The 288,358-nt window shown below is 33.9% G+C and overlaps 10 protein-coding genes across 23 annotated transcripts in view; 5 read left to right on the top strand and 5 right to left on the bottom strand.

The window, feature by feature from the left end:
• Positions 1–23,865, bottom strand: part of LOC111048868 (very low-density lipoprotein receptor) — a 351,720-nt gene extending 327,855 nt beyond the window's left edge. For all 5 annotated transcript variants that reach the window (XM_039421293.1, XM_039421295.1, XM_039421294.1 and 2 more), the window contains exons 1-2: positions 23,709–23,865; positions 14,090–14,140 (exon numbers count right to left, since the gene is read on the bottom strand). In XM_039421293.1, the coding sequence (XP_039277227.1) occupies positions 14,090–14,140; positions 23,709–23,799 (142 nt within the window). In that variant the 5' untranslated portion in view covers positions 23,800–23,865. The remainder of the gene's footprint in view (positions 1–14,089; positions 14,141–23,708) is intronic.
• Positions 23,866–88,217: 64,352 nt separating this feature from the next.
• On the top strand, positions 88,218–106,871 carry LOC120349628. The gene is made up of 7 exons (XM_039420092.1): positions 88,218–88,241; positions 92,153–92,244; positions 101,880–102,054; positions 103,401–103,557; positions 103,942–103,997; positions 104,806–104,946; positions 106,848–106,871. Exons 1-7 carry the CDS (start codon positions 88,218–88,220, stop codon positions 106,869–106,871), a joined length of 669 nt encoding a protein of 222 aa, XP_039276026.1.
• Positions 106,872–115,976: 9,105 nt separating this feature from the next.
• LOC111058486 (A disintegrin and metalloproteinase with thrombospondin motifs adt-2) lies at positions 115,977–128,375 on the top strand. Of its 2 annotated transcripts, XM_039421277.1 has the most exons (12): positions 115,977–116,182; positions 117,680–117,891; positions 118,570–118,619; positions 119,387–119,528; positions 120,207–120,335; positions 121,694–121,841; positions 122,041–122,136; positions 123,516–123,633; positions 124,087–124,190; positions 125,429–125,552; positions 126,936–127,114; positions 127,862–128,375. In XM_039421277.1, exons 1-12 carry the CDS (start codon positions 116,018–116,020, stop codon positions 128,120–128,122), a joined length of 1,728 nt encoding a protein of 575 aa, XP_039277211.1. In that variant the 5' UTR covers positions 115,977–116,017; the 3' UTR covers positions 128,123–128,375. The 2 variants fall into 2 exon arrangements, with proteins under 2 accessions (XP_039277211.1, XP_039277212.1); XM_039421278.1 differs by lacking the exons at positions 115,977–116,182; positions 118,570–118,619 and having other exon boundaries at positions 117,700–117,891.
• Positions 128,376–129,191: 816 nt separating this feature from the next.
• On the bottom strand, positions 129,192–185,704 carry LOC111058417 (allergen Tha p 1). Of its 9 annotated transcripts, XM_022345950.2 has the most exons (5): positions 185,093–185,591; positions 184,099–184,287; positions 137,719–138,286; positions 130,732–130,870; positions 129,192–129,778 (listed from the first exon to the last, which is right to left on the bottom strand). In XM_022345950.2, the coding sequence occupies exons 3-5, from the start codon at positions 137,851–137,853 to the stop codon at positions 129,591–129,593; spliced, it is 462 nt and encodes a 153-aa protein (XP_022201642.1). In that variant the 5' UTR covers positions 137,854–138,286; positions 184,099–184,287; positions 185,093–185,591; the 3' UTR covers positions 129,192–129,590. The 9 variants fall into 9 exon arrangements, with proteins under 9 accessions (XP_022201642.1, XP_039277220.1, XP_039277218.1 ...); XM_039421286.1 differs by lacking the exons at positions 129,192–129,778; positions 130,732–130,870; positions 137,719–138,286; positions 185,093–185,591 and adding exons at positions 177,626–179,231; positions 185,649–185,704; XM_039421284.1 differs by lacking the exons at positions 129,192–129,778; positions 130,732–130,870; positions 137,719–138,286; positions 185,093–185,591 and adding exons at positions 177,626–179,231; positions 185,601–185,660.
• Positions 184,841–202,189, top strand: LOC111058447 (signal recognition particle receptor subunit beta). Its single transcript, XM_039421287.1, is given in 6 exon segments — positions 184,841–184,862; positions 194,619–194,785; positions 197,999–198,138; positions 200,739–200,870; positions 201,810–201,981; positions 201,983–202,189. Coding segments are annotated over 6 exon segments (657 nt in total). The 5' UTR covers positions 184,841–184,855; the 3' UTR covers positions 202,022–202,189.
• A 5,656-nt stretch (positions 202,190–207,845) lies between these two features.
• LOC111050613 (peptidyl-prolyl cis-trans isomerase B) lies at positions 207,846–218,289 on the bottom strand. Its single transcript, XM_022336959.2, has 4 exons — positions 217,982–218,289; positions 214,557–214,764; positions 211,524–211,708; positions 207,846–208,399 (listed from the first exon to the last, which is right to left on the bottom strand). The coding sequence occupies exons 1-4, from the start codon at positions 218,087–218,089 to the stop codon at positions 208,253–208,255; spliced, it is 648 nt and encodes a 215-aa protein (XP_022192651.1). The 5' UTR covers positions 218,090–218,289; the 3' UTR covers positions 207,846–208,252.
• Positions 218,290–233,792: 15,503 nt separating this feature from the next.
• Positions 233,793–235,244, bottom strand: LOC120349896 (HEAT repeat-containing protein 3-like). Its single transcript, XM_039421276.1, has 2 exons — positions 235,038–235,244; positions 233,793–234,499 (listed from the first exon to the last, which is right to left on the bottom strand). Exons 1-2 carry the CDS (start codon positions 235,233–235,235, stop codon positions 234,392–234,394), a joined length of 306 nt encoding a protein of 101 aa, XP_039277210.1. The 5' UTR covers positions 235,236–235,244; the 3' UTR covers positions 233,793–234,391.
• Positions 235,245–237,802: 2,558 nt separating this feature from the next.
• On the bottom strand, positions 237,803–261,896 carry LOC111050611 (HEAT repeat-containing protein 3). The gene is made up of 11 exons (XM_022336958.2): positions 261,622–261,896; positions 252,178–252,371; positions 250,735–250,822; positions 249,777–249,889; positions 245,290–245,399; positions 244,847–244,990; positions 242,952–243,194; positions 242,357–242,466; positions 241,997–242,118; positions 240,378–240,511; positions 237,803–238,024 (listed from the first exon to the last, which is right to left on the bottom strand). The coding sequence occupies exons 1-11, from the start codon at positions 261,742–261,744 to the stop codon at positions 237,882–237,884; spliced, it is 1,524 nt and encodes a 507-aa protein (XP_022192650.2). The 5' UTR covers positions 261,745–261,896; the 3' UTR covers positions 237,803–237,881.
• Positions 261,897–277,865: 15,969 nt separating this feature from the next.
• LOC120349627 lies at positions 277,866–279,812 on the top strand. The gene has a single exon (XM_039420091.1). The coding sequence runs from the start codon at positions 277,866–277,868 to the stop codon at positions 279,810–279,812; it is 1,947 nt and encodes a 648-aa protein (XP_039276025.1).
• Positions 279,813–281,925: 2,113 nt separating this feature from the next.
• LOC111055942 (glutathione S-transferase-like) overlaps positions 281,926–288,358 on the top strand; it is a 17,909-nt gene continuing 11,476 nt past the window's right edge. The window contains exons 1-3 of the mRNA XM_039421275.1: positions 281,926–282,231; positions 284,827–284,971; positions 287,192–287,359. Of these exons, the coding sequence (XP_039277209.1) occupies positions 284,839–284,971; positions 287,192–287,359 (301 nt within the window). The 5' untranslated portion in view covers positions 281,926–282,231; positions 284,827–284,838. The remainder of the gene's footprint in view (positions 282,232–284,826; positions 284,972–287,191; positions 287,360–288,358) is intronic.

Below are 288,358 nucleotides of genomic sequence, written 5' to 3'. Positions count from 1 at the left end.
GGAAGCACACATTAAACAAGTTTACTATGGAACCAGTTTGTAAAATGGCGAGAGGGGAGAGGTAATTACGCCATTATCCCCTTTACATGACGTCACAAAGTCTTTGAAAACTTGTATCAGTTTGCATTCCAACATTCAAAACATTGGCTTACATTGCTTGAATTATCACTTAGTCCTTATGTGGAGGAGAATGTTCCTATTCTCGAACCATGTGACAATAACTCCAACTCAAACTAAAGTAGAAAACTGTTATTTTATTATTATAATACTACATATACGTCAACAGTTCCAGCTTAAAAAAAGTGGAGATGATGCATAGAATCAACTCTGAAAACCAAACTGTCTATTCTCTTTGCAAAAATATTTCAAAATTTTATAAAAATTGAAAACAATTTTTAGTTTTCCAAAATTAATTTAATTATCTTTTGAATTTCATGACGTATCTACTTACTAGAAAGAAATCTTAATCACATATATAATAACATACTAACCAACCAGATTACAGGGAGGATATTATGGAATCGCAGAAACTGTCGAGTAATGTTCCAATATCCAGAATAAATTACAGGCTTCGGCCTAGATTACCCAGTGATGAGTCACTAATAATGGGATTATAATTGGATTTTTACATAGTGATTAGCATTGCTTACAATGATTCATTCATTGTAGTACAATAAATTGCAGTACATATTATGTCAATCCAGTTTTATTTCAAATTTGAGTAGACAATCATAAACTATAGCGGATTCGCATAATTTATGCACTGTAAGCACTTGAATAATTCTAAACTTAAAGACAAATGTAAACTATGTTTGGTTTAGCAATTTCAAATTTCAATATTTACGTAGGAAAATGAACATAATCAAATTCAAAATCCAATTTCAAATTCTGCATGATACCTCAATTTCCAATTCAATTAAAATCTAATGTAGGAGCAGGTTTACTGAAGAGATCCGTACTCATGTACGAATATGAAACGAGTACTAGGTTTGAATTCTGGTTTTGAGGAAAAATCTTTAGTAAGTGTTGGATTTTCAGGGTTATAGAATCAGTATCGAACATGGGAGGAGGCCTTTTGCAATAAAGGCTGGTTCGGACGATGAATTTCCAGTATGTACGACGGCTGTTCTCCCTATTTCTTTGCAGTTATATGGTGAGTGGGTGGGTTTGATGTATGGTTTGCGCTCGCGGCGGCATACAGGGGTCGAAAAGCTTGCAGGGGTTTTTCGGAAAAACGACTAGAAGCGCTAAATAGCCTACCGAGACCGGGATCAAGTCGAGGGTGGCTTACAACTTGGCACAACACTACATTGTTATCAGGCTCTGCTCTGCTCTGCGCCCGCCGTCTACAGTGCTTGGCTGGAATGTGAAAGTACTGCACCAACTTCCTACAAACAGCAAAATAAATTCAAGTCTAGACGGCAGCTGTGTATGTGTTGCAGTTGGAGGTCGCTTGAAACATTACTATTATTATCATTGATATTAAGATTTCTTGTAATTTTGTAGAGTGAATTACTGCTACAATTATTGGTTTATAGAATAAACATTACAAACGTAAACATCATAAAGTATAATGTTTAATACTGGTTGTATAGCTGTGCTATTAACAAATAAAATAATTATTATTACAGTAGTATGGTTAATTAAATATGAAGAAGAACACTGTAGTTATATTACTCTTGGCTAAAACTAGAAATGTGAATTTTATTTTTTAATTTTTATAAAAGTTTTCAAGCTGAAAATGGTTTTAACAAAAGATCAAATCTTTTATTTCATTTTCCATTCAACTACAGTATCTGGCTGGCTGTGTAGCCCACGTTCTGGTATGTAAACTATTGAGATTCAAGTTGAAATTACACTTGGGATATTGAAAAAGTACTTTTTCCTTTCCATTGTTGATGAATTCCATTATTTTCTTCATTTCAATATTTTTACTCCCACTTCATCAAATCTGCGCTAATAACGTAAGTAATTATCAATAGCTCAAAACCACAAGAGAGCCATTTCGTCTACTCCCTCTGAGTCCCTCAAGAGACTTCACAGACACTCTTCAAACTGAATAGAAAACGTCCCATCTCTCCATTATCACAATAACGTTATTAATGTTGTTTATCAAATATCATTTCTATCATTTGTACTGCTATTGTAAGTTCGTTTATAGCTATGAATCTGGTATATGGGCAACAAATCAAAAACTAGAGTCATAACCGAATAATAAATTCAATCTATATTTCCAATATTGCACCCATTTTTCTGCATACAGCAATCTGTGAGCAGTGAGTATAGAATGTAATTACATTCTGTGAGCTGTTCAGAAATTATTCGTAAACAAATTGAAGATGTTTCATAAATTGGAAACAAAACTAGGAAACAACGTGGAAAACACATTTAATCTATTAGAGTAGAGCATAAAATAGTTGTTTTGTATGTCATTCACACCCCCTTTTTATTTGTGGCGACTCTCAGTTTTGCAGTGAGTTGTCAGTGCAGTAGTTGGCTTTGGTTGCTTCAACTAGCACTAGCGTAGTTGGGCCAAGTGCCAAATTGTTAATGTCGCCCGGCCCCTGTCCAATATGATATGCAAATAGAACAATCAAGCCATTCATTATCTCTATGATCACTGTTTGCATTTCAAATTGCGCTCTCGCTCACTCTTGGTCTCGTTTGTTATGACATTGTTGGTTTGATCACCAATGTATTTATTGGTGTTACTGGGCAGTGGACAACTATTGTACTGTCTAACAAGCTAACAAGGAAAGTCGAATGCATTCAATAATATCATCATTTCAATAAAACATAATAACCAAAACTCTTACTAACTATAATATGTAGATTGTTTCTATACTGATTTTCCTTGTGAAATTATTTGTTTTGATTGAAAGTGACTTTAAACGATTGTACTGATCACTATGACGTGATTTAGTACAGTTATTCATGAAACATTGAATTACTATATTTGCTAAATTCAAGAAGGCTGAAAAGTCTGGCTTTCAATGTGATTTCCTGTGGAGAAAATAGACTTTGTCGAATAAATTTAATTTCCAGGATAGGAATAATGAAGATTATTAAATCAATTATGTTCTTCCTTGTTTATTATTCCATTTATTTCTGATAACAACTTCTCTTTATTCACAAACATTTTTTTTATATAATATTATAGTAAACTCACTTGAGAATTATTATCGATAGTTATTAACATAGAGAAAAGATAGCATATAGTGAGATGCACGTTATAGTGGCATTTCGATTGACAATGGTGTTTAACAGTTGATATAAAAACATATTATTAAGGGTATCAATTATCCTCTATAGAAGGCAGTAGCAAGGAACCCTGTTCTCCTTTCTTTCTACACTGTAATTATAACAAGGAACTCATTACTTATAGTTATAGTTACTCATTACTCATACTTATAGTTATGATATGCAATCTTTGCTATATGCTAATTACAAGGTAGATAAGTACCATAGAGAAACGAAAACTATATTTCGTTCATCTCTGATAAGTACCAATCTGAACAATATTCTTCTTATCAACTGTTATATAAAAATTCCTATGCTACCCAACGCCAAGCGGAAAAAGCTCAACAAGGTGTTTACTACCGACAGGTATTTACGGAAATTTGACATTGCTTGCATATTTCCACCTCTTGCGATCGAACCACGCAAACAATCTCGAATGAAAACAAACACAAATAAGCAACGTTTGTTTTATTTAGTCGGTGATCATCTACGAGTTGAGAATAGGCGACCGTAAACAGGCCAGACAGACATTAGTTGGGTGACGCTGCGAAAAAGTGTTCTAAGCAAATAGTGGTGTGACGTAGGCTCTCTCTTCCAAATAAAAAGTGCATCATCTGATCGGATAACGACCTTGAAGGCTGCGGCCGCCACTCATAAACATTTACGACTGAACTCACGCCACACTAACTTCGCTCATGAATGCATACACACACAGGAACACATTCCAATTTGGGAATAGATCCTCCAATTGTATCATTGCATCTATTTTTGTAAGTGATGTATGGAATTCAATTGCGATGTGCGAGCACATAACTTCACTGATGGATCTTACATTGACTGATGAAAGGAGGGGAATTCATAACACTTACAAATTGAAGAATTTGTAACCACTACATTACATCACAAAAATACATCAATGAAATCATGATGGGCCCATGTAATCAAAGCTCCTGAACTTACTAAAATAATAGTTATAGTATTAAGAAGATGAATTTATATTGGGTTAAATGGAGTAACCCCCTTAGGTGGTCATTTTAACCCCCTAATCAATTTTATACATTAATTTCATTTAATGGGGTAACACCCTTTGGGGGTCATTTTAACCCCCTAATCAATTTTATACATTAATAAATTTCATTTATTAATGGAATAAATTATCCACTCATGAAGTTTTTTATTATTGTATCAAACATGATAATAATAATGAGAATCATCATCCGACTTCCACGGTAAGGCACGATAAGGTATCAGAAAAACATAATATTATTCAGAAGATGAAAGAGGCTCAACTACTGATCTGCTGATGTTCCAAAATCCATTGCATCATTCCCAGAGCCATAATTAAATAGAAGATTGATCCAGAATATGAATATGAAGCAGATGAATAATGATAATATAGCATAAGTATTAATGAACTTCATTGAAACATAATATTAACATTACCAATTTTTCAAATTAATAAAGATAATGAAAGTCGTATAATAATATTACACTGTTTCAGGTAAAAAAGCGAAACGTTTCAAATTAGAATAAAACATGGGGGAGCGAATCAGAGAGCACGTGATGAAACAGAATTTCGTTCAAGAGAATAATAATGAAAATTGAAATTGGACAAATAATATGTATTATGCAGAGTATGACGTTTCTGTCAGTAGAGATGATGAGGAGTTGCCCGCCAACTGAAAACCAACTCTAATCTCATTAAGTGATTGCGTCGTGTCGTTTGTCATTCAACAAACCGGAGGAGATTCTCATTGTTCACCATCAATCAATATTATGAGACTCGTGGCGCTTGTTTGTTTCCACCACGAAATTATTAGATTGAAAAGATCGCTAATGAATTTGTTCAGGTATACTGTTGGAGAGCACTCTAATATTTTATCCAAAATGAGAAGATTCATCCAGATAATACAGGAGAATCAATTCATAAAATTATTGTTATTACTCAATATTATTCGATTATTTATTCTTTCTAGAAGAGTTTTATGTTTTTCTTATCAGAATAACTCGGTGTAAATGGAATGTGCGAATAAGGTGAATATGGTTTTGTTATTACCTACAATCAACTATCAAGGACATTCCGATTCTTCTGTAACAAATTGAACTGATTTAAAAGTTCCTCATTATTCGGTAAAAATCAATGTATTGAATAAACATGGTCGAAATACCTGCATTCCAACATTAACTAGAAAACCATCAAAGAATTCATTCATAATTTATTCCTATCCTTGATTACTGACTGATAAACAAGCTTCAACATTTAGCATTTATGTCAATGACATGATAGACACTTGATAAGAGTTTATATTGCGCGTCAGTCTTCTCTGAAAATTTCCATTTTCTCCAAGAAGTGTCTGAATTAAAATAATGACTAAAATAAATAGTTGATGGCTATTTTGGTTATTAGTGAAGTCACCACCAATAACTAATTAGCTAACTGTGGTAGATATCTATGTGAGAAAATAATGTGAAATTTATTGAGTTGTGTGTACAGTATAATGAACAGTTAGGTAATAACTACCGCCCAAAGTTTGGTTTTCCTGTTTGGTTTGATTTTGGTTCTTGTTTGCCCAGTCTTAGGAAAACCTTAGTAAATGAATGTATGATATACCTAGAAATTGACTCACTGCTTCGTCGTTTTGTAGGAAATAATAGACTAACAATGAAAGTGCAATGAAAGTGTACGGTAATTACAAATCGCAAATGAGCTGTCAGCTTGATTATCAATCGCATGCAAGTAATAAAATCAATACAACTTTTCTTGACTTCTAACTGCTACCAATAGAACAGCTGACAGAATATCAGAAGAATTTTTAGCGAGTTCTCCAGCCAGGGATTAATTATTACTAGTATGATTCAAATTTAATAAAATTGAAGAGAACTGAGCTGCTTTGGCGAAGTTCTTCACTTAGCACCAATTCTTTAGTGAGGGTATCTTTTGAATTTAGAGCGATTAACCTAACAGAAGGTAAACTGGATTTTGCTGTACCAATCGTGTTTGCTTCTGAGAGCAGTTATTACACAATAGGGGATGGACACTCGACAGAATAACATTCTGATATCATCACAGTAAAATAGACGTTTGCAAAACGTATCCCTGTTATTGTGGCCGTTATGTAAGGTCAGTTTATGCGCGGTTTGCACCAGAACATTTCATTTTGCGCGGTTTCATTTCTATTTTTGAAAAACCTTATGCAAATTGGGTCATGGATCAAGAATAAGCTTCAATTACATGTGACACTATCACTACTTGAAGTGCATTTTGACAGCACTACTTGAAGTGCTGTATCTGAATGCAGTGCATAACAAATAAGGCGATTTGGATAAAAAAGCGTCGCTTTGCTCTAAAGATGACTGAAAGATGACAGTCTAGTTTGTATCAAAACATTTCAGTAACAGAAGAGAGATTGTGAGGTAAAAGGGATTCCTAGAGGGAAAAGGGGTAGCCTATTCAAGAATATAGTTGGTAATCGTGCAGGTAACATTAGTTTGAAAGTATCAGCAATTTCTAGTGCAGGATTACATCAAACAAAGTCAAAATGAAGCAACAAAGTCTCAAAAAACAACACAATTTTTCAAAACCAATTTATTTGAAAAATGATTTTTATCTATTTCAATGTTATGAAGAAGAGAGTTAGGAAGAAGTTTATTGGGTAATTTTGATTATTGCATTGTGAACTAGAATTTTCGTTGAAAATGCATCTACGTTCAATACCAGCGACCACACATACATAATACAAATTTGTATTATGTGGTCGCTGTTCAATATTGTTAAGTATTCGTTTATTCACTTAAATAAGACAAAATACAACATTAACTTGATGCCATTAGGCCAGATCAAGTACTGACTATTTATTCTAAATCCCATGGTAACGTTCCAATTATTAAACATATGATTTCTCAATACATTACAAAATACAGTGATGAGTGATTAGTGTACTAACTAACCTCAGCCTTGTACACATTTGTTCATGCAATCTCAGCAACTCTAATAATCAACCGCTTCAAATCTGGAGAGTGTTTTGATAGTCATTCCACAAGGCATTTCAGCCATTTAAATGATGAACTTAAAAACATCTAAAAATCTTATCAGACTGGAAGTGGCACTGGAACGAACCTCATGTTGTTAGGGACCCGACCCCGACATACCCGAGTACCTCGTCTAGCCTGAGTCAGGAGGCCCAAATGCCCACACACTAACAAAAGGAGTTTTCAATAATTAGTTTTCTTTGACGTAAGTCAGAGTGGGGATCGCTATTTGCGTCCATTCAAATCCAGTTTGCCATGATAAATTGCAGTTCCTTAATTCATATCAAGAGCGCTATGATCGTTGGAATAATATTCTAGCAACAATTTTCAACCAGTTAAAGCTAGATTTGCGCAAACCGGATTAGCTGCCTCAAATGAGCAGCTCGATAAACAACAACATTCTGTATAGTCGGCTTGTATTTGATAGTTTTGGGATCTCCACAACATTAGAAGTCTTCTGATGAGAATCTAATTAATCTCAAAAAGCTAATAAGAGTTTGAGAAAAATTAAGGAAGATTGCGAATGATAGATAGACAGGAGATCCAAACAAATGGATATAATACAATAATGATTCAAATTTATACTAATTGGGGTACATAAATGATAATTTAGGAAGATATTGATAAAGCATTGTGTTGAAAGAAAAATTGATCGACTCCAATATGACTCCAGATTTTAGACTTTTATAGACATATACGATATTATGAAATAGATAAGAAGAACTCATAATAAAGTGTGTGTATGAGTGGGAGAGAGAGAAGTGAATAACAAATTTATAATTTTTTGGAGAACTTTCTGTGTGAATAGGGCATATAAAATGAAAGAGAAGACAAGCGAAGAGTAGAGATTAGGAGATGAATAGAGAAGGCATCAAATCGATAAAAAATTATGGTTTGAATGAAATTATAATCATAAGGAGATTAAGTTACAATTTGGTTACAGTGTGAGGGAATGAGGGATAAAGGAAGTGAATGTTCATGTATAACTACAAGAGGTAGTGAAAATGAGTTTGGGAGAATGAGAGTTTCTGTTTTTGAGAGAGAGAGAACTAGGAACTAGCAGACAGAAGACTGGTATAAGTGTTACAATACTGAATAAGATAGACTAAGCTATAGGCCACAAGTAACATCGCAGAGAAGAAATATATACATGTATAAGCTATTTGGAGAGTTGCAAAAAATGAGAGTGAGGGAGAAGTAACTCTAAAAATAAAGATAGAAAACAAGATAGATATTTCTGATATAGTTATAGAAGTGAGAAGGGGAAATAAGGCGAAAACCAAAGCGTGTTTATTTTGCTTGTGTTGTTGTTGTTCTTGCATTTTATCATTGATTGATAAGCTACAAGAACGAATGCCATCTTGAAAGACTCCACGATCTTTTATTGCCATTTATCAACCATTGTGCTAGCTAAAGTTGATTACCAATCAAAATGTTTGACTATCAACAGACTTGAAATTTTCACTGTAGGCCTGAATGATCAATCACTAGTTTATTGATGTATTGAACAGGCGTTAGTTATTGCAGAGACCTCCAAAATGAGCGACTTATCATTGATTGCGATAGGATTTGAGTTGATTAAAAACTAGAAATAGACAGCCGATTTTGTAAATAAAGAGCAATGAGTCACAACAGCACCATCATAAATTGAGTCCGAACATCATAAATTCATATCGAAGTGTAATTATTTATGTATAATTGACCATAAAATTCATTCTTGATACACTTGAAAAACTACATAAATTTGATAGTTTGTGTCTTGGACTAGCTGTGCTTTGCTAATTCAAATTTCAATGTTCACAAATACCGTATAGATTATCTGATTGTAATTTGGACAACACAGAATACCCCACACATAGTAAGAAAATGTCTGGGTTGGTGTACGATATCATAAGGCATTGAAATTATGAAGTAGTGGTCGCAGCTCTCATACGAGGAAGCAATCAAGTGTAAATGATGATGATGATGATGATGTCAACTTCCCACACTTGAATAGCCGGCAGTTTGCTCAAAATTATCAGCATTCAAATACAGTGGCTTTTTCAATTGATGATTTCTCCCATTAAGTTTGAGTCGAAAAGGATTAATGAGACTAGAGGCAATAAGAGGCCCGGATTGTACTTTTCTCATGACCTACACTCCATTAACACAGACAAAACGACCAAATTCGATAACCTAATTCAGTGTAGCTTATCCTAACCTCATAGCACAGATCAACCCTTCTCTCCTGTTCATACATTGCTCGAATACACTGTCAATTGCAAATTCAGGGGATAATGGCCACAATGAGACTGGAGCATTGAGTCGATTTTTTGTCGTAAGTGAAGCCGACCACAGCAACAAGGAGGGCAGTAATTAGAATGGCCCGCGGACGGCGGATTCAATCGAATGTAAATGGAAACGATTAATATGTAAACAGTGGCTGTTACGTTAGCACTGTTGACCGTTCGGCCGTCCGACACACACGGGAAACAATGACAGACGGAAACGTCAACAAAGGACCTGTATACATGTATATACATCACTTTATGCACGGTACTTATATATATAGTACGTAGAATGGGGCATGGGCATAACCGTGGTTGCCCCTTTGCCAGCGGTTGGCTCGGAAGTCCGCTAAACAAGTCATACACGGCTCTGTGGTTCGTTTCCAGCGAAAATGAGGTTGAGCTTCGGCCCACCAATCAATATGTGAGCATTACCGCTCATTAAATCAGGCACTGATTAGAGAATGGCCTGGTATTCTTCTTTTCCCAATTAGATTGATTGTGCTAGGCCTATAGAGAAGGCCTAACATAATATGTGCCGCCAAATATAGGTTGTACCCAAAATCCAGGCCTATAAAGAAGCCTGAATTTTCCGAAAAATAAATTTCTAAAATCTAAAGAATTACCAACTGAGAAAAGATGAGGAGAACAAGAAATAGATGGGTAGGCCTACCAGAACAGGATATTCATTGAATCTGCAGTTAATAATCCCTGTAGTTGATATGAAACACTTGGAGGTGCGTGAAACCTATCGAAAAGTCATGAAGAATATCCCTTAAAAATATATTATTTTCAGTCATAACATCTCAGTGAAGCATATAAATGGTTTGCTCTAATAAGCATCGAACAATTCAAAATAATTAATGAATGTGAACTCAATGTTGCTACCAATAACGTAAGATCAACGGAATTTCTATGAGGAGTGGAATTTCATCAGAACATTTGTATGAGTTCTATGATGGGAATTAAAGTAGACATAGAATTTCTCAGTCCATGAATTTGACAAAACAGGAAAATTCCATTGCAAGGAATCATCTCAATACAGGGAAAACCTGAAGCTATAGTCTACAAATTAATCGTTGTATAATATGAACATTTCCATTGACGAGGAATGTGAATACTTTATAATCTTGGACTGTTTATTCACATTCGGAAGAAAAGAAACAGAGCGACACAGAAAACAGAAACAGTGATGAAATGTGGTATGCTGTTGTTTCTATACTTAATATCCAAATATTTGTGAATGATTCAATAAATAAAAATTAATTTTCCCGTCAATACTAGTGACAAATTAAATTTCTGAATACATCCAATTTTTCTGGTGTCTGTGTGAAGGAAGCACATCTTATGATCACCCCATCACATATTATTCTAGTGGGGTGTCATAATTAGGATTAAAATTATTATTAACCTACGGTATTGAGTTTGATAGGTGTTTTATAATTATGTATCTTTATTTGTGAATAAACTCCATTGGATGCAGATCATTAGCAATCAAAAGAATTATTATTAAAGTCATATTGATTTCTTTAGTCATATAAATCACAGTTGAAGATTCATAAATTAGTGATATTATACCTGAGATGAATCGTTATCCAGAGGACATTAAAAGAATTACTTTAAAACTGAAGAAATATTTGAGATTGAAGAGGATGACAACGAAAACTCGAAACAAGAATCTTGAGAGTTTCTATTAGATTAAAATGATCCTTCATTAATTTCATTGAATAAGCTTTAATGAAATAATTTTAAATTTGGCTATTTTTTGGTAGAACTAATCATCTGAACTGGCAGAACTGATTTATCTCAAAGTCTTCCACATCTGTTGAAGTTGATTCTGATACAGAATATTGTTTGAATATTGACTGACTATTACCGTTTAAAGAACTGGATTCTTATTCTCAAACTTGAATTTCAAGGATAGTATAAAAGGAAAAAGGAGCCTCCTTCATAAGTCAATATTAGTGTGAAAATCAGACTATAGAATTATTCATCATAAATCAGCCGTCAAGTTGACTATAAATTATTGCATGCCATGACGCATGCAATTCAATATACTTGGTAAAAAATTAGCAGCTGTGTAGACTATAAATTGCATGCCTCATTGAATACAATTTTATGCACTATTAAAAATAGGATGCAAAGAACTTATAACAGATCGTCTGGGCGCCTAGATGTCTTCTGGTTTTCTCGCGCTAAATTCCGGAAAGCGTTATATGATAATTAAATCTTGTGTAAGCATGATCTGATCAAATAAATAGTTAGTGTATCAGTATGGATGTGCTTATGGTTTTGGGACGTCGTTATAACTGCGCGAGGTCTACTGTTCACAGAACTACTAGTTATATAAAGTATAAAATATGATAATTGAATCTATATATATAAAAGCGAAATGACACTCACTGACTGACTGACTGACTCACTCACTCACTCGCATAACTAAAAATCTACCGGACCAAAAACGTTCAAATTCGTTCAAAAAATGTTCAGTTGGCCCTTTAGAGGCGCACTAAGAAATCTCTTGGCAATATTTTAACTCTAAGGGTTGTTTTTATGGTTTAAAGTTCGTCTTTTAGCATGTATATTCTTCTTCTCCCAATCTCTTAATTATAATTGAAATTTCCATATCATATGTTACTATAGAGCTATAATCTAGATAGAGTACTTCTTCGAAACAGTTGTTAACTGGCAACTAAATTAATAATTTTGTCAGGTTGGCATTAAGTTGAGTTGACTTTGTTAGGTTGGCACCAAGTTGAAGATTTAAATGCATTTATCGCGGAAAAATTGATTGGACACTACTACTTCAATCCTGGGAATATTATATTACAAGCAGTCAGGCTCGCTTCGCTCGCCATATCCGTTTAGCCAGCCGTTTAGTCTGGACCCCCGACTGGATCGTCCTAATGGCCAGGTCAGACCGAGCTCACTACCGCTAGCGGTACTCCCACTAGGAGACGTTTCAAAACTTCGCCTAGCTCGCGAAGTGAAACTACCGCCGAGGTACTACCTCCGCGGTAGCGAGCTCGGTGTGACCTGCACAACTTAATAACATGGAAGGCGAGTTTTTTGACTTTGCTACCGCCGCGGACGCGAGCTCGGTGTGACCTGCCCTTAACATAATGATGAAAATGCTCAATGCAGGCGAGCGAACCGAGCCTGCTGATCTCATTCTTGGACGATCCAGTCAGGGGTTCAGGGGGCGGAGCCCCATGGCTTGACGGATATGGCGAGCGAAGCGAGCCTGACGGCTAGTTATTCATAAACGATAAAAGCTGTTTATTCGTAGGCTATACAATTCCACGTAATACATATGATTGCCAAATACACGCATCACCAGCCCGAATTGAAGACAAGGTGAAAGCTCAGTGCAAAATAAACAAGCCGAATTTGGATAGGAGCCAAGTAGAATAATTATAAAAGTGCGATTTATTTTTGTTTACTTGTTTCACGAAGGAACCCTGCTATCATTTACACAAAACAGGATCCATCAATTTTTAAACCTTATAAATATGAATCCAGCTACTATACTCATTGAGTAATGGGTAGCGGCACAGACAAGCAATTATTTGTATGTGATGGTGCCAGTGTTAAATGGTTAGTAACAAAGACCTTAAAGAGATATAGACCCACAATGCCTATGCCTTCCCAATGATAGCTCTTACTTGAAATTGAAGGCCGCCATTGGGGTATTTTAGCACGAGATATTATATACATATATTTGTAATACTATAGATTACAAAGGCATTGGTATGTAATAATCTTATGAGTTGCCCCCTCAATGGCCGATTTCAATTCCAAGTAAGACACTAGCGCTACGTGTGAGTCTATGCATCTTTAAGGTCTTTGGTTAGTAAGTAGTGGTACAAGTAAAAAACATATTTGTTTTGTCTATGCAAGTACAGTAGTAAGGCTTCTTTTAACATTTCACCTACAGGAAGAAAATTAACAAATATGTTTTTACAATGTACACCGATGGTCGATCGCATACAAGATACAACAGATATGTTTCCGTTCTATAGTGAAATAGTGGTAGTAGTAGACAACTGTGAATGAAGCCAACGAATATTACTGTTAATTCACACTTCCCAAGGTTTCAATAACAGGAAGTCACAACGGAGCAACACAGCGCGTGTACGAAACAATAATAATTTAAAATTGATTCGTCAAATGAAAATTAATTCCCAATATCACTGAATAGCCAAATATTCTGAGATCTCAGACTCAGTGAATTAAGTCCACATTTTGATCTGAATTTTCATTTATATTTGGTGTTAATAATCTAGCATCATAATATGAATAGTAGCCTGCCTACATAACTATATTTTGCATGAATAGTTTTTGGATGCGGTACTGTAATAAGAATGCTATTTCCAGTTTTAACTAAATGTACACAGATTGGTCAACGTTAAAAAAGCATAAGTATTCTCAAGAAGATGAGAGAAGAACACCAACAATTTTCATCTATTACTGACCTTTTTATCATTGATTCTTGAAAACATTAGATATAAATTAGCATAAAATAAAAGTACCTAACAAAAACATTCACTCACCTAATTTTGGAATATGTTGCAGTTTCTGCTGTAGCTCTGCCAGCAGCTTTCCTGTAGAAAAACGAAACAAATGTTTTAGAATTAAAAGTCATCTACAGGGAAAATGCATTCCCCTAACATTCAATAACCTTTGACTAGTTGCAGAATATTAAAATATGAAAATATTTTAGCGATCACATAAAGCATAGATCACTCGAGGAGAGCTGAAGATTCCGCAATAAACCTAGATATAGAGAAAGCTTATTTCTCTAACTGATGAGATAAAGTATACAATATTTTACTCGTGAGAATAGGTACATACTTAGATAGAGGTTTCCAATAGCATTGTTTGTGTCCTGAATGGAATGAAACTTTTATTATTATAATATATAATTTGACGTTTCCGATAGCATTGTTTGTATACACTAAAGGAATAAAAATCATCCTTACTCTTATTCTTCTTCTTATTCATACTCTTACTATCTTGTAATTTTTACAATAACAACTTCATTGCTATCATCATTTTTATTGTTGTAAGCTTCTTCATCATTGCCCAAAAACTAATTCTAGAGAATCATAATCCAACTATTTATTAACTAAGTATTGTCCAATTATTTATTTCACCAAATCAAGATGGTGGGTTGGTGAGGATGATGTAAATGTCAGGCGGAAGGAGAATCGAACCACTCAAAGTTACAAGCTTTAACCAACGAAAGACGATTAGTTATTGAATTGACTGATCTTCAAAAGTGATCCTACTTGTGGTTTCCCTTGACGAAAGTATGGAATTTGGTTTTCCTTTGTTGAATAGAAAATAATGATGAAACAGAAATTAAGGTTTAATGAAGCTATTCCTCAATATTAATCTATATATGATTTAGCAGGTGTATATGAGTTATGAATAAAAATAAAATTGTTGTTTTGTTTAACCTTACTTTGAACATTGTTGGGATGGAGAATATTTGCATGCATCACATCATAAATTATTAGTTGACGACGAATATTGAAGAGACACAGTTTCCGAATATTTGCCTCATTAATGAGTTTAAAAGCGTTTAAAGATGCCAATTGCAATACTCATTGAACTGCTTACACTTACAATATACAAAGAATTAATAAGTATGCATCACTAGTCTATGCCCATTTCCTGGTAATCGAATGCTTCATGCCCAAAGAATTTCAGTGCCTTATCGATGATCACAAACTCGAACGAATTTCAACTTTAGAGGAAGGCCATTCAACATTCAACTACATATTAGAAATACCAATCTAATTGTGTAGTTGAATTCTGTTATCAGAGAAATTGCTAAAACCCGAATTCGAAACATGAATTGTTTTAGAAAATATAAACAGTGATCTTTCCTACAAAAAATGGATTCAAAGGTAGGGAAGCCTATAGAATACAATATGAAAGCTGGCATTTATTTATTAATATTCCAAGAAAGGCAAAGTTAGGGCGCAGGCAGCCCTCTCTCACACTCAACCTTCCAAGATGAAATGATGCTGAAAGGAAACTTTTACTTCAACCCTCAAAGCTGAAGGGGGATTTGCAAATCCAAAAAAATCTGGTGTGGCGCACTCACACAACTTTCCTTGCCGTTATGAAAATTGATCACCTGACGCTGGTGTTCCCGCGCATCTCAAGTCTACTATTCAAAGATTTGAGCCAGCTGGTGACAGGGCAATAACGCTGGAGACACACGAGATCTACTATCTCTTCATAGTGAATCATTTAATAGAATCAACAGTTGCCAATAGTTTGCAATAATTGAATAATCACATTTTCTCGAATTTCGAGCTTATTTTTAATTTTAGGTGAAAATGCTACTGAACATTAATTGTAGAGATTCTCATGCTCAATCTTTACCACTCTATTTTTTTTGTTTAAATTGTATCTGACGCCTGATAATTGAGAATCTAAAATCAAACTTTGCATAGATGGGGCGGAGCTCCTGAAATTTTTACAGATATGGGATTTGTGGCAGTTGAATAGAGCTTATCGATGACTTCAATCAAAATGGTTGGAGCCGTTTTCGAGTAAATCGCGAAAACCCCTGTTTTTGACAACATTTTCGCCATTTTAGCCGCCATCTTGAATCGCATCTGATCGAAATTGTTCGTGTCGGATCCTTATAGTGTAAGGACCTTAAGTTCCAAATTTTAAGTCATTCCGTTAATTGGGAGATGAGATATCGTGTACACAGACACTCATATACACAGGCACACATACAGACCAATACCCAAAAACCACTTTTTTGGACTCAGGGAACCTTGAAACGTATAGAAATTTTGAAATTGGGGTACCTTAATTTTTTTCGGAAAGCAATACTTTCCTTATAATAAATAGGGCAAGGAAAGTAATACGGAGAAGACAATTATGATGCTATAATTGCAATATTGGAAATGGCTGACAGTATCATCCAATATGGAGCAGAGATCATTAATAACAGAATTTATATGTTTGCTGAACCAAACCAAATAACATTACTTGTTGAGGGTAAACGTTTATAAGTTGCTTTTGGATCACTGTTGTGAATCAATAAAATTATAATTAATTTTGGCATACAGTTTTGGCTCACTAACAAAATATTCTCAAACACTGCAGAGATAGAAGGGAATCATTTTCAATAAGTACTTGATGGAAATAATTACTTATTTATGAAGGTTATATTAATAGATATTATTGTTTATGATTATAGAATAGAAGAGAGTAAAAATGAGTTGAGTAGGTGGAGATGACATTGCATCATTCAAATAACTGCTACAAAAGTGACTCTCAATGTCTCAATTGATTTGTAGGTGTTGTGACTTTTTTATAATATTGAGGATATAGAGCTTTCTCATCTTGACAATTCCTGCATATTCTTCTTTCAAAATCAGACTAAATTCAATGGATTTGAATAAACTATTGTGAAAAAACAGAATAGATAAACATTTTCTCTGCTTTACGTAGTGGGCAGTGCATTCAAAATTTTCAAAGCTTTTGGAGGGTCACTTTGTTCATTTATTGTTAACAAGTTACCTGAATAGAATTCACTATCCATACACAAATGGTTTAGAACGTAGTTGAGTGTTTTGGGGGGTACTAGTTGCAGTGTTTGTAGTTTTTAGTATCTTTATCAAATGAATAAGGTTGGTATAATTAAAATAGGCCTATTTCTTCTAATAATACAGTGTAATATTTAAAGATATATAATCAAGTAGTTTATGTGTATCTACATCCCAGCATCTACAGTGCAGTAGGCCTATTTACTTCACGACTGAAATGGTATTCCTTGTTACGTCTTTAAAGATAAACAAATACGAACAAGAGATGTTAAGTTGAGATACATAATAATGATTGCTTTTATGCTAAAATATAGATAATCATAGAAAATAGAATAATCTTGATATAAAATTGAAGCAGCGTCTTTTAAACAACATAGTGTAGGCTAATCGTCTTTTGTGAGAAATTTTCATCGCTGGACAGCCCTACTTAGAAAACGGTCATTGAAACCTTCGTATATTGCTGAGCTTCACAAATGCCATTCAAATATATGAGTAATAGAAAACGAATAGTTAATTGAGATTAATTCAAAATTTCAACAGAGTGAAGTCGAACTCTACTGGGGCAGTTCTCTAGAAGTGATTGGCCAACATTTAGAGAGGGATAACAGGTGATTGTGAAGAGCCTTGGAAAAAGTGGCTACTTTTTTACGCAAATGAATGCAGACCCATTTCGACAAAAGCTGGTAATTCGTTGAACTATTCTTGAGATATTATAACTACATTTTATGAGCCAAGAATAGGCTACTACTAACTTATACGACTAAATTTGTACTCTTCAAGAAGTTATTTGGATTTTTAGATTATGAAATAAATTCTTTCTGAAAAGTGTAAAGAGGTTATTGTCAAGAGCACGGGATAGAACGAACTATAAGGAAGTACATTAGCCTGGTAGCAGGTGGTTGGTAGGAGATCCACTTGAAAATAGTTTCTGAATGCCATTGGAGATTCTATAGTTCCATAGTGGAAGGGTCAGTTATAGGCTTGTTATGCTATCGAAAGCACTCGATCAAGTCTCCATAGTGGAGAACACGTCCGTTAATGGCCTTGTCACAAGGCTGGAGACTCGGTTCAACAACTTCGTTCTTCAGACACAGACCTGTAGCCACAAACGCATTCCTATATTCATAGACACACACCTTGAAAAGTTCTGAATGAAAATAAAAACTTACTCAAAGAAATCTTTTTCATCTACAATAAATTTAGAAACCTTCCTTATTCAGATTAAGGATACTTTTGGATTTTTTCCAACATCATCGCAGACATGAGAGTAAACGAAATACAAAACTTATATGGGAATATACTGTTACATAATAGTAATAGGCAAGAACGAACTCAGAGAAACTCAATTGAAATGTAACGCAGTACCATACTGCGCCTAACCTAACTCCGCCATATATTGTTTTCTTTTCATTTCTTACTGTATCACTACTTTGTAGAAAGTAGATTTATAGTTTGATAATGATAATCAATCTTAGTATTTTTATAAGAATCAATCCGAATCAAATACAATAAACGTATGAATTTAAGATTATTCAATCACTTGGAACTAATCAGTCGACTACTACCAAATGGTTAGGGTTGATTTTAATAAAACTCATTCGATTATCATTATCACGTACCGTAGCTGTAATATTCATCAATCATTTTATTCTACGTGTCACGTTTCTGGTCTGTTATACCTAAAACCTGACTTGCAATTAGGTCTGGTCTAGTCTATTCGCTAAAGTTCTTCATCAAGGAAAATTAAAATGTGGAGAAAATTATGGAGAGCGCAATAATCAATAAAAAATTCACCAATCCTGTACAGTGAATTAAATCTGTCCAAGTGATTTATCACAACTAAAATAAGAATTCACTTGATTGAATTGAGATTAGAAATCCATCTCTCACAGATTTGTAGAATCATAAAGATTGCTACGTATAGAAATACACAGCTTCAATTTTTTGTAAAAGAGGAACTTCTCATCTCTGTTACTCAATTTGAACAATGATTTAGGATACGACTTTTACGTTTCGAATCTATATCATGGAACTAGAACGTCTTTATGATTAAAACCTACGAAATTTTTTACGTTATTATTTTTATGGCGATAGTTACTATCGATAATTCCAGTCCAAACCTTTCAATCGTACCCGGCTCGACAATGTTCATATGTATTGACCAAGCTTGGTGAAACCGGACATAGGTCTGTTGCCTGTCATATTCATGTTGTTGAAAAATGCAATGAGATAGTTTGGGAAATACAACAGTTTTGATAATTCGTAACAGCTAATCATAATCAATCAGACAAAACAATAATTGGCAGACAGCGTGCTCTCAAAACCTCTTTCAGTAACCGAATCGATTAGTAGGAAAGAATAGTAAAAAATTACAGTGCACTATTAACTCATAATTCATTATTTACATGGTATGCACATATTTTAAAATTTGCTGTTTTAGCGAATGAATATCGGGGACGAGCTTCGCTCTGGAGTACAAAAGCATAAACAATTTATTACGAGAGAAGAAATTATAATAACATTCATAGTTCATACAGAAATGTTCAATCTAATCACAGTAAATTGAGATTGATTCAAGAGGAATGCAAAAAATTCCCTCACAATGGCCCGGTTGCACAAAAGCCGGTTAAATTTTAATCCTGATTAATTTCACGTGAACTAAGTCAGAGAAGACCATTTCAAGAAGATGGATCTACTGGAATTAATCAGGATTGAAAATAACCCGGCTTTTTTGCAACCGGCACTAAGTACCTGATAGAAAAGTTCAACAGCTGAGTCATAATTTTGATTCAGTCCCACACACATGAACTCGCTCACTCACTTCCATCATCAACATACAACGAAATAATTATTATCAGCTGTTTTGCCAAGGATGAATTATAGTTATCCTTTTAATGTCCTTCAGCGAGTTTTCCCAGGGATGAGACCTAGTGCAATCGAATTTTTATATTATAAACCTACTATGTTCTGAATTTCTTGAGAATCGTTAGAGCCGTTTTCGAGATCCGGTGAAATACAAGCATATAAACATCTAAACATATAAACAGAAATTGCTCGTTTAATAGTATAGGATACAAAACTAGAGCATAATTGAATGCAGTAGAATTCCAATGATTGAATTCCCGTATGATTTTATATGAATAATTCAACATAGTTTTCATCGTGACAGAATTAAATGATGCAATGATTCTATAATATACATTTAAGACGAATGCAACAGAATGACACAAACTCAATCTGCTTTTGAATTCAGCGAATGTGTTTTGTCAATAAAAATTTATGTATTACCAAAAGCTAAAAAAGAACGATTAATGGAACAAAATAATCCTCTGTTCATGAGTTTGAATCGGGCAAAATGAAGTAGTCATTGCATCGTAATCCCGAAAAGACGAGATTTACAATTTTCATATAATAATTATGAAAGTTTGAACAAATAGTGTAGAATATTTTTAAAAAATTACAGAGTAGTTTCAATGATTTGGCCTTCAGGGAATAGATGAAAAATGAATGGTTAACCGATGAAGATGGGCATGTAGGCATTTCAAAGAACATACGAGGAGACAAATAATAGGGTTAAAGGTTAACAAGATGTCGCAGTATGACACTCTTGAGTAACAACACTTCCAAATAACGTGAAGGAGAAATTAGAGAATGCGTATGAGCGTAGAGCGTATAATACAAATCAAATTATTGACAAAAATAAGCCTCTTCAAGTTAAAACCCTTGAAAATGACAATAATAGTTACCATAGTATTTCAAGTAACGTATTAAATATATTACAATAATTTAAAGTAAATGAATGAATGGATATTTCACAATCAAAAGAATCGTGTACCTAGCTGAAACAATAAGAAATTTAGTTTCGTAGGAAATGGAACCCAGGAATATTTTGTGAAATAATAACTAGGGATCAATATATGGTAAAATCATAATTGAAAGAGATTTCTCAAACTTTGATAAGTAAATCAATGTTTATTCATTTTCAAGTGCTTATGAATTTGACACAAAAGAGGAAGTCTAGATTAATTTGGAAAGTTTATAAATTTCAAACCCCTATGACAAGATTTCAAACGTATTTATTTGGACTAATAATTTATTATTCATATCAACACCATAAGATGAAGGTAGGCAAAGCTTGATGGGGAATTCTAAATAAGAAGTCCGGAAAATGATAATCGTTTTGAATAAACAGCTTGCACTCTTTCATAATTTCAATGGACATCTTCTCAAATTGGAATAGGCTGGATATTAAAACTGGCGGCTATCATAGGCAGCACGCGAATGTGATTGATGAGAATTGGTAGTTTGAATAAAAATTATTATAGGCCTACTATTTTCATTTTTCCTAGTTTTTCTCAAACAGAAAAAATCCACTCAATCTGCCATTCCTTAGCGACGACTCGTGCCGCGCGGCTAATGCCTCGTGGTTAGAGTCGTCGCGGCTGTAGCAAATAATCTATAAATTTATTGGATTTGATGATTCATTAGATATGAGTCCTAAAAGCAATACAATTAATTTAGTAGTCAACACTTCTAATTCATATGCGGCCATAACGTTCATACAACATGAAAAACTAATAAAATTAGTCTTCAAATCTAATGAATTTATAGCTTATGCGCCCTAGCCGCGACGACTGTGGTCGCTGGAGTCGTCGCTGAGGAAATTGCTTCTTGAGATATATAGGCTTATTTTGAAAAACTTCGTAAAGGCGCCGTAATGAATAATCGGCTAAGTGGAAACAAATGAATACCGCACTGTTTCTTATCAACCGAAATACATCCATTCGAAGAAGGATCTCAAGTATGAGACCCATTTGGGAAAAATAAATGAATAACAGATTGGAAAAAGGAGGATGAGCAGTAATAGTCAAATTTCTGTTAATTGGCATTTTTGTTAGTATCAATTTTCCATTCCAACATGTCAAATATTTCACATCAAAGCCAGATCTTTTCCTTGAGGCGTATGTGGAAGCTTCGCTATTTGTAACAAATATTATGTGAACCCTCGGCACTCTGGAATTTGTACATGAGCAGAAATTAGAGCAACATTAAGGATAGTCGGCGCCTATATCTTATAGTAAATAAGTACCATAGAAATAATATAGTCGGCGAGGACAACTGACGTATGAAGTTCTACAAACCAAAGGGCAATAATATAGTAATAATAATTATGTAATGAAACAGATAACGGAAATGGATTGTCGGCCGGTCAGCAACCTGAGTCTTGAAGGTGCCGCAGGTAGTTTTTGCTCAATGAGTTCATGTGTCAGTGTTATACTAATAGCAGAGCTCTCGAGTATCACTGTATATTCATTATTTGTAAGTGGGTGGTCTTGGTAGATGATAATACTAACATCGATTCAATTCTCAAATCCTTTTTGTCTTTAAATCAAGGGAAAAATGGGTAACTGGTTCAGATATTCGTGCATACAACACAAGGGTCAGGAGTCTGATGAGGGTAGAGTAGCATAGAACATGTTAAAGTGAAATGAGCCCCAATTATGCCGGTAAAAGGGTTTCCAACTTCCTTCTTCATACTGCAAAAGATGTAATTCAGAACAGATTGAAACCATGGCTCACTGAGAATATTGTTTTTATAGTTTGCAGAGCCTTATATTAATTATTGTTCGTTTATTAGACATAACTATTATGTATTACTGTTTTACTGTGCTACTCTGTATTACTCTTTTATAAAGATTATCTGTGATTACTAAGTGATATTATATTCTGATAATTTGTATTGTTTATAATTAGTTAATTTCTCATTTATCTGATATCATTATTTAAATGCAATTCATTACTTTGCTTGTACGATACCCACGTAACTTATTGATTCAATTTTTGTCAGTGCATTTTCTTTTAGAAACTTTTCATCATTGTATTACGATTATTGATGTGATGGATTATATATTAATGCAAATATAGACTAAACTGGAGAATAAATAATCAATGCTACAGCTATCATGAAATAATGTTTCAAATTGCTTATTGTCAACAAACATGCTATTCCAAGAATTAAAAAAATATCAGTTAAGTTTACAAGAAATTAAATAGTGTGCTAACATATATAGAACTGTTACAACTAATTACAACGGACTACAAGGTTTTAAAGATTTGTGAACAATATCAACTGCAACTCTGATTACAATTTGCTTGTCTCTCCAACGCCCGAAACAATCACACAGTAATTTGCCAAAACACCTATTTCAACAGCTATTTTTAGATTTGTGGATCTTATTCAGCAGTGACATGTTGACAGCCCGCTTTTTTCAAACGGTGGAGGGAGTTCAATGAGTCAATTGTGTAGCACACAACAGAAATTTGGCACTATACAGTGTTGTACGGTTGTATCTAAGGTTATCTATTGAAATGGCGATACAAACAAATAAGCATAATGTTTCAGTTAATGTGAAGTTTGTCTTCCGTAGCGCTGAGAGGTTAGGAGGCAGCTACGGTTGGCAGTGAGTGAGCATAACCTCGATAACCTGTCTGGAACAGGCGTCTAGCGACTAGGCCGCCATGTGCCAGCACATCACAGACCCTGGCCTTAACCTAGAATGCAATAATTTTGATTTGAAAACAGAGTACATACCATCTTCGGCAGACACAGTCAGTAGCAGGGTTTCATAGAATCCAGTTAGAAAAACAACACAGTACACCAAGACACCATAGTGTCGTAACATCGCGAACTGTCAAGCGCCTGCTTGACTAGCACCTTTCCAACTCAACACTGGCGTTGGCTTTGCTTTGCTGTGGGTTGGGTGGCGCGGTGAGGCGGCGGCGCGGTCCCATGCTCCTTGGATCGGTGCAGGTCTCCCCACCAGAGGTGCGCGCGCAACTCACCTAGCCAAGCACAAGTTCCCGACGCAACGACCTGCCAGGTGCACTTTCTGCAGGCAACGGCAACAATTGATACACAACGATGATGCGTTGCAAAAAACGGAAGTGGAAAATAATTACAACTGGCGGGAATAATTTGGAGATAAGAGCCTGAACAAAGTGGAGTCTGTCACACATATGATCTGATGATAATGATCTTACCATTCTTATCTTTGCAGTTCTCTCAATCACTTTATTTTTTAAATTTTATTTTCACGCACACATACAAGTTTGATACAGATTAACAAAAAGAATACATGCAAACAACAACAACAATACACAATAAAAGAGAATAAAAAAATGGTGGTGCAAAAAATAGGGTGAAGGATTGAAGGGTTTTTCTAACTATGGTTATCCATGTACTATAGTGAGGTCCACCTTATAATGGCAGTATATAAAGATAGAAGAATAGCGATGCCGATTCTCTGCATTAATTAATTATATTTCTACACTGTCAAAAACATAATTGGCATCGTTTTGGACCTAGAAAAGGATAGTACCACCGGCTTTGTCGAATGATAGACAAGGATAGCAAAACCAAAGTTGATCAAATACTGTCATTATAACGTGGACCTCACTATAGGAAAACCTTCAATCCTTAAGAAAGTGAAAAAAAGGTATCAGAAGAATTAAATAGACGGTAGGTATGAAAGGATGGGATGGAGGATGAAAAAAAATAAGGAAAAGGATGGAAAAAACAGGATTGGACCAGGTGGTAAAAAAAAATTTGAATGACTAGATCTAGATGATTTTCAAAGGATTGCAGAATAAGCAAGCACACAAGTTAGAAGAGTGCACCTTGTTTGTAGAAGGGAAAGTTTTATGCTTAATTATATATTCTACTACACTCAAAATATATAATTGTCTAATTATGAGAACATCGAATTCTTGAAAAGTTAAACTGGTTGAACCAGAGCAAAGTATACAATTTGCAGCTGACTTTGACTAAGAATCATTTTCGCTATATAAAATTTGAAGGAAAGGAACCTTATTCTTTTGCAGATAAATTTTATGTGGATGTCCCATTTCAAATGTTCATCGATGAGACCACCTAGTCCTACAAGTAGCCTATACAGTGCCTAGAATATTACAATAACTATATAAAGTATACTAAAACAATAATATTATAGTATTGGGTAAAAGTTTTTCGTGGATGAGGGCCTGGGTTACTTACTGAATGTTTTGTCTGCATTCTCAAAAGAAAAGCAGCTGACCTAGATAAATGTATTCCTTCACATAGTCTATCTCTCCACATAGTCTCTCTCTCCACATAGTCTATCTCTATCTCTCCACAAGCTACTTCAATTTTATCCACACTTGAATTTGTCATCAGCTTTGTCTTGCTTCTATTTAGACTGAGACCTATGTTTTTACTAACTTCTATAAGCTCTTCGAGTATGATTTTCATATCCTCAGAAGAATGTGATACAAACATCACATCATCAGCAAACCGTAGATTCGACAGTTGATTCATGCATGCTCTATTCATGCTCTATGATCCCATTTTAGTAGTCAAAATTCATACTCCAAACAACAAATTGAAGATAATCGGGGATAGTGGGCATCCGTGCTTTAGACCTCTGCCAACTCTTATACTCCGACCTTTTCTTTCCAATTCAATGTAGACTTCATTATTCTCATAATTATAATCTTCTCAGTACTCCTATGAAGTTACTCTCAACACCTAACTCTTCCAAGGCTTTCCACATTCCGCAGTGATTAACATTGTCAAAAGCTTTATGGAAATCAACAAATCTCAGGTATACAGTAATCCCATCTTACTTCTTTTCCAGTCGGTAGGCACCTTTCTCTCTTTGAGAACTTTATTAAGAAGCATTTTTAATGGATTGATCAACACTTCTATTGTCGTGATAATTACCGTACCTCATTGGTGATTCTATCGTCATCTGGTGCTTTACTTCTCTTTAGGCGCTTGATAGGAGTTTGTTGGACTATCACCTGCTTCCCGAATTCAGTAGACTCCGTCCGCCCTTCACCGTTCCGCTCTTTATACAATTCCTCATAGAATGCTGTGACATGCTCTATTATTTTCTCTCTATTCATTGCTGTAGTTCCTTCTTCTGTTTCTAGTTTTGGATCCATCTTTTTTCAAGCTGCTTATGAGTTTAAAAATGATTCTTGTTGGTTCATTACACTGTTAATAACACGCTCATTGTACTCCTTAATTTATTTTCCTCACCTCCTTCCTGAGATTTTCATGTTTTCTCTTTTCCTCTCTAGTTTTGTTCTATATTCTGTTTGATCTCTCTCTATCTCACTCTCTCTCGTTTGTTTCTTCCTACAACTTGTAGCTTATCCTTCTTTGTCGCTGTTTATTTGAACTGTTCACTTTCTTCTCTGCTTCTCCAATTTTTTGAAACGAACGAATCTAACTTCACTGATATATTCCCACAAAAAACATTGTCATAACACGAAATAGAAGATTCTGTTCCACCATTCAAGATCAAGTACCATTTTTTATTATATCGGGTTACCGAGATACACAACTTTCAATATAGAAACTTACTATTTTTTGTGTTTGGAAATATGGATTGAAGTATATTCCTTACCTTATGCCTCATACCTTATACGCGGGTTTTTACAGCCTTCCCGGTCGTTTCCCGCACTTAACACGCCATCTGCCTCTAACTCTCCATACGTCTTCTTTGATGCCCCTGCTCACCATGGCCTCTTCTGTTTTGCTGCCAAACCGTTCGTGGTCGTCCTCGTTTCCTCCTCTCAGCCGGAATCCACTCTTATACCTTCTTTGGTATGCGACTGAGGCTCATTCTGAGATGTCCGTACCACTGGAGTTGTTTCTCCTCCACCTCATCCACCACTGACCTGTCCAATTTCATTTTCTCCCTTACAACCTCATTTCTCACCCTATCTCTCAAGGTCAGCTGGCAACATCTTCTCCAGTAATTCATCTCCATAGCCAATAATCTTTGTTTTAGTCTTTTGGTTAATGTCCATACTTCCGCCCCATAAGTTACACAGCTCATAACAATTGTTTTGAAAACCTGTTTCTTTACTCTTTCAGATATATTATCCGTCCAAAGTATTGAATGTAGTACTTCCTGTTACTTCCTGTAGTACTTCCAGTACTTCCTGGTTAAAACTCTCCCCTTTGCAATCCTGTATCCAATCTCTCTCTCTCTCTCTCTCTCTCTCTCTCTCTCATCCCGTCCATCATCAAATATTGTCATATTGAAGTATACTCAAGAAAAATTTCTCATTTTTCCATCAAATTCCACTTATGATACATACTTTTGAACTGCCTAGAAGAGCTGAGAAGAATGAGCTGTGGTATGTGATGACCGGTCATTGTGTCAAAAGTTAAAAGTGTTTGAAACTTTGATCCTTGAGGTGTCCTTATAAGCGTCCTCTCACAAGGAAATCCTAAAATTAAGTATATTCAACGAGTGATTCTGATAGAACATAATCCTTGTATAACAATAAGGTCAAATTATTGATTTGATCGGTTTTAGAGGCCTTGAAACTTTGAAAGTCATTACATTGGAAAATTTGTATTTTGGCTGTAGGACATGGTTTTCTATTTTCGCTAGTATTCCCACGCCAACCAATACAAAATTTTAAAATTTCTGAGGAATCTTGTATCCTTAATTTCAAGGCCTAACTTTGAGAGAGATTTGTATGCATTTCTGGTTGACAAGACATATCTGTCTTGATAGTCTTGTCTGATAGTCTGATAGACTGATAAGATATGTCTTGATAGTCATATAGTCACTTTTGAACAACTAAATTACGACATAGCAGTCAGGTATTTATAAATAAAGCTATTAGCCTCTACTTACATTTGTGGAGCGCTTTCGGACACTATAGGGTCTTTTTATAGGCCCTTCATCAACACTGATGGCCTAGAGTCCGAACGCGCTCCACAAATGTAAGTAGAAGCTAATAGCTTTATTTATAAAATACCTGACTTAATTTAGTTGTTCAAAAGTGATTATTAACAAGCAGTTCGTAATGGAAACAAACATTAAAGAGCATATTATAGTGTTGAAGAGTTTTTAAATGTAGAAGAATGTTATAATTCATGTGACGTGCTATATTTTTGTAAGCTTATTTTCTGTATTTTTCAATAGCTGTTGACATGGCCAGTTGTAAAGTGTTTTGGCTTAATACAATTTAATTTTCGCTAGTATTCCCCATCTCACCAATAATCAATTTTAAAATTTCTGAGGAATCTTGTTCAGAATTAATTTTACTTCCACATGATATGTGATTTTCCATCATTACTCTATAATAATAATAATCTACGTTGTGTAAGTTGTATAAAGTGGAAGTAGTGCGTTTACAGAATTTTCAAAAAACGTTGAAAAATATCCCTGTTTTGAAAAGCAGTAACTCCAAAACCAGAAATCGTAGAATCTCGCGGGATCACTAAATTTACTGGAAAATTTATTGTCTTCAATTCTGTACAGAGTACTGTTTTTGAAAAATCCGAGGTTTTCAAAAGAAAATTGAAAAATTTCCCAAAAAAGTCCCAAAATTTCGGGGTTTTTGAGGTTTTTAGGGGTGAAGCCGCCCTCTGGCTTGATAGGAATTTCCAAATTCGAATTTAGTGCCCCGAAATACATTTAAAATCGATGAGAAAAATTCTTTCGGGGCTGTTTCCTGAAAAATGACCATTTGACTGGACTACTAGTCCTAAATCTGTCCTACTAGTCCCATGAATTCCACTCATTCGAGCAGGAAAGCATGGGGTCTCCTGAAGAAACTTGGTTCACATGTATCTGAGAAAGTGGGGAACTTTTCTGATGTTGCATTTATATATATATACCAGTATTGTTGCTATCATCCCTAGCTTGCAAATAAATTTGCAAAAAGTTAAGGCCGTCCGGCTCGCATATATACTGGGGTTCTGACCACAGCTCTAGCTCAGTGATAGATGCATGAATATTTTCAACATAATGAACCACCATGGGTCTCAGCAACTGATAATCAATAATTCTTACCGCCGCTCTCTTGAAGATATTGAAGAATAACAGTAAGGAAATCAGAAAGATAGTCAGTGACTGATTATTAGTAACCATATATTCAATCAAGAATAATGAAAATCAACTATTATTCTTCTAATTGAGTTTCAAAACGCTCATCATGAATACAGGTGTGCACTAATTTATCCTTCTGAAATTCCTCGAGACTTACTCGACCTACTCATATGAATTGCCATGACAGATATCACAAAGTTCCAAATTTGACAAATTAACTCGCTTTACAACTTGGGAAACACCACTTTGAATGTAATTGAAAAAATAAAAAAACAAGGGGAAGGGACTTCATACCAGTCAAATCCTGGCACATGAAAAGCTGGAAATAATGGAAATTCTCTGCAATCTGTAACAAGAGCAACGCCCAATTGGAATTTCCTAAATTTACTCTCCTATCTTCATTCTAATGAAGCCCTCTTTGACCTCAGGTATAACGCTCATAAAATTGTCTCTGTCAATCTGACAGCTGATAAAAGCAGAAAGCTCTGAGTTAAAATAAGCAACGCTCATGTAGTGAACACTGGTCAAATTAATCGTGGATAGAAGTTTTATTTCTGTTATCATCACATCAGAGATTCTGAAGTTGGAATCGTACGAAAAAACGAAAAGGTATTTTGGGTTGTATCTGCAGAAGTATCCTTCCTAGTCACTGAAAATAAGTAGCATGTTCGAAAAATTTGTATTTGATAGTTTAATTTACTTTCGGAACTTTAGGAGGAGTAGGAAACAAGATATTGAACTTTAACAGTCAATAATATTCCATTCTTGAAATTATTAGATCGTTTTCCTTGTAATAATGAGTCTTGTGACCTTACTTTCGCCTTAAGGTCAGCGGAAATGTTCATGTTCACTCTGCCTTCTGTCTGTATGAAAGGCAATCATTTCACTTTCCAAGTTCCTTGGCAGTATCACGACTGCAGCTTGTAGCCATTTATTCTTTTTGATGCTCTTTTGGGTTGTAGTTAGAAACATATTTAAAATTACTTGCCTGCCAGAAATAAGCCAACCGGGTTATTTAAGGAAAGACACAATGAGAAACTAAATTATTTGTATATGAGTGTAACATGTAATATTCATGAAAAACGTTTATAAGATCGTTCAATATTGTAGTATTTAGTTAAAAGGCTGGATGGAATGTGTTTATTACAGCAAAAACGTTCAGAAAAATCCTTCAATCCCAATCATAATAATCACTGGGCAGTGTGCAGTGGATATTTGATGTGAGTTTATTTGACATTTTATTGTTTATTTCTGTTTTACTCCTCCTGCAGTTATTTCTGTTTCATCACAGATTGCCTACTGAATGAAAAACATCTAATTACAATCAGAATCTCTCAAATGACCAAAGCTTCCCAATTTGTAGCTTTATTGATCGTTCTGTTTGATAATCCAGTACAAAATTACAAATGTTTCATTATACCTATTGATATCTTTTTACTTTGTTGTTATTTACTGAGCTACCGTTATCGAACTCCAAAAATTGTGATTGAATGTGGAAAATAAAAAAAAGAAATGTATTGAATCCTATTATATTAAGCGAGCAATTTCTGTATATCTGTATAAATATTTTTATATTGCTGGTTATTTATATTTATTTATGGTTATTTATGTCCAACGGATCTCGAAAACGGTTCTAACGATTTTCACGAAATTCGGAACATATTAGGTTTATGATATAAAAATTCGATTGCACTAGGTCTCATCCCTGGGAAAACTCGCTGAAGGATATGAAAAGGATAATTCATCCTTGGAAAAACAGCTGAGACTTTCGTCGTCTGTCGATAACAGAAGATGCAGTGTGCCTGTGTGGGAGATCAGCTGTGTAATCAATCAGCTTACCGTATCTCGCGAGAGATCTAGAAATTTTAATAGACTCGATCAAAATAATCTGATCTGTTGAAATGACTTGGTATATCATAATATTCATGTTATTTTGTTATTCAATTAGGTTTGTAAACAATCTAAATGAGAACTTTTCTGTTTTCAAATATTTTGACAGAAAATTGGACCTGCATTCAAGTGTATGGAACATAACCTACTTTTTGGACCATTTATAGTGTATAAATCAAAATTCGGGGAAGAAACAGTTTTGGGCTGTGCCTGTTAGTCCTTCCCGAATCATTTTGAAGAATTGTGTTCTGTTTATCAAATAAATAACGAGCGAAGCTCGGTGCCTCGATATTGTAGAAAAAAAGTAGTTAATGTGTATCAAACATTGTAGTAGAAAAAATGTAAAACAGTTGAGGCCTTCAGACACTCCTGTTATTTCCAATTCTGTCATCCATTCTCGATAATTTCTGAATCTAATCATTAACTTTTTTCCAAATCGAACGCTAGTACTGCATTTTTGATGAGTCATAATGAAAAACTTTATTTAGTAGGAGGAAAAGTCCTAATTGGGTCTGTAAAATATTTCCTCTGACAACATTTCTAGAATGAAATTATAACTTCACGTACAAATACCCAACTATATCAAGTCGTTACGCCTTCCAAGAAGAAGGTAGGCAACTTTTTGAGTTCTCCTGTTCTACGACACAAAAAGGCTATTTTCGAAAGGCTAAAAAGAGACTATCAGCTTATCACCCAGAAGGGACTACAATATTGAGGATTCCTCTTTTTATCAAATTGACAATACTATTCTGCAATGTCAGCATGGGAGATCTTTTTATATGTTCGATTATTCACCAAAAGTGTAATGAATAAATCAATATCTTGAAAATGTGATGAATATCATTTCCAGAATAACATCGGGACTCCATGTCCAAAACGAATTAGCCATCTAGTGGTGAGACATTCAATTTTGCTTTGAATTATATGTAGCCGCCTACACACCTCCAGACCAGACCTCAGACCAAGACCGTTTGGCAAACGGCAAACCGTTTGGGACGGCTCTACACACTCCAAGACCAGACCTCAGACCAGACAAGCATAAAGTAGAATACCTTATGAATATTACTATTTGAGTTCACTATTTAAATTGGCTAGAACATTTATTTGAAATCTATACTTATAACATTCTTATCTGACTCACTGACTCACTCACTCACTCACTGATCACGATTTCTGAAAAACTACATGATGGATGTAGAAAGGATGGATTGCAAGAAAGCTTGAGGTATAGCTTTCTTATAGGTCCTAGGTGCCCACTAAGAAATCTTTTGGCGATATTTCAACTCTAAGGATGGTTTTTAAGGGTTTGAAGTTCGTCTTTTGGCATGTATATTCTTATTTTTCCAATCTCTTAAATATGATAATTCAAATGTCCATACTATATCTTAGTAGAACTATAATTTAGAGAGAGTACCTTTTCGTAGCAGTTGTTACGGTTGAATTTGACAACTAAATTGATTAACAGTCTAATTCTGTCAGGTTGGCCTAAGTTGAAGATGGTTTCTAATCAAGATATGAGTTCTGTCACTTCATAAGGTAGAAGCTAAAGAACTTGAAATACATTTATTGAGCAAAAACTTGATTATGCACTGCTGCTTCAATCGGAGCCATTCTTGAGGGTATAGATGATTTTTATTAATTCTCAATGTTTCATGAAACAAAATTTTATGACGGGAGTTGCTTTTATCAATTGATCCGATTCTATCAATACTACTTGTGTTTGTATATTCGACAGAACCCTGAAAATGCTTCAACAATTTCGATGAAATTTGGATTATTCAGTATGATATAAGGAGGATCTTTTTAAAACTTTAGAAGTGTCCGTTGCAGGATCTGTGTGTGAAGAATGAGGAAATTCGGTCAAAATTTACTTGGGAAAACAAAAGGGTTGTTTATTAAAACGACCAAATAGCTTTTGTTGCTTTCCCAAATAATGTCTTTATACTATCTATACTATAAATAATATCTTTTCTACTATCTTCTATCTTTATCTTTAACTTTTCCTCTATCTTTTATAGAAGTAAGGCGCTTTTCCCATGAATCAACTATCCCAAAAAATTGATTGTTTCACCAAAGAAAATAGAAGGTAGCTTTCGATAAAAATAATGGAGAATATGCATGACTTGTTGATTTTCACTTCAAACTGTCAGTATCACCTATCAATAGCATCAATGATCCACATTCACACAATGCTGATTCATCGATATGAAATGTACTATAGTTTATTCACATTAGATTAGATGAAGAACAATAATATTACTACAATAATTTCCTCACAAATATTTCAGTTTGAGGTCATTATATTAATGATCACACCTGTTTCAATTTCAATATTATTTATGACATTTTTGCTTCTTATCCCAGCTGTTATATTATGTGAATACTCTCATTATAGAAATGCGACTATTTCTCCAGCTTCTGCTGAATTGGTTCCCCTGTTGCTCTTTGTTTGTACGCAGCCATGGCCTTTAGAGACTTACACCCAGTTGCACATGAGTCTGTCAACTCCTAATCCAGACTAATCACCACGAGAATCAATAACAGAATGCTTCTTTTATCTAAAATAAAATTCCTGGGTAACTAAGTATTATAGAAATGTATTTGAAAGTAACTTGGAATTTGGTGTAGTTCGGCTCCTATAGTATGTACATTCTTCTTTCCATCTCCCATGTATATACTGTATGTTAAAATTTTCATGTAGGGAAAGCACCTTTCCGGATACAAAGTTCTATAACAGTGACGAAACTGTATAATTGATTTATTAATCAAGTTCTATTCAGCAAGCAGCTTTTGATTGCATGGTGAATCTGAGACACAATTAAAACGATTTGATTGAATTTGGATTATAAATATCTCTCAAAAATAATCTACCTTTCAATTCCCGTAGCGAAGCACGGGTGCCCTGCCGGTAATGATAAAAAATTAATGAAGAAAGTGATAAATTGTAAAGGCATAGGCTAATATTGATTACTTCTATAACTTGTAGTGAAACAAGAAATCTGCTAACCTTATAGTGATTTAATGATTATTATATGCAATCGAAAAAAATTCTCAATTTTGAATTTTTTTTAGTATTCGCAGAGCATTTTATTAATTCGAGGGCGCTGAATCCGAATCTGAATCACAATTTCTCTATCTTCATTTATACGCAAATTAAGTTTCCGATGAGCTAATGGAGACCGTCTGCCGTCTGAAGACAGCGCTACACACTTCCAGACCAGACCAAAGACTCAGACTGTTTGTGGTCTGGTCTGCAAGTGTGTAGGCGGCTTAAGAATCATCTCAGCTTATCACGACTGATAAAACAAAATTGGAAAAGTGCAATAATTTACCCACCAAGCTGAATGCTGCATTATTCAAACTTTTAAAATGTACGAGGTTCTTAGCAAGTATTTTCCAACTTCAGTACTGGCATTCAACAAAATGGAGAACATGAATGAAATTGAACTAAGCCTAATAATAATAATATTCAATTTATTATACAGTATTAAAGCCATCAATGCTATATGCCAGTGAGACCCTAAATCTCAACAGGGAAGCTGATCTAAAAAATTTGAAGAAAGAAGAAAGGAAAATAATTAGAAAAATTCTAGGTCCGAGATTAACTGAGAATGGTTATAGATTACAGGAAAATAGCACAGTTGAGCAACATTCAAATATTGTAACAGACATGAGAAAAAGACGTCTAAAATTCTATGGTCATATCATGAGGCTCCCTGACCATAGAATCACAAAAAAATAGTAAAATATGTAGCTTCGCTTGCCTATGGAGGAGAATGGATTAGGAATGTTAAGAAAGATCTAGTTTTGGCAGGAATTACTGATGATGAAATTAAAAATAGAAATAATTTCAAAACAAAAGTGAACAAATGGGAAATTATTCCAGAGATAAAAGCACCAAGAGTTGGCACAAGATGGAGTGAAGAAAGAAAAGCTGCATTTTCTCAGAGAATGAAAAGCTGGTGGGCGAACAAGAAAACCGCCAAGTCTAATAAAAATCGATGATCATGATTTTACTCAGCGTCTTCCACTTCGGGAGCTCTACGACTAATAATAATAATATTCAATTTTCTATAAATAAATAATGGGCATTGACGATCGAAACCATTGTTCGGGAGCATCATGTTGCTGCTTGAGCAAATATGAATTCAATTTGAAAAGATTCCCAGTAAAAATCTTGAGAAATAATTATCACAACTGGTGATAATTAATCACATACTGGTATTATTTCATCATTAAACTTTTTTTCTTAATTTATAATTACTACGTATTACAAAAATATTATGTGTCAAATTATCATTAACCATCATATCAGACACGAAAATGTATACAATCACAGCCTCCTTATTCGAAGAGGCTAAAATACAATTCAAGAGTATAGTTAATTTGCATTAACCAGATTAGTTGAGATGAAACTGTAACCTACTATACTTTGAAGACACTTGTTACATGCAATAATCCAATTTCATGTAATACATGAATGAATGGGATTCTCTTTTTTGATAGTTTCCAGTATTATTTTCCATTCATTATTCCAGCTCCAGATGTAATGAGTTTAAGTGTACTGGGTCAGTCAATGTTCAGCTTGCAGCGTGAATCGCGATCGTGATCGACCTCCATGTAGCACCATAATGGCTATTAATTGGTCTATAATGGTTATTCTATGGTAACACAAGCACATTGTAGAGCATGTGTGTGAACAGTACCAATTTAATCAGAGTACATTCAAGTACATTGAAAAGTACGGTTACGTCTCGATCTCTGTTCACCACGATGACATTCAAATGTTTTTATCATCTGATTGATCAAAAAAGGAATCCACACCGCGATTACTCGTTATGGGTTTCACATCTTTAGAAAAGCGTTAACCTATTCATAGATCACTTCTATTTGCACCATCTCTTGAAAGTTGAAGACGCTTCATTGCATTTCCATCAATAATATTGATGGACATGGAATTTCAATATAATTTTGTCGTCTCACAATTCCCACTGGAATGGAAAAAGAGGATGTGGTGCATTGTTGTAGGCCGATCAACTGGAATAGTTGCCGCTGCGCGACATCCATGGAATTGACTTTTGCAATTAGATGGGAGTGTCACTGACAAAGAGGATGGATGGAGACGTTATCAACCAATTTGACAGGAGCTCGAGTCGACGCGAGTGCTCGAGTTTGCGAGTGCGGATGAGGTTTTCTTTTGGTTGTACGACGCGGGACAAAGGAGCCAAACTCTTCGATCTGTCCGCAGCATGGATGTCCGCTTGCACCCACACCATAGGCGGATAGGCCTACATACAGCCGACAACTCGGCTCCATGCTCTACTCGAGGCGAGGCCCATTCAAGCAGATGCCACAACAAACCTTCCTTCCACTCCACACTATTCCCAAAGTCCTCCTTTGAACAGACTTCTTCTTTCATCGGGACTGCACCTCACTTACACTCTCTATTATTTGTTTGTTTGAGTTCTCCACTATTTCGAAATGTCAACCGCAACCAACACTGCTTGTATTGTGCTCACTATACTGTCACACAAAATGAGCTGAAGCTCTTTGAAATGTAGGAGGCAATAAGCCGATGCATTATGCTGAAGAACATTATTTGTATAAATAAAATATCTACAAATAGAGAGCTTGATTTAGTCTCATGAATTTCTTGTCGAGCTTCAGAATCAAGAACCTTTGTTAGGTACTTCTCCATTATCTTCAGGGAAAATAAAAAACTCTTTTCTACTAAACTACTATCAATAATTTTCCGAATAATCATTTTTAAAATTATCTGGAAATTATTCTATATATTCTATAGCTTTCCATATAATTGATGAATATTTATTTATTTTTGGCCATTGACAAAACTATAGGAGAAATCCTTCTAAGGGTGAGTTTCACCAAATTCACGTTAACGCTTCGCTTAGTAATCTCCAGTTAACACTAACTGATGACTTAAATTTTTCTATAGTGTTTTAATAATTTTTCTATAGATTGTTTTTTAAATAATAAGTAAATTTTCAAAAGCCAAAGGATGTCTTCTAGCCATTTTGTCAATGTTGGGTTGCCTGAAGCTAACTAAAGTAAAGGGATTCACAAACAGTGAAAGAACGCATTTAGTCAATCTCATTGAAATATACTTCAAAATAGTCTTTTTAAAATTTATTAATCGTGAAAGCCGCGAAATAATTTCTAATAATAAATAATTTCAACATACCTCAAACTTTCAATATGACAGTAAACGGAACGCCGTTTTTTTCTTAACGACAGATTACAGATGTTAACTGACCAAATTTGGCCGGTTAACCCTATAACGGCTCATTAGCTCTACGGTGTGTGGTGAAATCGAATTTTGTCAGTCAAGGGCTATAGTTTACGCTTCCTTTAACGAAGTTAAAGCACATTTCATGTGCTTACGTTCTTCCGACTCAGAAGATTGGAATATTAAGAAATAAATTTAAGCTAGATTATTTGTCTCTCAGATTAGATACTAATAAACTGAAGCTACAGATAAGAATTTTGTTATTAGAATTGAAAAGTAATTATTTGCTGAGAGCAATCTACTTTTATATGTCCAACTCTAGTTTCTCCTTTGCATGTGAAGAACAAAAGCATTAGAGTTTTGAGCCGGGGTTATTAGTGAGGTGCAGCACGAGCTAGCTTACTCATCCGAGGTCCAGTTGAGGCAGCCAACATGCAATTTATTGTCCCACGTTGAACTCAAACGCCAAAGGCTTTGCCATAAAATACTTTGCTCCTGAACAACATCCACTCTAAACATATTACTCGAGCTGAGGGAGTAGGGGGGGGGACAAGACTCAGAGAGAGACCTTTGTTGTAGGCGCGGCGAAGGGTAGTGGCTGAAATAAAAAACAAGTCTGTTCCACAACGTTACGCAATTCGTTTAACGTTCCGGATCGCAAGGGGATTGCCAATTACAACACTGTCTACCCTCTTGATCCACATCACAACAGGAGCCTACCTAGTTTAATTTAAAATACATGCACCAAGTACTACTACAAGGGCATACTCATCTCCAATCACCAGCTTGTTCCTAACCATACAAACTGGATTAAATTAAAATTGTATGTTGTAAATAATTCGTGTTATGAAAGGGCATTTCATGAAAAAAATGTATTCCCCTTGAACACTGATTGAAAGGGAAAATGAAAAACCGATCTTTTTTCTCAAACAAACAGAAAATTATGAAATGGAATGGTTCAATTAAGAGCATTTTGATGATTTATATGAAAATACTAAATGTTAATATACATATTATTGAATCGAATTATTTTTCAACAACTTAGTATCGGACTGTCGGACTGGCTAGACTGTGTCAACGGAGGGAACTAAAAAAGGGATGAAAAATCTTGATGAAGAGCATCGTTCATTGAAAAGACTGTAAAATTAACTTCTACATAGAAACATATTCTCTGGTGACTAATGTATTGAATTTATGTGATGAAAAAGCTCAATCGAGAATATTCTGACACGGAAATAAAACTTTATGAAAACACTTATTCGCATAATCTTCATCAATAGACAAATTCAATAATTATACCTTGAATACATGCAAATTAATACCTAGAATGCATGCGAATACTTGATCAAAAATTTTTCATTGAAGCGTAACATCAGAGATGTTTTGGAGCCATATATTTGGGGTGTGATCCATTGTATTACAAAAAAAATTGCTGGTAACGATTCTTAATTACTTATAAAACTTATAAAAATGCTCAAAAAGCAAATGAGATCTGCATTGCTATTATCTTAATGTTTGAAGGAGAGGAATGAATCTCAGCAGCAGAAACTCATGGAGAAGTATAAGTTGCACTAGCAAACTTGAAAGAAGATAACTTTCTTGGATTCGGAAAATCGGAACTTGACTGACTGAATGAGGGGGCGTTCTATTTGACAAAGTTCATCTGGAAAGGTGAATGAGCCGAATAATTCACGAAACGTATCGGTCGAGAAACCTGTGAAGTAATGGAGTTGACGTTTTCAAAAGAAAGCCCTTCAACCTTTCTGAATAGCTCGATGGAAAACGTGTACCGAATACCATATTGAATGCTAAGTGGAATGTCTATTGATTGAGTTATCAATTGAATAATGGCAGTTGATAATAATATTCTTTTTGTCTGCTATCATCTATTGTTCAGATGTTCGTTGAAAACACAATCGCTATAAAGTAGACTAGTTTTGGATTCTGAAGAATTTTCGAAGGAATTTAAAATTATTGTAATTTTAGTACTGTCCTACAGTGGCTAGGACTTTGCGGGGTACTCTCTGCCCCCCCACGACATAAAAAAAATCACAATGAGGGTCAATGGATGCATTCAACCCCTCCCCCAATGTACCAAAGACAAAAGTTAAAGCGACTGGGTTATAAATTCTACAAATTACATTAATCCAAGAGCTTGACATTCAAAATCAACAAGCGCTGAGCAATTGCTGACTTTGGGTTTTGTGAAAAAATCTTTGTTCATTACCAGAATTATTAGCCAATTTTGGTTTTCCTTTTATTAATTACAGTGCGATTTTCTTAGAAAACCTAGAACTTCTCTATTATATTCATTTTTTCTAGAAAAAGGTTCTGCTGTTAATGAAACTAGAAACTGTTCATATATTTTTTTGAGCTGTGCGAGTTGGTCGACACATTGATATTCCGTGTTGAAGTAGACCATCGATTGCAAACTCCTCATCTTCGACTTTCAGAAGTTTTTTCTTGAAAAGTTTGTATGTTCGCGCGCTTCCAAGACCCATAAGACGCACCATACATTAACCCACTTCAGCTAGGTTCTCATTGAGATTTATGTCCTTTCCGACTGATCTCTCCAACGATCGTGGTGGGTCAACTTTTCTCATAACCAAAACGAAAAACCGTCTCGACTACATACTTCAACTCTTACTACTAGAACATTTTCTCATAACTCCTCATCTGAGTGACAAACAACTGTTTCCAGTCAAGAAAAAATCTGATTTTCTCACGGATTTTGCAGTTTTGTCGAATGTTTGCTTGCTTCTGTTTTGCTTGTCAGATTTGAATTCTATCTGATAATTCGTCTTTTCTGTCTACGATTCTCATCCCGATTTTCTAACTTGTCATTCCTCTTTCATTATGTTCGGAACTTGAGAACGTACTCAAATAATTATCGATCCTGTTCGAGGAGAAATCACAACACACATTTTTCTTTCATCGCATCTGTTTTTTTTTCATTTCATTCACTCAAATCGAATACATTATAGAGGGAGACATCACACATCAATAGTTTATAGAATTATGATGGATAGTAAATAGAATTTAGGAAATGTGTGTAGGAGAATGTTAATTGAAAGATATTTTTTGCATGCATCATTTACAAAAATTTGAATTCTATGTCTTGATTCATACTATATGAATATGGTAAAGAACATCCCCCATCTACACTATTCAGTAACTTGAACAAATATTCATTCCATGCTTCTGTGAAGTCACCTCTTTAGCATCCATTAACATTTTTTACTTGGATATTTCCAAGTAAATTCATTAGTTCAAATTGAAGTGAACATTTAGTTGTATAATGAATTGTATCCTATATGATTATATATTCAATTTGAATCATTATTCTTCATTCATGAAATGAATGTCTATCCATCTATGTCCATCCATTCATAGAATATCATTTACAAAATAAATATTCTACATTTATTGAGAATTTATCGAGCGAACATGATCTCGATACAGAGTTCCAAGAGAGAATGAATGACGAAAACCGCACATTGGTTTCTCAACCCCCGTATGAGTGTGTTGATGTAAAAGTTGTAAATTATGTTGTTTATTAAGCAGTTGAAATCAGGTCTCAGCGCAAGAAGGTCTGTCTGTGTGATAGCTTTCAAATAGACTTAGCTGATGTTATGAATGAATGGAAAAACTGTTGTAATTGTATGCAATGAATTCTTCAGCTCACTGAATGATAAATCAAAACAAATTTTCCTCTTATGCACTGTGACATCTTAAATTTATTGAGACCATGAAATGGAATAAATAGAAGATATTATTATTGTCAAAGGCTAGAAAGAATATCGAATGTACTGTTACCTGATAGCAATAAAGATTACTTATCAACAGCTGAGACTGAGATAAGAGCACTATTATATACGGCCTATTTTTGGAAGAATTATTTATTGAAAATTATAATTTATTGTAAATAATTTGTGAATTGTTTGTAGTCAACCATGAAATTTAGAGGTTACAACTTTGTTTACATTAGTTAACAGCTGTTTTGGATGCAGTCAAGAAATGAGTTAAGCTGCGTTTACACCGGAGTTAATAACACAAGTTTTTAACATTTTTGTTATCAACTGATGTTAAAACATCATGTTGAGTTGCGTTTACACCGGAGTTGATAACATGAGTTATTAATAAAAAGTTGTCAACTTGACTGAATCGACAAAAAATTCTCTTGAAAAAAGTTGATAACTCGTGTTTTCAACAGAAAATTCCTTGTTATCAACAAGATTTATGTTATTCATCTTCCCCGCAACCCCCTCGCCCAGCATCCCTACCCTATAACTACAGCTGTTCCCTAATAACTACAGCTGCAGACAAAACACGTGACAAAGTTATTAACTTTTGTTGATAACAAAACTAGCAGCGAAAAGAAAATGTTTTTAGCTTATGTTGAAAACTTTTTTTTTTAACTCTGGTGTAAACGCATTATAATTTATTTACATTAGATCAGATGAAGATCATTATTTTAATGATCACACACATGTTTCAATTCAAATTTGAAGAAATTTTTTGCTTTTTAATCCGGCTGTTATATCATATGAATAGTCTCGTTAAATGAAATCATATGGAAGTCAATTATATTGATAACAAGATCTTGTTAATAACAAGGAATTTTCTGTTAGAAACATGAGTTATTAACTTTTGTCAAGAGAAATTTTTGACGATTCAGTCAAGTTAATAACTTTTTGTTAATAACTCGTGTTATTAACTCCTGTGTAAACACAGCTTTAAAATGAATTCTCTTTACTACTGACCTTACGTTTGAAACGATGATATAATTACTTCTAAAGCCAATAATTGTTGTAAAAGGGATAAGAGTTTCGAAATAAAAAATATATTTATTATTGTTAAAATATTTATCAATGGAAATGTACAACAAGTTAAATATAATTATGATAGTGAGCAAGATCGTGATACAAGCATTATCACTGATGAGAATAGTAATATTCATTTAATGTTATTTGTGATTGTAATAAGAATCTTTTGTATGAAATATTAATATTATAGAATCAACCGCATGGACTGATGTAAGAATCTCTGTGATCCGTTCAGGCCAATCATAGGTCAGAAAAATAACACCAAAAAGGGATGATGATATTCAAACATGATATTCTATTTTTGTTATCAGCGATTAGAAAGGTCTTATCATATGCGGTAACACATTGTACGTTGTATAAGGAGAAATATGAAGAAAATTTATTTACCAATAAAGGCAGATAATTTGAGTTTTTTTATTGTAAAAAATAACTATTCTCTTACTCATCTCTGACGAATAATGTATACGTCATACTAGTTCTACCAATAGCAGAATTTCTATGCAAATTAAGTAAGACAGAACTGCTCAGCCAAAAGTTTTGAGAAGAGAGACACTACTTCCCTTTTAATGCCTTCACCAAAAGAGCTCTATTTTAAAAAGTTACCATTTTTCTAGTGAGATTCTTGTTCGTTCAATTTATGTATTTTAATCGTTAGCCTTTACTCGAGGCGATATTATTTGTTATATTTGTAAATTATTCTATCAATTGATCACTTCTATAAATCTAAATTTCAATTGTTCATTATTTATTTGGTGAAGGAAATAATCAATTTCAAAAATCCCCACGTGCTGAAGACTGAAGTTTGAATGAGCCATCGATTAAAAATTAATTTAAAGAATTCAAATTCAAATTCAATTCGTTTATTTCCACTTGGCATACAATACATGTACATATTTATATTTGATATTCAACAAAATAAGAATCACAATTTTACATAAACAGTAGAAAGAACATATTGATTGAGTGGAATTCCCCCAGTAAGACTATGCGTCTGAGATTGGGGGACAGTTCCTGCAAGCAGTATTATTCACTAAGTAGTTATAATTATGGTATTATATTTACTATAAATTACAATATGTGTAATCAAAATTACACAACTAAGATTCAGATAACAGTAGGTGAATTATAATTGACAACATAATATAGTGTTGGGTGTAGCTTGATATCTAGAGTGGGAGAGCAAGAGGACCCAAAAACCGGAGGTAATTTATTGTTTTATAAGCCTCTATTATGTTTGAAACTCTAAATACTTGAACGTAAGGTATGAGTGTATAAATGAATTTAGCATTTCGAAATATTAATGTATAAAGTTATTCCCCAATGCATTTACTCTTGCTAGGTGTAAGGTGAGAGAATTAGCCTCTCAGCTCCAATCCAGCCTATGCTGAAGAGCCATTTCATCAACGAGCTTTTAAAAATCACATCGCTGCTGCTCTCGGCCTCCCTCACAATATCTGGAACATTCCTGTATAAAATCTGAGCTAAATAGTATGGTGATTTGAGTTCAGTTCCGTGTATCAATCTAGGTATATAATATCCATGGTTGTTCCTATGTCGTGTTTGATAATTATGTTCGATATTGATGAATAGATCTGCTTTATGTTTCCTAATATAACTGAGTAATGTTTTGATGTATAGTTGTCTGATGTTGAGCACAGGGAAGTCCGAGAACAGCAGCGCTGTGGGGTATCTTGATTCCTTTTTCAAAATTGTTTTTAAAATTGTTCTCTGGGTGACAGCAAGAGGTTCAAGACCTGCAGATGACACTCCCCCCCAAACAATAACGCCATACTCCAATACTGACTGTGCATAGGCATGATAGATCCTCCTGCACAGTCTGATATTCAGCACATGGCTCAATTGGGAAAACCCATACAACAATCTTCTCAGTCTCTGTTTTAAACACTGAATATGAGGAACCCAACTCAGACGATAATCAAACATGACCCCAAGATACTTATACTGGTCCACTCTATTAATAGATCCACAAGTGCAGGTTGATGATCCTATATTTCTACAGGAGTGCATCTTGATTTGCCTTGAGCCTGGGTCTGGTTGATTCCTGGTCACAATGGGCATATATTTGGTTTTGCTCAAGTTAACTGATAGACTATTGTGGTCAAACCAATTTTTCATTCTTGATAGGTCAGAACAGGCATTCTCATAGGCTTATTCCCACACTCTACCTGCTGAAATAACAATTGTATCATCAGCAAATAGGAGTACTTTGCTTCTTGTGTTCAGTTGGGAAATGTTGTTAATATAAATCAGGAACAATATTGGTCCCAGGGTGCTGCCCTGAATGACACCGTATTCAACACTATCCCTCTCACTAAATTCTCCTTCAATCTGCACAAATTGTAAACGCTTGTCAAAGTAACTAATGAACCAGTGGAGTGCACAGTTTTTAATTCCCACAGCTTCAAGTTTTTTCAATAGCTTTCCCCTATCGACGAATCAAATGCTTTAGCCAAGTCAAGGAAAGAAATAATTACTTTATTTTTTGATTTTATTGATTCTATTACGTATCTAGTTACCTCAAAAAGGGCATCATTAGTATTTTTGGATTTTTGAAAGCCATATTGGTTCTTTGCTAGAATATCATTACTTGTCAAGTATTCCATCAATTGTACTTTGACACACTTCTCAATAATTTTTGAAATAGAAGCTAAAAGGGAAATCGGTCTGTAATTTGTGAGTTCGTTTTTGGGGCCGGATTTGTAGATTGGTATAATTTTTGCAATTTTCAGGTTCTCTGGAAACTGCCCCAAATGAAGGCTCAAATTAACAATGTGATGGATGGGATATATTAATGAATGTATGTTATCTTTAATGATTTTAGTTGGGATAAGGTCGTACCCAGGTGCACTCCTGCCTTTAAGACTATTTATTACATTTGCAACTTCTTCAAGTGTTACAATCTTAAACTCAAATACTGAATCAACTCCACAATCATTATCATTAATTTCCGGTTCTCCAATTGGGTTCAATGATGTGGCTAGTGAGGTTCCAACTGAGGTAAAATATTTATTGAAATTTTTACAAATAACGTTGATATTTTGTTGTAGGGTCGTTTCACTATCTCTAGGAAATGCATTGATTGGAAATGATTTCGCGCCTTTGGCTTTCCCAGCAATTTCCTTAACTACAGCCCAGAACTTTTGAGGGTTATTAGATACTTCATCAACCTTACTCCTATAATAATTATATTTGGCTTTTTTAATAGCGGAATGTAATATATTTCTGAAACGGATAAATTCTTCTTTCAGTGCGATATTGTAAGGTTGTCTGATAAGTCTCCTTTTAATTTTGTCGCGATGTCTGATAGAGTTAATGAGGGCGCTAGTGATCCATGGTTTTATTTTTGTGTTTTTCGCTGAAATTTTAATTTTTGATGACTTTTCACAGATTATCTCCTGAACTGTTTCTATAAATGAATTAGTAGCCTGATTGATATTGTTTTCATTGATAACATGGTTCCAGTTTTGGCAAGACAGAGAATCTTTCACACCTTCCCAATCAGTTTTCACGTAATATTTAGCTTCGTTATGAGATGGGATAGGTTCCGGTGTAGAAAATTTCATGCAAACAGTATAGTGATCGGTGATTGAGGTTTGAATTACTACAGATGTCACCTCGAATAAGGGTGGCAGCTTGATAAAATAGTGATCAATGCAGGTGTTGCTAGCTGACCTGGTTACTTTGTCAACACAGCAAACGAGACCTGCATCGTTCAGCACATCTACAAACCTCTCTTCTATTGATTGGGAATTGAAATTGAAATTGCTTTATTGTCTCTTCAAAATAGATACATAATTTACATACACTATATTATTATCGACAATAAAGTTTAATAACAACCTGCAAAGGAGATCCTGAGTGCAGATGTGAATCGTAATTACATGATACAAATAAAATCACAATAGTAATAAAGAAAAGAAAGAATACAAAACAAAAACAAAAATATTAAATCATATCCTCAATATCCTAAAATTTAGACATACACGAATGTATCTCAAACTCTTATTCATTAGATTAATTTAAAGTAGACGTTCCTGTCAATCCATTCCTGTATAATTCTATTTAAATTCCCAGTTATATTCCTGTTAACAAAATCTAGTGGTATTTTATTGATTAAATAATTGCAATAGTATTGAAGTTGATGTCTGCATATAGTAAGCTTTATGAGATGTATGTTAAATGTATTTGTACTGTTTGCCCGTATGTTATAGGGAGTTGTATGAATTTTAAACTGATTTCTATGTTTGTTTATGTAACGAATTACTCTTTTAATGTAGGTCTGTCTCAGAGTCGGGACATTTAGTTCGATGAAAATTTCTCTACTTGAATAAAGTCGTGGTCTTCCAAGAGCTGCTCTTATAATGTGTTTTTGCAAAATAAAAACTTTTTTTAAATGTGTGTCAAAGGCAGCGCCCCAGACCTCTATTACATATTGAAATAATGAGTGGGCGTATGCATAATATACTTTCCTAATTATATCCAAATTTTTTATTTTTTGTATTTTGTAGAAGATGTGTATCACGTACTTTAGTTTTGAACATAAATATTCTATGTGTTTGTTCCACTTGAGGTGTTGGTCAACTAATATTCCTAGGTATTTCATAGTTTGCACTCTTTCCAGTGATTTTATCTCTTGCTCTTCATTCATAGTATTGGTTTTATTGGTATTCATTCTTAAATCCAGAGATATTGGTGGTTGCCCGGTTATGTTGGGTGAGAAAGTGATATATTTGGTTTTATCGGTATTTAAGGTGAGAATGTGGTCCTGAAGCCATTTTTGCACTATTTTTAAACTGTTGTTTGCATTATTAAAGAGCTCCTCCCAGCTATTTCCACTAAAAACGAGCGTTGTATCATCTGCAAATGACAATGTAGTACAATCTCTGAGATTTAGCTTCAACAGATCGTTAACATAGATTAGGAACAATATTGGGGATAAAACCGAACCTTGAGGCAAACCAAAATGTGAAGTAGATTGGATATCTGTTCGACCATTTAAAGTTAAATATTGTTTCCTATCCGACAAGTAGCTTGAAAAAAGTTTGTTTACTGAGCCTCTAATTCCAGATTCATCCAGCTTATTTAAAAGTATATTATGTGGGATTGTATCGAAAGCCTTTGATAAATCCATGAAGACGGCTAGAGATTTTTTGTTTTCATTAAAATTGTCATATACAATTTTATTCAAATGAATGACCGCTTCATTGGTTGACTTTTTAGCTTGAAACCCATATTGGTTATCACTGATTATATTCTCTTTTTCTAAAAAGCTCATCAATCTCAATTTTAAAATCTTTTCTAGTATTTTGGATAAATTGCTTAAAAGGCTTATTGGTCTGTAATTTTCAGGTTTGCTTAGATCTCCGGATTTAGGTATAGGTATGATTTTTGCTTCTTTAAATTTCTTTGGAAAATATCCACTGCTCAGACATTTATTAAATATAAATTCCAAAGGTGATGTAATAAAGTGTGATATTTGTTTTATAAATGCTCCAGTAAAATTATCGGCTCCAGGTGTTGCTTTATTTTTTAATTGATCAATAATTTTTTGTATTTCGGTGGCGTTAGTAGGACTGAGGAAGATACTTTTATCACATGGGTTAGTTTGAGATTGAGGAATGGGTATATTATTTATGTCATCAGAAATTTTCCTGGCAAAAGTCTCTCCTACCTCGGCAAAGTATTTGTTAAGTACTTTGGCCTCTATATTGATTGATTTGGTATTTTTTTTAGTATCTAAGAGCTCGTTGATATATTGCCAAGTTTTTTTGGAATTATTTTTGTGTTCGTCAAATTTTTTATTGAAGTAATCGGTTTTGGATTGCTTTATTAATTATTCAGAATGTTCCTATATGTTTTGTACTGGTTGTTCAATTGAATATTATTTGGCTGCTTTATCAGCTTCTTATGCAGCTTATCTCTTACACGAATAGAATTTACTAAGCTGGGCGAAATCCATTTTTTAAGAGGCCTTTTATTCTTACTTAATTGAATTTTTTTTGTTCTTTTATGTGTCAAGTAATTTAATTTTTCAACTAAAACATCCACCATAATGTCTATATCATCGGCACTATATATATCGTACCAGTTTTCTCCTTGTAAATCGCACATAAGTCCACCAAAGTCGATTTTGGTTTTAGTCCATACTTCATCTTCCCTATGGTTCGTTTCCCTATCACTAGCCGCATTTAAATGTAAAGAAATACTATAATGGTCTGTTATATTGGTTTTTGAAATTACGCCTCTCACAACATTATTTTTGTTTTTATTTTCCTTGAAGAATATGTGGTCTAAACAGGATGCTACACCATTGAAGATTCTGGTTGGTTTATTTATATAAGATTTAAGCCATTAATATGTAAAGTACTCAAGTATTCGTTTGATAAATGGTTATTTGCGAGAATATTAAGATTTATATCACCTAATACAATTATATTAGACATGTCTTTCATTTGATATAGACAGGCATCTAAGCTCGTAATAAATTCGTTAAGATTCAGAGCTGGAGATCGATAAATAGATATTATTATGTATTTAACGTTGTTTATTAAGCATGAAATGCAGATATAGTTTGCTTTTTCGATAACGATGTTTATTGATTCAGTTTTAACATTTTCATCAATAAATAAACATAGCCCATCGCATTTTGAGTATTTACTTTTTCTTTGTATTGCTTTATAGCCCTGCAAATTGTAGTTAAACTGTGTGTCTTCTGTAATCCATGTCTCAGACAGTGCAATAACATGGAATTTGATATTCACATTACCAATATAATGCACCAATTCGTCAAAATTCTTGTTTATGCTTCTTATATTCGTGTGGAAAATGTTCAACTCCCCATCATATTGACTCCGCTCTTGAGGCTCAGAGGTAAAAAAATCATCAACTTCAATAGTATTATAATAACCCACAAGTTCATCATCATGTAAATCTGGAATATGAATTGACATTAAGCTGAGAAAACAGTTGCGATGAGAAAAAAAACCGTGAAAACCTATTTACGAAAAGACGTTGAAGAAAATAATAAAAACTTATTAAGAAAAGAGGAGTAGAAGGATAAGAAAATTTGATCAGAAAAAATTTGAAGTAGAAGGTGAGAACTAAACGCCCCCACCAGCCCGCCAGATAATAAAATAAAAGATAGAAATTACTCGAAACGTTCATGCATTGATAAGATCCGATAGGAAATAGCTAGTTATCTAATCTCTCAAAATTTATAGTCTGCTGCACTTTCCAAGAAGAGAAGTGAAAGAGTATGCCAAACTTCAACCTACTAGGGTGAAATAAATAATTTATAAACAGAAATACAAAAAAAAAAACTACTACAATTAACTCATCAAGAAAACTGAAAAGCTGACGAATAAACATCACTCTCCTCTTAAAACTGAAAGGTTGTCAAATGATATCTCGGATTACATTCACCCTGTAATTGCAACACACTTCAAGACTCTAGAGAAGAAAAAATTATATGAAAAAAAAACTCTCTGCATCAATGTAGACAAAACACTCATAGTTGGAGGATATCCTCATTATACACTAATTGAATTAATAAAACTAATTCTAAGTGTTCACTCACTTAACCACTCCTCCACTTATCCTCTCAGTGATTACTAATTCATCAGTATAAATCAATTTTGAAACTAATTCGACCGAATTTAATTAGGTACTGAAGTAAAACTTGAATTAATAAAATAGACTTGAAAACAAAAATTTTGGTAAACTTTAAACACACCTTTCGCACTTCACACTGTAATCGAAAGAAAATATAGATAATATTGAAATTAAAATAATTTGAATCAAAAATTAAATAATGAATCAAAAACAAGTTCTAAAGTTTCTAGATCGAATAATTTTAGATATTTAAAATAACGCTTGCTTCAAAATGGTCAAGAAAACTACAAATAATAATCAAATTAGTACTTTGTAAAAACCAATGTGAAATGCGAAATGCGAGTAAGACTATGTAACAGCAAACAATTCATACAAAGCAAAAGTTTCTAATAACTTTTCATCACACTTTCCCTTCATATTTTTAACTCCATATTATCTCTTCGTCCGTGTAGTTATTGTGTGAAACAAAGGAAAATCCTACTGAAGTGAGGGATTGTTCTGAGGTACCGGGTCAGTCTCTTTTATTCGATTATCATCGGTAGTCGCACATTTAACAAGTTTTTTGAGATCATCCTCACAAGCTATGATGTGAACCGCCGATTTATCCCGCATTCGCAACTTAATATTGCCAGCTCGATCAATCCATAGATATTTATAGCCAAAGTCCCTTTGAAATTTCTTCGACATGTTGAAAAGCGTTCTCCTTCCTGGCGCCAGGGATTGATTAACGTAAATTGGCGAATTCGATTGAAGACCTAAATTAGCACATGTTAGATTTCTTTTGATTTTACGCATTTTTAGTAGTTCTTCCTTATCATATCTCCTAACAAAACGTACTATTATGCCGGGAACACGCTCATTAATATTAGTATATCTAGGAATTGGCAAACGATGGCAAATGTCTATCATGTCTTCTTTTATATCCATATTCAGAGCCCTACCCACTTCTATTGTTTTTTGTAAAGTGTCTTCATTTTCGGATACAGGGACGCCATGAATTTCAACAGTGTTGGCCCTAGAATATTGTTGCAAGTCCTCTAATTTGATTGTTAGATTGTTTACTTTGGCTTTCAAAAACTTGTTTTCAGTTTGTAGAGATTCTATGCTATCATTTTGTTTCTTTGATAACTCCATCTGCCTATTCAAAATGTCTGTATACTCATCTAATTTTTCATGACAAGTTTCGAGGGACTTACCAAGATCGTCCTCCAGTTTGCGTTGACCATTCAATATTTTGTTTTCCAACTGTTTTAACATTTCCTTGAACGTTTTAACGCTGCACGCATCTGAAGCAATTAATATTGAATCCTCACTCTGTTTATCTGTTTTGACTGGAGTTGAGTCCGAAGCACTCCTCTGTAACCTTATTTCATTTACACATTCATCACACTTGTAAGGTTTTTTATTGAAAATATCCATATCCGACTCTCTGATGTTAGCACAGTTTCCATGGAAGAACACGTGGCAAATTGAACACTGCAATTTAAATTTTGTCGATGATGAGACTACTTTATTACATTTACCACATGCACTCATTTTAATCAATATTAGAATTAATAGTATAAACAGCTTGAATTTTGTACACAAAAGAAAAGGCTAAATCTGATAGAATTAAAATAATACAGTAGCCTATTATAGAAAGGAAGAAGGATAATCTTAGTCTCCATTCAGTAGGTTGGTACGGTATTTGTAGATATGATAAGTTAATTCGAATATGAAATGACATAATTATCTTTGGAGATTAATACTTTTTTGAATAAATGTGAAGAATGGACTAGAATGTGCTATGGAACAATGTAACTTTGTTTGATCTAGTTTATAATGATCATTATTTAAATTAATCAATTGTTGGTGTAAATTCACTGAGTGAATTTCATATATATTTATTGTATAAATATGTCCTTGAATAATTAGACAGGAATGGAGTAGCGCAGTAGTGATAATAGATGTGGCAATTTGCATGAACAGTATAGTATGAGTTACTTTCTTGTAAGACATAGAGTATTATCTAAGTGCCTCATCCTCTAGGGCTAGAACGTTGGAACAGTGCTTCATTATAAGCATAGAATATTTTAAGTTACAAAATATGCTAATTTTAATGCAGAGTGATCTTTCGACATACTTTATTCTTATAATTTCTATCTGAATACTACTTTTTTCTGTTGGTGATTAATTGGGAGTAATCGCGCATTACTAGCCTTCAACTTGAATTCTCAAACAGATTACCACATCCATCTTATTATGTGAGGATCTAATGCCTAAGTAGAAGATATATATAAATAGAAGATAGTATATATACTAATAGAGGATATAATAAACAAAATACTACATTAATCGAATACACTTCTACGAGTACCAAAAGAAAAGATTAACACCGAGAAAAATAAATGAAATCATGAGCACAAGTCCGTACCAAGTCCAATGCAAATAATTAAAATTATTCATGAATGAAAATAATTCAAATGAAATATAGATATAATGCTCAGTAGTGTTTTTGGAAATAATAAAAAAAAAATAATAATAATAATACTTTACGTAACTGAAAAAACTCACAGTCAAAAGCTCACCATCCAAAATCGTTTCTCAAACCCTCTTATTACTTCACTTCACTGGCGATGTTAGGTTCGGAGTTGGCGGACAGGGGAGCTGCTATGCTGGCTTCGCTGTTGTTTGGCGGCGGCGTCGTCGGAACCCGATCTCGGCTGGCGATGCTCTCCACATGTGCGAGGTCTCGCACGCGAAACGGACGCTGCTCCGCCGATACTTTCGCCATGATCTTACAATCCGAAGTCCAAACAGCCGATAGCTTATTGTTTTTCAGCAATTCTCTGGCAGCGTTAAATATATCTCTTGTTTCAGGAGTTAGATGCTCGTTCATATAAATAGGGTTGTCGGGAAATGCTATATTAAGGTCTTTTGCATAGAGTTTTCCTTTATGCCTTCTTGCAGCCAACCACATATCTTTTGTCAACCGGGAAGTAAAATTCACGACAATAGACGGAGGTTTCTTGTCTGATTTCTGACCACCTAACCTATGTGCAGCTGATATATCAGTGTGATAAAAATTCACTTGGAGAACGCGGGCTATGTCTCCTAGAATTACAAGCACATTCTCCCTGTACGTTACCGGCACACCTGATATAAGAATATTGTTTTTACGCGTCTGTTGTTGGAGATCCTGTACATTCAGTTTTACGTTCCTCAGTTCATCTTTAAGACGCGTGTTCTCTTTCTGTAGTTGACTCACCGTTTCACATGTTTCATTACACCTATCTTTGATGACTTGGAACTGTTTCTTCATTTCCTCCCACTTTTCGTTGCTCTCCTCCCACTTTTTATTAGTCTCTTTTCTGAATTCGTTGATCGCATTCAATAGAGTTTCATTGGAAATTTCACGATTAGCTGTTTGATTAGTCCCGGAACTCGCAGGTGATTTAGTACATTTTTCGCACTGCCACTTCTTATTCTTTCGTGAAAGTACACAGTCCTGATGAAAGGTGGTGATTTGGCAAACTGGACACTTAACACAATCTTCAGTGATTTTATCGTGACACCGTTCACACTCCATAATACCGACTTTAGTAACACTCGTTATACTAGATTGGAAATCAAGAAACAACTACGCCAAGAAGGATCACGTGAGTTTTCTTTTTATTTTATGAGGCCCCACCCTTCGCTTCAAAAAAGTACAGAACTTACTTCAATTTTACTTCACTAAATTTTACTTCGAAAGCGCGTATAGTATAATTGTACTGAATTAGAATTGTAAATTTTTTTGTGGTCGTTTAACTGTCCTTACCTGCCTGAACCATGACCCTGATTAAGTTTCAAATATTGTAATATTTTTTGTTTAAATCATTTAGAATTTTAATTTATCTATAAGAGTTTTCAAACTTTGTAAAAAAGAACGTGCATGATAGCCAAGCATCCTAGCACAAATTCAATTAAGTCTGTCAACATTAAATTATTCAAAACCTGTCTATCAAATCTTGAAACTGAATTGTTTGTCAATTATTATTATTGCTCATTATATTTCAAATTTAATACTCTATTTCCTGAGCTCGATTATTTCTTTAGCACTTCAGATTTTGTGTTTGGCACGTTTGTACTTGTTAAGCACCGATCAAAGACGATCATTGAAATAATTGATCCAAATCTGGATAAAGGAACAGATCCAAGTGGAAATATTGAGTGGGGTCAGATCGAGATCATAATTATGTTCTCTGTCCTTACCTGCTAATATATCAGCTTTTATCTGTGCCCAACTTCAACTTGGGAATAAATTTCCTACCACAGAGGAAAAGCAGCTGCAGTCTGTCAAAATCACATAATAGAGCCTAAAACTCGAAAAGATTCTGTCTTCGAAATATCTTCTGAACGGCATTTGGTTTATCGAACATATCCTTGACCTTCAGAATTTATTAGAGGCACAATCCCACAAATTATATGCATCGAGGTTTTTGCTCAACCTGTTTGATTTTATATACTGTCTTCAACACAGGTAATAATTCAAGGTCACCGAATTTAGTGTCTAGCAATTGCTACACTACAACTTACACTTGCAAAAAATATTATTCTCATGCAATCAGTCATTAAGCAACTCAAGGGTGCGCAAGAGTTCATGCCTTCTGTGATTTGGACGATTGTATTAAATCTTGTACTGACTCTCTCAATTTGGTGTTCTATAGTTTGAGGTTATAACACCAAGGACTCAGTATAAGTTTTTATATTTGTTTGACGTCTCCATCTGAGGCATTGCTCAAATAAAAATCAGGACCCCCCCAAGGAGCGTTACAGGACTTGCCGACACAACGTGAGGCATTAAACAATGGGCCATTACAGGATTTGGCTCCCAAATGTATCGGCATTGAAGAGGCTGATATTCGACTATGGAAGTTGTATGGTTCGTTCAGTATACTACAGCGCTGACAACAGGAAAATTTTTGAAAGATTCATGGTTTTGAATTTTTTCAAAATTAATTATCAACTATTTATTGGAATATATAAAATAATAAGATGTGCCACACACAACTTATGAACGTGGAAGATTTATTGATTGATAGATTTTTTGAAAGAGAAAATCAAACTCAGAATCCTCACTATCAGGGTTATTTACAAAATATTTATGTCTTAAACTGTGGGTACAACAAATACAACCAAATAATATATAATCCTCAAATGATAACAGGTCTTTACCGAATTGTTTTTATAGAATTTATGTTGAAAGAATTTCATATGAAGGATGAATTTATGGTTATGTTTTTAGAGACTTTTAAAACATAAAAGGGAAGTTTGTTAAGTCACGCATATATTGCGGGCTAGTGAGAATAGAATATTGATATTCTCTTGTGATTCATGGAAAATAATATCTCTAAAGAAAAGCACAATACAATTTGATGAAATTGGAAGAGTATAATAATAAGAATAAATTACAAATTATAATTAAGCGTACCTTTTTTTTAGTGTATCCAATACTTTATATTTATGTTGTTGTATTATTATTTTGTGTATGACATCATTGCGAATTTGATTCACATTTTTATCACACACATTATTGAATCACACTCTTGTATTTCTTCATTTGAACCAATTTTTTTACACTGTGTCAATTTTTGATCCTCATTCATTTGTAATCATTCACATGTCCTCACATATTCACGGTCTTTTCACTGCACTTGCATCGTTATATCATCCCACCAAATCATAGAAGGATCACAAGGATCACATACCACCATGGACACCGAATTGGCAACTTCAAGGACGGAGGATGTCACGCAGGAGAAACGCCCATGCACCGCCGTTCCAGAGGTCCAGACGCCCGTGCCTTATGTCACCGAATCCCCGCCGCCGACCGGAGAACAAACACCCACCTCGCAATGTTGGGTAGACCTGATCCTGCAAGCCATAAGATGTGAATATCAACAAATAAAACAAATAATGGAGGAGGTGAGAACGTTTCGAATGGAAGTCGAGGAGGGACTACAAACAACGGATGAAGGATGCCAGACTACAAGTGAAGACGTTGGGAATAGGCCTACACCGGAGGAACTTATGCATGCGGAAACAGACATACTTGAGGAGGTCATTGAGGTAACAGAGGATCATTCCACAAAGACGAGTGGCCAACCTACCCAGGATAGCCAGCTTGGAGTCGACCCGTACCGCACCGAACGCCAGGAGGAGCCCGACGACGCCATCCATCCAGTTGAGGGACAGCCCGTACCAGCGACGGACAACACCATCCATGCGCCGAGGAAGCCTGAGAGAGCCGTCCACCGAGTTGAAGAGCAGCCCGGACCGTCGACCGCCCGCACTACACATTCACCAAAGCAGCCACCCGCAACAAACAATTTCATCAAAGATAAGCATCATTATCCACCAAAATACTGCAAATTCAAAACACACAGCTACAACACACAATCAAAAATAGTCTCAAAGAAAAGAAGAGCATTCAACAGGATCTATCTACACCGCCGTCATGTCATGCTAAAATTGAATATCAACCTTCTCCCCACCATGCAGAAAAGATTAATTTTCAAAAAGACCTACAACCACCGCAGACATGTCAAGGTAAAATCAAGCCCATTGTATACCAACATGCTGACAAGATGCATGACATTCAGAAGAGTTCACAACTACTACCGGCATGTCAGGTTTAAGCATATCAAACTACATGTCACCGGTCAACAAGGAAGTACAACATTGGCTGAAGAGATCCACCTACTTCGTCGGCACGTTCGTTTTAAAGCTAAATTAGTAAAACGGATAGTTGCAAATTGGAATTGGAACTTGAAATAACACCAAAATCAAATTCAGATTGGACTTATTGAGGAAGAAACCATTTTTAATCTACTAGAAAACTAAATTCATGGATTACATCGATTCTCATAATCACAGCCTACACATTGAATCACATCTTTGCGGGCTGGTACCTTCCTACAGCCTAATCACATATCAACATAACCTAACTTCGCCACATCTCATCTATTAAGAAAATATCATCAAATCAACATCAACTTGAAGAATTATTATCAACTTTAAATCAACAGAATAAACTAATCTGAAGTCAACTTTAAAATACCAACCTGATTATAAATTATTCGTCCGAAGCATGTCAAAATCTACACTCCTACAGCCTAATTTCGTCTACACACCGCCACTATAGCACTTTCAATGTTATCTGTTATTATAACCTGAAAAAGGACAAAGGAGAGACTCATTTTTGTTGTCCAACGAGCTCGATCTGTAAAAAGGTTCAAAGAATATTTATGTTCAAAATTTGAAAGTGATTGATCAATTCTTTCTAAAGTTCTTTTAGGACATACAAACAGACGGACAAGGACTTTGGCCTTCAGTAAATCAAAAGTGAGAATTCACTAACGCTCGTTCAATTATCCACTATAGTTTCGCTTCTAGCATTATATTAGCTCTCTATTCCTTATTAGACACTGTAAGTGAAGGTTGAAGTTATTAATTCGTATGAGACATGTTTTCATATTGCATTCTTCGTATTTCAAATTCTATATTTGGTTATAATTTGCTAATTCATTATTAAAAACAAAAATAATTTATCATAATCTACGATGTATCTATCATTGATCATCGAAAAAATACATCATAAAATCAAAACAATGATTACTATTATGATCAGCATTTTTACACCATTAATTTTGTGACAGGCAATTTCATGTAATTGTTTTGCATCTGCTCACAATTCCTCATCACAACTAAAAAAAAACAACTAAAAAATACACCATAAAATCAAAACAATGATTACTATTATGATCAGCATTTTTACACTATTAATTTTGTGACAGGCAATTTCATGCACTTGTTTTGCTGCTCACAATTCCTCATCACAACTCAATTTTGAAATTATATCGAAATTATCATCTAGGAACACTCCTCTATTCTACAGTTATAAATCGTTGAAAGCATTTTATGGATTTATTGAGTTGTATCATAGTTTATAATCAGTTAATTTCTGTGTAAGAATCTATCCTCAATTCACATAACATTTCCATCTGGTAGTGCATGAATTGACCTATTCGAAGTAATTCACAAGAGAATGGTTAAATATGAGAAGGAAAAGCAATGATGAATGCGATCTGATGAATGGGTAGGGGGGTAGAGATACCAGAGTGAGAAAATTGGAACAAGCTCTTCGATCCGACTTTTTATAAGTTGCTTAATCCTCTCTCTACTTACAAATGAGTTTTCGATCCAATTTCACGTCAAAACCACGACCACGACCATAGCCACCGAAAGTCCTTCTTACTGCGAACATTATTCCACTAAACAAACATCTGCTGGAGAAGTCAGACCGTTTTTCAAATATCATTCTCAACTTTCCACTTTCATATGTATCAGTCTGAAGAACTTCATCGTGCTTCTAGATCATCAAGTTTGAATCCGGCTAAAAACATATTTTGGTATCCTTTTCTGATAGAAAACTTATAAATAGTGCATCCGCTATTCTGTTAATCATCCTTCATTGTTCGGGAGCCGATGAATTCGGCAGACTAGAACTCAACGAGTTAGGCTGTGCAAAAGGCTAAAAAAACTTTTTACCGGTGATATTTTTCAAAGCTTTTCGATTTATATACTATCAAGCTATCAAAATAAGGAACATTTTCTCAGGGAAAAAAATTCTAATCATCAATTTTTGAGATATGAGCGTCTAAAGTTGAAATTTTTGGGACAGATTATTTAAATTTCGGTAAGAGATAAATTTTTCAATTAACCAAAAATAACTCATCTAAGAGTTATTTCTGGTCAACTAACTTCTAACTAATTTCAATCTAACTTCAACTAATTTCTGGTAACTCAACTAGGAGTTATTTCTGGTCATTTTTGGTAAATTGAATACCTCTCTCAATTGATACTTTCAGAATTTTTTTGTTTTATTCGATCAACAATACCATGAAGAATTTATCCTCAAAATTTCATGGCTGTATCTCTTACCAAATTTGAAATTATTTGTCCCAGAAATTTAAACATACGGCGCTCATATCTCGAAAAGTAATGATCGGAAAAACTTTTCTTTCCTGAGAAAACTTGAAAAAAAACCTTGAAAATAACATCAGTAGATTGTTTTTTTAGACTTTTACACAGCCTTAATGTAAACATTTAGCAGTCATTGTAAACATGTAAACTAATGGTTAGAAAGGTTAACCGAATGCCGAATGTCTGGAGTCTCTTAAAAGGCCATGGATGCGTACAAACAAAGAGCAATAGAGGAACAATACAACAGAAGCTGGAAAAAATAGTGGCATTTCTATCACTTCACTATGAACATTACATTCAACAACTTTTCATTGCAACTTTCGTTGCAATCCATATAGTAGTTTTTTCAGAAATCGTGATCAGTGAGTCAGTGATATAAGAATTTTATAAGTATATATATGAAATTCTTATATCACTGACTCACTGATCACGATTTCTGAAAAACTACTACTGTATATGGATTGCAACAAAAGTTGCAATGAAAAGTTGTTGAATTTAATGTTCATAGTGAAGTTATAGAAATGCCACTAATTTTCCCATCTTCTGTTGTATTGTTTCTCTGTTGCTCTTTGTTTGTACGCAGCCATGGCCTTTTAAGAGACTCCAGACATTCGGCATTCGGCGAACACCGAGCATCGACTCGCCGAATCGCGAGTAGTAGTGTGGATGCATGTTTGTCTATTCAGCACAGTGGCGTATCCAGGGGATATGGGGGTGTATCCCCCCACCGAAATGGAACCTTAATTATTGTGGCTGAATCAGCCACAAAAATTAGAATCTAATGCCATATTTTCGTTAAATTGTACTATGTAAGTCGAAAAATATAGCACTGCAATAGCAATGATAATAATAATGAGCTACTTCCTTATAGACAGTGAGTGTTCTAGTGCGTAGGGACTAGATAACAGAAGAGAAACTAAAGAGAGCACTTCAAATTTAGTTCACTTTTTATCCTCTATTATTATGAAGAAATTCAATATAGCTTATATTGCTCTAGTTGGTTATAGTTTATTCAGTTCCATGCATATCCTTGAACAAAGCTGCAGCAGCTTCTTCTAGAGAGTGCCCCCGAAAATTTCACAGTTATGATAAACGGACGTAGTTTCTACCGTAGTCAGGAGGGACACATCCCCCTAATATTTGAAAAAAATGTTTTATCCTCGCTCTCAAAACAATGTAAGTTTGAACACTGAAGAAAAAATCATGTAAATTGAAAAAAAAGTTAATCAAGTTAAAACTAAGCCTATAAAGTTAGTTGGAATAGTGCTTAATTGAGGCAAAATTTAAGCATTCTGTTATCTAATAAGGAGTTGGCCATCTACAAAGTCTGTATTCTTTTAAAACAATTTAACAACTTATTAAATTCTACTCCATTCCATTCAATTTGTTATTCAATCCAAATAAAAAAGTAAGTGGCCTACTGATCACAAAAAAAATTGTGTAAAATCGCACCTAATTGAAGATATATTTTCAACATTTTCCAGGGGAGGAGAATGTTTTCAACATTTTTCAACATACCCCCGGACCACCCTTTAGTGGGGGTATTTCATACCCCTTACACCCCCCGTTGCCTCCCTCGAAGTTTAGGTCCTTTCTACTGCAATGATATTATTATGATCCCCCCCCCGAATTTTTTTTTCCTGGCTACGACACTGATTCGGCAAGCAGCGAACATCCTTCTTGCTCGACGTTTCCCATTCAGTGTCGGACTTTTGCACACATCAAATTGGACGAATGTCTGGCAAAAGGCGAACTTTGTCTCATCCACAAATTCGGCTTGGTGTTTGTATCATTTTGTTGTTGTTTTTTGATTCACATTGAGGTTAAGTGAGGTGAAGTTGCGTTTACACCAGAGTTAATAACAGAAAGTTATTAACTTGTCTGAATCGACAAAAGTTTCTATTAAAAAAAGTTGATAATTCGTGTTTTAAACAGAAAATTCATTGTTATTAATGAAAATGTTAATGAATTTTGTTAGTAACATCAGTTTATAACAAACATTTCAAAAACTTTTGTTATTAACTCCGGTGTAAACGCAGCTTTAGTTAATTTTTAGATAAGATTTTTATTTTATTACAGTCTGTACATGATCGTTAAGTTATTAATATCAATCCCAAAATAGAAACTCAGGAAGTGATAGTGCAAATTTTTAGTGAGAAAACAACATGAAGAACCCAAGACATAATCTATGAACTTGAGCGTTGATAGGAAATAATGACATTGGGTAAAGGCAGGCAGTACGGCAAGGCAGAACATCCGATCTCTCTGCCAATAAAAGCCATAAGAATAAATAAATCAATCCCTCTAATATTATAAAGCTGCGTTTACACCAAAGTTATTAACAAAATGTTTATTTTTCTGTCCTTATAGGTTCTATTAGATTGAACATATCTTATCATACACATGATGTTCATATGTGTTTGTCAAGATCCGTTTAATCTAATAGAATCTATAAGGAGGGAGGAATAAACTTTTTTTTAATAACTTTGGTGTGAACGCATCTTAAAGGAGCTCATTCAATGGATTCAAATCTTGATAAAAACTAGATAATAACCAGTCCCGTCCAGGTTATTGAATTATAACTTTAGGTAATTCTTTAAATGTTTTGAAAAATCCTACTAATTTTTATTTTTAATCAATATTGATGTTGAAATCCTAGGGCTTTCCATGTCCTATACAATTATTGACCGGAGTACGTAGGGTTAGTTTGGTTTATTTATAAAAGCAGGATAAGCAAGAAAAGCATCATCAACATTGATATCCATGTTGAAGGTAGATGAAATTCAGTTGACGAATATTTGCTATCCCAAAAACGAGCAAGTGCTCGGTAAACCGCGCATGTGTGTAGATGTCTGCTTGTTATGCAAGTTTCGCACACATTCGGCTCGGCTCGGTTTGCTTTCTGTTCGTTTTCGTCAAATTTCGAAAAGTGTGAAACGGTGATTCGGTTTGAATTCGGTAGCGAATAAAAACCGCATAGAACCACCGAACGCCCACACTAATAAATTCCATCAGGTTCAAATTCGTTTCTAGCGAGGGGCTACTTTCGCACACATTCGGTTCGGTTCGGTACGGTTTGCTTTCTGTTCGTTTTCGGCTAATTCCGATTAGTGTGAAACGGTAATTCGGGTTGAATTCGTTCCAAATAACAACTGCATAGCACCGAACGCCTCCTCGACATGAATAGGTTTTATCATAATTCGAATTATTCGTTGCTAGTAAACAGGAAAAAAACAAAGTTTTTCACTCACGCTTTTTTTTTTTTATTTTCATTTTTACCTGATATCGTGACTATTAGTTTCAGAATCACTATTGTCAATTCTTTTCAATTAGTTCGCAAGCATTTTATTTCTCAATGAATAGTTTTTCATACTTACGTCTCTCATCCAATAATGTTAAATTCTATGAAAGTGACAAGACTGTATAAATTTATTAATCCAGTTCTATTCAGCAAGCAGTTTTTTTGTATGAAGTCTCTAAAAAGCAACTTTATTGAAAATAAAGTAATAAGTATAAAAAATTATTGAAAATGCTTCTAATTAGCTTTCTCCAAGTTATTAAATTTTTCATCGAAAATCTTCCCAAAGCAGAACCTTAGATCTCAGCAGATCTTATCAGTGAATTGCTGGAATATAATACTGTATTACGATAAAGTTAATTCTAGTGTCAGACATTGTCACATTATTTTTTTCATTAACGTGTTGCCCTGCTTGGCTGCAGTCGGTAGAGCAAGATTTGAAAGATATATGACACTTTTTGTGGTTCCTGGAAAAGTAATAATACTAATTTCTTACCAGCTCTCTCAGGAGCTCACACAGTTCTCTGCTTTTGCTGGTTACTGACGTCGGCCGCTCTAACAGTTCACAGTTCCTGTGACTGATTTGTTGAATTCCACAAATGCAGATGCAGTAGATACAGACAGATATAAGGGCCCTGATTATCGTGCTAGACGATGCGACACCGCCACCAATGCCACTCGCCACCATTCACCAAAGTGGTCAGCAATGAAAAATGATACCGAGTGGAATCAAAGGCGATATTCTATCAGAATACCTTATAAATTCTATTAATTTATGTTGCTGCAACTTAATAAATACTATGACCTTTGATATTCTTCAAATCAGATGTGTTGATACTGGATAATTTATATAAATCTCGGGAACGTATTATTTCCAAAGATTTGATAATCAATGCTGTATATCGCTGCCTTATCCAACTTATTCGGTGAAGAATATAGTTGGCTGGTAATCTTAATGATATTTCAATACTGGTAACAAAATAGATTATAATGAGATTGGTCATGCATGGAGATAGGATAATAAATAAAGGGTACACCATCCAAATAATGACACAAATATAAACGAATAAATAAAATATAGAGCAACAAGTATAAAAAATGAATAAAGAATAAATATATATATATATATATATATATATATATATATATATATATATATATATATATATATATTATATATATATATATTATATATATATATATATTGAAAATATCACAGATAGCTCACTAGTATTGACTTTGCTTTTAGCACAAAATATTACCATGTGCTTCTTAAATCAGCAATCATATGCATTTAAATTATGCAGCTCAGTGATCGACTTGCTGTTGCCTGTCGAATAAAATCTTATATATCTTCTTTCCAAATTAATATAAATAACTAATTATATATTTTAAATATCAAAATATATTAATATGTAACTCTCAGGGCTAAAGGTTCGGCCTCTGGTGGAATTCAGATAAATCAATTTATCCTATGAACAAGAGCTTCATCAACATCTTTATAATTCACCAATAAAAAGAATGATCAAGTGAGCATATATTATAATATCAAATTTTAATAAATATTTTATACTTAAACATGTAAATCTGATAGATTGTTCTCAATAAAATTCCCTTTACATTTAAAGACTTGCGCAAGTTTGATATTAATTTCAATATTCAAATAACCTTTCGTTGAGCTAGCTTTATTGAATCATGATTTATTTGAAGCACTGAGGGCGCCCTTGATATTTCTTTTTAACTATAGAACTCACATGTCGAATTTCACAATGTATGATGATGATCCGGATTCTTTTGATGTCCTAGGTTTTGCTGGTGGGCTGATGTCGTCTTCTCCAATGGAATATTAATGTATTCTATATGACTCACGCCTTAATACGACCTCACTGAGTCTTATTAAATTCAAACTTTAACTTTTAAAATGTACAATTGCTAAAAAGGGATTTTGTGCTCTACATAATTGGTGGCTGTTCCCGGTGACCTCTGGCAAGCAAGTGGGCTCTGATCTACCCCTATTCTCTCTATGATCATACTTCCGTAATTCAAATTTGAATATTATTTAAATATTCAACTACTACGCAATTCATAATCAAAATAGTCCGTTTCAATCTGTTAGGTTATTGCATGAAGATTACATATTATATTTTCTAATTATCCAAATTGCATCTGTTACATGAACTGAGTATTGTGTAACTTACAAATTCTTATTATTTATATAATAAATAAAGTATATTTTTGAATCGACTTGCTTTTACCACCAGTCAGTTACTGTATTTTGATTGGCTTATTCCAAAATTACAATGTATCCATGTGCCGAGTAGAATATACCACACTTCCTCAATATTTTTATATATTTTACATATTTTGTACATGCTCATTTGATATAATAAATATTTTTGTATTCTTTAAATTGTTTTTCCTTTTACAATAACATGCCATGTGGTTACCAAATCCTTGGATCACATTTTAAGCGAATGCTATTTGATTGCAACTAAATTTGCCACAGGTGTCTGGCTAAATTTCAATTTATACGGCTTGACCGATTATTTAGGTTGCCGACCAGTAAGTATCATAGAGCCTAAACTCAAAAATTCATCATTTTATATAATTAAATAAATAGCAATAATATTCTTTTCTATTTGGCTGTTCGAATTGTAGCCAGGATACCCATTATTATCTAATCTCTAGCTTGTTGATATCGCACCCGGTGATAACAAAGCAGCTGTTTGCTTGAGACCTATAAAATCTTTTCATTTAGCGATTTTGCCAGTTATTCAAAAAATTCTGTTACAACATAGACAAGATATTACCATGAGGTCCAGTGTCTTTTTCTTCAATAAATTTAGAACTCGATCATTTCAATTTGATAAGAAGTGTGGAATCCAATGATTTCCATAATTATTAATTTAAGTTATGTGGAGAATTGAGCAAATGTAACTTAATCGCACAGTACTCACCAAAATACTGATAATGATAGTAGAAAGTCAAGAACTGAAAGAAACATTTCAATTAGGTTCGATAAACAGGGTTTAGACGATTGCCCGGATATCATCATATATAAAACAATCAATTTCAAGTTGAAGTATGAACCAATGAAAAATACATCTTATAACAATCAATGGTAGTATGATAAATTGTATTGCGATGGCAAAATTGTAACGTGCTATAAATTTCCGGCTCTAAATTTATTGTCTAAATTCAATATTCTCTAAATTTGGCTTAGCGGTTTTGTGTTTTGTTTCGGTTTTGTATATGTTTGGACTTTTTAACATCAATATGAACGAAGTGATAATTCCGAAGTGAAAAGTGTAAATTTGAAGTATTGTGCTCACTATAACCTTAGTGTCCGGTTTCCCATTAGGGAACTTTGGACTATATACGGCGAGGTGGAACTATCCTTGGGTCTTCCCACCATTCAAAGCCATACGCTAATAATAATAATAAATTGTATTTATAGTCGAATGATTATGATTTTGCAAAAATTTGTGTAATGATTACACTGTGATTTCACAAAATCTCGCAGATACTCAGCAGCATGCAGCATTTACTTCATTATTGAATCACTATTATCTATTCCAATGTGAACATAACAGTTTAAGATGATGAATGCAAAACCTACTTATATATTTTGTATGTATTGCATCCAATTTATTCCAATCGCGATGTGTATTCAACATATTCATGAATAGTGGATGGAATCTCATCGTGAGATTGGAATCGTTGAGTGGAATGACCAGTCATGCGCCTTGAATAGGGCTACAGTGCAGAGTGCAGTACATGCGAGCCAATCAAAGTAGCTCCCTGTAATAAGCTTAGACTTGAACCGTGTATGGCTCTGAATATTGAATTAGTCCGTTCTCTGTGATGAAGCCACTGCTGACAATATTAACAGCGTCATTCACTCTTCTGTTCTACTACTCGCTATTACGGCCTCATGTCTGCTTCTCAACACTGTCTACTACTCTATACTCTACCTTCATTTATCATCACTCGTTTTCATTCACAAAAAAAAGAAAAATTCCCATTCACATTCAGTTGAATTCATATCGTCAACATTTAAGATAATTTCATTCACTTTCATTGCATCAACTCAAACCATTTACAACTTGATGGTTATTGAAATCTTCAATAATTATTACATAGCTTTGTTGAGAAATAATTGCTCTTGAATTATTGTAACACCAATCACCTTATTATATTGTGAGTTATTGATTTATTAATCATGCGAATAAAATTCCGGTACTGGAGACGTCGTATAGGACGTATACAATAAACTTAGGAAGGTGATGTATGTCTTTCTTCCAAGAGATTATCAATTATGTTTAATGATAAAATGTTATTCATTCATTGCATGCAATTATAACCAAAGTTTCTCCATTCATTCATTCATAACATCAGCTGAGGCTATTTGGGAGCTATCACACAGACCTTCATGAGCTGACACATGATTTCAGCTGATTAATATACAACATAATTTGAAACTTATAAATCAACAAACTGATATGGGGTTGAGATATCAATGTGCGGTTTTCGCCACTCATTTTCTCTTGGAACTCTGTTTCGTGATCATGTATCACATTACCACCTGGGATAAAGATGTTAAAGCGAAAGAGCAATTTTTGAAAAGTAATTTTTAATTACAAATGGGATCCTCAATGAAACTTTTTATTGACAAATTATTCTTGTAAAAAATATTTAGCTGTTATTAACATTTTTTCTGTATAATTAAAAAATGTTACGATTACAATACAAAAGATCATGAGCGAGTTCTACAACCCAGGGGGTCACTTAGTACTAGTATATGCAGCCCAAAAGCCTTGCGAAATGTTGCCGTAACATTAATACATTATTTCTAAAAACCTTATACAGTGTCACGTTATTATTTTTTTTTATTTAAATAACGATTAGCCTCCTGCTTGGCATCAGTCGGTAGAGCATGAAATATTTCAACAATTATAAAAATTAGGTCGTGGTTTTTTATAGGATACAGTCTCATAAAAATCTTTATAGGCCCAGATATGAGCTTCCACTATAATTCTGATAATTCATTAAAATATATATATATATATGGTACTTATCCTATAGTATTGAGGAATAAAGAATAAATCGCACTCCATAAACAATTTGATACATATATTAACAAATATTGCAAAAAATAAATCAGAGCAAAAAAATATATAGAGTGACAAAAAATATATAATATAAAATAGAACAATAATCGAAATCAATAAAATATCACAGGCTAAATACTATTCTCTAAATTCTACAGCACGAAACGTTACCATGTGCTTTCATTTTATGATCATATGCATCTATTTGCATGTAGCTGCGATATCAGCTTGCTAATACTTGTCGACTTGGACAATTCCATTTAAAATAGATTTCTTAAAATCAGCTTGATAAATTGACAACCAATAATCCAAATATATATATTAAATTCTATGGTATCTAATAGATTTCTTTGTAATGAATATATATTTTATCTCAGGGTGCAAGATTCGGCACCTGACAGAATAAATAGAGCAATTCATCTAGTGAATCAGAGCTACAACAAACTATCGCAAATTATATTGCAGAAATTAATGATCATATGAATATGTATTAATAGCCTAGATTTTATACTTCTTTGATTTATAGAACTTCTGATATGTATTGACTCGTTACTTTCCAATAAAATACCTTTAATACTACATTTACTTGCGCAAGTATTTTTTACCAAATTCTTAATTTATAAGAAAACCCTTTCGATGAGCTAGCTTTGATTCTTATTTAATTTCGAAGCACTGAGGGCGCCCTATCACTATTTCAATATTTTTCACTCACGTGTCAAAATTTTCTTATGAGCTGCTGATGTCGATCCAACTCCTGGTGGCCCTGGATTATTGAAGCCGGAGTCATCTCTTCCAAGGGGTTACAAAATTATTTAAAAATGAAAATGACTTTTGCTTTATAAGAGCATCACAAAGTCTTATAAGAAATTTAGTAATTCAATTTAACTTTAAATTATTACAAGATATAGCAAGGTATTACGCTCTATAATTTTTAGTGACCTCTCATGGTGGCATTTGGCAGGCGAGTGTCGTTCTCGTTTCTCAATTTTACAATTCTCATTTCCGATTTTCAAATTTGCATAAAATTTGAATATCCTAGTTCTCCGCCATTCAAGGTTCAAATAGACCGTGCCAAAATATTAAACTATTACTTATGTTATATATATAATAATTTCTTTGCCTTCGGGCCATATCCAAAACATAGACTATACAACAATTTTATACAAACTCTATTTATTTGTAGAAATATATACAAATATTTTTGAATCGGCTCACTATTGCCGCCTATCAATTGCCATTATGTGATCATAATGCATGCAAATTGTTACAGTATTCATGCGCCTGGTAACCTCCTATTTCCTTAATACATTTAATTATTTTTATTGGGTTTTTAATTATGCTCTCTAAATGCTAATTAAGATTTTATAGGTCTCTAGAAAACAGCTGCTTTGTTATCACCGGGTGCAATATCAACAAGTTAGAGATTAGATAATAACGGGTATCCTGGCTACAATTCGAACAGCCAAATAGAAAAGAATTTTATTGCTATTTATTTAATTATATAAAATGATGAATTTTTGAGGTTAGGCTCTATAATAATTACTGGTCGGCAACCTAAATAATCGGTCAAGCCGTATAATTTGAAATTTAGCCAGACACCTATGGCAAATTTAGTTGTAAACAAATAGCATTTGCTTAAGATGTGACCAGAGGATTTGGTAACCACATGGCATGTTATTGTAAAAGGAAAAACAATTTAATAAACATAAAAATATTTATTATGTCAATGAGCATGTACAAAATATGTAAAATAAATAAAAATATTGAGGAAGTATATATATTCTATTAGGCGCATGGATACATTTGTAATTTTGAAATAAGCCAATCAAAATGCAATAACTGACTGGTGGTAAAAGTGAGTCGATTCAAAAATATACTTTACTATCTATATAAGTGATAAGAATTTGTAAGTTATCACTACTCAGTTCATGTAACCGATGCAATTTGCATATAATTATAAAATATAATGTGTAATATTTATGAAATAACCTAGCAAATTGACATGGACAATTTTGATTATGTAATGGCATAGTAGTTGAATATTTAAATAATATGCAAATTTGGAATATGGAAGTATGATTATAGGGTAGATGAGAGCCCACTTGCTTGCCAGAGGTCACCGGGAACAGCCACCAATTTTGTAGAGCACAAGTCCCTTTGTTAATAAATGTACATTTTAAAATTTAAGTTTGAATTCAATAAATAATTTCATAAGACTCAGCGAGGTTGTATTAAGGTGTGAGTCATAGAATATTTTATTGTTCCCTTGGAGAAGACAACTTCAGCCCACCAGAAAGCCTAAGACATTGGATGAATTTGGATCGCCATCATCATTTTGTGGAACTCAACACATGAGTTATATAGTTGAAAAGAAATATATCAAGGGCGTCCTCAGTGCTTCGAGTGAAACAAGATTCATAAAGCTAGCTTGTCGAAAGGTTATTCAAATATTAAAATTAATATCAAACTTGCACAAGTCTTGAAACGTAAGGGATTTCTATTAATTAAGAACAATATATCAGATTTACATGTTTAAGTATGCACAGATAAAATATTTATTAAATTTAGATGTTATAATCTATATGCTCACTTGAACATTCTTTTTATTAGTAAATTATAGAGATGATAGATAGATAGATAGATAGATATATTTCACGATCCATGAAACATCTATAGATGCATAAGATCACGTCAAAATATTAGAACACATACATAATAGAGTACAAGTCAAATTATTATGCTGTTATGGTTTAAATGGTTTTTATAGCATTACAGGGCTATGCTGGATTCAGGGAGCTGAAAAAACTTGTCAACATGATAGAAGGGGTTAGTGCAGAGCCACGTATGTAGAGCTTTTTTGAACTCTATGGTTCTCATGTATCTAAACTTGAAGAGCAATTTATTAAATAAACGTCTACCCATTATCAGATGGCTGGACCTTAGCCTTTCCAGACTGACAAAAGGAATGTTGATGTCATGACTATGTCGAGAATTAATCGATCTACATTGGGGCGTTTCTCTACACTTATGAGTGTGAACAAGGCTACTGAATATATACAGATTCACTACCGTTAGAATGCCAAGCTCAACAAAAAGTGGCTTACAGTGGGCTATTCTATCAGCTCTACTCATTATTCTGATAGCTCTCTTCTGCATTATTAATACTAAGCCGATCTCCTGGTGACAAATGATTTTGTCGGAGAAGGCTTAGTTGTTGAAATTGTGCTAGACCCTGAGATCTGCGGATTTTTATCTGATCAATAATGTGATCCTAATTCTAGTGGTTTGAGGGTCTTGGAATTGAAAACATAGATATGCGGTTGACTGACTGCTCTTATAATAATGAGAATAAAATAGAGAATATTACAAAATACATCTTGACATGGATAATCTAATAATCAATCAGTCTCCAAGAGACCAACACAACATGTCTTTAAGAGATCAAATACTCATGTCTTTAAGAGACCAAATACTCATGTCATTAAGAGACCAAATACTCATGTCTTTAAGAGACCAAATACTCGTGTCTTTAAGAGACCAAATTTACGGGGGCACATCTGATATTGTAGTGGGGGGTATCAAGTACTTATCTAAGATCTGTCGTCCTCGAGTCCGGTGTCCAAAGGGTGATGGATGAAGATGAAGGGTGATGGCCTCCAGGCAACGGGCTACTGGCGTCAGATTGAAGATCGTCTTTCAGCCCCGCACAGCAAGGTCAGATGTCCGATATCACCAGCCATCTCGGTCAGCGAATTCTTAAGCCCTCATTCGACAGCAAGGCATAATACAGCACGATCCTCGAATGAGTATTCAAGAATACACACACACACACACAAAAAAACCCTTAAATGGGTTTTCGACTGTCACTAATCCATAGCCTACAATAATAATAAAGTGCAGCAGCCAACCGCTCTGAATGGAAATTAACTATGCCATTAATAATTTAATAAACGGATTAGCAATTTCAAAACTGATGGGATAAATGATTCCCAATAATATAATTTTAGTCTCCAGGAGAGAATAAAAAACTGTCTGGAAAAGACATTATTCAATCAGGCCAATAAATAATTAAGCTCAGAAAACATGTCTGTACTCTACAGAATATAAAAGCGGTCTCCTGTTCAGGTCTCCAAGTCGACCGAATCAGGCTCAAAAATAGGTATCAGGGCTGGCAATGTAGCCAAAAGAAAATTACCAATTACAAAGGACGTGGTGGGGACGACAATAATTTCCCTCAATAGAACGAGAAAGGAATAGAACTAACAAGGACAGAATACACGAAAATTCCCTAAATCAAAGTGGAAGAATCAGCAATAGAATGGACATTCAACTGATTTTTTATTATGATTTTGCATCTACAACAATTCTAAGTACTCTAGGAAAACGTTTGAAAACAATGGAGGAAGTATCAGAATTTAATCACGTAAAGTTCGGAATGACATCATGAAACTACTCCAATACCGTGAGAAAATCACAACGTTAATCCAGCACTCTAATAAAATTTTATCTTGGAAAAGTTATAAAATTTCGAAAAAATAAATAAATTTTGGCACAATACCTCTCCAATCCTGGTAGCATTACCCCAGAACACCAGACCATACCACAGAACCGACTGGAACAGAGCAAAATATGAAGATTTTACATATTCAAAAGGCACACATGACATCAAACGCAGTAAGAGGAAGTTCACTCGAGACAACCTATCTAAAACCGTATCAATATGAGGAGCCCATGACAGATCGCTATCCACCGTCAGTCCAAGAAATCTGGCCTTATTAGAAATCGAGGGGTCACTCACATATGGTCTTAAACTGAAGACAACTGTCTGTGTCTTGGCTTGGTTCAATAGAAAACCATTAGCTGCAAACCAATCAGAGACCTGTGTCATTGCATTAATGGCCCCTTCACCAACTGTCAGAATATCATGACCAGTATTTATTAGAGTAGTGTCGTCTGCATAAATATATGTATTGGCATCCACATTATGAGGTAAGTCATTTACAGCTATCAAAAAAAGCAGAGGCCCAAGAATGGAGCCCTGAGGAACTCCACATTTAACACTCACTGTAGGTGACCATTTACCATGAACCTCAACCGTCTGCTTCCTGTTACAAAGGTAGGAGCAAATCAAATTTAGAGCTGCACCCCGGATGCACAAGAAATTCAGTTTCTTAATCAGAATCTTGTGACTGACACAATCAAATGCCCAACTCAAGTCACAAAAGGTACCCCAGGCAAAACCCCTCTTCTCAAATTCATGGAGTATGTCCGTGACAAGAGCATCAATGGCATTGGTTGTTGATCTACCCCTACGAAAACCATATTGGGAGCCCGTGAGGATGTCCATGTTCTCAAGAAAAAAACTCAACTGCTCCGAAACAATACACTCAAAAACCTTAGCCAAGACAGGGATGAGCGATATTGGCCGGTAGTCTGCTGGATCCTCTCTGTTACCCTTCTTGAAAATCGGACACATTCGGGCAATCTTGAGGAAAAGCGGAAACACTCCTTCTCTGAGGCAGGCATTAATGCACACTGACAACGGCTTAGCAACCCACTCACCAATTTCCTTCATACGAGAGTTGGAGATTCCTTATTACTCTACTTACATCCTCAGGAGTGATGAGCTTCGAATTGAAGCTAGCAGTGGAGACAGGGCAACTACTTAAAAGCTCTCCAAAAGAGACATCAGTCTGCCTAATCCCTCTTCTTATTTCTCCCACACAATGTGCGAAAAACTGTGCAAAGGTATCTGGATGGATTGGAGCTACGTTCCTCCTACTTTTTCCAGGCCTCAGTTTGTTTATGATTGACCAGGCTGCTCTGCATTTATTAGATGAGTTGTCTATCACTCTGCAGTTATGATTCAGCTTTGCCACTCTAATTGCCTCTCTATACCTCCCCCTCATGACCCTATAATTGCAACCAGCCTGGAGCGTACCCAAGACCCTGAAAGAATCATAGGATGACATTAAATTAAAACGCATTGACGCAAGCTCTATAGTGAACCATGAGTTCTCACTTTTCTGTGATCTTAGAGTGTTGGAAATTCGTCTTGTACTTGTATGCCCTTTAGGACATGCAACGTCAAAATGATACATCAAAGTACTGAAAAACTTATAAAAAACCGCAGAAGATGGTAAACTATGACTGGAGCTCATATAATCCTCATCCAGACCCAATTCCAAATTCCAATCAATCCTGGATATGCAGTTCTTGAAATGTTCAACATTACCAGCCGAAATACACCTGAAAGTTTTGACTGAGGCATCCACCTTTGCACCTGGCTCCAAAATAACGTGACAACGTAAGATCTTTTGCCGTCCTTATAAATTCCATAAGATTGAACATAACTTGGCATAACTTGGTTCATGTGTTTGCCAAGTTCCGTTTCATCTGGCTGATTACGAAAGGACTGCAGAAAGACGAACGTCCAAAAATCTATGTTTATGTAACTAGACTTCCATGATCAAGAATAATGATATGTGTTTTCCGTGTGATGATTATGGGAAGTGACAGATTGAGATATGAGTTACACTATTAACGTTTTCAAAATGATAGAATTATATACTATGTAAATGGAGTGCTATACAATACGAATAAATACAATATGAATAAATGATATTTTGTGTGAATCTGTCCATTATGTTGATCATTCAGTGTCCTTGGCAGAGGCGGCAGGAAAAATTTCAATCTCATATTGAAAACTACACTTTATTGCAGTTAAAATTATCTATTTGCTGGTGAAATATAAATCTCTTCTAGAGATTAGTTCTAAAATGAAACCAAAATATAAAACGAAGTAGCATCAGTAGAAATTATTGTAATGGCACCAGTCCAGTATAGGCGGGGTTTGACAAACTAAACGCATTTTATATTATCGAGTGATGAGAATTTAACTTGTGATGAAAACTTAAATTGAGTGGAATGATAGTTGTTTGGTAGGAGGTGAGAGTGCGAACTTTGAAAAGTAAATCTTATCTCTCACATCTACTTTCGGTATCTTGGGTTATCTCTGAATTTTCGCAGTGAATCAATTCGAATTGCTTCGTTTCACACAAGTCACGTATTTTTCATAACGCGGGAAGTGTTAGGACATGACTGTACTATATAGTAGAAGTTAGCGGTTTACGAAAAATGTTTGCTTCACTCTGAGAAACGGCGCTGGCAGCAGAGAAGCGCATAAATCCACCGGAGATAAAATTTCGCGTATAAAACAAAGGCGCTCTATCAAGGGCTTGAAATTACAGGGTCACAGGAAATTGTTGCGGCTGAACTCTCATTAAATATGGAAGAAGCGTTCGATCAAACGAGAGCAGGTGGATTAACAGAACTCCGTATGAGCCTTCACTTTCATATATGCTTTCATATATGCGTTTAGAACATGCCAAGGGGAAGGGGATGAATTGACGACTAATTTGAATATTGACAGCTCACTCTTGTATGCAGAATTACAATTTTCCATTGATGTCCTTCATGTGTAAATTAGGACAACCTTCTTTCTATCTGCAGCGTGGAAAAATGAAGAAATGGATGTAGAGTGCACACTCACGTAGACTGAGAATTCCTTTTCAGAATGTAACGAACTTGGAATAGATGTCAGAGGGTTCATAGTGTTCATGATAATACTGCAGCATTTTAAATGATTGTACAATATATGATGACTGAATAGCTGCTCAGCCTAAACAGAAGAAGATAATTAGGGATCTAGTCGACCTTTCAAAACACCAAATCATTGGAATACCTTGGAGTACAAGAGTAGCGCCTAATCCTAATCATTATTATTATTCGCTTCAAATAAAGAGAATAAATGTAAAATTTCTGAAAGAGGATATAGCCCACGACTTCTATCACTTCCATCATTATTATTGCATAACAGAGTTTGGAAATAAAAAACTCATCGGACGTGATATGATTCAAGATCCTCTTTAATACAAAAATTGACAATATAGAACCGTTTCAAAAATCACCAATTCGTACAAATGCCGGAAAATTAAACTGCTTTTCTAGGGACTTAAATCACAACTTTCTATGATTTTCCCGATAACTAAAATGAACTAAATTGTTTCACGCTTTCACGTGACATATAATAAATTAATCAGTGAAGACATTTTCTTAGATCCTATTTATTTTGTGACTTACTATTGTATTTCCTCACTATCCCACATTTCTTTGGCTTCTATCTCTAGCGGAGAAATTGTCGCTTGTTTTGTTGGATGAGAGTGGTTCCTATTCCTATCTATATTCACTAGGCTCCAGACACCACACAGAATGCGGTATGACCACACACTCTGGCAGGCGACGCAGCATGGAAATGAGACCTAGTGCTCACTGCTCATTGCTCACTGCTCATTGCTCATTGCTCACTGCTCAGTGCAGTAGTGGAAATATTGTTGTCGAGCCAGCTGGTGGCTCCAAATCTCCCACCACCCAATAAAACATGTGGCAGTTCTCATGGTCATTTTGCCATTACATGTCAGTGTCTTCATGCCTTTAACTTGACAATTAATCAAGAACGCTACTTGAATCCTCCTCCACGCTACTACTTATTCTGCAATCCACTTCTATGAAACTGGACCATGAACTTATACAAAATATAATTAACATATTTCAGGAATTTTATATATTATCCGGATTAAGATCTATGGATACTCTAGGCCTACTGCCTTTAATGAAGTGAGATAGTTCTATTATAATATGGGAATCTTGTTGTCTGTTTTTTAAAAGATTCGAGATTGAGCAGAATCATCAGACTGAGCATCTATTTACTATGTTGCAAATCCATAGTGAGTTCCATGTTATAGGGGCAGTATTCCATTAACATTGGTGTTCCTATCCTTGTCTGTCATTCGACAAAGCAGGTAGCGCTATCCTTTTCTAACTCTGCAATGTTGCCAGATCTTTTTTATTTAAGTAGAAATATGATTAATTAAAATTTTTCATCTCAACCATGAGAATTTATTATTAAATTATTGAAAAATATATTCTATTGACAAATAAAATATAACTTATTATTTTCAACTGGAATTAACTGTTAATATTACATAAGATATACAGGTATCAGTTACCTTCTATAGAAGGCAGTGGCAGGGCAGAGAATCGGCAACGCTGCTCTCCTATCTTTCTTAACTGCCATTAATGTACCTCACTATAAGAAATATTATTATTGTTATTTGTCTCTACTCTCTACCATAATGTACATCTCATTCAATTCATCATCATCAATTGAAGAACTCTTATGTCACGTGGTATTTTAGCACCACAGAATATTTGGAGTAAACCAGTGAATTTTAATAGAATTATAAAATGGAGAAGAAAGTTAAACCTAGTCAAAGGATCAATCAACCTAAATCGAATATTGTTAGCGATAAAGAGTAATCGTATTATCTAAAATGATAAGAAAACATGTATAACTGGGATTCAACAACTGAGAATCCATTGGCAGAATTAAAAATTATAAAGCGGTTTATATTATTGGCAGATTATAAAAAATAAAAGTTGCATGTACATTGAGGTTAGAATTATTTGTTTACACTTTTAAATGAATCAATCGATCTAGAATAAATCGATAGTTATTTGAATCAATACCTAGCAAATCAGCTAGTTCGATCAACCAGTATAGGTTGAATTATACAAATTTACTCAGAAAAGATGTATTATATATACTAAGGAAGGTTGATGTATAGAAATACGGACAACTACTATTTCTGTATAAATATTTATTATAATCTAAAAAGCACGAAAATCAAGAGTATACAAAACTCACATAAAAAACTAAATGTATATTATCTATTAACATCGTATATCACGATTTATTTATGAATATAGTTTAAGATAATCACTCCATATATTTATATAAAAACTTTTTATTTAATTTTTTCTATTATAAAGTTGAAGAAGCCCTGATTCTGAAGCAACCAATTGTATTGAGTTTACTAAATTAAAAGCCAATCAGAAAGAGGCTTACAAATTGTTGTTCAAGGAAGAGATAAAGTTTTTCTGAAAACCACCTTCTTCTGGCTTGTGATCTTGACCTGAGAGGATGCACATAGAGTTTAGGGTTCTTTCTTCCTTTAAAATTTTAAAATTATCAAGCCAACCCTTTTTTAAATGTGAAATATTTGTAATTAATGTTAAATTATCTGTGAACTCAGTGTTGTTGAAGAGTTCGTAATTTGTAATCAATTCCCATAAATATATCTTTAATTCGGAAAGAAATCTATAAGAAACCAGGACCACGCGTTAGCCCAGCAGAGACGAAAGGGACCTGCCTAATTAATTATTGGAAATAATTAATTCAATCCACGAGACCGTCAAGAACGTCATTAATGTGAGTGATAAATCAAACAAGCTCATTTAAGGCCTTTCTACGCATAATTAGGGAATTAATCAAAAGCGCTATACAAGTTAAATTAAATTAAAGGAAAAATCACAACGTGTTGAGTGCTATCACATAGTTTATAAGAACATTTTATGAATTTATTTGATATATGTAGGAAGCTTACTTCCGTGCACGGCACAAACTCATTAAAAGCCCTGAGATCTCATGTTTGAATATTAATTTGTTATTTATTATTTTTGATAATTGATCAAAGCAAGTTATATTAAATCTGCAGACCAACAGGTTTTAATTGTAGAATTCTGAATTGACTGGAAGTCCAAACATCAGTATTAAGTATAATATATTTATAAATTTTGAAACTCACTATTGTGATGCTAGTAAAACCTGTGATAATTATCAGATTGAGATATGAGTTACACTATTAACGTTTTCAAAATGATAGAATTATATACTATGTAAATGGAGTGCTATACAGCGCTTATTCATACAATATGAATAAATGATATTTTGTGTGAATCTGTCCATTATGTTGATCATTCAGTGTCCTTGGCAGAGGCGGCAGAAAAAATTTCAATCTCATATTGAAAACTACACTTTATTGCAGTTGAAATTATCTATTTGCTGGTGAAATATAAATCTCTTCTAGAGATTAGTTCTAAAAGGAAACAAAAATATAAAACGAAGTAGCATCAGTAGAAATGATTGTAGTGGCACCAGTCCAGTATAGGCGGGGTTTGACAAACTAAACGCATTTTATATTATCGAGTGATGAGAATTTAACTTGTGATGAAAACTTAAATTGAGTGGAATGATAGTTGTTTGGAGGTGAGAGTGCGAACTTTGAAAAGTAAATCTTATCTCTCACATCTACTTTCGGTATCTTGGGTTATCTCTGAATTTTCGCAGTGAATCAATTCGAATTGCTTCGTTTCACACAAGTCACGTATTTTTCATAACGCGGGAAGTGTTAGGACATGACTGTACTATATAGTAGAAGTTAGCGGTTTACGAAAAATGTTTGCTTCACTCTGAGAAACGGCGCTGGCAGCAGAGAAGCGCATAAATCCACCGGAGATAAAATTTCGCGTATAAAACAAAGGCGCTCTATCAAGGGCTTGAAATTACAGGGTCACAGGAAATTGTTGCGGCTGAACTCTCATTAAATATGGAAGAAGCGTTCGATCAAACGAGAGCAGGTGGATTAACAGAACTCCGTATGAGCCTTCACTTTCATATATGCTTTCATATATGCGTTTAGAACATGCCAAGGGGAAGGGGATGAATTGACGACTAATTTGAATATTGACAGCTCACTCTTGTATGCAGAATTACAATTTTCCATTGATGTCCTTCATGTGTAAATTAGGACAACCTTCTTTCTATCTGCAGCGTGGAAAAATGAAGAAATGGATGTAGAGTGCACACTCACGTAGACTGAGAATTCCTTTTCAGAATGTAACGAACTTGGAATAGATGTCAGAGGGTTCATAGTGTTCATGATAATACTGCAGCATTTTAAATGATTGTACAATATTATGATGACTGAATAGTTGCTCAGCCTAAACAGAAGAAGATAATTAGGGATCTAGTCGACCTTTCAAAACACCAAATCATTGGAATACCTTGGAGTACAAGAGTAGCGCCTAATCCTAATCATTATTATTCGCTTCAAATAAAGAGAATAAATGTAACATTTCTAAAAGAGGATATAGCCCACGACTTCTATCACTTCCATCATTATTATTGCATAACAGAGTTTGGAAATAAAAAACTCATCGACGTGATATGATTCAAGATCCTCTTTAATACAAAAATTGACAATATAGAACCGTTTCAAAAATCACCAATTCGTACAAATGCCGGAAAATTAAACTGCTTTTCTAGGGACTTAAATCACAACTTTCTATGATTTTCCCTATAACTAAAATGAACTAAATTGTTTCACGCTTTCACGTGACATATAATAAATTAATCAGTGAAGACATTTTCTTAGATCCTATTTATTTTGTGACTTACTATTGTATTTCCTCACTATCCCACATTTCTTTGGCTTCTATCTCTAGCGGGGAAATTGGACATCATGCGTCGCTTGTTTTGTTGGATGAGAGTGGTTCCTATTCCTATCTATATTCACCAGGCTCCAGACACCACACAGAATGCGGTATGACCACACACTCTGGCAGGCGACGCAGCATGGAAATGAGACCTAGTGCTCACTGCTCATTGCTCACTGCTCATTGCTCATTGCTCATTGCTTACTGCTCAGTGCAGTAGTGGAAATATTGTTGTCGAGCCGGCTGGTGGCTCCAAATCTCCCACCACCCAATAAAACATGTGGCAGTTCTCATGGTCATTTGCCATTACATGTCAGTGTCTTCATGCCTTAAACTTGACAATTAATCAAGAACGCTACTTGAATCCTCCTCCACGCTACTACTTATTCTGCAATCCACTTCTATGAAACTGGACCATGAACTTATACAAAATATAATTAACATATTTCAGGAATTTTATATATTATCCGGATTAAGATCTATGGATACTCTAGGCCTACTGCCTTTAATGAAGTGAGAGAGTTCTATTATAATATATGAATCTTGTTGCCTGTTTTTTAAAAGATTCGAGATTGAGCAGAATCATCAGACTGAGCATCTATTTACTATGTGGCAAATCCATAGTGAGTTCCATGCTATAAGGGCAGTATTCCATTAACATTGGTGTTCCTATCCTTGTCTGTCATTCGACAAAGCAGGTAGCGCTATCCTTTTCTAACTCTGCAATGTTGCCAGATCTTTTTTTAACTAAGTAGAAATATAATCAATTAAAATTTTACATCTCAACCATGAGAATTTATTATTAAATTATTGAAAAATATATTCTATTGACAAATAAAATATAACTTATTATTTTTAACTGGTATTAACTGTTAATATTACATCAGATATACAGGTATCAGTTACCTTCTATAGAAGGCAGTGGCAAGGCAGAGAATCGGCAACGCTGCTCTCCTATATTTCTTAACTGCCATTAATGTACCTCACTATAAGAAATATTATTATTGTTATTCGTCTCTACTCTCTACCATAATGTACATCTCATTCAATTCATCATCATCAATTGAAGAACTCTTATGTCTATTCATACAGATAAACAAAATGCTAAATAATAGATAAAAAAATAGAGATTTTCAAGATAGTTTTGAAAAAATAGAGTATATTTCAAGCTTAACACGCAGTTTCAAGCAACACGCCAATATCGAATTCGAAACCAATTCTTATTGTAACGCTGGACCCGCTGGACGTTATCTATTCACTCATGTAACTCACTAGGTATCTGAGTTGTGAATTTCTCGGCGGGAATTTCATTTTCCTAAAAAATTCTTATGCCAGAAATACCCGTCCCCATAAATTCCTTCCACTTATTCCACACCACTGGACAGTGAATTTGGTTTTTCCACTCCAGGCAGCACTCCCAGTTCCAGCTGAAGACGACGGATAAGGGACAGAAGAAGAAGAAGAAGAAGAAGAAGAAGAAGAAGAAGAAGAAGAAGAAAATATGGAGATGAGAATAAGAACTCTGTATTATTTTATCCCGGAGAACTTTTCTACTCATGTCAATATAGTATTGTTAATAACATGAACGATGAAAAGAGAACCAATATCTTTTTATAAATATAATTTCATTATTTAATATAAATAATATTTTGATTTATTAATATGTTATTCGTTTAATACATTATTGCAAATGGCTCGTGATTATAGCTCTCCCTATGAATAAAATTCCAGTATTTTTAATACCATATCGTATTATTATTAACGTACGTATATTATAAATAGTTGAAAGGATCCCATGATTTTAGCAGAGAACACAATCATAGAGGTTCAAAATATAAAATCTTCTCCATGTTGAACACCGTATTTTTTGAATCAAATAATTACAACTCAGATGAAAATGTTTGGACTGTGAAAAAAGAATGGTGAGAGTTAGCAATGGTTTGAGAAGGGTGGCAGAAAATGTAGTGGGCGTTGTTTGTGGCGATTACAAATTCATGCAACGAGGAAGTTCCCCAAAAACTTTGTCCAGAACTAATATTAGACCTGTAAAAGCAAGTTCACAGTTGGACAAAGCCAGCTCAAAAATTCACGTTCAATAAAATGTTTCAAACGTATTGTTTGCCCTGACAAAACTTCACGGCGGAAGGCTCCAGGCGTGGGGAGAATGGAACACTTTGTACTCTCCACATCCGTAATGGAGGAGATTGAAAAACTCATGTTCACATCCATTACCAAACACGACAGACTCATTATTTAATAATTATGCCAACTTTTCATTTTGAAATTATAAGAATTTATGCATTGCTTATTCATTCCATTTGTTCTATAGTAATATTGTTGAACATTTGTATTTCATCATTGATCAATAAAAGGATAAATGGTAACAAAATGAGTTATAAAAATAATTGAATGAAACATTTTGAACTCCACTCATCGATTGCATACTGAGTGCACCTGCTTTGTAATAAAAAGCTACTCACACTTTTCACTTTCAAAGTATTGTTCGAAAATCTGCTTCAAACAATAAAATTTCAATGCACTGAGAGTAGTCACTTCCCGGATATTAAAAGACGAACATTCACATGCAATATCAAACGAAATCAAAGCACAGAAATCGTTTTTAATCAGAGTTGAAAAAATGCCCGACCTACTATTATCCCCTGCTCCAACCATTGCAGCGTGAATAAAAGGATGTTTACATTTTAGCACACACACAGAGCTTTGCTCTTAATCCATGTGAGCCTTACTTGGTTATTCACTTTTCCAAATCACTGGGTCGCGATCGTTTTTATAGCTTCAGGCTCATCGCTTTATCTGAGTATTGGAGAAGGTTGGCTGTTGGCTTCATTGCGCAATATTTTTAATTTTTCAATAGATATGTGGTTAGAGTGTTTTCCGCATGTAATTAATCCAGTCCTGCAATAACACCGGTAGTGTACAACAGACAATATTGCCAAATCAATGTTTAAATAAAAATTGTTTGGCAGTTTCAAATCTTTGTCCAATCGATAAAGCATTTTAAATATTTTACAGGGGTAAAATATCCCCCCTGGAAATAAGAAAAAAATCAGCTGCCCCCCTCCTTAAACTGGAAACCAAAACAATTTCAGCTACCCCCTCCCCCCTGTCGGCCGACCACTGTATTTTATATTACTGTTTTCTTTATTGATATTTGTCATAAAGTAGTCTAGATAATATGCAAATATTTGTAACGAATAATTTGAACGGTAATTTTGAATTTTTTGTCAATTAATTTCTTATATTGACCAATAACGAAGAATGAGATGATATATGATAAATTACTAAAACACAATATAGGAATACTATTGAATATTACGAAGACTGATATACATTCGGAATAAATTCAACTAGTTTCAGGGTGTATTATTTGTTATTGATTTAGGATATATCTTCCTAGAGACCTATCTTCCTAAAGTTGATTTATTGTACAACAAACATCATAATCTTTTTTGAAGATGCGTGAGCTCTGGGCATTACTCATTTTGGTGAACCATGAACACGATGTTATGGATGATGAACATCGTTGCTGGTTGAAATGGTTCAGAAAACTCTTATCCTTCTACCTATAAATCAGAAAAACTGAAGAATGAGAGATTGACATTGGATGAAAATATCAATGTAAATTGGATGGATAGTGGAAAAAGTTTTGCTTGTGATTTCTTCACGGTTGAGATGAAGAACCTGGAAAAGTGATGCCATTTGGTACTGATTTTAGAATGGAGATGCTGATTCTTTTGAAGCTAACATCACCAAATATGTTCTTGTACTTTCTAACATTTGAGACGAGCATGAAAATTGTCATGTGATATTCATGAGACAAGCTGATCTATCTTTATGCTAGGGTGAAGTAGCGAAGAAGAGAAGCTCCTTCTTTGCATAGTTATTACTAAAAAGGAAAGGAAAGGGTGAATAGAGCGAGAGAGTTTGTTTGTGTGAAATGTAGAGAGCGGAAGAAGAGCGAGTGAGTGAGATAGAATGAATGTAAAAGCGGAAAATAATGAATGCTGAGGAAAACGGCAGAAGACGAGTTGAGGATTGATATGCCGAGCTTAACCCTGTTAGACGTTGACTGATGGCCTAATTTGCGACTGCAGCGCTTTCTCTTGAGAAAACTTTCCAGCTAACAATCGTTTCCTATTTCCTGAATTATGCATTCTACATTACAATTTGGATCTAAGATGTCTGAAGTAGTTTCACATGACGTACAATTGGAATTATTTTCAAAGTTATATATGATTTCATCATTGGATAAATAGTTAAGCCTTTCCAATTTTCCCATCCTTTATTAGATTTGAGTACACTATTTTTATGTAACATCATTTTATTCTTGTCAGAAATTTTAATTAATCATTAATTATAAGATTGCAAATTAAATAAGATTCTTATGATCAGATGAAATGAAAGTGTATTTCAGTATTACAGTTCACAGTTTACAGATCACCATGCTGTATACAATATACAATAAGTTTTCCTTGAGTACCATCTAGCTTCCATTATACACAATTCATGTTTTTACGATATGGTAATCTTAATCTATGATGCTTTATTTTCTACGAGCAGGTGTAACCAGCGCTCCGCAAAGATCTGTGACAAACATACCGTTGCTCAGCTTCGAGGATCTTGATTATTTTGAAGAAATAAACGATGAAGTGATCAACAACAGTCAACAACTTTGTGCAGCATTGAGTTCTTGTGATTTGAGCATCTTCTGTCTCAATATAAGGAGTATCAGAAGAAATTTTGATGAGCTGATGATTCAATTGTGCGACATTAATTTTTCTTTTGATGTTATTATTCTAACCGAATGCTGGATTAGGACTGAATTTGTACTCCAGTCCATTCGAGGATATGATGTATTTTCCACCATAAACAACCCATTACAAAATGATGGTGTAGTTGTTTATGTTAAAGATAGTATAAATGTACAATGTGTTGAGCTACATATTAACCAGGCAAATGTCCTACATATTCGGTTGGATGCAGCAGACAAAAAGTGGAACATCCTTGCAATATACAGATCACCGTCCTTCAATGATATTACAGATTTCCTGAGTGACTTGGAATCGATCCTGAATGAATTAAGAGGGCAACAAGTCATATGTGCCGGAGACATGAATATTAACACCCTTCAAATTCGTCCACATCATCAATTGAATGACTACTGCGATCTTCTAAGCGAGCATGGGCTCAGACTCTGCATTAAACAAGCAACCAGAACTACAACAGAAACTGCTTCTTGCATAGATCACATTGCTACCAACTCCAGAGATAATCTTTTTCCAATCATTTATGAATCAACAATAACTGACCACTTCACCACAATTCTAGGAGTGCAACATATTTCGAGAAATAGTGCAAATGAAACTGGAACACATGAAATAAACGAGAAAATAGACATTAATGGCTTGAAGAATGAACTACTGAATGAGGAGTGGATTCATGTTTTAGAAGATAATAATCCAGATACATCTTATGACACCTTCTTATCAACTCTGAGACAACATATACAAAATAATATCAAGCAGCATCGGCTACAGAAGAAGTACAAACCCATCAAACCATGGATCACCAGAGGTATAGTAGCAGCAATAAGAACCAGAAATCTACTCAACAAAAGAAGAAAGGAAGACCCAAACAACATTAACTTAACCAACTTCTATCGTCGGTATAGGAATACACTCACAGCTTTAATTCATGAAACAAAGGACCAATACTATAGAGAGAAATTGTATGAAGCTGGAAAGGATAATAAAAAAATGTGGAAAGTAATCAAAGATGCTACTGACTCTAAATCAAAAACAAAATGAAATTGAATGCTATTAAAATAGATGATAGGATTTTCAATCTAAAGGAAAATCCAGAAACTGTGCTCAACCACATGAATAACTTTTTCACAAATGTAGGTGAAGAAATGGCGGAGACAATAATAGATTCCTTAAGAAAACCACTAGACCAAATCATATCCCAATATAAACCTGTTACAAGAACTCTACACTCCATCTACTTTCACCCAGTAACTGAAGATGAGCTTCTTGAAGCTATTAGTAGTTTGCGAAATGACAGTGCTCCAGGACTTGATGGAATCAATAATAGAACATTGAAGTCGATAAAAAATGTAATTGTAAAACCATTAATTCACATATTTAATTTAAGTCTGTCAAAAGGAATTTTTCCAAAAGCTATGAAAGAGACATGTGTTAGACCATTACATAAAGGAGGCGACAAAACAAATGCCACCAATTACAGGCCTATTTCACTTATAAGCAATATTTCTAAGATTTTGGAAAAACTGGTAAAGAAACGTCTTGTGAATTACATGGAAAAAAACAACCTACTATCTAGGAATCAATTTGGTTTTCGTGAGGGGAGGAGTACAGAAGATGCGGTATTAGAATTGTCAAATTTTGTCACAGATAAGCTAGAAAATAACAAAAAATGTGCAGCAGTGTTCCTGGACCTAGCAAAAGCTTTTGACACTGTTAATCACAGTTTGCTGCTGAAGAAATTAGAAGCCATGGGAATTAGAGGAGTTCCTCTAGCATGGTTTAGATCATACCTCTGTGACCGGCGTCAAAAAGTCAAAGTTGAAGAACATCTCAGTTCAGAGGAAACGATGAAGTTTGGGATTCCCCAAGGAACAGTTCTTGGGCCAATTCTGTATTTGGCATATGCAAATGAGCTATGTTCAATTAAGATAAGAGGAAGAGTAATAGCTTTTGCTGATGATACGTGTATACTATTTGAAGGAAACACCTGGGAGGAAGTTTTTAATCTGGCACAGGAAGAATTGATCAAAGTCGATAAATGGTTGAGAGAAAATTTGCTTACAGTAAATGCAACAAAAACGAAATTTTTAGCCTTTTCTCTGACAGAACGGACGAGACCACCGGATTCTTCAATAATCCTGCATCACTGTGGAAGCACCAACAACCCGTGTGATTGCCCTTCAATTCAACAAGTCAATGAAATAAAATATTTAGGAACAATAGTGGACAACAAATTCAAATGGGACAAGCACATTAATCTATCAATTACCCGGATCAGGAAGCTTCTCTACAAATTCTATCAACTCCGTAAAATCCTCAACTATGAGACATTAAAAACTGTTTATTTTTCTTTAGTGCAATCAATTTTAAGATACGTCATAATTATCTGGGGAGCTACGAATTTTACACATGTTGAACCTCTCTATAAACTTCAAAAACGAATACTAAAAATAATAGGCTTCAAGGAGAATCAATTCCCCACGAACATTCTTTTCAAGGACAGTAAAGTACTGAGTGTAAGACAACTCTACATCCAGGCTATCATCACGCGAATGAGGAGAAACAACGAACACATAAGACTGGCAGATCATAACCATCAAACAAGGCAGAGAAACACGTATTCAATAGTACCAAGGATGAACACTACATTTGGGCAAAGAAACTACACATATTTGGGACCAAAAATTTATAATTCAATACCAAGTTACATTAGGGAAGAATTCAATAGACACAGGTTCAAGAAAAGTTTATTTTCCTGGTTGGTTGATATTGGAGTGGAAAATTGTGAAAATTTAGTTAGACTGTAAATATTGAAACTATTTATTCTTCATTCCACTCTTTACTGTTTTTCATTTTTCTAAAAATAACCTTTCTTATTATTATCCTTAATAGAACATTAATATTTATTTACTAATTCCATAATTTTGTTTGTTTGTATTATACATTTTTACTAATTTTATTAAAAAAATTTAATCCCATATCAGTGAATGAAGTTTGTAAATAGTAATTATTACACGCAATAAGCAACTAATTACTTATACCCCAACACATATAATATATAGTGGGGTGTATATTTATTCATTGAAATTATCATTTATTCATTGTTGAAACACCGCTGATTTATGTAGTTATATTGCAATACTATATTATCAATATTCTAATGTTGCATTCAATCTTCATTGTAATTAATAAGTTTTCATAATATGTGAAATTTGCTGCATAATTGGCTGTTGTACTGTAATTTATTGTAGATTCGTGTATGAACCAGAATGTATTGTAACTTACTTGAATAAATAAAATTTGAATTTGAAAAAAATTGGAAAAAAAAAACACAAATATATTGAATTATAGTTTTATTACTTTTAGTTCCATGCTGAAAATTAAGTCTTATTAAATTTCCTCGCCAACAATAGAAATATATTAATTCAGCAATTGTTATGATAATTTGGTATTTATTATCTTGTTAAAATGACGAGGAGTTGAAAATTCTCAGAAAATGTCACAAGTTCCGCTCGCTACCCCAACACCAAGAGATCTAGTCGGTGTCGACACTATTTGATTAAGCTTTCATTGCTTCGTCAGTTCACGAAAGTTATTTTAAATCTTGTAAATTATGCATTATTGAGAAATAATCTGCTTTTTGGACAGATGATAAATATACAAGCACTGATAATAATTACTTATTCAAATTATACATCCCAGGTACATGCTCACTCGACAGACAAAAAATTATAAATTCATGAGAACATTGAATTATTTGATTCTGTGAATGTTTTAGAAAATAATTACTCTAATTTCGAGTTATGTTTTACATGAGCAAAGGGGCATGCTAGCATTCTAGGGGGCTTGCAATCAAGTAGATGCGGGACCAATTGTTTTAAGTTTCAGACAGGTGCTAGCCAAATTTATAAAAGAGAAGAGCTGGACTAATTGCGGGTATTTTGTTGAGAGATGTGACTGTAACGACAGTTCACAATGGCTATATCGTTAGCATTGACATTGACATCCATAATGGCTTTGGGACTCTCTTCCAAGGTAGGTCTTTCATAACTTATGCGTAGTGTGTACCTACCTTGATATCATTTGGAAAGTTATAAGATTACTTGAGTATCCTTCTTCAAGTTGCTTGTGCTATTGTATTACTCATCAATAGGTTGAAGTTTCGAGCAGCCACTTTGCAGTCATTTGGGTACCTTCAACTTATACTTGAATTGCTAGTTTGGTATCCTGTTGCAGCCTAATGAATTTTGTTGCAAACACGAAAAGTTAGAATCGTAGCATTGAACTCTTTCTATGATTTATTTATTTAATCATTTTTTTAACGTTTTGCACCTCAAAATGAAATATGAATAAATTATTATTTCGAAATCAAATCAGTAACCGTACTCAGCAAAGTTGATTTGTTCATTGCTTTAGGAATTCCAGATTTGATTGGTCAGGCTAAATCCTGAGTTACAAATCAATCATATTCTAACCATTCAATTTTACATATTTTGATCGTGCATGCTATTCGGCTCGGTGTGTTATTACTAATATCGGGGCACCGAGCTTCACTCGTTATTTATTTATTGATAAACAGAACACACTTCTTAAAAATGATTGGGGAAGGACTAACAGGCACAGCACAAAACTGTTTCCTCCCCGAATTTTTATTTACACTATAAATTATATCTAAAAAGTAGGTTATGTTTCATACACAGGTCCAATTTTCAGTCCAAACATTTGAAAACAGAAAAGTTCTAATTCAGATTGTTTACAAACCAAATTGAATAACAAAATAACACTCACTTAAAACTGTAAAATAATAATGAACTTTAAAAATTATGATATACTCTAATTTAGAATGATATACCATGTAATTTCAACAAATCAGATTATTTTGATCAAGTCGAGTAAAATTTCTAGATAATATTTCTCGTGAGATACGCTGATTGATTCGACAGCTGAACATAATTTTTTCTCTCTCCCACACACGCATCTTCTATTATTGACAGATGACGAAATTATCATCTGTTTTTCCAAGGATGAATAATTATTATCCTTTTCGTGTCCTTCAGTGAGTTTTCCCGGGGATGAGACCTAGTGTAATCGAATTTTTATATCATAAACCTACTATGTTCCAAAGATGTTCCTACTATGTTCCTACTATGTTTTTCCAAGGATGAATAATTATTATCCTTTTCGTGTCCTTCAGTGAGTTTTCCCGGGGATGAGACCTAGTGTAATCGAATTTTTATATCATAAACCTACTATGTTCCGAATTTTTTGAAAATCGTTAGAGCCGTTTTCGAGATCCGTTGGACATAAATATATACAGAATAACCCTGATCTACTTTCAGCCTACTTCATTTTATTAATCAATTATTTGATCTTATCTACCTATATAGTTATTTTACTTTATCAATTTTCTGTTTTTTCCTCTTAAATATTCATATTGATTAAAACTTTTACAATATTTCCATTAATAAATAAATCCTTAGTTTAAATAATGAAATTAACGTTTTGGTAGAGAGTTAGTGGGGAGGATATTTTTAATATTCTTTCCTAAGAAACAAGGTTACGTTATTTTTTTCTCTCTCCAACATTTTGAAGATGTACTTATTGAATGAATCGATAAAGATTTCATAGAATCCCTATTGATGTACCTTAGAAAAATAAACATTATATTCTGCCAGATATTCTACCATTATATTCTACCTATCCCACAATATATAGTTTGAGTTGTGGCTATGCGACACCTCAAGTGGTTCATAGAGTGGAGCTCAGAACGCCTTTTTATCTAGCCCGAATAGTGTACAGCAGGAATCTGCCTGCTGAGATGAGGGATATCATGGACGTCTGCAGAGTTACCGTGTTCAAGCGCATGGTGTAGGGGTGGATTTACAGCTTGAGCTGGCAAAGGTCAGAAGGCCTGCTTCGGTCGGTATATTGGCATAAATATCAGTTCTATCAGGTGTTATTATTTTCTCTTGCATTTCAGCTTCTTGTATATAGTTTTTTTTCTCTTTCATCTCTTAATTTTCATCTTCTCTTTTCTTCAATGAGAAAGTCACCGGGCTATCCGCTGGTCTTTATTACAGTATTACATGTTCCATAACTTGAATGTTGGATTTTTCTACAGATTTGCATTTATTTCTGTATTTATTTATACATTATGTGATTTAACTATCATAGATACATAAGTATAATGCACACTAGTTTGGTATACTACCAAAAGCTGCTTTATTTTCAGTTATTTATTTTAATTTGTATTATTAGTTATTCATTTTAGAGTATAGTTAGTAGCATTTAGAATAGTATATTTCGCACCTAGAGCAGAAAATGAGATTTTTCCGGCTCGAAATCGGTTTTCAAGTCCGAGGCAGTAGGCCGAGGACAAAAAAAGATTGAGAGCTGGAAAACATTTTTGCCTGTGGTGCGAATGATATTTTTCGCCACACTACAGGTATTGCTGACAAAATAAATAAATAATACAAAATATAGAATTCTACTTGTTATCGTACCTATCTCTTGATTTTAGTGGTAGAAGATTTGCAGTCAGGATTTCAGATTCTTTTAAAATTTCACTTGGAATATCACGGGCGTCATCATCTTCAAGCATTTTTGAAAATTTGGAATGAGCTAATCAACAATAAATAATTGAATAAAAATGGTTGCGAAGCGAATGCTGAATTAGTTTGATTCGAAACTCGAACTGAAATCATGGCGACTTTGATGAAGAAAGTGGACACTCGCCTGATCTAGCGGATGACTTATTAACTACAGACTTCCAAGCGGCTGGAAAGAGAACACTTTCTGGCCTAGACCGGAAAAGAAACCTGTTTCTTACATCAGACGAGAGAGTGGTCTGCAAACAAGGTCTTTCAGATCTAAGTAGGGACTGGAAAACAGCTGGTTTCTGTGCAGTGTGGCGAAAAATATTTATTGCTCATTTTGTTTATGCTTATTCAGACACAGATGTTTAGTCTTTGTAGGAGTATTCCCTACATTTTTACTTTCCTTCACAATTACCATAGGTAAGGAAAGTATTGCTTCCCAAAAATTAAGGTACCCCAATTTCTAAATTTCTATAGGTTTCAAGGTCCCCTGAGTCCAAAAAAGTGGTTCTTGGCTATTGGTCTGTATATGTGTGTTTGTATAAGTGTATCTATGTCTGTGTACACGATATCTCATCTCCCATTTAACGGAATGACTTGAAATTTGGAACTTAAGGTCCTCACACTAAAAGGATTTGACACGAACAAAATTTCGATCAAATGCAATTCAAGATGGCGGCTAGAATGGCGAAAATGATGTCAAAAACAGAGTTTTTCACGATTCTCTCAAAAACGGCTTCAATGATTTTGATCAAATTTAAAACTAAAATAATCATTAACAAACTCTATCAACTACCACTAGTCCCATATCTGTAAAAATTTCAGAAGCTCCATCCAACCAAAGCTTGGTTTTAGATTTCCAATTATCAGGTTCCAGATACAATTTGAACGAAAAAATTTCAAGTGGAAAAGATTGAGCATGAAAATCTCTACAATTGATGTCTAGTAGAATTTTCACCTAAAATTCAAAATAAGCTCCAAATTCGAGAAAATGTAATTATTCAAACGCAGACTTGATGAGAGAGGCAACTGTTGATTCTATTAAATAATTCACTGGAAGAGATAGCAGAATTGATCTCGTCAGCTGATCAATTTTATTTCCGAAAACTCGACTCTTATGCTGGTGACATCTATAATAGTAATTTTCATAAAGGCAAGGGAAGTTGTGTGAGTGCGCCACACCAGATTTTTCTATTACAATTATTATTGAAATTTTATTTCTTACTCTATAAATGCATTTTCTGGAATAAAGAATATTTGAATTTAAATTTGTGAAAAGCATACTGTACTTGATTTAATTAACGTATAAAAATATACCATTTATTTATCTATTATTCATTGTTCTTCCAGATTGAGGATGATAGAAACTACAGGAATGGTTTCGAAATGGTATACCTAGATCCAAATCCCAGCAGCTATTATACAATAACTGTTTTCGACAGGTGAGCTGGAAAATATAATAATCATTCCTTGCATTGTACTAAATGCTCAACACTTGTACTGTACGTCAGTATTAGTTGTCTGAAAATATGAAAATAACAGAGTAAATCTTGAAAAATTAGAGCTTCAATTTACCTATAAATTGTAAAAAAAAACTTTTCAACTTGTAATAACTAGAAGTGAAAACACTAGAATTGGATTAGAAATCATACAACATATTGTTTTGTTTTTCTTGTTTTTTTTTGTGGAAGCGTCTTTCCCAAAATAATGTTTTGATTTAACGGTAACTACTTATTTAAAATATATAATTGACCGAGTGAATTGAGGTCTAAGATTCAAGTCGACGGTTAGGCATTTCTCTTAATGTTTAAATGTTTTAATGATTGAATGTTTAAATGTTTAAATGTTTAAATGTTTAAATGTTAAATGTTTAATGTTTAAATGTTTAAATGTTTAAATGTTTAAATGTTTAAATGTTTGAATGTTTAAATGTTTAAATGTTTTAATGTTTAAATGTTTAAATGTTTAAATGTTTAAATGTTTAAATGTTTAAATGTTTAAATGTTTGAATGTTTAAATGTTTAAATGTTTAAATGTTTAAATGTTTAAATGTTTAAATGTTTAAATGTTTAAATGTTTAAATGTTTGAATGTTTAAATGTTTAAATGTTTAAATGTTTAAATGTTTAAATGTTTGAATGTTTAAATGTTAAATGTTTAAATGTTTAATGTTTAAATGTTTAAATGTTTAAATGTTTAAATGTTTGAATGTTTAAATGTTTAAATGTTTAAATGTTTAATGTTTAAATGTTTAAATGTTTAAATGTTTGAATGTTTAAATGTTTAATGTTTAAATGTTTAATGTTTAATGTTTAAATGTTTAATGTTTAAATGTTTAATGTTTAAATGTTTAAATGTTTAAAGTTTAAATGTTTAATGTTTAAATGTTTAAATGTTTAATGTTTAAATGTTAATGTTTAAATGTTTAAATGTTTAATGTTTAAATGTTTAAATGTTTAAATGTTTAAATGTTTAATGTTTAAATGTTAAATGTTTAAATGTTTGAATGTTTAAATGTTAATGTTTAAATGTTTAAATGTTTAAATGTTTAAATGTTTAAATGTTTAAATGTTAAATGTTTAAATGTTTAAATGTTTAATGTTTAAATGTTTAAATGTTTAATGTTTAATGTTTAAATGTTTAAATGTTTAAATGTTTAAATGTTAAATGTTTAAATGTTTAAATGTTTAAATGTTTAAATGTTAAATGTTTAATGTTTAAATGTTTAAATGTTTAAATGTTTAAATGTTAATGTTTAAATGTTTAATGTTTAAATGTTTAAATGTTTAAATGTTTAAATGTTAATGTTTAAATGTTTAAATGTTTAAATGTTTAAATGTTTAAATGTTTAAATGTTTAAATGTTTAAATGTTAAATGTTAAATGTTTAAATGTTTAAATGTTAAATGTTTAAATGTTTAAATGTTTTAAATGTTTAAATGTTTAAATGTTTAAATGTTAAATGTTTAAATGTTTAAATGTTAAATGTTTAAATGTTTAAATGTTTAAATGTTTAAATGTTTAAATGTTTAAATGTTTAAATGTTTAAATGTTTAAATGTTTAAATGTTTAAATGTTTAAATGTTTAAATGTTTAAATGTTTAAATGTTAAATGTTTAAATGTTTAAATGTTTAAATGTTTAAATGTTTAAATGTTTAAATGTTTAAAGTTTAAATGTTTAAATGTTTAAATGTTTAAATGTTTAAATGTTTAAATGTTTAATGTTTAAATGTTTAAATGTATAAATGTTTAAATGTTTAAATGTTTAATGTTTAAATGTTTAAATGTTTGAATGTTTGAATGTTTAAATGTTGAATGTTTAAATGTTTAAATGTTTAAATGTTTAAATGTTTAAATGTTTAAATGTTTAAATGTTTAAATTTTAAATGTTTAAATGTTTAAATGTTTAATGTTTAAATGTTTAAATGTTTAAATGTTAAATGTTTAAATGTTTAAATGTTTAAATGTTTAAATGTTTAAATGTTTAAATGTTTAAATGTTAAATGTTTAAATGTTTAAATTTTAAATGTTTAAATGTTTAAATGTTTGAATGTTTAAATGTTTAAATGTTTAAATGTTTAAATGGTTAAATGTTTAAATGTTTAAATGTTTAAATGTTAAATGTTTAAAGTTAAATGTTTAAATGTTTAAATGTTTAATGTTTAATGTTTAAATGTTTAATGTTTAAATGTTTAATGTTTAAATGTTTAAATGTTTAAATGTTTAAATGTTTAATGTTAAATGTTTAAATGTTTAAATGTTTAAATGTTTAAATGTTTAAATGTTTAAATGTTTAAATGTTAAAGTTTAAATGTTTAAATGTTAAATGTTTAAATGTTTAAATGTTCCAGTCGGGGGTCCAGACTAAGCGTCTGGCGAAACGGATATGGCGAGCGAAGCGAGCCTGACGGCTAGTAATATAATATTCCCAGGAATAGCTCTGATTGAAGTAGCAGTGCCCAATAAATTTTTCCGCGATAAATGCATTTCAATCTTAGGTTGGTGCCAACCTAACAAAGTCAACTCAACTTAATGCCAACCTGACAAAATTATTAATTTAGTTACCAGTTAACAACTGTTTCGAAGAGGTACTCTCTCTAGATTATAGTTCTATATTAAAATATGGTATGGACATTTTTCAATTATAATTAAGAGAATAAGAAGAATATACATGCTAAAAGACGAACTTTAAACCCTTAAAAACCACCCTTAGATTAAAAATATTGCCAAAAAATTTTTTAGTGAGCCTCTAAATGGCCAACTGAACATACCTAGCAAATTTGAACGTTTTTGGTCCGGTAGATTTTTAGTTCTGCGAGTGAGTGAGTGAGTCAGTCAGTCAGTCAGTCAGTCAGTGAGTGAGTGCCATTTCGCAGGTCTATAGTTTCAATCCGGTACTTGTGGATGAGTATACTGCGTGAGGTCCACTGTTCACATAACTACTAGTATTATTAAACTAACGTTTTAATGGCAGTGGAGAAAGATAGCAGAACAACATTGTCGAACCTCTGTCTTGTCAATGCATTTTATATACGGTAGATGATACAGGTTTATTGATGTTATATCAACTGTTCATTCTCTGTCTACTAACGTTGGTGGAAGATAACATATGGAAGACACACATCTAGCAAGTACTACAATTCTCTTGTGCCTCAATGAAGGCGTTGCCTTTCCTTGACTGGAAACTCATTGGAGATTTCCGCGAGTAAACAGAGACGATGCACGGTGACAAAAAGGGTTTGTAATACAATCAGTCATGTCAACAGAGCAGAGACACATCACCAGTTGGTGCTGAAGTATCTACTGAAAAGCTCATCCTACTTCTTCTCTTCTCTGCTGTAGCTGTTTGCTTTTCTCATTCTAGAGTTCAGTCTTCATTGAGTTTTCCATTCGAATTCACTTATTGGAAAACATAATAATAAATCGATTGTGTAAACAATTGGAAACACGTTATTTGTACGGCAAATATGATTTTGTTGTAGATGATTTTTACGTTTATCAGTTCACATCAATGAGTATGAATGCATTTCATGTTTGACAAATCACTCATCTCAGGTTTGCACTTGTCTAAGCCCGAAATACATTCAACATTTCAAACAGATTCGTTATATGATTTCAACACTAATCTTGTGTATTCTATCATTTACGTTCTATCATCCTCAATCTGACATACTATATTGTCATTCGTGAGCAGTCATTGTTCCAGGAGAAGAGAAGCATGGGTTTTTTACAATTGGAGAATTATTGAATGTGTGTGATTGTTGTTATCATTGACGAATTAATAACCATGAATAATATCGTAAATGTCATTAGTTGCTGATATACATATTTTTTCTTTATTTCTATGCCATACAAATATAATACCAAACTTGTCTTAAACTTATGCATCGTAAATTTGTTTTTCTTAACATAGGACATAGCTGAAATTATGTTTATGTTGTTATGAATAGGTAAACAGTTGAACTTATGCCGGGTCTACACGACAACGATATTTGCGCAAACTTGGCTCAAAGCCAGGTTTACGCAAATCTTGCGTAAAGTTTGCTCAAACCTCTGTTCACACGACACCAACTTTAACACAAACCTGTATTATAAGCTAAACCATATATAAATTCAATACGAAGTCTTTGAAGTGTTTATTAACTTGAGATGAATAGTAACTCAAGCCTCCACCTCCTCCTCCTCTTCCTCCTCCCCCACCACGACCACCTCCTCCACCTCCTCCTCGACCTCCTCCTCAACCCTCCACCCCGCCAACTACTACTCCTACTCCTCCCCCACCCACTCCTCCTTCTCCTCCTCCTCCAACTATTCCTCCTCCTCCTCTTCCTCCTCCACCTTCTCCTTCACCACCTCTTCCTCCTCCACCACCTCCTCACCCTACTCTTCCTCCTCCTCCTCCTCCTCAACTACTCCACCATCTCATCTCCCTCCTCCTCCTCAACTACTCCACCATCTCATCTCCCTCCTCCTCCTCCTCCTCCTCTTCCTCCTCCGATACCTCCTCCTCCTCCTCCAACTATTCCACCTCCTCTTCCTCATCATCCTCCTCCTCCTCCTCCTCCTCCTCCTCCACCTACTCCTCCTCCTCCTTCACCTCCTCATCCTCTTCTCCTCCACCTACTCCTCCCACCTCTCCTCCTTCTCCTCAACAATAATAATAATCAAGAATACTGCTTATCAAGTGAAGAGCGAATAACTATAGCTATTACATTACTATAGAGTAAATAAAATAATTATTATCCATTAAAAAATCTTCCTTGTTTTTGAGAATTGACCTCGCACACATTTAATTCGAGGGTGCTGAATCCGAATCTGAAATCGCGAATTCTCTATCTTCATTCAGGTTTTGATGGATAGATGAGACATAATCGTTTCCTAGAAAAATTGACGCAAACCTGGCTGAGATTGATTGAAGAAAGCACAAACCCCTTCAAACCTCATTAATTCACAACGATCTCCCGTCTACACGACGCAAACTTAGCGCAAACCTGGCAGGTTAGCGCTAATATCGTTGTCGTGTAGACCGGGCATTAGTCTCTGTTGGTGCAATGCATCTTGTATTGCACCTCGAAATTGCTTCCGAGTCAAGTTTGTAATCTGGGCTTGGGTTTTATTTTATCAGACCGCTGATCTAATCAAGACTTCACTCTATTTTGTTTAACATAATATCTTCTTTTCTTCTATGGGCTATTGTCATCAAAAGAAAAACATAAAAATAGTAGTAACGCTTTTCTTCCTCTCCTGCTTTAACATGTAAAAGTAGTGAAACGAAATAGTTACATTTTTACTATAATAATTACTATAAGTAACGGCTGTCACGTTGGGAGGCTGATCATAATGCACTAGAAGGTGAATGATAAGAGAATCGTTTAATGAACTTGATGTATCTCTAGTTGGATGCACAGAGTGTGCTGATATATTCGACTTTCATGGAAAATTTAGTAATATCGATTCTATAGGAAACGACAGTGGACTGAATCGATGAAGGACTTGCAGTCACTTGCAATGAACTGGTACTGGGCGGTCTGGCCACCTGTCTCTCCCTCACCTTTACCTGGGCGGGGGCGGCATGCGAAATTCTGGCTGTCTACCGCAGCCCCAGCACTAATCTAACTACATTCGTAAACGCGTTAAGCGTATATTGCAATGAACAATCGCCAGGAGTCGTCCGAATTCTGGCAGGTGATTTCAATTGTGACACGTTGAATGTTGCCCCTGGCTCTGTTGAGGAGCGTTGTATCGATATTTTGAGTGACGCAGGATTTGTGCCCTGTATTGACAAAATTACACGGCCGGCCAGCGGCACCTGTATTGACCACTTTTTTGTCAAGCTTCCGGGTTTCTTTAATGCATCTTCTGTTATTCTGCAGTCCTCGGTTACCAACCGATCACTATGCTATTTGCTTGAATATATTATCGAAAAAAACTCATAAGCCGCCTTACACAGATATAGTCATTATTAAAACAGACTGGAAAAAGGTGAGGAACACACTTTCTAGTCACAATTGGAATAGAGTCATTGAACAAAACAACGTTGACAATGCAACAGATATTTTCATTGAATCGGTACAAAACATAATTGCCAAAAAATCACATGAAGTAAAAGTTTCATCTAAAAATACTCAACTCAAACCATGGATAACTGCTGGACTGGTAAATTCTATTCGACATCTTGATAAACTCAGAAAAAAACTCAATAGACAACCATTTAACCATCTCCTTAGAAATGAGTTTACTGAATATAGAAATATGCTACATTCAGCAATCAAGCGAGCCAAGTATAACTATTAAAAAAACAAAGTTGAAGAAGCGACTGGTAACCCTAGAAAATTTTGGTCGTTTATAAACGAAATCTCAGGTTGTATAGATAATAGTAAATCATTCCCCGTTAGAGCATTCTCCCGCCCTGGTGAAGTCATCGATTCTCAAAAAACTAAAGAAATTGCCAACCAATTTAATCAATAGTTTGCCACAGTTGGGACAAACCTAGCAAATTTTATAATAACCCAGGATGCACCAGTAGTGAGAGATGATAAACATGCTGTAGACTCTGAATTTCAGCTGCAACCGGTCTCGAGGCAGGAATTGGAGGAGGTGGTCAAGAGTTTGAAAGGGCGATCAGCTCCAGGTGACACTTATTGCGCTCTCAAAACAGCCAGAGTAATACCTATTCATAAATCAGGCCCCAAAGGCATATTCTCCAATTACAGACCTATTTCTTTGTGCAATATTATCTAAAATAATAGAAAAGTGTATAAAAATACAACTGACTAAGTATTTAAACGAGTACAGTCTCATCTCCAACTCACAGTATGGTTTTCAAAAGTCCAAAAATACATCTGATACTCTTTTCAATATGTCATGTCTAGGGCTATCTCAAGTAGTATTGAATTGAGAAGAAAAGTGCTGATAACCTTTTTGGACTTGTCAAAAGCCTTTGATACAGTTGACAGGAGAATTCCAATAGAAAAACTTGAATCATTGGGGATAAAAAATATCTCTCTCCGATGGTTTAAGAGTTACTTTCACAATCAACAGCAATCAGTATGCATAAATGGTGAAAATAGTGATAGAGAGAATGTTGAGTATGGGGTAGTCCAGGGAAGCACCCTTGGGTCACTGCTATTCCTAATCTATATCAACAATCTGTAAAAATTAGTAGTTGAAGGTGAGTTGCATCTGTTTGCTGATGACACAGCACTAGTGTCTACTGGGAGCAATTGGGAAGAGGCCTACATGAGTGCTTCAATTGATTTGTCAAAAATAAAGAACTGGTTTGATCACAATAGCCTTACAGTAAATTTGGAAAAAACGAAGTTTATGCCAATAGTTACAAAAAATCAAGCTAATCAAGGTTCACCAACACTAACGATGCATTCTTGTAATAATCCTAGGTCTGCTGGATGTAATTGCAGTATGATTGAGCACGTTGATCATTACAAATACCTGGGCGTTGTCTTGGATTCCAAGATGAGTTGGGTACAACGCATGTCCAGTGTGCCAAGAATAGGCTCAGAAAGCTGCTTCACGCATTTTCAGAGCTGAGTGTGGATCAGTGCAAAGTAGTTTACTTTGCCTATGTCCAATCTATAATACTATATGGAATTCTAGCTTGGGGAGGGGCTTCCTCCTCAGTCATTGAGCCTCTTGCAGTCACCCAAAGATCAATTATAAAAACAATTTTAAAGAGAGACTTCAGATACCCAACAATACAATTGTTTATCGAATTTCCCGTACTGAATGTTAGACAGCTTTTTATTAAATCTTTGTTGATCCACATCAAAAAATACGAAATGGAACTTCTGGGTGAAACAGTTAACCATAGCTACTCAACTCTCCACAGATCCAATTACAGCTTTGAGATACCTCAGCTGACTCACGACTCTAAATTGACAAATCCTTCATACCTGGCCCAAATGTGCCAGGGGTGATTAGGGAAGCAGAGGCGTTTAGTTTGGTAATGTTTAGGGGTTGACAGGTGGCTGTACCAGATTGGTTGGGAAGCTTCAGAAGAACTTCTCCAATCTCGTTATGCTTGGTGACCAACACGACTTCAAGGTATCCAAACAATTGATTGGTATTTATTTCATCATTGATGTAACCGGTTTGACTGTTTTGCCTTTCTGGTTTAGGCTTTTTTCTTTTCATTCTCTCTTCTGAGAATTTCTGGAACCCTACCACTGCGGTCTTCAATAAAATATTGTTTTTTCTTCTTTATTTATTCTATTAATCAATCAATGTATTAAATATACTTATTCCTACATTCTTATTCTTAAATATACATCAGCACAATGTAGTATCTATTCTATAATCGAAATATTAATAACTAGCTGTCAGGCTCGCTTCGCTCGCCATTCCCCGACTGGATCGTCCAAGGATGAGATCAGCAGGCTCGCTTCGCTCGCCTGCATTTTTCGTTTGAGCATTTTTATCATATGCTGGGACGATCCAGTCGGGGGTCCAGACTAAACGTCTGGCTAAACGGATATGGCGAGCGAAGCGAGCCTGACGGATAGTAATAATACAATATTCCCAGGAATAGCTCTGATTGAAGTAGCAGTGCCCAATCAATTTTTCCACGATAAATGCATTTCAATCTTCAACTTGGTGCCAACCTAACAAAGTCAACTCAACTTAATGCCAACCTGACAAAATTATTAATTTAGTTACCAGTTAACAACGGTTTCGAAGAGGTACTCTCTCTAGATTATAGTTCTATATTGAAATATGGTATGGACATTTTTCAATTATAATTAAGAGAATAAGAAGAATATACATGCTAAAAGACGAACTTTAAACCCTTGAAAACCACCCTTAGAGTTAAAATATTGCCAAGAGATTTCTTAGTGCAACATTGTTTTTAGGCAACATTGTCCAACGAGTCCAACCGTAACACTTCTTACCTGAGAATATATTTTCCAGGGCTTCGAGCCCGGAGTCTCTCAATTAAAATGCCAGTTTCTAATCTGATCGACCACGGCCACTCAATGTTACTAATGTTAAAATCAATTTCTCACAACATCAATTTTAACCTTGATAAGTGTGCTATCACGATAAATAGAAGAAAGCCACTTTCTCGTCTTTAAAAGAAAGTTGAAAGTTTATCGTTAAAGTTTCTTGTTTTTAAAGTTAAGAGATAAATTCTGTGTAGCCTACTAAATGATGACATTCTCAAGTTTAACTCTAAAGACAGTTCTTAGACATTCTCATGTCTTATGATTCATTTTATTTCATTTTTTATTTATGAAGAAATTTTCTGAATGTATTTTATTGCAATGTATACTATTTCTTTGTGATTGTAATTGTTTGATTAGCAAAATAAATTTGAAGAATAAGTTCTTTCTATCCTATAAAATAATTAGTACCGTAGGTATAACGATTGATATTTGAATGTCCAAATTTTTAAAACATGAATATTTTTAAATTGTATTTAAGGATTATAGAAATATACAAAGCTATCTGAATTTAGTATTTGATCCAGAAAAGAATTCATTTTTCTCCATACACTCTCCATCGATCCGTTTTATGAACCCTTATTACTCCAAATAATCGAAAACTTTGTTCACTGGTTCTAGGGATATTCAACTGCAATTAAAGCCAAACACAGCACTTTTAAACAATCATTCACGGATATCATTCTATGATGGAGTTGAATGGACCCTGGATTCAAATAACATGCCAAGCTGCCATTTTCTGCATTCTGATTCTAGGACTAGTGCTGCTCTAAGCTTTTGCAACGACCAATATGTGGTGAATTGATTATTGATAGGGCCAAGAGCCTACATACCTTATATTGGATAAGTACAACTGGATCTTGATGAATAGTATTTATTCATGTACTAACAAATTATTAAACTAACAAACTTTCTATTACTAACATAGTTTCAAGACTTTCTGTAGGATGTTTTTGATTACTAAACTACAGAACTTTCATTCTTACAAGATATCTGTGATTACAATCACAGAAATAGTAGGAAAAATAGAAATGTTAGAACCTGTTTCTCAAAAACAACTCATTCAACAATAATAATTTATATGTTGATACTTTATAAAACTGTATTAATTTTTATTGATTGGTTGATTCTACTAGTAGAGAAAACAAATTATATTTTTAAAATCCTCAATGTAGAAAATTAATTAGAGACGAGTAGTATAATCAAGCTCTAAAGAAAACTATAGTGTAATTTTACGAATAAAATAAGTGTGCAAGGATTTTTTCATAAAAGGCTTCTGTAATGATTTTATAACGTTTGACTTATTGGTTTACTATATACGATACTCAAGGAGATTGAAATTGAAAAAATTGAGAGCCCAAACTTATCAATATCCAATATTGCGTTTCAAAATTTATCGACCCAGCACTTAATGAATTAAGCAAAAGAACTAAGTGTTCGTTGAAACTTTCGCGGAGAAAAGAAAGTCTTGCAATAAAAGTTTACAAAAAAGCTCTTTCATCATCATCGTTCATCGTCACCACTCCTTGACATTTCAGAAATTGTTCTGCAACGAATTTTTTTCTAAGCTGGATAGAGAAAAGAAGACAAATGAGACACCTCGTTGGCTCTTTTCTAACTCATTAAACATTTTCAATCAAGCTGCCACTTCACTCATGCCAGAGTACCGTAAGTGCAAGTTCCTAAAAAAGATGAAAACAGTAGAGATTTCACAAATTGTCTGCTTCCCAATATAGAACTGGGATTGGATAAACACAATTCATGCAAGATTATTGAATCATAGAGCAAAAATAGAGAAATTAGTACCTATGTTTTCTTTACATTTGAATGTAGCAAAATTATCCCTGAAAATTGACATAGATTGTTTCAACAAAGGCAGCCTAATTAGGCCTAGTGATGTATAAAGTATTATTTTTTCTTTATTGATAATATTTCGATAGTAGTAAACACAAAAATCCTTGATTATATTATACAATTTCTACAATAAGCAAAACCTTTTAATCTCAGTCTTATATTTGACCGTTTTTGAATGAAAATTAATTTTTATGTAGGTGGGCTATTAATAAGCATAAGCTGAAGAATTTAGCTTACTATTTCACATGATATTAGAGGAGATTTCATGATGATTTCAATTTTTCACAGACAGGATTAGTATTCCTTGAAGATTCAACTTTGGAAATACAGCCTTCACCTTTAAGAATGAAAAGGAAATGGAAATTGGGGAACAATAACAAAGTTCTTCACATGATCAAGAGAGCAACACTTCCAATGCGTCCACGACTTTTCTCAACAGACTCAGGTTATAAATTATGTACACTTTTAAGATCGATATGACATTATTTATTGTGTTTTTTTTTTATTTTTGGAATACACTGAATCAATTCTGAATTAAAAATATTTAATTACACTCAATTATTTGGAAATTTCAATTTTAACTGAATTTTTCACCAAATACATTTCTTCCAATATTGAAAAAAGTATTGCTTTGTTTTTATTTTAGATGAAGAAACGAAATTTTTTTAAACATTTTTTTTCAACTCATTTTCACTGCTGATACTATCGATCAAAGTTTTGACCTGTGAAGTATCTTAAACATATCCTTATAGATATATTTTCTTTACTGCTGAATAGATTCATGTTGTTGAGTTATACCACTCAACTAGAACTTCACTCTTTGTTACAGTGCAACTTCTACCAGCTCTTCCTGACCATAGAAATGATGAACCAACAGATAATTTGGTAAGTTGTTAAACGACAAAAATAAATAGAGAGATAAATTGTACTTGGGAATAAGTTGATTCATTTAAGGAAGTTCACTTGCGCTAGAAAAATGTAGCATTCCTCTGGGAAGGAATCTGAAGTATTCCAAAGATTTCGAACTATCTCAGAATTAAAATAAAGCCTCAATTGAAATTATATTATAGAGTGTTTCAAAAGTTAGTTTAAAACTTAAAAACTTCGTATAAATTCAATGAAACAATGAACAGAGTTGGTTTTGGTGCTGTTTAAAAGGAAAAACACTTTTTATTATAAAAAAATCAGTTCTTGGAATAGTTTGATAGTATGAAATTGCCCTATAACATTAATTGCTAGCGGTACGGTAGTTGAATTGAAAATGGCTTTCTCCACTGGATACAAGCGAGCATAGGATGTCAGTTAGGTGTACCATCTTGTAGTGAATGAAAATTTTGTTGTTAGCCATTCTTATCGATATTTGTTATTGAAAACTGTTGCAATTAATCCATATACACTATCCTTAATATTTTTTCATCTTGGATGAGGATGGGATGTTGTAGCACTCTCAGGTCCAGTGGGAGAACTTATTTTTAATGTACCTAAGTAAGCCAGTGCTTGTTATAGCGTGATTTCGTACTTTCATACGATTCTATTAAAAACTTGACTTGTAAAAACAATTTTTCTTTTGAAAAACACTGAATACAACTCTATATATTTTTTGAATATTTTTCATGAATAGTCAAATTTATAAGGTAAATTTTGAAACACTATTTATTTCCATAATTTCATGCATACTTTTCTTGTTTTCCAGGTACGAAATGTAAGAAGTGACCAAAGATTAACCCTGGAGACAGCTTTATTCTTTGATGAGGCTGGCTATAAACTTTTCTCTCCCTATTTTGAAAATAATGATGACAAGCTGAAAAACATGCTGCTGGCATATCTTAATGGGGTAAGATAATATCAACTTTCAACATGAGCACTAACCACACTCTATAATATTTTAGTCTTTGAGAGGACTTGGAAGAGTGCTACCTTTGTAAATTATAACAGAAAGAATTTCAAGTACGGTATCGGTATAATAATTATTGAGAAATTAAGAATAAAATATATGCTACGGTAGTGAATAAGATAGATGAAAGTTCATCATTTGATATAGCCTATTACTTAACAGCTAGAATTCCTTAGTTTGTAGTCAAGAAGTAAAAAAGTTAACGTTGCTGAAGAATATATATGTGAAGATTGCAAAATCCTATATAGGCCAAACAATATCTCAAAATATAGAATATCAATATTACTTTTGATTTAGCTTTATAATTTAAAGAAAAATATCTCAACAGAAAGTTTAATATGTAAAGAATAGTTTTTTGAAATTGCACATAAATTTATAGATAGAAAAATTTAATTTTTATTGCATAAAAAAATTTAGTATGTTGAATAAAAAAAATTATTATTATTATTATTTTTTTTTTAAATGAATTGATGAATTGTTACATTTAATTTTCACATAAAATTCAATAAATCAAAAAATGTTCATTTCTTTCACTATTGACGCGTTGATTGTATTGATGCACATTTTGGAAAACAGTCCGTTAAGGCACTCAGTATGATTTTCAGTTAAGTGTGACTCCAATGTGATGACGTTAAGTGTTGGGCTGATCTGGATGCACGTAGTGTGGGCTGATACTTGTAGTCGACTGATGCATATCAAACTCGATACAGGTGACATCTCAGTTAGCATTGCCTCATGCTGTAGTAGACGGCTGCATACCAAACTCGATACAGGTGACATCTCAGTTAGCATTGCTTCATGTTTGTAGTAGACGGCTGCATTCCAAACTCGATACAGGTGACATCTCAGTTAGCATTGCTTCATGTTTGTAGTAGACGGCTGCATTCCAAATTCAATACAGAGTCACATAAATTTTGTATCATATTTGTAATTATACAATGTACATTTCAGGCTTGAAATGACAATGTAATTCGTTTTTTGGAAAAGAGATAGATGCTGCATACAGGATTAATTTAGGTGAGGATTAATTTAGGTAAGGTTTTGTTTTTTGATATTTTCAGCTTTCAAGGTTTAGAGTTCTGCATACAGGAATAATTTAGGAGAGGATTTTTTGAATCAATTCTTTCATGATACTGTGACTGTTCTTCTGAATTCAAAGTTGTGAATGTGAACATGGATGGCAATTACCTCCAGGTAATGCAGTAGTGTTGAAGTTTGAGATACAGAGTCAGCAATAAGCATTGGCATTGCTATTGGTGTATGCTTTGGTGTCGGCTTTGGCATCGGCGTTGATATTGGCATTGGCGCAGGCATTGGCATTAGCATTGGCGCAGATTTTGGCATTGGCGTAGCTATTGGCATTGGCGCAGGCATTGACATCACACAGGCATCGGCGTTGATTTGGTGTTGGCATCAGCATTGGCGCAGGCATTGGCGTAGCTATTGGCATTGGCGCAGGCATTGACATCAGCACAGGCATCGGCGTTGATTTGGTGTTGGCATCAGCATTGGCGCAGGCATTGGCGTAGCTATTGGCATGGTGCAGCATTGGCGCAGATTTTGGCATTGACGAGGCATTGACGTAGCTATGGCATTGGCGCAGGCATTGATATCTGCACAGGCATCGGCGTAGATTTTGGCATTTGGCGTAGTTATTAGTGTGATATTGTTGTAGGTATTAGTGTAGGCATCAGCATTGGCACAGATTTTGGCATCAGCATTGGCGCAGATATTGGCTTCGGCGCAGGCATCGGCGTAGATATTGGCGTTGGCATCAGCACAGGCATCGGCGTAGATTTTGGCGTAGTTATTGGTGTTGATATTGGGTTGACATTGCGTAGTTATTGGTGCAGGCCGCAGCGTAGATTTAGGCGTAGTTATGGTGTTGATATTGGCGTAGTTATTAGTGTAGGCCCCAGCATAGATTTTGGCGTAGATATTGCGTAGTTATGTCACACTAGTTCGAAAATCACCCAATGTCTTACACTCTTCATGGCGTTCACTTGTTGCTGATTTCGAGATTCACATGATAACTATTTCAATGTTAATGTCTGTGCTGTACCTGTTATCTTGAAATGCTTATAAACTAGAAGAAAAAACTTGATTAGGCTATCAATACAATCTAATACACATGAAAATTATTTTAAATATTTATGAAATTAAAATTTGTTAACATCTTATTATACAGTCAGCAATACATAAATTGTGAAATATGGACATATCAATGATAAATTAAAAAAAATTCATTTTCATCTATTCACTGTTCAAATATCAAAATTTTAATCCATTCTTCAAAATAGAAATAGAATTTCATAACACCCTGTATCATTATCAAAATTGTAAAAAACATCAGATCATCACAACAAAATTTAATTTCAATACAATTTCAATAATTTCAGACAATGGTCTTCTATTCACAATCATTTCATAATATATCTGCATTTCATTATCATTTAGTATAACATTTCATTTATAGCAAGTTCATTTCACATTTATGATTTATCATTCAGGGTTTCAAAATTATTTAGTTTTAATTTGTTCAAAAATTGTATAAAAAGCAAATTATTTAATATTGTTAATCATCGTTTGTTGGATACTATAGTTTATTTCGACTTTTCAATGTTCTAAACACAACTACATTTCATGACAAAACTTTACTATCAATCATTAAACAAGAAACCATTCAAAACATCAATAATATTTTGCTTCAAAGGCAAACAATATTCATAATTAATCATCATTTTGCATCTATGGCAATCAACATAAGTAATCAACACAAAAAATATTATCTCATTACTGCCTCTCTAAGTCATAACCTCTGTTATTCCTTCTTTAGGCAATAATGGGTTTCCATCTCAAAAAACAATCACATACCAGCAAAATTCTAATCAACAAACCCCACTAAAAATTCTACATTCACTCCAGCATCCATTTCAAACGATAATCAATCATATCAAAATTTATAGAACAAACAAATTTAAAAATTTTGAAAAAGATATCAATCACAAAAACTTATTTCAATTAATAATATAACAAAACGTTTTAAATTGAACCATTTATTTTTTTAAAATAATTTAAAATTTAAAGACTGTATAATAAGTACAAACATTTCAAGATTATAATACAAAGATGATCAAGATGAATAATGGGTAAATAAGTTCCCTAAAAAATACAAAAAAGAGAAATAGAAAACTGGGTAAATAAATTCCCTAAAACAATACAAAGAAGAGAAAGATTAATTAGAGCCTATCCTACATGTCAGTACTGAACTTTCATGAGGAAGTATATTTAATAAAATATACTACTATGGAATTTTGTAAATTCCAAGTATGACTCTAATTTGTTATAATTGTGAGCTATCACTCCCACAAAAACAACGTGTGGAAAAAAAATATGTTGACTATTGTGACTGGGTGGAAAGTTCCTAGATGTCTGTAAGGCAATGTGATAGCAGACTCTAGTATCGGACCACAAAAACAAAAGTATGCAAAAGGTTTTACAAACATTTGTTGTTGCAGTCATAAGGTTTTTATATCGCAAACAAGTAGGTCAGATAATCGAGTCCAGCCATATGTGGTTCACACCCACACCTCTAAAAGAATCACACCTACTTGTCTACCAAAAATCCAAAGTATTGGACAGCAAAAAAAATAAAATGCAAAATGGGTTAAAAGCCCAGAAGAAAACTATAACCTAATTACATATGGCTTATGGCATGATATGCAATGAAAGATGAGAACATGGGACAAAATTGCTCTGAAAAACCTAATTACCTAATATGATACCTAAAAAAAAAAATAGACATGATTAAAATATGTAATACATGATGAAAAAATATACCACAAGCAAACAATTCTTTACACTACAATGGATAGATTTTAGAAAAGTTAAGTTTTATCAACAATTTAAAGATTAGGAAAATAAGCTACTATTTTAACTTCCAAAATATTTCAGAAAAATACAAATTTAAATGACTATGGACAAGATTGGTTAAGATATGCTTCATAGAAGAAATTTACTGAATATTACACAAAGACAGGAAAGATTCGAAAATTGAAAAGATTAGGGCCAAGAAAATAGGCTACAGGAAAGAAAAAAGACACAATTATGGACTCTTACCATACACTGTGTAGCGATTATGCTATTCTGAATCCCGGCATAACACAGGATTCCTAATCATTGTGTGTTGGGGAATACCCTTTCATCATGTGATTCATTGCATCATCTTGTAAGTAAGCAACTTGAAACAACCTTTGAATACTAACACATCAATGGAGACTTTGCGTTTTGTTTTCTTCAAGAACATGATATTATTCATGGGTTCATTTGTTTCAACAAAGCCGTTTTGCCTACAAAAGTTAGTCATGTTCACTTGAGAATGCATTGCATACACCTTTTCAATTCTCAGTTGAAAGTTGAACTCATCAACTTGACTCAAAGCAACATTCATTTTGTTTACATTGCTCCTAACCTCCACAGAAACCTGTCTCATGTAATCATTCACTTTGTTTATAGTTTTCCTAACCTTCAATGTAGCAATATTACTTTCATGATAGTTGACTTTCATTAAAGACAACTCCCTACCTACTTCTTTATTCAATTCTACTATCTCACTAGGGTTGACTTTTTCAACAACAGTAACTAGGCCTACATTGTCAGAAACTTGAATGAGTTGATCTTGTAACTTAACACTACTATCATCCTGCTTCAATTTGTTTTCATTTTCATGATTATCACTCAATGTTTCAGCAAATTCTTGCTTCATATCATCAAACCTAGCATTAAACTTAGCATTTTGCTCATCAAATCTAGCATTTGATGACTGTCGCTTAATATGCGCCAACATAAGATTCAGCTGCTTGTCTTAAATTTGATTTTGTCTTATTCACTCATACAAATACAATAGCATAGATTCTATTGATTAGATGAATAACAAGTTGCGAATTTCAAATCAGTTGTTGAAGGATGCATGTTGTGATAATGCATATATAAAGTTCTCCTTGGGTAACATGGATGACCTTGAGGTTTTGTGAATGAAAGTCATACATAATTTCGCTCCTGGGTTTTGGAAGATTTTGTGTTATAAATAGTCACGGATAAGTACAAATTTTGTATTAATTTCATTATTAATTGTTTCTTGATCACGTTTTATCATTTTGTTTTAGATTTTAATTCTTAATTCTATTTTATAAGCCAAACATCGTTTAGAGGTTATTTTGAGGTTAGGTTTTCGAGATTTAAAAATAAACATAGATAGTTTACTTGACTAAAATTATAACCTAATTAAAATCCTATCATTTATAAATCAATTATTATTATTGCAAGTAATATAATTTCTTAGATAGGAAGATGAGCTCAAATAGAACCCCGAAGGTTATTAATAGAAATGTAAACATTACTATGTACTTACGCGTTCCCAAAACCAAAATTCAAAAACGCCAAAACCAAAAACCCCAGTTCTCAAACTACTTTAGCCGAAAAAGTTGCTCAACTACAAAGTAGCCACACTAATTTAAAAAACCAATTAGAAGTAACTCTAAAAACGTCTGAGGAAGAAAGGTTAGGGATGGTAGAAGAAATTAAATCTTTGGAACTGATTATAAAATTACAAGATGAAGACCATAAAAAAGAAATACTAAATCTAAAAAATCAATGTAGTCTAATGTCGGAGGAAATAAAGAAACTAAAATCTAAATTTGATAATACTAAATGTATGATAGAACCTCCGTCCAAATGCAAAAAAATAGAATCTAACCTAAATGATGGGAAATGCTCTGAAAATGGTCGAAATAAAACGTACAGTGAGGTTTTGAAGACAGCAACCAAAAATATAGCTGAGGGAAATAAAGATAGGAAAGGGAGAGTTCTGCTACTGACGTCCAGTCATGGACGTGATTGCAGTGATCTCCTTGATAAAAGATTGAAAAATAAATTTGATGTCCAATGTTTTTTCAAGCCAAGTGCATCAATTAATGCAGTTGTAGAGTCAGCTAGGGAACAAACTAAAGACTTTGATGAAAATGACTATCTAATTGTACTGGGTGGCTCAAATAATATAAATGAACCTAACTTGAATCATCTTCCTCAAGTAACAGAAAAAATCAAGGAAATTGTGCCACTCAGCAAAAAAACAAACTTAATATAAGTACTATTCCTAATAGGTTTGATAGGCCAGAGTTAAATGAAGCAATCAATTCGACAAACAAATCAATCCATAATACAATCAACAGCCTAAAAAATAAGAATTCTAAACAACTGGGGATTTGTTTTCTAAATGAAAGGCTGAAAAGACATAACTTCACTAATCATGGGTTGCATCTAAATCGATCTGGCAAAGTAATCTTTTGTAATAGATTGGCAGAGCTGATTGAAAGCCGTTTGCAATCCTCTGGTTTAAAAACAGTCAAAAAAACAAATAACGATTTTTTAGTAAATTGGCTCAAAACAGGGAAAGGGAAATAGCTACAAATGCTAGAGATAGAGTAGCACAAGATGGTAAGGTTTTTAGTATTTATCATCAAAATATTCAGTATCTTCGCAACAAAATTGACAGATTAGAAGTATTTCTTAAACAGGAGGATCCTGACATTGTTATTTTCACAGAGCATGGCTTAAAAATAAAGGAAATAAATCAAGTTAGGATTCCAGGCTATTCACTGAGATCAGAATTTTGTAGAATAGCTCATAGAAGTGGTGGTGTATGTATATTCACTAGCAATGCTAAACATACCCAAACTTATGAACTGGATTTTGTTAAGAGATTTTCTGTTGAGATGGATTTAGAGGTGACGGGACTAAGGTTAAAAATTGATGATCGATTTGAGGTAGCAGTGTTAGGTATCTATAGGTCACCAAATGGAGACTGGCAAAAATTTTGTGAGCTGCTCCATACACTTTTGGAAATTACAACCGCTCGTTTCACAAATGTTATAGTAGTAGGAGATTTCAATACCGATTTTGCCAGGCAGGATAAAATGACAGAGGATATTAGAGATATTATTAATATGAATAATTTAGAAATTAAGGTCCACGAATATACAAGAGTAACTCGAACTTCACAGACAATTATTGATAATATCCTCACAAATATAGAAGGTTGTAATGTCAGGTTAGGTAGCTCAGATCTATCAGATCATAACTATCAAATTTTAGATGTTAAGTTGCAGGGCCAGAATCCAAGCAGAAAAAAAACTTTTGTGAAAGAAATTCAGCAATATGAGCTAGGAAATATAAATTGTTTGAAGCAGGAACTGCTTCAAGAAAATTGGAGTAGTGTTTATAACAGTTGTAACCTAAATTACAAATATAAGCAATTCATTGATACTCTAAGATTTCACATTAGTGTATGCTGTCCAATAAAAAAAGTCAAAGTAAAAAAAAATTGGACAAAGTAGATGAATGGATAACTGAAGATATTCTTACTCAAAGAAATATTGTTAGGGAAGCTTATGAGGAATTTAAATTAGTGAGGGATGTTCCGAGTGAAGTCAAATACAAATGTCTAAAGAAAAACTATGCAAAAGAAGTGAGGAAAGCTAAGTGTAAGAAAACAGCTGAAATATTAACAACTAGTACCAATTTTAACTCTGCTGTTTGGGAGGTAATTAATAGAAATAGGAGAGCAGCTCAAAAAGATACAGTTACTAATGTCCCTAGGATAATCGATGAACATGGAAATTATATGGATGATAGTATAGACATTTGTAACTTTTTCAATAAGTATTATCAACAGGTTGCATATAATCTCCAAAAGTCACTGAACACTAATACTTGTAATACAACTACATTAAATGCTGAGCCAATTGAAAAGGTATTTAAATTTCATCCATTATCAAGAGATGAGTTGTCAAGAATAATAAAAAATTTGAATAACAAAAAAACAGTAGGATTGGATGGGGTCTCAAGCAAAATTTTAAAAGAATGTGAAAATGAATTACTGGACCCTTTATTGCATCTCCTTAATACTTCACTAGAGCAGGGTATTTTCCCTGATGATCTGAAACAAGGAAAAATTTTGCCAATTTTCAAGAGCGGTGATTCTGAAAGAGTTGAAAATTATAGACCCATTAGTATTCTAAATGTAATAAGTAAAATTTTTGAAAGAGTAGTTTTAAATAGGCTATTGATGCACCTGGAAGAAATTAATTTCATATGTGATGAACAGCATGGGTTCCAGAAAGGGAAATCTACTAAGACTGCAATAGTATCCCTTGTTGAAAGACTAATAGATATAATAGATTCAGGTGAGAAGGCAGCCGCAATATTTCTTGATTTATCCAAAGCTTTTGATTGTGTGAACCATAGAATATTATTGGAAATACTAAAAACTGTAGGTGTGAATGGTATAGAACTAAAATGGTTTGAATCATATCTCATAGGTAGAAACCAGTGTGTTGAGCTTACCAAGGTGGATGGGAATGAAATAGTAAAAATTAAATCTCAAAAACTGGAGGTCCAGGCTGGAGTACCTCAAGGCTCAATTCTGGGTCCCTTACTGTTTCTGTTGTATGTGAACCAATTACCAAAAGAGTTAAAAGATCACAGAGCTCTGTTGTTTGCTGATGACACATCGCTTATCTTTAACAATTATTTATTAGATAGTCTAGAAATAAATGCTTTTACTGGAGTACAGTCAATTGTCCAATTCTTGAAGCAAAGGCAATTAACAATAAATAGTAAGAAATGTCAATTCCTACAATTCAAAAGTAAATATAATTCAGTAGAGGATAGAGAAATAAATGTGTTTGTAGAGGAAAATGAATTAGACCAAGAAGAGAAAGTAGCATTCTTGGGAATTTTATTGGACAGGAAATTAACATGGCATCCTTACATTGAGAGGATATGTAATAAGATATCATCTGGGGTATTTGTCCTGCGGCAGCTTGCTAGGCTGAATGATAAAAAACTACTGTTAACTGCTTACCATGGACTTATACTATCTCATATTAGGTATGCTATTTTAGTATGGGGTAATTCATCTCAACAAAATATGGACAGGGTGTTTAAGATTCAAAAGAAGGCACTCAGATGTATAGAGAAAGTGAATAGGTTAGACTCTTGTAGGCCTTTATTTAAAAAGCTTGGTCTATTAACTGTGCCATCTTTGTATGTATATGAAGTTGTAATGCATGTGAAAACGAGTGGTGTGATCCAGAATTCAGATGTTCATGAGTATAATACGCAAAACAGAGCAGATTATCATATAATGGGTCACAATAGTAGGTTATTTGAACAAAAACCAGATTATATTGGTAGGAAATTTTATAACAAGCTACCTCAAATCTTGAAAAGTAATGATGATTTGAAGATTTTCAAAAAACAAATTAAAAAATATTTAGTTGATAGAGCTTTTTATAGTGTACAAGAATTCCTTTCAAACCTAAACTAGGTTGAACTACTTAGTGTTAGAATTATTATGTAATAACATGACTTGTCTTATACTCCATGACTGGAGTCTTTAGGACGTAATCTTAAAAAAAAAAAAAAAAAAAAAAAAAATTTAACTCATCAAACCTAGCATTTTGCTCATCAAATCTAGCATTTTGCTCATCAAATTAGCATTAAACTTAGCATTTTGCCTCATCAAATCTAGCATCTAGCTTATCAAACCTTGTGTTAAGATGCTATAAGATTCAGATCATTTTTAATGTTTGCCATTTGTAATATGCACTGATTCATTAAAACTTGATCTCTCTTGAACCGACTTCCCACTCAGCAACAAACCATTCATAACCTATCAAGATATCTATCTACCAATAATTTTTTTATAACAGGGATATATTTTGTAGTTTGAGTCCCACACCAGGGCATACCATTTGGGACATATTTATTTTGTAATTCGGTCCCACCACAGGGGTAACATTTGCCGTGCTACCAATTTTCCTTAAACAGTTGGAATAGCATTAACACCTATCAACCTAAGGATAGTTGTCGGCTCCAATGAAATAGATTCTTGATAAACTGTGAATGGATCTATTGCCTATGAATGAGAAATCCAGTTTTCAGAGCAAATTAACTTATAATCTTCAGATGAAAATTTTGGCAAAATCACAGAAATATAGGTACAAAGAACAATAACTTACAAGTCTAAGCGTCTAAAATTACTACCTACGAACTAAGTACTTAACCAGTTTACAGTTGAAAAACAGTGGCTATTGGCTTGGATACAAAAAAAAACAAATTATCCACAAAATAGAACACTATAAACTGTTTAAAACTCAATTTAAAACATTAATAAATTCACTTAAACAGACAATAATTCAGAGCACAAAATTACACACACAACAGCCAGCCATGTTTTCAGAAGAAGAAAGAACAGGAAAAGCTACAAGCCAGAACAGAGAGACCTCAAAAATTCATTGTCCACGCTACAGACACGTCACCAAAAAATTATAACTTACAAGTTTAGAATTCACATTTTATATTTGTTCTCAATAAAACTTTATTTTGAAACTGTTATTTTAAATTATATATATATTCTATTTAAATAAACTATTTATCTAGTAATTTGTTAACCCTGCCTCGGTGACACCATGGAACAATGCAACAAACATTTACGATAATAAATTCTCCGTCAAAAAGTTTGTCCGTCTATTGATGACTCTGACATTTCCTATAAAGTTCCATAGATCTCGAATTGAAGATTCGATTCAAATGTGAGAAAAAATGTAATATTACAGTTGTTAGCCATTCTTATCGATATTTGTTATTGAAAACTGTTGCAATTAATCCATATACACTATCCTTAATATTTTTTCATCTTGGATGAGGATGGGATGTTGCAGCACTCTCAGGTCCAGTGGGAGAACTTATTTTTAATGTACCTAAGTAAGCCTGTGCTTGTTATAGCGTGATTTCGTACTTTCATACTATTCTATTAAAAACTTGACTTGTAAAAACAATTTTTCTTTTGAAAAACACTGAATACAACTCTATATATTTTTTGAATATTTTTCATGAATAGTCAAATTTATAAGGTAAATTTTGAAACACTATTTATTTCCATAATTTCATGCATACTTTTCTTGTTTTCCAGGTACGAAATGTAAGAAGTGACCAAAGATTAACCCTGGAGACAGCTTTATTCTTTGATGAGGCTGGCTATAAACTTTTCTCTCCCTATTTTGAAAATAATGATGACAAGCTGAAAAACATGCTGCTGGCATATCTTAATGGGGTAAGATAATATTAACTTTCAACATGAGCACTAACCACACTCTATAATATTTTAGTCTTTGAGAGGACTTCAAGTACGGTATCGGTATAATAATTATTGAGAAATTAAGAATAAAATATAGGCTACGGTAGTGAATAAGATAGATGAAAGTTCATCATTTGATATATTACTTAACAGCTAGAATTCCTTAGTTTGTAGTCAAGAAGTAAAAAAGTTAACGTTGCTGAAGAATATATATGTGAAGATTGCAAAATCCTATATAGGCCTAATAGTAGCTCAAGACTTGGCATTGATTAGAAAATAGAGTGAATTTTATAACATTATAAATAAGTTTCTATGAAAAAAAAATTGAAAAAGAATTAAAATGGGAAAGTTCAAAGATTAATATTTTTTCTACAAAGAAAAGCAGTTGAATTTTCAAAACAGATAAGGTTTGAAGCTGACACAGTCCAATTCCACACCAGTGTAACAATTCTCTCACAATGTTACCAATTTCGTTGAACAAGTATAATAAGAGTCCCTTATTAAAATTATGACACACCAACATAAAAACATGCTAAGCATGAACTACGTTTGTTCCCTTCTTCTTCTCTCGAGTAAGCCCCATTAAAAGTTTGAAAGAAAAGCTCAAATTAACAGGTCAGGGCGGTAAGTCCATAGCTACAATAAGAGCTGCAGCCAACAACAAAGGCTATTTACATGAACTTTTGAGAAGTGCTAATTCTGACAAAGAGCACAATCCCCAACTTGAAACTTCCAACTCTCCAAAAAGCTTTTCCAAGTGTAAAATAACTAACTCTGTGAAATACTTTTGCACCGATTTAAACATCGGCTGAAGCGTTTGTAGTCTATTCTCTATACTAAATTGAAAATGTGCTGTACTGATTTTGGATCACCATATTAACAAGGTTGTGATTGGAAAATTATTAACAATAGACACAATTTTAAGGCAAAATTCATCCATTCCAATGTATACCAATGCGTTTTATTTAGAACATTTGGGGATATTGCATCACAATATCACAAAAATATTCTCTTGAGATTGGAATAATAATAGCTCATAAGTGGACTTATTCATAAATTAAAAAAGAAAATTTGAGAATATGAGGTTTAACAGATACAGTAGATTGAATTTATTATCACCGGTAATCAATAATGTCAATTTTGAAAGAATTTTATCAACTCGATCTGTAACAATATTTCTCGTGATACAATACGATAATTAACTTAAAGTACGACTATGACAGTCTATTTTTACAGTACAATTATCATTATTATATGATTACCTCTAGTGCAACAGCATATAAAATTATCCAATCCATGGTGTATTTTTATAATCAATCGATTGTCGTACACATTACTTGTGAATTTAGGTATTCAGGTAGGTAAAGTACTTGGTATTTGAATAATAGCTGAACAATATTGAGAACTACTATTAGTTTATTATAGTTATTTAACTTATTATAGTTTTTTATAATATTAAATTCGATGCGACAGGTTCAGGCTTTGTACCATCATCCAAGCTTGGGTCTCCCACTGGATATTGCCCTGGTAAGACTGGAGGTATTCAAAGTGCAGCCAACAGACCTACCCCACTACTACGGTGAGAGGGAGGCATTGTTGGACTCTTTTTGTGCCTACAATGCTAAACACAATCCACCCTCTGATGAGGATCAGTCCCACTGGGACATTGGTCTTTACGTATCAGGGTAAGTAGCAGCTCTTAAAATATTTTTATAAAGCACTTTCTCCAAAACTTCATAAACAGTTAAAATATATATAGTCATGTGTGTGTTAAAAATAAACTCCAAAATCACAATTTATTCACTTTTGTTTCTATTATTGTGAGCAAAAATATAAAATCTCCAGATTATGAAAAGTGAAGAGCACATAAAAATAAAAGCTCTTCATTATTACCGTTGATTTGTATAAGCTTGAAATCTGAATGATAATGAAGGTAATGTTCAAATGGAGAAATGAAAACCGGTACCTACCTATATGAGTTTCCTGTAACTTTACTTAATTTTAATTCAAACCTATAAAATGTTTTAAACAACTTCTTCCAACAAGTCACCCAGTCACCAAATAATTTGCTTTTAGACAATATTAGCCTACATAGGTTTGCTGATTGAAAATTCAGAATTACAAAAGTTCAAAGATTACATATATAGAATTTAAAAGTTACCGTAAAAGCTCATCCAGAAATGTATTGATGGTACTCTATTTAATAAGTTATTCAATGAGCCCTTCTGAGATAAACTCATCAATTAAACTTCAAAATAAATCATTAATATATATGACTATTCTATGACTATAATTATGAATAATCACTATGATTTCAATATCGGTGAAAATTGAGTTTCTAATGACTATTATCTTTTCTCTAGTCTTGACTTCTTTGCTGTTGAAAATGGTCGAAGAAGTGATGTTACAATGGGTAAGTATGTATGCAAATGTTATAAGAAAACTTACTTGAATAGTTTGACCTTTGACAACAGAATTATTTGAGTGTTAATAATTGAAAATGCTTTTATATTGATTGAATAAACTAAAATACACTCTTCATATGTTTTGATAATCCGTATAACTTCAAGTGAAGACGAATAATTTGAATAACAGAGATTCAAAGGAGTCAAAATTAATGTAGATTTTCAAAAACTTTTCCATGAAAGTTTACTCTTCATAGAAATGCATGTTTACCTTCAAATAAGAGAAGATGAGAAGTGTTACAAAGCAACCCTCTTGTAGAAACAAATTTTTTTTTAATTCTATAACTTCAAGTTTTGATGTTTGAATAATGTGTAGATATATATGTGTAATTTCTCAAAATTATCTTTATATTTAAAACTTGAGTTGCTACAAAATTCAAAGCCTAATACTTCTGGATTTTTTCTTGATTGTCCCTCTCGATAATCTTAAAATAATTCAATGCTAATTTTGAGAAATATAATTTCTTATAGCTGATATCTAAACTAGTCTACTGCAATTCAATAATAAAAAATATTTTTTCAACAGGTACTTTAGAAATGTTGTAAAATTGATATTTTTTACTAAATTGTTTCGGAGAGGGAACAGTATTGGGCTAGGCACAACTTTGGTCCTTTACTGATTAAGTATATGATTTGTGTATTATGAAATGTAAATAAATAAATAAATAAATTGAAGTTTAATTGAGAGTTGAATTATTGGTTTTCTCTGTTATAGGCTTGTCAGCAGTTGGAGGAATCTGTTCAGAGAAGTATTCATGCGTGATAGCAGAGTTTGGTACAACCAATGCATTGGGAAAACCATATCCATCGGCAGGATTCACCTCAGTTTACGTTCTTGCTCATGAAATTGGCCACAAGTAAGATTCAAAATGAATAGGTAGGTAGTAAAATAACATTTGAAAAATTGCAAACTTTTGTTTTGATAATGATCAAATACAGTCTCAATATGTGTTGATCACCCGTATTTTCCAGTGAAGATGAATCATTTTGAACAACAGATAATTAAAAAAAATACAGGTAGATCTTCAATCCAGAAAAATTTACTCTTCATAGAAGAGCATATTCAACTTCAAGTAAAACTTGAACATCACCCTATATTTGTTCACATCTTCATAGAACTACATATAGGACTATTATCAGAGACAACTGCTACTCTAAGTACCTATATCTTTACTCTTATCTATTACTTCTATCTTTATCTCTATCTATGATAGTATTCACAACTTATTATTGTATTTATGTATACTGTACAAAGTTGTATTATACTGAATAGTCCTTCACTCATAGACTAGTGAATTAATTAATTTTGGGATGTAAGCGAATTATCAGAAAAAGACTATTTTTCATTTGAAAAAATATTTCAAGTTGAAATTTTTGTGATTAAATATTAGTAGGCTAATTCTTTTCTGTTCAGCAATCAATTTAATTCAAGTGTAGATTATAGTGTAGATAGTGCTTAACTTTATTATAACATTAAAGTTTCTATTTTAATGTCTTCTACTCTGAGTTTTATGAATTGTTGCATTTTGTTTTAGCCTCGGAATGCACCACGACAGTATGTCGAATAATTGTCCCCGTGATGGCTTTATAATGTCACCATCGCGAAGTGTGACAGGGGAGACCGAGTGGTCTGTTTGTAGCGCGCAAATTATGCAAAAACTCAGGTACCTATTTTCCATTTTCATGCTTTTTTCTATAGTGTGTCAAACGATTAATTCAATTTAAGTTATTTATTTATATTTGATCTCATTAATAACCTCTATTTATCACGCTAAATTTTAAAACAAATCATACGATGATCACTGCAACAGTATCCTATCAGAAAATAGGTAACGTGTATTATAGTAGTATATAAGCAGGTGATAAGATCTAGAGTAAAAATATAAATAGTTATTAGGTTAAATAGTTATAATGATTCTCAGGAAAGGAGGCAAAACGAGTAGGCATGATGTCTGGAGGTACAACAACAAACCAATTGAAGTGGTAAACAGTTACAAGTACCTAGGAATAACCTTGACATCCAGATTATCATTAACAGATCATTTCAGGGAGAGATCATCAGCAGCAAGGATGTCCATGAATATTTTCTCAATGGTTTGTTCTCACAAAAAAACATCCCCTTCAAATCAAAGCTGGGAGTATTTGAGGCAATGGCTCGATCTGTAGTGTGTTATGGCGCACAAGTATGGGGAGGACGGATGTTTGAGGAAGTGGAAAAAGTTGGGGCCCCAAACTACTGTCTCCTACTCGAAACTGGACTCTTACCACTCTTTGTCTATACATTGAGGCTCCACTTCAAGTACATTAAGAGAGACAGAACTGTCTACTAACTTTGGTGATCTACAATATTTAATTGGGATTTTCGTTAAATAATAATTATTCATTTATTAGCATTTGAACAAATGAAATTTCCAATTTATTTCCATCTGGGAAAAATATTTTACGTAGATATATTACTAAATATTCTAGTAATATTAGTATAATAAGCTAAAAAAGATTACTAACAACATTTTTCTATGAGTGATTGCTTTCATAAAAAAACTTCTCATATTATGAGTTTCTAAACAGATAACCGATAAAATTAATAACAGATAAAATGATAAATTAACAGATAAAATTAAGATTTTATTGATTATAATCTTTAGAAATTGTTGATTATCAAGCCAAGGATAATGATTTGGAAAATTATTATCAAATAAAATATAAGGCTTTCAAATTCTGGTTCCTAGCCATTGAGTTTTTAAATAACAATATTTTCAATCAACACAAATTTTTATTGTTTGAGTAGCCTGGTCTGAGGTTGACAATTTTAATGAACATTTCTCGTATTTCTATCTTGTTCATGACCTTCTCTATAGGCTAGTAATGTATTTCATACTGTATTTCATAGAGATATTCAATACAATATCAATATTGAATATTAAAAACTATAAAAAATATTGTAACTAAGGAATGAAATAGAAATTCTCCAGTTCCCTTGGAATAATTGTAACTATACCGTACTATTTCATTTTTTGTGTAGGTCATCGACTTGTCTGAAAGATTCAGCTGGGGAGAATCTGATGAAAGGTATGGAAGGTGACACACCAGGCGTGTTTTGGGGCAGTAAGCGCCAGTGTGAGCTGCTGCTCAGGGATGGAGATGCAACTGCAATCAATACGGCTACCAAGGTCAACTCAATCATTTCAAACACTCGACTAAAATAGTTCATATTCAAACATTCTCATCAAAGCACCTACAGCGTTGATCAAATCAATCAAAGCTGGAGATGGAAACGTAGCCTACCTTACATGAGAGCTGTACTATGAGAAGAGTAACGATTGATATTGATTGTGTCAATACTCTATAATTGTTTACATTGTATTGCAGGGTGTGTGCGAAAATCTGGAATGTGAAACTCCACATCGGACTGGAAGGTACTTTGCAGGTCCAGCTCTAGATGGAACTTCTTGTGAAACTGGGAAGGTAAAAAGTAGGCTACCTGTATATTTACTAAAGTGAGGACCATTGTATAATGGCAGTGAATGAATATAGGAGAACAGCGTTGCCGATTCTCTGTCTTGCCATTGCTTTCTGTAGAAGATAGCTGGTACCGGCATATCTGATATGTAATAACTGTTCATACTTGTTAAAAATGTTGAATTATATTTAATTCGAAAAGAAAATATATTTTTCAATTATTTAATAATTGAGATTGGATATTCTGCTTATTAATCACATTTCTACACTTTTGATAACGATCTGGTAACGTTGCAGAGATGGAAAAGGATAGCACTATTTGCTTTGTTGAATTATAGCAGACAAGGATAACAACACCAATTTCAATTGAATACGGATAATATAACGAGGACCTCACTATAGGAATACAGATTCAAAAGAATATTAATCAATATGTAACTAACTTCTCTATGACAAGAATAATAATTAAAACATTCAACGTAACAATTAGGCTATTCAGGCTACTGTAGCCTACTTATATATCCTATCATTAAAATTAACTCATATAATTTTTGAAAGAAATCCTGTTTCTTTCCATGATTTCATAAATAAATAAATCTTTGAAAATTTTCACAATTTTTCACCACAACTTGAAATTGCTTGAATACTTAAATTAAAGTGTATTCAGAATCAAGTATCTGGAAACCAAACAAAGTCTTTTACTGACATTGAAATGATTTATTTTAATAGTTTTGTTCATTACCAAGTGTTGAATTTTAATTTAAAAAGCGTAACGATTGAATTATAATATAAAATCCAGTTATTGTACCTACTTTGAAGAGAATTTCCTCAAGAGTGGAACCTGTTAGCTAAAACTCCAAGTATGTGTAATAAAGTCTTTTCAGTAGAAGTCATGTAATAGACTTGGTAAAACCCAAGCTTATTTTCTTTGACTCAATATTTATGTTAAATTTCCATCTTCTGCTAGTATTATATGTATCAATTTTAATAACCGGTATAAATATTTTATTCTTGAGCTTGAATCTCATGGAGAAGCTTCTTCTAGAACGATTTCTATCCCTATTTATAAATTAGAGATTCAACACGCTTTCCAAATAATTTTTCAAACAAAGACATTTATCTCTCAACTAATTTATTGAAAAATGTATTTTCAAAAACACAATAGAAAAGGAGCAGTAGATCAACAATATGCATAAAGCTTTGAAGTGATAGGTAATGCGAATGATTATTTACTATATAGGTATTCAAAATTAAATGACAATTGACAAAATAACATAGTTACCGTACCTTTGAAGAACACATAAACTCCACTTTTTTAGCAATAATGTTAGTGAATTATGATCATAGAATTTTCTACTAATCAATGTTGTTTTTCCATTTAACAGTGGTGCATTGAAGGGAGCTGTGTGAAGAGAAGTGGTAAAGTGCCTAAAGTGGTTGAAGGTGGTTGGAGTAAATGGAGCACTGAGAAATGCATATCCGGTTGTACACAGAAATCAAAAGGTGAGCTGAATATCGAAATCTATTTTCATCTTGCTCCGAAGTAATGAATAATGTTTAGTTTAGTGAAAATCACTCAATAGAATGGGTTAATAATTTATTTCACTGACTTGTTTCATATGACATGCTATAGATTAATATAGCCTATAATATATTCCAATAGAATATTCTAACAGTATACATACCTATATCAATTTCAATTGTTAACCAATAGGCAATGTTTTTCAACTCATAATCACATTTAAATTTTTAGATGGTACCTTCACTACCGTTGATGAATAATAAATATCAAGTAGAATGATAAGTCAATATAATTATTTTTTATTATCATTGAAGATTAGTCCAAGGTTGGTTGAATAATACAGTGGAATTATCATCGTGATTTTATCTTCATGTTCTAATCTTGCTTCATGGAATTCTATGACCAATGAAAAATATTCTTACTCTACCTCACAGGATTCCAAAAGAAACACAGAAGCTGTGACAATCCAAGGCCTGTTAACACTGATGAGGGATGCATTGGTCCGACTGTTGAGGTGGCTCTTTGCAATGATGAAAAGGTGAAGTTGGACCTAACTAACATTAATATTTCAGCCTATTATACAAATTTTGATCCACAAATAGAATGTGATACACTTTACACGTTGAATGGACGTCCATGATATGGACACAATTTTCACAATAAAAAAATCATACCAACCAATTTCTATACTGTAATAAATTTATTCACGATTCATTACAAAATCATTGAATGCCACTACATTGCGGTATATTTAAAAGATTTCGATTAGAATTGAAGAGAGAGCTGGTGGAGTATTATTGCCTTTATTCCATTCCCAAATTCCACGGTCACTTAGCATGCACCAGACAATCGACTCCAACTCTAACGATTCATTAGTTTAATTAGGAAAACTGAAATTTTAGTAAAGATTTGACAAATCCTTTTACCCCTTCCACAGGAGTTCACTGGATGAACTGAATAAAAAATATAAGAAATATTATCGTTACCGCTTATTGGTATACCTACCAACTGTAGCTACTTCATTAAATGGTTACTGGGAATTTCTTGTGATCATAAATATTTTTGTCATCAATCAGTCAGTGGACACATGGACGTACCTATATCCATTTTATGATAATTTGGTTTATTGCAGGAAAAATATCTTATTTATAAGCATCCTAGAAAATTCATAAAAATACATCAATATCACTTAATTTTCAACGTATCAATTATGATTCAAAATATTCAAATGTATAGACACTGCTGGTCTCACTTGAAGTTCAGGTACCTATTTTTAAATTCAAGTCGATTTTTGTGACTATTTATGATAGTAAATAATAGCAAATAGTAAATAAAGATAGCAACTAATCATTTACAGTTGAACAGAATGCAAAATTAAAATATCTCACTCGCATCTGGTTAGATGTACAGTAACTATAGGTAATATAGTTACCCTACTGTAGTTAGATGGAACTCTTAACTCATGAGTTATTGTATTTTTGTTGATAAAAATTCACAATTTTCTCACTGATAAAAATCAAAAGCAGCTGAATTACCTTTTTTAATGAAAATAACACTTTCTGAAATAGAATAAAATTATCACTGTCCGGCATAACCTAATATGTTTTTTTTTTAATTATCACGTATGTATGTTCATACAAAGAACGTTTGATCAAATGCTTGAATATTCATTAACCTGAACGTTGGGTTTCAGTTGATGAGAGAATATTTTGCATATTTATCATAAAAGTTTATCTGTTGCAAATAATAATGAATCATTCTTGAATTCGTAATTAGATCTGTCATGGGAAGAAAAGATTGACTTCAAAGGAACTTGCATCCAAGAAATGTAAGGAGTTTGGACATAAATTGAAAAATGTGGACGGTAAGCAGCCTGGCTTCCAAGCTCCTCACGAAACAGGTACCTAACTGATTTCGATAGTAATATATATAGGCCTTATTTTGCAGGCTGGACACTATATAGCATGCCTCCCGGCTACCTTGGCCAGAAAAAAATGAAAAATCCTGCATATGGATTAGACCTACATAGGTAGCCTATATGCATAGATACCGTATGTGGATAAATCCAAGATTTTATTTTCATAAATAAAATATGCAAAATCTTAATTCTCTGCTCATTATTGGCTTCGACAAAAGTTTTGATAAAAATAAAATAATTGCGCATTATTTGAAATAACCTAGTAAATAAATGTGTGTGGCCCAGTCTACTTGTTGATTTGTTTCCAATGCAATAAATCACGCATAAAAGCTAACAATGAATCTTATAGAATCAAAATATATTATGGAAAACACACATGAATTATTTTGAAAAAATGGAGGAACTTACGGTAATATAAATGAAAAATCTGGTGTGGTGCACTCACACAACTTTCCTTGCCGTTATGAAAATTTATCACCTGACGCTAGTGTTCACGCGCATCTCAAGTCTACTATTTAAAGATCTGAGCCAGCTGGTGACAGGACAATACGCTGGAGACACACGAGGTCTGCTATATCTTCATAGTGAATGATTAAATAGAATCAACAGTTTGCAATTGAATTTTCTCGAATTTCGAGCTTTTAGGTGAAAATGTTACTGAACATTAATTGTAGAGATTTTCATGCTCAATCTTTTCCACTTGATTTTTTTTGTTTAAATTGTATCTGAAGCTTGATAATTGGGAAACTAGAATCAAACTTTGCATAGATGGGGCGGAGCTCCTGAAATTTTTACAGATATGGGACTTGTGGCAGTTGATAGAGCTTATCAATAACTATTCTAGGTATGAATTTGATGAAAATCGTTGGAGCCGTTTTAGAGAAAATCGTGAAAAATCCTGTTTTTGACAACATTTTCGCCATTTCAGCCGCCATCTTGAATTGAATTTGTTCGAAATTGTTCATGTCGGATTATATTGTAATAAGGACCTTAAAGTTCCAAATTTCAAGTCATTCCGTTAATTGGGAAATGAGATATAGTGTACACAGACGCGCGCGTGCGCACACACACACACTAAGGGAACCTTGAAACGTATAGAAATTTAGAAATTGGGGTACCTGATTTTTTTTCGGAAAGCGAAAAAAGGAGAAAATTGATTATTATCAACTAACTAAAAAGAAATAAAATAACAGTTCAACATAAAAACAAAAAATTCTTATATTCAAAGTAGTATTGACATCTTAAAATAACATTTTACATAAGAACAGATCCATTATATTAGGACCGATGGAATTCACCTACTAAAGAGAGTATTTGTGTCAGAATAGACTAACCATTATAATATTATCCCATCTATGATTTCAGGCAGACCTTGGGTAGCATGCTCAGTGTTCTGTCACAGGAAAGATTCTAGTGCATACTACACTCCTCGGCTGGAGTTCAATGATGTGAACATCGACCCGTTCTTGCCAGATGGCACCTGGTGTCACAACGATGGAGCCACTGACTACTACTGCCAGCAACACAATTGTCTGCCTGCTGAGGTCAGTCATAGCATACTAATTTCTCATTTTTATAATAAAAAGGTCTACTATAAAAAGCTTTATGAAAACGCCCAAAATAGGGAATAACCATTATACAACCTGTTTGTGTTGGTGGTTATAATGCTACTCAAGTGTTATGTTTTCTTTCTATTACAAAATGAATCAATTTGGAAGACCATGCATTTTGGAAAATATAGCATACCGGAAAATAATCCTGTAAAGCCTGCAAATAAGCCTGATAAAATCATCCCACGTGATTTGAAATTAAAAATCTGAATAAAAATATTGACAATGGAATATGGGATCTTTACAATATCATAAACATTCAAATATTGTTCATAATTTATTACAATATACTGATAACATTTTATATGAAGGTTTCAATGTCCAATAATATTGTTCGTAATAATTTTTCAATTGGTAGACAACTTCTTTTGTCTATTGAATTATTTCCATGTTGAGACTCACCTGTTTTATTCAATATAATAACTCATTAAGAAAAATCATGAGGTGGAATAAAAGAAAATGCTGCCAGTTCCACATAATTTATCGCCAAACTAGGCTTTATAGTATTGTTTCAGTTCACTTAAGTCATCATCATCGGTCAAATTGTGTGGAACTGACAATATCTCTTTCATTCCACATATTCACCTTAATATGAAGAAATTACACAATATCTCTGTGTTCATAGTGTGAATAGTATGTTTTGATTAAAGTAATTGAATATATTTTTCAATTTATTTCCAGAACAATCAACTGACAAAATCATCGAACAATAATATAGAAGATTTGAAAAAGTTTGTGGAGAATGCACTACCAGGTGGGGAGAATATCATTGATCATGATAATTTGCTGCAGTACTTCAGTCTGGATAAGGATGGAAAGCCTTTTCCCATAGATCTGCCAAAAACTCCATTTTTCCAAACCAAAGAAGATGAATGGTCAAGCCGAGATTACATTGATCTCAAACAGTCCGACGAAGTTGAAGAATTACAAAACCTGTTTTGAATGAAATATATTACCTAATATATTGTCAGATTTCTTCATGCTACAATGAATTCAGTTTTCAATTTTATGTTTCGAATTGATATATCAAGTTATCATATCTTATCTGTTTCAGAAATTGAACTTTCCTTTGTACACTGAGAGAGTGTATTCTCTTCTCTTGAATGCTCCAATTCTATAAAATATAATCTTGCTCTTTTCAAATATTTTCAAGTAAAATTATATCTATAATTGTATTACTTATTCGAGAAATTCCCTATAATATCTTATAAGTTGCTGAGAGTGTTTGGAAGTGAAGATGACCTGAGGATAAACCGAATCTTATCTGCATAAATTATCGGAGAGTTGAACGTCTTCATTATTTATCGATTTCACAAGTCGTCAAGTTTTATTACCATTCACGGCCTTGGATATTCCATCGTTTTGAAATTGTTTCTGAAAACATCTATACATTTGTCATGTTTGGCAAACAATTATAATTTTTCTTCCTGTTATTTGAATTGCTTGTAAACCTCTGAATAGACCACCTTTATGGCAGTTGTTGAGAAACATAGTGGCTTTCAGCATCATAAAATAAGGATTACTTGCCTTTGTCAACATGCATTGCTTATATTCAGATTTGAACGATTTTGCTTGAAGTCTTTTCCTCGAAAATTCCTGATTAACAACTTGCGCAATCATGGAATTTCACTGAAAATAGATTTGGGAGACTTAAATTTTCCTTGAACTAATGAAAGAACGTCGTTGTTATGGAAATCTTTCCATTTGTTTACCAGTTCATATATATATATAGAGCGAAAACATGCTAAAAAAGTTGAACTCTGGAATATATTGATCGAACGTGTCTACTATATTATTCACATTCAATTATATCAATTCTCGATTATACTCACACATGATGAGATTCACTCGTTCAATAAAACTGAAAACTCTTTTAAGGTTACAGAGGTAAGTATCATCTCTGTTTCCACTAATAGGCTATCTGTTTCAGAAAATAAACAATCAGCTCTATTCTAATATCTAATTCTAAATATTTTGAACCTAATGAGATTGGGACTGATAAAAAACATTGTATGTTTCAAATAATATTTATTCCAAAAAAGGAAAATTAAATAATCAATAACTTAAGATCAATAACTTAATGAGGATGAAACTTATCATTAACAGCCTAGATACATAAAATAAAGTGATCACATACTAATTTTAAGACAATAATTCATCACTGAGGAAACTTGCTTTTTGTTCTACATATTTCTAAATTTACGTCAGATACATCGAGTGATTGATCAAGTTGAAAAGATCACATGCTAAAATACAACTACAGTTTTTCTATCAAATTTATCATGATATTGAATGGAGTTTGCTTTTTCGCCGAATTTCAATTTGTCTTAGAACACAGTAAAAGATTCACATGGAGGTCAATATTGCAAAACTTGACTGTCATTCAATGAGAGTCAAGTTGCAAATTAGTTTAGTCGGTGCCGGAAAGGAAAGCCTTGAGTTCTCCAGACCTCTGCTTCTTTGGGTCATACTTGTTGACGACGAGGTCCCACTGGTCCTTGTATTTGCTCTGCATTGTGGTGATCACATTGCGTACAACCTTCTTCTGTTGGGGACTGCATTTGGTGCATGAAGTTTGGATCACTTCTGGAACAATTTCTGTAAACAAACAACGAACAACATATTATTTTTCAATCATCATAATTATAGGTACTGATAATAGTACACACCATGAATAAATTGCAGAACCAAAGGAATAAAATTCGCTTGCGTAGCCTATAATATGTTCGCGTTTCTGTTATCTCCTCAGTATTGAGTCTATTACCTTTCCTATATCATATTACATTTAACTATCTTACATGAGATTCATCTATTCTATTTTATAATATTTATTTCATCTCTTATTTATCCTTTAGTCATCAATGTAATGTAATCAACTATTCATTTTTTATTATAGAAATTGATAATTCGGAAATATTTATTTGTTTAGCATAAACAATACAATGATCGGAAAAGAAAAAACAGGCTATTGCCCAAAACTTTATGTCATAAATTATATTTAAAACTCAAAAATCAGAATAGGTCTGATGTGATGTAATGTATAGGCCTGAATCATTACAATATTAAGTGATTCAATGGTAAAGATTGATTAAGGAATTTGAAAAATAATCCTCCAGTTTTATTTTATTCTTATTAGCCTTTTGTTTCTTCTTCTTTGAATAGGTAGCGTAGCCTATTGAAAAAATCTCCATTTTTTATAAAAATTAAATTCTTATGAAATCTAAATCAAATCAAAGAGTAATATTAAAGATTAAAGATTTTTATTAGAAATTGCAATTAACTAACTGATGGAATAGAACTATTATTACTGAATGATTATTATACAGTAACAGTATTAAGTTGTGGAAATTATTGGGAATATTATGGATGTGATTTCTGTAAATCCAGAATCTACACATAGATGAAAACATTAGAAAAATCAGGTAGAGTTTATTATCTTCAAAGTATTGAACGGAAAAAGTTTACGCGAAAAAGTACTTTGCGTAATATCTTAATGTATGGCAGCCATCAAGTGCAGAGTGAGAACAATGTTCAAATGATTGATAACTCACTCTTCAGTTCTTTTCCCTGAGGTGTGCAAGGTCCCTTATCGGTGAGGCATTTGACGTAGGAAGACAGCACTCTCCTGTTGGCCAGGATCGAGTCAAAGTCGATGTCAGTGTATTTTTCATCAGCTGGGGCGGACCAAACCTATCAATCAAACATAATATATTGAGTTATTACTTAATCGTTTGTTATCAAAATTGGATCATCAATCAAAGCATCATAATCAAGAAACCATATTTTTGTTCTAAACTATATAGGTACCCAAACATTGAAAAATTGTGTTTTCTCGGCTTTTTATCATTAGATATTAATCACTTATTGTGCTGATGAAAAAATTTAGTCCAGGTTGGAATAAATATGAATTGAATTAAGTTGAGATACGGTTGAATTATATGAATAAGTTTAACTCATAAATCATTATTGATGTTTAATTCCATCATAACTTATTGTTCAATTGACAAATTTTCGGCCGGAGTTCAATATAGCCTACTGGCGTACTGGAAAAAACACATATTTATATAATAACATTTCACTAATCAATTAATATCAATTAGCTTCTAAAGATGAATGAAATAATTCAAATAGAGATTCAGCTAAAAAATTCGACTGTTCGACAATTCGTCTGAGAGATTAACTTCAAAAATAAAATTTATTTTGTCAGAAAGGTTTTAAAATCATAGTAGAATAAGGTAGGCTACATAAATGAAGGGAATTGCTTTCACTATGATAAAACGAATGTTTATTATATTTTATATAAACTATTACTTGATTGTTTCTCTTAAAAATGAAGTTAATTTCTTGAGAACAAAAAAATCTGATACAGGATAATGTCTTCTCCTAAAACATTTGAAATGCTTCCTAAAATAACACGTCAAACGTCATGTATCGTACAGTAATAGTTTCTAGTGGTGAGTGATTAGCCAGCTTATCCAATTAACATAACTTAGGCACCAATTAACTAATAAATGGGTACCGGTAATCAATTAACAATAAAGCTCTTTTTTATAATTCAATTGAGAAATGAATTTGCTTTCGTGTTTCCAATGTAATAAAAAATGTGCTCGATGTAATAAAAAATAAATCAAAAATCTGAAAAGTAGATTAGGTATTTTAATAATCTTGTTTGTTCTAAGTTGAGTTTTCCTCAATACCGTACGCACTTAGTTGAATTAGGCTCTCAGTTATAATAATTTGTTGCGGATGAAATGTCACTTGCTTGTGCCAATTTCGTCAGCGCAGAGTATTTTTACTATAATGGCCAAGAAGGAAAAGTGTATTACGATGAATGGTAATTTAAATACGTTAGTTCAATCTGATTCTGTAAAAAAACTGGTTCCTATGATGAAATTTGAAGAATTTCTAGAACACTCTGGAGGCGCAAAAAATAGAAAACTCGAACATATTATTATCAAGATAGAAAGAATCTTTGTTTATCGTTTTTACTTCTAGGAAAATGTTTCACGAACATGTTTATTCAGAGCTCAGAAGAGAGGAGATACAACATAATTGTATTGCTCGTAGTTTAAGTGCAACATAAATAATAGGCTATTCACCTAATATCATCGAGTGGATTAATATTCAGCTCAATTCAAAGACATTCAGCCCTTAATAACTCGAAACCTGCGTGCTCAATGTCTGTATACGCTACTCACTCCTAATGAATTCCATTTTGAGCGTCAAACGAGTAGGCCTACGGTACCGAGCAGAAACTCTAGTAATACAATAATACACTTTGAATCATAAAAATCATTATTTTCCAATAACTATGCAGCCTACTCACTTCTAAATCTATTGCGGTGTTCAAATTAGAAAAGTTTAACGTAATTTATTGTCAATCTTCTAAAGGTATTTGTTTAATACTATCATGGTATTATTAATCTCAACCATTTCCCGCTCAACATAATATAGGTAATATAAACAAGAAGGAGAGTGTAGTCTCATTTGTTTACCAACACATAGGAGATTTATGTAAATTACGCATCAAGAAAAGTTCAACACAAATTGTTTACTTGTTTCGTTGGTCATAGGTAGTTAGTTAGTAATCATGTTAAAAGATTTAAGTTGTCGTTTTTCCAGCAGGCAAATATTTTCATTTTAATAGTTTATCATCGTTGATCGTTTATAAGATAAAATTGATGAAAAAGAAAAATGATAAACATGCAGTATAATAAATCAGGCTGGATTAAATAATAATGATTGCCGTGGAACCAGTTTTTACGGGGCCAACAAGTCGACTTTTACTCTTGATCAGACGCCAAGACTGGATAGAGCGCTCGCTGGTTGGCGCAGGCGCAATCCCCCCCCCAATGCCACCACTAACTACTCTCAATCTCTATAGCTCTGAGATGAGTTTTCATGTGTCGAAAAATTACTAAAAAAATCCAAGAGGACATCCTATTTACTTGAATTCAATTAAATCGAATTGTGTTGTTCTGTTATAAAGGCACCTAAAATAATAATATTGTACTTTAGTCAAATTGAAAATGAAGTTGATGAGCAGGCTTACCGTATGTTTGAAAGAGTCTATTCACTTCAAAAATGTCATCATCACACTGATAGTGGGAAAGAGGTTTCCAAGTTGACATGAATTATTGCCTAATATTAATCCATCATAATTGCTACATTTAGGCCTATATTTGTATCACAAATCGGTTGTTGTGATTTTTTTCATATTTTGTAGATTTGCAGATGTCGGAACATTAACTTGAGTGAAAACAATGTCTTCACAATTAATTGTATAAAATTTTAAAGAGCTGATATAAAATTATTGATTCAAGATAGGCTACTGGATGAAATTCCACTTTTAAATGCAAACTATCTCTAATTTTGTAATGATATGATAATATGTGAAAATTATAATAGGCAAATATATTATTTTCTTTGAACCAATGCGATGAGTTAGCATAAAGACTCCAAGGACTGCAAAGTAATTGATGAGAATGGTTGAAGTTTATAAGTATTTTTATTAGACTACAATTAAACATATACAAAGCCTACAATTAATTGAAGTTATCTAGATAGTGTAAAAAAATAATCTTAACTGATTTGTATAGAAAACACCAACTTCAAAATTGAAACATTATAAACGATTAGTCGAAGATTTATTCTTACAAAATGTATACAGTATTTCATTTTATGTATTATACTTCCGAGCTTCCTTTCTTCACTTCCTTATTTCTTCAGAAATAAAATTAATAATTATGATGCTTTTGAGGACATCAGCTTCTGTAGTTGAACTTAAACTTCTTATATGGCTCACCTTCAATATTGAAAATTACATATTTTTATTACTGTACAAATTAAATTTTAATAATCTATCGTACAGGTACAAGATTATAATTTTGTTCAACAAAGAGGGGGAATAAATGACGGAAGCTTCGAACGTCTTGTCAACTTTATAGAATAAGTAATGAGTTGCATATCAAGGTTTCAAACTAAAAAGTTACTTGTCCTATGAGTTGATTTAGGACGTGCAGTTAATTTTAATTTCCTTTACCTACTCATATAATCTGATGGAGGATATTCTATGACCTTCAGTGAATATAGTACTTCTGGACATGAAGGAAGAGTAACATTCAGCACCTGGATAGAATAACAAGTGATTTCGGGGAAATACTAATTAGGTAGGGGTTTTCATTATTTTTTAATTCATCATTAAAGCCTCAGACAATAAATGAGGGCTATCGTGGATAGTATAGTATAGCTATTACTATTTCTAAAATTTATATACTATTCTTGATGCTCGTCTACTTAGACATGTACGTACACACATATAGGAATTTCAGTACAAGTATTTCGTAGTGTTGAACTTACTTGAATAATCTTAAAAAGATATATTTATGATAATCACTCCCATTTTTTTAAAGCGATTATTTCAATTTAAGAATCAAAGAAATCATAGAGGTTTGTAAACTGTACAGTAACATAAATGATACGTATCGTACAATCACAACACTAATCTTCAACTCTCAACTACAAAACTCTCATACAACTCTCGTCTACAAAAATTTGAAACATTTAAAACTCTAATTGATATTATGTTTAAGATATTTCTATTTCAATTCTATTATCATAGACGTCAGTCGTTTCCAACGTCAACATGAAAACAAGATTCTTATAGTTTATTATTTATTCACTTTTTCATGAATCGTAGATAAAAATTGAAGAAGTATCAATCGTGTTCCGGTGCCCAGTGCAAAAGTTTGAATCATAGGCCATATCTCAAATGAGAAGACTTGAATGTTAAAGGTTTTCCTGTCCAGTATTAGGCCTATAAGGTCAAGTTCGCTGACTAGTGTGTATTACAGATTAAACTTCGAATGAAAACGTGATCCAAAGAAGGACACAATTTGCTATGCATACTTCTTTCTATTCAGCCAAACGATGCATTTATTATATCACTGGTAAAATATGTAAATCAGGTCTTCTATATTCTACTTCCTGAACAAAATTAGGCCTACGTTTCTATATAACATCAACTTTTCTTTCGTATATTTGTAGGCCTTCTGGGTTCTATTCAATTGATATGTCCGTAAGAATATAATATTGAGCCTTGTCTATTGTTCAAAAACAAACAATGCACCAACCTCTGAGTTGAACCGATTGATCCAATGTGTGAAGTGAAATCACTTTCACATTTATTCTTCATCTGATTACAAGGAGTGAGATATTTGAAGCTTTACGGAGACATGATAAAAACAAAAACAGGTACCGGTAGATGAAGTAGGCGATACAGTGTTCTAAATAATGAACTCGTGCATGAAATTCGTCTTAGTCTCAGTTCTAGTGAACTGTTTGTTAAATGACTGAATAATTTATCAAGTGCCAAAATATGTGAGAAGTGTTTGTTTTTCGAACTTCCTCCATCATAATAAGTTGTTTCAAAATTGATAATCGATTGAAACTAGGCCTACACATAATCTTAGCTTGTAATCACGCATGAGCATGAGTTAACAATTTAAAACAAGATTGAATTGGGTTATTAAATATATCACAGCCACATAATTAACAACAGTCAGAGCAGCAGGCATCTTGGATGTGTTGCAAAAAAATCTTGAGAAGAATTTATGGACAAATTCATGCGAGGATGGACAATGACGCATACGTACGAATGCTGAATTAAAAGAGCTTTATGCAGAGCCCTAACCTATTGGCCCTAAGATTGATGCACCTGCGATGAGATAGGGTGAGGAAGGATGGGGATGGGAGAGAGCAGCGATGGATAGAGATGGATAAAGGCAATGTTTGGTTAAGGCAAGAGCTCGATTTGCGCTGTAGCGCCATTGGAGAGAGAGTTTAACTTATAAAAGAAAATGAAGCAGACTTTTCAATAAAAAAGTGATATTGAAAATTAAAAAAAAAATGTCAAAAATGATAACATACGTAAACATTTTTATTTTTGAAATGGTACAGGAATTTCCATTATCCTTGAAGCGACTGACTGCATTTATAAAACCTACAATAATATAACCTTAAAGGTAAAACTCCGAAGTAATAAAACCTCAAACGCATCTAGGCTGAGAAGAGAGCATTCTAGAATCTCTTCAGAAGTCAATTATTCCAATTTCCTTCTCTGCACTCTTCTACTATATTTGCATTATTAAGCAACTCTGTGTTTGCTCTGAAACAAGGTTTTCTTTCTATAATTTGAATGAGTTCTATTTTAATACTACTATTAATCCTGTCGTGCAGATTCCTGTCAGTTCCAATCATATTAAGAGAATTGTTTTGATTAAATTATTAATTCAAGTCGGTTGCAACACATAACTTAATGAATCAATCTAACTATGTGCGATGCGAATTAGATTCAATTCATGAGATTGAATAATGTCAAGAAATAGATAACTTGATGATTATTAAAAAAAGTATTTGATATTTGGAAACTTGGAAAAAGATCACATCTGAATAAATTTTGCTAAATCCATTTGGAAAAAATGAAGAAACTAATAAGTTTTTGGCTTGATCACGCGAGAAAAAAAAATATGTGAGAGAATTTGAGGATTTTTTTTCGTTAATCATTGATCTTTTCAATGGAAATTCTTTCTCATCAAATGAAGTTTACTAATTATTCAACCATGTAATTCTTCAACCTATCCTAGATACCAACTAGTCCAATAATATTTCCTCTGGGAGGCACTTCATACTTGATGTACAAAAGGAGATGTATATGAAATGAGATGTATATGTATATGAGATCTATAAGAAGAAGATATGTGTGTATTGAGAAATAAGATTGATAAAAAAAAGAGACTGTAATACGTTTGATCGCAATATTAATATTTTACTATGATACTCAAATTTATTGATCTTGTTGTTTTATAAAAATGAGTAATAGATTAAGTTTAGACTGAAGAATGGAAATAAAATTAACATCGCTAATTTGAACTCACGTTTACGATGAGGTTCATCAAATATGTTGAAAAGACGTAACAATAATTATATTTTCTTCCGTTTGTACTTATTCTGAATAATTATCGAAGAAAAATCTGTTATTTCTAGTGGGTCTCAGATGGAAGCTCGATTGACATTTCTGTTTTTGGATCCTCAGGGATATTATGTAGTTTGATGTTGTCTCACATTATAATAGTTTCCAATAATACTACTTTTCAATGAAAACGGATAAAAAAATAACCGAATGTTGGGTTAATTTAAATTATATCGAAGGTACGGTAAGAGGCAAACGTTTCTACTGCACATTCAAATTGTGTAGTATATGATACAATGATAGTATTCAGTGTACAGGTAGTAAATAATATTCATTTAGATAAGAACTTTCTGGTTAAATTTCGTACTTTTGTGTCTTCTATTTTATCGACTTCGTTCAATTAAAAGTTTTTTCAAGTTGGCCTCCACAAATATTGCATCTTTTCCAAGTTTTCTTAATGTAAGTAGGCTCACATAAAAAAATCACAATGAGGAGAATCATTACTCACAAAGATAAGCGAAAAAAGTGAGTAATATGACAAAAAAGTGAAGATAAAGTCCTTAATTACCTGGAGAACGCAGAATAGGAGAGGGAGGACAATGAACCTTGCAGCCCACAACATCTTGTAGCTGGTTGATTGAACGCGATACTGAGTTATCTGAGGTACGGTCGAGTAGATAATGTTGACGTTGTTGCCGGTCATTGGTTTTTATAGTTGCACCATGAGAAGCGGCTGTGGAAGGAGGGAGCGACGCCACTTGTGGAGGGGGAGGGGCACACTCAGATTCACAATTCACGGAAAGGGTAGGCCTGCTTACGATTGAAGGCCCTGATCACCCTGACACCCTCTCCTCTCCACTCCTCTCCTCTCCAGCATTCAGCGGCTCTCAGCCTCTACATATAAACATAACTTTTTGTTTCGATAAAATATTATTGTAGAATTTCTCCGCTTCCGCTCTGACAATTAAGCCTTTCCGTCAGTTGATGCAGGAACAAGAATAGTTGGTGCAATTTGTTGGATTACAGTTTCAATAGACTTAATGCAGCTCACTAGGCGGTGATAACTGTTCCACACCATTATATCAATCTCAATGCACGACTGGGTTGGTACTTTCCTCTACCATAATAGGCTAATTCTGTAAAGTAGTTTCAAAATGCATTATTTTCATATTTAGTAGATAATCTCTCATCCATCTAGAAATTACCATAATACAGAAATCGAATAAGATTATCCTTAACCTTCAGAAGGTACCGTAATACAGTGATTAGATACTGTATCTCATTTTCAGTGGCAATGTAAAGAAGGTATTGTACTGAGGCAAGATTAGACGTTTCATGGCAATATATTATTTAAAAGTACCCCAGTATTGCTTGTGAGTATCCTCTTCTAAAAATATCTATGAGAATAATTATTAATAAAAAATATTACTGTAGGACTATAGATGGATTTTCCCGGAACGCATACTATTTTTAAACGCAAAAATAGGCCTACATAATATTATTTTTATACACAAGATTATAGTCTTATAGTAATATATGCCGAACTATAAATACGTAAAGCTGTTTAAAATTTGAAAAGTAGCTCCACCTACATTTGCTATAATTTTAATATGGCAGCAACTCTACATATTTTTGAACTTATAATAGTGTAATAACTATTACCTGAGATTTGATTTATGTAGCGGAGGGAACATTTTTTCTGAATCTCTAAACTGAAATACATTTCATACTTAATGTCATCAAAGTAAACTCCATTTTCATTCAGCGTCAAGTGAACAACTAATCTTCATACAGGATACAGGAATATAGAATTCTTGCTGGAACAATTTTTGTACATTCCCTTATTAATATTATTATTTCAGTGACATTACCGTTCCTACAATTTTTTCAGAGCTTTAACAGAATGTGATGTATATAGCATCAGTAATCAACAGCAAATAATATATTCTCATTATAGTCACAAATATAGCTTTTCGCGTTGAGTTTGTAATCAATAATAATTTTATGCCGGGTTCAACATCCTCAAATAATTACATATTTTGGACATGATAAATTGTATTACTTTTTGTCTAACTACCCTCATAAACAACCCGATTCCTAACCTGTTTAAAATTATATGTTGTCTTTTCGCTTCTTCTCTTAATATGCATGCTGTTTGATGTTCTGCTTGATTATCGAAACTTAGTTCATGAACCCCATCCTTGTTTCCTGACAACTAGGTCTATTCGAAGTGGTCAACTTCGCCCACATCACTTTTTGTAATGTTATATAGTGAAAATAAAAAACATATTTATCTATCTATCATTATAGTTAGGTCACCCAAGCCCAAGTTAGTATGATTGTAATAAGTCTGAAACTCAAATACATTTAACTTCTTGAAATTTCATACCGCTAATCATTCGAATATAGTAGGCTACGTATCAATTAATATTTATCTTATCTGTAATAATATGTTGAATCACAATATTACAACAAAGTTGGCCTACTGAATTCATTACCTGTATAGGCTTACTTTGTCGTCATAGAATACTGTCACTAAACAGATAAGCCTCTAACACCCACATTTAATCTCATTCAGGCCTCAGGCCTGACTTATAATCATCATTCCAAACAAATTAATCTGTGACAAACTCACCACGTTGAAAGTCCCTGTGGATAACACCGCCCATACATTGAATCTTTATTTTAGACTGGCTCTGGCCATAACCATGAACTCAATACAAGCTCTTACATGATTCTCTGGAGACTTATTGATGCAGATGGAACAAACAAGTCATGTAACCATCAAGAACACAGCTTCAGGCGACAGAAATTTCTCAAGTCAATAGCACCCGAACAATAATGATTTGTAAAGTAATTGTTGCTGCTATATTATACGCTAAAGGGACTGTAGTAGAAGATCACCACATGAGATAATACGTGCTGATTGTGACAAGCTTTTATTGAGCAAATCAGATCAGGCAGAGCATTGAGTCAGTCGCACTCCTCACTTTCGCTTCTAAGTAAGGTACCGTAGGCCTACATACTTTTCAAGTACATGCTAAAATCAATGCTTTCAATGCATCGATTGATATTTCAATAAATTATTACAGTAGGTAGCCAGTTGTAATAACTATTGAAAAATCAAGAAAGCTCCTGATGAATCACAAAGATCGATAAAATCATTTCAGGAAAAAACTTACAGTAGTTAATTGAATTTTTCAATAAAATTATTCAGAATAATTAGTATTCAATTATCATTCAAATATCGCCAGTCAACATTGACCGTACATCTCCTACGCAGGCTGTAACCGGTAATTATGTCACTATCAAGACATTAAATCAAAAGTTGAAAAGAATTCAATTTTCGTTCGACCAAAATCCGAATGCTGTCCATCCTTCTCTTTTCCTTATTTACGTACATTACTAGATTAATCAATAATATTGATGACATAGTACAGTCATTATAATTATACATTGGTGCTTGCAATTTATATTGTAGTTCTGATTCTTTAATATATTATTTGGATACATAAGAAAAATCAATTTCTTCATGCAAAATTTCCTTCTTGTAGATACAGAGTAGCCCAAAAACCTCGTATTTTCTGTTCATTTTCCAGTTATCAGCTATTTCTGCCAAATCCAGTAATCGGATAGAACAATTTGCTCTCGCTTTTTTTAGATTATGAAGTTCTGAATAAAATGAGATCATTCGGAACTCTCTATCTCCAATGAGTACTGAGTTATAATTTTTCAAAAATGAGTGAAATTTGAAGAAAAATCAATTCTGAAGAATTTTAGTTTTTGATCAACAATATCTTCAGATTGTTAGCATTTAGATGTACAGTATAATGCAAAATCCCTTTGGGCGTGCTCTATAATCTGTGATCAGGTAGAGCGCTCTATCTCATATAGAGCTCAGTTGCCTAAAATCCATCTTGAATCACTTTTCCCTATCATAGAACTGATCTCAGATTATAGAGCACGAAAATACGCCCAGAGAGATTTTGAATTATACATCTGAGGCTCAACTCACACTTACGCGACTCAGGTCGAGAAGAGACTCGACTCTAGTCGAGAGCATGTGATTTCAATGGTGACAGTCGTGGTGACTAGAGTCGACTGGTCTGAGTGTCACCATTTGGAAACACAAGCTCTCGACTAGAGTCGAGTCTCTTCTCGACCTGAGTCGCGTAAGTGTGAGTTGAGCCTAAATGGTAACAATCGGAAGATATTGTTGGTCAAAAACTAAAATTCAACAGAATTGATTTTTCTTCAAATTTCACTCATTTTTGAAAAATCATTCTATTCAGAATTTTATAATCTGAAAAAACGGCGAGATCAAATTTTTCTGCCCGATTACTGGATTTGGTAGAAATAGCTGATAACTGGAAAATGAACAAAAAATTCGTGGTTTTTGGGCCACTCTGTATCTAGCACGAGCAAAAATTTGCATGAAGAAATTGGTTCTGGTCTTCTCTTATGTATCCAAATAATATATTAAAAAATCATAACTACAATATAAATTGCAAGCACATCCACTTTTTTATGTCTATATTGACTGGACTAACAAGTATACGTACGTAGTCAAACTTGATTCGTCATTGCGAGATCAATTATATTTATAATTTATTACAACAATTATTGAACTTTTGAAAAACAATAATTACAATTCCTTCAACTGGAGAAAACTCAATCTATGTTCTCTATCTAATACGATAGAGCTCTACAGAAACTTTTATAATAGATGTGTTTACTAGGAAACTGTTGTTTTTCAAACTATAACTTTTTTAAATTAAACTGAATTTCAATACTTTTTATAAAGTTTGCTCTTCTAAATTTATAAACTTGGAATTTCGATATGTTTACAAGAATTAAGTACAGTGTCAGGAATAAAAAAATTCATAACCTTAAGATTTAAGTTAGTTCATGTTTTCTGACGCTCCCTCTGAGTTTACGCATTATATTTTTGTAACATTGCACGTGAAATGTTTTGGTGGGTTCTTTAAACTCTCGTGCATGGTTTCTGGTATGAGAAAGCGATTTTCAAAGAAGTTCGGGATGGTTAACAATGTCAGATCAGGAAAGTGTTTGGCTTAAGAAACATCTCCAAGACGAAAGATTACTTTTCCAGGGAGAGGTTAGCAGACAATATATTTCATTGGTATCCGAATCCGAACAGCGTAGGCCTTGAAAATACCACACTGTTGTTGATATAAATATTATCGCAAGCTTTTAAAAGGATGAAAATTGAGATCTTCAATCAGAATGTTTCTATCATAGAGAGGGAAATACTGAGGTTTGAGGATTGCGAGAGTTTAGGGCTCTCCAATATAGTATAGCAACGCCCAATATATGGTGTACCATCATATACAATGGTATGGTACCAACGCGCACCCGATCAACATTTAATTTTTTAAGACATATCCTATTATATTAAGCGAGCAATTTCTGTATTTTTATATCTGGTTATTTTTATTTATTTATATGTGGATATTTACGTTCAACGGATCTCGAAAACGGCTTTAACGATTTTCACGAAATTTGGAACATAGTAGGTTTATGATATAAAAATTCGATTGCACTAGGTCTCATCCTTGGAAAAACTCGCTGAACGACATAAAAAGGATAATTCATCCTTGGCTGAAACAGCTGGGAAAGTAAAAAAGTGAGTGAGCGAGTGAGTATGTGAAAAGTCAAAACATCGCATCCCCGAAATTCATAAGATGACATATAGCCAGCTGTGAAATAAAAACACGATCATTTTAGAGAATAATTGTGTTCTGTTTATCAATAAATAAAAATAACGAGCGAAGCTCGGTGCCCCGATATTTTTGTATTATAAGACATATAATTATAGGCCTGTATCTATGACTTCCCTAACAGCCAACTCTCCCTACTCGTCGTGTACCGATACGTACGGTACTAGCATACAGAAAAGATAGCGTAAGTTTCAGTATCAGTTGTCTCTGGTACTACTCAATACAAAAACATACGTTTCACGGTAAACACTCTATATAACTGTCTGAAAATATTCTACAGTACACACTTTGTAATATTATTGGTTTTTTTAGAGGATTGCATGAAGTTTTACAGGGGTGCTCTCAGGGGGGGAGGCTTGGACGCAAACTGCGTCCTTGAAATTCATAGGGGTGAGGCTGAAATCTTGGAGGGTCAAAATAGGTACTGTCTGTAAGCAACGTTTAAAATGAGTACTGTCGAAATATTTCTGTATAGAGTGGGTGGAAGCTGATTTTTTGCCAAATAGTTTTATTTAATGCATGTGGGGATAATGTGCTAATGAAATACGTAGGCTAGGCCTGTGGAGAAATGTACTTTAAAGATAAATACAGAGAATCACATCAAATTCATAATCTATTCATTAAATTCAGAGGATTTTCAGACAGGCCTTGAAGTGTTCAACGTAATTTATATTAAGCTAGGCCAACAGTGCTGTATAGTGTGACAGTTGGCTATGGAGCTGCAAGGTTATTGGTCCCAAAGTTGATGACAGGGCCGGGGGTCTTGGTCATCTCATTTAAAAAGTCCCTTAATAAATAATAGTTGGCATACAGTTCTTTCCTCTCTTCCACAATGTGAGTAGGCCTGATTGTCTGTGCGGTTGTTTATTGTGCTTTCCTCTCGCTGAAATACAACTTCCAGTCCACCGTACAATGTCAAAAAACCTGTTTCCTTGACTTATGATTATTATATTCGTGGATAGTCAATATACCCTCTCTAAACAGCCTCCATTATTCATAGCACACGACCTCCAAACAATTTTCTTACAGAATTAACAAAAAAGAATGATTCAAACCATATGGGGTCTACTAAATAAACAGCACAGTCTACCCAAGGAGGTTTAAGACTTTGAGTTTTGACAGCTTCACATCAACATAAATTGAGTTCTAATTCTCCTGGAGTTCATGATAATATTGTTCATGAATCACGAACTATCGTCAAACTTTTTACAATTACAGCTCCAGTATTACCGATTAAATTATTTAAATTAATGAAGTATTTAATTAAGTACTTTCTTGTACTTTACTACTTTATTGTACTTGGTATAATATGGTATTGGTTCTATATATTGCCTTCTTCAAAAACTAGCCATGCAGTCAATGCTAGGAGCTACGATAATATTCTACTTGGGCATAATATTGGTATACTGTAGGAGGACAGAATACCTATGATTAAAATATCTTATTTGTCTCCATCCTACTTGAACTGTGTATATTAATATCTTGTAAATAATTAATGCGTTAGTATTTACCTCATTTCAAATTCAAATTTATTTTGTCAATCAAAAGAATTACAATTTCAAAGAAAATAGTATACATCACAGAAAAATAATCAGTTACCTCCTTAATAAACAAAAAATGAAATAGAATTAATCATATAACATGAGCTTAGTTTATCAAGAATGTATAAGTAGGAAAATATATATAAATGTATACAATAATACTTATAATTTAAAAAATTATTTGACAAATTTTACTGAGCACAAAAATCTAAAATTTTCGTCCGCGCTCAGGAGTTTGAATTTTAAAATAATATCCTACTTGTATCTTTATTTCACATGCTTATTTTCATGTATGAATATGTAATAATTTAGTTTAACAAGTGAGTTAATGGATCTGTATATACTGTATTTTTTTCTAATTTTAATCTGTAAATCAAAAATTGTTTGTAAGCTTTACGCTACAATAGGCGATAGCCTTGTAATAATCATCAATAAAATTCTTCTATTCTATTCAACTCTGTATTTATGTACTTTCTTACTACCGTACTTATTATTTAGTATTCATAGATATTACTCATAAGAGACTCAATCGTTCCTGAAACTCAGAAATATATCCAATTAATAAAAGACTGATTTCCAAAAATTGCTTCTATCGTATCTATTGCCTGTATTTCAATCCTGATTTCTGATGTTAGAGCTAATTTCTTATGCAAATCCCCTTTATTTTGCTGTGAATCTTATATTATTTAGAATTTGAATGAATGACAAAGACAAATAATTCAATCGATAAAATATAGTTATAGATAGCTTATCAAATGAGGATGATTTATTCATTTTGTGGGAAATAGAATCTGTATTTTTCGTTCTACTCCTCCGGAGTCGAAGGCATCTCAATCAATAAAGGAACCGATAGCAACAACGTTTCAAATCAATTTTTACTTTCTGTCAAATTATATAGGAGTCCAATGAACCCAAAATCGATTATTGAAGAAACAAGTATACTTGCAAACCTGAATCCAGGTTGGGAATTGGGTTGAGAAAGAGAAAACAAGTTAAACGGTATCACCTACTTCTGATACAGCTGATAAATAATTATATATTGCAAAATTATCACTATACAAACGCATTCAATCAGAATTATTGCAAGTAGAGAATTATAGATCTATAATTATTATTAGGTAGTAAATATAGTTGCATTCAGTAATCATGGTCAGAAGCATTTGCGAAGCACGTTTTCACCTCATGTAGGCTAGCCTGCTATAATTCTCTCAAATAATACCATATATTATTGAAAAAAAAAACATTCTACTCACAATTTTAGTACAGAAAATGTGCAGCACAATAATATTAACTTCAGTATAATGAAGATGATTTAGAACTTATCAGAACTTCGTAGAAAATAGATTTTATGAATATTATCAGAGTCAAACAAATAGAAAACTTACGCTTATCCTGATATTATTCAAATTGTTATGAACTTTGCCCAATGATGGATTTTCAGCTACGTATATAGGCTACATATACAAGCTTAATATGACACTGATTCATCAATAAAAAATTCACCAGGTAAGGTACCTAACAAACAAATAACATTTAATTGAAAATGTAATATCAGTCTACCTACATTATTTGAATCGGTATGAGTTCGGTACGAGTGAATGAGCAAGTCTCTGAGTCTTTCAGGATAAATTCAGGAGTACGACAGGGTGATGGGCTCTCGCTAATTCTCTTCAATATAGCCATCGAGGAAGCACTCCAAAAAATTGCAAATAGGGATGAAGGCATAAAAATTGGATCTGTAATCAACACACTACAGTAGCATTTGCTGATGACGTGGTAATTTTCGCAGAAAAAATAGATGATCTAAGTCAATTAGCAAAAGTGTCCATGGAGGAAGCAGGGAAAATTGGATTGAAAGTGAATAATACAAAAACGAAATATGTAAATTTCACAAGAAATCGAGATAACAAAGACCAAGGTTCTCTCCAAGTGACCGCTCAGAACTTTTGAAAAAGTAGACACTTTTGAGTATTTAGGCGTTGTCATTTCTGAACACAGCACAGAAGTAACAGAAATACAGAATAGGCTAAACCTTGCAAACAGATGTTTCTATGCATGCAACAAACTTATTTCCTCAAAATTGTTATCACATACGACGAATATTAAAATCTATAGAATAATTATCAGTTTAATATTGCTCTACGGTGCTGAGACATAGAAGTTAGATAGAAGAGAGGAAAGGAAATTTGAGAAAAAGATCCTTAGAAAAATCTATGGACCTATGAATGAGAGAGGAGAGTGGAGGAAGAGACACAAAAGAGAACTTCAAGACCTTTATAGGGAGCCAGATGAAGTATGCGAATTCAAGTGTAGAAGGTTCAGATGGGCTGCACATGTTTTGGGAAGAAAAGATGACAGCAATCTCAATCAAGTGTTGAAAAGAAATCCGGAAGGACGACGACCGAGAGGAAAGACCACGACGGAGTCAAGTGAAGGCCGGCCGATATGGAAAGAATTGGAGCAACCGAGGAGGACGCGGAGAATCGAGAGAGGTGGAGGGGCTTTGTTGGTGCGGTTAAATATCTACTTAGATATGTATGGTCATGGCAGTAAGTATTATTTATATCACGTGGATGTGTTGTAAGAGGAGTTTGAAAAATGCCTTAAACAAGGCGCGAAATCCACAATATTCCAATGATAAGGTACGGTACCATATTATTCAATCAATTTTCCTTGCGTTATCGATAGTAAATGTTTCAATTAAAATTTCAATACTCAAGTTAGTCAAGAAATTTTGAAATTTTATTGAATGGCGTTATAGAAATTCAACTATTCAGTATTTAGATAAATTGCATCTACTATTCCTAATTAGCTTTATTTTACAAAGGTGTAAAATAGGGCTAGGTGTGGAACGTTTTACTTTGATTTTTTCAGAGGCAATTTTCAATGCAAGATCGAATTGTTTTATTGCTTCTGTTTCATATCATTGGAAGTTTTCAAAAACAGAGTACATGGTATTGGGAAACAATGATGGGCTACCCTTACAGCTTGAAGGAAACCAACTCCAACCAGTTGCAAGTTTTAAGTACCTGGGTTCAAGTGTACTGAGAGATGGAGGGCCTGATGTAGAAATACAGCATAGAATAAATTGTGGATGGATGAACTGGAGAAAAATTAGTGGTATTCTTTGTGATAAGAGAGTGAATCGACAAATGAAGGGAAAGGTGTATAGATCAGTTGTGAGGCCAGCTATGCTGTATGGAACAGAAACATGGCCCATTTCAAAGAAAGAGGAACGAAAGATGGAATTGACTGAGATGAGAATGTTAAGATGGATGTGTGGGGTTATAAGAAGAGATAAAATAATAAATGAATTGAGGCACTGTAAAAGTTGGACCAATGGGAAAGAAAATGCAGGAGACAAGGATGAGGTGGTTTGGGCATGTACAGCGACGGGAGGAGGATTATGTTGGACGAAGAGTGCAGGATTTGGTTTTGGATGGTGTGAGAGGACGAGGTAGACCTAGGATGAGGTGGGGAGATAGAATAGCGGCTGACTTGCGGGAGAGTGGTTGGAGGAGAGAGGAAGCATTGGATAGGGCTTTGTGGAGAGGCAGACTAAGAGAAAGGAATGCCGACCCCATTTAAATGGGATAAGGCACAGCCAAAGAAGAAGTAGAAGATTATTGGAAATTTTTGCTGCGTCCAATATATTTATATTAATTTCATAATTTATATGTGTGGAGAGTGAAATCACCTATTCCAATTGTAAATATTTTTGTAGATGGAACGAAAATAAGCATTGCATTTTGCATTGTAAATATTTAATATTAATTGGTAAGTCTGATCACATCAGGCACCCACAAGACAACTAATATTCATAAATTTAAAGAATATTTCAGGGAAATTTATCAGGCAATGTAGTTTTGTAGTTTTTCTTTTTTATTTCCTCAACCCAACCCAGCCAGGCAATAGCTTTCAATTTTTAACTAGTTGAGTAGCTTTCAATTCTTAGCATGTCAAAGTTGTTAATGATTTATGACTGCTCTAATAGTTTCCAATAGTTTTCAAAAAAATATTTTTCAATGAAGTCAATTAGCTATTATAGCTACTATCCATTTTTGTGAGAAAAGAAAAAACTTAAAGACTGTATTAAACCGCAATATCGATTTATTGAGTTATAATTCATTTCCGATATAATTGCCTTTGTAAATTGATGCTTGTAACAAACACTTTTAAACAAGTAGTTATTATAACCTATTTGTGAAAAATTCATAAGATAGAGAATACACTGTATTGACGTCAGAACATAAGTCATCTAACATTACTCCATTCAAGTATTTGAAATTAAGCCTCTCAATGAATTGGTAGGTGGGTACCGGTGTGCTATTTTTCAAGTTTATTTTTTCTTATTCGCAGAAGCAACACACTATATAATAAGAACCCAGAACAAGTTATGTGTGCTTCAGAGCCAAATTACCTATAGCCATCAAAGTAAATTGATGGAACTCATCCAACAGGAAAATATTGTTATTATACTATTATACTGTAGTTACACAATTGAAAACACTTTATAGGTGATACTATTAGATAAACAATATTGATATAAAAACAATAAAACATTTATGAAGTATATGTTTGACATATACTGTAATTAAAAAAAATGTTATCAAAAAATGAAGTCATATTTAAAGCATTTGAAAAATGCTGTAGAGCGTAGAACAGTAGTAGTAAGATTGACTGCAGCATGCGGAAATCAATCTCTTAAAAGTCTCAGAATTTTCAGGAGAATAATTTATCAAAATTTCAAGACAAAGATTTGCTTACTAATAGGCTTGCTCTATTGTTTTTTTCATTGAAAAAAGTATTGTTGGTGAAATAACTAAATCCTTGACAACGTATACCAGGACCTCCTCCTATATGGTACATATTCGTATATAATGGGAGATACTTCTTACACCCACCAGAAAACAAAGAAAAACATTAGCTGATGGACAGATAGAGAAAATAATACTATTTGCTCATAAAAATAATAACTAACTAGAAATTAAATAGTATCTTGGAAATTATACTGATCACGATCGCTTGCTACAACATTATTGAAACTACTGCCTGTAGCGCATGAGATGAAAAAAACAGAAAAACAAATAAATTGAAACAGCCCAGAAAACCAAAAACTGAGATAAATGAAATGCATTAAAATGTAATAATTAATATAATACCGTACATGCCTTAGTGGAATAATGATTTAATTGAATAATAATATTTTTATGAGAATGGTGCCGTTGAACAAATGCTAGCTCAACCTGCACCATTATCTAACAACATTTCTAACCATCCATACGTCGTTCACTGTAAATAACCAGCTCTTTGCTCTCTCACAAAAGATAATACAGGAATCACACCTTCTCAATTCAATTGGCAATTTATTGTAAATATAAGGTCCTAAGTACATAAAAGAGTGCCTAAAAATTTCCCTGTCTACCTTTGGTGTCCTACACAGTAGCTGGTTAACGCTTCTCATATTGTAATAAAGATTTTCCGTACCAAAGTTTCCGCTTTTCAAATAAAACAATTTTAAAACTCTAAAAACGAATAAATTTTGGATAGGCATTATTTTCAAATTAACATACAAAGGAAAAGAACTCTCACATTTTTAAACAGTATTAATCTTATATAATGGTTCTGGGTTATTCTTAACTTATTAATAATAGTTTAAAAGTTCCACCCCAACATACCAAACCATACTGTATTTGAGAGTGTATGAGAGCATAATACAATGTTTTCATTAGCTGCTCATCGCAAATGCTTCTCAGGAAATATAACTTTCTTATTGCTCTTCTAACATTTACATACAAATTTTGAATATGAGTTTTCCATGACATTTTCTCATCATAAGTTAAACCCAAGTACTTGAATGACTTGACCTTTTCAATTTCTTCACAGTCACAATTATCACAATTTTGTGTATGATATATAATTGGGCCTGCAAAATTGAATGCCTTAAAATCGAAATTGATAAATTTTGTCTTTGCAACATTAACTTTCATCATATTTATTGTGCACCACTCTTGAAGGATTTTCAAGTCATAGATGATATTATTTTGTACAGTCTCTTTATTTTTATTGGAATAAAAAAGGCAATATCGTCAGCAAAAGCCTGAATGTGACCATGAAAGTTTTTTGTAAGCAAATCGTTGATAAATAAAATGAATAAAATGGCAGAGGATACGGATCCCTGAGGTACCCCGACAGTGACTGGAAGAGGCTCGCTGAGGCAGTTGCCCACTCTCACCCGCTGCTCCCTACCAGTCAGGAAGCTGCGGAACCACCGCAACGCTAATCCCCTTATCCCAGCCGCTTCGAGCTTCATCAATAAAATGTCATGATTAATAAGATCAAAAGCTTTTGTGAAATCTTCAAATAGCCCGGTTGTTTTATTGCCATTATTAAAACTAGAATAAATTAAGTTGGAAAAATTGAAAAGAGCATCTTCTGTCGATTTTCCTCGTTGAAAACCATATTGGCTTTGAGAGAAAAAATTTAATTTATTGAGATAATTAACTAAACGCTTGATCATTAATTTTTCTGGAATTTTTGAAAAAACATATAGTAGAGTAGGTCTAATATTATTCAATTTCAAAGAGTTGATTTTCTTAAAGATCGGCGTAAAAATACTTTGCTTTAATAAGTGAAAATACTTTGCTTTAATAAGGGAAAATTCCATCTTTAAAACTCAGGTTGAAAATATAGGTGAGGACGGGTGCAATATAGGGGCGATCTTTTTAATCAAAAGTACGTTAAAGTTATCAAAACCAGATGACTTTTTATTTTTTAAACTGCGAATTGTTATCAATACTTCGTCGATAGTTGTTGGCTCTATAAAGAAAGATTGACAGTTTTGATAAAGACCCAGGTCGAGAGAAGAAGGTGCGATATTATCAGGCTGTACAACATTCATGAGATAATTATTAACTTTATCAGCTACGCTTTGCGGTTCACAGTCTAATTCTCCGTTTTCTAACTCAACCTTATCAAATTTATTAGGTATTTCTGCATTCACCAGTTGAGCTGTTTATAATTCTCCATTGCTTTCCTGGGTCACCATCAGCACAACGAATACTATTAGAATAATAACGTTATTTAATGTAATCAATTTCAACTTCAAGTCTATCATAAAATATGAAATTCAAATAACCTAAGAGAAACGCTGAAAAATTAAGAGTGAAAAAATGCAAAGAACATTCTGCTGGCGGCGAGATTTGAAATGTCATAGGTTAAAAAATTGTTTCCCTTTTGTTGACACCAACAGTAAGTTCAAATCCAATTAAATTTTTATTTGAATGTTCACAAAAAAATAGCATACAGGGTGGGTAAAAAGTCCGAGAACGGCTTAATACCTCATACACAAAGGTAATTTGACGGTGGGTGTGATCGGGGATCCTACTCAAATTGAAAATACTACTTTACTATGACTAAACCTGGTACGCCATCTTGGATCCGCCATGTTGAATGCAACTTTATTTTGTTAAATGGGAAGGTGGTCATGCGATACATGATTTCGATACAGAATTTCAAGAGAAAAATAATGGCGGAAACCGCATATCGATATCTCAAACCGTTTCGAAGATATTCGTATACTACACGAAAAATTTCGATCAAATGCAATTCAAGATGGCGGCTAAAATGGCAAAAATGATGTCAACAACAGTGTTTTTCGCGGTTTTCTCAAAAATGGCTCCAACGATTTTTATCAAATTTATACCTAGAATAGTTATTGATAAGCTCTATCAACTGCCACAAGTCCCATATCTGTAAACATTTCAGGAGCTCCACCCATCTATGCAAAGTTAGATTATAATTTCCATTATTATCAGGCTTCATATTCAATTTAAACAAATCAATTCATGTGGAAAAGATTGAGTATGAAAATCTCTACAATTAGTGTCCAGTAACATTCTCACCTAATATTGAAAATTAGCTCGAAATTCGAGAAAATGTGATTATTAAAATCAAATGCAAACTTAATGAGTGAGGCAACTGTTGATTCCAATGTACCTAGAATACTGTACAATGATTGATTATATGTTACAATAATTGATTTCTAATATATTGTACACGGCCCTCCTCACACACAGACTTTTCAAATCTCCCCTCTAACTTTCGTCTCCTGTACTGCTGGATAACATATCATAGGTTCAAATATTATATTATTTTTATCTGCACACAACACAATTCATTATCCCATAAGTTTTTTTACATAACATGATGTATATTAGGTAATCTATAGTGTGATTATAGCCGATTATTTTTCAATTAGTTATAAGATAGATAGATAAATAATTTATTTATGGCACATGCCGTCAGCCAGAGTTGGTAGTTTATCTGTATTATCATATCAATTTTTTGATAAGCTGATTTCTCGAATCAGTTCTAAAATTATTTCAGAAAACATCTTATTGATACTCTATCTCTATGCATACAATCGCTCTGAATGGAAGCTATCAATGTTAGAAAAGAAAAATTCATTATCACACCCTAGCGCAGCATAGGCTATAATTATTCTTAATGACAGCAAGACTTCTCAAATCATTTACCCAATAAATACATTTAGTTTGATTTGCATGTACAAAAATGAGGAAGAGAGACAAAAAATACATGTATACAACTGTATTGCTAATTACATAAATTATAAGAATTCTACGGTACTATAAATGCCATGGGATATAACCCTCATGTTGTTCTTAGTAATTGAACTCTGAAACTAATTGCTCCCGATACTTCATAGTCTCGTCAATATAGCCCACCAATCTTCTCCAGTTTTCACCATTCAGGTATCTCAGTACAGTTTCCTCTCCTATAATCCAGCGACCGAACCATTTCATCCGAAACTCTGCCAGTGCTGTGCATCGACCCAACAAGTGGCATCAGTGCATGTCAACATATATAGCTGTTATTATTCCTATCTACCCTGAAATTCAAAGGTAACAGGGACCCTCTCACTCTGAATATCAAACTGATAAAACGTCTCTGGTTTTCGTCATTAATATAATCTCTTCCTATTGTATGTGACGTTCTTAGTCTCTGATACATTGAGTGGAACTGCGAAGTTGAGGCCCTATTCCACCAAGTTTCTATTAGTCTGTCACGTATCCGTTCAAACTCGGCTGGGTCACTGGATCAATCCAATCCATATTGTATTGCATGTATAAATGTTTCCAATCCTTGTACCATACACATTTGCTTTGCGCCATCAATCTTGTTATTGAACTGAATTGATTGAATTGAAAATTTCTTTATTCATCAAAATGCACAAAATACATCTGAACAGTGTCAAATTACAACAAGAATTATTGATATCGTCACAAAATCATCCTTTACACATTAAGAAGTCAAAAATTTTGATAAAAAACAAGATTCTAAAATCTTGCAGTCAAATTGACATACTCCTGCAAAGAGTATAGGGATAGTCCCACCAAATATTCCTTTAATTTTTTGTAGGTATTCAACCTCCTCTATTTCTTTCAACTCTCTACGAAGTATATTGAAAAATTTTCTCCCCATAAAAAGTGTTTTTTTCTTAAAGAAACCCAATCTATGCCTCTCCTCGATCCCTCCAAATCTGGTGTTGTAGCCATGTGTTTCGTTTCTTGATCTTGTTGACGAGTGTTTTTTAAAGTACATGACTACGTCAAAAATATATTGCACAAAGATTGTTAAGATTCCAAACTGTGGAAAAACGAGTTTTACTGAGTCTAATCTTTTTAACTTCATTATTATTCTGAGAGCTCTTTTTTGTTGTAATAGTATCTTATCAAGGTTACTCTTGGTTGTACTTCCATAGATAGCAAGTCTGTATGCCAGATGAGAATTTATTAAAGAGTGGTACAGGGATTTCATTGTCTGTATACTACAGATATCTGTCAATTGCCGCAAAGCAAAAAGGCCGGGGGATATCTTTTTTACAACATGAGAAACATGTTTATCCCATGATAAGCTGCTATCAATATCAAGGCCTAAGAATTTTGCTCCATCCACTAGTTCTAAGGTTTCGCCATTTATTTCTACATTTGGGGATCAATGATTAATTCTTTGCCTTGTTGGAAAAGGAACTACAATGGACTTGCTGGCGTTTAAAAGAAGATTCCTATTATTTAGAAATGTATTAATGGAAGACAAGCCAACAGCGGATGCTGCTTCAATCTCTTCAATGGATTCACCCGATAAGATGATGTTTGCATCATCAGCATAAAGACAAACAGCAGCTTTCCCCTGGACCACCCCAGGCAACCCTTTGATGTAGCACAGGAACAATAAAGGACCCAATATTGAGCCTTGAAGGACACCATATTTCAGAATCCTCAGGTCAGAGCGGTATCTGATTTTATATTGCAGCGCATGCGTCTCTTCAATATGCTCTATCTCAACAAATTGTTGCCTATCCTTCAGGTACGATGCAAACCATGTCTGTTCCATTCCATTTACACCTAGAGTTTTCAACATATCTATCAAAACATTATGCCTCACACTGTCAAAAGCACGAGTCATATCTAAGAATATGCCAACAATTTTCTCCCCTTTGTCGATTGCATTTACGATAGAGTTGATGAATTCGACTCCAGCAGTTATCGTGAACTTTTTAGAGCGAAACCCATGCTGCTCTTTGTCCAAAATGTTATTTGTTTCTAAATATTCTATTAGCTGCATGTACACCACACGTTCAATAATTTTAGAAAATACCGATAAAATAGATACTGGACTATAACTCTGACATCACCCTTCTGAAATATTGGAAAAACCCTGGCTACCTTTAAAATGTTTGGAAAATGGCCCGATATCAAGGAGGAATTTATTATAGTGAGGTGTCTTTTCAACAAATGCAATCACCAAAAAAACCACCATATGGAGTGATTCCAGAATACGAAGAAGATGAGGAGAAAGAAGAAGGAGAGGCGTTTCAACAACAAAAACAGGACCAGGAGGTGGAGCTACAAAAAGGTAATAATATGAATACTATAAGTGAAGTTATGGCCAATGAATTCAAAAAGGATATTGAGGAACTATATAATAAACTCTTGGATTTTAAAAAAATGGGCTGCAGTTGAATATGAGAGAAAGAAACTTTTAAGAGTAGATTATGATAGATTTTCAGAGATGTTAGTTGAAACAACGGAATATGTCGTTAGAATCGAAACAAGGGCTATTACTATCAGTCAGTTGACAGAAAATCTCAATTCAGGTGCGCCAAAGTTAGAAGAAACAATAGTCAGCTTAAATAAAAAAATGCAGGAAATCAGTAATAAACCACCCAGTTTTGCTGAAGTGATTAAGTTACCAAAGAAGGCATCAACAGCAGAAAAAATAGGAAACGTAAGAAGAATCCAACCTAAAGAGCATGTACTTCTTCTAAAACCTACAAAATTGGAATTGGTAGGAGATAATGAGAAGCAGAGTAGTGAAAAAATAAGGAAAAGTCTGAAGGAAAACATTCCAAAGAAAGAAAATATAAGAGTGAAGAAAACTGTTAATGTTCGAGGCGGCGGCCTTCTTATTGTTCTGGATACATTGGATGATAAGAAAAAAATACTAACAAACAAAAGCTTACAAAAAGGAGGGATAAAAATCACGGAGCCTGCAAACAAGAAGCCAAGGATAATCTTGTACGATGTCCCATCAGATGTAAATAAAGAGGAGCTGTCAGAGATCATCTATGAAAAGAATTTCTATAACTCTGGAATCCAAAAGAAGATTTTGTCAAAGGCTGCGTCCCATCATTCAAGTTAGGCCCAAGAGATAAAGATACCCTTCATTGGGTGTTTGAATGCGATCCTGAAATAAGGAAGCTGATAATTAACAAGGTAAAGCTGTTTATCGACTTTACATGCTGCAAAGCCAGCGACTATACTGTAGCTCAGAGATGCTTCCGGTGCCATGGGTTTAATCACGTGATGAAGCATTGTAAAAAAGAACAGGATGTCTGCGGGCACTGTTCAGTTATAGGACATAATTCCAAAAACTGCCCTTCCGAAAAGGAAATTCCAACTTGTGTAAATTGTAAAAAGAATAATAAGCCAGCTAATCATAAAGCCAATGACGCAAAATGCCCATGTTATAGAAGAGCACTGCAACAAGTTATTGATAGAACGAACTATGGGATTGCTTAAAAAAATGAAAAATAGGATATTGAAAAAAGAAACTCTAATTAAGCCTAGCATCAATAGAAGAGAGCCGTCGACTATTGAAAAATCTCTAAAAAAGATAAGTAAGTTACATGTAAATAAACAAACGTCAAAAAGTAGAGTATCATTAATTCAGAATTACGGTGAATATTCCGATATTAATTTAGCGTTTGCTTACGTAGGAGAAAATAAGATTCGAGTCTCAGATGGATTCTCGCACGTACTAAAGTCAAAATCGCTGACGCTAGAGGAGTGGTGTAGCCTTGAGCCAATTAGTCTACAAAACAAATGCTCGGCGATCTTACTGAAAACAATCAACACGCCTGACAGTAAACAATTAATTCGGAATTACTTGTTGCCAGTAAATGATTATAATGCTCTAGAAGAAATTAAAAAAGTGCTATTGGAAATAAATGAATGGGCATCAATGAATTATCCACTTGTCGTAGGCATAGATGAATTCAGCCAGCTAGCAGAATTATCCTCAATTGATTTACTCAGTTTTATCTTATCAACTAATCATTTGAAATATATATTTTATCATAGGGGCACTAACAGCATGAATTTTCTCAATATTCCAGAACCAGATCGGCCAGAAGAAAAAGTATGCCCAAGAGGTTATCTACCAGAAGATAGCAAGCACCATAACTTTCTAAATTGCATGATTGAATTGAAAAATCTTTTACAGCAATATGATAAAATAAACGCAGATATTTTCAAAGAAGCTCTTTTAACACTTCGAACCGAAAATCTTCATGCTTCATCGCGGTCTTCAGAGAAATTGAATTGAGGAGTATGAATGTTTACGATAATGAATTGAAAATGTTCCTTCTACCAACTACTTCAAAATATAGAATGGGATTCAGTATGGAGGGAGGCGGAGCTTACGTATCATTTGACAACAGTTCTCGCAGATTTAGAACCAATGAAAAATATATTATGGTTAGTCGAGACACTCAAGTGATGCTTAATGAGGAACTGTTGGATGCTGTTTCGAAAATTGATATATCTCGATGCAAGATACCAAGAATCAGATGGATTGATGGAGTTCCAGGGAGCGGAAAAACACATCTAATTGTTGATAAACATCGACCAATGGAAGACCTCATACTAACTCAAACAAGAGCCGCAATCAAAGGAATAAGATCAACTATACAGGAGAAACACGGAAATGAATTCAACTCAATCATCAATTCAAATTACAGAACCGTGACGTCGTTTCTAATTAATGGCTGCCACAAAAAATATAAGCGCGTATTCATCGATGAAGCTGTCCTTATGCACGCCGGCTTCGTGGGATTCGTCTCTGAGCTGACAGGCGCAGACGAGATAGTACTGGTTGGAGACTCAAAACAAATATCTACATCGAGAGAAGTGGTTTACCAGCAGTCTGGAAAAATATTTCTGTTTTCGCGGATCCGGATTCTTACCAATCAGTAACCAACAGGTGTCCAATGGATGTGTGCTGTCTGTTGTCTAACTACTACAATGATATCTGCACTACAAATAAAATTATTCGATCAATTAAACCAACAATAACTAACGGAGAACCTCACAACCTACAACCACAAACTTTAATCCTCACATTCACGCAATCAGAAAAACAAATGGTACTGGAAGCTGTTAAAAACAAGGCTCCCGCTGGCTCATTAACAATACTAACTATACATGAAGCTCAGGGTTTAACGTTTAGAGATGTTATCCTAGTGAGGAAAAATACTAAACCACTCAAGATTTACAATAGCATTCAGCACATAATAGTAGCACTTAGTAGGCATACCAACTCATTCAGATATTTAACAGTTGGAGAGCAAGATCTCATGCTGTCATTAACTCAAAAAATACAATCAGTTGAGGACAAGGATATCTACAATTGGCACACAAATAATTATAAACACAAAAACAAAAATGGCTGATTTGATGGAGGATTTGGATTTATTAGACATTGAAGACTTTTCGATTCCAAATTCACAAGATGTCAACAATACAATCCAACCTTTCAACTTGAAAATCATCAATTTCAACATCAGAAGCTACAATAAAAATTTTGAAGAATTTCTTATTCAACTGGAAGACCTGAACGTGGATTTCGACGTGATAGTCTTAACGGAATGCTGGATTGCTGGTGGTGTTTCCTTGAAATCAATTAATAATTATACCTGCCACAAAACAGAAAACAATATTCTACAGAATGATGGAGTAATAATCTATGTCAAATCCGACTACTTTGTCGAAATAAAAGAAATTGCAGTTAGGCAAGCCAACTGTTTGAATATGCATTTAAAAATTGGGAAAGATACTTTTGTTATAACAGCGTTATATAGATCTCCATCACACTTGGACTTAACAGAATTTCTCATTGATCTGAGGCAGATTTTGGATGATAATGGAAAGCATTTTCACATCGTTCTAGGAGATTTGAACATCAACACAAAAGAACCAAATCAGCACAGGCAACTGGAAGACTATGATAATCTACTCAGTGAATATGGATTCCTACATTGTATAAAGAAGGCAACTCGTATTGGAAATAATAGCGCTTCATGTATAGATCATATTCTGATAAACTTTAAAAAAGATATAATACCAATAGTTTTCCCAAATTCTATCACAGATCATTTTATAACTATTCTGGGAATTAAATATGATGCGGTGGAACACAATCACAACAGAAGAAAACACTACTATGAAAGTATTGATTATAATAAACTTTCATTAGCACTAACGAATGAGACCTGGAATTCCGTGTACCTGCAGGAATGCGCTGATAGTGCTTTGAAGGAAATGATAGAAATACTGAAGAAATACACAGAAGAATGTAAAGTTATTAATAGAGTATCGCACACAAAAAGAAAAATTAAGCCTTGGATTACAAATGGATTAATTACATCAATAAGGAAGAGAGATAAATTACACAGGCAAAGCAAGAATAATACAGCGAATCTACAGCTTAGAGAGTATTATAGAAGGTACAGAAATCTACTAACAACTGTAATAGAAAATGCGAAGAAACAATACTTTTCAAGGCGATTTGAAACTTCCAGCAACTCTAAGCAAACATGGGAAGTAATAAGAGAAATAACCGAAGTGCAACGGCCAAGAACACAAATCCACCAAATCAACTTGGGAGGGAGAGAATTGAAATTGGGAGATGATGATAAAGATATGGCAAATTCTTTCAATGAATTTTTTATTAGTATTGGATCAAAACTGGCCCAGGACATTCTAAATAGCGATTGTAATGGCGCAGATGAGCATGCGGCAGCTGATCAGATAGTCTGCCGGTCATTATTCTTTACACCTGTCAGTGAGGACGAAATGATAAAAATCATTAATAGTCTTAAAGCTAATAGTGCACCTGGACTCGATAATTTAAAACCAGATTTTTTCAAACAGAATAATACTATACTTGCCAAGCCTTTAACACATATTGCAAACAGAATTTTTGAGGAAGGTGTTTTTCCACAGTGTCTTAAGGAAGCTGTCATTTGTCCAATCTTCAAAACAGGAGATAAGAAAGATATGAATTGCTACAGACCCATATCATTACTCAGTATATTATCAAAAATAATTTGAAAAGTGTATCAAAACAAGACTGATCAGCTTTCTTGAAAAAAATAATCTTCTATCGCCAAACCAATATGGTTTTAGATCTAGTCGCAGTACAAATGATGCTATCCACTATGTGACCACTCAGATTGCCGATAAAATAAACATGAAGAGAAACCATTAGCAGTATTCTTAGATTTAAAGAAGGCTTTTGATACGGTGTCACATGACATTCTTCTTTCAAGGCTTGATAACTATGGAATAAGAGGAGTCGCATGGAATCTTTTCAAGAGCTACCTATCAAACCGAACACAATGTGTCAGAGTCAATGGATGTATAAGCAACAAGCTGACTGTAAAGTTTGGAGTGCCACAAGGAACAGTACTAGGACCAATTCTTTTTCTTCTCTACATAAATCCATTATGCAACATGGTAATAAATGGATCAATCACCACCTTTGCAGATGATACTGTTATACTGTTCTCTGAACCGACCTGGGAGATGACCTGGAGAGAAGCCGAGACTGGACTTCAGAGGGTGTCTCGCTGGTTGGCTGAAAATCTGCTAACATTGAACCATGAGAAAACCTTCTTTCTGACTTTTCGGCGACTCAACATGGACAGCCAACAGGAGATGAGATAGTAATCAAGAATCAATGGAATAACACTTCATACACAGTTCACAGGAAACAGTCACAGAAATACCTGGGAGTTACTATGGACTCTTTTCTGCGCTGGGATCATCATCTCAATGAATTATGCGGGAGACTGAGGAAGACCATCTACAGATTCAGGATTCTGAGGACACTGGTCGACAAGGGATGTCTAAGAGTTGTCTACTTCTCTCTAGCACAGTCCCTCATGCTGTATGGGATTGTGGGATGGGGAGGTGCAAGCTTCTTGCACATTGAACCGCTCCTCAGGGTGCAGAAGCTGATCATGAGGGTCATCAACCAGAAGCCTCCACGCTATTCATCAGACCAGCTATTCAATGAGTTTGACGTGATGGATGCAAGACAGCTTTACTCCAAGGAGATACTATGCAGATTACACAAGAACCCAACAACATTTCAAACTAGAAACCACAACCACAACACCAGATACAGGAATCTTCTCATCACCAGTGTTGCAAGGAAGGCACTATACCAGAGACATTTCAATCATTTAGCACCAAAATTATATAATCTACTTCCTGCAAACTTTAAACAGATTAATCTTCCTAGAAAGTTCAAAGCAATAGTACACAATTGGTTGATGAGCAAAGGAAGACAGAACATAGAAAACATTATTTCAAATAACAACTAACCACCTAATGACTTACTAAACACTAACTAATTGATAATACACACAAAAAAACTAACAAAACCTACTCTAGAACATGGTACGCCATAGTGGAGTAGGTCAATTTCCACACAGAAAAACTAAACAAGTAGAGAACACATTATAAGAATCTTTTGTAACTAACTATTGTATGTAATATTGTAATTTATCTAATATTTTTGTAATTGATGTTGTAGTTTTAGTTTTTTGGGAAATAAACATTTATTATTTATTTATTTATTGCTATTTCATGTCTCAAATCTCTCTTTCTAGTTTTAATTTGATCTTTTAAATCATCACTCTTTGTATTTCTAAATATTCTTTCAAGCTCTAATAAGTCTCTCTTTTTCCTAATGACCTCGCTGCTCGAATATTTATCCTTATTTGTTTCCCTCTCATTCATAAATAGCTTTGGAAAATTATTGTTGAAATAATATGAAAAAAATTGAAATAAATACATTATACTTATCACTTACTGAAGATTGATAAACATCCATCCAATTGACGCTCTCTAAATCTTTGAAAAATAAATTGTAATTATCGTCTTCAAATCTCCTGCTAAGACCTCTTATTGGTTTTTGTGAAAGTTACTAACATTAAGAATTTCAAATAGCTGAGCATCATGATCTGATATATGGGTTATAATGCCTGACACTTTTAAGTTCTCATCACAAATATTTGTAATAAAATTATTAATGGCAGTTTCAGAGGTTGTAGTTATTCTAGTTGGAAAATCGACCTTAAATGACATATTATACATTTTTAGAATATTTCTGAACTTATGGTAAACATTATTCTTTTCTAGTACATTAATATTTGTCACCAGCTAGTACAACATTTTTGTATTTCCTGCACAGAATTTCAAGCAATATTTCAAGTTTTTCTAAAAAAGAATCTAAGAAACAATGTTGGGGTGTTCTGTACAAACAGGCCATTACAAAAGAGAAACTATTAATTGAAAATTTGGTCACACAACATTCAAATTCTTTTTCCATCGTTATAGACTTTATTGCCGGCAGTTCAACGGGCCTGCAACTTGAATAGATTTTATTATTAACTAAAATCATGACCCCGCCTCCCATATTATTACTCCTAGAGAATTTCGAGCTTATAGTATAGTCGGGTATATTTAACAGTGCAGATTCAGCTTCTGACATCTTGTGCTCAGATATTGCCAGTATGGCAGGTTTTAGCTCCTCTAAATTAATTCTCAGTAAGTCTAAACGGGATGACAAGTGCTGAACATTCTGATGTAAGATTGATATTCTTCCGGATCCATCCTGTGAGACACTTGTAGCTAAGGTTGAGTAGTTTCCACCAAGCGGCAGTCGTTTCCAAAATTTCCGCAGGAGATGCAGCGATAGACTGGGACTCGACCTCGGGAGACAGCACGTCGCCGAGCCGCCCAATTGGTGACCGGGGTGGAGAGGCCACGCAGCCATCAGAAGCAGCCCCCCGCGAAGGTGAGCCGCCATCGGCCAGAGAAACAGGAGAGTCAACAATGGAAGAGTCACCGCCCTCAATAGCCGCAGAAATCCTTCCAGCCAGCCAGCCCTTGCCCCAACGGTTGAGGTGCATGCCGTGTCGAGTGTGGTGAAATCTTTCTGCCCGACTTGCCTCTACAAGTATCACATTCTCATACCTCCCGCCAAGAACTTTGAGTAAACAGTTCGTCTGCACCACTTCCCTGTTCACACAAGACCACTCAACAAGATCGTGTCTGTTTGGAACATCCACTAAGACAATTTTTTTTTTTGAAATCGATTAATCGTCTCCTCGATGCTCGTTAGTGCCTTTTCTGCCTCGTTTCTTGCAACATCGTTAGCGCCGCACAATATAATTAGAATATCATTATCTGCAATTTCACCAGATATATTATCATGGCATAAAATCTGTTCAGTCAAAGCGCCATATTATTCTTCCTGTGAATCTGAACTAAGGTAGGTTTATAGTCTTTACTATATACTTCACATTCATTCTCATAGTATCTAGCCCTCCCCACTCTCAAGATATAATATATAATTAGGTGTGTTCATTGGTAAACAAAACAGTCTTTTAAGAAAGTATCTATGAAAGCATTCTAGTTGCTCTCTCTGTTGGTACCCCCATACCTCTGCGGCATATGTAACCGTGGCCTTGCTCATCACATTAAAAACTTGCCGTTTCGTTGATACTGGGACATCATTGTTTGTAAACAAAATATAGAAATGCCGTACAGAAAGATGATCAAGTTTACCTGATAAAATTTCGTTTGAGGCATGGCTTGAATGTGCCTATACCACTTCTTCTCTATACCTAATTTAAGTAACTTTTAAAATTAAAAACTAACAAATTTTCATTTAAAGTTAATTTTTCTTTTATCACATAGTTTTTCAAAGAAATTAGTAGCTTATATCTTTTCTACTTTCTCTTGTCTATTTTTTTCTCTTTCCTTTTTAATCTTTTTAATAACCTTTCATGGTAATAATTGATAATTTTGACAATGAAGCTGCACAGGAATGCTACAATACAATTGAGTTGGATAATATTCTTCCACCCCTACCAATTAATTTTGTTAATGATGTGGAGAGGAGTTCAATGAGTGTTCTTCACATGAACATACGAAGCCTAAACAAGAATTTCGATGAATTCGCCTACACAATTGAAAACTGTTCCTTAAAATTTAATATTATAGTATTGTCTGAGACGTGGATGAGCGAAGACGAGCCTTTCAACTATGTTTTGAATGGTTACTCGTCAATAAATCAGCCAGGTAAGAGAAATAGAAAGAATGGTATCTGTGTTTTCATCAGTAATGAACTGTCTTTTAACAAATTAAACATTGAAATTATGGAATCAGACTCATTGATACTTAATATTAAAAATCCTATCACTAAAAATGAGATCAATTTAATTGCAATATACAGATCACCCTCTCTATCAGCAAATCTTTTTTTGAATGCTTTGGAAAGTACTTTAGAAAGACTGCTCGCACATAAAAATATAATTCTAATTGGTGATATCAATATCAATCTAAAACAGACTACCGCTATTTCTATTGATTATTTCAACATATTGTCTTCAAACGGTTTCGTCTCCTATATAAATAAACCTACTCGAGTCCAAAATCAATCGGAATCGTGCATTGATCATATCTTTTTCAAAAATAGTTCCTTCAAAGCTGAAGATTTGATAGGTGCTATTTTCAAGACCGATATAACTGACCATTACAGCACCAGTATCCATATTAAAACCGCAGACGGTGGTTCTGATAGGCCTAATTTAGCAAACACTATTACTGAAAAAATTGTTTTCAATAAATTAATTTCAAATCTTGAAAATGAAGATTGGGAGGAGGTAATAAATAATAATAACATCCATACACTAGTACACTCTTTTGAACAAAAACTTTCAACCCATATTGAAAATGCAACTATCAAAATAAAGACATCACACAGAAATAAACCACTAAAGAACTGGATCACCACCGGACTAATAAGAGCTATTCAAACCAGAAATAAAATGCACAAAAAACTACAGAAGCAACCACATAATAACGAAATGAAACAATGCTACACTCGCTATAGAAACGTCCTAAACAAATTACTGAAAGAAACCAAGATTAGGTATTACAGAAATAAATTGGAGCAAAGTAGAGGTAACTCCAGGAAGACATGGAATACCATAAATGAAATACTTGATGTAGAAAAGAAAAATTCAAAGACTGATATTGATCCTGAAATTTTAAATAAACATTTTTCGTCTATCGGGAGAGTACTCGCAGAAGAACTGAATAAAGAAAATAAAAACATCCCTCCTCCAACTGGTCAAAATTCCCGTTTTTCACGAATAGGTTTCCCAAATTCCTTTTTCCTTTTCCCGACAAATGAGGAAGAAATTATCAAAACAATTAAAGACCTCAAATCCAGCTCAGCACCAGGAATTAATAACATAAATAATAGCTGTCTAAAAATCATTGCCCACTATATTGCTAAACCTTTAAAAATTATAATTAATAAATGCTTTGAAGAAGGTTTCTTTCCGGAGGAGTTCAAGGTGGCTAAAGTCATACCTTTACATAAATCGGGAGATGTTGACGATCCCAATAACTACCGCCCAATAAGCTTGCTAAGTGGATTTTCAAAGATCATGGAAAAGCTTATTAAAAAGCGGCTAGTACAATACATGGTTGTGAGTAAGGTGATTCACCCTAACCAGTTTGGATTTCAAGAAGGAAAAAACACAGAAGACGCTATTTCGTTATTAGTAAAAATTTTAACTGAAAATTTTAGTAATAATAAAAAATCTATTGCAATTTTTATTGACTTGAAAAAAGCATTCGATACTGTCCCACACACCAAACTGTTGGAAAAGCTCAATAGAATTGGAATTCGAGGTTTGCCCCTGAAACTTTTTACAAGCTACCTTGAAGGTCGCTCTCAAATATTATCAATTGAAAATAAATCCAGTACTGAAAATCTTTTAGATTACGGCTTACCGCAGGGGACTGTACTCTCACCAATTTTATTCATACTATACATTAATGACCTCCTGAATCTCGACTTGCAAAATGGTCAAACAATCTCATTTGCCGACGACACCACTTTAGTTTTTTCGGGTGATAACTGGGAGAGTACTAAAATATCAGCTGAGAAGGGTATTTCCAGGGTCAAGAACTGGCTTGACTATCATACCCTGACTCTGAATCATAAAAAATCTTCATTCATGACCTTCACACCAAATGCTGCTACTCAACCTGTAAACCGAATAAACTTGAAAATTCATAATATCAAATGTAATAAAATAGGTTTGAATGATTGTGACTGTCCTAAACTAGAGGACTCTAAAACCGTTAAATACCTGGGAATAATTGTTGACCGTCATCTGAGATGGGATTCCCAGATCCAATCTCTATGTCACAAGGTCAAGTATCTAACAAATAAATTTTACAAAATGAGCCAGTTGAAAATGCAACAAATTACTAGAATGGCCTACTTTGCTTACGCACAATCTGTGTTGCAATATGGAATTAGGGTATGGGGGGGTACTGCTGAATGTCATATAAACAAGATCTTCAATGTTCAAAAACATATAATAAAAGTGGCACTAAGCAAACCAAGGCTGTATCCTACTAGAATTCTCTTCCAGGAATCTAACATACTTACAATCAAACAGCTCTACTTGAAAAATTTAATTTCATATTTATTAAAAAACAAAAATCTTTTCAATACCCGAATTACTCCATATAACACGCGCCAAACTTACAGGAGATCTGACTTACCTGAAACTAATCTAACAGTATGTAGAATGCAATTTCCGTATAGATGTGACAAACTAGTAAATATTATACCACAAGACTTCATATCAGACAATCAAAATTGCTATAAGAGAAAAGAAATCTTATCATGGATCAAAACATCACCTGACGTTTTCAGTAATCAAAGGCAGTAGCTTATAACAAATTCTAAATTTACGTTTCTCCACTCACCTCTTCTCATCACCAGTTGACTTGTGCATTCACTGTGCTTCTTCTCTTTCTCAGGTTTTCCCTCTTATATTGTAAAAAAAAACTGTTCTTCATTTCACTCTGTATTTCAAATTTATTTTACCATTAGGCTATTCTTAGTCATTTATTATATTCTATTTTATAAATATTTTTTCTTTTCTACGTTTCTCAATCTTTATATTCTCTTACTCATGCTCGCGAACAGACGAAAGTCTTGCGAGCTACACATTCTTTTGTACTCTTTATTTATTTTGAACTTTCTGTTTAAAGTTTGCAGGAAGTAGATTATATAATTTTGGTGCTAAATGATTGAAATGTCTCTGGTATAGTGCCTTCCTTGCAACACTGGTGATGAGAAGATTCCTGTATCTGGTGTTGTGGTTGTGGTTTCTGGTTTGAAATGTTGTTTGGTTCTTGTGTAATCTGCATAGTATCTCCTTGGAGTAAAGCTGACTTGGATCCATCACGTCAAACTCATTGAATAGCTGGTCTGATGAATAGCGTGGAGGCTTCTGGTTGATGACCCTCATGATCAGCTTCTGTACCCTGAGGAGCGGTTCGATGTGCAAGAAGCTTGCACCTCCCCATCCCACAATCCCATACAGCATGAGGGACTGTGCTAGAGAGAAGTAGATAAATCTTAGACATCCCTTGTCGACCAGTGTCCTCAGAATCCTGAATCTGCAGATAGTCTTCCTCAGTCTCCCGCATAATTCATTGAGATGATGATCCCAGCGCAGAAAAGAGTCCATTGTAACTCCCAGGTATTTCTGTGACTGTTTCCTGCGAACTGTGTATGAAGTGTTATTCCGTTGATTCTTGATTACTATCTCATCTCCTGTTGGCTGTCCATGTTGAGTCGCCGAAAAGGTCAGAAAGAAGGGTTCTCATGGTTCAATGTTAGCAGATTTTCACTCAACCAGCGAGACACCCTCTGAGTCCAGTCTCGGCTTCTCTCCAGGTCATCTCCCAGTCGGCTCAGAGAACAGTAGAACAGTATCATCTGCAAAGGTGGTGATTATCCATTAATTTCCATGTTGCTAATGGATTTACGTAGAGAAGAAAAAGAATTGGTCCTAGTACTGTTCCTTGTGGCACTCCAAACTTTACAGTCAGCTTGTTGCTTATACATCCATTGACCCTGACACATTGTGTTCGGTTTGATAGGTAGCTCTTGAAAAGATTCCATGATTCGAGTCCTTCGAGTCGATTCGAGTCCAAAAGATTCGACTCCTCTTATTCCATATATTTTTTTCAAGAAAGCTGATCAGTCTTGTTTTGATACACTTTTCAAAAATTTTTGATAATGTACTTAGTAATGATATGGGTCTGTAGCAATTCATCTTTTTTATCTCCTGTTTTGAAGATTGGACAAATGACAGCTTCCTTAAGACACTGTGGAAAAACACCTTCCTCAAAAATTCTGTTTGCAATATCTGTTAAAGGCTTGGTAAGTATAGTATTATTCTGTTTGAAAAAATCTGGTTTTAAATTATCGAGTCCAGGTGCACTATTAGCTTAAGACTATTAATGATTTTTATCATTTCGTCCTCACTGACAGGTGTAAAGAATAATGACCGGCAGACTATCTGATCAGCTGCCGCATGCTCACCTGCGCCATTACAATCGCTATTTAGAATTCCTGGGCCAGTTTTGATCCATACTGATAAAAAATTCATTGAAAGAATTGTCCATCTTTATCATCATCATCTCCCAATTTCAATTCTCTCCCTTCCAAGTTGATTTAGTGGATTTGTGTTCTTGGCTGTTGCACTTCAGTTATTTCTCTATTACTTCCCATGTTTGCTTAGAATTGCTGGAAGTTTCAAATCGCCTTGAAAAGTATTGTTTCTTCGCATTTTCTATGACAGTTGTTAGTAGATTCTGTACCTTCTATAATACTCTCTAAGCTGTAGATTCGCTGTATTATTCTTGCTTTGTCTGTGTAATTTCTCTCTTTCTTATTGATGTAATTAATCCATTTGTAATCCAAGGCTTAATTTTTCTTTTTGTGTGCGATACTCTATTAATAACTTTACATTCTTCTGTGTATTTCTCAGTATTTCTATCATTTTCTTCAAAGCACTATCAGCGCATTCCTGCAGGTACACGGAATTCCAGGTCTCATTTGTTAGTGCTAATGAAAGTTTATTATAATCAATACTTCATAGTAGGGTTTTCTTCTGTTGTGATTGTGTTCCACCGCATCATATTTAATTCCCAGATAGTTATAAAATGATCTGTAATAGAATTGGGAAAACTATTGGTATTATATCTTTTTTAAAGTTTATCAGAATATGATCTATACATGAAGCGCTATTATTTCCAATACGAGTTGCCTGCTTTATACAATGTAGGAATCTATATTCACTGAGTAGATTATCATAGTCTTCCAGTTGCCTGTGCTGATTTGGTTCTTTTGTGTTGATGTTCAAATCTCCTAGAACGATGTAAAAATACTTTCCATTATCATCCAAAATTTGCCTCAGATCAATGAGAAATTCTGTTAAGTCCAAGTGTGATGGAGATCTATATAACGCTGTTATAACAAAAGTATCTTTCCCAATTTTAAATGCATATTCAGACAGTTGGCTTGCCTAACTGCAATTTCTTTTATTTCGACAAAATAGTCGGATTTGACATAAATTATTACTCCATCATTCTGTAGATTATTGTTTTCTGTTTTGTGGCAGGTATAATTATTAATTGATTTCAAGGAAACACCACCAGCAATCCAGCATTCCGTTAAGACTATCACGTCGAAATCCACGTTCAGGTCTTCCAGTTGAATAAGAAATTCTTCAAAGTTTTTATTGTAGCTTCTGATGTTGAATTGATGATTTTAAGTTGAAAGGTTGGATTGTATTGTTGACATCTTGTGAATTTGGAATCGAAAAGTCTTCAATGTCTAATAAATCCAAATCCTCCATCAAATCAGCCATTTTTTGTTCTGTGTTTATAATTATTGTGTGCCAATTGTAGATATCCTTGTCCTCAACTGATTGTTATTTTTTGAGTTAATGACAGCATGAGATCTTGCTCTCCAACTGTTAAATATCTGAATGAGTTGGTATGCCTACTAAGTGCTACTATATGTGCTGAATGCTATTGTAAATCTTGAGTGGTTTAGTATTTTTCCTCACTAGGATAACATCTCTAAACGTTAAACCCTGAGCTTCATGTATAGTTAGTATTGTTAATGAGCCAGCGGGAGCCTTGTTTTAACAGCTTCCAGTACCATTTGTTTTTCTGATTGCGTGAATGTGAGGATTAAAATTTGTGGTTGTAGGTTGTGAGGTTCTCCGTTAGTTATTGTTGGTTCAATTGATCGAATAATTTTATTTGTAGTGCAGATATCATTGTAGTAGTTAGACAACAGACAACACACATCCATTGGACACCTGTTGGTTACTGATTGGTAGGAATCCGGATCCGCGAAAACATAAATATTTTTCCAGACTGCTGGTAAACCACTTCTTTCGATGTAAGATATTTGTTTTGAGTCTCCAACCTACTATCTCGTCTGCGCCTGTCAGCTCAGAGACGAATCCCACGAAGCCGGCGTGCATAAGACAGCTTCATCGATGAATACGCGCTTATATTTTTTGTGGCAGCCATTAATTAGAAACGACGTCACAGTTCTGTAATTTGATTGATGATTGAGTTGAATTCTTTCCATGTTTCTCCTGTATAGTTGATCTTATTCCTTTGATTGCGGCTCTTGTTTGAGTTAGTATGAGGTCTTCCATTGGTCGATGTTTATCAACAATTAGATGTGTTTTTCCGCTCCCTGGAACTCCATCAATCCATCTGATTCTCGGTATCTTGCATCGAGATATATCAATTTTCGAAACAGCATCCAACAGTTCCTCATTAAGCATCACTTGAGTGTCTCGACTAGTAATATTACCAAGTCATCCGCATAAAGAAGTGCGTTCATATCGTGACCTCCAATCCTTAGCCCTCCACCGATACATTCACAGATATCATTGGAAAATGACCTTGAGGTTGTGAATGAAAGTCATACATAATTTCGCTCCTGGGTTTGGAAGATTTTGTGTTATAAATAGTCACGGATAAGTACAAATTTTGTATTAATTTCATTATTAATTGTTTCTTGATCACGTTTTATCATTTTGTTTTAGATTTTAATTCTTAATTCTATTTTATAAGCCAAACATCGTTTAGAGGTTATTTTGAGGTTAGGTTTTCGAGATTTAAAAATAAACATAGATAGTTTACTTGACTAAAATTATAACCAAATTAAAATTCTATCATTTATAAATCAATTATTATTATTGCAAGTAATATAATTTCTTAGATAGGAAGATGAGCTCAAGTAGAACACCGAAGGTTATTAATAGAAATGTACACATAGCGGGAGTACTTACGCGTTCCCAAAACCAAAATTCAAAAACGCCAAAACCAAAAACCCCAGTTCCTCAAACTACTTTAGCCGAAAAAGTTGCTCAACTACAAAGTAGCCACACTAATTTAAAAAACCAATTAGAAGTAACTCTAAAAACGTCTGAGGAAGAAAGGTTAGGGATGGTAGAAGAAATTAAATCTTTGGAACTGATTATAAAATTACAAGATGAAGACCATAAAAAAGAAATACTAAATCTAAAAAATCAAAATCTAATGTCGGAGGAAATAAAGAAACTAAAATCTAAATTTGATAATACTAAATGTATGATAGAACCTCCGTCCAAATGCAAAAAAATAGAATCTAACCTAAATGATGGGAAATGCTCTGAAAATGGTCGAAATAAAACGTACAGTGAGGTTTTGAAGACAGCAACCAAAAATATAGCTGAGGGAAATAAAGATAGGAAAGGGAGAGTTCTGCTACTGACGTCCAGTCATGGACGTGATTGCAGTGATCTCCTTGATAAAAGATTGAAAAATAAATTTGATGTCCAATGTTTTTTCAAGCCAAGTGCATCAATTAATGCAGTTGTAGAGTCAGCTAGGGAACAAACTAAAGACTTTGATGAAAATGACTATCTAATTGTACTGGGTGGCTCAAATAATATAAATGAACCTAACTTGAATCATCTTCCTCAAGTAACAGAAAAAATCAAGGAATTGTGCCACTCAGCAAAAAAACAAACTTAATAATAAGTACTATTCCTAATAGGTTTGATAGGCCAGAATTAAATGAAGCAATCAATTCGACAAACAAATCAATCCATAATACAATCAACAGCCTAAAAAATAAGAATTCTAAAAACTGGGGATTTGTTTTCTAAATGAAAGGCTGAAAAGACATAACTTCACTAATCATGGGTTGCATCTAAATCGATCTGGCAAAGTAATCTTTTGTAATAGATTGGCAGAGCTGATTGAAAGCCGTTTGCAATCCTCTGGTTTAAAAACAGTAAAAAAAACAAATAACGATTTTTTAGTAAATTGGCTCAAAACAGGGAAAGGGAAATAGCTACAAATGCTAGAGATAGAGTAGCACAAGATGGTAAGGTTTTTAGTATTTATCATCAAAATATTCAGTATCTTTGCAACAAAATTGACAGATTAGAAGTATTTCTTAAACAGGAGGATCCTGACATTGTTATTTTCACAGAGCATGGCTTAAAAATAAAGGAAATAAATCAAGTTAGGATTCCAGGCTATTCACTGAGATCAGAATTTTGTAGAATAGCTCATAGAAGTGGTGGTGTATGTATATTCACTAGCAATGCTAAACATACCCAAACGTATGAACTGGATTTTGTTAAGAGATTTTCTGTTGAGATGGATTTAGAGGTGACGGGACTAAGGTTAAAAATTGATGATCGATTTGAGGTAGCAGTGTTAGGTATCTATAGGTCACACAATGGAGACTGGCAAAAATTTTGTGAGCTGCTCCATACACTTTTGGAAATTACAACCGCTCGTTTCACAAATGTTATAGTAGTAGGAGATTTCAATACCGATTTTGCCAGGCAGGATAAAATGACAGAGGATATTAGAGATATTATTAATATGAATAATTTAGAAATTAAGGTCCACGAATATACAAGAGTAACTCGAACTTCACAGACAATTATTGATAATATCCTCACAAATATAGAAGGTTGTAATGTCAGGTTAGGTAGCTCAGATCTATCAGATCATAACTATCAAATTTTAGATGTTAAGTTGCAGGGCCAGAATCCAAGCAGAAAAAAAACTTTTGTGAAAGAAATTCAGCAATATGAGCTAGGAAATATAATTGTTTGAAGCAGGAACTGCTTCAAGAAAATTGGAGTAGTGTTTATAACAGTTGTAACCTAAATTACAAATATAAGCAATTCATTGATACTCTAAGATTTCACATTAGTGTATGCTGTCCAATAAAAAAAGTCAAAGTAAAAAGTAAATTAAACAAAGTAGATGAATGGATAACTGAAGATATTCTTACTCAAAGAAATATTGTTAGGGAAGCTTATGAGGAATTTAAATTAGTGAGGGATGTTCCGAGTGAAGTCAAATACAAATGTCTAAAGAAAAACTATGCAAAAGAAGTGAGGAAAGCTAAGTGTAAGAAAACAGCTGAAATATTAACAACTAGTACCAATTTTAACTCTGCTGTTTGGGAGGTAATTAATAGAAATAGGAGAGCAGCTCAAAAAGATACAGTTACTAATGTCCCTAGGATAATCGATGAACATGGAAATTATATGGATGATAGTATAGACATTTGTAACTTTTTCAATAAGTATTATCAACAGGTTGCATATAATCTCCAAAAGTCACTGAACACTAATACTTATAATACAACTACATTAAATGCTGAGCCAATTGAAAAGGTATTTAAATTTCATCCATTATCAAGAGATGAGTTGTCAAGAATAATAAAAAATTTGAATAACAAAAAAACAGTAGGATTGGATGGGGTCTCAAGCAAAATTTTAAAAGAATGTGAAAATGAATTACTGGACCCTTTATTGCATCTCCTTAATACTTCACTAGAGCAGGGTATTTTCCCTGATGATCTGAAACAAGGAAAAATTTTGCCAATTTTCAAGAGCGGTGATTCTGAAAGAGTTGAAAATTATAGACCCATTAGTATTCTAAATGTAATAAGTAAAATTTTTGAAAGAGTAGTTTTAAATAGGCTATTGATGCACCTGGAAGAAATTAATTTCATATGTGATGAACAGCATGGGTTCCAGAAAGGGAAATCTACTAAGACTGCAATAGTATCCCTTGTTGAAAGACTAATAGATATAATAGATTCAGGTGAGAAGGCAGCCGCAATATTTCTTGATTTATCCAAAGCTTTTGATTGTGTGAACCATAGAATATTATTGGAAATACTAAAAACTGTAGGTGTGAATGGTATAGAAATAAAATGGTTTGAATCATATCTCATAGGTAGAAACCAGTGTGTTGAGCTTACCAAGGTGGATGGGAATGAAATAGTAAAAATTAAATCTCAAAAACTGGAGGTCCAGGCTGGAGTACCTCAAGGCTCAATTCTGGGTCCCTTACTGTTTCTGTTGTATGTGAACCAATTACCAAAAGAGTTAAAAGATCACAGAGCTCTGTTGTTTGCTGATGACACATCGCTTATCTTTAACAATTATTTATTAGATAGTCTAGAAATAAATGCTTTTACTGGAGTACAGTCAATTGTCCAATTCTTGAAGCAAAGGCAATTAACAATAAATAGTAAGAAATGTCAATTCCTACAATTCAAAAGTAAATATAATTCAGTAGAGGATAGAGAAATAAATGTGTTTGTAGAGGAAAATGAATTAGACCAAGAAGAGAAAGTAGCATTCTTGGGAATTTTATTGGACAGGAAATTAACATGGCATCCTTACATTGAGAGGATATGTAATAAGATATCATCTGGGGTATTTGTCCTGCGGCAGCTTGCTAGGCTGAATGATAAAAAACTACTGTTAACTGCTTACCATGGACTTATACTATCTCATATTAGGTATGCTATTTTAGTATGGGGTAATTCATCTCAACAAAATATGGACAGGTGTTTAAGATTCAAAAGAAGGCACTCAGATGTATAGAGAAAGTGAATAGGTTAGACTCTTGTAGGCCTTTATTTAAAAAGCTTGGTCTATTAACTGTGCCATCTTTGTATGTATATGAAGTTGTAATGCATGTGAAAACGAGTGGTGTGATCCAGAATTCAGATGTTCATGAGTATAATACGCGAAACAGAGCAGATTATCATATAATGGGTCACAATAATAGGTTATTTGAACAAAAACCAGATTATATTGGTAGGAAATTTTATAACAAGCTACCTCAAATCTTGAAAAGTAATGATGATTTGAAGATTTTCAAAAAAAAAATAAATAAAAAAATATTTAGTTGATAGAGCTTTTTATAGTGTACAAGAATTCCTTTCAAACCTAAACTAGGTTGAACTACTTAGTGTTAGAATTATTATGTAATAACATGACTTGTCTTATACTCCATGACTGGAGTCTTTAGGACGTAATCTTAAAAAAAAAATCATATGTAAATATGGAGAATAAAATCGGGGACAACAAACAGCCCTGTTTTAAGCCGCTTTCAAACTGAATACCTTCTGTCAGCCCTTTCTCGCACCACACAGCAGATGATACATTATCATACAAGCCTCTCATCATTTGGACAAACTTATTCTATACACCTATCTCTAATAATTTTTAAAATGATAAGTTGATTTCATTTATATCAATAGTCCTGTCTATTGAGTAGCTATAATATTCATAATCAGACATTTTTCTCAAATGTCAAGTGCTACACAAATAATTTTGTGTACAATAAAGTACGTCCCTCCTCACACACATACTTGTTAGCTACACAAATTATTTGTGTAGCACTTGACATTTGAGAAAAATGTCTCTTTATGAATATTATAACTACTTAAAAAATAATCGGCTATAATCACATTATAGATTACCTGATATACATCTTATGTAAAAAAACTTATGGGATAATGAATTATGTTGTGTGCAGATAAAAATAATATAATATTTGAACCTATGATAGGTTATCCAGCAGTACAGGAGAAGAAAGTAAGAGGGGAGATTTGAAAATTTCAGATTAAGGTAAAGGATAAACAGAGATGGACACTAAATATATGGTGACCTAATTGATTGTTCGCTGGTATCACATCCAATGCTGAGCAGCCACCTCCCCAACCCGCGCTTAATGACAGCAATGCTGGCCCCCTCGGAGTCAGTTGCAACATATCCCAGGGAAGGTTACGGTAAAGGCAATGATCCAGGTAAAAAGAATTGGATGAATCTAGGTGTTGGATGAGTCTGGGAATCTGAATACCTATATGTAATCTATTTCTAGTCTAATAGTTTTGTTCAATGTTTGTGAATATATTCCAGCTTTTTGATATATAAACTGCAAGACTTTTTATGTAGAGCTGCCTTATATTAAGAACGGGGAAATCTTGAAACATTAAGTTTGTGGGATATCTTGCACTCTTCTTAAGGATTTTTTTTCATAATAACCTTCTGTGAGACAAAAAGAGGTTTCAAAACAGCTGAAGATGAGCCACTTCATCTTCTATGTTGTGAGAGAGAACAAAAATAAGGCATAAAAAAAAGAAGAAACATAAAAAGAAGAAAAAAAACATCAAATTAATCGGAAGATTACACGATGTGAATGTATCTTCATGTAAGAAAAATAAATAAATAAAACTAATTAAATAATTAATAAAATGCATTTCCCGCAAAATTAAAGACACTTTTATGAATAAATTGCATTTAAGTAAGTTATGGCTCATATTGAAGATTTATTTATGTTCAGCTAGAAATGATAGTGAAAAAAATATTGTATGACCATTAATATTTCTAAAAGGAAGGGCCTAGTGCATCAGGTAAAGTATTAGAATATTTAGCATTGGATTAACTCACAATGCCAAATTGCATGAGGGAGAAAACACTTTCCAATCTATGAAATATTGAATAGAGGAAAATAAATAATGGGATTACTGTACTACTGTATTAGAATTTAATTATACATAGTCTACTCTATGAAGAGTAGATAAAGATCATGCGCATTATTGACAAAAATTCACTAATTTAGCATTTATCTTGAAATGACCAATTATCCTGCTCTGTAGTTATGATTAAAATATTTTAACATGTACTGATTAGCCCCCTATTTCATTTTCTAGTATCCATATTTCTGTCAAGACTATTATTAGCGGGTTGTTTTCTAATTTCATCATTTGCACTATGAATAAATCAAAATTACTTCGCAGACTGCGTTTATTTTGGTGAATAATTAGTGTTTCTCTGTTACTTATCTCTGTTGACATTTTTACTTACTGACACTGTTATTATTGTTGAGTTACCTGGCTGCTCTGATGCACTTCTCACGCTCAACTTTTTCACTTGTTCACTGTTCTTGAGTTCAATAACTGATGTTCCGTCTTTTCTCCTTGTTAATATCTTCCCTTCCTTGATCCATATGTATTTGATGTCGCCTCTTTTGAAGATCTCTCTCGCAATCCTGAAAATCCTTCTTCGTGCAGGCGCTAGACTTTTGTTCACATAGACTGGATGGTCCGTTGTTTCTCCCATCTGCCTATTAGAAAACTGCCTCGTAACTTTCCTTTTATTCAATATATCTTGTTTGTCTGTTCAACGAACGAACACTCTTTATTTAAATAATTATTAACAAAATTAATTAATTATTAATAATAATTATTAAATACTTGAATAATAATAATTATTAACAAAATTAATTAATTATTAATAATAATTATTAACAAAATTAATTAATTATTAATAATAATTATTAAATACTTGAATAATAATAATTATTAAAATTATAACAATTAACAAAATTATTTCATGTCTGAAAAATGATTTTCCATGAAAAACGCAGAATAGTTTTGTGCAGCTGTGGATAGAGTGAAGCTAGCCACCATGGTAGCCAACGACAGGCACATGAAGAGAGAATGGGGCAGTGCTATTGAACTGTAATTTGATTTCTGTATTGAGTTGTAGTCACAGAAATTACTACTGAAGGCTTTTTCTCAGTAAGTAACTTTAAATGTGTGATGAGAATTTGATTTCCATGTTGCTTTGTGGACACAGAAATCGCAGCTGAAGGGTCTTATCGAGTGTGTGTCTTTAGATGTCTAGTAAGACTTGATTTCTGTGATGATTTGTAGTCACAATGTTCACAGCAGAAGGGTCTTTCTCCTGTGTGGGTCCTTAGATGAATGATGAGATTTGATTTCCGTGTTGCTTTGTAGTCACACAAATCACAGCTAAAGGGTCTTTCTCCAGTGTGTGACATTAAATGTCTGATAAGATCTGATTTCAGTGTTGCTTTGTAATCACAGAAATCACAGCCGAAAGGTCTTTCTCCTGTGTGTGTCCTTAGATGAGGGATGAGATGTTTTTTATGTGTTGCTTTGTAGTCACATAAATCACAGCTAAAGTGTCTTTTTCCTGCATGGGTCTTTAGATGAATGATAAGATGTGATCTCCATCTTGCTTTGTAGTCACAGAATCCGCAAACATGTTTTTCCACTTCGTGTATTCTACAATGAAGATTCGATTCTCCAGTGTTGCTGAATACTTCACCATACGACTGACACTTTGTTGATTCACTATCACTTGCTGCATCAATCACATTCTTCCTTGCATTTTTGATTAGTAAGTCCACCTCATTAAAATCTTCTTCAGAATCTTCCATCATAGAATTCCCAGGAGTTGCATCAATGGAATTATGGGAGCTTGAACCATCTTGTTCCTCAAAGTATGGTGGACATAGTCCAGATGACACATTTTCAATTTCATAATTCTCAGATACTACATCTGAATAAAAACCTTCTGTTTGCATCAATGCATCTGAATAGTCCGTTTTGAAAGATGTGTGCTCTTCCTTAACTTCTTCAGTCTCGAATTTCATGTGTTCAAGAACAGAGGGGCCAGAGTTCAGTCTATCTAAGGGGAGAGAATAGACGCTTTCAATCTGCAGACAGGTGTCACTCTCTTGCTTTATTTCTCCACTTCTCACTTCAAATTCAGCTCCAAGTTGTTGTTGTTTTTCTTCTTCATCTTCTTCAACTAGTTCCTCTGGTTTGAGCCAAATTATTTCAATGGGATGTTTCGAGTAATTGTGGTCCAAGTATTCACTTTGATTATCCACATTGAGTTGGGTGTGATACTTATCTTCAATGGTGTCTTGATGTTGATCTGGTTCATGGATTGGCCAATCACAGTTGTCCATGTCTGGTCCTTGATGTTGTGGATGAGGCATCGACATTGAGTCGTCTTGACCTTGAGAATTCAGATCCAAGTAACCTGGCTGAATCTCGACTGGACTGGATCGACTGTGGCCTCCACAATCTTCTCCCTGTAAGCAAGTCAGTGGCTGAGTTGGTCACATTTGGTGGAGTACTTGACAGATGAGCTATCTATCAACAACTATTTCACAGTTTGAAACAGATTTAATAAATTGACTTTATTTACAGGATGAATGGAAACAGAATGCCGAATATAGTGTTCAAAGAGAAACTTCACTCAAGAAGGAAAAGGGGCAGACCGAGAATACAACAGGAATATGAGATCAGGGATGATTTAATAAGGCTTAGTTATAGGGGATGGAAAAGATTAATAGAAGATAAAGATGCTTGTAGGAATGTTGTGGAGGATGCCAATACTCATGTAAAGAACTGACAACTCTAAATTAAATGAAAATCCAACTCTTAAAATTGATCGTTTCTTTACTCAATACTAAATCATCACTATTTGAACAAAAAAAGATAGCAAACTTTTCTTTCAAGGGTTGCCAGGCAACGAAAGTGAATTATATGGTAGCCATAAAGGGGATTCCCTTCACACTACCCCACCGTTTAAAAATACCTACTGTTCCTTCGTCTCAAACTATATGGCGAGGTTGTTGTGATGGTTTGATCTCTACCCCCGGGCGCATAAGGTGGGTCATCCTCCTCCGACTCTGGCACTTCCTGCTCCAGGTTGTCTTCCTCCTCCTGTTCATCCACAACCTCTTCAGCAACGTGACTGGAACTTAGTCTCTCCTCATCCTTGGGTTTGATGCAAGGTTTCAAGCGATTCACGTGAACATTGATCTAGCGACCTGGCAAGATCACCATATAGTTCACTGGGGACATCTTCTTACTCACTTCTAATGGTCCTACCCAGGGGAGATGGAAATTACTCGATTTTCCAGGCTTTACTGCGGACTTGTGCAGATAAACTGCATCTCTAGCTTTGAATTCCCTTGGTTTTCTGCCTTTATTAGCGGTTAGAATCCGTTTATCTGCTGCTTCCGAGGAACTCTTGACAGCTTGTTGATAAGCCTCACCCAATCTCATTATCAATGTCTTCAAATGCTCTCCTACTAAACAAAGCTTCAGGTCTTGAAGTATAGGTTGATTGGCAGGTAACACCATGACCCCGACAGAAAGAATGGGGAATACCCTGTTGGAGAATAAGGAACAGAATTATAAGCCGTCAGAGCGTGAGGCAGCCAGTTGTACTAGTCTCTATCATCCCGTTGAACAAAGTGAGCCATGCTCTCATTGAGGGAGCGATGTAGCCTCTCTATCCAGGGCCGCCCCGAGGTTAATAGGCGCCCGGGGCGAGTTTTTGATATGTGCCCCCCCCACAGTATAGCGCGGTAAAGTAGTATTTAAAAGTAAAGCCACATTGCTCTTCCAGGAGAACTTCCATTATGGGCTTCATCCTTTCCTTGATAATCATGCTATAGATTTTGTGAGCAGTGTTTAGCAAACTGATTCCTCTATAGTTGTCACAGGAACTTTTTAGTCCAGTCAATATAGACATAAGAAATAGGGTGTGCTTGGAATTAATATTGTAGTTCTGATCTAACAATCGGAAGATATTGTTGATCAAAAACTAAAATTCATCAAAATTTATTTTTTCTTTAAATTTTACAAATTATTGAAAAATCATAACTCAATACTTATTGGAGATAGAAAATTCGGAATGATCTCATTTTAATCAGAATTTTATAATCTGAAACAAAGGTTAGACAATTTTTTCCGTCCGATCACTGGATTTGGCAGAAATAGCTGAAAACTGGAAAATGAACTGAAAATGCGTGGTTTTTGGGCCACTCTGTATCTAGCACAAGGAAATTTTGCATGAAGAAATTGGTTCTGGACTTCTCTCATGTATCCAAATGATATATTGAAAATTCAGAACTAAAATATAAATTATTGCAAGCACCAATGTATATAGTGACTGGACTATATTATCTCCCTTCTTGAAAAGAGATTTGACTGTAGCCACTTTCCAACCTTCTGGGATCCTCAACTGTCTCCAGCACATAATTATTTATCAAATGTAGGAAGCGAAGTTCGATGAAGAGACCCCATGCTTGAACAGCTCCATATTTAAACCATCCGGCCCAGCTTGTCTTATCTTATACTCTACCTTCTATTCTGCAGGCTAAAACCTATTTAATTTTAAATTTCCGTTGATATTTTTCAATTTTTTTCAAATGTTTTGAAATTATTCAATTTAGGAATATCAACGGAAATTCAAAATTAAATAGGTTTTTTTGCCTGCAGAATACAAGGTTAGAAAAGAGTATAAGATAAGAAGTTTTATCACCCAACTTGGGACAATGAAGCGACCAATGACGACTTGCAGGTTGCAGGAGCAGAGAGCGCGCACAGGCTCACTCAATGACTGGAAAAATATACGCCTATGCTATGCGTAGAGTGACTGTATTTACCAAAGTTTAGTCAGTGAACGTCAAGTTTTTATTGTTTATGCCACATTCACACTACACAAGTAATTGTTTTTAACCATCAAAATTTAAAATTCCTAGTCTTCGTTGTTTCTGTTTTTTTTTTTTAGTGAAAATGGACTAAATTTTAGAAAAGTGGAACCATAACCCTATCTCGGACTTTCAAAATATTATCTATATTTGGGAGAGAAATAGTACAAGGAGTATCCTTAGTTTTTCTCTCCCAATCAGTGCTACTTTGTAAAAATTATATAAATAAATAAATAAAAAAGAGTTATACATATAAATGGATTGATAAGAAAATAGTTCAAGACTTTTAACGTGAAGGTGAAATAAAGGTACTTGAATCGATAAAGTCGACGCGGTTAATTATTATATGACCGTTCGCCCTGCCCTTTGGGTGGCCTTGTCACCTAACCTCCCATTGCCTTCTGGGTGGTATGCAGTGGTCTGAATTTTTGCTATTCCCAGCTGGTTACATACTTCTGCAAATAGCTTTGACAAGAAGTTTTTGCCTTGGTGTGTCATCAGTCAGGTTGATACACCATGTCTGGATATGATTTGCATAATCAAGGCTCTGGCAATTGATTCGGCAGTTTGATCTGGTAGTGGGAGGGCTTCTGCAAACCTGGTGAAGTGGTCTATGAAACTCACATAGTAACGATTTCCATAAGTGCTTGTTGGCAAGTGACCAACCACATCCATTGACACTAATTCCATGAGATAAGTTGGTTCATAGGCTTTTCCCTGGGGCACTCTCAAGGCACAGGGAGTTTCACATATGGCACAATTGTGGCATCGTCTTACATACTGTTCAACCTCTCTTGTCATTCCAGGCCAGTAATATTGTTGTTTAACCCTGAGGAGGGTTCATTCTTTCAATGCTGGGGTGTCCAGCCCAAGGAGTCTCGTGACAAAGCCTCATAACTATCTTCCTCCGAGAGGAAGGTACTGCCACCTTCCACTCCAATGGTTTACTTTGGCCTCCTGTCCACAGTTTGACAATTCCATTACCATCTCAACAGACAACAGCACCATTCCACCAATAGCTGTGATAATAGCATCAGTATCCAGGATTATTATTATTAGTGTATGGCTTTGAATGGTGGGGAGACCCAAGGGTATTTCCACCTCGCCGTGTATAGTCCACAGTTCCCTAATGGGAAACCGGACACTAAGGTTATAGTGAGCACAATACTTTAAATTTACATTTTTCCCTTCGGATAAAAGTTCAAACATATACAAAACCGAAACAAAACCACTAAGTCAAATTTAGAAAATATTAAATTTAGACAATAAATTTAGAGCCGAAAATTTATAGCACGTTACAATTTTGCCATGGCAACCATATTGTATCCAGGATGAACTTGACTTTAGATTTAGGATAAACAAGTATAGGGGCTTGGCTGAGTGCATCCTCAAGTTTATCAAATTCCTGCTGACAGTCTTCATCCCAGATGAAACTGTGCTTCTCCACTGTCAAATTTTTTAATGGCTTGGCTATCCCAGAGAAACCCATTACAAATCGCCGGTAATAAATGCACAAAGGCCAAGGAAACTCCGTATTTCTGTTTTATCTTTGGGTACAGGCACTACCTCTGTAAACAAAGGCATAGTGCATGACAGGTGGTTGATGGTTCAACAGGTAGGTGTCTACTTCAGCACAGGTAGGGCTCCTACACCAATAAAAACACTAGCTGATATAGTTCAGCTGAAATCAACAATTTTTTTGGTGTAGGAGCCCTACCTGTGCCGACGTCACCAGAATGCACTATGGCTTTGTTTACGAAGGTAGTGATACAGGCCAGTTTTAAATAGCTGATACTTTTTCAGGATCCAACAAGCCAAATTGCCATTAGTTAAACACAGCGTTATCTTGCCGAAATGACAGGGCATAATTATTTACTCTGTTCTCTTTCTTTATTTAAAAACTAAAAATCCAATCAGCCGCCATTATGGATAGAACTATCATAAAACATTTTCATTGATGCCATCTTTCTTGTTTTAAAAATACCTTTAAAATGATGTACCACACAATGGGTGTTGACATTAAAAATATTATAGTTACAACCCCTTATGAGGGGTTGAAATTCAGTTGTACGTCAAAAGGTAGAGTATTCGACCAATAACTTATTCTGGAAGTTTTAGTATTATATCTACAACAGTCTTCAACTTATTGAAGGGTTCCCATACATATGACTCACTCTGTATATAGATCAATACACAAAAACCACTTTTTTGGACTGAGGGGGCCTTGAAACTTATAGCAATCTAGAATTTGGGGTACCTTGATTTTTTGGAAAATAATGCTTTTTTTATCTATGGTATGCTAATAGGCTAGCACAGGGAAGGTAAAAATATAATAATAGTAGGCTATTTTATATTATGAGTTTTGAACATGGATTAACAGTCTCTATTTTCTTCTCAAACATCTGCAAATTGTTTATTGAGAAATTTATAAATTACAGGAATAAAAACTAACCTTTTTTTAGCGATCCTGGAAAATTGATGGAATTGCCGATGGCTTCAAAAGACTTTTATTGGCACTTTTCCAGAAGCATTAAGGATGGAATGCTGTGAGCAGATTACAGAGTGTACAGTTGGAGCAAATCCCTCTTGTCGAATCTTCACTAACCACTCCTGAAGTCTTCTCTTGTCTGCAAGGGGAAAACTGAAAAAAGCATATGAAAGTGAATAAAAGAGTAGTAGTAAGCAAATCTATAAGTTTCATCTATAATAGTAGCCTATGTATAAGTGCATATTGAGATTATTCATACTGGACTTCCACCAAACCTCAGCTTAATTAATATTACTCTCTCATAATGTGGTTCTGTTTATCAATTTAATGAACAAATGAAGATTGAGATCACACTGTTAAAAGCTTGTTACATTTTCATAACGTCGTTATTTGTATATAGAGTGAGGTCCACGTTATAATAGCAGTGGAGAAATATTGGAGAAAGACGTTGCCGAACCTCTGTCTTGTCAATGCCTTCTATAGACGGTAGGAGATACAGGCTCAATATTATTAGAGGGTAATCCCTGACGGAAGATTCAGCTTGTCTTAGTATACAATTAAATTCAAGCTGTCAATGAGGCCTCATGACTGTTATATCAGCCGGGACTACGACAATTTAACATGTCCATCACATAAGAATCGCATTCACCATACTGTATAGAATTTAGTTATAACCTAATCAACACACACTACCTCGACTCAAATCGCAAGACTCCAGTCTATGGCAGGTATGATCATGATTATAACTCAGGTATATCGGCTCTGGGCCTAGACTTCAGCGAGTTTTTGCTTATTATCAATTCTCAAGTTCAATGCTACTCCATTTTATAACCTTACTTTATTCACCCTCAATTACACGCATAGCGGCATAGCGTACCGCACTTCTGCATATTCGTTCTTTTAAGGTGGCTTCAATAGCTACCATTTTCCAGTGCTTCCACGTTCTCTTTCATCATACCTTTCCGTAGTAGATGATAGTGTTGGTGGGAGTCGGGGGGCGTTTCTTCGGTGTGCAGCTGACTGTTGAAGTGGGAAGACCTCATTTTTAAGATGAATAAACTTTACAATTGCACTCAATAATCTTTTATTTTTATTATATTATCATTTTTAAATGTTATTTTCCTTTAATGAAGTTGATAACCACTTTTCCTTAAATACTAATATTATTATTTTGTATTTTCATAGAAGCTTGTTTTCTCTATTTGAATGAATAATATCGTATCAATAAAGTTTTTCTCATTTTCATCATCCATGTACAGCTTAAATTCTATGAAATAAGTTTGAGAGAGGTTTGAAAACACACAATTTACATATAAGTTAGCGGCACTTGCCGCGCGCGTGTAATATCATTAGAAGGCGCCTAGCATGTAGTTCAGGGTTGAAAATATAAGATATTGTCTTATCTAATTCTTATTATTGCCTAATCTAAAATTATAAAACAACACTTTCATAAAACATAACCTCACTTTCATTTAAAGTGCACAGTTATGGGCAGAGAATAGAATGTCACAAACCACTCTCTGTTTTAGACAGCACCGTATCGCGCATGCGTTAGCAACGGGTTTTTCCCGTTCCATTCAGTCAGTTCTTTGAATGTAACGTTCTTTGTGATGATGGTTACCGAGCACTGTAACTGGAGCCAATCGTCATTCTATTTGATGAAGATATTATTATCCAATGATGATTTATTATCAAATTTAATATAATAATCAATATATTATCATTTTATTTAATAAACGGAAGAGTACTTTTAAAAAATATACGGTAATTAATAAAATATAACAGTTGTTGTTATTTAACTAATATTTAACACTATAACTAAGTCAGTAGCCTATATTGTCATTTCAAAACAAAAACTGAACCCTCAACCTCCCCTTTTACATTTAAAACATCAATAAACATAACTATTTGAAAAACCTCTAATCCCTTCCAGCATATTGCAATTTCAAAGCAAAATCCTAACCTATCTTTCCACCTTTGAAATATCAAAAAGCATAATTCTACCTGGACCCTAGCTCTTTCTAGCATATTGCAATTTTAAAGCAAAAACCTAACCTTATGGAACATTATTGAATATAATCCAAAAAAACCTAACCCCTAAACCCTTCACATTTAATAATTTAGATTTCAAAGCAAAATCCTAACCCCCTAACCTATCCTTTCACATTTGAAACATCAAAAAACATAACTCTAACTGCACCCTAGCCCCTTCTAGCATATTGCAATTTCAAAGCAAAAACCTAACCTATCCTAATAACACATTATTAAATATAACCCAAATTAAACCTATCCTCTAACCCTTTCACATTTAATACTTTAGATTTATTTGTCATCTTTAGAACAAAACATAAACATGTGGTTCATTTCATGAACATGTTCACAAACATGTGGTTCAAAGCAAAATCCTAACCCCCTAACCTATCCTTTTACCTAAAAACATAACTCTACCAAGACCCTAGCCCATTCTAGCATATTGCAATTTTTAAGCAAAAACACAACCTATCCTAATAAAACATTATTAAATATAACCTAAATAAAACCTAACCCCTAACTCGTTCACATTTGTTGAACGATAGACAAGGATAGCAACACCATTGCAAATCGTACACTTCCATTATTATAATGTGGACCTCACTATAGATACTCAAAGAATACTTTTGAATAACTATGTTATAACTATGACTGTTGCTGGCCGTTACTCTGTTTCTGAGACAAAGAGAAGCTGCTCAAGTACATGGCATCAAGACACGTCACGTGACTGCGCCACTGCGTCACCACAGTATACATACAGTACGGAAACTCGGCTAGTACCCAGGCACAAAAACCCGCCATCTTGTTAGGAAGTTCCGCATCGTAATTGCAGAGAAAACTCCTATAATTATTAATTATGATAATTATAATTATAGTTAAAACTTAATTTAGTTTAATTATAATATAAAGTTTATTTTTCAATTATATATATATTGTTTAATTATAATTAAAACTCCTGCTATTATTAATTCTGTGGTAATAGTCACAAAGTAGAAGTAATTTCTTCTCTGTGCTATTTCTTGGTGAGTGGTGGTTTTCAGAGCTGGCGGAATTCCGTATACTTGAGTCTCTTGGACTTTACGACTAAGATATTGCTCATGGTCATTTGTCTTTACTTTATTTCCATGCTACCTTATTTCTAACTTCACTTTATTAAAAACACCCAAAAAGGCTAAAGTGTACGTCCAGTGCCAAAATACCTTTCATGAAATTTTTTATTGGAATCGATTTAGTAGAAAAGCACTAAAATCAGAAAAAAGCAGAAAATTACTAAAATTAAACGGCGGTCACTATTGTTTTTAAAATGAACTAAATTTAAAGTAGCACAATTTCACGGCTAAAGTGAACGTCTAGTGCAAACATAACTGTCATCAAATTTTTGGTTGGGATCGATTTATTAGACTATGTTATTTTGAGCACAAAATCATAAAAATTAAACGGCGCTCACTATTGTTTTTAAAATAAACGGCTGCACTTTAGTATATGGGCCGCGGAATCTAGCATTGAGACCTATGGATAGAGGAGGTCAAGACGAGATCAACCATGTATAACATTGTTGTCGATTTCCAAGGATTAGCTGAAAAAACATGGCGGAAAGATCAACATTTTTATTTTTAATTTTTTTTATGGCTACAATATGTTTTAAACTAATGCAATCTTATGTAAAATTTGACGAGGAATCCAATGAAACTAATTTCAGGTTCGTAACTTCAGTAGTTTTTGAGATATTGCAAAAAAAGTGCAAATTTTTTGCTTTAAAAAAGGTTAACTTGTTTTCATGATGATTAATAGGTATTTTAAACTATTGGATTTAGTAGAATGATAAATTCTAAAGGAAAAATGTCCAGTCACTTGATTGCCTAAACTCAAAATTGCTCGAGATATTTGGGAAAATAAAAATATTGCAACTCCATTTTTTGCTACCTAGGGAGAACTTAGGTTAGAAAAAGGTAAGATTGGGGAAAGCTTGGGTTAGGAGAAGCTCGGGTCAGGAAAAGCTTAGGTTAGGGAAATCTTAGTTTAGGAAAAGTTTATATTAGGAAAAAAGCTTAGGTTGAAAAAAGCTTAGATTAAGAAAAGCTCAGGTTGGGAAAAGCTTAGGTTAGGGGGAGCTGGGTCTGAGAAAAGCTTAGGTGAGGGAAAGCTTGGGTTAGGAAAACTTGCATTAGAAAGAGATCAACTTAGGAAAAGCTTAGATTAGGAAAAAGCTAAGGTTAGGAAAAGCTTAGGTTAGGGGAAGCTGGGTCTGGGGAAAGCTTGGGTTAGGAGAACTTTGGATTAGAAAAAGATTAAGTTAGGAGCAGCTTAGGTTAGAGGAAGCTGGGTCTAAGAAAAGCTTGGGTTAGGAAAACGTAGATAAGGAGAAGCTTAGGTTAGGAAAAAGTTGTGGTTGGGAAAAGGCTTGGTTAGGAGAAGCTTGGGTTAGGTAAAGCTTAGGTTAGGGGAAGCTGGGTTTGGGAAAAGCTTAGGTTGGGGAAAGCTTGGGTTAGGAAAAGCTTGGATTAGAAAAAGTTAAGGTTAGGAAAAGCTTAGATTGGATAAAGCTTAGGTTAGGAAAAAGTTAGGTTAGAAAAAGCTTAGGTTAAAGGAGGCTGGGGTGGGATAAACTTAGGTTAAGAAAAGTTTAGCTTGGAAAAAGCTCAAGTTAGGTAAATCTTAGGTCAGGTAAAGCTTAGATTAAGGAAAGCTTAGGTTAGGAAAAGCTAAGTGTAGGAAAAGCTTGGGTTAGGAAAAGCTTAGATTGGGAAAAAGCTTGATTTGATTCAATTATTTTTACAATCTTTTAAAGCTTCTGAATTGCATTGGAGGCTGAATAAAGTGTGATCCTCAATATCAGTCTGCACTATGCCTATGCAAACATATTGAACTCTCCTAAAGCTAAAATACTATATTTTCTTGTTTTTTCCAAATATCTTAATAATCTATCAAATTTTCTAACCTCAAATTTATATTAATGAATTCCCTGCAAAAATCCCAATGCCAATTTAGTAGTCACTAAAAGTAGTAAAAAAAATAAATATGAGAATTGAAGAGTATTGAGTGTGCAATTTTTTTATTTTTCCAAATATCTCGAACAATTTTGAGTTTAGGCTATCAAGTGACTAAACATTTTTCCTTTAGAATTTATGATTCTACTAAATCCAATAGTTTAAAATACCTATTAATCATCATGAAAACAAGTTAACCTTTTTTAAAGCAAAAAATTTGCACTTTTCTGCACATTTTTTGCAATATCTCAAAAACTACTGAAGTTACAAACCTGAAATTAGTTTCATTGGATTCCTCGTCAAATTTTACATAAGATTGCACTAGTTTAAAACAAATTGTAGCCATAAAAAAAATATTAAAAATAAAAATTGATACAAAAATTTTGATCTTTCCGCCATGTTTTTTCAGCTAATCCTTAGAAATCGACAACAATGTTATACATGGTTGATCTCGTCTTGACCTCCTCTATCGATCTTCCTCTCTATCGAGAATTTCCTCATTCTTTGCAAACAGATTCCACAACGGACACTTCTGAATTTTCAAAAATACCCTCCATATATCATACTGATTTATTAAAATTTCATCGAAATTGTTTAAGCAGTTATCGCGATCGGATATACAAACAAAATTAAATTAGTCTTGATAGAATAGGATCGATCAATTGATAGAAGCAACTCCCGTCATAAAAGTTTGTTTTATGAAAAATAGAAATTATCTATACTCCCGGGAATAGCTCCGATTGAAGCAGCTGTGCCCAATCAATTTGTTCTCGATAAATGCATTTTGATTAGTTCTTCAACTTGGTGCCAACCTAATGTAGTCATCTCAACTTAATGCCAACCTGTCAAAATTATTAATTTAGTTTCGAAGAGGTACTCTCTCTAGATTAAAGATCTATAATAACATAATATGATATGGACATTTCTATTATAATTAAGAGATTGGGAGAAGAAGAAAATACATGCTAAAAGACGAACTTTAAACCCTTAAAAATCACCCTTAAAGTTGAAATATCGCCAAAAGATTTCTTAGTGAGCACCTAGGACGTTTAAGGAAGCTATATTCCAAGTTTTGTTGCAATTCATCCAGTAGTTTTCCAGAAATCGTGATCAGTGAGATAAGAATTTTATAAGTATAGATTACCAGTGCTACTTATGATGCATTCTCTAAAATTTTGGCTTACCAAATTCATTAGAAGTGCTTTTATTTCCGGTAACATTACTGTCATTTCTGATATGTAGTCCTACATTACGTGGAGTATTTCTGTCTGTCTTTTGCAAATAAAACTGTCTTACTACTACACCAAGTGGCCAGTAGATCATTTTGCTACGATCAACACTCACTTTAAAGCTTTCGTACTCACCTTTTGCCTGCAGATTACTTACAACGCAATCATTTTCTTTGCAATTTGTTCTTCCGGTAACATATTTTTGGATTAGTTCAGCTGTTGTATCCCTTTGCAACCTCCCAACATAGATCCATGACCAACGGGGAGCACACTGCAGATGAGAACCAAGCTCAGTATTACTAACAATTGTTATCTTTCTTCTCCTGTTTCCACCAACACCAGCAGACCTCAATGCATCACTGTACCGCAATTCGTTACACATATTAGAACTTTGGCTTCTTTGCAAGTTGTCATTATTATTACTTAAACGTCTTCGAGAATTAATCTTCTCAAAAACGTGCCGGGATAATATATCGTTTTTTATATCGTAACCTACAATATTTGAAACATTTTCCTGGTTATGGTCGTTAGCTGGAGTAATTATCATCATGAATATATTGTCTCATCTTATTTTTATTATCATCTAATCATCTAAAATGATGAAACAAAAGAATCAGCAAGATATAAAATTTTCTACTTGAGCTTTAACCATAAACCTTGAAATTCTAACCTCACTCCATTAATTGTACACGTTAGGTACTATGAAACTCAAGCCGCTTCTCGACCAACATTTAGGATATTCAGTCTAGCATAGACTGACTCAGTATAACATTGTCTAGTCAAATGGTCGTTTTTCAGGAAACAGTCCCGAAGGAATTTTTCTTGAGGTTCTATATGTATACTGTGTATACTTTGTATACTTGTATACTATGTATACTTTGGAGCGCTGAATTCGCATCTGAAATTTGTTTTTTCAATATTTTCAGCCGAAATATGTTTATTTTTTGTCAGGAAGGCCTTGAAAAAATTTTATAATGAAAATTTGAATTTTGGCTGTAGGACATGATTTTCTATTTTTGGGTGTATTCCCCCTCCCTCCCTCTACTAAATTCGAAAGTTCCCAAGGAATCCTGTTCAGAATTAATTGCTCTTTCACGTGATGTGTGGTTTTTTATCATTACTAGAAAAAGATTGTAAAGGGTAGAAGTGGTAGGTTTGCATAATTTTGAAAAATTATTCTAAAAACTTTATACAATACTAATTTTGATGTTTAGAAATTCAATTAACTTTACCCTAAACCACACTCTTGCCGAGTAGGTCCTCGAATGGCCAACACGAGTGGTTGCGTTTGTCTTGCTATCCATACTGTCAGTGACCTGTAACCAGAAGACGAGTGTCCTATCAAGATGAGTGTTAGGAAGCCACTATCCGCTTTTCTTGACAAAAATCGGAGCTTGGCGCTCGTCGTCATTCGTACGCACTCTGCGAGAGTGAAGTGCCGTCATTACAGTTTATACAAAAACACTGTTGAAAAATAATTCTCATTAATCACAGTGTGTTTTTTATGTTGAAAATGTATCAGCTACAAACTTGGAAATAAGTAGAGTAGAAATAATTATATTTTAAGAATACCTGCCTTATTTTTATTGAGCACATCAAACAAGTTTTAACCGTTACTCGATACTTGATGACTTGAAGGACTTGGGTATCCAGATCGGCAGTGTCATTTAGTAACCAAAGAGTCATCTGAGTTGTGAAGACGGTGGAATGCCAAAGATTGGCTCCTCATCCAATCAGTGCAGCGAATATCAGTGCAGAGGGCTATCCAGCAGCCTCTTCCTCAGTGTTGAGCTGAATTTTGTATACTGCAAGTCTGTACTTCTCTTGGGAGAGTGTTGAAATATCTTACGGTCCGAGTTGGTAAGCTTATTTGGGTGCCCACCAGTCTGCATCAAGCCATCTTCAGTCTGGCAGCATGACGAGTGATGTGGTTTTGCATGCTGTTTCGAAGCTGCTCTTAGGTCTTCTTGAAATACAACAATGAACATGTAGGCTACGGTACATACTGACTGTACACTGTAGGAATGCCAAGTTAGTGTCTCTTGAAAAGTGGGCGGGTACTAACTAGTGATGTAAAATTCCCGGGAACTTAAGATCGAGGAGATATTCCCAGGGAATTTAAGGGAAATATTCCCAAAAATCATAAATTCCCGGGAATTTATGGGAACTTGAGGAAATTTATGATTTCTTTCATAAAAAATTACCGTAAAAGACGTTTTTTGTTACACATGGTCTCAATCACCTGTTAAATACAACATATTTATTTAAGAAATATAAGGATGAATAACTTATAAATGGTAGTAAGTTCAAAGAAAACAGTAATTTGAAGCTCATAGACTGAAAGGAGAAATGAACATTAAATATATCATTCAATTGCACCACTATTATTATGCTACTTTCTTGTCTTACAAGTTGAATAAGATTTTTTTACTTACGGTACTAATAAATGCCTGTAAATCAGGTAAACAAAGTCTTCTTTTTAACATCTACTTAAATGATATAAATGGCAGTGAATTAGGAGCTGATATTAATTTATATGCGGATGACACTAGCATCCTAAATGCTGAGAATGACTGTGAGCGGCTGGAGATGGATGCTTATGTATCAGTCAATAACATTTGTCAGTGGTTCAACAGCATCAATCTGCATCTTCATGTTAGTAAAATTGTTAAGCTGCGTTTACACCAAAGTTAATAACAAAATGTATAATAACTTATTAATTACTTAATCCTTATAGATTCTATTAGATTGAACATATCTTATACACATGATGAACATAATTATGTGTTTGTCAAGTTCCGTTCAACGTAATAGAATCTATAAGGATTATGTTATTAACATTTTGTTTATAACTTTGGTGTAAACCCAGCTTCAGAATGACCTTATCATATAGTGTATGTTGTATTGGTTTATTGCTAGATAATGAATTCGCACAAAGTGTGTAAATTTTTAGGTATTCATCTAGATTCTAGTCTTAACTTGCAATCTCATGTGCATAACACTTGTTCTAAACTACAGTAAGTTCAGTGATTTTTATTTTAAGAACACTATCCCGCTATTGCATTTTCAATATACTTAAATGTATATAATACTTTGCTTTATTTGAATGTCATCTGAGATATGGAGTAACAGTTTGGGGCAATCCTTCTGAAAGAAATGTAAGAAAAATATTTACTTGCAAAAAAGCCATTAGATGTATGTGTAAACTGACGAGATATCAGTCCTGCCGAGACTATTTTAAAATTAAAAGTATTCTCACTTCTATTCTTACAAGACTATCCTTAGCACCGTTGATAGTAATTTCTACCCACTAATAGCAATATCCACAGTCATAGAACAAGAACTGCTAATAACTATCATTTACCTAATTGTATGGAGCTGTTATTTTTGAATAGTAGCTGAGCATGTTAGTGAATAAAGAAATAAATTAGAGCATTTAGTATTATGTTAGTAAATCAGCATATTCCTTCCATATCTGGCAGTCGTCGGACAGACTTCGTCAAATTTAATGGCTGCAAATAGTTTTTCTCATGTGGCTCTGTAGATGGACTGCCACTCCAAACTATGAAACAGTCTCAAACTGTTTCACAAGTCCACTGGTCTCATCCTCTCTATGAGTACAGAGGGTAGTTGATAAGATTTTCACGTAGCAGCCTACAAAACTCTCTTTATTGCAGCTCACGAACACAAAGCGCCAGTCTGATGGAAAAACAGCTATACATGTACTGACTGTAGACTTTCAGTATTCTCAGAAGTTTGAAATTTGGTTCCATTTAGGTAATGCGATGACACGGAGAACTTTCTTGTGTAGAAGGAGAATTCTTTCACAGCTCCCTGCATGGCGCCAAACTGCTATTCCGTAGCTTATTTGACTATTGAACAGCCCATGGTAGGTTGAAATCAAGTAGTTGGCTTCAGTTACCGCATCACAAATGTAACCCTGGCCACTGGCCAGTCGATTGCACAGCGTGCTTTTCTATCAATAATCATATAATCAGTCTAATCTATCAATGAAAATATATTGAAGATTAGAATTTATCTTCTAATATTCTTCGTTTATTACTTGAAGCTGCTGATGAAGGCGGCTTTTGTGATGTACACCCACATGTCAAGCAGTTTATCCAGCATTTTGTTGTATAAATTGATACTAACTGTTGCTATCTCTGTTCCAAAATGTTTTCACATTCATCCATTTATACCCTCAATTAATTACTCACAAATATTATTTTTATTGCAGTATTCTTCGCAATATGGAAAAGGAGTAGAAGTGTCAAAAACTGTATCCTCATTACTGGTCTCTGCGATTCAGGAAAAACATTGATCTACTCACACCTTCTCCACAGTAAATATGTTGGAACCCATACGTCTATAAAAGAGAATATCGGGGATTATGTTGTGAAAAATGTGAGTATTCAAAAAATACTGATTTATAAATCTTTATATTCTATAAGCTATTTTTAATTGGCTTATTTTAAATTATTCACATTTATATTATACTGTATTAGCATTGTTTTTAATCCCATGTTGGCATCTGCTCCACCTTAAGGTGCATTTTCTTTTGTGCGTAAATTTCCGCAGTCGACGACGACAAGCATTGTTGACATTCATATTGTCCAAATTTCAAGTGTACTTAAACAGCTTTTCAATATTAATAGTCTCTATTATCATTGAATTAAAAATTTATAATATCAACATATTGTCATTTGAAAGTATAAAAAAGCATAAGCTCAACCTGTCCCATTAAAACATAATTGAACATAATCTTGTAGATTATGTAGACAAAATTGAAATCTACCCAATCTGAGATTCTCTCCCTGTCGTGGTCGACGACGGCATTTAGATCTACGCACAAACGAAAACCCAGCTTTAGAGCTCCAAGAAGAGTGACATACCGACATAACCTATTACTCTACGATTGGGACGTAACAACTACTCCACATGACTATGTGTCTCTTATCCACAAATCATCTATAATAAATAACCCATAATAAATAAAAACTGTATTACCGGTACATAGCAAAATCATTATTGTTGGAAATATGACATGAAATGTCTTTCTTTTTTTAACTCCAAAAATACTATATGAAAGGTCTTTCTTTTCCTATTGGTCATACGGAACTGCCACATGACTATGAAGCAGTGCTCCTGCAGCATGTCATTTTTGGTAAGGAAAAACAGCATAGAGGATCTAAACAGAAAAAGTGTCCTTTCTTCTTCTTCATGTCAGAGGCAAGTTTCTTAGCAAATTTTAATTATATTTCAATTTCCAATTAAGTTATTGTATTTATTTGGTGAAGTATGCACCAAATTTATTTGTTCAACCTCCAATTGTTCTCAAATAGAAGACGAATGTATATGAAAGAATAATTTTTCGTCTAAAAGCTACTTACACTTATGATTATTGTTCAACATGATTGCCGAGAAGGATGAGATGAGGAAGGATGACACATCATTCAAAACACTACAAGCAGTTTTAATAATTCTACATTTTGAAGAAAGTATAGGTATATACAGTACTTCAATTGAAATATTATTCATGATTGTAAATGTCATAATGTAAATAAAAATATTAGTGTTAAACTATCTATACAGTTGATTTTGTAGGCCTACCAGGGTACACTATTGAATAAATCATAACTCATAAACTCATTCTCTATTAAATGTATGAATTATATCAAGTCTATAAAAGCTTTGATAATAATATTATATTATATTTCTGTAATATTTATCCTACACGATTCAAAATTAATACTTTTATACTTGAAAGTTTTGAAATAATAATGAAAATAGTCTTGGACAACAGAATAGAGTTGAGCGCACTCGTATCGTAAATACAACGTACTTACATTCCTTTGAAAAGTAACTAGTTTAGTTTATGAAAAATGTTTTTTATAATTTATTGTTATTCAATAACATAATAATTCTTATTTATAAACCATTACTCTGCTAAACTTGATACTTTTGTAATAGAAGTGCGGTAAGTTTGAATTTGAATAAGTTAGTATCTTGAAACAAGTAACCTACAAATTGGTTAACCAATAACTAAAAATCTGGTGTAGTGCACTCACACAACTTTCCTTGCCGTTATGAAAATTGATCACCTGACGCTAGTGTTTCCGCGCATCTCAAGTCTACTATTCAAAGATTCGAGCCAGCTGGTGACAAGGAAATAACGCTGGAGACAAACGAGGTCTGCTATCTCTTCATAGTGAATCATTTAATAGAATCAACAGTTGCCAACAGTTTTTACAATTGGATAATCACATTCTCTCGAATTTCGAGCTTATTTTCAATTTTAGGTGAAAATGTTACTGAACATTAGGCTAATTGTAGAGATTCTCATGCTCAATCTATTCCACTTGAAATTTTTGTTTGAATTGTATCTGAAGCCTGATAATTGAGAATCTAAAATCAAACTTTGCATAGATGGGGCGAAGCTTCTAAAATTTTTACAGATGTGGGACTTGTGGCAGTTGATAGAGCTTATTGATGACTATTTCAGGTATAACTTTAATCAAAATCATTGGAGCTGTTTTCGAGAAAATCGCGAAAAAACCCTGTTTTTGACAACATTTTTGCCATTTTAGTCGCCATCTTGAATCGCATTTGATCGAAATCGTTCGTGTCGGATCCTTATATTGTAAGGACCTTACGTTCCAAATTTCAAGTCATTCCGTTAATTGGGAGATGAGATATAGTGTGCACAGATGCACATAGACTCATACACACACACACACACACACACACACACACACACACACACACACACACACACACACAACACACACACACACACACACAGACCAATATCCAAAAACCACTTTTTTGGACTCAGGGGGACCTTGAAACGTATAGAAATTTAGAAATTGGGGTACCTTAATTTTTTTTCGGAAAGCAATACTTTCCTTACCTATGGTAATAGGTCAAGGAAAGTAAAAATATTTAGAGAATTCAATGATTACTACCCTTGAAATTTATTATGTAGGTTAAAATTTGAATTGGATAAATAAAATAACAAGCCTTTATTCGAAAATAGTGGTTATCAGTTGAATTATTGACGAAAAATTCCATTCGACATAGGGTTTTCAATGTAAACACGGGTTGAAGTGTACGCTTTTGAACAGCTGATCGGGTCGATGGTTCTGGCCTTTTAGATTATTTTGTAGGCAATGTATGTATCTTACCGTTTCTGTAAAAATACAGATATAGTCAGCTGATTAAAAGTGAATTGCTCAAGTTCCCGGCGCGTATATCTGTACGTTCCTACGTGAACTTGAATCATAATGCTACGCAACTAGCATTTGGCGGGAGACTCAAGTGAGGTGGCCATGTTTCTGGGTCTTTAATTCGACGATCAATTTACTCTTCAACTCGAAGATCTGGCCACACCGATCACAGATGGGGATGACAAGCTGTTCAGCTCTGTCAAAATTGCCTGCCCTACTAACTCTTGTCAGTGTCTTATGATATGTCATCGAAGGTTGAAAAAAATGACCCTCGTAACAACATCTGTCTTCAACTGTGATGCACAAAGGCATCATGGAATTGAATTGAAAGGACTCGAGAATATCAATAAACTCGGTGAGCCTCTACTCAAATTCAATTTTTCTTTTGCAGAGAGCCCTCCGATTGATTGATATCCCAGGCCATGAAAGGCTTCGCGGCAGATATATTGACGCCTACAAAGGATTAGCACGTGGAGTGATCTTTGTTGTAGATTCGGTCACCTTACAGAAGGAAATCAGGGATGCTGCTGAGTACGTATGCTAACCTTGTGTGTTGATTTTTTCTTAATATTTATGTAGATTACAAAATATCTAAATAGTTTATTTATTTATTTATAGCTGATTCATCATCAATCATCCATATTTTGAGGCACTTAAAAAATTCCATGCCATATTCAAAATCCACGAATGCCCAGGCGTTTATGAAACTTATATGCCCGGTTTCTTAGTCGTTCCATAAACTATTTATCCATTTAATAACCTTATTGAATCTATAAACATGAGAAATGCGTTTCTAGAACGCTCTCGATAAAATATAGTGCCAAAATCCAGCCTATAAATATTTATGGAATGGATAAATGTGTCAAATTTTCGGAATGGAATGGATCAAATTTTTGGTTACAATCGAAAAATTAAATTAAAATTAGTGTAGGTCACCAGTATTTTAAAAATAAAACAGGATCTAAGTTGCACTATATTTAGCATTGCTAGCCCTTATCTGGTGTTAGCCATCTTGTTTTGAAGAAATCAGCTAAAAGATGTCAGTACCGTAGGAAATAACCTCTCAACAAGCAGCTTTGAATAAACAACCAAGATTTGTTTGGTTACCATAACATCAAGGCCCGGTTTCACAAAAGCCGGTTAAATTTAACCGTGATTAATTTCACGAGAACCAATCAGAGAAGGCATTTTTGATAAGACCGCTTCTCTGATTGGTTCTCGTGGGATTAATCACGATTAAAATTTAACCGGCACCAAGTTTGTTTACCAAAGTGGCCGGTTTGGGATCATGCCATGTTGCCAGATTCATTGAACAGATGAATCGTTCCATTGCTATGGATTATATAAATATGATTAAGAAACCAATAAAAATGTATTGAATACATAAAATTATTGAATCAATAGCTATAGCGTTTTATTGAACGACTGAGAAACCGGGCATAAGTCTGAATAAACTAAGTTGATACTTGGACCTCAAACCCAAGAAATTGCAACACTGTCGGATGAAGGGCCAAGTCTCAACGTATTTAGTCTATAGGCCCAACCTATACGGACGGAATAGACGCGGCGGAATTTTTTCCGCTAATTAAAATATGCATAATATGTTACGGAATGCAGCGAAGCTCCGCTGCTATAATTTTCCCCAAAAGAGGCTGTACACTCGGCCACAAAGAGATCCCATATATTTGTCTATATTTAGATATAGCTTGGACATAGATATAGACATCTACAGGACCGCCTATCGCTCTCAGTGTACCCTGGACCTAAGCGTTCTGCGACGAGCAAAAAAGCGACGGAATCCCTTCGCGTTTATTTCGCCCTTATAGAGTGGGCTTTGAAAGTCCTCCTTATAATGGAATTATCATTCCGAAAATTTCATTTTCGAACATTAATTGAACAATATTTTATGTTTAATAAAACAATTAAGACATTACAGGTCTATTTATGCTCAAACGTTCAAACTTATATGTAATGATAGTCCGGGCGCAAATGTCATTCCGTGGTCATTTTTGGGTAACAGCGGTGGAAGATGCCTCAATTTATCGTCAGGTCTAGCATAATAAGGATCGTGATGATGATAAGTGGAAATCACAGGCAAACACCTCGAAAATAAGATGGCCGCCAAATTTCTAGGGTTTTGCTATATCGCTTGTATTTTATAAACCGTTCAAGTTATTCGACCGTTTTTTGAACGAAAATATTTTAAAACTCTTCCTCTACAATTTTTGTTTTATAAAATTTCCCTCTAAAACGCATATTTTAATAGTTATAACCTTCATAAGCCCAAAAAAACGTTTTTCCTAATTTTTTCAAAATTATTTCTATTATAACTTTTTTGTGCTAGGAATACAGAGAAATTTTAAATCTATGAAATTTAGATCGTTTCTTCAGCTTTAAAACGATTTTCTTCATGCGATGTACGTTATCTAATGTGTTCTCCAGCACCCTCCAAAGAAAACCCTGCATGATTTCTGGTGAGTTTTTCATACACATGAGGTAACAGGTTACCCAAAAATGACCATGGAGTGCCTTTTTCATGACATTTACGCCCGGACTATGATTTTGAAATAAATTGTGCAGTTGGCTCTAGTGTCACATGAAAGCAATCCAGTTTTCATAAAAAGTTAGGTTTGTTTATAAATAATAATAATCTCTTCTCTTCAATGCATTTCCAGTGGTAGGTATAGATTCTGCAGTGTAGCCAACATCCTACAAAATTGACCACTTCAAAAATTGCCCTTCACTTGAAGATATTGGTGAAGAATATAATCTCCATTATTTGCCAGTTAATAGTTCAATGCTATTAATCATTCTTGAAAAATATGGAAAGAAATGTTCTTAGACAGTTTTAGGAATTTCTCCATTATTTATAACTTCTAAAACTCCATCAATTTTACTCATTCCCGATACACCCTTCTTACTAGACAATATAATATAATCTAATTGCTTGCCCTGCATTCAATTTATGAGATATATTTATAATGATGAAAAATAATTGATATTGTGAAGTTGGCCAATTTCACACAACTATTTGCGATGATACACTAACCAGAATATCGCCCTGTTTGTGCAGTTGGCTTATTGCTGACCAAAAATAACTTGTAAAACGATTTTTATTCAATTTCTTGCAGGTTCTTGTACACATTGCTGTTAGATCCTGTGCTGCTTAAGGCCAAACCACAACTTTTGATCTTGTGCAACAAACAAGATCAGACGATGGCGAAGGCAGCTAATGTTGTCAAATCTCTTCTAGAAAAAGAATTGTAAGTCCCCGTCACTGTTCTATTTCATTATTTGATGGAAAAATTCACTGCGATTATTAGAATCACAATGCTTATGTGAATGTTGTTGTTAAAGACTGCTTAGATATATACACACACAAACCCTGTGCTTTAGATTCAATGAAATTATGTTATCTTGGATGAAGAAATGCATCTAGTGGGCATTATCATTAGCCAAAAAATAAAAAATATCTTACAAATAAATCAATTTTACAAAGAATAAAAGCCAAAAGTTACACAACAACATCTCAAATTCAAATTCTTTATTTACACAATCTGTACAAATAGTCTCGTGTTTGACAAGAATCAAACCTTGGTCATTTATTCAACACATTCAATGTCATTGATAACATTTTAATCCAATCACAAACATTATTAACACGTGGCTCTTGAGAACCATTATAAAGTATGCAATCAGCCTTCCACATATATTTACATTTATTTATTTAAAAGTGAGTTTTCGTTTATGTGTAACTAGTCGATGACTGGTCATGCAACGTGTCAAAATATGAACCATTCAAAACCATAAACCGTACCCACTCACCCAGTTGATATCGTATGGTATTCCATTTAATACTATGGTAATATTAAAATTACCAGTGGTACCACAATCGCAAGGAAAATAATCGCAACCACTGTGCGCAACGCCATGTGGAAGTATGAGTGCCACTCCCATGCCTGCCAATGCATTCCATATGCGCTGCGTTTGTGGTACCACAGTAGGAAAATAGTAGCTACCGCATCCCACATGCGATAGTGGTTCGTCTGCAACCGGCCTAATAGACTAGATTGTATTCAGACTACAGAAATATCCGAGCCGTTAATACAGTCGTCTCGCAGCTGCATTCGTAGAGTTGGACCTTGAGAGTACACTTACTACAGAGGTGATAGTTATGAATTTGTTGATCTGTTCTTTTCCAGGAATGTTCTAAAAGTGACAAAAACAAACCAGCTCACGAGCATAGAAGGCTCTTCCAACACCGCCTATCTTGGGAGCGCAGGAAAAGATTTCGATTTCACTCAAAGCACAATTCCAGTCGATTTTGCAGAATGCTGTGCCTTCCGAAAAGATGAGAACACTGAACCTGAACTGAAAAGTATCCCAAAATGGCTTGAAAGCTTTGTTTGAGTGATGGATAATCCTACTCAATTTCATGACTTCTTCACTTGTCTAGTTTGAAACAATCTGATGAATAATAAATTTTTATTATTCGATTATATATTATAAAAATTGGGTATTGATTAAGTTATTACTGCCATCTGTTTTGCGATTTTTCAAATAAATCAAAAGTATTTATTTTCTTGATCTTTTATTGAACAAAAATCCTTCTTACTTTACCCTAAGGGCCTGGACACACAGAGAGCGAACTGCGGACAACGTTCAGAGCGGTCTTAGGTACTATAATTTATATTTTAGATAAGTATGTCTAATACTGTTCTTATCGCTGTGTCTTGGGCCAAAGGCTAGTTTCACACACATACAGTTTTGTTCGGTCGATTCCGATAACTGGGAAACGGTAAGGCTAGTTTCACACGTATAAGGTTCGGTTAGTTATCGGTCGCTACCGAAAACGAGTTAAGACTTTCATACATACTAGGTTTTCACAGGGTTCTTATTAGGTTTTGTATTTTCACTCTAAACACATGCCTCTCCCATAGTATCGATCATCAATGAATGTTAGCTTGTCCATGACTTGACTCTCAAGAATAAGAGTGAAGTTGTTGTCATGTGGATTAGTTTTCATTTTATACTATATAAATTATACTATTATATTGATACTTTATATTTTTACAAGAATATTTTGACAGTAGGTTTCATTGGGGATTTGAAATGAAAAATTACTCTGTCGTTTCAAAATTGTTGTCCCTCATATCCATCCAAATTATTCTTCTTTTTTTTAAATGAGGTGGTCATGCTGAAATCATGTGTCAGCGCATAGCTGTGTGATAGGGTGATACTCCCAAATATCCTCAGATGATGTTATGAATGAATTATTAATGGAAATACTGTATAGTCCTGTCAATATAGACATAAAAAAGGGGTGTGCTTGCAATTTATATTGTAGTTTTGATTATTTAATAAAGGCTATTATTTGGGTACATAAGAGAAGTCCAGAACCAATTTCTTCATGCAAATTTCCTTGTGCTAGATACAGGGTGGCCCAAAAACCTATTATTTTGGGCTCATTTTCCAGTTTTCTACTATTTCTGTCTAATCTCGTAATCGGACAGAAAAATTTGCTTTCTCCTTTTTTTAGATTCTCCTTTAGGAGCATTGTTGTCAGGTGTACCTGGAAATCTATATGAGATAGAGCACTCTACCTTGTCTCAGATTGTAGGGCACAAAAATACGCCCAGAGGGTTTTTGAATTATACATCTAAATGGTAACAATCGGAAGATATTGTTGATCAAAAACTAAAATTCATCAAAATTGATGTTTTTCTTCAAGTTTCATTCATTTTTGAAAAATCATAACTCAGTACTCATTGGAGATAGAGAGTTCCAAATGATCTCATTTTATTAAGAATTTTAGAATCTAAAAAAAGGAGAAAGCAAATTTTTCTGTCCGATTACGAGATTTGACAGAAATAGTTGAAAACTGGAAAATGAGCCGAAAATAAAAAGTTTTTGGGCCGACCTGTATCTAACACAAGGAAATTTTGTATGAAGAAATTGGTTCTAGACTTCTCTTATGTACCCAAATAATATATTAAAAAATCAGAACTACAATATAAATTGCATGCACCAATGTATATAGTGACTGGACTAGTAGTAATTACATGGAATCCTATTATAATTAAGCGAGCAATTTCTGTATATATTTATGTGGTTATTATGGGTATTGTCACAATGTATATCGTAACTAGTGAGGGGAATTGATTTTAGAGCTAGTTTTGAAGATGCTCGCTCGGTAATCTCATCATAAGATCTTGTTGTTCAACGAGTGAGACAGGCACTGAGCTACTGCTCAACTATGCCTCACACCCTTACCCCCTCCCACTCGGCTGCCGAGGGAGGCTCGCCGAATAGTAGAGAAGAACAGTCTAGTACAGTCGGTCGAGAACTAGTGAAGGAAGCAGCACGCGGCAAGAAAGTGAGTATAGCTTGTGACCAGAGTCTACTCCTACTCCTTCGACTACTTCGAATTGCGCCTTCTATTAACTGGAGTTAATAGAAGATGCTGGAAGCTCCAAGATACAACACTCGCAGGAAAGCGAGTATTGTACGACCACCTCTGCGACTTCTAGCAGCCAGCTTGCCTGATTCGACCAGTGGCGACAAGTTGGGTTTTGGTCTAAAACCTGACTGGACTCAGGAACATCACGAAGAGAACCACGAACAGCAAGAGGACCTTGAGTAAGGCTTGGGAAGGCCTTTCTCGACCCCGAGACACCGATCCTAGCCGCAGGAGACAGCCGGTTCCCGAGGTGAGGGACCCGGTGACCAGCAGTGACGCCTGGTGCCAGGGCTCTTCTACCTTGCTAGTTCCATCGGGAATAGCAAGAGGACCTCGAGTAAGGCTTGGGAACGCCTTTCTTGACCCCGAGACATCGATCCTGGATGCAGAAGATAGCCGGTTCCCGAGGTGAGGGACCCGGTGACCAGCAGTGATGCCCAGTGCCAGGGCTCTTCTACCTTGCTAGTTCCATCGGGAATAGCAAAAGAACCTCGAGTAAGGCTTGGAAACGCCTTTCTCGACCCCGAGACATCGATCCTGGCCGCAGGAGACAGCCGGGACAGCCGAGGTGAGGGACCCGGGAACTAGACGAGACGCCTAGTTCCGAGGCTCTTCTACCTTGCTAGTTCCAACTGGAATAGCTAGAGGACCTTGAGTAAGGCTTGGGAACGCCTTTCTCGACCCCGAGACGCCAGTCCTGATAGCCAGAAACGCCGGTACCCGAGGTGAGGGACCCGGTGACCAGCCGTGACGCCCAGTTCCGAGGCTCTTCTACCTTGCTAGTTCCAACTGGAATAGCAAGAGGACCTCGATTAAGGCTTGGGAACGCCTTTCTCGACCCCGAGACGCCAGTCCTGATATCCAGAAACTCCCGGTACCCGAGGTTAGGGACCCGGTGACCAGCCGCACCTTGCTAGTTCCAACTGGAATAGCAAGAGGACCTCGAGTAAGGCTTGGAAACGCCTTTCTCGACCCCGAGACGCCACTCCTGATAGCCAGAAACGCCCGGTACCCGAGATGAGGGACCCGTTGACCAGCCGTGACGCCCAGTTCCGAGGCTCTTCTACCTTGTTAGTTCCAACTGGAATAGCAAGAGGACCTCGAGTAGGGCTTAGGCACGCCCTCCTCGACCCCGAGACGCCAGTCCTGATAGCCAGAAACGCCCGGTATCCGAGATGAGGGACCCGGTGACCAGCCGTGACGCCTAGTTCCGAGGCTCTTCTACCTTGCTAGTTCCAACTGGAATAGCTAGAGGACCTTGAGTAAGGCTTGGGAACGCCTTTCTCGACCCCGAGACGCCAGTCCTGATAGCCAGAAACGCCCGGTACCCGAGGTGAGGGACCCGGTGACCAGCCGTGACGCCCAGTTCCGAGGCTCTTCTACCTTGCTAGTTCCAACTGGAATAGCAAGAGGACCTCGATTAAGGCTTGGGAACGCCTTTCTCGACCCCGAGACGCCAGTCCTGATATCCAGAAACTCCCGGTACCCGAGGTTAGGGACCCGGTGACCAGCCGCACCTTGCTAGTTCCAACTGGAATAGCAAGAGGACCTCGAGTAAGGCTTGGAAACGCCTTTCTCGACCCCGAGACGCCACTCCTGATAGCCAGAAACGCCCGGTACCCGAGATGAGGGACCCGTTGACCAGCCGTGACGCCCAGTTCCGAGGCTCTTCTACCTTGTTAGTTCCAACTGGAATAGCAAGAGGACCTCGAGTAAGGCTTGGGAACGCCTTTCTCGACCCCGAGACGCCAGTCCTGATAGCCAGAAACGCCCGGTACCCGAGATGAGGGACCCGGTGACCAGCCGTGACGCCCAGTTCCGAGGCTCTTCTACCTTGCTAGTTCCAACTGGAATAGCAATAGGACCTCGAGTAAGGCTTGGGAACACCTTTCTTCACCCCAAGACGCCAGTCCTGATAGCCAGAAACGCCCGGTACCCGAGGTTAGGGACCCGGTGACCAGCCGTGACGCCCAGTTCCGAGGCTCTTTTACCTTGCTAATTCCATCGGGAATAGCAAGAGGACATCCAGTGACGATCGGGAACGCTTCTCCTGTACCAGAGACCATACTCACGGTAGACACCAGATCCTACCCCCTATTACTCCCCGCCCAACCCTGTTAGGCAGTGCGAAAGCACGGCCCCTCTTTCCTAAAAGAGGGAATCACTTCAACAAAGTACTCAAGGCCCTGTTCCAACCCCCGACTCGAACGAGGGTGGTTGACGGACACCACACCAAGCCTCCCGTCCCTGCTGCGGCCCACCCCAGACGGCGACTGAGTCTAGCCGGCCCAGAGCGACACTGGGAATTTTAGTAGAAGAAGGTGTGGGCAAAAATGTACTCAGAGTATGTATTTATATCCAAAGGATCTCGAAAACGGCTTTATCGATTTTGATGAAATTTACAACATAGTAGGTTTATGATATAAAAATTCGATTGCACTGGGTCTCATCCCTGGGAAAACTCGCTGAACGACATTAAAAGGATAATTCATCCTTGGAAAAACAGCAGAGACTTGGAAGTGAGTGAGCGAAAGCGTCTGTGGAAAATCAAAATATCTCATCCCCGAAATTCATAAGCCAGCTGTAAAATATAAACACGACCTAAAAGATGAACAAACCTTAAGGGTTTGAAAGGTCAAATTATTCATAATTAATGAAATAATATCGGGGCACCGAGCTTCGCTCGTTATTTTTATTTATTGATAATCAGAACACAATTCTTTGAAATGATCGTGTTTATATTTTACAGCTGGCTATACATCAGCTTATGAATTTTGGGTATGAGATTTTTTTCCACAGACCGAGTGTGTCTCACTCACTTTTTTACTATCCACAGACGACGAAAGTCTCAGCTGTTTTTCCAAGGATGAATTATCCTTTTAATGTCGTTCAGCGAGTTTTCCCAGGGATGAGACCTAGTGCAATCGAATTTTTATATCATAAACCTACCACTATGTTCCAAATTTCGTGAAAATCGTTAGAGCCGTTTTTGAGATCCGTTGGACATAAATAACAATAAATAAATATGAATAACCAAATATAAAAAATAAAAATAAATAACCAAATATAAAAATATATACAGAAATTGCTCGTTCAATATAATGGGATAATAATCATATTAATAATAGAAACATATTTTCGCGATATGTTCAAATCCATCATAATTTTCAAAGTTAATCATTATTTTAGTTTTAAGCTATTAGTGAGTGATATTTTGTTATTCAATTTGGTTTGTAAACAATCTAAATTAGAGCTTTTCTGTTTTCAAATGTTTGGACTGAAAATTGGACCTGATTTCAAGTGTATGGAACATAACCTACTTTTTGGACTATTTAGTGTATAAATCAAAATTCGGGGAAGGAACATTTTTGGGCTGTGCCTGTTAGTCTTCCCCAATCATTTTAAAGAATTGTGTTCTGTTTCTCAATAAATAAATAACGAGCGAAGCTCGATGCCCCGATATTTAATACTTTATCTGATCAAATGATAAATCACAACCATTTTTTTCTTATGCACCTTCAATGTTATTTGTTATATCCTGAACAAGGACGAAGGAGTTGGTAAATTTTGTTGTTCAACGAACTTGATCTGTAAAATGCTTCGAAGAGTACGTGTTCAAAATTTGAAGCTGATTGATCAAATCTTTCAAAAGTTATAGTCGAACATAAACACAGACGGACGACTTCAAGTCACTACAAATAAATTATAATTAACTAGAAATACAACATACCTTATTTGAAGGATTATCCTGAGGTGAATTGGATGAATAAAACAATGATTGATGCACAGTCAATCTTATAATCATACTTCACATAATAAAGGTTGAGAATTGCATAGGAAAATATACAGTATAAAATTTGATCTTTCATATTTTGTTCGTTTCGACAATCATGGCAAGTTTTTATGCAATTTTGCAATGTATAAAAGTACCTTATTACTAATATAAGTTTTCATGCAATTTGTGAGATCTCTAAATTTCACCCATTGAAATGCAAGTGATTAGTTTAGAATGATTGATTGATTAAAACATAAATAGATATTAAGTAGTAGAAAGATTGAATGCCGACTATGCTAGTAAGTTATGTAACACTTGTTTGAAACAATTATCAATGTAAACCTTGCTTTAACTCAATAACTTATAAAAAATTCTTTGTTCGTAGCTCAAATCATGGAGATTAAGTTGTATTACAATTCATCTCTAGCGTCTTCTTTTGAAACAGCAATAAATTCACTCTCTTCCAATTCAATAACTCCGCAATCAGCTATGATGACATCTTTTTCTGGCCTGTCACGACCATCGGTCTTTGTAAGTTCCATCTTTTTGACAATATCCTGAAACGAATGAAATTAGTACAAGTCAAAAAATGTATATGTCACAAAGAAAAATATAACGGAACTTCTAGATATTAGTGTTCTTTATTTTCATTAAGATGAATGAAAATATTTTCAATATGTTATTTCTAAGATATTTATATATTGATTTTCAAATTTAATTAATTAGCATGTTAAAAGACTGATCATGAAATAATAATTTGTAATCAGTCGAGAAAAATTGCAATTAAAGTTTGATAATAAAAATAACTGGAAGAAATTTCATATGACGAATATTACCGTATATCATATTAAGAATATTATTTGATCATAGAAGATTAATTGATATGACGGATCCAAGATGGCGGAAAAAATTTTTGAAGCAAAAAAGATTTTTCAATTCGAATAGGATCCCCAATGAAACCTACTGTCTAATTATCCTGTTCAAAAAATATTTATTCCCGCAAAAATGACATAAAATAAAAATTTAGACACTTGTGTAAGTAGAATAAACAATTCATGATAATGAAGAATGCTAAAATAAAATAGATTAACATATCTATTGGTATATGTGAACAAAATGAAAAATAATTGTAATAACAATATAATGATAAAGTCTCCTTCAAATACCTACACTACACAGTTATCTTTATAATATGAGGAAATAATTTATATGGGGACGATACAACGGTTCAGGTTACTGGTAAGGATGATAGCGATGTTATGATTTGGGCTGAAGCGGCTATGCTTCAACTCAACCATTGGTCATAATGCGTTGAAGTTGAATATGACTAAATCCAACTATATCAGATTTACCGTGAAGGGACATGGGACATCATAATGAACCTCCAAACCTGAATGTTCAAGTGGGAGGGAGTGTTTGTATGTTGAGGTAATAGTTTTCTTGTAGTGGAATTGCAAAAGAATATGAAATGTGATAAACACTTTGGAAAACTTATAAAAATGCTATATCATGTACTTTCTGCGCTGAGAACTGTATCCACTATAAAAACAAGCCCAGAAGGTGTATCATGGATATTTTATAGCCCTACAGCATCTTATTTTGGGAGAATAGTAAGAGTAACTTATATACAATATTTCAGATGAAGAAGATAGGTGTTCGTGTTTTGGAGGGCTTGCGGCCATCCAATTCATGTAGACCCATTTTCAGGAAATACAGGTTTCTCACTGTCCCAAATTCCTTGAGACTAAATTTTGTCTTCAAAAATTTGGAGAAATTTGGAAGAAATCAAGTTTGCAATGGTTATGGCACAAGAAGAGTTCAGCTGTATATCAGTGCTCGGCTCACAGTCTGACACTTTTGGAAAAAGGACCATATTATTCAGGCCTCAAGGTCTTCAATTGTCTGCCTGAAAGAATAAGGTTATGACTGTGGTAGTGATAGGCTATTCTTGCCTTCAATTACAAAAAATGCACTTGTAAAAGCGTGTCTCTATACTACGGAGAAATGTTGCAGTGCCTTTATACTTTGAGTTAATACAAATGCATACACTTTGCATAGAAAAATGTTCATGACATGTTACATGGAGCTGAGCACAGATTCGTGGCTTCACGTAACAAATAACAACAACAATAATAATAATTTAATAATAATCACTGCCACAGATGATAATCATCATAAATTCAAATTCAAAATGACCGGCGAATCACTCAACAGTGTATTGCAAACCATGTTGGAATATCCAAGGAACGTGTCGGCTTCATTATTGAAAAATTGGGATACTGTAGAATCTGTGCACGATGGGTACCATGCCGTCGACAGACGAGAATAAACAGTGTCGATTGGAATGCTTTGAACAACTTATGAAGCGCTACCATGACAAAGGAGACGACTTCTCATTATTAAGAAGAATGAAAAATTAAAGAGTCTTGAATTGAATCTCAAAAGGATTCACTTCCTCAGCAGTTGAGAATTCGATAACAGCGCGTTGTTAAAACACCAGAACACGAAACTTTCACTAACCAAACCAAACTGGACGGATGAAACACCTTCAAACTGCACAGCAGCCATGTAGAACATAAATAGTACCGTACTTCCACAAGCTACCAGGCACGCTTCTCAAGTTTATTTGGTTTGTGCTCCACAAGCATGTGTGCATTACTTATCAGCCTACCCTCCTATGTTCCTTTTTAATTGAGCGTCGACATATATGATGTAAGATATGTAATTTTGAATTTTAAGGATAATGTAAGAGGAAAAGGAATTTCCTCCATTGTCAAATACTATATAAAAATCAGACTAAAAAAATCACGAATAATGATAAAATTATTATTCATAAATTATCATGCAATCAGAATAAATAATAAAAACTAAATCATGATTAATCAGATGATTGCAGTTAATAACTCAAACCAACATAGTATTTTCTCTCAATCTTTCTCTGCCTGATATTTCAACTCGGGCTGACCAGTTGACAGTGTGTCTTGTAGGAAATTAGCTTTTGGTTATAGTTGTTTACAACAGATGATTAGCATTGTCGATACGCCAACCCACACACACATTGGCCGTTTCCACACAGATAACTCGCCGACACGACACAACAGGACAGAATTCACTGAGATGGACAGTATTAGAAGTAGAGACTATTATTTATAAATTATAAGTATTAGAAGGAGAGGCTATTGTTTATAAATTATAAGTATTAGAAGGAAAGGATATGGTTTATAACTTATAAATATTAGGGGTAAAAGGCAAAGGCTGGAAATCGATTATCTTGATTACTCTATACATTTTTAAATAGGACTATCTTGATTCCATATGTGTTTGTCTAATGATAGTTCATAATAATCCATAATTCAAAATGTCTCCCTTTTTTAAGTGTTAAAAATGTTATTTAATGTTAGAAGCTGCTGTCAAACAGCTGTTTTTCCTTCCAAGCCTTTTGCGAGAATAGCTTTTTCGTTAAAAGACATGTCCGTTCTCACATGCTCTACACACTTGTCCTATCGTTAGTGGCCACCCCTTCTATCAATCATTTTTAACACTTGAAAAAAGGGACATTTTGAATTATCATTAGACAAACACTTATAGAATCAAGAAAGTCCAATTTAAAAATGTGTATAGTTATCAAGATAATTGATTTCCAGCCTTTGCACATTTAAATATTAATTTTTATAGGCTCACCATTCCTTTCAATATTTTTCCAAAAACGACATGTCGACCATCCAACCAGGGCGTCTGTTTGACAGTGATGAAGAACTGAGAGCCGTTGGTGTCTTTGCCGGCATTGGCCATTGACACCCATCCTGCACCGTAGTGCTTCAGCTTGAAATTCTCATCTTCGAATTTCTCACCAAAAATGCTTCTGCCTGTGAAAATAATGTAAAATACAGAGACAATTAGTCTGAATTGAGTACAATTGAAATATGATTTCTACCAAAGAAGTACAAAATTATCATTGATTATTGGCACGCTGCAAATACTACCTATTCATGAGATGAGATGATCAAACAAATATGCACTTGGCAGGGTTCAAACTCACGAATATTCCAGCACTATTAGTTTGTTCAAAATCTAAACGAAGAAGGTGATCATTGACAGAAACAGAAGAGCGCCGAAATCCAACCAAAAGTAGGAGAGAGATTAGGATCGTAATCGATCCAATCGATATTTTCTTTAAATTTATCATTTAAAATTCCTTAATATGGAAAAGACATAAATTATCATATTTTCTATTCTTTGTATACTTGAATTTTGAAAAAGGTTAAGCCTACTATTAAGAAAACTACTTCTAGTAGAATACTCTGGAAGTAAGTACTGTATTAATAATTGAATACATTCGAAAAATAAAAATCTTAATAAAAATTAGAACCACATATAACACACTATATTGAGATTTTTTGCATTGATCTTGCATATATGTGTGTAAATTCCTTTAAATTAGGTAATTTTACAGTGGTTAAATGTAAATGGGTGCTGTTGTTATATTCGGTGTGTGCACCCCTACATAATATCATCTATATAATATAATAAAATAAAGGAAAGTACTGGCTTATATACGGGTTAGGAAATTCACGAATGATGCATCATCACGTCTGAACTACTGGACTGATTAACTTGGAACTTTACATATAGATTCTTTATTTATCGAGGATAGATAGGCCTATTCTAAATTCTCAAGATTTCATTACGTCCAGTTTTCAGTTTTTATTTTGACCCTTGCGGAGCATGGGTAACCTGCTAGTAATGAATACGAGTATTATTAACTTTTCACTAATAGTAGCTACACATCGTAGTGGAGAACTGATAATGTAATACTTTAATAATTCAGCCTTGCGTATCAACTGACCTTTTCGCGTACCCCAGGTTGAGAACAGCTAAGTCTTGGGGGCACATGATGTACCATCCTCGTTCACCGCTACACTACAATCACATTTTTTTAATGGTTAATGCCTACATCAGCTTTCTGCTTGTGCGTGAGCAATGGAGAGTGAGAGGGTGATTTGATCTGATGAAATGATCAAACGTCCATGTCTACGGCGGGATTCGAACCCATGACCAGGTAGCGCTAACAGAATGAAGGGTGTAATGCCCTATGGTTTTTATAAAATAAGCTGAGAGGTCGAAGAAATTACAGCGTTGCCAAATTTTGTAAAATTGCAACTTTCTCAAGTTTCTAATTCAACCACAGAATTACTTGTAGAATAACTTCCCCGATATTCCAGTAGTGCTGAAAAAGATTCAGGGAAGAAGGATTAAAAGAAAATTCTATTTTTTTTTTAATACAATTGAAACTCATTTTGAATATCACTATAATAATATTTAACTATAATTTGGTACCGTATTTTAATCATTCTAAATTCAAAATTTCTAGCTCATATATATTTTTGGACAGAAATTTGAACTTTAACTTTCCTCAGTAAGAACATAACCTATTTTTTCGGACATTTTATTATTTATCAAAATTTGGGAACAGAATATATATATTCATATGATTTATAATTATCATATTCATATGATTTGTAATTATATCAACAAATAAATCACTTCCTCAGAATTATGAAGTGTCGTAATAAGTAAGGATTTTACATAAAAATAACGATGAGAATGTCTTCTTTCTATTGGTGTCTGGATCATTTCTAAATTACCAGTAGTTATTTTTCAATTAATGATTATGTTTGTCAATGCGAGACATTTCGAGCAGAGACCAAAAATTTTAGATATGCTACACATTTTTTGTTTCAAAAGATGAGTGGACGTAGAAAGTTACTCGGAAATAATTGATATTAGTTTTTCAAGTGTCAAAAGTGGCCGGAAGAACGTATTTCGGCCTCTCAGGAGTTTCAAAGTCAAGGACAGTGGCTGAACGGTGTGCTACCAATATGCTACCAATAGCTGGAACCAACAAAACCATGAGACAGAATGCTTGAAAATACAGCGACTGCATGCCACATTATTGTAGACAGTGAGAATGACAACCTTGCTTTGAATAGTCCAAGCAGTGTTGCATGGCAGCCTTCTCATTGCAACCAGTTGCTTGCAGTTTGCAGTTGAAATATTTCATTCAATTATCCTGTAAATTGTCAGCCTTTAGCATGAAATTTAGTACACAATGCATATCATGAAGACGCTTTAAAATTCCTTACGAGACCAAAATACGTTCCTCCAACTAACTTTGATAATATTGGAAAAATAATTTCAATTATTTCTGAGAAACTTTCTCGCTTTTACCACCCACTTATCTTTTGAAACAAAACAATTTCTAGCATGTCGTAAATTTCATGTTTTCTGTTCGAATTGTCTTGACATTGACGAAAATAACCATTAATTAGAAAATAACTACAGGTCTGATAGAAATGACAGACACCAATAGAAAGGAGACATTCTCACTGTTATTTTGAAATGAAATTCTTACTTATTACCACACTCCATCATTCTGAGAGAAGTGATATTCAAAATAAAAAATATGTATAAAAAAGGAATTTACTTTTAATCCTTCAAGCCAGAAACTTTTTCAACACTTGTCGGGGATGATATTCTACAAGCAATTCTGTAGTTAAATTAGAAACTTGCAATTTGACAGAAGTTGTCAACGCTGTAATTTCTTCGGATGGAGGCCAAGTCTCAACTTATTTTATACAAACTATAGTCAACTCGGCTATCCTGGCCGGCTAAGGTCACGCTTATTAAATGTGTTTAATAACTGATATAACTTACCTCCTGTTCCATCCCCTTTGGTAAAATCACCTCCCTGAATCATAAAGTCTTTTATAATACGGTGAAATTTACTTCCTTTGTATCCTTCTCCTTCTGGTTTCTTTGCTAATTCCATAAAGTTTTCAGCAGTCTTGGGTACAGTTTTTCCGAAGAGTCCAATTTCAATCTTTCCAAGATCTTCATCTCCAATTTTAATAGCAAACCATACCTAATGAAAAAATCCGCATTATAATATTGAACTAGAAGCCTGGACTTAGTTGGGGAGATAATATTAATTAAATACCGTAAATGATAAATATGAAATAAATATTAGAAAATAATAAATATGTATTGAAATACTATTCAGTTACACTTTTATACAGGCTACCTTAACATTTTTTCAAGATGTTTTAATTTTTTTCAACAAAAGTCGATCCGGATTTCCGGATAATTATAATATACGGGTGTGATCACATTCAATGCATATATGTCAAAGTTCACGTCGAATAGCAAAATGAGGCGAAAAACAAAATCTGGAAAGTGCCAAATATTATTTTGATCTTCACTTTCCGTTTGGTAGAATAGTAAAAGCGAAACAATGTAGTAATAAGTGGATTGATAATGGTATTGTTGACAAACATAAAAGGCTAATTAAAATGCATCAGTGATACAGGAAATACCAAAGTAATATAAACTTGAAGAAAACTATAAAAGCACATAAAAAGCATCTAAAAAGAATTATCCTCTATAAAAAAAATAATTATATTGACTCAAAAATAAAAAATCAACAAATGTAAACATAACAATATGGCAATATAGCAATTTTGGGGGCACTTTAGTATATGGGCCGCGGAATCTAGCATTGAGACCCACATAGATCGATAGAGGAGGTCAAGACAAGTTCAACCATGTATAACACTGTTGTCGATTTCCAAGGATTAGCTGAAAAAACATGGCGGAAAGTTAGAAATTTTTATATCAATTTTTATTTTTAATAATTCTTTTTATGGCTACAATATGTTTTAAACTAGTGCAATCTTATGTAAAATTTGACGAGGAATCCAATGAAACTAATTTCAGGTTCGTAACTTAAGTAGTTTTTGAGATATTGCAAAAAATGTGCAGAAAAGTGCAAATTTTTTACTTTAACAAAGGTTAACTTGTTTTCATGATGATAAATAGGTATTTTAAACTATTGGATCTAGCAGAATCATAAATTCTAAAGGAAAAATCCCACCCCAGCCTCCTTTAACCTAAGCTTTTCCTAACCTAAGCTTTATCTAATCTAAGCTTTTCCTAATCCAAGCTTCCCCTAACCTAAGCTTTTCTCAAACGTAGCCTAACCCAAGTTTTTTCTAACCTAAGCTTTACCCAATCTTAGCTTTTTTCCTAACCTAAGCTGTTCCAAACCTTAGATTTTTCCTAACCTAAGCTTCCCCTAAACTAAGTTTTTCCTAAACTAAGCTTTTCGCAATCTTAGCTTTTTTCTAACCTAAGCTTTTCCTAACCTTAGATTTTTCCTAATCTAAGCTTTTCCTAACCTAAGCTTTTTTCTAACCTAAGATTTTCCTAACCTAAGCTTTTTCTAACCTAAGATTTTCCTAGCCTAAGCTTTTTCTAATCTATGTTTTCCTAACCCAAGCTCCCCCAACCTAAGCTTTTCTCAGACCCAGCTTCCACAAATCTAAGCCTTTCCTAACCCAAGCTTTCCTCAACCTAAGCTTTTCTTAGACCCAGCTTCCCCTAACCTAAGCTTCTCCTAACTTAAGCTTTTTCTAATCCAAACTTCTCCTAACTCAAGCTTTCCCCAGACCCAGCTTCCCCTAACCTAAGCTTTTCCTAACCTTAGCTTTTTCCTAACCTATGTTTTTCCCAACCTTAGCTTTTTCCTAACCTGAGCTTTTCACAACCTAACCTTTTTCGTACCCTGAGTTTTTCCCAAGTTGATCTCTTTCTAAAGCAAGTTTTCATAACCCAAGCTTTCCCTGACCTAAGCTTTTCTCAGACCCAGCTCCCCCTAACCTAAGCTTTACCCAACCTGAGCTTTTCCCAAAACCAGCTTACCCTAACCTAAGCTTTACCTAACCCAAGCTTCTCCTAAACAAAGCTTTTCCCAACCTCAACTTTTTCCTAGCCTAAGCTTTTCCTTATCTACAGTTTCCTAACCCAAGCTTTGCCCAACCTAAGCTTCTCTTAGACCCAGCTTCCCCTAACCTAAGCTTCTCCTAACTTAAGCTTTTTCTAATCCAAACTTCTCCTAACTCAAGCTTTCCCCAGACCCCTAAACTAAGCTTTTCCTAACCTATGTTTTTCCCAACCTTAGCTTTTTCCTAACCTGAGCATTTCCCAACCTAACCTTTTTCGTAACCTGAGTTTTTCCTAAGTTGATCTCTTTCTAAAGCAAGTTTTCATAACCCAAGCTTTCCCTGACCTAAGCTTTTCTCAGACCCAGCTCCTCCTTAGCTAAGCTTTACCCAACCTGAACTTTTCCCAACCTCAACTTTTCCTAGTCTAAGCTTTTTTCCTAATATAAGCTTTTCCTAAACTAAGATTTCCCTAACCTAAGCTTTTCCTGACCCTAGCTTCTCCTAACCTAAGCTTTCCCCAATCTAAGCTTTTCCTAACCTAAGCTTCCCCAACCTAATATTTTCCTGATCCAAGCTCCTCCTAACCTAAGTTCTTCCTAGGTAGCAAGAAATGGAGTTGCAATATTTTTATTTGACCAAATATCTCGAACAATTTTGAGTTTAGGCAATCAAGTGACTGAACGTTTTTCTTTGGAATTTATCATTCTACTGAATCCAATAGTTTAAAATACCTATCAATCACCATGAAAACAGGTTCACCAAAAATTTGCACTTTTTCGCTCATTTTTTGCAATATGTCAAGAACTACTGAATTTACGAACCTGAAATTGGTTTCATTGGATTCCTCGTCAAATTTTACATAAGATTGGACTAGTTTAAAACATATTGTAGCCATAAAAAGAATTATTAAAAATAAAAATTGATATAAAAATGTCTAACTTTCCGCCATGTTTTTTCAGCTAATCCTTGGAAATCGACAACAATGTTATACATGGTTGATCTCGTCTTGACCTCCTCTATCGATCTATGATTGTAGGTTACAATGCTAGATTCAGCGGCCCATATACTAAAGTGCAGCCGCAATCTTTAACGATATTATTTTTTACGGGATACTAGCCCAGCAATAGAGAAAAACTGAAAACATCGACTACAACATTGTTTTATCATTTAAAGGTTACGTCTTATAGAGACACCGGCTTTCAAATAACATTTTGTTGATAATTCATTAAAAATAATTACTGTAAGAGATATTATTGTATTAAAATTTATAGGTAGATTATTGAATAATATAAAAACGGTGGAAAAACAAATGATAAACTTTGAAAATGATTTTATTCATGCTGATAGAAACATTATTACCTTTGAGGTTACTTTTGGTCCTTTCTTTTGAGCTTCAGATTTTGTTGCTCTGTCACCGATCAACACAATCAAAAAGACAAAAACTAAGAAATTCCAATATCTTGGCATATTTTAAACTTGTGAATACAGTAACATAAGCTTCTGAATAACAAAAAAGTAAAGAAAAGTTTTAAAACTTAATTGTACGTGTCATCAAACTCATCAATCCGCACCGTTCACGTTCAGCGATCAGCGTTCACATCGGTGATCAGAATGCCAAAATTGGGTCGATGACAAACTGGGTCCTCGACAAACTGGATCCTAATTTCACACTGACGACAAATGTGGTCAGCGACGGAGTGGGTCACATTCCTGAGAAAACACAGTTTGTCATGTCATGAGGCGTCAGATGCGGTCGATTTTCATTTCTGCACCTCTCGACAAATGGGGTCAGTGACAGAGTGGGTCACATCCCTGAGCAGACTCAGTTTGTCGTGTCAAGAGGGGAGAGGCGACAAATGCGGTCGATTTTTATTCCTACACCTACCGACATATGCGGTCAGCGACAGGGTGGGTCACATTCCTGAGCAGACTCAGCTTGTCGTGTCAAGAGGCGACAGATGCGGTCGAAAAAATGACCCACTTGGTCGTCGACCCAGTTTGACCCTATACCTTTACATCAAGATCAAAACCTTGATCTTGATCATAAAAAGCTTGCACACTGTCCACAGTATACATACAGTACGAAAACTTGGCTATACCCTGACGCCAAAATCCGTCATCTTGTTAGGAAGCGCCGCATTGTAATAGTATTGATGGTAGGTTCGGATCACTTTAATGATCTGGATCAATTGATCTGGTTCACTGCCACGAGCCAATCAGAAGACCAGGATTGGAACTTCCCAAGGTCACGTGACGTGTTTAGTATTGGGGTCATGTAAAAAGCATTGGTTAGATAGGCGTTTGATTACAAGTTTCCATTCTGTATCTATTCTGTGCACTGTCTCCATTGATATAGAGAATAAGATTAAGAAGAGCGAAGTCCGCTATGATGCCACTGCGCTAGTGTAGCTACCAGAAATTTCGGGCAAGAAGTCGGGTATTTGTATTCGCTGTGTAGAAAAAGAGCCTTTTTCAAATGATAATATTTCTTTATTGAAGCAATAAAAAATATTCAAAGTATGGTAGTTTCATGCAGTGCTTATGGATGTACGAATCTGCATGCACCAGATAAAAATATTTCTTTTTATACATAAGTATTTTTATATTTTCATCGGTCATGTTTCATGCAGGCTAAGCCTAGTACCAAATGATCGTTCAAAGAATATTGTGCTTAGGTTGATTCATTATCATTATTTGCCAAGTAGTAAAATATAAGTTTCGCTAATATTATAATAAATATTTTATTTCCACAGATCCAATATAGGTATCCATATTCCATTCATTTGTCTTATATTGTAATATTTTGTGAACTATGAAAATATTGTATGCTAAATTTGTATTATAAAAAATATTATTCGCTAAAATTGTCTATAAATTCTTCATCATTGCTATCGTTTTATTTTTCCCGTTCTTATAATATGTAGTTATTTATTATCTTATATTAATATAGGAGTATAGAGTATAGTTAGGTACCTATATACTTAAGTTGCAAAACGAATGAGAAACAGTTTCACGGAATATTGTGATAATGGTTAATTTATTATCATTTGCCATCTAATAGAATATATGGTAATATTAGCGATCTATAATTTTTGTTTGATTTTTCCCGTTCTTATAATATGTAGTTATTTATTATCTTATATTAAATATAGGAGTATAGAGTATAGTTAGGTACCTATACTTAAGTTGCAAAACGAATAAGAAACAGTTTCACGAAATATTGTGATAATGGTTAACTTATTATTATTTGCCATCTAATAAAATATACGGTAATATTAGCGATCTATAATTTTTGTTTTATTTTCTCCGTTCTTATAATATGTAGTTATTTATTATCTTATATTAAATATAGGAGTATATAGAGTATAGTTAGTACCTATAAGTTACTCAAGTTGCAAAACGAATGGAAACAGTTTCACAAAATATTGTGATAACAGTTAATTTATTATTATTTGCCATCTAATAAAATATACGGTAATATTATTGTTCTATAATAAATGTTTTATTTTCCATATCCTAAATACATGGTAATAGGAAAATATTGTAAAAATGAGATTCATTTGCTAATAGAATGGATCAAAATCTGTAGTGAGGTAGGTTCACTAAATTAGATGTTTGGTCGAGTTAAAAATAATGTTCAATGAACAAAATCATTGTATCATAATATGGTAATGGAAATGACGAAAAGTTGAAAAAAAATTATATTGGAATCCATCAAGTATGTCGAAAGATATAACGCAATGAAAGTCGATGTTTTCCCATATAAGTCTGTCTGGGCGCCTGACTTCTTGCCCGATATTCAATGGCGACGAGAAATGAAGGAGGCATCATGCTTCCAAACGCATTTATCAAGTCATCTAACTATATATATCAATGACTGTCTCAGACAGGCGACGCTCGCTGGAGAACTGCTCCTTTCTACTGCGCAATCGTAGTATCTGTTTGAGTAGGAGCAATTTGTTACCTGCTACTTGGAAATAACTGTTACTTTGTTTTTCGTGAACCAGTGAACGTATGAGCATGTACAGTCAATAATTATAATTTACCTCACATGAAAGAGGAGATTCTGTCCTTCAAATCAAGACCAATTACCATTCTTCATCATTTAGGGTTACCGAGATACACAGTTTTGGATATATAAATTGGCCATTCTCTCTTGTATGGGAATATGGGTTGAAATAATAATAAATAAATAATTTTATTTCCATCATAAATTTTACTTGACATTCATTCTAAGTTTTGGAAATGATATGACCACTTTGTGTACGTTCTGTGTACAGTAAATTGTTCCAGTTCCAATCGTAAATTGTTCCATCACTTGACTAGTGCAAAATGTTCCCATGGAACGCCATTTCAAAATTGTTGGTTCAAGCTTTTGCGCGCACATATAAAGTTTATTTACACTAAGATGTGTCGTTTACTAGCTGCGTGAATGAAGAAAGGCTGTTTTACAAACTTACCATCTAGAAAAGTGTGCATTTCTTTAATTCCATTACTCTAAAATTTTCTATAGAGAAATATTCATTTTATGAATTGTTATCAAACATCAAATTGTTGGTTATGTATTCTATATTTCTATGGCTATGCTATGGTCAAAGACCTTAAAGATGCATCTCTTTAAGGTATTTGGCTATGGTAAACAAACTATCAGTGCATGCGCAGAGAAGCAAGCAGACTACAATAATTGACCAATGAGGGCTCAGATAGTTGGAACTGTACCAGTCAGACAATTTACCACGCTTCGACTGTGGGGCAGGATTTTGGACACAGGAACTGGTTTCTGGTAAAGAATTTGTCAAAACTCTTCCCATGGAAAGTACTTTTTACCTGGTAAATTGTGAATCGGTCAATTTACCACATTCCATGTACATAGAATAGGCCCATAATGACAAGTTGTATGGTCATTGTTAGTAATGTATTTAATTGTAATTACTAAATTGAAGATTGACATAGATTAATTTTTTTGGAGTTCAGTTCATCACTTTACAGACATTTTAGCGCATGACGTCTGTAGCATCCTGTAAACTTTAATCACTATTCCCAACAAGCCAAGATAACCAGCAAGAAGCAAAAAATCAAATATAACAAGACAACATACATGAGTAGATCTCCATACAGCACAATGATATACAAACATACAATTGACAAAAAAACAAAGTAGCATACAAAAACAATACCCAAACTGAAAAACAACTGGATTCATGAATTTCTAATCAACATAATCAACTCTAAATAAACAGTAATACAAAAAATTTCAAACCAGGTTGATTCTTGGAACATCAGCATCCATTTGGACCCATAGCCATACTTTAATTCTCTTTGAAAATTTATTCTTATTATTACATTTCCTGATATCTATTGGCAAACTATTAAAATATTGTGTACCCAAGTAACTAAAAGAATTTTTGAGAATCATTGTACTAACTTTTTGAGATCTGAAAAAATTTGAAACTGCTCATCTAGTATTATAAATCAAGGTTTTTTCATTCCACTTTTTTCATAGAATAATCACAGAACCCTGAATACAAAAAGATACTGAACCAGCAAGACATTAATTGTTTATAAAGTGGAAAAGAGCTTTCATGCCTTGGTTTCTTCAGAACTATTCTTATAAAGTGATTTTGAGTAGTTCCAATTGGTTTTATCAACGTTTTAAAGGTTCCACCCCAGCATGTTATGACATATTGCAAATTCGAGAGTACCAATGCATAGTATAGCATTCTTAACACTTTTTCATCACAGAAGTTTTGCAAGTAATAAAATTTCCTGATTGACATTGTCATATTATTATGCAATTTATTAATTTGGTAATTCCATCTCATTTTATCATCAAAGATTAACCCATGATACCTGAATTGCTGAACTTTTTCTATTTCTTTGTTATCATAAATTAAGTTACAGTCGAAATCGAATGGTCTGGTACTAAAATTTTTTACCATTTCCGGTTCACTAAGATGGTCACCAATGCACACCTGTTGCTTCCTACCCATTAAAAAACTATGAAACCAATTTAGTGCTACTCCTCTTATTCCAATACTTTCCATTTTTCTCAATAAAAGCTTATGATCCACTGAGTCACTTGAGCTTATGAAATACACTCAAGGAGGAATTTTCTGTTTTTTTATCAAATTTCAATTTATTCCAGACAACTTATTTAACATAGTTAAAGTCTAGTAAGAGCTGGATGATGATTATGATGATGGTGCTAGAGATATGAGTGAGTTACATTGCCACACTTATGTGATTGTTCTTTCACGAGATGTATGATGTTTTAATCATTGCTAGAAAATATCCAAGTTGTATAGGGTAGAAGTTGTAGGATTGAATAACTTTGAAAACCCCTTTTTTGAAAATTTGTAGCTCCAGAACCAAAAATGGTAGAATCCTGCATGACCACTCAATTTATTGGAAATCTTCAATTTTGTAGAGAATGCTTTATCTCGGAAAACTCAAGGTTCTCGAGATTAATGGAAAAATTGAAAAAAGTCTGAAATTTTGGGAGGTTTTGGGGGTGAAGCTGCCCTCTGGCGTGTCAGCTGATTTCAGATTTGAATTCAGCGACCCAAAATATGTATAGAACTGTCAAGAAAAATTCCTTCAGGGCTGTTTCCTTAAAAACAACCATTTGACTGGACCAGAGGTTATCTTACAAGTTTTGATTTTGACATAAAGAGGTTATCTTGTGTTTTCGTGCATTGGTGAATCAGTTGCAGTTTCACTGAATGCCAGTCACAGCTCAGTAACAGTTATCACAGTGAACGGAGCTGCTCTAACGTTATCACCGCATGCGCATACTTCTCCATGCTAGAGGATCACACAGAGAAGAGGATCCCTTCTCTGTGGTAACGGCCAGCAACAGTCACAGTTATAACATAGTTATTCAAAAGTATTCTTTGAGTATCTATAGTGAGGTCCACGTTATAATGGTAGTGTGCGATTTGCAAATGTGAATGAGTTAGGGGTTAGGTTTTATTTAGGTTATATTTAATAATGTTTTTTTAGGATAGGTTAGGTTTTTGCTTAAAAATTGCAATATGCTAGAAGGGGCTAGGGTCCAGGTAGAGTTATGTTTTTTGATGTTTCAAAGGTAAAAGGATAGGTTAGGGGGTTAGGATTTTGCTCTGAACCACATGTTTGTGAACATGTTCATGAAATGAACCACATTTTTGTTAACATGTTCATGAAATGAACCAAATGTTTATGTTTTGTTCTAAAGATGACGAACGAATCTAAAGTATTAAATGTGAATGGGTTAGAGGTTAGGTTTTATTCAGGTTATATTTAATAATGTGTTATTGGGATAGGTTAGGTTTTTGCTTTGAAATTGCAATATGCTAGAAGGGGCTAGGGTGCAGTTAGAGTCATGTTTTTTGATGTTTCAAATGTAAAAGGATAGGTTAGGGGGTTAGGATTTTGCTCTGAAATCTAAATTATTAAATGTGAAGGGGTTAGGGGTTAGTGGTTAGGTTTTTTGGATTATATTTAATAATGTTCCATAAGGTTAGGTTATGTATCTCTTTCCTGTATAGGGCTACTTGTAATATAAATATAAAGAAAATAATTAAAAATCTCAGTACCCTTTTTTTAAAAATATTTTATCACGACATGCTTTGGTCAATTATGCAATTTTCAAGTGATATGAATTAAATAAATAAATACTAATGGAAGACTCTTATTTTGATCATATGTTAGTGTATTCATATGTTTTTATGAACTAGGACTGTAAATTTTGGGTTTAAATTCGCATGATTCTATCAAAAATGGGGTTATTGGTGTCTAATTGGATCAAGTTTATTATTTTATCTCTGTTTAATTTTGCTGCTTTATAATATGAAATTCTTCTTTGACATTCAGTTTTTGACTTTTATTACCATAATTAAGTATTCTCATATTGGAATTTATATCTGTAAAATTATGGCCTGAATCTATCAAGTGTTCAGCAAATGCCGACTTTTGTGTATAGTTTTTAGATTTTAGTGCTTGGATATGTTCTCGAAACCTGATATGGAAATTTCTACCCGTTTGCCCGATATAGAATTTGTCACAATCACTACATTTAAGTTCATAGATTCCAGATTTTTTAAACTTATCTTGCTGTACATTTAAATTTGATTTCTTTTTTATCAGTTCGAATGCATTATTTGTTGTCCTATAACCTAGAATGAATTTATTTTTTGTAAAGGTTTTTCTTATAGCTTTATTAAATTTTGTGTTATATGGAACACGAATATATTCTTTATTTCCTACATTTCCTTGATTATTTTGAGTTCTATTCTGTATTAATTTTTCTTTTTGTTTGTAAATCATTCTATCAATAGTTTTGGTATTATATCCATTTGTTATTGCCATATATTTTATTATTTTCTTCTCTTTTCTATAATTATATTTTGACATGGGAATATTTATTAGCCTATATTTATCATTGCATTGAAAGTTGAAATTTTTTGTTGCCAAGGATGATTTGAATCTCTAGGAATAATACAATCTGTATGTGTGGGTTTTCTATAAATGCTAAAATCATGTTTGTTATCTTTCATACTAATCGTTAAATCAAGAAAATTTATTTCATGTTCTTGAGCTTCCATCGTAAATTTTATAGAAGGTGATATAGAATTTAAATATAATTCAAAATCTTCATGTGTTTTATCTTCATTATTATACAGACATATTATATCATCAACATATCTGTGCCAATAAGTAATATTTTTCTTTAGAGGATTATTATCATTCATTATTTTAGATTTTTCTAAATTGTTCATGTATATGTTAGACAAATAACCTGATAAAGGAGATCCCATCACCAAACCTTCCTTTTGTTTGTAATTTTTCTCATTGAATTTGAAATAATTTTGATCTACACATACTGTTGTCAATGCTATTAGATCTTCTATTTCATCATTATTAATATTATTATCTGAAACAAAATTTGATAGAAGCAGCAAAATTAAACAGAGATAAAATAATAAACTTGATCCAATTAGACACCAATAACCCCATTTTTGATAGAATCATGCGAATTTAAACCCAAAATTTACAGTCCTAGTTCATAAAAACTGTAACATATTTAATTTGGATTGATCAATAAGAATCCCAAGCTAAAATATTTATAGGTCTAAGTAAAGTAACTGGCTAATATCGCCAAAGAGATAACGAAAAGATTAGATAATATCAGATTGTCCTGGCTAAACTGTACAACAGCCTAAGAGGAATTGAAATAATTTTTTGCTAATATATAATATATTATAAAATATTGAAGGTTGAGGTTAGGCATAAACATTTAGTGATCGGCGACCTAACGATCAACCGAGCCATGCAACATAGAATCTGACCAAACACCTTGGCAGAAATTTATTGTGGCAAAACGGTATGCAATTTGAGGAACAAAAGGTCTCACATGGCTAATTATTATGATGCATGAAACAAATAATCATATATAAAAAATTAACTAGCATGTAGAGAGCATATTTAAAAAACCCAATAAAAATAATTAAATGTATCCAGGAAATAGGAGGTTACCAGGCGCATGAATACTGAAACAATTTGCATGCACCAATCACATAATGGCAATTGATAGGCGGCAATAGTATGCCGATTCAAAAATATTTGTATATATTTCTACAAATAAATAGAATTTGTATGAAATTGTTGTATAGTCTATGTTTTGGATATGGCCCGAAGGCAAAGAAATTATTAAACATACAACATAAGTAATAATTTAATATTTTAGTATGGTCTATTTGAACCTTGAATGGCGGAGGACTAGGATATTCAAATTTTATGTAAATTTAGAAATCGGAAATGAGAATTGTAAAATTGAGAAAGGAGAACCAACACTTGCCTGCCAAATGCCACCATGAGAGGTCCCTAAATATTATAGAGTGTAATACCTTGCTATAACTTGTAAAAATTTGAAGTTAGATTGAATTACTAAATTTCTTATAAGACTTTGTGATGCTCTTATAAAGCAAAAGTCATTTTCATTTTTTTTAAATAATTTTGTAACCCCTTGGAAGAGACGACTCCGGCTACCATAGTCCAGGACCACCAGGAGTTGGATCGACATCAGCAGCCCATAAGAAAATTTTGACACGTGAGTGAGAAATATTGAAATAGTGATAGGGCGCCCTCAGTGCTTCGAAATTACATGAGAATCAAAGCTAGCTCGTCGAAAGGGTTTTCTCATAATTAAGAATTTAGTAAAAAATACTTGCGCAAGTAAATATAGTATTGAAGGTATTTTATTAGAAGAGTAACGAGTCAATACATATCAGAAGTTCTATAAATCAAAGAAGTATAAAATCTAGGCTAGTAATACATATTCATATGATCTTTAATTTCTGCAATATAATTTGTGATAGTTTGTTGTAGCTCTGATTCACTAGATGAATTGCTCTATTTATTCCATCAGGTGCCGAATCTTGCACCCTGAGATAAAATATATATTCATTGCAAAGAAATCTATTAGATACTATAGAATTTAATATATATATATTTGGATTATTGGTTGTCAATTTATCAAGCTGAGTTTAAGGAATCTATTTTTAATGGAATTGTCCAAGTCGACAAGTATTAGCAAGCTAATATCGCAGCTACATGCAAAAGGATGCATATGATTATAAAATAAAAGCACATGGTAACGTTTCGTGCTATAAAATTTAGAGAATAGTATTTAGCCTGTGATATTTTATTGATTTCGATTATTGTTCTATTTTTATATTATATATTTTTTATCGCTCTATATATTTTTTGCACTGATTTATTTTTTGCAATATTTGTCAATATATGTATCAAATTGTTTATGGTGTGCGATTTATTTTAATTCCTCAATACTATAGGATAAGTACCATATATATATATTTATTTTTTAATGAATTATCAGAATTATTGTGGAAGCTCATATCTGGGCCTATAAAGATTTTTATGAGACTGTATCCTATAAAAAACCAGGACCTAATTTTTATAATTATATTAAAATATTTCATGCTCTACCGACTGATGCCAAGCAGGAGGCTAATCGTTATTTAAATATAAAAAATAATGTGACACAACATATGAATACACTAACATATGATCAAAATAAGAGTCTTCCATTAGTATTTATTTATTTAATTCATATCACTTGAAAATGGCATAATTGACCGAAACATGTCCTGATAAAATATTTTTAAAAAAAGGGTACTGAGATTTTTAATTATTTTCTTTATATTAGGTTAGGTTAGGTTTTTGCTTTAAAATTGCAATATGCTAGAAAGGGCTAGGGTCCAGGTAGGATTATGCTTTTTGATATATTTTCAAAAGTGGAAAGATAGGTTAGGATTTTGCTTTGAAATTGCAATATGCTGGAAGGGATTAGAGGTTTTTCAAATAGTTATGTTTATTAATGTTTTAAATTTAAAAGGGGAGGTTGAGGGTTTGGTTTTTGTTTCGAAATGACAATATGCTGACTTAGTTATAGTGTTTTTTAACATCAGTTAAATAACAACTGTTATATTTTATTAATTATATTTTTCAAAAGTACTCTTTCTTTTATTGAATAAAATAATAATATATCGATTATTATATTGAAGTAAATGATAAATCATCATTGGATAATAATATTTTCATCAAATAGAATGACGATTGGCTCCAGTTACAGTGCTCGGTAACCATCATCACAAAGAACGTTACATTCAAAGAACTGACTGAATGGAACGGGAAAAACCCGTTGCTAACGCATGCGCGATACGGTGCTGTCTGAGACAGAGAGTGGTTTGTGCAGCGAATAGACAACGTGCTATTATCATAGCCATATTCCATATATACAGGGTGTTTCAGAAGTAGTGTCGAGAATTTTAGGGTATTGTACCTGGATGCTAGGAGACTTCAAATGTCATATTTGAAGTGTCCAAAACTCAGCGGTTATCCTTATAGCTGCCATTTTGTTTTTTTCACTTAAAAATTTTTATCTCAAGAACGAAATGTTGTATTGATCTGAAATTTGGCATGAATATTTATGCTATAAAGACTCAACTATAAAAAATAAAAAAAAAAATTTTTCGTTGAAATTTTTCAAAATGGCGGCCATTTTAAATTTTTGATGGCGAATATCTCGAAAACCGTCCATTTTACAGAAAATTTACAAGAGACAAAAAGTTAGCAAATTTTTTCACGATTCCAATGATACCTAATTTATTAAGATTGGTCGAAGAATAACAGAGAAATTAATTTTTTTCGTACTGCATGCATGACCACTTTTCACCATTTAAAGATCAATATTAATTTTTTAATTCCAGATGTATTTAAGATGAAGCTTTGAAACTCGGTATGGCTCCATATGGGCAAACAGATGATTTTACAATGGTTTTCAGATGATAATGTTTGTCTTGTAAAAGTATTGTTGTTTCATTAAAAGTAAAGAACCAGATGTAGTGCTTCCTATTTCTTAGTCTCACGTTTCCTAGGTCTTATTTCTATCTTAAATTTCCAGTTTCAATATTTTCTTACGTTGCTTCTACACAAATATTTAATTATTGTAATGGAATTTAGTTCGCTGGAGTACACCGATATTCACTTCATGTATGGAGCAGCTCTTGGCAATGCGACCGAAGCAAGAAGAATGTATGCAGCTGCATTTCCAAACCGCCGTCTCCCTTCCGACAAGGTGTTCACAAGAACTCACAATCGGCTGAGAGAAGTTGGTTCATTTGAACGGAACAGGGTAATTGCTGGTAGGCCTCGAGCAGTTCGAAATGTTGCTTTTGAAGAGGAAGTATTGCAGAAATTCGATTTCAATCCTAGAACGAGTACGAGAGCAGTTGCAAAGCAAATCAATTCAAGTGCTTCTTCTGTGTGGCGTGTACTAAACAAGGAAAGACTTCACCCCTTCCGCTTTCAAAAAGTTCACTCATTGGTTGAACGCGACTATGAGCCAAGAGTAAACTGTGCCCGTTGGTTTCTTCAGCAAGACATTATCCAACCAAATTTTCTAGAAAATGTGTTATTTACCGATAAGTCCAGCTTTACAAGAGAAGGAATCTTCAACTCTCGCAACAGTCACGTCTGGGCCTTAGACAATCCTCATGAGGTCAAAGTGCGTGGTTATCAGCATAGATTTTCGCTGAATGTTTGGACGGGTATCTTAGGTAATCGCGTGATTGGACCATACATTCTTCCTAATCGTCTGAATTCTCCCACGTACATTACTTTTTTAAGAGACATACTACCAGAACTTTTGGAAGATGTGCCTCTTGCAAACAGATATAATATTTGGTTTCAACATGATGGTGCCCCTGCTCATTTCGGAAATGTTGTTACGGACTTTCTGAACATGACCTATCGTCAGCGGTGGATTGGGCGGGGTGGACCAGTACCGTGGCCCGCACGTTCACCTGACCTCAACCCTTTAGATTTTTTTTCTGGGGCCATATGAAAGACCTTGTTTACAGCACGCCAGTAGAAAACGAAGAAGACCTTGTGGCAAGAGTGGTTGCTGCAGCAGGTGCCATTCAAGATGATGAAAATGCTTTTATAGCAGTTCGACGGTCCATGATTGAAAGGTGCAGACTGTGTAATCAAGTTGAAGGACGGCATTTTGAGCAATTGCTGCATTAGTATCAGTGAACCGATTTGAGTGAAATTAATATTTTTCAATGTAAAATAAAATTTGGAGGAAAGTTATTCTTGTATATTTCTGTAATAAGAACGGTTTTCATGAAATTATAAAAAAAATTAATATTGATCTTTAAATGGTGAAAAGTGGTCATGCATGCAGTACGAAAAAATTAATTTCTCTGTTATTCTTCGACCAATCTTAATAATTAGGTATCATTGGAATTGTGAAAAAATTTGCTAACTTTTTTGTCTCTTGTAAATTTTCTGTAAAATGGACGGTTTTCGAGATATTCGCCATCAAAAATTTAAAATGGCCGCCATTTTGAAAAATTTCAACGAAAAATTTTTTTTTATTTTTTATAGTTGAGTCTTTATAGCATAAATATTCATGCCAATTTCAGATCAATACAACATTTCGTTCTTGAGATAAAAATTTTAAGTGAAAAAAACAAAATGGCAGCTATAAGGATAACCGCTGAGTTTTGGACACTTCAAATATGACATTTGTAGTCTCCTAGCATCCAGGTACAATACCCTAAAATTCTCGACACTACTTCTGAAACACCCTGTATATTACTTATTAAGTGTTTATGTAAGTACTAAAACAAGGAATGTCATTCTATTTGATGATTATAAATTATGATATTATTTATCTCTTTTCTGTATAAGGCTACTTGTAATATAAATAGAAAGAAAAATAAAAAATCTCAGTACCCTTTTTGAATTATTTAATCACAACATGTTACAACATTGATGCAATTTTCAAGTGATAAGAAGTAAATAAATCATTTTTTTATTTACTTCATATCACTAGAAAATGGCATCAATGTTGAAACATGTTGTGATTAAATAATTTAGAAAGGGTACTGGGATATTTTATTTTTCTTTCTATTTATATAATATTATTATTCCATGATGATTTATCATTGAATTATTTAATTCAATAAAAAAGGGAGTAAAATTATCAAAAACACTATAACTAGGTCAGCATTTTGCCATTTTAATGCAAAAACCTAACCTCCTAACCTTCCCTTTTACCTTTAAATCATTAAACATAACTTTACCTGAACCCTGAAACACAGAAGAACAATCTTGTTCTCTACTCTGCCTGAACCCTTCCAGCACAATTATTGCAATTATGCAAAATCCTAACCCCCTAACCTACCCTTTCACTTTTGAAACGATAATAAGCATAACGCTTGGTAAAAACCCCAACCCCTCAAAGCACATGGGCGTAGAGCCTGAGGGAACGTGTCCCCCCAATATTTCATGGTATATGCTATGTTCCCCGGAAAAATTTACTGGAGATTCAAATTATGGCTGGTAATCAAAACAAACAATACAACTAATGCTGTTCTATTATGCTGGTTTTTTGTAAATAATTTCTAACTAGTAAAACTTAAAACTATTAACTCAGAATATTATTCATTTACCCACTAATTTACCACTGCCGAATAAGAGGATTTAAAACGGATTTGAAGTAGGCCTAAACTATTCTTTAAAAATACCATTTTAATAAGCTATTTTTCAAAAAATCTTTGTTGGGGGACACCCTCCAGTACGTCCCCTCCAATGTCAAACAGCAATCTACGCTAATGTTAAAGCATATTGCAAAGCAAAATCCTAACCCCTCTAATTTCCCTTTTACCTTTGAAACATTAATAAACATAACTCAACCTGAATCCTAATCTATACCCTAACCCCTTCCAGCATATTTATGAAATTTAAAAGGAAAACCCGAACGCCACACCCTTTTACTTTTTGAAATATCAAATAACATATGTTTACAGTTTTTACTATCAATCCATGTCAGTTCTTATAGTTTAACACAGTTGACAAATTGTTGTTGGATTTTGCAATGCATCACGGGATCGTGTCATGACCTGTATCTATAGGCTCAACTCACACTTAAGCAACTCAGGACGAGAAGAGACTCGACTCTCTAGTCGAGAGCATGTGTGTTTCCAAATGGTGACACTCAGACCAGTCGATTCTAGTCTCGCCGCGATGTCACCATTTGAAAACACATGCTCTTGACTAGAGTCGAGTCTCTTCTCGACCTGAGTCGCTTAAGTATGAGTTGAGCCTAAATCTGAGTACCCTTTTCAAATTATTTCGTCACAAGTTTCGGGTATTAATGCCATTTTCAAGTCGATGAAATAATGCCATTAAAAGCCGAAACATGACGTGACGAAATAATTTTAAAAGGGTACTCAGATTTATATTTTTATTTATACTTTTGAATAACTATGTGATAGCTGTGACCGTTTCCGGTCGTTACTCTGCATCTGTGACAAAGAGAAGCCGCTCTTCTCTTCTATTCTTTTTATTTTTTCTGTGGCGTCCTTTGCTTGCAGGCCGTACACAGAGCATGAGAATAGCAAACAAGAGGGAATAACGGAACGGTTTGAAAATTTGATAGAAATTATTACTCTATCGGCCATTAGAGGTCTATAAAAAATTAGCATTTGATCAATAACAGGAAAACTGCTATTAAAATGATAATAAATGAAATAAATTGAAATAATAAAAATTCTGGTGTGGCGCACTCACACAACTTTCCTTGCCATTATGAAAATTGATCACCTGACGCTAGTGTTCACGCGCATCTCAAGTCTACATTTCAAAGATCTGAGCCAGCTGGTGACAGGACAATAACGCTGGAGACACACGAGGTCTGCTATCTCTTCATAGTGAATGATTAAATAGAATCAACAGTTGCCAAAAGTTTGCAATTGAATAATCACATTTTCTCGAATTTCGAGCTTATTTTCAATTTTAGGTGAAAATGTTACTGAACATTGATTGTAGAGATTTTCATGCTTAATCTTTTCCACTTAATTTTTTTTTGTTTAAATTGTATCTGAAGGCTGATAATTGAGAATCTAAAATCAAACTTTGCATAGATGGGGCAGAGCTCCTGAAATTTTTACAGATATGGGACTTGTGGCAGTTGATAGAGCTCATTAATGACTATTTCAGGTATGAATTTAATCAAAATCGTTGGAGCCGTTTTCGAGAAAATCGCGAAAAACCCTGTTTTTTACAAAATTTTCTCCATTTTAGCCGCCATCTTGAATTGCATTTGATCGAAGTTGTTCGTGTTGGATCCTTATATTGTAAGGATCTTAAGTTCTAAATTTCAAGTTATTTCGTTAATTGGGAGATGAGATATCGTGTACACACACACACACACATACAGATCAATACCCAAAGACCACTTTTTTGGACTCAGGGGACCCTTGAAACGTATAGAAATTTGGAATTGGGGAAAGCAATACTTTCCTTACCTATGGTAATAGGACAAGGGAAGTAAAAAATTAACCAACTAATAACGCAGTAAAATACGAGTGCATTATAATAGCAGCATATAAATACTACTACCAGAGACAAGAATAATATAGAGAGCTTACTTATCCTTCATCTATGCTACTACTTTGTAAAATTGGGCATGATTGGAATAAAATTTTAAGATAAAAAGCAACTTGATGATTGTGTATCATTAAACTTTCTTTAAAAAAGTAAAAAATATGAATTTTCCTAATAGGGATTAACAAGAAAAATATTAACAATGAAAAGATTATGGTGATAAATAGTTTTATTTATTAATTGCTCAATTTAAAACACTATTACTAATTCGAAAACATAAAAACCTTAAATCATAGTTCAAATAAAATATCATTACTTCAAACTAAAACATGATTGAATGAAGGAAACAGAATCAAAAGTACGCTAAATAATGTACAGGAAAAATCTATTGAACACTCTGATTTGCTTGAAGGCAGTTCTTAGAAGAAGGATGAATTGTTTTATTCATAGATTTTAGCCATATATTACATAGCCATGCATTATAGTGTCGTTATTGCTAAAATTTTCAATTGGGCTGGGAGCGAAGGACACATTTGTCGTGGTGTTCCAACATTAATTTGTCTTTGAGCTTTCAAAGTTTTCTGGTTAAGTTCGGTACTTTCTTCGTCCTCATCGATGTGTCTAAGGAACAGCAAGGCATTATTAGAGAAAGGGGAAAAATTATTATTACAATGAACAGGAAAAGTTATTGATTCCAAAGCACCAAGGAAACTACGCGAATTGAAAAAAATGAAATGCAAAGGGATGAAAATCCCTTAATGGATTCTATAATAAATTAATCCTGTTTTCCATTGAACTCCCAGAAGCTCATTAACTCTCAAGTCTTTTGTTTTTGTATGACACAAATTGGGGTAGGTTGACTCGAACAGTTGATATTAATGCTTTGTATTCTCCAAGATTTCGTTTTTCTTTTCGAGCCTAGAAAATATAAACACAATTATAACATAAATATAACATATATGAGATAAAAAAATACTACTTTGACTTTCACGTGTAGGTCTACTCATATTTATAGAATTGATTCCTCCACAGTTTTTTATATTTTAATGTACGAGCAATATGAAATTTTGTATTATCTAGTTTTAGAATTTAAGGAGTTTGAGAATTACATCATAATTATTTATAACACTTGATAGTTTTAAAGCAATGAACTATTCAGTTATTGAGTCTATAGATGAGAAAAATTCAATGTTCACCTTGTTATTTAGGGCGCTACTTCTATGCAGCCCTATTGAAAAATTACAATTTTACATTGCTTTCGTGTGTTTTCCTAGCTCTTACGGTTCAAAGCTTTCTAACTTTGGGAACAAAAATCTGATCACATCGAGAAAACTCGGAAGATCATTATTTGAAGTTCACATACAGATCGAATAAGAACATTTCACAAAATTATTAATCTTGTTCAATTAATCAATTTAAACAAATGAGCTATCATAGATATATTTCTTGTCCTTACCTTTTTATAAAATTTTGGTGTAGCAGCTGCTACTTGAGGAACAAGTCTCAGAGATTTTAGAACTCCATCAGTATTGTCTTCGGCAAATACATCCATGATCGCATCCAGTGCTTCAGCCATTATGCACACATTGCAGTTTGCATCGTTCATAACGTTCAAGAGAAAAGTTCCCACATTCTGGTGAGAGAAAAATAACATATGAACGTAAGTATAAGGGAACAAAAGGAATGAAAAAAAAATAGAATATGAAATTAAGATGTATTCAAGTTGGAAATGATAGCAAACTCAAAATGACTGCTGAGTGAGCATGAATTTTGTCAAAAGGTTATAAAATATAAAAATAATAATTCCTTCTCATTTCCCTCTAAACGATCTACAATCAAAACCAAAAATCAAAGGGCTAATTCTCTGCGGAATAAATACAGCTGACTTGCTAAAGAGCACTTCATTTGCTGAGAGGAATTTTCTAAAATTTGCACGAAAATATTGCAAACAATAAACGGAACTCATTCTGAAGTACGGTACTTCTCTCAATGTTTCGAGTTATGAAAAGGTCCTCAGATAAATTAAATGTCAAGGTATTAGCTCTACCATTAAATATAATAATAGCGTACACTGGATGAAATTTAGGGGGAGCCAAGGGTAGATCGAGAGAGACAACGGGTCCGGGTTTTCAAAATGTCCAAGGAAACTATAAAATATCAAAAGTATTTTTTGCGTTTTCAACTTTATCGAAATTATCAGGACAAAAATGATTAAATTACTGTAATTTGATTAATCTCTATAAAGTATGTTAAAGCGAAATGGCACTTATTCATTTTCAAAGATACGCCCAAAATCTGCGTTTTTCCAGCGTTTTCTCAACTTTTTCAAGAACTAGTTGGCAAAAAATGGTACACATTAGACTTGGTAAACAGGCTCAGCTGACGAGGTATAAAAATGTTGTATTGGAATGGTCTTGGAATATAACGACCAAGTTCCGCGATTTATGAGAGTTTTCCTGCGGTTTCTAAGCCTTCTCAAGAACTAATTCACAGATCATGTTCAGATTTGGTACAGCAGCTAGGGTCTAGAAATTTATTTTCAAGAGGACTCAGAATTACGCCAAAGATACGTCCATGATGGGCGGGTTTACTGTGTTTTCCTTGCGTTCTAGCATTTTTTTGAGAGGAAATCTTTTCTCAAGTTCTTCATCCAGTTTTCAATTCATTTTTCTACATTTCTGAAGCAAATTCATACTTGAGAGGGTTAGATATGGATGTTTATTAAGTTCTCCATATCATTCCTGTTCAAATTTCAAAGAACTATTAGACTGAAATACAATAATTCTCATAATATGTTCTAAGTCTCCAATTATTGAGAAATAACTAAATATTTATTAATTCTGATGAGAATGAAGATTTTTCTAACCCTGCACTAAATAATTCAAAGAAAACTGGTGATTGAGTCGAGCCTGAAAGTCTCTTTTGACCTTTTGACTGGAGGGAGAAAGCTCAAACGGAAAATGCAGGCGATCTATCTATTTCTATAGCTGATTCTATTTCTGGATGATCCAGCCGGGGTTCAGGGGGCGGAGCCCCCTGACTAGGCGGATAAATTATATTTTATATATTAGATATTATATATTTTATATATTATATTTTAGATAATTATATACGGGTCAATTATATTTATTGACTTGTATTGGTGAAAGAAAGTAAATTCCAGGTTTAAAAAAATAGTACCTTTAATTATTTTATTCCTCACCTGCATATTAGAACAGAGAAAGTGGAAAGAGATAGATATTTTTCGTTCTAATCTAATCATGCCACAGCTTGATCATAAGAATGCTCAATTTCATCATTGATTTGTGGTGTGGCAAAGAAACATTATCGATCTTTTTTTCAAACTGTGCTCAATGAAGCTGTTATAGTGAGGTCCACATTATAATGGCAGTGGAGAAAGATAGGAGAACAGCGTTGCCGATTCTCTGCGTTGCCAATGCCCTCTATAGAATATAACTGATACCGGTATATCTGATGTATGTAATATTGACTGTTTATTCTTGTTTAAAATAATGTTTCGTCAAAAAATATATTTTTCAATGATTAAATAATTAATGTTTATAGTTGAGATTTAAAAACCTATCTGGCAACGTTGCAGAGCTAGAAAAGCATAGCACTATCTGTTTTGTCGAATGATAGACAAGGATAGCAACACCAATGTTGATTAAATACTGCCATTATAACCTGGACCTCACTATAATGTTGATTTGATTGATAGTCCATAGGCCAACAGATAGTCAATATGATTATACAGACGCGATCTCACGAGTTGATCCTTGGACCGATTTAGCCCTTCCACATCACTATGACGCTACCATGCATAGCAATAACATTAGTCAACCACCTGAGTTATTTCCAGCATTTTCTCTATAAACTCGACTAAGGGCTATATAATATATAGCCTATGTTAAACTCTAAGCCATGATTACTTGTTGATTTACTTGTTTATTCTAATGCGTTTCATTCCGGGTTTAAACGATCAGCTGATTTTCATCCGGCTTGCAAAAAAACTAATAAGGATATTCAATCCGCACTCGGCGATCATGTTTTTGCGTTTATAACCAGACAACAATTGACGATCTGATCGCGCTGATCACAAAGCTGATGGAGGGGGGCTCACTGTTCAGAGCTGTAAACATCGCCCCCCTATCACTTTTCTTATGTTAGCAATATGTGATCAGAGGTTGAAAAAAATGCCCATCTTATATTTCAATAATGTTTCTCTTACCATTGTACAGCTACACTTTACAAAGCAATATTCAATTCACGATTATAACATTTGTGAGTGACATTCATTACTTCAAAAACTTACCTCAAGCTCATCTGAAGACGTACTCTTGAGAGCGGGATAATCAATTGATACTAGATGACCAATCAGCCCTCTCAATGCTGCAGTAATGGCTTCAACCAACTCTTCCGTGCCAGACAACCCTGAATTTCCAGCTGGCAACATTGAACGTGAATATAATATACATAACACTTTTAGTAGAACATAAATTTAATACTCAAAATCACTATAATTCGAAACAACTCATTTTCGTTATCAACTACTAGCAGGTAGCCCGTGTTCCGCAAGGGTCGATTTTAAAACTTGACAAATTGAAAACTTGGCCGAGTGGAATCTTGAACAGTTTGAAATAGGCCTAGAACCTTCCTCGGTTAGTTAAGAATCTATATACAAAATTTCAAGTTAATCAGTCCAGTAGTTCAGATGCGTCAAACATAATTGACCTGTCCCGTACGTGTATGAGCCAGTTCTTTCCTTTATTATAGTATATATTATTTAGTCTGTAATGTAAATAGTAGACCTATTGCATACTGTACATTGTGGAACATTTTTTCTACAAATTTAAATGCTCAACATCTTTTCCAATCAGGTGATTTAGCTTACATTCATACACACTCTACTGAGGGTCGTATTCAGAGACAATTTTGAATCGGCTTGAGTAAGCAAGCTTCAGTAAGCCAATTTGCAGCTCATTGATGAAATCGAATTGTGAAAGAATTCTATATTAAAAAAGATATTTAACTATTTTTGATAAATATTACTGGAATACATCCAATTGATAGGCTACTTTACCATATACGATACTGAAAATTACAATTATCATGGGCAGCAGACAATGGTAACACGTGGAATATCGCACAGTAGATTCACTGAGTTCAAAACAGTAAGGTGCTTGCTGTAAATACATGTAATTGATGTTTTCGCCACACTTGGATGTAATGAGCTGGTTTACGTGCGTCATATGGAGGCCGAAAGTGATTGTTTCCGACCAGGCCGGTAAAACTTTACGGCCCTAGGGCTGTAAAATGACCTTGAATAACAGCTGATCGTGTCGATCTCACAAAAATCATAGAGAGATAATCTCATAATGACTGTAATAATCTATATAATTATGTATCGTGAATCGCGGTATTATGTCTATAATAATATATTTTATAAATTACTGTTCATAATTTAATATTTATTATTGTGTTTTTGATATCAAACAATAGAATACGATGATATATCTCCATAGCCTCAACAATATAATGTTGGCTACATTGTCCATTGTCAGAAAGGTACGTATCGCAAGTATTTAAAAGTGAAGAATCGAATTTGAATTCAAGTACAATAATTGTATCAATATTTAAAAGTGAGGTAGAGTAATAATTGTTTCTTTTTATTATCGAATTCCACTTCTTAATGCAATACAATCAACAATAATAATAAGCAAATACAGCACAGATCTGAAGTTAAGGTAAGCCTACTGGTGAAACTCAGCCTTGACTGAAAAATACCTAGTAATTTTTCCGTAATTCATTATTAAAACTTTTAGATAATTTTTCTTCAATATTAAACCATATAGAGAAAACATTAGGCCCACTCAAGATTGAATCTTCGAATGTTTTCTCTATAATTTAACTATTTTCAGAGCAATATTTTGTTGTGAAAATGCCAGCAAACCGGCTTCAAATTTGCGCTATACTCTATTATTATAGTAGCCTACATAGCCTACGTTATCTGACTTGATTCAGAGTGAAAATTTTATTGTGAGACAGATAATAATATTAATTTTAATAATATAAGTCATGAGCCAAAGTCTGTTGTACGGTACGCTTTTTAGGAGTGAAGTAAACTTTTTTAGAAGTCTAGTATTACAGTATTACGTGTATGCTAAGGGTTATCAGTCAGGCCCCAACGTTCAACAGTACGGAATGGCCGAGAGCGTAAAGGCGTATACATCCGTCAGAACTCAATGCTCAGTGAACAAACATGATCTAGGTTCGAATCTCGGTCAATGACTTTTTTTTTGTCGATGAATTTCGACTTTTATTACCTATTTTTTATATTAGTTACCGTAATTTAAATTTCAATCAATTTTTTAGTTATATTTTGCCACAAAATTCATGTCGTTTCATGATGATTTTTTGTTATAATAGGTCTCATCATATTTTTTATTTCAACAAGAATTTCTCCTTGTAGTTCCCAATCCTCTACTCTTTCTCTTCCATTTTTTATAAATGTTGTAAAAAGATTAAAATGAGAGCTCTAAAGATTTAATAACTGCAGCGATATTTTCATTAGAGATTTGAAGGGTACTTAAGTAATTTTACTTGAATAAGCACAGTTTCAATTGTCTTTGAATGCCGATTACTGTTTAAGCTTTTTTATGGAATTTACGACTATAAACGTTACAAAAATTGTATCTGAATAGAGCCTTGAGTTTATGGGAATCTACTGCTTCCAAAAATCTTGGATGATTTATGCGTTAGGAATAATGAATAGATAGCATATCATAGCATAGCAAACCTAATCTAACAAGAGAAGTAGCAGTTTCGGTCCAGAATGCATACAGCTTATCTCCGCCTCCAATTGCTGATTCGTCTAGTATCAAGAACAAATTGTTGAGGAAATGAAATGAACGACTCCTCATTAGTTGATATCTGAAATGAATTGAGATCTACTCATAATACATTAATAGGTACTTATCAAATAGCATTTTAATTAACTAAATTATTTCGATTTTCCTTATATAGGAAAAATATAGCTGATACCGGTATATCTGATGTAATAGTAACTGTTCATTTTTGTTACAATTGATCAATAATTATCCTATACTATTAAACGAGCAATTTCTGTTTAGATGTTTATATGTTTGTATGTCAACGGATCTTGTAAACGGCTCTAACGATTCTCACGAAATTCAAAACATAGTAGGTTTATAATATAAAAATTCGATTGCACTAAGTCTCATCCCTGGGAAAACTCGCTGAAGGACATTAAAAGGATAATTATTATTCATCCTTGGAAAAACAGCTGATAATTTCGTCGTCTGTTGATGATGTAAGTCAGCGAGTGCATGACTGTGTTTGGGACTGAGAAAAAATTATGACTCAGCTGTTGAACTTTTGATCATTCAATCAGGTACTTAGTGCCGGTTAAATTTTAATCCTGATTAATTCCAGTAGAACCAATCAGAGAAGCCATCTTCTTGAAATGGTCTTCTCTGATTTAGTTCACGAGAAATTAATCAGGATTAAATTTAACCGGCTTTTGTGCAACCGTGCCTTTGTGAGAGAAATTTTTGCATTCCTCTAGGAATAAATCTCAATCCACTGTGATTAGATAGAACCTTTCTGTATGAACTATAAATATATTATAATTTTCTTCTTTCGTAATACATTTTTTATGCTTTTGTACTCCAGAGCGAAGCTCGGTCCCCCGATATTATTTCATTAGTCAAGAATATATGTTTTTAATGATTCAAAAATGAATTTGCATAAATGGTATTGAATATATTGTTGATAATATTTCTACATTTTTGAAAAATATCTGGCAAAGTTGGAGAGGCAGAATAGGATGGCGATTTACTTTTGGGTGAGGACTAAAAATATGTTATGTCGTGAGTAATAAAATAAAGTTTTAAAAAGGGATACTTCGATTTTTAAATTTCCAGATAAGGATAGTATTATCTCCTTAGTCGAATGATAGCAACACCAATGTTAATAAAATACAGCCATTATAACGTGGACCTCACTATACTGTAAAAGCATGCGAGTGGAAGAGTTTTCCACTAATTTAGAATTTGTTTCCTACTCTTGGTTTATTTCAAAATGTTCTATTAATGGGGGAATATTGCTGCGTAGTGGAGTAGAATGTTGTGATGAAATGGAATGTTTTCAATGATACTTGAAAAAACAATGAAACCATTCAAAGTCAGAAGTGCTTTAAATCTGCCCACCACTAGTGATACTCGTAAATACTAGAACCTTGAAAATTACAAGCATTGAATAACGAGATTTGCTATAGCCTTTTAGAAAATATAGAGACATAACTAAGAATCAAATTTATTTGCTCAATTGATAATAATAAAATCAAAGATGTAAATGAATGATATGTTAGAATATTTTGAATTGCAAAATACTTACTTCCTAACTAGTACTTCAGTATCCAAGTGATTCCTTAGAATTTCCGCCACATTATCCGGTAGATCAACGGTTTTGTTACAGGAATGTTGAAAAAGATTTAACTTCACTAAAGCTTCATAAATCTGAAAATGAGAATAAATTGAATTAAGTGACCAAGATAGAGTGAGTACTACACTGAATTAAATGCTATGAAAGATAGCGAGAAAATAAATTTTAATAAATTGAATTTGAATTTTCATTGGAAAAAGTCTATATTTGGGTAGGATAATTAATCTTTACTTTTAGTATTTCAAGTACTAATGTCATACTTTTATAAAGTAGGGATATTTTAATCTTATCAAATTTGATTTTCTAACTCACACTAGAGTTTATTAGAGCTTCTGGTTCATTGAAATTAGGACCTTCCGATGCACATGTCATGTCATCGGAGTCATCATCACACTCAACCTCCATAGATTCCTCTTCATCTTCTGAAAACGAAAATTACAAAAATGTAAGCCTATTAGATAAAATAATTAGAGAACACAATTTTTTATGAGATACAATCATCATTGGAATTTAGAATTTATCAATAAGTACAATTTAACTTTTATTTAGACGGCATCATCCAGTTCCATTCTATAGTTTATAGAAGAATACATTCAATACTAAAACAAATATCCAATTGCTAATAAACTATTTTAGAATGTCAAAAAAATGTGTAGAGGGAAAGAGGTCGAAGTATTGAATACAGCTAATACCTTTTATTGAATTTTCGTTCTGAAAATGAAATAATACAGTAGGTTTGAAAGAGCAAGCGCTTTCGAGACAATTTCAAGCACACAATCCAAAAATTAAATTATGAAAATTTGATATTTGCTATGCTAGATTATGGTAAAAGTTATAGGAGGTCTAATAATATATTAATATTTCTGTATTTAAAGTATAAATAACGCTCTTGTTCACTCCGACTCACCTTCACTAGAACAGATATTAGTCAAAATCTCAAAAGCAGTTGTCAACACGTTAACTGTATCTACAAGTCTATCCAGTAGGAGTACATTATCCGAAGATAAAACGCTTTCTTTGTCAAGAGGAATTTGACTTGACAGTTTACAAAAATCTGGTCTGGGATCAAGTTTTAAAACTTTCTCGATCAGCTCAAAAGTTTTTTGGAGGTATTTAATTGGGAGTTCTTGATGTAAGTTCATCAGCAACCCTGAAAATGAGAAGTTTTTGATGTTGAAGTTTGATGAAGTTTCATTAGTTCATCTAATGAGAAGATTTAAATCGCGTTTATCAGAAAAAACTATTTTAACAACCATCAAATAAAGTGTATGTAAGCTACTGTGTAGCCATGTAGATTAGCTTCCATTCAATTTATAACTCTCAAGTAGCTAATCTACATGGCTGCACAGTAGCTTACATACACTTTATTTGATGGTTGTTAAAATAGTTTTTTCTGATGAACGAGATTTAAATCTTTTACTAATTAATTTAAACCTAGATTTTCATAATATACTTGTCATGTTCATAAAATAAGACCATGGATAAGCTATGATTAAGGAATCATATTCTGTACCTTGATTGAGTAAGTAAATTAAGTAGATTTTTTCAGAGGACACATACTGGTTTTGGTGTCCATACCACCACCAGGCAGTGATGCTGAAGCTCATAACTGTCTGTTAGCGGAGTTGGCCTCCAGCAGCCTCAACACAATAACTTATCTAATCAGTACGATTATACGGTTCGGACTGCTGGAACAATCGACATTCCGACTGAATTCCGAATCACCAGCAGATCTTTAACATCCAAGTGTTACTCATCACAAACTGAGGTTTCACAGTAATCAGTTAAATATCATATTTTTGATAAAGAAAACAAATAATCATCAACGTTATGTTTTGTAGAATTACAGATCCATGTTTCACAGGTAAACCGAACCTGGATCTGTAATTGTACAATAGTTTATACGAGGGCTATTTTTTTTCAACTTCCGATGTGGTATAAAAAGAAACTAGTGAGAGTAATTGAATGAATTTATTATCAAAAGTTATTTACATTATTAGTTACTTCTCAACATAGTCACCATTCAGATTGAGGCATTTTTCATACCTGGGTACAAGCTTCTTAATACCTTGTTCATAGAAGTTAGCCGCCAGTGATTTGAGATGGTTTTTCACAGCATCGGAAGCTCTGCCCTCCTAGCATTTTCTTCAGTTGCGGGAAAAGGTGATAGTCGCTTGGTGCTAAGTCTGGGCTATACGCCGGATGGTCAAAAACGTCCCATTTAAACCCGTCAAGAAGATGCTTCGTCACAGCAGCACTGTGAGGACGGGCGTTGTCACCCTTGGCCCCCTTCATCATGAATGTCAACTCGTCCATCTTTAAATTCCCTACACCAATCACGCACTGCACTGTCACTCATAAAGCTTTCATCATATACTCGTTTCATTCTACGGTGAATTTCTGCTGCGGATAACCCTTCAGCTTGCAAAAAACGAATTACACTTCGCAACTCACACTTGGCGGGAGATTCTATCATATTAGCCATGTTTATGTGTTGCTAGATCAACTGGTAATGACGACAGATGGCCGGAAACGAGTGAGGTTATAGTGTGAGATGTGCATAGTCAGCTGCCGCGCATTGTTGGCCAATGCCGCTCACATTGCCATCTAGCGGCAGGATCGGAAGTTGAAAAAAAATAGCCCTCGTAATACATAGTATTTACAATTTCTTTTTGTTCAATTTATAATTGAGAAATCCTTCAACATTAATCAAGCAACAATCATGATCATAATATCATAAATATTCATAAATGAATTCATCATCATAATAAAACTGTACACTGAAAAGTGGGGGAATATTACCTGTTGAGAGTAAGTTCAGGTGGAGAAATTTTATCTCATGATTTGCATTTTCAATACTTAATAATTTTGCAATTTCATCCTCGGAGCGCTGTAGATTTTTTAAAATATCATCGTTATCTTCTGATATTGTGAGGAAACACTGAGCTGTGGAATAAAACAGGGCGAATCAAATAGATGATAGCTCTTAACTACTTGAAATAGAAAGTAGACAATATTATTAAGATGCAAATAAAAAAATGCTTGGTTATGAAAAAATACAAAACCGGTCGTGATCCGACACAATGAGAAATTGCGGTTCGAAAACTCACAATGAAACATATGTTAATTTGGCTGGAAAACGTATACGAAATAATTAAGAAATATAAATGCGTTCTATCTGTAGGTTTAAAAGAAGGTTTCATAGAAATTGTCTCCGTGTTTCAATATTCAGGAGCTTTACTTACCAATACTTATCGCCAAATCGATACCAGCAACCGAAGGGTTGATAAATTTCCACAATATTTGTATTACATTGCTTGAGTTGAGAATATCCAGAGCCTTTTCATTCACTTCACTGCAAAAAGAGGGAAAAATGAATGAATATTTAACACATATCCAATTCATATTTATTTAGATACGATGTTTCTGATGTTGATTGGAAAGTCATGTTTGAACTTTCAACTAATCAATGGATGAGGATCTAAAATATCATTAAAAACTTATTTCTAAACATGCTAGACAATTGAATTATCGCATTTGGAAGGTGTACAATTTCTACACCCATATTGCCCAACAGTCAGAACAAAAACCCTTGCATTCAGAAATAAAAATGATCTTAAATCAATTTATTGATACTCAGCTAATACTAGTAAATGTTTCCTAATGGAATAGTGGGTATGAAATTCAACGAATAATAATTGTATATTCATTAGGTAGACCACATTAAACATAGCCCAAGAAAGGGGCCAATGATGTACAGCAGATATAATAGCAACACAGGGGTCAAGAGTGCGTAGGATCATTAATGTTCAACTATACTGAAGATTAAATTTGCATTTTAAATAAGAACAATTAGATAATATATTCCTCTCTCATCTGTTGTTGACAATTTCGGTCTTTGTGAGCCGATAAAGTTGAAGGGAATAATTATGAAGATGAAGCATCATCACCCATTCATGATTTTGATAGCAGAAAATGGTTGTTGGATCTACATAAATAGTCCAGTCACTATATACATTGGTGCATGCAATTTATATTGTAGTTCTGATTTTCTGATATATTATTTTGGTACATAAGAGAAGTCCAGAAACAATTTCTTCATGCAAAATTTCCTTGTGCTAGATACAGGATGGCCCAAAAACCTCGTATTTTCGGCTCATTCTCCATTTTTCAGCTATTTCTGCCAAATCTCGTAATCGGACAGAACAATTTGCTCTGGCCTTTTTTTTAGATTAAACAATTCTGAATAAAATGAGATCATTCGGAACTCTCTATCTCCAATGAGTACTGAGTTATGATTTTTCAAACATGAGAAAAATTTGAAGGAAAAATCAATTTTGATGAATTTCAGTTTTTGATCAACAATATCTTCCGATTGTTAACATTTAGATGTATAATTCAAAATCCCTCTGGGCGTATTTTTGTGCTCTACAATCTGAGATCAGGTAGAGCGCTCTATCTCATATATTTCCAGGTACACCTGAAAACAATGCTCCTTGTATTCTGAAAAACACCCAATTTTGAGCTTCAACCATCATCACCAGCTACATTGTCCTCAGATTGATATTTCGCACAATGACATAAGTTCATGTTCGATGAGAATCACCCGTTAGATGCACTTCATTTCAGTATCTCCTAGTGGAGAGGCGCGCTTAAGGACACCTCAAGGATCAACATTTAAAACACTTATAACTTTTAACGCAATGCTCAGATTTCATTGTACTACACTTCATTCTTCTCGGCTCGTCAAGGCAGTCCAGAATCACGCATCATAAGTCAAATTTCGTCGGAAATTGAAGAATTTATTGTTATTATTATTATTAGCGTATGGCTTTTAATGGTGGGGAGACCCCAAGGGTAGTTCCACCTCGCCGTATATAGTCCAACGTTCCCTAATGGAAAACCGGACACTAAGGTTATAGTGAGCACAATACTTTAAATTTACACTTTTCACTTCGGAATTGAGTTCATTTTGATGTTAAAAAGTCCAAACATATACAAAACCAAAACAAAACACAAAAACACTAAGCCATATTTAGACTATAAATTTAGAGCCGAAAATTTTATTGTTGAGTGTACTTAAGCCCATATTCCAATACACAAAAAATGGCCAATTTCTATATTCAAAGCTGCATGTCTTGTGAAATACTTCTGATAAAATTTCCAAATCTAGTGAGGATGTGAAAATTGTCCCCCTCTACCCACTCCAATAAATAATACATTTGATTCAAATACAATTCGAAAGTTACAGAAGATTTTTAAAATGGCGATTACAGTTTTTACATTTTTTTCGTGATTTTACTGTTGATCAAGAGTTTTTTAAAACGAGTCTGATAGATCATAGAAACTCACGATTGATTCCAAATTGTAGATAAATTCATCCTCCACGAGCTCAGTTGCCTAAAATCCAACTTGGATCACTCTGGAATATCATAGAACTGCCAAAACCGTTAATATGAGAAAAATATCTACAATATCCGGATTTTTTTCAACAATCAAATCTCACTTTACGAACATATTTTTTCATGAATCGTTTACAGCAGATGAAAGAGAAAATGCTATTGCACATTTCTGGATCAATTAATGATTTTTATAATAAGGGGTTACAGAGATACATAGCTTTGAATATAGAAATTGGCTATTTTGTGTGTTTTGGAATATGGGCTCAAGTACACTCAACAATAAATTTTTCATTCTACGACCAAATTTGACTTATGATGCATGATTCTGGACGTATTTTGAATTTTGAATTATACGTCTAAATGTTAACAATCGGAAGATATTGTTGATCAAAAACTGAAATTCATCAAAATTGATCACCTTCTCGTCTACATTAACAATATTTCGAGACTTGCCCTGAATGGAAAGATTTTGCTATTTGCCGACGATACCCTGATTTTTCTGAGAGGTGATTCTTGGGAGGAAGTAAAAGATAAAGCAACACATGATCTTGCACAGGTGAAAAAGTGGCTTGACCAGAACACCCTTTCTCTAAATGTAACAAAAACAAAGTTTATGCCAATATCTCTGCGCCCCATTACTGACTACAACCTTGAAGACATCAAAATACATAACTGTGATGATCCGCAAAGCAATGTATGTAACTGTGAGCGTATAGAAAGAGTACACTCATACAAATATCTAGGTATTGTTTTCGACAGTCGTATGAGATGGTCAGAACACATCACCTACTTAAAATGCAGAATTCGTCGGCTAATTTATGCTTTTCGGATGTTGAGTGACATTCTCAATCCAAATGAGATTAAGATGGCCTATTATGCTTATATACAATCAATACTGGCTTTTGGCATCATTGCTTGGGGGGGAGCTTATAAAACGGTTCTCGAACCCGTTGCTGTGGTACAGAGAGAAGTCATAAAGGTGGCCTTCAAGAAATCAAGATTTCATCCGTCAGATTTATTATTTAATGAAACATCTATTCTTACAGTAAGACAAATTTTTATAAAAGTTCTTCTTATTCACATGTACAAACATCAAAACTCAATCTTTTCAGTAGTCTCACACTCTTATAACACCCACCCGTTACTCACAGAATGCAACTGTCTCATCCACTTATTTGCACAGAACTTACTCAACTACCAACCCTTCATATATTTCACAAATTCTTTATAGGAACATTTCCAGTAGATTTGCCAACTTGAACTTATTTGAATCTTTGTCTATTGACACATTCAAAAAGAACACACACTGGTTATTATCAGTCCTCGGTCTGGATGAATCAGAGGAACTTATAAACTCATCCTACAGATAGTTTTTTTTTCATAATCTTTTTATGAGTTTAGTGTCTTGCATCAAACTTAAGGTAAATTTTGCTCCTCATTCAATTCATAATTATTTATTAGAATTTCAATTAAGGTATCACTCCTATAATAGCTCTACAGTTTTTTTTTCTAATTGAAATCCAACATCGTCGGGGTTTGTGCTTTGTTTCTCATTTCGAGTTTTCCCTGTCCTCCTCTCAATATCTTAGAATACGTCAACATCCTTTTCCAATATAAATTAATGAATTTATATGTAATTTAATAATAAAATTTCATTCTCGTCAGGCTGACTGATGGGGGCTCATCCTTGCTCACAGACCTTAGGTCCATGCAGGGATAAATTCCTTTAAGTACGGCCTGTCAGCTTGCAGTATTAGAAGAATGATAAACATTAATGGTAGAATAGAAAGTCTTTATGTTATTATGCTTTATTATTATGATTATGCTTTGTAAGTAACATTATTGTATTGTAAACATTTTTCTGATAGTGTGGGTGACAGAATTTATTTATATTTGTTGTATTGTTTTTTGGATGAGGAATAAAAGAATTTGATTTGATTTATTTATTTGATTTGATGTTTTCTTCAAATTTCACTCATTTTTGAAAAATCATAACTCAGTACTCATTGGAGATAGAGAGTTCCGAATGATCTCATTTTATTCAGAATTGTTCAATCTAAAAAAAAGGCCAGAGCAAATTTTTCTGTTCGATTACGAGATTTGGCAGAAATAGCTGAAAAATGGAGAATGAGCCGAAAATACGAGGTTTTTGGGCCAACCTGTATCTAGCACAAGGAAATTTTGCATGAAGAAATTGGTTCTGGACTTCTCTTATGTACCCACATAATATATTAAAAAATCAGAACTACAATATAAATTGCAAGCACACCCCCTTTTTTATGTCTATATTGACTGGACTAAAAGTGTTTATGTAGACGAAACATACTCACCACAAATTTGATATGAGATGAACAGCCTGGATGAGAGTTTCAAGTTTCTCTCTTTCTTTCAAAGAGCATTGTTGTTCTTCACTATCCATTTTTTGAGCACTGTTACTGTCGTACTGTAGAATGAAAAGTTATATTAGAAATAATCAGTCATTATGATTCCCTTACATTTCCTCATAACTTGTTCAGGTTTTCTCAATGTTGTTTGAAAAACAATTTTTTTGGTTGAATTTTGTCCACAACCTTGTGAGCACCTGTCAAGCGTATAAACTTGTTTAATAATAGAGGTGCGATCACCAATGTTCTCTTTTGATTTCCTTTAAATATGCTTCAAACATACAGAACTCATTCTACGGTATGAGTAGAATGGTATGGTATGGACTATGTTATGTTATTATATTATGTTATGGTATTAACTAGAAGTGGATGTCAAGTGGATAATGATCAGGTATAAAATGAATTTTTAAACATTCAATCGTAAAATATAGAAAATACTGCATTTAGATGTTTGAATTCATTTGGACTATGGTAATATATTTTATGAAGTGCAGAATGCGTGATATCAACTAGAACTGCATTATAAGGTATCATTAATGGATGATAATTTATTACTGTAAGTATATATGCTATTGGATCAATGATAGATTATAATTTATAAACATTAATTGAGTCAAAAGTAGTTAAAGTTTGTGAAGAAATATTGATCAAGGATAATCTTTTCAAATAAGTAATAGAATTTAGCAATTAATCAATAGTTAGTTAATATACAGACTATAATAACTATTATTAATAGGTATTAATATACCTATAATTATATACTTATACCGATAATTATTAATATTGGTTATAATAAACAAAATGTAAACGTAGAGTAGATAACACTAGAAAGGATTTTAGTAATTATTAAATTTTAATAGAAATATTTTGATCATGCTTCGACAAAAAGTTAAAACTTGAGTACCTCTTGTATAAGAGTAATGAGGTTGGAAATCACATCACCTTCGACTAGACTATCACTAAGGGATAGATCTGTTACGGCGCTTAGACATCTGGAAAAAAATACAAAATTATAATAAATAAAACTAATCTAGTACAGTTTATTGGTGCTTCAATTTAAAACACAACTCTTTTGATATGAATTTTAGCAGACTGTATATTGTAACGGTTAACTTACGATCTTAAACATTCAAAAGATTTACTTCTTTTTCAAGTTATGAACCATTAGCAAAATTTCAACTTGCTTAGAATAAAAAACAACTCACCATGTAATCAACTTCTCTCGACCATACCTGAGAGAGGTAGGTTATTGAGGTGTTAGATTATGAATTTACAGGGGATTCTAGGAACAGAATCGATAGATAAATATTTTTGAATCAGATTCAAGTAGTAGGTTTTCGATGAATATGTCTTCAATTTTGCTATGGATTTGACCGGTAGGCTAAACTTGCAATATTATAATCTCTTTTCTATATTTTATGTTATACTGTAGAACTATTGTATTTACTATTATGCTGTTCAATATGCATCAATTTTGAAAAGTGTTGAAGAGAAAAAATTTGATTTGATTTACAAGAAATAAATTTCAACTTTTCACACATTATTGTGAGTTTTGTATACAATAGAATAATAATCAATTGAATACCGACGAAATTTCAATTGATTGTATAACAAGAGAATGATATGATAGAAGTTGAACATGAACTGCAATGCAATGAACATGCAAAACTTTAACATCCAACGAGCAACTTGCAACAACAAATATTATTTGATTAGACATGAACTATACATATATTTATGTAATGGTAATGAACTCCAATTTGCAACTAACTATCTACCCACGTAATGTTGACAAAACAATATTATCTAAATATATTTCTATTATTGATTTGATTATTGTTATTGCCTTAAATTGTTGAATTTGAGCTGCTAGCTTGTATTGTTTGTTTATTACTTGATATTTATTTTATTTTTATTATCGATTTTGATTACTGTTGTTTTGCTTTATTGAATTCGTGATTTGTTAGATTATTTTGCATGTATATTAATTGTCTTTTTATTTTGTATTCTCTCATATTATTGTACTTGAGTTGAAAAATTGGTGTAACTGTTGGAAATCAAAAAAAAAAAATAAATAAAAATAGAAATAAAAAGTTTTGCTTCATCACGTAATCGATCATTAATAATTAATCCTGAATAACAATATTATAATATATGATCAACCCATATTTCACCTCGATACTGAGCATCTTTGAAAGGCGTTACAAAATGTTATTTCATACCGCTCGAGTAAAACGGTGTTATAGGACAGTAACAAAATAAAAACAGATCGAGTTTGATGATTTGTTGTGTTTGATTATTTTTAATATTCGAATAAACTATCCAGAGTGTTAATCATCACCATTACCTGAGAGCATTGATAGCGGCTTGTTTGATGTCAGTCCTTTGGTTGGTTAGAAATGTGCTGGCACTTTTAATACATTTTCTATTCAAATCATTGCTGCTATCCCCAAACGGAATCGGTGAGCCATCACTATTTGAATATAAAGTGGACAATTTCTTGAGGCCAAGAAGATTCTCTTCAGCATTCAAAGTAGCCAACTAGAATCATAATAAAATTAAGATTGACATTATTCTCTATCCATTTGTAAAATTAATAACTTGGTAAACTGATAGGATTTATTAGTGTTATTGATGGAGACAAATACTTACTTACTTGTTACTTGTCTCGTCTTCTCGTCTTCTTAAGGTCTCTCGATCAGATACCGCTTGAGAGCTTTAGCGAACAGAGTTTCATCCTCAATAGTCTTTAGTGTATCCAGCCGTTTGTTGTAGAAGATGGCTCCAGCATAAGCTGGAGAGTCCTTAAATTTAGTGAGACGGTGCATTGGGAGGTCTATGTCCTTGATATTTCTAGTATTGTGGCCATGTCTTGTCACCTCTTAGTGTAGATTTTGTCTTCCTTGCTAAGATTGTTGACTCCAGGATAAATATATGGAAATTACTGTGAGTAGTTTGTGTTCCTTGAACAGTGGCTTGCAGTGTTCCATTGTGCTCACTCCTAGTATTGTTCTCAGCGCTCTTTTTTGAATGACGAGGACTTTTGCAAGATGTACTTGTGGTGCTGAACCCCATGCTATAATGCCGTATTTCAAGTGAGAGACAAATAAGGCATGGTATGCCATGAATGCTATTTTTCCCCCAGTATGTTTCGCAGTCTTCGAATTACATATACCGCAGATGACAGTTGTTTACAGAGTTTTTCAATATGAGGTTGCCAGGATAGTTTGCTGTCAAAAATTATGCCCAGAAATTGTGTATGGGTGGCTGTGGTGATTTGATTATTTGTAAGATGAGGTCTAAATTTTTAAATTTAAAATGTAGTCTTTTGTTTCCTTTTTCAATTTTCCTACAACACTCTTAATATAAATTCAACTTACGCACAGGTAATATGTTGCCTATGAAAGCTTTTTCCTTCATCATTTATTATTACAGTAATTTATTAATTCATGAACCTAGCATTGTTTCATGTTCTATATTATTAAGTCAAATTAATTTCAGGGTTTGTTTTATTTTCATATAATTAAGTGAAATTAAGTTTAAAATTAATAATGTATCGTTTTTAAATGCTGATATTTTTGTTGTATTTTTTGAGGAAATAAATTTGATTTGATTTGTTCGTTTATTGTTAGGTCTAGTTTATTGCAGGTATAAATTGCTTCTTCCAGAATTGCATCTATTATACTGTGATTTGGATCGTGTTCTCATCCGCGTTCTATTTGAACATAATGCTTCCAATCAGACAAATAGTTCTGCAGCCACCACTGTAGCCGCGCCTTTCCCTCTATTTTGAGCTTTTTCAGTTTATGTTTTAGGGTCCCCCAGCTCAGTGTGTCAATAGGCCACGCCCTCTTCTAAAGCCTTGCTGGTGTACCGATATCGATTTGTTAGTTTCCAGGTATTCAATTAATTGATTATAGACTGCCCGTTCTATAATTGTTGATGTAGTTGGAAGGTTGGCAATAGGTCTTTTATTTTCAGGGTCAGTCTTGTCACCTTTTTAAAAATTTAGGAAAGATTTTAGATATATTAAGGCTTTTTGGAAATACTGCCTGTTCGAAGGATGTATTGATTATGTCGATGAGTGGTAGTTTTTGTTGTTCTTCACAATATTTTATAATGTTTCCAGTAATTTCTTCGTTTCCTGAAGAGTTATTGGTCCTTAGCTTCTTAATTATTCTGCTCAGATCAGCGCTTATGATGGCTCGAAATTCACTGAGTGTTTGCTTCCTCCAAACCGCCATTAGTTGTGTCCCCCACTGGCTTTATCGATGGCTCAATAGATGCACAATTCAGGATGTTACAAACATGGTGAGGGTCTATGATAGTGCGACCATTGTGGTTGAGATGCACATTGTCCTTAGTAGTTCAGTATTTTTTACATCTTTCTTCATCTAAGATTTTCCATAGTTCTTCCCTTTTTTCGTCAGTGTTAAATTATTGATCCCCTCTTCATGTTATTAAACTCAGCTTCAAATCTTTTCTTTGTTGTCTCATAGGTGAGTTTGTCAGTTTGTGAGCGTGTCAGCAGTAGTCTTTCATAGGCCTGGTTCAATCTGTTTTTAAGGTCTAAAGTTTCTTCATCCCAAAGTACATAATTTTTGGTTGATATCATTTTCTTTGGTTCTCTTGGCATGACATCATCCATGTTCTGACGCAGTATTCTAACAAAGCTTTCGTACTTAGCTTCAAAAGACAATGGGTAGTTCCTATAAAAAGTACAACGTTTCAAATTGATTATGAATTATTCTGCTTAAATGTTATTTTTTATTGAAATTTGAGTTCCAGATATTTCAAACACTGGTGAACTTCCGCACCTGATGACAGCATGGATATATTGTCCGCAACCAGGAAAGTAGAGACGTTGAGCCCAAATCATTGATAATGTTTATTGGTTTATTATACATGTCATGGATAGTGACGAGCACCATATCGATAATAGTCATAAAATAAGAGAAAAACAAGATACACAAAACACAATAATTGTACATAATAGAACAACTCTCATCATAACACAAATAACTTATATTTAAGACCTAGACAACATTTATAACTATCAAACACATTGATACACAAAACACAATAATTGTACATAATAGAACAACTCTCATCATAACACAAATAACTTATATCTAAGACCTAGACAACATTTATAACTAATGCAACATATTCAATGGTCGAAGATACTTCGCCACTCATAAAAACATTTCTCTAATAGCCAACATTTTAGATTAGTCTTGAAAGAGTTTAGGGTTTGAGCAGCTTTTATATTCTGGGGTTAAACAGTTTTTTTTTTTTTTTAATTTTAAACACTTTTTTGCCTATGTAATTTGGGATGTGCTCATAAAACCCTGTCCTGTGATATTCAACTCTGACTAAGCCCCTGTATCTCTTATTGTGTTGATGAACATCCACACCTGTCATCCAATCATCTTTCATTTTATAAGCAAAGATTGCCAGATGATACAAATAGAGACTAGGAACCGTGAAAATTCTATTATCTCTGAATAGCGATCTACACGAGAAACTGGGTGGCTTTCTAAATATGATTCTTAGGACTCTCTTTTGGGCACGGAAGATAGAGGTAGAGAATCTTGATCCTCCCCACAGCAATATCCCATAAGACAGTAATGACTCATAATATCCATAGTAAGCAGAGATCACTGCCACATGAACTAATACCCTACTGAGCCTGGACATTGCATACGTAGCTGAGTTTAATCTCCTAGAAAGAGATTGAACATGGGAGGACCATGTTAATCCCTGATCCACAGAAACTCCCAAGAAATCAGTCGCATTAGAGGGTAGTAACCCTTTTGCCTCAACCTCAAACTCCAACTGACTTGGAGGAAGTCTGTGGATTGAGAATTCAATGAAGGTTGTCTTGCCTATATTGACTTCAAGCTTATTTGCAGAGCACCACCTTGTAATTTCAGCAAGAACAGCATCACCAATAGCTTGCAATTCAACGGCATTATTTTCCAAAACTAAGAAATTTGCATCATCAGCAAATAAGACAGATCTTGCTGACGGCACATTACAAGGGAAATCGTTCATGAAAACAAGGAACAACAATGGGCCCAAGATCAATCCCTGTGGTGCTCCCTTAGAGAGGGAACGTAGATGTGATTTAGAAATCTGATCAATCAGCTGCCCCTGAGTAGCCCTCACCTCAACCACCTGACTTCTTCCCCTCAAGTGAGATTCTACAAGACTCAGTAGATTGCCTGGGATACCATAACGCTGGTCACACACTGGGCGGTTTCTGCCGCGGCGGCGAAACTGCCGTTGCCACCTCGAAAAAAAAGTCGAGCTTACACATTCAGCGGAAAAAATACCGCCAAACATCGAGCTGCAAAATTAACGCCTCATATGATCAGTAGCCAAAATAATTCTTGTAGTTCTTCATCGCAAATGTGCTGTGACTTCTCTGTTTCATGAGTGTTCAGTTATTTGTAATTTGCACATTTTGTCCCACAAAACTGGCCTCTATTCTACAAATTATACAACTCATTGTTTATTAACTCACTCATTTTCTCACATTCGTCAACCACAAACACTTGAAACAATAAATAATGTTATAAACAACTCACAAACTTTACAACAAGACACAAATCAAAAGGCTGATTTTCAAAGACCTCTGACTTGGAGTAACTGGGAAAGACGACTGATCATCGGCGACGGAAGACAACCGCCAAATGTGTATCCGGCGTAATAGTACAGCTTCTCAATCAAAATTTTATGGTGAAGCATATCAAACGCCTTTTTGAGGTCCACAAAGAAGCCCAACACCTTTCGACCCTGATCCAGAGAGGAATAAACTTCACTCACAAACGATTCCAATGCCTCCACTGTTGATTTATTCTGCTGGAAACCAAACTGGCTGCTCGAAAACAAATTGTTGCTCTCAAAATGGTCATGGATTGCATCATAAATTGCTCGCTCCCAGGGCTTGGAGACCGATGACAAATTGGCTATCGGCCTATAATTACCAACCTGGCTTTTGAATCCTTTCTTGAATATCGGCTTGACCCTAGCTACCTTGAAACAGGATGAAAAAAACAGAGAGATTGAACAAATGAGTCAAAGGTTCACTCACCTCATTGAAAAACTCCTTGAAAATTTTACATGGTATCTCATCAGGCTACTTGACATGTTATTATTCAGATTATTGTAACCGGTGGAGGTATTTTCAACCCTACACCACACCTGACATCATTTCTGTAACCGGAGATATCTTTGTCTCTATTTGATTAATCTTCCAAAAGATAAAATATATAAAAATACATGTGGTTTGATAGACATTCTTGCAGTCTATACCACCGCTGCGCACCAATGTGAACGGAGTGGGGTTGTTTCTTCTCTTCTATAATATTTGCTAAAGTTTACTGCAATCAAATCATCTACCGGTAATAGAATCCTCGATTGGTTGGGAGCTTTTAGTGGATTCGTTCATTCAAATGCACAGATTATCATCATTGTCACCTATTCTAGCAACTATAGTAACTACGAGCCAGGAACTTCAATGTAAAATACTAATAAAATTCAACTTCAGGTTTATTGAATTCTAAATAGGTAGAATGAATTAATAAAAGTCAGGTAACATGTCAAATTTTCAAACAGAACAAAGTTATTCAGCAATCGATTCAGGTCAAGAAGACATACTCAATTTTTAATCTATACACTTTGGGAACCTGCTAACTTGCTGCATTTAAATTTGGGCCTCGATCATTCTATGAAACTAAATTTTAAGCTAAATAAGAAAAACAACAAAAGTTCGGCACTGGCCATTTTAACAATATTCAAACTTGGACACTTCAGAAACACTTACATACGCTTTGATAAAACTCACTATACTTGAACTCACACGCACGAAAAATTTCCTGATTATACTCCTACTAACTCTATAAAATTGGTTTCCTATTCAACTAGATAAAAATTACTGATAACTGAAAACTTAACAATTTGTCCCTCTGAATGGGAAATGGGCCCGCACACCGTTACATGATGTTTTTCCGATTACGTCTCAATTCGAACTGTGGTCTTTTCACTGAAAATATTCCCCCTCCACGAGCGTTGAGCATAACTTCCAGTGGAAAAGCCAAAGCTGCAAAAAGGTCAATGCTCGTACAGTTTTCAAATATAGTGGCTTTTTCGACATGAAATTGAAACTGTATTTGAAAAATGCACGAAAATTGCTTTAATTTCGTCAACTAAGCAACAAGTTAGCAAATTTAATAAACATGGTCAAATATTCTCATACTAAAATAATATCAAAGTTCATTCCAGTTCAAAAACCTGAAAAATAAGACACAAAAAAAACAACTACAATATACCCACTCAATTTCACACTATTACATAATAAACAATGGCTATCAAATCCTCCTCCAAAGATCTAGGGATCCCAGAGACAATGTCATTTCCCGAATTGGCATTCACCAACAATTCATAAAAATTCACTGCATCAGTACTAGCAACATCACTCATACCACCCGCAAAATAGTCATTGAATGCATTTGCAATAACAGTGGGTGAATTCAGAGGGAGCCCATCTACAACAATATGGGAGATGAGAAGTTGTAGCCCTGCGAGCTGTCTCTTTTTTTATCAAGTCCCAAATTACTTTTGACTAGTTATTTGCGTCACAAATGAGTCGCTTTGAGAAGTCAGCCTTGAGGGAATTGATGAGGGCTCTAATCTTCCATGAGACAAGTTTAAACAAAATTTCAAGAGACTCGCTCCGAGGATAGATCCTGATGAATAACTCCAAATCCCTCTTCATATCACAGAGACTGTTTAATTCAGGATTCGACCAAGATAGCTTCCTTGTATGATTTTTTTTGCTCTCATCCTCACCAATGGAAAAGCACAGAATATGAAGGCATCATTATACTTACTCATGAAGTAGTCCATCCTTTCATCAAAGGAGCCATGATCAGTATAAAGAGGGCCCCAGTCACATTCAAGGAGGAAGTTAGAGAACCTGCACTTATTTCTTGAAGAAAAGGATCTCCTCAAAACAAAATCACTATGCTGCATAGATCCCTCCCCCAAAGAGATCACAAATTCCTGATCCGACAAGGAGAGACCAATAACCTTTGCAGAGACTGAGTCAACACATTCCGCAGTTATAAAACCATTATCCAATAGCGATGATGAATTAGACGCTAAACGAGTTGGCTCAGTAATGAGACCCCGCAAGCCATGAGAGTTGAAGACAGACAATACCTCCTGCCCCGGAATAGTCACCAAAAAATCCACATTAAAATCGCCAACAACAAGTATTCTCTCAAATCTTCCAAAAGTCGAGGTTAAGAGATGATCAAGATTGGTCACAAAAGCTGCTATATCACTCCTATGTGGCCTGTAAACACACACAACCAAGAAACACTCATTGAAAATTAATGCCGAAGCCTCAAAGTCAGTCTCACACACCCCCGGCAGAGAGTACTCTGATACCAGGATTCCTTCTCTGGCATAGATAGCAACGCCTCCACCCCTTGTCGTCCTATTGAAACAGCAGACGAGAATAAAATTCTCAATACCCACTGTCTCATTCCCATTCAACCAAGTCTCACTTAAACACAACAAATCTACTCTTTTGAGGTCTACTCGTCTTGAAGTTTTTCGATATGAATGGCCAGTTCGTCATTCTTGTTCCTAATGCTACGAAATCAAACTCTCTTTGTCTCAACAAAGACAAAACACAGTTGTTAGAATTTGATTTAAGTGGCCGATGTAATATTAATCATGTGAAGTTTCTGGGCATCACTACAAAATAATTTAAAGTGGGAAAAACATGTCAGCTTACTATGTAGTAAGGTATCTAGAGGTATTTGTATGCTTAGCAGATTAAGGCATTGTAAGTCTTGATGTGTTGATTGCTGTTTATTATGCATATATTCAGTCTCATTTGGCATATGGCATTGTTGCATGGGGAAGAGATTCAAATGTGAAGAAGCTTTTTATATTACAAAAGAGAGCTATTAGAGTAATTTGTAATAAGAATAATAGAACCCATTGTAGACCGTTGTTTAAGAACCTCAGAATTATGACAATTACGGCACTGTATGCTTATGAATGCCTGATGTACACAAAGAAAAATGTAAACAGTTTTCCAATTAATAGTAATGTTTATAGCCATTTCACTAGACAGGCTACAGCACTCAGATTGACTCAGTGTAACTAACACATAATGTTGAATAGTTTTGTTGAGTTTGGAAAAAGAATGTACAATAAATTACCAGTTGAAATAAAGGAGCTTGAGATTAAACAGTTCAAAATTTGTGTGAAAAATATTTTAATTGACTGCTGTCCTTACAGTATAAATGACATGATGTAATGTATTAGTATTTTTTTTTTTTGACCTGTGATATATTGATGTTAATTTTGTTTTGTGAAGAATATTTTAATTGACTTACAGTATAAATGACTTCATGTAATGTATTAATAATGTGATGTATTTTGTAATTTTTATGACCTGTGATATATTGATGTTAAATTTGTTTTAATTGACTGCTATCCTTACATTTTGAAATGTTTAATAATGTGATGTAATTTTATGACCTGTGATATATTGTTAAATTTGTGATTGCTTGTATGTTTTCTGACAATGTCTTGCATTATTGTTTTTAATGTTCTGACAATAAAGGAATCTTGAATCTTGAATCAATATTATAGTGCAGTATGCTCAAAGTTTTCTTATACCGGGGAGGTGCTTGATTAAGAGCTCTTAATGTTTATAGCCTCTCTGATTAAGATGAAGTCCATCCTGAGCAAGACTGCGACCCCTTAGCCAACAATTTGGATCCACAAACATACAATTCTTTTGGCCACAATGCCATTCAATCATCCCATTCATTGCATCGATGTACCTATAATCAGTATCCCTTCTATGAAGCAGACCACTGACTACTAAGCTGCCCAATTGGAACTTCGATTTAGCCACACTGATAAGATGCTTCATTTTGTCTCCCAATTCATCAGGTGTATTAGATCTCCATACATCATTTATACCTACATGAAACAACACAACATCGTATACACCTTCAAAATCTGAGAGCTTTTTTGTCATTGAATCTATATTGATTCCAGAGTATGATCAGAAAAAAGACCCTTTCATTAATTTTTCCCATTTGAAGTGCATGATAACTGAATTATCTAACACAAGTAGTGCTCGCAGGCCTGGCTGACATTTCTTATTTAATTTGGGATCAATCATCTGAGAATCCTGAAGAACGACCCCAAGACTACTCAAAGCCTTATCACTTTTGTATTCCCGAAGATCATTGTTTAGGGTCTCAATTTTGTTTTGCAAGCATAGGTTAACATGCTGATGAAGAGGATCGGCCCCAGTACCAGTAAAAAGCCTTGCGGTATTTCCAAATTCACAGGGCATGGACAGGAATCCCGCCCAAAGACTCTACCTACAATATCCCAGTCAGGTAAAGATAAAGCAGAGTTAAGAAAAGTTCAAGATAGAGCAGAGTCCACAATCCAAAAGTAATAGAGATTATTGTTTAATGGAATAGGCTACAAGGCTCCAATTTAATTGAATAAACTTTTGTTTATAGACTACGTTTCAACACAATATGAATCCTAAAATATTAATAACCAAAAATAATCTATAATTTTCTCCATTATAATCTATAATCATAACCTATATTATTCTCTTGGTGTACACTAATTATGAGTAACTAAGTTAAACACTACTAAATTTCTTTACATACAGAATCATTCTTGTACAATATTTTACAAATTAAGTTATATAAATATGTTTAGTACGTTATACCTGTTCAAGAGCGGTATTAACATTCTTCTGATGAGTTTCATCCATACTTTGCAAGGCCTCTTTACTTCTGGATCCAATAGGATCTGTACGTTTGTTTTTCCTTTTGATTTTTATTTTTCCCATTATTTAAAGATTGAATTTTACAACTTAAACTTCTAAATAGACTTGAGTTAATTTATAAAATTTGCAAACACGTGGATAGAAATGAAATACAATATTTGAAAAGCATAACCTCAAAGCTCAAACACTAACACTTGTCAGCACAAACCACTCTCGTTCTGTCAGCACCGTATCGCGCTTGCGTTAGTAACGGTTTTTTCCCGTTCCACTCAGTCAGTTATTTGAATGTAACGTTCTTTGTGATGATAGCTACCAAGCACTATAACTGGAGCCAATCGTCATTCTATTTGATGATGATATTATTATCCAATTATGATCTATCATTGAATTCAATATAATAATCAATATATTATCATTCTATTTAATAAAATTAAGAGTACTTTTGAAAAATATAATTAATAAAATATAACGGTTTTTATTTAACTGATGTTGAAAAACACTATAACTAAGTCAGCATATTGTCATTTCAAAGCAAAAACCTAACCCCCTAACCACCCCTTTTACATTTAAAACATCAATAATCATAACTTTTGGTAAAAACCTCTAATCCCTTCCAGAATATTGCAATTTCAAAGCAAAATCCTAACCCCCTGACCTATCTTTCCACCTTTGAAACATCAAAAAGCATAATTCTACCTGGACCCTAGCCCTTTCTAGCATATTGCAATTTTAAAGCAAAAACCTAACCTAACCTTATGGAACATTATTAAATATAACCCAAAAAACCTAACCCCTAACCCTTTCACATTTAATAATTCAGATTTCAAAGCAAAATCCTAACACCCTAACCTATCCTTTCACCTTTGAAACATCAAAAAACATAACTCTACCTGGACCCTAGCCCCTTCCAGCATATTGCAATTTCAAAGCCAAAACCTAACCTATCCTAATAAAACATTATTAAATATAACCTACATAAAACCTGACCCTTTCACATTTAATACTTTAGATTTATTTGTCATCTTCAGAACAAAACATAAACATGACTGTGGTTCATTTCATGAAAATGTTCACAAACATGTGGTTCAGAGCAAAATCCTAACTCCCTAACCTATCCTTTCACCTTTGAAACATCAAAAAACATAACTCTACCTGGACCCTAGCCCCTTCTAACATATCAATATTGGGACCACTCCTCTTTGTATTGATGATAAATGATCTTCCTCTCACAATCAACAGCAAGACTGTGTTGTATGCTGATGACACCACTTTTCTTAATTCTCATTCAGATGTACACTCTTTACATAACATGACAGCCGATACCTTGGCGGAGGCTTCCAAGTGGTTCACAGCGAATGGCTTTAAACTAAACGAGGATAAAACTCAGCTTATGACATTTGGTCTCAGGGACTATACACACAACAATAACAATAGTTTAAAGTTTTTGGGCTTAATGTTTGATTACAGGTTGACCTGGAACCCCACATAAATTTCGTTTCTGCTAGGTTATCTAGGGTTATCTATCTGTTAAGGCAGTTGAAGAATCTTGTACCGGAAAAATACCTCAGAAACTCATATTTTGCTTTTTTTGCAAAGCATAATTTCATACGGAATTTTAGTATATGGAAACAGCTGTCACATCAATAAGGTCTTGCTTTTGCAGAAAAAGGCTATTAGAATATTGACCGGTGCAGGGTATCTAGATCACTGTCGACCTCTTTTCAAAAAAACAAAAATATTGACTGTCATAAACCTCTATATATTTCAAGTAATCATGCACACTAGAAAGAATCTCCATAGATTGAATAAAAGATCCAATATTCATGCTTATAAACCAGGAAAAAAGACCTCATTGATATTCCATATCAACGTCTTGTCATAAGCATGAAACACTATGACAGCATAGGCTTGAGAATGTACAATAAGTTGCCATTGGATATGAAATGTTGTGAAAATATGTTATTTTTAAAAAATTACTTTTTGAGTGGTGGTTTTAAGACCTTTCTATTGTTTGACAGAGTTCTTCGATTCTACTTGATGTAATTTATTATACTTTGTGACTTTAACTATTGCTTTGACTTATTATTTTGTAATATTGTATTACTAGGACTTTGTCAATTACCTTATTGGTCTAGACAATAAAATCTATTATTTATTATTATTATTATTAGTTATTGCATTCAATGCAAAAGCCTAACCTATTCTAATAAAACATAATAAATATAACCTTAATAAAACCCAACCCCCAACCCTTTTACATTTAATACTTTAGATTTATTCGTCATCTTTAGAGCAAAACATAAACATGTGGTTCATTTTCTAGAGCTAAACATATCCATTTTATGATGCACAAGTCAAATCTTGCCGACACACACTATCAGCTGGTATAGTGAGGTCCACGTTGTGATGGAAGTGTAGGAAGATTGGAGAAAAGGGTTGCCAGATCTCAGCCTTGCGACCAAAACAGCTGATACTGATATATCTGATGAATTCAACTGTTCATAATATTTGAAAATAGTTAATCATATTTCATTTGTCAAATATATTTCTATAAGATGTGATAATACATTTTCATGATTGGGATGAAATATTTTGTCAATTAGTTGAATTTCTACATTGTTGATAAACGATGTGGCAACATTGCAATGCGTGAAAGAGATAGCGCCATCTGCTTTGTTGAACGATACACAAGGATAGCAATACCATTGAAAATCATACACCACCATTATAACGTGGACCTCACTATAGATACTCAAAAAAATACTTTTGAATAACTATGTGATAACTGTGACTGTTGCTGGCCGTTACTCTGTTTCTGGGACAAAGAGAAGCTGCTTTGTCAGCTTGTCACTATGAAAACATCGATAGTCGTATATACAAATATCGACATCGAAATGTTTAGTTATCGACTTTCTTCAGCTTCGATGCTTTGTGTCGGTTGCACAAAAGCCAGTTAAATTTTAACCGTGATTAATTCCACGACAACCAATCAGAGAAGCGGTCACCCGTCACGCTCACTGAACTCTATACTAACTGGAATGGACTAGCAACACAAAGAAAGTGAGGCAGCTGGTAAAGATAGGCAACCCGCATTGCTGTGGGATTCGTCATTTTGTAACACATTGGCTCTTATGGAAAAATACATCGCACAGTTTCAATTTCTATTTTATTCCTATATTGTATGTCTTATTCCATGGAAGCGTTATTTTTCCTTTATTAAGCAGTTCATTGTTAACTTTTTGAGAGCAAAAATAATGGAATAGGTTGAGTATCAATAAAGAAAAGATTTTTTCATTTGTGACTGCAGTAGTTTTAGTATTGTCAACTTTTCACAAGCAAGGGAATAACTTTGGGCCAGATTTGAGAGAAGCGTATCATCTATTTATTTTTATTTATTCAACAAGGACAAATATAGACTGTCATGAAATGATTGGGAATGAAAAAACAGGCTCATAGTCCTTATTACTCCAATCCCGAATTTTGTTCGTACACAGTTGTAACATATTTTAATTTGGATGGATAAATAAAAATCCCTAGCTGAAATATTTATAGGTCTAAGTGAAGTAATTGGCTAATATGGCCAAAGAGATAACATAAAGATTAGATAATATCAGACGTCCTGGCTAAACTGTACAACAGCCTAAGAGGGATGGAAATAATTTTTGCTAATATATAATATTATATAGAATATTGAAAATAGAGGTTAGGCATGAACATTTAGTGATCGGCGACCTAATGATCGACCGAGCCATACAACGTAGAATCTGACCAAACACCTTGGCAGAAATTTATTGTGGCAAAACGGTATGCAATTTGAGGAACTAAAGGTCTCATGTGGCTAATTATTATGAGGTATGAAACAAATAATAACCTATAAAAAATTACTTAGCATGTAGAGAGCATATTTAAAAACCCAATAAAAATAATTGAATGTATTAAGGAAGTAGGAGGTTACCAGGCGCATGAATACTGTAATAATTTGCATGCACCAATCAAATAATGGCAATTGATAGGCGGCAATAGTGAGCTGATTCAAAAATATTTGTACATATTTCTACAAATAAATAGAATTATAATAAAATTGTTATATAGTCTATGTTTTGGATATGGCCCGAATGCAAAGAAATTATTATATATAACATAAGTAATAATTTAATATTTTAGCACGGTCTATTTGAGCCTTGAATGGCGGAGGACTAGAATATTCAAATTTTATGCAAATTTGAAAATCGGAAATGAAAATTGTAAAATTGAGAAACGAGAACCACACTCGCCTGCCAACTGCCACCATGAGAGGTCACTAAAAATTATATAGCGTAATACCTTGCTATATCTTGTAATAACTTAAAGTTAAATTGAATTACTAAACTTCTTATAAGACTTTGTGATGCTCTTATAAAGCAAAAGTCATTTTTTTTAAATAATTTGTAACCCCTTGGAAGAGACGACTCCGGCTACAATAATCCAGGACCACCAGGAGTTGGATCAACATCAGCAGCTCATAAGAAAATTCCGACACATGAGTGGAAAATATTTAAATAGTGATAGGGCGCCCTCAGTGCTTCGAAATTAAATAAGAATCAAAGCTAGCTCGTCGAAAGGGTTTTCTTATAAATTAAGAATTTGGTAAAAAATACTTGCGCAAGTAAATGTAGTATTAAAGGTATTTTATTAGAAAAGTAACGAATCAATTCATATATTGGAAGATCTATAAATCAAAGAAGCATAAAATCTAGGCTGGTAATACATATTCATATGATCATTAATTTCTGCAATATAATTTGCGATAGTTTGTTGTAGCTCTGATTCACTAGATGAATTGCTCTATTTATTCCGTCAGGTGCCGAATCTTGCACCCTGAGATAAAATATATATTCATTACAAAGAAATCTATTAGATACCATAGAATTTAATATATATATTTGGATTACAAGTTGTCAATTTATCAAGCTGGTTTTTATAATTTAGTTTTAATGGAATTGTCCAAGTCGACAGGTATTAGCAAGCTGATATCACAGCTACATGCAAATAAATGCATATGATCATAAAAATAAAAGCACATGGTAACGTTTCGTGCTGTAGAATTTAGAGAATAGTATTTAGCCTGTGATATTTTATTGACTTCGATTATTGTTCTTTATATTATATATTTTTTGTTGCTCTATATATTTTCTGCTCTGATATATTTTTTGCAATATTTGTTAATATATGTATCAAATTGTTTATGGTGTGCGATTTATTTTTTATTCCTCAATACTATAGGATAAGTACCATATATATATATATATATATTTTCAATAAATTATCAGTATTATTTTTTATAAGCTCCTGTATGAGCCCATTCATGTATGATGACAAGAACATGTCGTACTAAAGTGAGACTGTATCCTATAAAAAAACCACGACCTGATTTTTATAATTATTAAAATATTTCATGCTCTACCGACTGATGCCAAGCAGGAGGCTAATCGTTATTTAACTATAAAAAATAATGTGACACAGTCCAAAGGAGGGCTGTGTTTAATTGAAACTATTAAACACAGTCTTATGTTTATTTTGATAGGATATACTACTGTTTTTTGGATTATATGATTTATTGTTATTGTTAAAGTAAATATTTATGATTTATTATTGTTTAAGGAAATATCTCAATTTAATAATATAAGGCTACTTACAGCAGGCTATAAATGTAGAATTATGTAGGTGTGCATTGGTGTAATGTCAAATCATGTAAGAGTGGGAGTCTCAGAAATAAAGCAAATAACGAAGAAACATTTTATTATATTATATGACTATGATAAGCAAACAGTAAAATATGCTACATAATTATTACCAGAGTACAATGAACAATTTGAAATTGAAAGGTTTCAAAAATTAATTACAATTCAGCTGATAACAATCTCATACCTTTCACAATAAAAGTATATAAATAAAATGAATTATGTTGACTCATGATGATTATTAACACATGATTATTAAATATACAGGGTGATTCATAATTATGGTAAAAAAATTTAAAACGTGATAGTAGGGGTAAAAATAAGAAAAAAAGTTCTCATGAACATATATCCATAAACGCTTCATTAGCGAGCTATACATGGTGAAAGATTTCACCCGGAATTCAGTTCCTCTGGTGAAATACACTGATGCTGAATTGTTTGGGCACTAGTTTTTTAAAAACTTATGCTGGATTCATATGGAAAAATATCTGAAAAATTGAATAAAACTAGTCTGGAAGCTGTAGTGTGAGTAGTTTTTGAGAAAAAAGTTGAAATATGCAAAAAATCTAAGTAGAAAAACACAGAGTTCTATGTTTGATACCCAATAACTTTCTTTAATGACCAGTAAACAAATAATTTTTCGCAATAAAAATTGTAGAGAATTTTATTCTGAAAAGAATGATGTAAGCTGTGTAAACTAAATTTAAATAAAAGTTGAATAAAATTTATTCTTATGTAGTACATTACAAAAAAAAATCACCACAAAAATTTGCTGTTTTATGAGGAGAGAACTAATAACTCATAGGTTGTAGCTGATTGCAAATAAAATATTCGGTTTTTTATGAGAAGTTTTTTTTATATGAAAGTAGCATATCTAAATGACATTAAACTTACACCAAAAGACTAGTAGATTATGCCATTAAGCCTGGGAGAAATCTCGAACAGAAGAATATGATCTCCTATGATTCCTGCCCAAATGTTTACTGAAAACTGATGTTGTGGAAGATTAGGATTGATGGCATGAGGATTCTCAGCTGCCCAAATATGTTGGTTGTGGACGTTAACGATAGCTGTTCTTGTAAAGTGTGCCTCGTTGGTAAATAAAACGGTTGTTAAAAAGTTTGGGTAAACAAGTTTTACTCAAAACCATCGGCAAATACCAGCACGGGGAATACAGTCTCGTGGCAATAGAGTATGAACTTTCTGGAGGTGGTATGGATGTAATTGTTGCTCTTTTAGAATCCTCCAAATAATAGATTGATTGACATTAAACTGCACTGACAATTCTCTCGTGCTCTTCTCTGGATGTTCATAAATTTCATTAAGAACTTGTTCTTCTAACTCAACAGTCATAGTAGATCGGGGGCTGCCTGCATAAATGTGCTCTTTGGATATCAAAGAATCTGTTTCAGACAGACGTTGATGAATAGTGGCAAAAAACCTTGAACTTGGACATACTCGGTTAGGAAAGTTCTCTTGATACAAACGTCTTGCTTCAGTACTATCACAGTAGTGTCCCATTCCATACATTAAATGCATGTCAGCTAATTCGGAGTATGAATAATGTCTAAAATTACCTGTAATTTTTTAAAAAGTCAACACTTAACACAAAAGCAAAGTGAAATGGTTACAAATGACTGGTTAATAGATTAACAAAAAACACAGTGCGGTTACAGTAGGCCTAACTTACAGTTTGTTTTTTTGTTCAACAGTGAGCTAGAATATTTCTGAAAATAATTTTCAGCTGATAATATCTTTTAAATATTTTCTCATTTAAAACAAAATAAATAAGCTTTTTTGGAACAGCTGTTATTAGAATCCATGTTCTATTTGCAATCAGCTACAACCTATGAGTTATTAGTTCTCTCCTCATGAAACAGCAAATTTTTGTGGTGTAATGTACTACATTTTAGAATAAATTTTATTCAACTTTTATTTAAATTTAGTTTACACAGCTCACATCATTCTTTTCAGAATAAAATTCTCTACAATTTTTATTGCGAAAAATTATTTGTTTACTGGTCATTAAAGAAAGTTATTGGGCATCAAACATAGAACTCTGTGTTTTTCTACTCAGATTTTTTGCATATTTCAACTTTTTTCTCAAAAACTACTCACACTACAGCTTCCAGACTTGTTTTATTCAATTTTTCAGTTATTTTTCCATATGAATCCAGCATAAGTTTAAAAAACTAGTGCCCAAACAATTCAGCATCAGTGTATTTCACCAGAGGAACTGAATTCCAGGTGAAATCTTTCACCATGTATAGCTCGCTAATGAAGCGTTTATGGATATATGTTTATGAGAACTTTTTTCCTTATTTTTACCTCTTCTATCACGTTTTGAATTATTTTACCATAATTATGAATCACCCTGTTTAATGATAGCAATGTACTGGGTATTCTGATAATATTTCAAATCATGTAAGTGTGGGAGTTTCAGAAATGATGCAAAGAAATCTATGAAGAAACATTTATATCAATTGTATCATAATTATGACCATATGATAAGCAAACAGTAAAATATGCTAAATAATTATAATAATATTGTAATTTGGCAAATAAACTGATCAATATAGAACAAAGTATTGGAAATGCATGTAAAACAGAAAGGTTTCTTCAAATTAATTTAATAGACTAAAAATGTTTGACTTACCTGTGAAATGGTATTTCATTTCCTTTAACATGCCCATTCTTGCATCCAAATGCAACACAATACATCACCATTTTTCGGTCGTATTTTTATTCAATTCTATGCATTTTACAACAAATACATCACAATATTTAAGAGAAAAGGTTGTGATCTAATACTGATTGCCCTAATACTCATTCAAATCCATTTTTAAACTTTAAAAATGAAAAATCATACTCAAGAGCTGCAACAACCTGCTTAAATGTATGAGTACGAGAGAGAAGGGAATCCCACACGGTATGCCTGTCTCACTCACTCCGCCTTAAACACTTTTAGCTGTAGCTTAGCATTGGACAGCCCATTCCAGTTAGTATAGAGTTCACTGGTCACGCTATAATAGAACGCTACAGGTCAGTGTAGAAACCCTAGACCAGTTATAGAATGGACACGTTGGAAAGTCCAGCTTCTGAAGCCAACATTCACTGCCATATCACCATATCGTGACGTCAGCATCGGATGGAAACAGTGGGTGGAAGCCGGCCAATCACTCTTGCAGAGAGCCTGAAGTCAGTTTGACGCCATCTGGCGATAGGAAAAATAGGCGCTATAGTGAGGTCCACGTTATAATGGCAGTGTATGATTTGCAATGGTGTTGCTATCCTTGTCTATCGTTCAACAAAGCAGATGCCGCTATCTCTTTCACGTATTGCGATGTTGCCACATCTTTTATCAACAATGTGGAAATTCAACTGATTGACAAGATATTTTATCTCAATCATGAAAATTTATTATTACATCTTTAAAAAATATATTTTCTTGACAAATAAAATATGATTAACTATTTTCAACAATAATGAACAGCTAAATTCATCAGATATACCAGTATCAGCTGTTTGGGTGACAAGGCTGAGATCTGGCAACCCTTTTCTCCTATCTTCCTACACTGCCATTATAATGTGGACTTCACTATAGATTCGAATTGGGCCTTCTCTTATAGCACTGCAGTAGTAGTTTGTAGTTATTTGGAAAAGACTATACCAAATACAATGCAGACTAATTGATATTATGTCATTGTCGGTGGATATGAATGGAGCTTCATAGATATTACACGAAATATTTCAGAAGTGGATTTTAAAAAAGGAATGTTAGGTGACCCCACTTGCAAGTTTAGATCTGAAGTTCACTTCACCTGCCTAAAATTCCTGCATGCATTTGTATAATTCCATTACCTAATTACTTTTGTATTTCACTTATGTGAGACCATGAACCTAACCAACAATAAGATATCAGTAACAGTGAAAACCACCAGTAATTTCAACCTCCCAGTAGGCTACAATGGCCTCCATATAATACACAAAATTGGAACAGCTATTTTATTTTTGTACAGGTATCTATGTATATATAGATGCATATTTAATAGTAATAATAATGAAATGTTTGGTCACATCAAAGACACAATTTTGGGACTGAAGTTCACTTTACTTGCCCAGTTAATTGTCTTAAAATTTCTAGTTGTTCAGAATTGAACAAAATTCATATGACTATTATCAGAATAAAATAGTAATTCGATAAGAACAATAAATTTGAAGTGGGTGAACTACATCAAAGTTAAGTGTAGACATGGTTAGTGTGGCTTGCCACATTTTGACGTGACAACGTCTTATAAATTGGTTTGCCGGGTGAGACTTCAAGAAACTGTGTTACAATGAGAGTGAGTGAGAGCGTTCGTTTCGGTTCACGGTTGTCTGGAGAGAGCACGAATAGGAGCAGTGGCGAGCAATGCAGCAGCAACCCAAAGGCATTCACCTGGAGAGAGAGTGAAACAGAGCAATCTCCTGTGACTGCGCCACTACTTTGTAAATAGGTTATGTGAATAAGTATAAGTGAATAGGTATAAGTGTAAGTATAATAGGTATAAGTGAATAGGTTATGTTGTAGTAATCACAATGTTGTGGTAGTTTTCAATCACAAAAGTAGTATAAATCGTTTCTCAGCCAATAATAATTTGTTTAACTTGAAAAAATGTGCGCAACTTGCTATGTAAAAAATTGAATCTAGCACAGTTAGCCCGCCTAAGAGCGAGAGAGACAGAGTGATTTTGTTGAGGATGTGTGAAGGTAGAAATAAAATTTTGTTAATATGAAATTCAGTGCGAGATTCTTTGTATAAATTAATGTTTTAAATATAATTCTTTGTATAAATAAATGTTTTAAATTGTTACTATTATTTCATCCTTCTTCCTACTATAGGAATGAATATTCACATTAAAATTATTTTACCGCTCAAAGTTGTCACATAAAACTTTCGCCCATATACCAACTTTACAGGCAACCATGCAAATTTTTGTTAAATTCTTTAATCACCCCCAAAGTTGACAAATTATTCAAATTGATGAATATAAAAAATTGTTCCTTCATATAAAATAAATTTTCAAGAATATCTAGCCTACTATTTCAAAGAAAAATCATTCACTTTTTCATAGTAAACAAGTAAGTGTACCTTTATAGGTTAGTTGCAATGAACATGATAAAACTAATAATAACCTGTGAAATGTAATATCAGGTGGCTTTTTCGATACACGATTAGTACACCCATATGCAGTGCATGAAGATACCATGATTAAAATTTTAAAAAACATGAATAAATAATTTAAAATTACTAATCAGGGAAAAATAAGCTTTTCTTCATAAGAGCATGTACTTTATTACCTACCACAAGATGACTGTCGTCCAAAAAAAGCGGCTTCTGGTAGGAGGGGTGGGGATCCACACATATAGTGAGGTCCACATTATAATGGCAGTGTATGATTGACAATACTGTTGCTGTCCTTTTCTATCATACAACAAAACAGATAGCACTATCTCTCTCTCGCTTTACAATGTTGTCTATTTGCCAGAATATTTTATATTTACTTTTGACAGTGACTGTACAAAACTGAACAAATCATATTCTCAGCTGCCATTTTTTTTCTTCATTCCATCAAAATACTTGAGTACACAAGAGTCGTATAATTGATTTAAAATGTATTTTTGAAACAATGAAATAATTTTTAAACATTACCTTATGAGAAACACAAATTAAAATACCTAAAATGACATTTTAAAAGTTGATAACTAACCATCCTAGACTTCGTCCATGCTCAAGTTAGCCTACCCGACCCAACTCATTCGGTATAAATAATATTGAAGAGTTATTTCAGAATTAATCCATTCAAATTAAGTACTTATTTTTAAATGGGATTTCTCTTTTTCTATTATTTTAAAGGAAATTGGAATAGAATACCTACCAAATAACTCAATTTCTGTTGTTTTGAAATTCAGATTGTTGTATCACAGCTTTTTAAACTAACCACCATTTCAGGTTTGTATAAAAATAGAAATCTGATCTCAGTCATGAAAGCAAATTTTTGAATCAAATTATGAAAAAATATATTTATTTATCAATTTGACATTAAATTGATTATTTTATCAAGGTAATGATAATTATTATTAGATTAAATTCAATGGGATGAATTGAGTAGGCCTAACAGCTGTGTACAGTCAGTGGCAAAATGGAGAGACTTGGCAACGTTTTTCTCCTATCTTTCTTCACTGCCATTATAACGAGGACCTCACTATAATACTTTATCCTCCTTGGATGGGAAACTTTTCTGTAGAGTTTAATTACATTGTTTTCTATCTGATGCTGACGTCACGATATGGTGATATGGCAGTAGATTTTGGCTTCATCGACTTCCAGTATGAATATACAATGGGCTGTGTCTATTCTATAACTGGTCCAAGGTAGAAACACACAAAAAAGCGTAGCGTAGAGTAGAGTAGAGTAGCGTAGCGTATTCGAAAACACACAGAAAGCGCAGCGCAGCATAGCGTAAAGGCGGAAAATTCAGATTCAATCCAATAATTCACAAATATTCACAAACTATAAGCAAGAAGATAACAAGATCACACAGTTCAACAAGATGAAAATAATAAGTTAACAATATTATTGAGTAGGCTATATAATAATTGATTATTATTGAACAATAATCCTTGACAGAAACTTGGAATATATTACTATCTATTATCAGGACTAATCCATGAATTAGGATTCATCAGATATACCAGTATCAGCTGTTTGGGTGACAAGGCTGAGATCTGGCAACCCTTTTCTCCTATCTTCCTACACTGCCATTATAATGTGGACTTCACTATAGATTCGAATTGGCCTCTCTATAGCACTGCAGTAGTAGTTTGTAGTTATTTGGAAAAGACTATACCAAATACAATGCAGACTAATTGATATTATGTCATTGTCGGTGGATATGAATGGAGCTCATAGATATTACACGAAATATTCAGAAGTGGATTTTAAAAAAGGAATGTTAGGTGACCCCAATTGCAAGTTTAGATCTGAAGTTCACTTCACCTGCCTAAAATTCCTGCATGCATTTGTATAATTCCATTACCTAATTACTTTTGTATTTCACTTATGTGAGACCATGAACCTAACCACAATAAGATATCAGTAACAGTGAAAACCACCAGTAATTTCAACCTCCCAGTAGGCTACAATGGCCTCCATATAATACACAAAATTGGAACAGCTATTTTATTTTTGTACAGGTATCTATGTATATATAGATGCATATTTAATAGTAATAATAATGAAATGTTTGGTCACATCAAAGACACAATTTGGGACTGAAGTTCACTTTACTTGCCCAGTTAATTGTCTTAAAATTTCTAGTTGTTCAGAATTGAACAAAATTCATATGACTATTATCAGAATAAAATAGTAATTCGATAAGAACAATAAATTTGAAGTGGGTGAACTACATCAAAGTTAAGTGTAGACATGGTTAGTGTGGCTTGCCACATTTTGACGTGACAACGTCTTATAAATTGGTTTGCCGGGTGAGACTTCAAGAAAATGTGTTACAATGAGAGTGAGTGAGAGCGTTCGTTCGGTTCACGGTTGTCTGGAGAGAGCACGAATAGGAGCAGTGGCGAGCAATGCAGCAGCAACCCAAAGGCATTCACCTGGAGAGAGAGTGAAACAGAGCAATCTCCTGTGACTGCGCCACTACTTTGTAAATAGGTTATGTGAATAAGTATAAGTGAATAGGTATAAGTGTAAGTATAATAGGTATAAGTGAATAGGTTATGTTGTAGTAATCACAATGTTGTGGTAGTTTTCAATCACAAAAGTAGTATAAATCGTTTCTCAGCCAATAATAATTTGTTTAACTTGAAAAAATGTGCGCAACTTGCTATGTAAAAAATTGAATCTAGCACAGTTAGCCCGCCTAAGAGCGAGAGAGACAGAGTGATTTTGTTGAGGATGTGTGAAGGTAGAATAAAATTTTGTAATATGAAATTCAGTGCGAGATTCTTTGTATAAATTAATGTTTTAAATATAATTCTTTGTATAAATAAATGTTTTAAATTGTTACTATTATTTCATCCTTCTTCCTACTATAGGAATGAATATTCACATTAAAATTATTTTACCGCTCAAAGTTGTCACATAAAACTTTCGCCCATATACCAACTTTACAGGCAACCATGCAAATTTTTGTTAAATTCTTTAATCACCCCCAAAGTTGACAAATTATTCAAATTGATGAATATAAAAAATTGTTCCTTCATATAAAATAAATTTTCAAGAATATCTAGCCTACTATTTCAAAGAAAAATCATTCACTTTTTCATAGTAAACAAGTAAGTGTACCTTTATAGGTTAGTTGCAATGAACATGATAAAACTAATAATAACCTGTGAAATGTAATATCAGGTGGCTTTTTCGATACACGATTAGTACACCCATATGCAGTGCATGAAGATACCATGATTAAAATTTTAAAAAACATGAATAAATAATTTAAAATTACTAATCAGGGAAAAATAAGCTTTTCTTCATAAGAGCATGTACTTTATTACCTACCACAAGATGACTGTCGTCCAAAAAAAGCGGCTTCTGGTAGGAGGGGTGGGGATCCACACATATAGTGAGGTCCACATTATAATGGCAGTGTATGATTGACAATACTGTTGCTGTCCTTTTCTATCATACAACAAAACAGATAGCACTATCTCTCTCTCTCGCTTTACAATGTTGTCTATTTGCCAGAATATTTTATATTTACTTTTGACAGTGACTGTACAAAACTGAACAAATCATATTCTCAGCTGCCATTTTTTTTCTTCATTCCATCAAAATACTTGAGTACACAAGAGTCGTATAATTGATTTAAAATGTATTTTGAAACAATGAAATAATTTTTAAACATTACCTTATGAGAAACACAAATTAAAATACCTAAAATGACATTTTAAAAGTTGATAACTAACCATCCTAGACTTCGTCCATGCTCAAGTTAGCCTACCCGACCCAACTCATTCGGTATAAATAATATTGAAGAGTTATTTCAGAATTAATCCATTCAAATTAAGTACTTATTTTTAAATGGGATTTCTCTTTTTCTATTATTTTTAAAGGAAATTGGAATAGAATACCTACCAAATAACTCAATTTCTGTTGTTTTGAAATTCAGATTGTTGTATCACAGCTTTTTAAACTAACCACCATTTCAGGTTTGTATAAAAATAGAAATCTGATCTCAGTCATGAAAGCAAATTTTTGAATCAAATTATGAAAAAATTATTTTATTTATCAATTTGACATTAAATTGATATTTTATCAAGGTAATGATAATTATTATTAGATTAAATTTAATGGGATGAATTGAGTAGGCCTAACAGCTGTGTACAGTCAGTGGCAAAATGGAGAGACTTGGCAACGTTTTTCTCCTATCTTTCTTCACTGCCATTATAACGAGGACCTCACTATAATACTTTATCCTCCTTGGATGGGAAACTTTTCTGTAGAGTTTAATTACATTGTTTTCTATCTGATGATGACGTCACGATATGGTGATATGGCAGTAGATGTTGGCATCATCGACTTCCAGTATGAATATACAATGGGCTGTGTCTATTCTATAACTGGTCCAAGGTAGAAACACACAAAAAAGCGTAGCGTAGAGTAGAGTAGAGTAGCGTAGCGTATTCGAAAACACACAGAAAGCGCAGCGCAGCATAGCGTAAAGGCGGAAAAATTCAGATTCAATCCAATAATTCACAATATTCACAAACTATAAGCAAGAAGATAACAAGATCACACAGTTCAACAAGATGAAAATAATAAGTTAACAATATTATTGAGTAGGCTATATAATAATTGATTATTATTGAACAATAATCCTTGACAGAAACTTGGAATATATTACTATCTATTATCAGGACTAATCCATGAATTAGGATTAATGAAAAATACTTGCTGAGAGTTCAATACTTTGGGTCTGCAAGCAATAATGAATCCCTATGAATTTATTATTTCATGGATAGATGGAAAATAGAAATAGAAGGAAGATCAATTATTATACAAAAATCAAATAAATGAGTAGGTTGGCTATATTAGAAATTTCACAGATCAGACTTCTCTTTTAATAGTTTTAAATATATACATAGATGTTACTATAAGTTTAGTGTTTGCTAAGTCTTTAAATGATAAAATTTGATATTTTATTAAGATTTTCAATGTTCTCATTTATTTCAAATTACCCTTATAAAAGAAATAATGTTAAGCTCTTTCCATGATTTCCAATAACTCTGTATGTCTTCATTTCTTCAACTGTAGTGTGTTAGAAAAATTCTATGCTGAGAAAGTTATACCATGGTGTTTCCATGCATGATTTTCCTTGTGATAAACTGCTTTTTGACATGCTTTCTTATAATGTGCAATGCATTAAAAATAAAGTGAATGAACTTGAATTGTTTCTTAGCACAAACATGAGATTTAAATTGCTGTGTCTGTCTGAGCATTGGATGTGCTTGGATGATCTAAAACTTTTTAAAATTGCTGGATATGAGTTGGTAGCCTACTTCTGTCGAAGTGAGTTCCAGTGTGGTGGGGTTGCTATTTATATAGACACATCTGTGATTGCCCACTTTGCATGCATTGACATTTCTATGCACTGTGTTGAAAAAGAGCATGAATTCGCATGTGTATCCCAGTTGCATGCAAAGTTATACATTGTTACAGTCTATCGGTCACCAGCTGGTTGCCTTCAAAATTTTTTCAACTCACTTGAGGGACTTGTCGTTCAGTTAGCTAACTTAAATCCAGGTTTTAACATAATTGTTGACGGTGACTTCAACATTGATGTGTTGAAGGCTGACCACAGGACAAGGGAGTTTGTTAACCTACTGAGATCTCTGGACCTCTATGTGGCTAACTGGCAGCCCACTAGATTGGATGCTTGCCTCGATAATGTGATTACAAATCTGAACATTGGCAATAACATTAGTTGTTCAATTGTAAATCCTCTCCTCAGTGACCACCTGGCACTCGGCTGCAATGTGGAATTGCCAACTTCCACCGACCCTGCCTCTATACCTGCAGGGCGTGATCGATTCACTTGGGTGCGACCCATCACACAGGGTGGACACGAGCATTTTCTGCATTATCTGACTCTGATTGACTGGAGCTTTCTGAAGCATCATCCTGATGCACAGCCCAATTTCACGGCGTTTTTTGATAGACTCCTGACTGGCTTCAACAACTGCTTTCCACTAAAACGTTTCCTCTCTGGAAGGCCTGGTAAACGTGGTGCACTGTGGATTATGGATGACCTTCTTGACCTGAGAGACCTGGTTCTTATGGCGTATGAGCGGTTTTGGGCTGATCGACTTCTGTCCTCTAAACGGACCTACATGGGACTGAGGAGATCATACCAGCGGGCTGCTCGTGCGGCCAGGATGCGCTACAACTCTGAGCTGATTGACCGGGCACCCAATAGGTGCAAAGCTGCCTGGGGTATCATCAGGGCCGCTGCGGGTGTACCAGCTCCTGATGCTGTTCCGGTATCTGCGGATGATCTTCACAACGCATGGACCAGCTCTATTCGCGGTATCTGCGAGGGGATCCGAGCTTCCCCTGTGGTGGCGGCGGATCTGCTCTTGGCATCAGTTTGGCCCCCTGATCTTCGGCTGTTGACCTGGCGCCGTATTACTTGTGATGATGTCACTCGAGTTGTGAACTGTTTGAGCAACTCGGTTAGTGAAGACATTTATGGTATGACCAGTGCTACTATTAAGGATGTATTAGCTTTTATTGTTTCTCCCCTGACTGTTTGTATTAATCTGTGTTTCCAGCAGTCTGTATTTCCTTCTCAGCTTAAAATTTCTAAAACAGTGCCTGTCTTTAAGAAGAGTGATAGGCATGATCCTACTAACTATTGGCCTATCTCCATCCTGCCTTTTATATCGAAGATTTTTGAAATTCTTATTGCTGAGCAACTCCTTGCTTATTGTGACCAGTGCGGCCTGTTTGCGACCACCCAGTTTTGTTTCAGGAAAAATAGATCCACCACTGATGCAGTAGATTTCCTGCTTTCCAAAATATTTGATTGCTTAGAGGCACGTGGACTTGCTGGGCTCACCTTGTGTGATCTCAGCAAGGCCTTTGATTCAATGGATCATGCTATTCTCGTGGACAAGCTTAGGCATTATGGTGTGGGACCGTCTCCTCTCAAACTGACTCAGGCCTACCTGGGGGGTCGCAGACAGGTGGTGCTGGCTAATGGAGTTCTCTCTGAGATCAGGGATTGTGTTGACTGTGGAGTGCCTCAGGGCTCTGTCCTGGGGCCTGTGTTGTTTCTTATTTCAGTTAACGATATAGCTCAGGTGTGTTGTCTGTTATGCGGACGACACCACCTTCTTCAATGCTGGTCGTGAGATGGGAGGAATGAGGGCAGCTATGGTGGAGACTGGAGCATTTGCATCAGACTGGTTCTCTGCCAATCGCTTCTTCCTCAATGCAGACAAAACTCAGTCTATTGTGTTCAGTCTCAGAAATGGGAATGAATACAATTTTGCCCCCATCAAACTGTTAGGGTTTACCCTTGACAGGAAGCTCTCATGGGGTGAGCACATTGAGACAGTCTGCGCCAGGTTGAGCAGAGTGGTTTTCCTGCTGAGGGGTCTCAAATACAGTGTGCCACCCCATTATCTTAAAATGTGCTATTTTGGCTTTTTTCAGAGCGTGATTTTATATGGCCTCCCCCTCTGGGGTGGAACCACAGATGTTGCCCGAGTCCTTTGTCTCCAGAAGAGGGCCCTGAGGATTATTTGTGGGGCTGGTAGATCAGCCCACTGTCGCCCGCTCTTTATCAAAGAGAGGATCCTCACTGTCTTCTCCCTCTATGTTCTCTATACCCTTTGCAGAACACATGCAAACGTGGGGTTGCTCGTGACCCGACAGAGCTTCCACCCGTATGAGACTAGGGGTAGACTCAGGCTGGATTCACCCTACCAGAGGCTGAGCAGAACTCGGACTGGTCTGGCTCATATGTCTATCAGCCTCTATAATAGGCTGCCTCTGTTGGCCAGGGATCTGCCTGCTGTGCGGTTTCGAGGGGCTCTGAGGAGCCTGCTGACGGATCACCCTCTGTACTCACTCCGTGAGTTCTGTATGTTGGAGAACAGTGTGGTGAGTGCCTATTTTCTTATTTGATTTCTGCCTCTGGGCAGTTGTTTTCTTTTACATTTTTGACGTGTCCCAGTGGGCTTCACTTTAGTGATCCCTTTTATGGACCTATTTAAATAAATACTAAATACCTTATACTGAAAGGAATATTTTACCTCATAATATTGGTGCTACCTCAAGTGATGAGTGATTATTCATAATATAATAACTACAATAGTTAAAACCAATATAACTCAATAACTTATGAGTTATAAGTGAAAATTATACTTGTCCCAGGCTGACAAATATTTTTGTATAGTAGCGCTCATCGAATTTCCATCTAGCTTTTCACCCTGTTGTCAATATTTGCAGTAGCAGAAGTCTTCGGGGTGATTTACAGCATTTTATCGAAATTTTCGTTTAATAATATTATTCATTAATTAGCATTTGAACAATAATGCAACTTCCAATTTATTTCCATCTGAAAATTATACCTTATTATAAAATAAGTTCTTCAATCAGTACTATTCAATGATATTATTAATCAGTATTTTAAAAAATGAATGAGCATATCATATTATTTTCAACATATTTCTTATTTCATAAAAACATTATACTCATTTTCAATGTACTTGATTACCACACAGTGTTTAAATGTTCCCGCCAGTCAGAGTTATTAGGATCATCGTAATATTTGAGGTTATACGCTCGAATATGCTCCGAGAAAAACAAACTATTATATATATTTATATACTTTGTTCCTCCGGTATACGCTACTCTACGCTGCGCTCCTACAGTGAGGTCCACGTTATAATGGCAGTGGATAAAGATAGAAGAATAGCGATGCCGATTCTCTGCATTAATTAATTATATTTCTACACTCTCAAAAACATAATTGGCATCGTTGTGGACTTAGAAAAGGATAGTACCACCGGCTTTATCGAATGATAGAGAAGGATAGCAAAACCAAAGTTGATCAAATACTGTCATTATTACGTGGAACTCACTATATACGCTACTCAGTGTGTACAACCATCAATCATTGCATGACTTTGTTTCAAAACATACGCTACTCTACGCTGCGCTAAGCTACGCTACGATGCCTGTGAGTTTCTACATAGACCAGTTATAGAATAGAGACGCTGGGAAGTCTAGCCTCATAAGCCAACATCTACTGCCATATCTCCAAATCGTGACGTCATCATCGGATAGAAAACTTTCAGAATGTGTCTATTTCAGAAGAATGTAAATAATTATTCATTTAAAATGTGAACTCCAGCTGCGCTCCCACTGAAATAGACACAATCTGCTATGGAAAACAATGTAAACAAACTCTACAGAAAAGTTTTCTATCTGATGCTGACGTTTCAATTTGAAGATATGGCAGTGGATGTTGGCTTCATCGACTTTTAGTATGAATATACAATAGGCCGTGTCTATTCTATAACTGGTCTAAGGTTTCTGTTTCTATATTCAAAACAAAATCAAAAGCCAACCCACCACTTGACACTACTTTTGTTTATTTTGTTTTTTCTTTTTCATTATCTCTGTGCACTGTTTACTCAAGTATTTTCCAATACCATCAAAAATCTTGAACGTTTTAAGCATTAGTCCTGTTATTAATTCAGTTGAGTGTTGCACTGCGGCATTTGAGGTATCCTAACTTGTTTTTGGTACTGAATCAGACCGGTGAGTTATAACCTAAACATCTTCAATCTACATTACCGGCTCCAATGCTATAATTACATACTCTTTAAAATTAATTCAGGCCTACATATCTATACAGATTTTTATCTATTCTATCTATAAGATTTGTATCTAATCTATTAGGCCTATAATCTATATTTATATTGATCGAACCCAGCGAGTTCTACTAGAGATGTCGTTTTCCGTTTGTCTGTTTCAACGATGTCTTTTGATTGGTTTTTTAATTTGGATTTTCTTTCAATAATGATCCTATTATAGTTATTAAGCCAGCTATTTCTGTATATATTTGGTTATTTTTATATATTGTTAATCAACTGAAATTGATTAGTTGTGACTTGAAAACAGACACCTGGGCTCTATGCTTCATAAGGAAATACAAGCTAATATAATTATTAAGCTGCGTTTACACCAAAGTTATTAACAAAATGTTAATTACTTAATCCTTATAAATTCTATTAGATTGAACATAACTTAATCCTTATAAATTTTATTAGATTAAACATAACTTATCATACACATGATGAACATGTTTGTCAAGTTCCGCTCAATCTAATAGGATTAAGTTATTAACATTTTCTTAATAACTTTAGTGTAAACCCATCTTTAGTAATTCCCCACTTTGATAACTAACTGACTACATAAATATTTTTAGTTTGTATTTAACATGCAATAGGGCTATGCCCCACCCCTGAGCCAGCCAGGTCACTTAATTGACTCACTCCTCAGTCCTTTTTGAGGCTATAACAGGATACTATTGAAAGTGCTTAAGAAAAAAAATGTAGTGACTTATCATGACGCTGAATGCTTATTTGTGTTTTGTGAGTTTATCACACAGACTGTCGCTTAATATGCGCCAACATAAGATTCAGCTGCTTGTCTTAAATTTGATTTTGTCTTATTCACTCATACAAATACAATAGCCTATAGATTTCTATTGATTTAGATGTAATAACAAGTTGCGAATTTCAAAATCAGTTGTTGAAAGGATGCATTGTCTGCTGATAATGCATATATAAAGTTCTCCTTGGGTAACATTATATGAGTGGAATCTCGCTATAGTGAGGTCCACGTTATAATGGTACCTAGTAGAAAAATATAGAGAACATCGTTGCCGATTTTCTGCCTTCCCACTGGCTTCTGTAAAATATTTATCTTTGGAAAGGTGGTTGAAGCAGTCATCAAGCCTCAACTTAGGAAGTTCTTTGAGATAAATCAACTTTTCTCAAGTATGCAGTTCGGTTATCGCAGAGGGAGGTCAACTGTTGACGCAGTAATTCGAGTGGCTGAGCGAATTGGTTCAGTGTTCGAGGATGGTGAGTCCCTGGCACTGACCTTATGAGATTTGAGCAGAGCCTTTGACTGTGTTGACCACCATAAAATCAGCAAAAAGCTTCGTTATTATGAGGTTTTGGACTCTGCTCTAAACATCTTGGAGTCATATCTGACTGGGAGAACACAGGTGGTGTCATTGGGAGGAGCTGCTTCCTGTCCACTCCCTGTGAATTTTGGTATACCTAAAAGTTCAATACTGGGGCCAATCCTGTTTATCATAATGATCAATTACCTGGACAACAATGGTTCAACTTTCTTCTTTGCTGACAATACATTGCTGACCTTCAGCAGGTGTTGGAGATGTCAGCAGAGCATCTGCAGTCTTCAACTTCATGGTTTCAGGTTAATCGGTTCCAACTGAATGTGAGTAAGACGCAAAATCTTCTGCAGCTTGTCGCGAAGTCTGCCTCATGATCTGGAACCGGTGAAGCTGCTGGGCTTTGTATTGGATTCGAAACTCAGCTGGGCTAGCCACATCCAGCAGGTGACTAGGAGACTGTCCCGAATCTCTTTCCTGTTGCTCAAGCTGAGGGGACAGGTGACGGAGGCATATCTGGTCATGGTATATCATGCACTTTTCCACTACCATATCTCCTATGGTAAACTCATATGGGGTCATTCAGCCAAGGTTGTGAACATACTGAACTTCAAAAACTGGCTGCTAGGATTATAACTTTAAGCGAACATCTTGCTAATTGCAAGCCAATTTTTGTTAGGCTAGGCATCCTGACACTAGTCAGCCACTTCATTCTTCTTTGCCTCATGTATATCAAGAAGAATCAACAACATTTGTTGACTCGGACTGATGTACATCACCATAACACCAGGCATCGAGTGCTGTTGACTTAACCAGAGATCGCGGGTATGCTACAGGAGTGTAGCTCTCCGCTACTTCAACAATCTACCTGTAGGAGTGAAGCAGTTGGATACCAGCAAGTTCGAATGGGTTGTGACCGGTTTTTTGAGAGCCAGGGCTTTTTTTGATGTCCAGAAATTTTTAAACGATGACCTGTCTCAAATATTATCTGGCTAATTTGCCAGTTAGTCAAAGAGCCTTAGATATAGAGGACTTACTCTATAGAACTATATTTCTCCTAGACTGACCATTATTGTAGTGCAGGTATAGTACAGTTAAATTTATTATAATTGACTTTTCAATATTATCAGTAAGGATTCTTGTTCAATCTATTTCAGTAACTAATAACTTGGGATTGACTTGGTGTTTTCTATTTTCTCTTTCAACAGCTCTAATTAGAAATGTCTGGATATAAGCTGACTTACTTTCCTGTCACCGCGCTGGGAGAACCAATTAGATGGATGATGTCTTACCTGGATATCAAATTCGAGGATTACAGATTTGAAAGGGAGCAATGGCCTTCAATAAAGCCAAGTAAGTAAAAACACTTAATTTTTCACTTTTTTATCTAATTATTAATCAAATACTGTTCTTGTACCTAGTGCATTCTTTTTTATAGATTACTTTTTTGGAGTAGAATTAATGTATTAACCAATATATTGAAGTTGACCCGTTATTTTAAAAATCTAAAGATCAAGGAAAAGTTGAATTGAACAGTATTCAAATGTACAAGAAAGTTGAATGGAAATTTCTGAAATTAAAGAAGAGTGCAGTTAAACTCATTAGCGTCGTTGAATTTAAATTTTGGAATTATTTCACAACTAAACTGAATATTTACAGTGATAACACACAGATTAATTACCATATTGGATTTTTTTTTGGTTATTTTAGATATTGAAGTGAATTTTCTACATGAATCTGGTAGCCTAAATTCAAAATATGAATATTGGGAAACCTGCTTTCTTCAACTTCCATTCATTGCTATAATATGTAATTCATTGTTAGGTTATAATGCGTAATTTTATTTTTTTTTAAATATATAAAAGTAAGTTATAGAAGTTGAAAAACAAATTGATGAAAATAAGTTGTTATTTTTTAAAACTCTTTGTTTTCTGGAATAATTTTGAATGTAGAAAGAACACACAAAATCACTCTGAACACAAAAATGTGAGATAAGCTTATCTTGAAGTTCTGCTGCTCTGCTACTGCACCCTTGAGTCAATTAACAGCATGTCGCGTAGTTTTATAATTCATTTCAAACAAGCAAGAGGTATATACATTATAAATTAATTAATCAGACTTCAAATTAATATTATTAGAAAAGGTGAACAAAATTGTAATTTATAGCATCGATGGCATTCCCAGAACTTCAAATTATCTTGGTGACCAGATTTCCAAATAACATTCATTAATTTGACACTTTTGAGAGTTTGAATCTACCAGTCAGAGCAGTCAAATTAAGAAATTTTGAGTCATCTATAACCATTTTTATCCTTCCAGCTTATTTCAATTGAGTTTGGCTTTTCAGGTTCGAAAGAATGCTTTCTTCGAGAATAATATTGCACGCATATAATTGCACCATCAGCTACAATAAGGCCCAAAAATATTGTATAATGACAAAATAAAAGCCAGTATCAGTGATATTTTTCTACAACTTAGCATGCTGATGTAAAGTTATGTTTATTTCTGAGCTGTCAAAGTTCCATGAGATCTTTCATCGCTCAGTAGAATAGCTGTAATTGTTTTTATCTCTAGTCACATTTCATATCAGTGGGAATTGCATAATCAGTTTGTTACATAAGAATTTCATGTAACTTGTCCAGTTAGTCTATTCTGTTTCAAAATACAGTGGAAAGTTTTACGAGTCGAGCAACGACTGAAACTGAATATGATAACGACAAGTCATTTTCCATTCTGAATAATAATTTAGATAAAAATATCTGGTAATCTACTGCTGCTAACAAATTGATCATGTTTTTGTAAACTGATTTAGTATATAAATAAAAATTCGGGGGAGAAACAGTTTTGGGCTGTGCCTGTTGGTCCTCCCTCAAGTATTCTGATGAATAGGCTACTTATTATTAATAATAGTTATTGTGTATCGTGATCTATAAATGAATGAATAAATAAATGAAAATGAATCTTGTTCATTCTTATGAACCTTCATGAATGGTAAGAAAAGGAGTATTTATTGAATAAAATTGCATAAATTGAGTTAGTTCAATATCAAATCAAGTTTTAAAATAGCAGCAAATGGAGAGAAATAAATAAATAAATACATTTAATGCTAAAAAGTTATTTCATTGCTCCTACGGTGATATTAAGTTATTTTAACTATTTTTTTGATTATTGAATTTTTTATAATGAATAGGTCCTTTTTGGCATTCACTGTAGTTGTTAACAATATCACAACTATGCTCAAATTGATATACTCTTGTCAATAATACAATAATAACCATTGAAAAATTTTTATTGTAATCCATGGTTGGAAATTCGCTTGGACATAATGGGATGGATTTTGGTTTGAAAAGAGTGTTTATATTGTTTGAACTCTCAAGATCAAATCCTAATATTTGCCTCTTTTATAAGTATCTTTACCAAGTTATCAATTTCAACATGCTCTGCTGAATCCTCAAAATCTCTGACCACCCTATTTTGACTGAATCAATTTGCCTTCATGAATTCATTCTGCGCTTGAATTCTTATATGCCGAAAACTTATCTGATTAATATTGTTTGAATGTTTGTTGTGAAGCAACTCCATTTGGACAAGTGCCTGTCTTGGAAATCGATGGAAAGTCAGTGTGGCAATCAGTTGCCATTTCCAGATACTTTGGAAAGAAGGCTGATCTCGCTGGAAAGGATGAATGGGAAAGTTTGATGATTGACGTAATAGTGGATACCTTCACAGATTTCCGCTTAGGTAAGTTTATGTTGATCGATTCATTCCTATTATAATTAAATATGAGTAAAATATTTCCAGAGATAAGAGAGAGAAAAGAAAGTCTCCGATTGGTTAATCTTTGATTGAAAGTTGAAATAATTTTCTGACTGAAAGTTGGATTGAATTTTACTCGAAAATGATCAATTCCTTGCATTGTATACGATTCAATGTGATCCATCTTTTAGAGACCTAATGGTACTGTACTTCCGTTACTGATGGAAAATACACTAGCATTTGGGAATATTTCAAACTTGTATTACCCTGTTCCCACTGAATTATGCTCTCACTCTACGAATAGTCGTCTCGGTGGAGAGGGAACATAATTTTCGTGGAAAAGTTTAAATGTATCATTTTCCGCCGTGCATTATGCTGAAGTGGTTTATTGATAATTAGTGAAGTGAAATATGTACATGTTTATTGAGAATATTAGTGAGATAATCCTAGTGTAGTGACAAGTTTCAAATCATAATTGGATTAATAATTTTAGAGATGGAGAATGCCATCATATTTTTGTAGCTGAATGACCGAGTCCCTAATTATTAATTTGTATTAGTTAAACGAGTAAAGTTCACGCTATCTTCATAAACTGAAAGACCGAATTATGAAATTTATCTAAATTTGTAACATGATTTTACATTTGATTTGTTTTGTTTAAATTTCAAGTAGCCTAGCTTACTGATTCACTCAATTCTGATCTCAGTCTGATTCACTCATTTATTCACTCAATAAAATTTAAAAGTTAGGTACATAGAAAGCAAAAGTTTGTTGTTTATGAAGTCCCATGACTCGCCCTATAGTATTTAGAGATCTTCTACTCCCATCAGGGGTGGTTACAAAACTAGTGGCAAAGCGGTGGTGTAGACTGCAAGAATGTCTATCGAATCATTTGGCTTTGAGCTGTTGGAATTCCACATGCTCTGATAAGATATAGGATGTTTTAAATTGGTTGTTTAACTGAGTCACAAACTATCTGGGACA

Source organism: Nilaparvata lugens, chromosome 2 (genome assembly GCF_014356525.2).
Source record: "Nilaparvata lugens isolate BPH chromosome 2, ASM1435652v1, whole genome shotgun sequence".
Lineage (NCBI taxonomy): Eukaryota > Metazoa > Arthropoda > Insecta > Hemiptera > Delphacidae > Nilaparvata > Nilaparvata lugens.
The sequence above is the reverse complement of the archived record's forward strand: the minus strand, read 5'-3'. Positions and strand labels throughout refer to the sequence as shown.

Excerpts from the sequence above, each read along its gene's own strand:
- LOC120349896 (XM_039421276.1), bottom strand. The coding sequence starts at position 235,235 with ATGTTATTTTTCTCTCACCAGAATGTGGGAACTTTTCTCTTGAACGTT. Across the intron at positions 234,500-235,037 it reads CACCAAAATTTTATAAAAAG|GCTCGAAAAGAAAAACGAAA; the intron begins GTAAGGACAAGA and ends TATATTTTCTAG.
- LOC111058486 (XM_039421277.1), top strand. The coding sequence starts at position 116,018 with ATGCATACTTTTCTTGTTTTCCAGGTACGAAATGTAAGAAGTGACCAA. Across the intron at positions 119,529-120,206 it reads GCTCATGAAATTGGCCACAA|CCTCGGAATGCACCACGACA; the intron begins GTAAGATTCAAA and ends ATTTTGTTTTAG. Across the intron at positions 125,553-126,935 it reads CCAAGCTCCTCACGAAACAG|GCAGACCTTGGGTAGCATGC; the intron begins GTACCTAACTGA and ends CTATGATTTCAG.
- LOC120349627 (XM_039420091.1), top strand. The coding sequence starts at position 277,866 with ATGAGATTTAAATTGCTGTGTCTGTCTGAGCATTGGATGTGCTTGGAT.
- LOC111050611 (XM_022336958.2), bottom strand. The coding sequence starts at position 261,744 with ATGGGAAAAATAAAAATCAAAAGGAAAAACAAACGTACAGATCCTATT. Across the intron at positions 245,400-249,776 it reads CATCTCATATCAAATTTGTG|TGAAGTGAATGAAAAGGCTC; the intron begins GTGAGTATGTTT and ends CTCTTTTTGCAG. Across the intron at positions 240,512-241,996 it reads ACTGAAGTACTAGTTAGGAA|ATATCAACTAATGAGGAGTC; the intron begins GTAAGTATTTTG and ends AATTCATTTCAG.
- LOC120349628 (XM_039420092.1), top strand. The coding sequence starts at position 88,218 with ATGGCTTTGGGACTCTCTTCCAAG. Across the intron at positions 103,998-104,805 it reads ATGAACCAACAGATAATTTG|GTACGAAATGTAAGAAGTGA; the intron begins GTAAGTTGTTAA and ends CTTGTTTTCCAG. Across the intron at positions 104,947-106,847 it reads TGCTGGCATATCTTAATGGG|TTATTGGTGCAGGCCGCAGC; the intron begins GTAAGATAATAT and ends GACATTGCGTAG.
- LOC111050613 (XM_022336959.2), bottom strand. The coding sequence starts at position 218,089 with ATGCCAAGATATTGGAATTTCTTAGTTTTTGTCTTTTTGATTGTGTTG. Across the intron at positions 211,709-214,556 it reads CAAAGGGGATGGAACAGGAG|GCAGAAGCATTTTTGGTGAG; the intron begins GTAAGTTATATC and ends TTATTTTCACAG. Across the intron at positions 208,400-211,523 it reads GAAAAATATTGAAAGGAATG|GATATTGTCAAAAAGATGGA; the intron begins GTGAGCCTATAA and ends CATTCGTTTCAG.
- LOC111058417 (XM_039421286.1), bottom strand. The coding sequence starts at position 179,141 with ATGTCGATGCCTCATCCACAACATCAAGGACCAGACATGGACAACTGT.